The 288,358-nt window shown below is 34.3% G+C and overlaps 9 protein-coding genes and 3 long non-coding RNA genes across 13 annotated transcripts; 4 read left to right on the top strand and 8 right to left on the bottom strand.

The window, feature by feature from the left end:
* Nucleotides 1-17,489: 17,489 nt before the first annotated feature.
* LOC139430272 (uncharacterized) lies at nucleotides 17,490-19,892 on the bottom strand. The gene is made up of 2 exons (XM_071197005.1): nucleotides 18,053-19,892; nucleotides 17,490-17,976 (listed from the first exon to the last, which is right to left on the bottom strand). The coding sequence occupies exons 1-2, from the start codon at nucleotides 19,215-19,217 to the stop codon at nucleotides 17,888-17,890; spliced, it is 1,254 nt and encodes a 417-aa protein (XP_071053106.1). The 5' UTR covers nucleotides 19,218-19,892; the 3' UTR covers nucleotides 17,490-17,887.
* Nucleotides 19,893-21,010: 1,118 nt separating this feature from the next.
* LOC111419709 (luciferin 4-monooxygenase-like) lies at nucleotides 21,011-23,085 on the bottom strand. Its single transcript, XM_071196937.1, has 6 exons — nucleotides 22,904-23,085; nucleotides 22,612-22,819; nucleotides 22,228-22,558; nucleotides 21,854-22,174; nucleotides 21,277-21,797; nucleotides 21,011-21,214 (listed from the first exon to the last, which is right to left on the bottom strand). The coding sequence occupies exons 1-6, from the start codon at nucleotides 23,012-23,014 to the stop codon at nucleotides 21,093-21,095; spliced, it is 1,614 nt and encodes a 537-aa protein (XP_071053038.1). The 5' UTR covers nucleotides 23,015-23,085; the 3' UTR covers nucleotides 21,011-21,092.
* A 12,204-nt stretch (nucleotides 23,086-35,289) lies between these two features.
* On the top strand, nucleotides 35,290-82,723 carry LOC111420991 (cilia and flagella-associated protein 47-like). Of its 2 annotated transcripts, XM_071196758.1 has the most exons (13): nucleotides 35,290-35,583; nucleotides 35,640-35,797; nucleotides 35,852-36,041; nucleotides 49,572-49,862; nucleotides 49,928-50,031; nucleotides 50,090-50,277; nucleotides 50,330-50,397; nucleotides 50,457-51,179; nucleotides 68,089-68,896; nucleotides 68,950-70,184; nucleotides 80,410-80,696; nucleotides 80,755-82,349; nucleotides 82,403-82,723. In XM_071196758.1, exons 1-13 carry the CDS (start codon nucleotides 35,410-35,412, stop codon nucleotides 82,690-82,692), a joined length of 6,111 nt encoding a protein of 2,036 aa, XP_071052859.1. In that variant the 5' UTR covers nucleotides 35,290-35,409; the 3' UTR covers nucleotides 82,693-82,723. The 2 variants fall into 2 exon arrangements, with proteins under 2 accessions (XP_071052859.1, XP_071052860.1); XM_071196759.1 differs by lacking the exons at nucleotides 35,290-35,583; nucleotides 35,640-35,797 and having other exon boundaries at nucleotides 35,955-36,030.
* A 2,314-nt stretch (nucleotides 82,724-85,037) lies between these two features.
* Nucleotides 85,038-101,107, bottom strand: LOC139430183 (probable G-protein coupled receptor Mth-like 6). The gene is made up of 7 exons (XM_071196845.1): nucleotides 100,453-101,107; nucleotides 94,813-95,238; nucleotides 94,686-94,764; nucleotides 94,319-94,512; nucleotides 94,086-94,263; nucleotides 85,342-85,484; nucleotides 85,038-85,282 (listed from the first exon to the last, which is right to left on the bottom strand). The coding sequence occupies exons 1-7, from the start codon at nucleotides 101,105-101,107 to the stop codon at nucleotides 85,164-85,166; spliced, it is 1,794 nt and encodes a 597-aa protein (XP_071052946.1). The 3' UTR covers nucleotides 85,038-85,163.
* A 201-nt stretch (nucleotides 101,108-101,308) lies between these two features.
* LOC111415991 (cilia and flagella-associated protein 47-like) lies at nucleotides 101,309-176,467 on the top strand. Its single transcript, XM_023047902.2, has 12 exons — nucleotides 101,309-101,572; nucleotides 101,623-101,783; nucleotides 119,136-119,325; nucleotides 119,382-119,672; nucleotides 119,731-119,834; nucleotides 119,889-120,001; nucleotides 120,055-120,135; nucleotides 129,235-129,910; nucleotides 129,970-130,309; nucleotides 145,897-147,443; nucleotides 173,680-176,087; nucleotides 176,145-176,467. The coding sequence occupies exons 1-12, from the start codon at nucleotides 101,399-101,401 to the stop codon at nucleotides 176,429-176,431; spliced, it is 6,372 nt and encodes a 2,123-aa protein (XP_022903670.2). The 5' UTR covers nucleotides 101,309-101,398; the 3' UTR covers nucleotides 176,432-176,467.
* Nucleotides 101,567-103,367, bottom strand: LOC139430086 (uncharacterized). The gene is made up of 4 exons (XR_011640648.1): nucleotides 103,264-103,367; nucleotides 103,030-103,155; nucleotides 101,815-102,646; nucleotides 101,567-101,740 (listed from the first exon to the last, which is right to left on the bottom strand). It is a non-coding gene; the product is annotated as an uncharacterized lncRNA (long non-coding RNA).
* A 22,823-nt stretch (nucleotides 176,468-199,290) lies between the features above and the next one.
* Nucleotides 199,291-201,018, bottom strand: LOC111421369 (piggyBac transposable element-derived protein 4-like). Its single transcript, XM_023054512.2, has one exon. It carries the CDS (start codon nucleotides 201,016-201,018, stop codon nucleotides 199,291-199,293), a length of 1,728 nt encoding a protein of 575 aa, XP_022910280.2.
* A 392-nt stretch (nucleotides 201,019-201,410) lies between these two features.
* LOC111421372 (pickpocket protein 28-like) lies at nucleotides 201,411-206,945 on the bottom strand. The gene is made up of 8 exons (XM_023054515.2): nucleotides 206,861-206,945; nucleotides 206,643-206,805; nucleotides 206,351-206,590; nucleotides 206,007-206,255; nucleotides 205,751-205,943; nucleotides 205,397-205,667; nucleotides 201,774-202,101; nucleotides 201,411-201,720 (listed from the first exon to the last, which is right to left on the bottom strand). Coding segments are annotated over exons 1-8 (1,656 nt in total). The 5' UTR covers nucleotides 206,862-206,945; the 3' UTR covers nucleotides 201,411-201,509.
* A 4,902-nt stretch (nucleotides 206,946-211,847) lies between these two features.
* LOC139430053 (uncharacterized) lies at nucleotides 211,848-212,458 on the bottom strand. The gene is made up of 2 exons (XR_011640623.1): nucleotides 212,025-212,458; nucleotides 211,848-211,923 (listed from the first exon to the last, which is right to left on the bottom strand). It is a non-coding gene; the product is annotated as an uncharacterized lncRNA (long non-coding RNA).
* Nucleotides 212,459-215,949: 3,491 nt separating this feature from the next.
* LOC139430052 (uncharacterized) lies at nucleotides 215,950-216,560 on the top strand. The gene is made up of 2 exons (XR_011640622.1): nucleotides 215,950-216,383; nucleotides 216,485-216,560. It is a non-coding gene; the product is annotated as an uncharacterized lncRNA (long non-coding RNA).
* A 629-nt stretch (nucleotides 216,561-217,189) lies between these two features.
* On the bottom strand, nucleotides 217,190-220,327 carry LOC111421370 (piggyBac transposable element-derived protein 3-like). Its single transcript, XM_071196846.1, has 3 exons — nucleotides 220,308-220,327; nucleotides 219,173-220,094; nucleotides 217,190-217,198 (listed from the first exon to the last, which is right to left on the bottom strand). Exons 1-3 carry the CDS (start codon nucleotides 220,325-220,327, stop codon nucleotides 217,190-217,192), a joined length of 951 nt encoding a protein of 316 aa, XP_071052947.1.
* A 20,868-nt stretch (nucleotides 220,328-241,195) lies between these two features.
* LOC111419715 (uncharacterized) lies at nucleotides 241,196-262,810 on the top strand. The gene is made up of 9 exons (XM_023052574.2): nucleotides 241,196-241,345; nucleotides 242,378-242,453; nucleotides 242,519-242,775; nucleotides 242,859-243,069; nucleotides 252,949-253,226; nucleotides 253,286-253,409; nucleotides 253,469-253,686; nucleotides 261,712-262,071; nucleotides 262,134-262,810. Exons 2-9 carry the CDS (start codon nucleotides 242,384-242,386, stop codon nucleotides 262,695-262,697), a joined length of 2,082 nt encoding a protein of 693 aa, XP_022908342.2. The 5' UTR covers nucleotides 241,196-241,345; nucleotides 242,378-242,383; the 3' UTR covers nucleotides 262,698-262,810.
* The last annotated feature ends 25,548 nt before the right edge of the window (nucleotides 262,811-288,358 follow it).

Below are 288,358 nucleotides of genomic sequence, written 5' to 3' on the forward strand. Positions count from 1 at the left end.
TCGATCCACTATATACTGTGTACATAACGTATGGAATCAATTTGATAAAAATTCGGAGGATATTCTTCCAAAAAAAAAGGTTTGTACATCTATATTATATTTTTTAACGCGCATTTTTTGAGGTAAAATTGAAATGTACAGAGTGTCTCAAAATTGTGATACCATGCCTAAGTTGACATTTTTAAATAGTATTTTTCATGTAGCACATCCTATGTCGATATTCAGCTGTTTTCGAAAAGATGGCTGTTAAAATACTATTTCATTTCGGGTAAAAGAATTTCAAAAATTCTAATTAAAAATTCATTTTATTTTATTTATGCACTACAGTGTAAAAAACTTTAAACATAGGTATAGGAGCCGATGCAGAATTTTATTTTATTACTAACATATTACAAAGTTATTTTTACTTTATATAGGTATTTTCTTTTTTATGGTATATTATAAAACAAGAACAACACATAACCCTTTATCGTAATATTTTACAATAATACCGGGTTTCCTTCCTTTTCCTTTTCCCTGGTTATCCTTTCTGCAGCATACTGCGCAACATCTTGCGGGCGCAAAATTTTTTTCAGTTGATAAAATAATAAATTCAGGGAAATGGCGTTCGATCAATCTCAAAGGTTTTGGCTGTTTTGATCTTACGTGCACAGTAGTCCTTATTTCTACGTGATGTTGCTGAACTAACTTTTCCACAAGATTTATTCTAAATTCTAAATGTGATCGCCTTCCACCATTGAGTTTATAAAGAATAAATGAATTATAAATGGATATATCTAGCAAATGAAAAAAGATTCTTATAAATTTTTTTTCTCGTTTTTTGTTGCTGGATAGTTATGAAGTTGCTGATCTAATTGATCAACTCCTCCCATAGTCTTATTATAATCTACCACTACTTTAGGTTTTGCAATTACATTTCCAGTTTTGTCCATTATCTGTATTTATTTTTTCAATGTTATGAATGGTCGATAATAGATATACGTCTTTTTTATCTCGCCATTTCATAACGATAATTCTTCCTCTTTGAAAAGCAATAGTTTCTCCTTTCTTTAGTTTCTTTTTCTGGAGTTCGGATGGAAGATCTTTTCTGTTTTTTCGCATTGTTCCATATACAGGTGTTCATTTCAAAACTTTCCACCTCAATTTCTGTAAATCCGGAAGTTTAAAAAGAAAATCGCTGAAATAGGTAAAGAATAAAACCAAGGGGGACAACTTTTTATGCAAAAATTGACTCACTCACTTCAACCCCGCGCCGCCAGAAACCAACCCCTTAAAAATCTTAAATGGAAAGGGGTGTCAAGTGATACCTCATTTTAAAGGTCTTTTAAGGTACTACATGTTAGTATTTATTTTTTTTAAATTGATCGATTCTTTTTCGAAATTTTTGCGAAAATCTTTGTTTTGTATTTCCCGCTTTAATTAATATTAAAAACTTTAATCACCTTCTTAAAAGCAAGAATAAGTAATCTTTTATTATTAATTTATAAAATTAAATTACCATGTTCGTTTTTACAACGACCATTAAACCTTTATTATTTCGGAGCAATCCGAAATCTTTGATATTTAGGTTATTTTGACAATGATATGCCTGGCGTCTGTCAGAGATATTTAGCAAAAACGATTTCTGTTTCATTTTTCTTTTCTTTTAGGTTTATTTGGTTATTACTTAAACAACTTTTAACTGCTTGAAACGTTCTATTTTATTTTCAGTTCTTTAATTATGCACAAAAACTTTTTGCAGAGAAAATAAACTTAATAATTGTTCAAAGTGTTGTTCGTTATTAGCTAAACAATGGTACAACCGTTGTTCAAAACTACGGCGCACATTTTCAAAAACTTCCCTTTGAATTCCACGGCAAGCTGCAGTAATTCTCTGACGAAGTTCTTCTAAATTTTGAGGTTGAGGGGTAAATACAACAGACTTTAAATGACCCCATAAAAAAAAGTCTAATAGCGTCAAATCTGGTGATCCATCTGTTTGGAAACGTATTATCTCACCACTGTCGTACTGGGAGAACATAGTGAGGAGGAGCTCCGTCTTGTTGAAAATGTAATTCATTCTCATCAAGTAAGGCATTTTCTTCTCTATCCAACTGATTCTCGAGAGCTTCCGTAATTAGTGGATTGATAGTATTTTCTAACATATCCAAGTACACTTCGCCGTTTAAATTTCCATCGATAACCACTGGACCAATCACTTGGTCTCCCAAAATGCCGCCCATACATTAACTTTTTCAGGATATTGTGTATGCCCTTCTACAGTCAGATGAGGGTTTTCATTACTCCAATATCTGCAGTTATGTTTATTTACAAATCCATTTAAAGAAAAAGTGTATTCATCACTAAAGCAGATATTTTTCACAAAAACGTTGTTATTATTAATAATAGTGGTCACTTCTTCACAAAACTGTATTCTCCTGTCAAAATCGTCTTCAGTTAGCTCTTGATGTATTTTCAATTTATAAGGATGGAATTTGTGAAGTCTTACAACGTTATGAACAGAACCCAAGGATATACCAGTTGCACGAGATACCTGACGCAATGAAGTATTGGGGTTGATACCGAAATGATCCAACACTTCCAGTTGAGCGGTTTCATTCAAAACTCTCGACTCATTATGGTTTATGTTGGCAACGGACCTAGTCTGAGTGAATTTCTTCATGAGATTCAGGACGTATGTATGAGATACGTTCTTATCTGGATGCCTTTCATTAAAAACTGCGGCAGTTCGTCGAGCACATTCATTTTGGGATCCATACATTGATACAATTTCAATCCTTTCCTGCAAACTGTAAACCATTATTGCTGTTTTATTTAAATAACTTTGTTAAGTGGATAACACAAAGTTGTTTAAGTAATAACCAAATAAACTTTTGTTTAGAATTGCACTTTTATTTTATTCTTTTCTCGCACTGTGAGCCTGCCTATAACTCGTTTATAGAAAGAGAAAAATGTCGTCTCTTTTTTTCCTTTTTTTGGCCATTCGAGTCAAGAGTAATTTTCATACAAGTTTAATGTAAAATACTTTCAGTTTAATTCATAATTATACGTGTTTAGTTTTCTTAAATATTTCCGATTGCTCCGAAATAATAAAGGTTTAATGGTCGTTGTAAAAACGAACATGGTAATTTAATTTTATAAATTAATAATAAAAGATTACTTATTCTTGCTTTTAAGAAGGTGATTAAAGTTTTTAATATTAATTAAAGCGGGAAATTTCGAAAACGAATCGATCAATTTAAAAAAAATAAATACTAACATGTAGTACCTTAAAAGACCTTTAAAATGAGGTATCACTTGACACAATTTTTGCATAAAAAGTTGTCCCCCTTGGTTTTATTCTTTACCTATTTCAGCGATTTTCTTTTTAAACTTCCGGATTTACACAAATTGAGGTGGAAAGTTTTGAAATGAACACCCTGTATATCTGTATTATGTGAAATAAGAAAATCAGCTTGTTCTGGAGATGTGTAAAAATTATTTGTTGTCAACAGGGCCGCATCACACCTTTTGTGGGCCCGAGGCGCTCTATATTTTTGGGTTGTTCATTCGGAACTTTCGATCTAAAGTATTTTCAAGATGGCCGGCACTTCCGGTCTACCGGAAGTAGACGTAGAGAAGTTATTTTAAATGGAATGCTATAGTTTTTATTACACAGTTTAATTGTATGTAAAAAAATAGGTTGACTTTGATAAAAGTTATTGGTACCTAGCGTTTTTCGTTTTCGAGTTATTTTGGTTTTAAACTTTTTTTGGTAAATTTCAACATGCTCTTTAAAACTCCATATCTCATTTAGTTAATGTTACTTCCAGGTTCATCGTAAAATTATTTAAAAATAAGAAATCTCAGAGAAGATGAAAAAATATTTAATTTTTATTTTCGGTGCTACACGTGTTTCGATCGAACTATGCGATCTTCATCTGGCACGACTAGAGACAAAGTAAAAATAAGTTTCATTATCATATCAGTTAATTACAAAAAATCCAGCCAAAGTTCCAGCAAATAATCCATATCTCAGCCAAAGTTCATACAAAAAAGATCTACTTTGGCACGATTACTCTTCAGATGTTGTTAAATAGATTGTCATTCGTTGTATCGGAGTATCTTATACATACAAAAATTTCAAAATTTTGATAAAGAATTTCTTAGTTCTGGATATATCGAGACCAAAAGAAATCGCATATTTCCGGTCACCAGTGATGAAGACAACGAAATAAATAATTTAACGTATTTTATTGAATTTCCAAATTCAATTTAATAACAAATTTATATTATAAATTTATATTTTTATTCAAATCTAATTTTTGTTATTAACTTTTTGTTTTAATAGTTTCATTTATTTGATCTTCTGTTTGTTATTTTTGGTAAGTTAAAGCTAGTAAACTAAAAGATTATTAATCGTAGTTAATAGTACAAATAATAATAGAAATGCATTAAACAAAAAACTGTCAAAATGTCATGGCCTTCTAATAAAAATACAAACGGTTTCTTGCATTTCCTGCATGTTTATAGATAAATTGTAGAAAATTAAATTCCCTTTCGTGTAGGCTAATAAAATATGGGGCGTTCCATTTAAAATTTTCGACTTTCTCCCCATTGAATATGGAGAAACGGTAATTCAATTTTTGACCACCTGTATAAGATACTCTGATACAATATATGACAATCTGTTTGAGAGCATCTGAAGAGTAACCGTGCCAATTTAGAGCTTTTTTGAATGAACGTTGGCTGGGAGATAGGGTTTTAAAGAGCATGGTGAAATTTGCCAAAAAAACCTTAAAATCAAAATAACTCGAAAACGAAAATCGCTAGGTACCAATAACTTTTATGAAAGTCAACATATTTTTTACATTCAATTAAGAGGTGCAATAAAAACTATAGCATTCCATTTAAAATAACGAAGTTATGGTCTACTTCTGGTACCATTTTGAAAATATTTTAGATCGAAAGTTCTGACTGAACAACCCATACTACCAAAATTTCAAAACTGTACGAATACTGGAACCTGAAAAAGTTCTAACGAACCAGTTACGTGAGACACCCTGTATACATTCATAACAAATATAGACATCAAGGCAAACGGATCAATTTATCGCAATAAGCGATATCTTCGAAGAGACCCAACTGGTAACAGTGTATATGTAATTTTAAATAAATAATTATGGCTACCAAAAAAGTAATACTAAATGATGTGCTAATAGGACTGACCGAATGAGCATATTTGAGTTATGTAACGGATCGACAGTCAGTTACTACAAGGAAGGAAATAGACACAAAAAAAAGTACAGTAAAAGATAGATGAAAGGCAGACTAGAGAAAAAAACAAACAGGTATAAGTCGAGAAGAAGATAGTTGAGGAGATAGCAGATGGCGCCTCAAGGCATTTTTAAAACTTATTAAACTAGCTGCATTGGGAACAACAACAAGCAAAGCGTTCCACAACGCAATCGACTGCACTGTAAAAGATCTGTGGTAGATTTCAGTACTATGCACTGGAAACATGAGTGTAGAGTCCGACATTGATCGAATGGGCAAGTCATGTGATGCTAAAACGTTAAAGGCGTCGGACAAATAAGCAGGAGTGCGGGTATGGACAATTTTGTACAATATAGTAAGCATGCGAAATGATCTATGACTCTGGCAAGTCATAATCTGCAGGTTGTTACGATATGGAGTAATGTGTTGAAACTTCCCTAAATCAAAAATGTACCGTATACAACTGTTCTCAAGTCTTTCCAATTTACCCCGAAGGGCTGCGGACAACTCGGGATATGCAGCATCGGCATAATTAATGTGTGGGAAAATGAGAGAATAAGAAAGATTACGACATACAACAGGAGGAAGGTAGTAGCGAAGTTTTTTCAAAGCATGGAAACAGAAGTAAACCCTCTTACAGACTCCCTGAACTTGTGGCCGCCAAGATTCGTCGAATCCATTACCACACCAAGATTTTTGACTGTATTAGAAAACGAAATAACGATGTCGCCAAGCCTCAGTTGAAGGGTAGTTAAGGAATTAAATTGTGCCAGCAAGGGGCGAGAGCCAAATGCAATGACTTGCGTTTTATCTGGATTCGGGTTAAGTCCATGATGTCTAGACCAGTCAAGCACGCTAGAGAGATCGTTGTTAAAATGCAACAACACATCTGGGACGTTGTTAACAGTTGACGAAATATAAAGTTGAAGGTCATCTGCATACAGATGATAGTTACACAAGATACCATCACTAATACTATTTATGAAAATTGAGAAGAGCAAAGGACCTAGCACCCTGCCCTGAGGAACTCCACATTTGATGTCAACAGGAGAAGAGAGTACAGATTCCACGAGGACACGTAAAGACCGATAGGAAAGGTAAGACTGGAACCAAGATACACAAGAAGAGGTCAAACCAATCACAGAAAGCCTAGTTAACAGGAGGGCATGGTCCACAGAATCAAAGGCCTTACTAAAATCAAGTAACACTAGCAAGGTAACACAACGGTTGTCACACGCAGATCTAATATCATCGGTGATCTTAATCAGTGCTGTAGTATGGAAGCGATGACAATGAGCCATGCCCTTCACGAAAAGCAGACTGGAACTTGTTAATCAGATTTAACTCCTCAATATATTTCTGAATCTGCAAATAAGATAAACGTTCAATAGCTTTTAACAACGTAGATAGAATAGAAATGGGTCGAAAGTCACCAAGATGGGACGGAGATTTAATTTTTGGGATAGGAATAACATAGGCGATTCGCCAGATTGAAATATAGACTGTTCAAAAGAACAGTTGCAAATATGTGTTAGGGGAGTAATAACTATATCCAGAATGGGTAAGAGGGACCATTACCATCTGCTCCGACACTAGTGGACTTGGAGTAAGTTAAAGCATCCCTGACCTCAGCACTTGTAACCAAGCTGAATGAAAAGGAAAGCAAAGCGTTGGTAGATGCAAGGATTTCATTAATATTATTCTGCCTAGTTTTGTTACCAACCACCACAGGAGGATCCGCAAATATGTATATTATATTCCTATGCAATATCAAACCAGAACTAGCGCCTACCGGTTAATCCAGCCCTGGTTGTCAAACGGTAACCTTTATCTAGTAAAGGATCCAGTAAGGCCAGAACTACTTGAAGAGTAAAGGGTTTATCTTTGTATTTGTCACCTATTATTGTTCCTTTACCAGTGTAAATTATTGATGAATACAAATATCCTGCTTTTGATTCGCACAAACAATAAAATTTTTTGCCGAAACGAGATCGTTTCAGAGAGATATACTTTTCCAGCCAAGACGCCCTTTGTACAACATCAAACTTTCATCCACAGTGATATGTTTTTCAGGTATATATAAAGATGAACATTTTTTATTTATGTAATCAAAAACGGGCCTAATTTTTTGCAGTTTTTTATTAGGATATTGTTGTGTATTATTGCAATTTTCGTTGTTTGAAAAATGTATGTTGTACTTTATTTGAGCATAACGTCTTTGTGACATAAGTCTGGGAAAAATTGGAGTTGCAATCAATTCGTTTGAAGACCAATACATGCTTTCCTCAGGTTTGTTTACAATACCTTGAAGAATGTTTAGTACCAAAAATAAGTAAATATCATTTCTAGAAAGAGGTATCCATGTATTTGATGAAGTTCCTGGCTGCTGTTCGGCATATCTATTGGTTTCATTTTCAATGATGTCCAATAAGCCCTTGTCAAAAAAAAGTTTGAAATATACCGAAACATCGTACTCATCTTCTAAATGAAATGTACAACCAGGTGTTCTCCTGAATGGAAATTTGTGTGGAGCTGAATTGGGTTGGTCTGCACTTATTTGAATCCAATCTGATCCAGCACTCATCTTTCAAACTGTCCGTTTCCGATTCATAATCACTAACACTATTATCTAATCGCTTTCTAACAAATTAGTGTAATCAAAATCTTCGTCGTCAGAGCTCGATATTGTAGAACAAATATTTTTCTGGTATAAATATAATAAATAATATAAATGAAACTTTTTATGAACCATTCTTCGTAATAACAGGTTCATATCGGCGTAAACCCACAAAAAGCCTATTTATTATAGGAGTTACAGATTTTTGGAAATAATAACGAAATACTCTGTTCCGAGTGAAACTCGGGCTTGTGCAAATTCGCCGTTTTTAGTTGCCCAAGTCACACTCGGGCTTGCGCGTTAAGGGGTTGCGATGTCACCAGCACGAGCTTAGCCCCAGAAGGCTGGTAGATAGTTTAAGGTGGGAATGAATGTGAACATAATATATTTTATCCACAATCAGCTTATAACACTAGTCTACAAAAAAATCATAAAATGTACATTTGACGCCACTGTATTTTTCTTATGTAGTTTGGTCCCCTAAACTCAAAAATCACATTTAAAATTTTTTCTATGGATACGTTTTGGAGCTATGATTTTTTTTTTTTTAGAGGTACTTTGACTATTTGCAGCATATCTCGAGTTAGAGATGACCGATCTGGTGGAGCTATTCATCAAATTAAAGAGTATTGTATAGCCAATAAATGGTATTAATGCTTATTCCAATCGGTTCGGTAGTTTTAAACTAATGGCCCATAATATGTGAAAAAAGAATTTTTTTTAGACAAAATGTGATCCAAAAATTCATTCAATATCCGTGTAGAGTCGCAGAAAAATTCTTTTTTACTTTCTATGTAAAGTTTGCTCTTTTTAGAAGACAATAAGGTACACAGGATGAGAATCGGTGGAGAAATTACCAAAAATTATGATCTTCTATATGTGAGAGCACAGCTTTTTCTTGTACAAGAAATTCTGCGCAAGTATATCGTTAGAAATTTTTAGGTTTCATGTTTCATACGTTTCTGAGATTTTACGTATAGGAGCTATTCTATTCATCCCAATCTTTCGATTTAAAATAATTTCAAGATGGCTGCCACATCCAGTGTACCGGAAGTAGCCTACAACTTTGTTATTTTAAACGGAATACTGCAATTTTTATTGGATATTTGAATTGAAAAACGGTTTTTTTAATCAAAAATCACAATACAAAATTCACTTAAACACCTTGGAGAGCCGCAAAAATTCCGTCTTATTTTTTACATAAGGTTTGTACTTTTACAATAGGAAGATGCCCAGGTTTTTCCTGTTTCTATATTTTTCGGTATTCCTAACGTATATTGCCGTTTTACTCAGTGAATTAAGTTTACTTGAAAAAGGATATTTGAGGTACCAGTGCATTTTATTATTCTTGGAAAACTATCAATTTTAGAACAAAGGTTCTTCGCACACAGGTTTGTCCCATCTTTTTTTACCTACTTGAACAATATTAAAATAAATACGTTTCTCGTGGACAAATGAAAAGGTTTTTTCCCGGAATGTTAAGAAAAAAGTGAGCATCATAAAAACCCCCACTGTACCGTAAGGGAAGGTTTCGTGGAGACTAAGATTGCTAAAAGTTATTCATTCGAGTTCCATATTCAGCGTTAAACAGTTGTTCACAAATTGTATCGTATAATATAGTTTAATTGCATGCTTGATTATAAAATCAGTAAAAGACAACGAATTTTTGAGTGTGAAAACGACCCCCTTAATTTCTGTTATGTGTGTGGTGAATATGTCGTCAAGAAAAACATATGTAAATTTACTAATTCGGTAAAAGAAAATTATCTCCAATATTTTGGAATACCAACAACTTTATCCAACTATCCTAAACGAAATCAGTGATGTCTTAAATGTTCAAATTGTCTGCCGTCAGCAGCAATGCACTGCTGTAGGCGCTGGTGCGTAGATAAGACGGCAGCCTCTATTTCCGGTAATGAAATATTGCGGATAACATTTCCTATCCGTTCGATCATGTCTTCTCGGAAATGTTTCGTTCAAAAATTGTCGCACATTTGCGCAGAAATGTGCCGGGCATCCATCGTGCTGAAAAAACATGTCTCTGCGAGTAGCTAAAGGCACATCTTCCAAAAGAATTGGCAGTTCATTTCTTAAAAAATTGAGGTACGTTGCACCATTTAGCCTATTGTTAAATATGTAAGGACCAATAATGCGTTCTCCTAAAATCCCGCACCAAACGTTTACGCTCCACCGGCCTTGATGCTGTATTTCTCGCATCCAATGAGGGTTGTTACGCGACCAGTAATGCATATTATGCAGGTTTACACCACCATCACTATTGAATGTGGCCTCGTCAGTCCACAGTATCCTTGAAAGCAGTTGAGGATCTTCTATTAACATGTTTATTAACCAGTGGCAGTAATCCAGACGAATATCATAATCTCTTGCAGTCAGAGCCTGATGGAGAACTACGTGGTACGGGTGCATCCTACATTAAAATGTGTTAGTTCGTATTCTATCTGGTCGATTTCATAAAACATGTAGTATTTTCATATATTCTTTTATACCTACCTATATTCTCTTAAAATACGTCGGACCGTCGTCCGAGTAACACCTATATCATCAGCGATTGTTCTTGTGCTAAGCTGTGGATTGAATTCCACATACGCTAAAACATTTATTACGTTTTCTTCAGTGCGACTTCTACGTGTTCTACGATATATAGGACGATGAATACTTCCTGTAGTCCTTAACTCATAGGCTATACGGATGAAAACATTTTTGTTATAATGCCGCCGTTGTGGATAACGAACTGCGTAATGTCTTGCAGCAATAGTTGCATTCTGCATGCATTCAAAGTAACTCGCAAGCATATCATACGCTTCCTCATTGGTCGGCATTTTTAAAATAGCTAAATTAAGTTGCTCACACGACAGAGAAAACACTAAATGACAGTAACAACATTTTGACTTGACGCCATAAAATTAAACAATCGGATTTTGTTTTATCATGGCCCGCTAAGATCAATGAGAATATTTTGATATTACCTACTCAGGTCACCCTTCGACGTATTATATAAGTGAACAAAAAAAGTAGTAAAATTGTTTGCTTGTAAGTTTTACATATAAAACGTTATTATTGTTATAACTTGTTGTAGGTAGTTGTTCTTTGAAAGCTTACTATGATATTAAATAATCACCCAAACGTAGTTACGTTTTAATTTATCCCTCTTTTTTTGAATATCTCTAAGGCTAAAACACGTACGATATTGCGGTTTTCACTGTATGACGTACTTTTTAACGCTCTTTTCATATACCTGGTCAAAAATATACGTTGCCATTTGAATTTTTCAAGAGAATTGTAAAAATAAATAGAACTGACAAATTACGCCACCTAGCGTTTGACTTAGAAAGTAAATCGGCTAATTTTGGATGTCATCGAATACAAAAATTTCTCCTCTTGCCAACAAGACCAATTTTGATGTATTCGGATGAACAATTCCAAAGTTAGGGCTACTTTTATAATAGTATATGTGAAACTCCGTACCTCACTTATTTAAGCAGTAAGCACAAAAATTGACTAACGAAAGTTGTCAGAAATTATCTAAAGATTCTAAAAATGTTATAGATGAATGAAGTTTATTATCAAAATTTTACGAAAAACTACATTTTAGATTTTGTCGTTGGCATTACGCCCCCTAGCGGTAGTTTTACAAACTTGAAAATAATTTCCAGCAGTTTCTATGGGTCACTTTGTATAAGGATGTCTTTGTCTGAAAACTATGCGATCAACAGTTTCTGACATTTAGCCGGCGTCCTTTCTTGGTGGCCCACCCGGTACATTTTATGATTTTTTTTTGTAGACTAGTGTAATTGAAGTTTTATTCACACTTATGAACAATCTTAAAAATACAATCTTAAATCTATTTATTATTTATATTAACATTAACATTTATATTAATAGACATTTCATTCTTTGATTTGTCATATTTTACTTCCTTTCCATTGAATCCGAAATTTCGGATTTTAATGAATAGGAAAGGAATTTTCCATTCCTTTCCTGTTCATTAATAACCAGCTTGTAATTGTCATCGCTTCCAGAACGCATAGTGCCTGTCGAAGTTTTTGAAAAATGTGTAGAATCAATGGACGTTTCCTCTAGTAAGGAACGACTAGTACCTGTAGAACCTTGGATTTTTCTTGTGATATCAAGCTTATTACATATAGAATCCTCGATATAAATTTCTGCTATGCCAGAGCTCCTCCACCCACCATGTCGTTTAATTATTATAAGGTAGGCACCTTTATTGGCCAGTAAATTTGTTGAAGTGCCCCTCATACAATGGCCAATGGCTATAAGCTTTTGCATTTGCCAGATTCAAAAACAAAGCAACTGTTCGGACAACTTCTTCGGACGTAAAGACATGTAGTTTCTACACATCTCCACAGTGTTGATAGAGAATCCTTCTTCTATAATTGTAAATTTTTGTGAAATACCTGTCTTGGTATTTGGCATCGAATCAATCAAATATGCGTCCCTATCTTCTACATCACTAATTTTCAAATTAGTCAGTTCATAGCATCGACAAGCACCAGACACCACAATTATTAGTGCAACCTAATATGTATCAAAATTTATTATATATAATATGCAAAACGTTAAGAGAGATTACCTTGATCATCAAATATTCTTTATCGCAAGCCCGTGTGTACTTTCCAAATTACTAATATGCATGTATATAGCAAATAAGATGGCCTCTTGCTATAAATAAATTTGCAGTGAATTTTTTTACTTACCTGTGTGGTGCACTAATCTAACTGTTGCAGGCGACTGCTCATACAGTTGTGGAAAGGTACTGTGGCGTTCGAAATGGTAGGGCATTAAAGTAAAAAAGCGCGAGGATTTTAAAACTCGTGGGGTATGTGATACCCCACCACACAGACGCCGGGTTAAAATAGGTAACTATGTAAATAGTAACTATGTAACATTTATGAAAAACAACATCGATTTTTAAAAACAAAAACATCTTCAAACATAATAAAGTCTTTTACTATAAAAAATAGTAATAACCTTCTATATCCATTATAGCTTCTTATGTCTGTAATACTATAATATGAATCAAAAAAAAAATCATATCACCGGAATTTATAGGAACAAGAGAGATATTATAAGTACGAAGGCTTTCACGGCCGATGTTAATTAAGCTAAAACTAGAACTAACAGTAGACGTTCGAAATGACTTGGAACTTAATAAATAATAAATAAATAATAATTTATTGAGCCAAATTAGAAAAAACAAAATACAATAATAAGGAAAAGTACAATAATATTAAACTTAAATTATAGCTCAAAGGGTGCAAGGACAGAAAAGGCAAAACAATGCCACTGATTTTACTTGCACCTAATGAGAACAGCAGCAGAAAATAAAATAAAAGTTAAATCAAATCAAAACTGAGCAGTATCAATGAAAATGAGATAATAAAAATAAAAACAAAAATAAAAACAAGTAGTTAGGATTATTAAATTACCAAAAGAATCAAAAGCAACACTATATCAATTATCACAAAAACCGATCAAACACCCTCTCGCGCAAAACAATAGATCTAAACAACTGAACCGAGCGGGCACACCTCGCAGAACTGGGAATCGCATTCCAAAAACGAGCTACTTGATAGGCAAACGAGCACTGAAATTTTGACGATCTATGCAGCGGAACTGTAATACAAAATCCATGCCTAAGATTCAAATTGTGTACATTAGTTCTGAAGGTAATCTTGCGAGAAAGATAAGGAGGTTTACCAGAAATAATAATCCCATGAATAAAAGACAAGTAATGAAAAACAAATCTCTGTCGCATATTCAGCCAACCACAATTCTGAAGAGCTTGTGAGACGTGATCACCTCTCCTCAATTTATAAATAAAGCGAAGACACGAATTCTGCACGACCTGAATTCTTCGCAAACTCTCAAAAGATAGACATGGACCAAATACAACGTTACAACAATTAAAGTGAGATAAAACTAGAGCATCACAGAGAAGGCGTTTGAGCTTTATCGACAAAAACATTTTACTAAAATAGAGGCTTCTAAGGGACCCATACGCGCGCCCACATATCAACCTAATGTGATCACCAAAAGTAAGCCTATCATCAATGACAACACCCAAACTCTTGACCGAGTCCACCACTCTTAATTGCTCCCCTAGCATACTAATGTTAATGTCATTTTTATTAACAGATAAGTTACTCTTTTTAGTAAATAAGATGCATTGGGTCTTGTCAGGATTGATCACAAGAGCATGCCTTTGTATCTCCACACATAAGTGACCCAATTCCTCAGTAATTCTGTCACATGTATGAGGCAACTCATCAGGTATGAGGTCGAAATAAAGCTGTGTATCATCCGCATATAAGTGATAGGAACATAAGGTTAATTTTGAAAATAAATTGCTGGTGAATATACTAAATAAAAGTGGACCCAAAATAGAACCTTGCGGTACACCTGCTACAATTGTAGAAGGATCAGAACAAACGGATTTAACCTTAACCGATTGCATCCTGTTAGAAAGATAGCTCCGAAACAAGGAAACAGCACAATCAGAAACACCAATAAACCTCAGAATAGCCAACAAAAGGTTATGATTCAAAATATCAAATGCCTTGCTGAAATCAAGAAGCTCTAAAAAACGTCATCTGTCAGATCAAGAAGTGCCGTGGCACAGCTATACTGTCGCCTAAAGCCAGATTGTTTCTGAGGTAAAATATGATTAGAATTTAAAAAGGATTGTAGTTGTTCCGCCATAATCCTCTCCAACACTTTGGAAAGAACCGGGAAGATGGTAATGGGCCTCAGATCTTTAAACTCCTTAACTGGATTGGCTTTAGGAACAGGAGTCACCAAACCAAACTTCCACGCACTCGGGTAAACTGACTCTTTCAAGCAGAAATTAATTATATGGCAAAGAACATTCAAAATACAAGGACAGCACAACCTAACCATATCCAGGGAAATTCCATCAGAACCAACACTAGTGGACTTAAATGAAAGTAACATTCGCTCAACAAATTCCACAGAGACGTCACTGAAAGTAAAGGTAGTACCTTCAGGATTTAATCTATATCTATCATAAAAATGTAATAAATCAGCATCAGGTTCAACAACAACATCACCAATAGCTTCAGAAAAAAACAAATTAATATTGTCCGGATCGGCCAGATGAGGAGGTAAATCTGTAATATTAGACTTAACAACATTATATTTTCTCAATGTCCTCCACATAGAACGAGGTCCCCCAACCACACAGTTCTGTTCAAGAAAAGCCTTTTTTTCACGACGAATAGCACCGGTGACAAAGTTACGCAGCTGTTTGTAGTATTGAAAATGTACAGGATTTCCTGTTCTCTTGTAACGCCTCAAGGCAGCCTCTCTAAGTCCTATCATCTCCCTGATGTTGCTAGTAAACCACGGCAAAGAGTCCTTCTTAACAGTTCCAGTAATGAGTGGTGCATGAACATCAAATAAAGAGATTAAAACCTCATTAAAATAGTCGACCTTTTCATCAATAGAGGGGAGAACATATAAAGCCTCCCAATTCATAATATCTAAGTCTCTATTAAAATTGTCCATGATAATATTACGCAAATTGCGAAAAGTAACAAACCTGGATCTAGCCCTAATTCTTTGAATTGTCAGTTCACAAAAAATCAACAGATGGTCAGAGAAACCAAGATCAAGCGTATTACAATCAGAAACCATCAGGCCACTATATACAAAGATCAGGTCAATAAGAGAGACGGAGGAGCCAGATATCCTAGAAGGCACGTCAACAACCTCACGCAAGGCAAACACCTCAAGGGTACTCTTAAGAGATATAGTAGATGGACTCTCAACCAAAAAGTTAACATTAAAATCTCCAACAACAACTATCTCATCAACTGAGGGATATGCAACAGAAAGTGACCTTTCAAGTCCTTCAAGAAATAGCTTCAGATCACAATTTGGAGGTCTATAACAAACACCAAAAGCTATATGCATCCCTCCTAAGACCAACTCAACCCAAAGCTGCTTAGCTCCCTGTATCGGCTGAACGTGAATTATTTTACAGGAATAACAATCTCTTATAAAAAAACCAACTCCACCACCTCTAGATTGTCTATCAACTCTATAGAAGTTATAGCCGTCCACATGTAGTAGTCGATCATCAATCCTCCCATTCAACCAAGTCTCTGAGATACCAAGCACATCACATCTAGAAAGCAACAAATAATCCCTAAGTTCATCAAAGTGTGCCAGCACCGATCTCACATTCAAATGTTCTACGCGAAAGGAGTTCGACATTATAATACGGAACCAATTCAAATAATAACCACAAAAATAACAAACAATAAAAGCTTGTGACAATATACAAAATGACAACTATCCACAAAAGAAATAAAAAGAATTTTTTTTTTCTTCCTTCCTCCTCTTTTCTTTTTTCTTTCTTTTTCTCCTTTTTTTTTTTAATACCAACAAAAATTTGATTTGATTTTGATAAGCAAAAACAATAATAAAATTAATAAAAGAAAACAAGAAAAAATATTATGACAATAAAAGTAAAAGCAAAAATTAAACTAAAATTAATTAATAAAAACAATTAATTAAATAAATTGATTAAGTTACTCAATAACGTTTCCTACAATCATAAAAAACGTGCAAACGTGCGAGATAGAAAAAAAAAACAATAAAACATAACTCTATTCTATAAGATATAATTAACCTGTTATATCCCCACCGACCAACGACAATCGACTTTTGGACGAGATATTAAGATCCGAAAACTGTTTAATTAGTATCGTAGAGCCATCATTCTTACAAGGGAAGTGTCACAACTGTGTCTCACCGATTTCGATGCAATTTGGTACAGTCATAGAATGGGCCAAAATAAGGTTCGCACATTTTTTTATACGTGCGGTAAAAGCCCCTGGGGCGAGTTATAGGGGTTGAAAGTTTGGAGAAAAAGTACGTTTTCACTTATATTTTGAAAACGAAAAGTGCTATCAAAATTTGGTAAATTGTAACTGATATTCATTTTAAAAGAGCTTTCTTTTGATGTGTCACACATATAGCAGAGGGTTAAAAAGGGCGAACTACCCCTATTTTTTTGGAATTATTTAAAAACCACCCTATCGATTTTGGCGGCATTAAGTATACTTCTAGTGCGTTCAAAAATATTAGTTAAGGGTTTTTTCCCATTCGCCCTAGATCAACCCCAGCGAATTTACGGGGGTTAACATGTAAGCACTTTTCGTAAGAATGATGTGATAAAATTGTCAGGTATTTTGAAAATACTTTAAACAAAACCGTAAATTAGTCGCACAATAAAATGTTTAGTGTAAAATAAGGCATAATACACCATATAGGGGTTGTTGGGGTTATCCACCCCCTTAAAAATTAATTCTATCCCGGGCGTTATTTGTCGATTACGGCGAAATTTGGTACTGTGTTTGTTTTATATTTGAAGTAAAAATTTTTGAAAATGGTTATAAGGGTTACAAATTAGGGGTAGTTTTTTGTTTATACCTCGAAGATGAAAACTGCCATCGTAACTGTGGTATTGTTTTTTAAAAATCTATCTATCGATGTTCCACGAGGTAAACTACCCTCATTTTCTTTAAATAATAAATATAAAACTACTAGATAAATAAGATATTTTATTTATTTATGAGTTAAAAAGCAACTGACAAAAAAAATAGTTCAATATACCAAAGAAGTTTATTCTACATTACTAATTGACGTTTTTTATGTATTATATTAATTTTCAATATTAAATTTATTTTTATTCTACGTAGTGTTGGCAAAAATGAAAGTCGTGGAAAAAATGTTTTAAACATAAGGATTTTTTACACCATGCACATGTTATGACCGCTATATCCCCACAGATATCACACGTTGGCTTCTCACTCGAAAAGCAAACTTCCACGGGATTTTCAAAATGGTCTGGTCTCTCCTCTATATAGCCACTTGCAAACCATGCGTATTTAAAAACATTTATAAACCGAGGGGAAGCCAACTGGTTATGCGTCAACGATTGCAATTTTAATATGTTATCCCTCTGATGTAAATTGACATCATACTGGTAAAGAATAATCTGATCAGAGAATCTTCTAATAAAATTTTTCCATATTCTGAAACCAAATACATCTAGGGGCTGTATTTGACCTGTTGTCCCTGCAGGTATAGATAAATGTTTAAAATTAGTACCTGATGGAGTTATTTCACTAATAACTTCAGGACAATGGCCACTCCAAGAATCTAATAATAATAATGATTTAGAACCAGTATTTGGAAAATATACATTTTGGAGCCAATTTTTCATGTGTTCTGAAGTTAACTTTCCAGATTTTGATGCCAAAACGTATATATTGTCTGCTTTAAACATTGTATTTGCTACCCTCGGTCCAAAGCTGCCAGAGGGTTCTTTTAAAACAATAAAAAGTGGAGAAAGAAGTTTCCCATCAGCAGATATTACGGGTTGAATTGTGTAACTGTGCGTTGTAGATGACACCGACTGGACCACACTTTCTACGGTTTTAACTCCTAAATCGCTTAATGTTCTTCCCGAATGGAATTCCAAGTTAAAACCGCTCTGATCCGAATTGTAGGTGTTTTCAGGTCCATATATTTGGATTTGTAGCTTTGCCTCTTTAACGAAATCTTTTGCTAAAGTTTTTACTCGATCAACATTTCCAATTTGTTTTTGGGATAGAAATTTTGTTATTTTTCGGCTTACTAACCGATTTGCTTTCTTAAAACGTTGCACCCAGCTATGAGATGCTTTGAACAGTTGAGGAGATAAATTCTTTTCATTTCTAGCTTGTATAGCCCATCTGCGTATATCAATATCATGTAGTGGCAATTTATTATCTACGGCGGCTCTCGCTTGATTAATTACAAATTCGGTAATTTCTGCTAATTTTTCTTTGTATGTCCCTCTTTCTTCAATATATTTAGACCATCTGTGCAATTGGGTCTTTGACGTTACTTTTCGGTATTTGTTTTTTACGGTTTCTAGTTTCAAATAACCTTTCTTCCCACTTGTCCAGTAATTTACCGCCTCTAATTTGTACTCGTAGTCGATGTCATCCTTCAATGGACAATGAGCATCAGTATCTTCTACAAACCTGTCAGTTGTATCCTGGTCTTCAATAATTTGCTGACCGTCATTGATGCCATTGGATGAATCGAAAATTAATACAGTTTCGTCTTCAATTTGCATATTGTAGTCTTCCATACTTTCCATTAAAATACGCTGTATATTTTCTTTTAAACTAACTTCTGCTTCATTTACAGGAGTCTGGGGAATATTCATAACAGTAAAAACTGTCATTAGCAAATTTAAAACGTTTATTGGGTTTATTGTAACCATTGCTTCTGTCAGTTGCTCTGAAACTAAAATCTACCCACTGGGCACACGTTCTTTTATACTAGAAAAAACTATTTTGAGAAATGACCTTTAGCAAGCGGCACTAAAAAAACAAATATTGTGCCAAAATTTTTTTGGTAGGTGTATTTTTGGCAACATTATGTAGAATAAAAATAAACTAATAAACTATATAAAACAAACACAGTACCAAATTTCGCCGTAATCAACAAGTAATGCCCGGGATAGAATTAATTTTTAAGGGGGTGGTTAACCCCAACCACCCCTAAATGGTGTATTATGCCTTATTTTACATTAAACATTTTATTGTGCGACTAATTTACGGTTTTGTTAAAGTATTTTCAAAATACCTGACAATTTTATCACATCATTCTTACGAAAAGTGGTTACATGTTAACCCCCGTAACTTCGCTGGGGATGATCTAGAGCGAATGGGAAAAAACCCTTAACTAATATTTTTGAACGTGCTGGAAGTATACTTAATGCCGCCAAAATCGATAGGGTGGTTTTTAAATAATTCCAAAAAAATAGGGGTAGTTCGCCCTTCTTAACCCTCTGGTATATGTGTGATACATCAAAAGAAAGCTCTTTTAAAATGAATATCAGTTACAATTTACCAAATTTTGATAGCACTTTTCATTTTTAAAATATAAGTGAAAACGTACTTTTTCTCCAAACTTTCAACCCCTATAACTCGCCCCAGGGGCTTTTACCGCACGTATAAAAAAATGTACGAACCTTATTTTGGCCCATTCTATGACTGTACCAAATTGCATCGAAATCGGTGAGACACAGTTGTGATACTTCCCTTGTTAGCAAATATTCGACCATCAGAAGACCAACAGTTTCTCTTCCCGAACTTCGCCCATGCTTGCTTCAGGAGATTATGATTACGTGATGTAAGATCTTCCGGAATGCCGATTTTAGTTCCTTTTAATTTACCCCTGGATTTACAAACTGCCGCTCGAGATCTATAGCTAACAAATTTAACCAGAATAGGACGAGGATTTCCGTTCTTGCCCGAGAAACGTCCAACACGATGACAACGATCAATGCCAGTACAAGAAATAGACAAGCCCAACTGCTCTTTACACAACGAAACAATTTTAACGTCAACATTTTCATTTTCCTGCTCAGTAACACCAAATACTCGGACGTTGTTTCCGCGAGAATACTGCTATAGGTTGTCAAGTTTTTCACCTAATAACTGGTTTTCACGCTGGAGGTTAACATTTTGGGACTTGAGATCTTCAATTTCCGCATTAAAGCGATCTTTAATCACGTTAACGATTTTAGATAAAAATGTTTCACTTTTAATTAACTCCTCGACCGATTCATTAAAGAGAACTTTAAGTTCACGAAGGTTTTCGTCGGTGAAACGCATCTTTAAAGTAATAATTTGCAAGAGAAAACTCAGCACGCTGCAAAACGCGATACTACTCTGTCGAAGACATTGACTGAACTTGTTTCTGAAGAAGGTTGCAACATGGTATCAGAAACGTCAAACATTTTTTCAAAAAACGCACGGCTTAACCCGAAAGTGCACTCTAGTTCTAGGTCTAGTTTTAGTTCTAGTGATAGTGCTAGTGTTAGTTCTAGTTTAAGAGATATTTTTGGTATGTTAAAACTGGATTAAATTATCTATAAGATGTTTTTAAATCAGTTCGATATCTTAACTACTTTTTGAGATATGATTTTTTCAAATTTGGTATTAGTAGCAGAGATGGGTTAAAAATATCATAACTATTTTATTTTTATCAACTTATTATTATGTATTAAAAAGATTGTTTAAATATTATAGATAGTGTATGAATGACATAAATATCTTAGATTAAATTTTACTTCACTTGACTTTGAGAGTTAAGCTTCATTTTTAATAATTTGTTTTAATACTCTTCTTAAAATTTTTCCACTTGAATTTTTTGGTAGTTTATCAACAAATCTAACTCCACCATGTAAGTGATTATGATGAGATAAACGACCTTAAAACAACAGTTTATTTTGATTATATTTATATTTATATTATAATGATTTTATTTCTTACTTGCAACAAATTTTTTAACTTCATCTTCACTTAATTCAACGTTGGGTTGTCTAACAATAAATGCTAAAGGAAGTTCCCCGTCTCTTTCATCTGGCAACCCAACAACCGCAACTTCCAAAACTTTACAATGTTGTTGTAATAAACTTTCTATTTCAGCGGGAGCAACTTGAAATGATTTATATTTAATTAATTCTTTTAGTCTATCAACGATATAAAAGTATGCATCATCATCGTAATATCCTAAATCGCCCGTTTTAAACCATCCCTTATTGTTAAAACTTTTTTTTGTTGCTTCTGGGTTGTTGTAATAACCCTTCATGACCATTTCACCTTTAACACAAATTTCTCCGATTTCATAAGGTCCTAAGATTTTCTCATTTTCGGGGTTTGTTATTATTACGGATATTCCTGGAGTTACTTTTCCTACAGAACCTGGTTTTTCCGATTTAAAGGGGACTGTAAGTACTCCAAATGTGCATTCGGTTAAACCATAAATTTGTCTTATTGATGAAACTCCTAATCTAAAATTAATAAATACTAAATAATTTCGTTTTCAAAACAAAATTTAAATACAAACTTTGTTTTTAACATATTTTCTAAATTTTCACTTATTGATGAAGCCCCAGCTAAAATATATTTTAAACATTTGATGTTATAATTTTCTAAAATTAAACTTTTTGATAATATAACCATAAGTGTAGGTACTAAATTGATTGATTTTATTTGATACTTTTGTATACAACTTAAAAACAAACTTTCTTTAAATTTTGATAAAACGATTATTGAGTTTCCAAGGGATAAAATGAAAAGAGAAGAAATTAAACCGAACGCGTGATTAATGGGTAATTGTAATAAATTTGTTGGATTGTCAAAATTTTTTCTGTAGATTCTTGAATCCCTAAAATAATTTAAAATTAAATCTTATAAATGTAATTAAAAATAAATACATACAGACCATGATTTATGCCCATCAAAATATTTTTGTGTGTGAGCATAACTCCTTTTGGAAGACCGCTTGTTCCGGAAGAAAATAAAATAACAGCAGTGTGATTTTTTATATTAACATGAACCGGTTGAAACTCATCAACATTACCCTCATAAGAATCATTATTTATAAAAGATTTTAATGTTACAATTCCCGGTTTTGCTTCGTCTGAATCAATAACCACAATCGTTTTTATGAACCCATTTGTGTTTTGGAGATTCAAAAACGATTCCGAATTTAGTTTTGTGCAAAAAATTAATTTTGGTTTTATAATTGTTAAAACATGTTGGAGTTCATCTAAAATAAATTGTTTATATTTTCATTATTATTTAAAAAATGAAGTGATATACGTATATTGTAATTTTGGCTAATTGGAGCTATTGAAATTCCTAAATAAAAAGCAGCTAAAAGTGGGCAGAAGAAATATATATTATTTTCAGCACAAATACCCAAAACATCTTCTTGATTGTAACCAAGGTTTTTAATCCTTGCCGATAAATTACAAGCGATATTTTGCAATGTTTGATAACTTAATTGATCCCCAGTTACTCCATCTATCTATATAAAGTACATTTTGCATAATTGTTATTTTCAAACGATATTTATTAATTTTAGTAAGTACAATATTTAATTAATACTTACTAAAGCAATTTGATTTTCAAACTTATTCAAGTAATCATATAAAACTCTTCCCAAAGATTTATCACCAATAGGTTCACTTAATTCCAACCCACTTAATATTCTATCTCTCATTATCACTATTATTATAATTTAATTTAAGCGGGTCTTATTGCAACAGTAATCTCACTTTCACTGACATGAGTACAACTTGGCAAATTTATCTTGACCGGTTCGTTGTGTACAAGAAAGAGTGCGATGGTGTAGCGCATCACGCACTCTAATTATTTTTTATATCAACATAATGTAATATCAATATTGGTTCTTATATCAACATAATGTGCTTTTTCCATGACAATTTTGTTATAGATATAAATAAATAAATAAAAACAGATTGGATAGACATAACTATTTCATTCATAACGTTAATAAGAATAATAAATAACTAAAAAATATTAAAAATCTAAAAATATCTATATTTTGTATTCATGAAATAGTCTATCTATATTGGGTAAATTCTTATAGGGCCATTGATTTTAAGTCGAATAACAACAAAAATATTTCCTGTACTCAAAAATGTATGCACATTTGGTTTTCTACTTCTATGGCGCATTTAAAGCCGTTCTCAGAGAGGGGATAAAAGTTTAAGTTATACCCTCAAAAAGTCAGTTAACACATGCCTATCTAGTGATGGGCATAATCGAATGACCATAATCGATTAACCGATTATACACGATCATTCGAGATATCGATTATTCTAAAAAATAATAGATTGTAAAATAATCGAATGAAATAATCGATTATAATAAAATAATCGAATGAAATAATAATAACAATAATAATAATAATAATAGTACTTTATTGACCGCAACAACCAACATAAAAAAGTTAAACAATAATATAAAGAAAAAAAAATAATAAATGAAAAATTCATTCTATATGTGAAACTAATTATTTTTCCATTCGATTATTTTTCTATTCGATTATTTTTTCATTCGATGTTGAAAGTTAAAATAAAATTCTATATAAAATATTGGCATGCTACTTCAGGGCTGTTTTGGGAATTTAACGACTTCTCTGAATATCTCATTTTAATATTTAAATTAAATAGAGCCTCAAATGATTAGTAGAATCCACGTTTTGTGTTTGTATTCATTACTAGTTGTTTAATATGAAGTAAAAAAAGAATGATTATTTGATTCCCCATGATAATATGGAGGATGGTCAGTGAAAATACATATTTCAAAGAAAATATTTATTGCACTACATATTACTATTTAAAAACATGATTTCGTTGATTATATTGCTGCTCAACCTACTCCTTCTGTCCTTTGTTAACTCGCCTGCTTTTGAGAATACCCTCTCAGATGGCACTGATGTTGATGGCACGCAGAGGTACTTATTTGCAAGTTTATATAGTTCCGGGAACATCTCCTTCTTGGACTCCCAAAAGTCTAAAGGATTTAGCTTCCTATCTACCAATGGTAGGTCTAGGTACTGCTTCATTTGTGCTTTGGCAGAATGTGTAGGTGTGGACGCGCTGAATCCCTGCTTAGCCTTTATATCAAAATGCTCCCAAAGTAAACTAGCTTGGTTGTTCTCGCTGGAATCTAAAATTTATATTCAAATATACTCTATTATCGAACTATTGCAATAACAAACAAAAAAAAACTTTTAACGAAAATGAGTTAACAGTAATAATTTACCTGCACGCTCCTGAGTACAAGATATTTCAGAATTTGGAGATTCTAGATGCTGAGTGATAGTCACAATCAAATCCTCTACGTCTTCTGTAATTCATTTAAGGGTTTGATTACCATTTATTACCTTATCGAAGGCCAATATTTTTAATCTGGGGTCCAATAATGTCGCCTTTGCACAAATTTCATTCAACATAACCTAAACTCCTCAATAGGATATCATGAAAATTAGTTTGCAATATCTTTCCCGTGGAAGTTAATGGTTGTGCATTCTCAACAGCGTGTTGGACACCACGAATTAAGGGGATGATAATGGAAAACGTTATATATTTTTCTCCCGACAACTCGGAAGTCATAGCTTCAATAGGTTTTAAAATACATATGCAGTCTTTAATTAGTGCCCAGTCTTCCGATCACAAAAGTGAAGGTGATCCGGGAAAATTGGACATTGCTGCTGAAAACGGAATTTTTAATTCCTCTAATCTTTGCATCATCGCTAAGCAAGAATTCCATCTTGTTGAAATGTCCTGTTTCACTTTTAGCAGAGGAAGTTTCATTAGTTCCTGCATTTTGGCCAGTTCACCAGATGCTACAGTGCTTCTTTTAAAGTGCCTCACAATATTTTTGCATTTCTCGAACAATTGCTGTAGATCTGCATGTATGTTTGAGGGCGTCCATGGTACATAGGTTCAGCGTATGTCCTATGCAGGGTTGGTGAGTCTTATTGAGATGAACAGTGATAGCGTTCCTCATATTTGAAGCGTTATCTGTTACAATACAGTGAACTTTTTCAAAGATATCCCAACTTTCAAAACTTCGCGAAGTGCGCTGGCAACATTTCCTGCTGAATGACGATCAACCAATTGTTTTGTTTCCAGTAGGTAACTGTTCAATTGGTTTCCGGTTATGTAATGAGTAGTAACTGCCAAAAATGCTTTCGTAGATGATGATGTCCATATATCTGTTGTTATAGACAAATTTGACGACACATTTAACTCATTTTTAACCTTACTCAACGTCGCTGTATATATATTTGGTATCAGGGGAGTTGTAATTTTTTTTCGACTTGGTAAGTCATAATGCGGATTAAGTTTATTTGTATATTTTATGAACCCCTTATTTTCAACAATGGATAAGGGCTGAAAATCAGAAACTATCACTTCAACTAAACTTTGATCTATTTCGGTTTGCTCATTTTCTGTAATATTATATGTTTGTGTTTTTCCGTAAAGAGCAAGTTGACGTTTACGTTTGGAAGGCGATGGGTGTATTATAGAATGTTGTGAGGAAGTTTCAGTTGTAGAAGTTGACGGGAGTGTACCTCGAATTTCTTCGCATGATGTATCTTCAGTAGGTTTAGATTTTTGTAATAATAAGGCTGGGTGCTTTCGTTTTAGGTGTTCACTTAAATTTATAGTATTGATAAAGAATTTAAATTCTCGCTTACATTCACTACACATTGAGACATCTCCTCTTCGTACAAAATGATCCCAGACGAAGTATCTCTTTGCAGTTTGTCGCGGCATATCATTAAATCTTAATAAACACAGAACAATACACAAACACTTGACCTGGTTGTAAAACAACACAACAATACTGCCGAGTAGTTTGTGCTCGAGTGAACGACGAACGTAGTTCGGGTATAGGTGTGCACGTGTATATACATTGAGTTTCAACGAATTTGGTAAATCCCCGAAACAGCCCTCTGAAGTAGTAATACCGTAAATATTTTAGATAGAATTTTATTTCAACTTTCATCATCGAATGGAAAAACAATCGATGATGTTATAATCGACTATTTCATTCGATTATTTTATAATTGATTATTTTATTCGATTGTAAAATAATCGATTAATAATCAAATAATCGATTAATAATCGATTATTCATATATCTCGATTATGCCCATCACTATGCCTATCGCGAAAAGAGTATCTTCATGTTCAGTGTAAAGAAAAGTGTTACGCGAAACCGGCCAAAATATCTATTGTTAGTAATAGCTGTTTGTATATTTTAAGAAAAAATAGTCTCAAAGTGATTTTTTTGCTTAATATTTAATGGTGGCCAACCAATATTAAAATAATTGCTTTTTTTAGTTCTCGAGGAAAGTGGTCGAGAATTAGCATATATAAGTTGCCAATTAAACAGTTTTATTAAATTGTCGAGTTCAAGTAAAGTCCAATGCACCTCGCCATCGGAAGTGTTAAGTTACACTTTGGCCATCGGCGCGTGGTTACAATAACGCTGAGCAATAGAATTGTTGGCGCTAATGAAATACATAAGTAGTCAATAATTCTAAGCGAAAAGCATTTGTAGCCACATAGTTTTAACGAACACAATAGACATATAATAACTAAAATAAATCAGTATTCTTAAACAAAAAAGTGTTTAAATATTGTCGGAAATAAATATATACACCCTAACCACCTGGAGGTTAGGGTACACTTTAACAAAAGATAATCAAGAACGTAGGTTAAATTTAGATATAACTAATAAGAAATTTTTTAAGTTAGATAAAATTGAAAACGAATTTTCGATTGTTAGGTTAATATTTAATAAAGAACAAAATTAATTATTATATGTATATTAATTTATATATATGTATTATATATATATATTATTTTATATATTAATTTATGTATATAATTTATATTAATTATATATTAATTATATGTATGAATCAGTGCTGACTACACGTGCTTTTACTGTCAAATCCCGATTGGGTAATTTTTCGGTATTTTTTGGTACTTTTAATTTTGGTTTTTTGACTTACACGGTGCTAGTGAGTGTGCTGATTAACGGGTTTAATTCGTTATTCATCAGTATTAAGGTACTTTCATTTTAAAAAGATCTATCTTTCTGTTCCGACGCGAGTTTTCTTCGTGACCAGTTTTTTGCGCCTCGCCGTACTTGCTCTCAGGCTTAATTCAGAGCGTAGTGTCTCGTGAATGCCGCTCTTGCGGCGCGCGTATTACTACGAAACAACCTGGTTTGGAGTGCTCCGGAGAGTGCGGAGGTTCTTATCATGCGGTTTGCGTCAAGATTGCTAAATCGAACTTATCTCAATATAAAACCGAGGGAGTATTTTGGAAGTGTCCCAGCTGTAGGGGCGCTAATGATAGTTCGGTGGTTATTGAGGATGACTCTGCGACCTCTTCTTCGACTCCTTCTGTGATTGATTTGCATCGCATTTTACAGTCTATCCAAGCGGATATTAAGGTCATGAACTCCAAATACGATGATCTGTTGAAGTCAATTACCTTTTTTGGGGATAAAATAAGTGACTTTGAGAAAACCCTTAAGGGTTTTAATGATAGAGTTAAACGAGTGGAAGGTGTCGCTGCGGAGAGCGTCCAGTTGAGAGGGACTGTTGCCGACTTGTCCTCACGTGTGCAGCATTTGGAACAGTACTCCAGGTTGAGTAATCTTATCTTGTCCGGCATTCCGGAGGAAAGAAATGAAAATTTGGGTGCGGTCATTTCTGATATTGGAGCGGTCATTGGTTGCCCGGTTGGTGGATCTGATGTTGACGCGGTTCATCGACTTCCTTCTCGTTCTCCCTCTGGAGAAGACGGTGCACATGGGATTGGCGGTGGAAGGAGAAATATTGTTGTAAAGTTTGTGTCTAGGAACTTGCGAAATCAGTTTCTTTCGGCCTCTAAGATGTATCGGAAGAATAACAATGCTACCTCCCCTGGCCTCTGTATTCCCAATATAAGCGACAAGCTGTTTATTAACGAACATCTGACCCCTGCTAGCGCTGAATTATTTAAAAGGAGTAAAGAGGCATGCCGCTTGAAGGAGTACAAGTTTTGCTGGTTGAAAAATTGCGTAATACACGTTCGTCGCGACGATAGATCGAGGGTCATGCTTTAGGTCAGCCAAAATTAAAAATTTTTATTAAGCCTTTTATTTAGACTATGACTCTGTCTATTTACTATCAGAATGTGCGTGGTTTGCGCACCAAGACTGCTATATCTTATGCGAACTCACTGAACCTGACCCACGATTTGGTGTGTTTAACAGAGACTAATCTGAACGATTCCATCTACAGCGGTGAGATCCTTTGCAGTAACTACGTCATTTATCGTCGTGACAGAAATTCGACTACTTCTGCTGGTTTTGAAGGCGGTGGTGTTCTTGTTGCGGTTCGTGCGGGCATTGTCGCGGTCCCTGTACCTAGTTTTCATTCGAATGCCGAGGACCTTTGGTTGAGTGTATGCTTTTGTGGCTCGCGAGTGTTGTTATGCTGCGTATATTTACCTCCAAGTGATTCTGTGTCATTTAGCCTTTTCCTCCGTCAACTTCAGTACGTGCGCGACCGGTCTCCAGACACACCTATACTATTGGTGGGTGATTTCAATGTTCCCAACATTTCTTGGGCCGCATCAGTCGCGGGGAACCTTGTGCCTGTTGTCGTCGCTAACCCTCGTGCGACTGAGTTACTTCTTACTATTTCTTATTGTAATTTGTCTCAATTTAATAATATTGCTAACAATAATTCCAGATACCTAGATTTAATTTTGTGCAATTCGGGAGGAGTCGATTCGGTGCGCTCCTGTAACGATCCGCTAGTTGACTTGGATGGGCATCACCCTGCTTTAGAATTTTTGTTTAAGTTTGATAAACGTCATGTCTTGCGTGAGAGCCCATCGGTCACCTGGAGGTTTGATCGTGCGGATTTTGACGGTCTCAGGGGTGGGCTGGCAAGTGTTGATTGGCGCAGTTTATTTGGTGGGTTAGATGTAGATCTCTGTGTTGATACTTTTTATTCTGTCTTGTATGGGTATATGAATGAATTCGTTCCCCAAAGCTTCTCCCGTAAAAATCGTTTTCCTCACTGGTATACCCCTTCTACTATTAAATCTGTTAAAGAAAAATTGAAATACCATAAAAAGTGGAAGAGATGGGGTAATCGAAACGACTATCTTTCCTTTAGCTTCCAGCGCAAGCGTGCCAAGGCTTTAATTGCTGCTGATTATCGCACTTATCTGAATCGCGTTCAGAGTAACTTGATTGATTGCCCATCTAGTTTGTGGTCTTTTGTTAAAAGTAAAAGACGCGGTGGCGGCGGTATTCCGTCTCGAATGGAGCTGAACGGTGAAGTGGCGGATGACGGGAAGCGTATAACTGAACTTTTCTCTCAGTTTTTTAGCTCTGTTTATATCGACGGTTGCCTGAATACCTCTCACAAGCGAAATGTTATTTACCAATCGCAGCCGTGGTTCTCTGAACGTGATGTTTCTCACCTTCTGACACAAGTCGACCATAAATTGGGCCCTGGCCCCGATGGCTTGCCGGGACACTTTATTGCTAAATGTGCAGGGGAGTTAGCAACTCCTCTATTCATTATCTTCAGCCGCTCCATTGAAAATTCAGTCTTTCCCTCTGAATGGAAAAAAGCCTTCATAACTCCAGTCTTTAAATCGGGTAGCAGACATTTTGTGTGCAACTATCGTTCAATTTCCCTATTATCCATTGTTTCGAAGGTCTTTGAAAAATTAATTTATGACAACTTATATAGCTATCTTCGACCTGCTATTATCCCTCAACAACACGGTTTTTTTGCGTGGGCGATCAGTTGAGACGAATCTGGTTGCGTTTGTTCAATACATTCAGGATTCTATGAATAATAACTCTCAGGTGGATGCTATCTACACCGATCTGACAAAAGCTTTTGACAAGCTTCACCATAACATTCTTATGGATAAGCTGAACAAGTTTAACCTATCTAACGGGCTGTCTCTATGGATTTCGTCCTATATATCTAAGAGATTTCAAGCAGTGAAAGTAAATAATTTCATATCTAGTTTTACTCCTGTTACATCTGGTGTACCTCAAGGTAGCCATCTTGGACCTATTTTATTTCTAGCCTATATAAATGATGTTTCTGAGTGCTTTCATTATTCGAATTTTTCTCTTTTCGCTGATGACTGTAAAATTTTTGCTAGCATCAGGTCTGCTTCTGACTGTATTCGGTTGCAAGATGACATTGACACATTTGATTCTTATTGCTCACAAAATTACTTATTTCTAAATCCTGATAAGTGTTGTCAGATCACGTTCAGTAGAAAGAGATATAATGTTAACTTCAAATATATGATAGGTCCGCATTATCTTACTCAATCCTCTTCAGTTAAAGATCTTGGCGTTGTTCTGGATTCTAGACTACTCTATCGCGATCATATTACTTCTATCGTTTCTGAAGCTACTAAGCGCCTAGGATTTATCATTAGGATTTCTCGTCCATTTACAAACGTCCGCTGCATTACTTCTTTATATATGGCATACGTTGCTAGCGGTTTAAATTTCGCTTCAGTAGTATGGAGTCCTGCCTATAATATTTACATCGACCTTATTGAGGGCCTACAGAGAACATTTATCCGTTATCTTGCTCACAAATTTTATCTTCCGTACTGCCCTTATTCCCAAAGATGCCGGGTGTTTGGTCTAAGATCTCTCTGTGGCCGTCGACACAGTACGGACCTATTGTTCCTGTTCAAACTAGTTAATGGAGTTCTCGACGCTCCGGTTCTTTTAGAGCAGATTCACTTTAATGTTCCTTCTTATGCTACTCGATCACCATTTTTGTTCAGACTACCTGCTTCTGGGTCTAGTGCGCATGCCGGTTTACCTCTGTTGAGACTGATGCACACTTGCAATGTTTATTGTTTCAATGTTGATTTCTTTTGTAATTCAATGATGTCGTTTAAAAAATCCGTTTTAACTTTAAGTATTTGTCATTAGTTTTTTCTTTGTAAAATTAATTTACTCGATCGAAACACATTCGTTTACCATATTTATATTGATTTCTTGCGGGTGGTGGGGCAGAAAGGAAAAGCAACATAAATTTGTCCTTTCTTATGGTCCTTCTTATTCTGTTTTTCTATCCGCGTAATATCGATGATTATGTGGACCAATCCAGTCTCTGTGTTTATTTTCTTTTCTGCTTCGTGCTTGCTGATTTAATTCCATTTTTTTTATTGTTTCATGCTTTTGATAAATTTTTTAGTTTTTTTTTGTTCTTTCTTATGTAGTCTGTTTTCTTTTCTTTTCTTTTATATTATTGTAGTGGACACTTTTTTGGGATTTTTTCCTGTACGTGTCCCGAATATGAATAAATAAATAAATAAATAAAATAGTATTGATATAATTAAGCAAGCTAGGGCATATGTTGTAGAAATAGAAAATTTACTAAAGGGAATAAGAACTTGTTTAGCAGAAAGAAAAACTAATATTAAAAAAGTAAATTGTAGTACCAAAATGGCTGAAAAGTTTGATTTAAAAACAGCTTCCAATTTGTTACCAACAATGGACAATTCGGAAGAAACCACAAAACAATTAATTGATTCCATCGAATTATATGATGACTTGTTAAATGATGACGGTAAAAAATTATTAACAACAATTGTTTTAAAAGCAAAACTTTCACAAAGCGCGAAATTAAGATTAAATACCACCTATGGCAATAATAGTGACTTAATTCGTGATATGAAAGAACACCTATTAACGAAACTATCCGCTCCCGCTTTATCTTTAGAATTATATATTCTTACATAATTATCACTAGTTCCTTCGCTAAATTTTTCAAAAACATTCTGCGTTTGTGAGTCACTCCTATGTTGTAGTTTGGATGTTCCTTCGTAAAGACAATATATGCATTGAGTGCTGCAACATCAATGATGTTGAAGAAAAATGTCGTGGGCCATCGTTTACTTTGCCTCTTGCACGTGTATGTCGACACCATTTAATCCATGATGCCAACACCGCCCTTTGTTTTATTATAATGAGAGATGATTTCTCTTAGCTTCCTCTTAGCGTCGTCATTGATAGATGCGTGGTGGTGCATGGTGCTTAGTAAAATTACGCATTTGTTCTTTTTACGTGCGTAACTTACTATGGATACGTTATTTTGAAAACAAAACAATGAAGAGTAGACTACACAATCTTTTGAGGCTTTCATTTCTTTCGGAATGTCACGCTTATTCTGACGTAGTGTACCCACAACAGTAATATTTTTATCCAACAGATAAGTTGCTAGCGAAACACCAGTGAAGAAATTGTCTATCGTAAGATAGCGACCAGAATTATGAATGCCACGCACAAGAGTTTGTACTACTTCAAGCCCCAGGTTTTTATGTGGAGGTTCTCCGGGCTGGCGACCAACATAAACTAAACCATCCAAAGCATAACCAGACGTAGATTCACACATCCAAAATATTTTAAGTCCATATTTTGCCGGTTTACTTGGCATATATTGACCGAATGTGCATCTACCTCTAAACCCAACTAGTTGTTCATCAATAGTTACATTAGTATCAGGTATGACGCAGGTTTTGCATTGCTGAATGAATAAATCCCAAATGTAGGACACCATTGCTAACTTATCGGTTTCCAAACGCGCATTCCGGGTTCTCTTGTCAAATCTGACGAATCTTCGTATTTCTTCAAAGCAAAATATGGACATTGTGGCTCGGTATACAGGATTGGCAAATTCATCACAAAATAATTCTCTCGCAGGAACATCCCAGCATGAATAAGTAAACCACAGAATGCAAGAAATTCATCAACAGTTACATCTTTATACGGTTTTCCTTTTGCTCCATAAACACGTTTGCCCTCTAAATTAGTACAATTCACAATTTCTTGGACAATAACTGAAACGCTTCGTTTGGTGTTGCAGCCATATGTTTCCTTGCTAGTCCTGGCGTACGCCGAATAATGTTGTGTGGTTGAATTTTATTTTTTGCTGGAGGTTCCAAACTCCATACCAGACCACTTGGAGCAATGTAACCGCTCGTTGAAGGCTTACCAATATCATCAACATCATCCTCTGAATTATCGTCACCACGATCAGAACAGGATCCAGAATATTCGTCAGGAACCAATTCGAAATTTCTATCTTCTGTGTCATCATTTTCTGCTTCTGACACATCACTTTCTTCAGAAGGCAGATCATCACATTCAGCTGCCCACTGCACCAATATTTCTTCATAACCGGGGTCACCAAATCTCACGCTTTGCACATTCCTTTTTGACGCCATTATCATATGTATTTCACAAGTTCACTCAATCCAACTTCTATTCCAAATGAATGAAAAACAGCTGCACCTACTTTTATACATCCAACAGTAATGCACGTTTTAACTTGCACAGACACGCACAATTCCGCGCAGCATTGTTTGACAAATTATAATAACCCTCAACCTGTAATGAACAAGTTGAAATTCGATTCGTAAATATTTCTGTTTTTCTCTCCGGTCTATTGTATATAGTCTTCTAGAAGCAGTTTCTAGTCTACTGGAAGTTGTATTTAGTCTTTTACAACCAATATTTGGCCTTCTGGTAATGTTTACTCTTCCAACAGTTGTATATAGTCTTTTAGAAGCTGTACCTTGTGTACGTTAAAGTTTTGTGTTGTGATGATCTCATCGCCCACATGGACATTGGCGTCGAGTTTAGGGCGACGGCGGGACGCGTAGGGTCGACTTGGGTGGAAAGAACCGTTAGAAAAGAGAAGCAATTCGGCCACTGGCGAAGACAGTTGTGTTTTAAGATAAAATTATTTACGTATTGATTTCTTTACTCAATAAAGTTTCCAGTTTGTATACAGTCCACAAGTTTTTATTTAGTGTTTTTGAAGACACCCAAACACATTGTCTTCTGGAAGTCGTATCTAGTCTTCTACAAGTAATATCTGGTCTTCCGGTAATATTTACTATTCTAACAGTAGTATATAGTCTTCTAGGAGCAGTTTCTAGTGTTCTGGAAGTTGTATCTGGTCCTCTATAAGCAGTATCTGGCCACCCGGTAATATTTACTCTTCTGTATAGTATATTTAATCTCCTGTATAGTAGATCGATTTTGATTTTAGTTTTTATAGTTTAATCCCAGTCGTCGTATTCTTGAACGGTTTCAGAACCCCCAATTTTCTCTACGCTCTTTACCGCCACCTGTAGGCCTCTAGTACCCACAAGGGGGCGTTATCGCACACTTTGAGAAAGACTGTTTTAAAAAGTTAGAACGTTCTGAATCTTCAAACACAGATAAAAAGTTCTCTTGGTCTGGTACAGGATGGCGACCACTTTTCGGACGATCACGTGTATGCCCAATTTCCTCAATTTTTTTATGATCTTAGATACAGTGCCTCGTCCTATAGGCGTTCTGTTTTCATACTTATTGTTAAACATTTCGCAAACCTCCTCATGTCTAGGAGTTCTGCAACCATGAGATAAGTTAAAAAATAACAAAGCTAGGTATGTATACAAATATTACATCACTGAATTGAATAGATAATAAAAATATCACTAACAAATTTAAAAATATACAGTGTTTTATTAAAAAAAGAAGTTTTATAATTTTATCTCAAAAACTAACACACTAATTTTTGTTCAAATTGATATAGCCATTAAAAAGATTTCTTCATGTTTCCATACATTACGCGCGTACTGTATACCTACATTTATAATTTTGTTGAGTACTGTATACGACCTTCGGCTAGGATATATTTTCTAAGCTGTAGCTTAATATTTGTAGATCTTAATTCCTTTTTTGTTTATTTCTAATTATCTGTTTAATTTAATTGTATACAATGCAAATTTGTGTTCTGAATTATGTAAAGATATTAAAATTGGTGAAATCATTGACAAATAATCTGACGGTTGTTAAATTTTTGACAAAAAAAATTATTATTTTGTTGTTTGTCAATTGATGGTTTAACATTTTTTTCAACATTTTGTTAATTGAATTAATTTTGTTGTACTTTTTGTTATTTATCAATTGATGATTAATTGAAAAGAACCCATTATTTTTTTCCAGCAAATGTTATAAAATGACAAAACCCGAACCTATTAAGGATTTTATTAATTTCCATTATGTTCGAATTACTCCTTCTAAGATGATATTTCAAGAAACAAATTTTAGAACGGATTATCAAGCGAAACTTTCGCTTCAAAATGTAGGAAAATCAAAGGTGATGATAAGAATACTCCAACCAACATCAAAAGTACTAAGTAAGTTTTCTGTGTCAACAAATATTTAATTCAATTTAAAACTTTTTAGGTGTTTCAAATCGAAACTATACCGACTGGTATTGATTTACCACCGGGATTAAAAATAATCAAAACAATTAAAGTGAAAAAATTAGATAGAAATTTTGAAAAAGAATGTTTAATACCAATTTACGTTAATGATTATAAATACGATTTTTTGGCTGTATTGTAAATATTTAATTTAATTTTAATTTTTGCGACTAACTTTAATTTTTATTTAAGGTCACCTCCGTCTAATACAATTACTGTCACACCTAGTGATATTGATTTTGGATTATTAAATATTGGAACTTTACAAGTTTCTCAAACATTAACAATTAGCAACGCAACTGAAAGGGATTTTTCATTTCAAGTTGATTTACGGAGATGCGGAGAGAACGTTATTGTTGAACCAATAAGGGGTAGAGTAAAAGTTTGTATATATCTTTTTTTATTAATTTATTTATGAAAGTATTTTTTACTCTTTCGCATAAATGAAGTATTGTAATTACTAAATTCACTTAACCTAAATATACATTACATTACAATCTGGTCAAGCACGACTATTAAGTAATTTAAATATTATAATTAAATTTACGTGTAGGGTTCCTTAGATGTATGTAGTTTCACGTGGGGGTGAGTTTCTTGAGTTACTGTTCATTCAAGGGTCAGAAAACCAGCCCAATCATTTCATGAACGTTAATATAGAACAGAAAGGTATGTTCCTTATATCCGAAATTTGGAGCCATGGTACTCCGAAAATGAATTCCCTTAAGTACGCGAGGTTGGGACAGTCACAAACAATATGACTTACCGTCTCGTCTTCCATTTCATACCGTCTACAGAGGGGTGTATTCGCCAGCTTCATGTAAAACATATGCTTACGTAACCTACAGTGTCCGGTCAGGGTAGAGCAGAGTTTTCTTAGCAAGGACACCTGCTGCTGTCCCATCCCATCTATCGCAAAAATCTCGATGGGAGATAGAGTTTATCAGCTTCGATGCTGTTAATACAGCACCGAAGCTGATAAACTCCAATAATACAGCTAGTGGTACAAACGATTCCGTCTGTTCGTATGATCATGTCCTTTAATTCCGATGTGTCCCTTTCGGCCCTTTATCATGATGTTGTTGTATACGTTTGCCTCCTCGAGTGATTCCCGATAGGATTCCTCCAACGATGATGTAGTTTGGTGCTTACAGGCCGCCAGCATAGCCTGTTTGCTATTAGTACAGATTACAACGTTTCTGCCGACTTTGGCTGCTATGTTTATAGCAGTTATTTCAACTTGAGCACTCGTGCAATACGGTCCTAACGAAGTGGAAAGTTGCAGCTGGAGATCGAGCGAGAAAATTCCCGCTCCGGAACCTCCTGCTTTAAGGAGGGGTTGTTTACGAACAGCCTCACTCCAGAGCTTGCTCCGGACTATTCCCATTTTAACAACCTGCTTATCATTTACTGATCGCAATCGAAGCAACGCCATCACGGCCACCTCCTTGATAAAAGAATCTAGGGGCAACATGTTCAGCATAGTCTCCATCACAATAGTAGGTGTAGATCTCATAGGTGTGATTAGCAGGCAGGCCAGTCGTTGCAATTGATGCAGCAATTTAGCTTTGTTTAGTGCTGAACGCCAAACTATGGCTCCGTGAGCTACCATGGGTCTTATCACAGAAGTGTAGATCACATTGTAACTTTCCGATTTAGTCCCCAAGTATTCCCAATAGCCCTTCGGCACTGGGTCAGTATAATCGTTGCTTTTTTGGTTTTGCAACTAATGTGTGATGTCCAAGTTAGTCCTTTATCCAAGATAACACCAAGATATTTCACCTCCGGAGCAAAGGTTAATGGATTATTACAGAAATTGGGTGGCGTTAAGTGTCCCAGTTCGTCTGTTTAGTGAAGAGAATAGTCTCAGTCTTTTTAGGATTGACAGAGAGGGTATGTTCTTCACACCATCGTTCAACAAGTTTAAGCGCCTGCTGAATTCTGTAACAAAGAAAATTGACAGGTTCATCTCTTAACAAAATAGCCACGTCATCGGCGTAACCAACTGTGAGTTATTATTGTTTAACTTACGGATCATTAACTATTAAGCACTAGAGAAGCGGTGAGAATACCTCATATGCTCTCTGTACTGTGTGACCTTAGCCTGAACAACTCTGCTTGCTAGCATTGTTTTTATCTAACCCATGATGACCAATGGTACTCTTCGAGATTCCAGTGCCAGATTAATGCTACTAAAGGTGGTTTTGTCAAATGCTCCCTCTATGTCAAGGAAAGTTCCCAGAATAGAAGAACCGCTGCGGATAGCTCTGGTCTTGGAAGAGTAATGTTTGATCGTACTGGCGCCACTTTTGATTTTGCAGTGAGTAGCGTTGTCCGTGACTCACCATCGTTTTCTATACATCAGTGCAGAATCCGTGTAGTTTGATGTTATTGTCTTTTGCAGATTAATGCTACTAAAGGTGGTTTTGTCAAACGCTCCCTCTATGTCAAGGAAAGTTCCCAGAATAGGCTCTTTCGAATCAAGTGCTTCCTCGATGCGCCCCACTACCATGTGTAGGGCGCTATACACAGATTCACCTTTGATATAAGCATGGTGGTGCGAGTGCAAAGGAAACGCTTTAAGTACATTTTCTCTAATGTAATTTTCACATAGTCTTTCAAGTGACTTTAAAAGAAATGATAATCGACAAATTGGTTGAAAAACTTTAGGATCCGTTGGGTCCTTTTTTCCATTCTTTGGTATAAACGTTACTGTAACCTTCCTCCAGCAAATGGGAACGTAGTTAAAGGCTAAGCAGGCTTTAAAAACTCTCATCAAGTGTAATTTCATATACCGTCGGGTCCGGGTGTTTTGAAGCGCTCAAGACTGCCAACGGCCCATTCTACCAATTCGTTCTGTACAACCTGGTTGGGTATCTGCCAGTCCTGGCTAGTAGGAGAGTTGTTAAATTCCACTTGGTGTAGAAATGTTGAAAAATTTTGCAAAAAAACCTGGAAAGTGAACATCCATTAGTAAATGCAACGATCCTTAGCAAAATTGCCATCACACGTTTTTGGAATATCATAACTGTGTCTTTGGCCGCGGGATAGTACTCTGTTTAGGCGTGAGGCCTCAGCAGCACTCTCCAACTCTTCATAAAAACCTTTCCGGGTTCCTTAGATTTTGGTGCAAATTTTTTTTCATTAAGCATTTTTGATGATACAGTAATAGCTAAAAAGATGCATAAAAGCTGTGATGGTTTTCTTTTTATTTATCAGTTTTTATTGGCTCAACATTTTTATATGTTATACCGGGTGTTTAAAAATTGTGTTCGGATATTTTACCCACATATAGTTCTCATCAAGATAAACAAAAAAGTATTAGTAAAGTTATGTCCTAAAATCAATTGTTTCAGAGATATAATTGATTTTACGTTGTTTTTCAATAAAAGAGTAAGAAGCCTCTCTAGTTTGGAGAATTTTACGTCAGCAACAACTGTATCCTTACCATGTTCAACGAGTGCAAGAACTTGTAGCTCCTGACTACGTTTCGAGGAGAGTATTTTGTGAAGTAAGCTTGCACAAAATCCGATATTTCATGCTAGTGTTTTATTCACTGTCGAAGCGGCTTTTACAAAAGAAGAAATTTTGAATTTTCATAACAATCACGTTTGGGCGGATGAAAATCCTCACGCTGTTGTGCAATCAAGAAGTCAGTATAAGTTTTCTGTAAATGTTTGGCTTGGTATACTTGGTGACCTATAGATAGGACCAACGATTCTTCTAATCGCTTAACTGGTGAAACTTATTTGAACTTTCTGCGAAACACCTTGCCGATATTATACGAAGATGTATCTTTCCAGGATAGGTTATAAATATTCGTTCGTAATTTTCTTAATACTGAATTTTATGGTAGATGGATAGGAAGAGGAGGTTTAATAGTTTGGCCACCTAGATCACCTGATTGAAATCCTCTAAACTTTTTTGCATGGGGTTACTTAAAATCATTAGTGTATTCAACTGTTAAGAACTTGGAGGATCTCCAGCAAAGAATAGAAAACACATATGAGACTACTCGCTGAACCGGATTTTGCTGGTTGGAATAAGTGGTCGTGAATTCAAACAGGCAAAGGGTTAAATCTCCAATTACACGTTTTAAATGATTTTACACCGGCTTCCCAAATTCCTCCAAAGTGAGTTGTCAAATGTCACAAAGTTAAAATCGGAAGTCAAAATTGGAACAGCGAAAAACAACGAAATATTGTATGCTAAGAGGGGAATTTCTTTCTAATTATTTTAAAACGTTTTGTAGAAATAAGGGTATTAGGCTAGAGTATACGATGTTACATATTTCTCAAGAAAATGGTACATCATAGAGGATGAACAGAACTCTTTTGAACAAGGTTAGAACCAAATTTGCAGAAACAAATTTACCAAGAGAATTATGGGGTGAAGCTATCCAATGCTCAGCGTATGAGTTGGTACACAAGATGGTACAAGAAAAATGATTTATTGAAATTGAGAGTTTTTGGAAGCCAAGCATGGTCAATAATATTGCCAAAGGAAAATAAATTAGAAAAACGTGTTCAACCATGTATAATGGTAGGATACACAGGAGCAGGATATAGATTATGGAATTATGAGAAGAACGAGATTATATGTTCACGAGATGTAGAATTTAATGAAAATCAGACGAATTACAATTAAATTGTAAATAAAATGAATAAGCAAATAAGTATACAAAGTGAAGAAGAACTCAGGAGACAAAACGAGGTAGAAAGATAAATGCTCCAAAATATCTTAGTGAATGTGAAGTCTATACTGCATATTGCTTAATATCTTCAGATAAGAATGATTCTGTAGAATACAAAGAGGCAGTAAATTGTAAGTAATGGAAACAAGCCATTCAAAAGGAATTAAATTCTCTTGAAAATTTAAAAGCCTTGTCAGAGGCACAATTGCCAAAAGGAAAGAAGGCTATCCAAACAAGATGGGTGTTCAGAACAAAATAGGATGGAACAAAAAAAAACTGGTAGCAAGAGGGTTTCAGTTACAGAATGAGAATCCGTTTGAACCAAATTATTCGCCTGTTGCTCGGATGTCTACAATAAGGTTAATATTGTCAATGGCAGTGAAAAGGATTACGAAGTAAGACAGCTGGACGTTCCCACAGCTTTTTTGAATGGAAAGTTGGAAAGTGATATTTATCTTTATGCACCAAGGGGATTAAATACCAATTCACAGATATTAAAATTGAACAGAGCTTTGTATGGTTTGAAAGAGTCACCCAAGATTTGGAATGATACGTTCAATAATTTTGCAATAAAAAATAAGTTTGAGAGATCAAAACATGATTGTTGTCTGTATGTTAGTGAGAAGGTTTCGATTTTGATTTATGTATCATCCACATGTTGGTAATTGGAAATAGCAAAAATGTTAAAGATATATATAATGTTAAAATATCAAACAAAATTTATAGAAAAACTTTTAAATAAATTTGAGATGACAGAATGCAAAGAAAAAGAAACACCAATGGAAAAAGGTTTTCAATATAATCCGCAAAGTAATACAGTTAATGTACCTTTTAGAAAATTGATAAGAAGTCTAATGTACATATCAACAACAACTAGACCTAACATAACGTTTTCGGTGTAATATTTAAATAGATTTCTTGATAAACCAGCAGAAGATCTTACGTTATCTACAAAAAACAGAAGAACTAGAATTGACTTATTATAAAAACGAATACAGCAGTTTGCAACTAGAAGGATATTCTGATGCCAACTGGGGAACTGACTTGAATGATAGAAAAAGTGTTAGCGGATATGTAACATTGTGTGGAGGAAATTCAGTAGCTTGGTTTAGCAAGAAACAGAACTGTGTAGCATTATCAACGGCCGAGGCCGAGTATGATTAGATTTAAATGACCTAAAAATGATAAATTATATAGTATTATATTGCGATAACAGAAGATCTATATTGATGTCAAAAAGTCATAAAAATCCAAAACGCGCTAAGCACATCGATATTAAAAATCATTTTTTGAGAGATTAGTTTCAAAACGAGAAATTCAAATTAATTATGTGTCAACGGATCAGAATCTGGCGGACATATTAACGAAGCCATTAGTTAAAGACATATTTATAAATCATAGAAATAAGATTATAAGATACAATTCTCATGTTTAGTAAAAAACATTTCAAATTGAGGAGGAATGTTAGAAATAGAATAAGATAATTTAGTATTTTTGTTATGTAACAGTTGGTAGTATTGTGTATTGGTGGTTAGAATCCAAGTCGTAGACAATGTCGGTTGTAAGAGTTCATATATTTTCGAATAATAAAGTTATGTTAATTGGAACTGTGATTTATTAAATAAAAGTGTTGGGGAAGTAAATAAAAATAACAACCGGTTGCTTGTGTCTGTCTATTTTAGGTACCGGCCATCGTTGGGTGTAAAAATCGTCTACGTATAATTTACATAGTCTGATCTTGCAACCAACAACCTTCTACTATAAAAATTTATTTTGTTTTTGTTGGTGGCAATAACATGGCCTATAAAACGTGTTGTCGAATGTGTCCTATGTTTAGGGTTGCCATATTTCCAGTGTAGTAAACCGGTGTATGAGAAAAAGGTGGGGAACGACTAACGTAGTCCAGTTTACGCCCTAAGAATGATTTTTCATTTTTAAATTATAAAATACGGGTTTAAGCATAGTTTTGACCAAACTATGAACATTATTTTTTTAACAACTATTTTATAAACAATGTTTACTTGGTAAAAGGAACGAAAATTTAAATTAACAACGAAATCAAGTTTTTTATTACTTACTACTTTTTATTACAATCAATAGAACTCCAGTCTGAGATTATTTTGGAGACTCCAGAATAACTCTTTAACATATCCTAAAACTAAAAGTATGTAAGCGTATTTGTAGCTATCTGAAATTAAAGTGGACTGTTTGAAAAAAGTTAAAACCACTCATATTTCTCGGAGGATTTGGCAGCTTTGAGAAGGTCTTGTTGGCCTTGAACGTAGCTATGGAACTCGATACAAGTTTTATTAAAATTATATTGGCAGATCAAAATGTTTTGAACAGTTTCAACTGAGAGCCGGTTGCGTTCGTCAGTTCACTGGTTTGACATCATAGAAAACACTCTTTCCACGTTCGCATTGTGAGCTGGTATTGAAAAAACATATTCACACATTTTCAAAAAGTGGGAGTATTGGCTTTTGTCCATAGTATTGAAATACTTGACCCACTTTTCACTCGAGCTTAAATCCTTCCACTTACTTTCTTCTTTGTCTTGCTTGTCTTTTAACAGTGTGATATTGTTTTTAAGACAAGAAAATTGGTCGAAAACTTCACTTTCTAGGAAGGATATTTTCTTGCCGGTAAAGTAAGCATGGGTGTTTTCGATTTGTTTTTATTCAGGAACCATTGTGGTCCAATGTGGTCCATTCAAATGTGGCCAAGTGCTGGAGGGACTCACTCCATTTTCTCAAATAACCATGGGCAGTCTGGAAAAAGTCCTTGCATTCTTCTACGAACTTATCTCTGACAGTTTTATCTTCTTTGTCTTCGATTTGTTTAGTTTTCAGGCCAATGAACAGGGATTCTTCTCGTTCCTTCACACTCTTCAAAGTCTCGTCCAATATTAATTTGACTTCAATCACAGAAATTTTTGAAGACTCAATTCTCTTTATTTTTCGGTGGAACAATAATAGCTGGTTGTGAAGGAACCAGAGATAGGTCTCACTCAGTGAGTTAGAAAAAAATCTACAAGCAATTTTGGAGACTTTTCCTGGCTTAGAAAATATGATTTCAAAGCTTCCCATAGGTTTAATATACGCTCAACAGCAGGCATGAGTGATACCCATCTTGTCCTTGAGTGGTACAGTAACTGTTTGTAAGTTATGCCAACAAACTCACAGAAACTTTTAAGTTCTTCAGTTCTGATGGTATAGATTGAGAAATAGTTGAACAGTTTGACAACTATTGTTTCAACATCAACAGCAAGGACATCAGCTGCACAAGAAACTGTATTGTGCAATATGTGTGCAGGACACCCAATTCCTTCTAGCTCTTTTTTCAAAACATCTTCCAGTTTGTGGAAAATGTTGTTCACTCCTCTGCGGTTCACCCCTCCGAAATTAGTATTTGTGTTATCACCACAAAACGAAGAGCACTTGTCTAGAGGAAGGTTTGCATCAGTTAGGCTTGTTAAACAATAGTTTGTTATTGTATCTGATGTTTCATCTTTTAATGAGGAAATTTTGATGATTTTACTTGTAATACCTGAATCTTCTTTAAAATATTGAATGATTAGCGGAAAGATTTTTTCTGCTTTGTGGTTGCTAGCGTCGGTTGATATCCCATAAAATGGGATTTGTTCAAGTTCTGATACACAAGTACTAACTGAATGAGGAGCAAGTACGTTGTTAATTAGCGCTGTGGCTTTAGTACGTGCCGTAGATTGTTTGGCTGCAATTTTAGAATCTGAATACATTGTTGGATTCAGCTTATTTGAACAATCAACTGACTTGAACGAATGGTGATGTTTAACAATATGATATGCTGTGGTTAGCTCGGCAGCAGTTACCAAAACATCTTCTTTGGAATTCTTCTTTACAAAGAAATCAGCGATCGGCTTAGAAGAGGTTGCGTCCTGCATACCTTTTTTATGTTTGTTTGTTTTTAGGTGGTCTAATAAATCAGCTCTACCACCATGACTTATGAAAATATAGCCGTTGCAGAATGAGCAGTATGCTTCTTCCTCATTCCTTCCCTTCTTAATAAAAGTCCACTCTTCAGAATACTCATCGCGGAAGTGACACTTTCGTTTCGGCATTGTTCACACCCACACGGAAAATGAATCACACAATCACACTGAATAAGCACAGTATAATAGTAAGCAGCTTTTAAAACGTGAAAACACCAACCATCACCTATCAGTATGAATGATGAACTGGTGCGGAGGTTGTTGTGTACAGTATGCTGTCTGCACGGCCGGGCGCCAGTAGTTGCCAACCTCACGCGTGAAATTTCCCTAAAATCTATTGAAAACTCCCCTACTTCTAGAACGGGACCTCATATTTTTAAAACCGGTACAATACCATGTCCCGAAGAGCTTTTTCGGGACACTGGGACTTTGATGACAAAACCGGTGACAGTCCCGGAAAACCGGGACGTATGGCAACCCTACCTATGTTCTAATTTTTACCAAAAGAATGGAGGATTTAGATCCATTTCGTTATGAATGAATATCGCGGGTAAGCCAAAGTCTCGTCAATCTCCACCAAATCCAACCGAACAGTAGTCAACGGACATCACGGTACGACGGATGTGCGTCGTACCGTGATAGCGACCTTGACCCAGACTACAAGAAGAAAGTGTAAACAGTGATGGCAGTGACAATTCTCTAAAAACGGCAACATTTTTGTGGCAAGTGAGGTTACTGAAACAGGTGATTCATCGAAAGGAAGAAAGCGGATTAAGATCTCTAGTTAGTGGAAATGGAGTGTAAAGAAGACAGCAAGAAATAGTGGAAAAGCATATATAAATAGTGTTAAGAAACAAATTGAGGCAAAAAGGCGGGGTGGCAGATGTGAATGCAGAAAGCAGTGCTATGAGAAATTTACAGAGTTAGGCGTTTCAAAATATTAGAAGGATTTTATAAGAACGCTGATAAAAATGTTCAGAATGCTTATTTAAGTGGTCTTGTAACCGCTTCTGAAGTAAAAAGAAGAAGAAAGTGGATAGAAAACAAGGAATCTTACAATCGAAATTATACTTTTATGTACACTATTGAAATAGGAACCAAAAAGGAGCAGATTTGGGGCACAGCGTTTTGTAATCCGCATTCAATTCATAAATCTCGAATTCAACGTATAGCAAAAGAGTGCTATTTCCTCTTCGAAAATACCTTTACTCGTGAAGTCAAAGTCAGAAGAAATATTTGCCTGCTGAATTAAATGTGAAAACAATGCATGAAATGTATGTGTGAAAACTATAAATTGTTGAAGGAAAATAAGCCTAAAGTTACTTATGATTATTACTATCGATATTTTACTGAAAGATATAATATTTCATTTGGTGCACCCTGGACTGATACCTGCTCTGTATGCGATAATCGTAAGCGTTTGCCTGCTCCGTGGCTCAATAACGAGATCAGAGATCTTATGCGTAAGCTCAACATGGCTAAGATCCTTCTTCGCTGAAACGCTTCCAATATTAATAGAGAAAACTACCGCGTTCTACGGAACCTCTGTAACCACCGATGCAGAAATGCCAAAAAACTTACATTTATCAGAAGTTATCTTACACAACACCAAAAACGTTTTGGAGGACCATGCGTTCTCTTGGCGTAATTGAAACTCCTTCCTCCCATAGCTTTGATTGTAATTCGTTAGGTGCATATTTTGCCAATTCGCCCATTATTCTTGACGAATCAATCAAGAAATCAACATTGCTCACTATCAGTGGTTCTGCTCTCGTCAATTCTCGGTTTTCCTTCACCATGTTAGATGAGTCTCAGGTTCGGGACGCTCTTGCAAAAACGCGCTCTACAAGTGTTGGCACTGATGATGTTAGTGTTAGGCAACTCCTTCTCATCTTGGACATAATCTACCATTACTTCATATCTTTAATTTCACCATAGAGTCTTCGACCTTTCCTGCAATTTGGAAATAGGCCTGCGTTGTTCCCATTCCTAAGTTTAAGTGCCCTACTCGCCTAAGTGATTTTCGGCCAATATCGATACTTTCCGTATTATCTAAGGGACTTGAACGCTTGGTGTACAATCAAGTGCAGGATTACCTTGATGAGCATAAACTAAGTACAGACTATCAATCTGGTTTCCGACCAGGCCACAGTACCACATCGGCACTCATCAAGGTTACTGATGATATTAAGCGTAACTGTGACGATCGACGAATAACCTTGTTAGTTTTGCTGGACTTCAGCAAGGCATTTGATGCTGTGGATCATAGCCTACTGGTGTCGTCTCTGTCTGCTATGGGATTTGCCCCTGAGTGCCTTACTTGGTTTAGGTCATAAGTTGTCAAGTCAAGGTCAATGTTATACATCTCACCAATACGGTCAAAAACTTGGGGGTGACAATGGACTCAGCGCTGTCTTGGCGGTGTCAAATTCAGTCTGTCTGTAGGAAGGTCTATTTTTGTTTTCATTCCTTGCGTAAACTTGGTTGTTTCCTTCCCCTTGCTGTCCGTCGTAATCTTTGTTACTCATTAATACTGCCCCACATAGATTATGCTGATGCGGTGTATCCCGACCTAGCAATTGCCCTCCGTAACAAATTGGAAAGACTGCAAACAATTGCCTACGCTTTATTTTTGACCTGAGTAAGTACGACCATGTGACGCAATATCGAAATCACCTTCGTATGTTGACTGTCGAAAAGCGCAGATCCTTCCGTATACTGACTACATTATATAAAATACTTTCTTCTCGGACCCCAGTATACTTGTACACGAACTTTCAATTCATGTCGTCTCGTGGTCTGCCTACTAGAGCACAGTCTGATACCTTACTCATATTTCCCATTCATCGCACCGAGAGATATCATGGATCTTTCACGGTGCAGGCTATAAAGCTTTGGAATAGTTTACCCACGGAAATACGCAACACTCGGAGTTTTCTAGCTTCTCTTCTCTTTTCCTTTTTTTTTTTCTTTTCTCTTTTTTTTTCTTCTCTCTATCAACTGTACTCGTTGTGTTTCTTCTTTTTTTTTTCCTTTTGCTCTGCTCTTTTTCTTCTTTTTACTTAAATGTTGAATTATTTAATAATGCCATATTGATTATTTTTTTTACATACATTGCTGGTTGGGTCTTTTGGAAGACATCGCTCTTGGCGATAAACTGACCTTTTGTCAACATACACTATTAATTAATTCATTTATGTATACATATATATTATTTTTCTCCTGTATAAGTATTGATAACTATATATCTAATGATGTTAGATCGTTGTATATTCTTACGGACAAGTGTGGCGGCCAGAATAAGAACTCCGCAATGATTCCTTTTTTAATGGCACTTGTTCGAATTGGTAGATTCTCTACAATCATTCATCATCTTCTGGAACCTGGCCATAGTTTTATACTGGCTGACAGGGACTTTGTAAAAATTGAAAAAAAGAAACGTTCCAGAAGAAGAGTTGTTAAAAAGAAGCCGTTTACGTTATCAAAGTATAGGATTTTCAAATATGATCAAGTCCATTGCGATAAGGTTTACGTAAGCCCATGTCATAATGACACAATGTTGAAGCGATACGCGCTTCTAAAAGACAAAGCATTATCTTAAGTGACGTACCACTGGCATACGGTGCACCTTTGACCATAAAATCATCCAAGTACGAGAGCATCATACCGATTGTACAATGATTTGTGCCCAATGAATTTCTCCATTTTTATGAAAATCTTATACAGACTGCGGACCTAACTGGTGGTAGTGATTCAGAATAGAATTTATGAAATACTTATCTGCGGTTATACTAGCAGGTAAGTATTTCGGTAATACAGGAAAACTTTTACTACAAAAGTTGTAGCAAATTGTACCCGTAACACAATGGTCTGTAAAGTTTTTGCTCCCAGATGCATCAATGTGGAGAGTTTTTCAAAAATATGAAAATTAGAAGAGTGTTAAAAAGATCGGTATCCGGAGCATGATACAGAAAAACTTTTATTACAAAAGTTGTAGCAAATTGTACTCTTAACACAATGCTCTGTAACATTTTTGCTCCCAGATGCATCAATGTGGAAAATTTTTCAAAAATATGAAAATTAGAAGAGTGTTAAATAAAATCAGTATCCGCAGCATGATACAGAAAAACTTTTACAATAAAAGTTGCAGCAAATTGTACCCTTAACACAATGGTCTGTAACATTTTTGCTCCCAGATGCAATAATGTGGAGAATTAGTCCCAAGGTGAGGTTTCTTGTGTTGTAACCGATATAGATGTTATTGGTCCATACTTTTTCCAAGACGATAACTGAATTCTTCCTACCTGAACTAAGAAGAAGACGTATTCCTATGCAGCAAGTTGAGTTTCAGCAGGACGGGGCCACTGTTCACACATCAAGAATGTCAATGGAAGCTATTCGGAGTCATTTCCCTATTTGGTAACATTAGTTGGCCTCCTCGGTAACCAGACCTGTCGATGTACGACTACTTTTTGTGGGGTTACCTCAAGTCACGTGTATACGAGCGTGAACCACGCACACTAGAAGAACTAAAGGAAGCAGTTCGTGTGGAAGTTTAAAAACAAATTAAAAATAAAAAATCAACAGAGCAATGTTGGAGAGAGTGGAAGCCAACTTCCGAGAGCGACGTGAAACGTGCATCCCTGAAAACGGCTGTCACCTGAGAGATGTTGTTTGAGTATTATTCCTTAAATAAAATTTTTTATGAAGCACAAGTAACAATATATTGTTTTTTCAAAAACGCCCGTCCTTTATGCCTCGCCCTTTATAACAGTCAGTTTGTATGAAAATCTGTTCGTTAGAATAAAAAATAATTAAAATCGGGTCATAGCATCAAAATGGAAATTTGTGTTAATTTTCATTTTGGTTATTATGTTTGAATACAGTATTTTAGAAGATATCACAAAACTAAATTTGGAGTCAATGTTGATCCAGTTTTAATCAATTTCATTTAAATTTAGCTCACACCACTTAACTACATTTTATAATTAAATAAGTTTCCTATTTGTTATTCGTTAAATTAAAGTAGGCTTTACTCTAAGCAAATATATTGGCTTTACTTAGAACACAAAGAAAAGAATATGTAACTGATTAAACAAAACGTTATATATATTATTTAGTCCACACGACACGTGTGACACTTCTTTCTTCTTCCGATGATGCACACCGACTTCTTTTAGTTCGTACATACGGTCTCCACACGCCATCTATTGTCGTTCGCCAACATATTTTAAATTCATTTTAAATTTTAGGGTCATCAATCTTACCAAGTAATCGTCCGAGTCGTAACTGTAATCGATGTAGATATCGAATACATTATTTATGTAAAATGTGCATTTCAATACATTCCGGTTCGAATAAAAGGTAAGGTGATCTTTCCCAAAATGGAAGTAATTCATCCGAATGCAACAGAAACATTTACTTGTTTAATATTTCCACCTACATATTATGGAATACAATGTTCTATAAATTTATTTATAAGAAATTATAGTGCTACTGGATACATGTTTGGCACCTTTGGTGATATTTTGGATAAATATATAGTTGAGTATTTCTTTTAAAGAGTTAAATCATTCCAGATTGCTTAATTTATTTTTTGTTCTTTTAGGAAATTGACAAAGCTCGAATTGAGCGTATGGATTTTAAATTTTTTGATATGACGCCATCAGATGGGGTTTTTCAAAGTAACGAAACTCGAGTTTTTAAATTTACGTAATTTAATCTCTTAAAACGCGAATTTTAATTGTATTAATTTGTATTATTTCTTTAGTTTCAGTCCATTTCAGATTGATAAAAACACAAAGAACATACCATATTTTTTCTGTAAATATGTAATGTTTAGATTCCTTTGCGACCATTATTTTGGACCAACCGCAGATGTGGAAGGAACATTTCAAAGTTCATATTCGAACGTAGCTTTTTGTAGGAATGTAGCAAGTTCACGCTGCAATACATTTCGTAAATTAAAATTTAATTTAAGTATAAATGTATTTTAATTTATCTTTTTCAGGGCGAGATTCTGTATCAATTTATATTTTTTCTAAAGAAAAATCGCACCATTTTTCTGTTACTCAAACCGTAAGTATTTTTCATTTCTTATAAAAGATTTATTTCTTACTTTATTTAATTGTGATAAGGACGATAACTACACAAGATTTTATTTATACGGTACGGCCGAACCACCATCAGTTAAAATAATTCCAGATTCATTGATAATCGAAAATATTACTATAAACATGAGAGAAACAAGAGTAATTGAATTAAAAAACAATTCAAAAAATCTTCCGATTATATTTCGTTATAAGAAAATACCCTTTATTTTTTTGGAGTCGGAATATTTTCACGTAAAGTCATTGGGGTCGATTCAAATTTCCGTTCACATCGCACCGAAGCGTTTAGGAAGAATTAATACACACCTAGAATTCGATTTAATGTATTACAATAACAACGAACTCAAAGTTATTGGTGAAACAAAAATTAACATTGAATACAATGTGTCTATAATTAGCAAAAAATTAAAAAAATACTCCATTTCGAGTTTAAAGCCGATTACTTTAAGAGATAAAATTAAATCCGTTACCTTAAGTAATTTATTCCATATCGAGAAGAATAACGATTATTACAATACTTTTATTCGAAGAAAACAATTTATAAAATCGAAGTCGATGGTTTCTTTTAGTGGTAATGAAGAATATGACGTTACGGATATGAGGAAGGTGGTTTGTAAAGATTTAAAGTTGAGTAAATGTGGGAAACTGGTGCTAAATGAAAAAATTAAAAGAAATATGTTCTTTTTCCCGTTAACTCCGCAAGAAATGGCTAATGTTGTTGTACTTCCTCCGGTTATAAAAACACCACGGGTAAGAATAACTTTAAAGTTAAAACCATTTTTTTTAATAGTATTGTATTACACTATGTAACACTAAAAATTTCCGGATATCTCGAATAATGATCGTGTTAGGCGCATGTAATATGCATAAAAAATCTAGGGCAGAAACTTATTGTATTCAATTATTGCTTTAATTAACTTCAAAAGATATTAATGGTGGTATAACAATAACTGATTTATTAAACTAAAACTAACACTAGCACTATCACAAGAACTAACACTAGACCTAGAATCGTGCGTTTTTTGAAAAAATGTTTGACGTTTCGGATGTCATGTTGCAACCTTCTTCAGAAACAAGTTCGAAGAGACGAATTCGTTTAAAATTTGTCAATAAATACATGAAAAGTTAATTAATAACTAATTAGAGTCTAATTGTCAACTAAGTTGTTTTGTCAAATCCGGGTGGAGAAGGCTTCGTTGAGTTCACCAACATCTTCCATGTCCGGCTGAGTTCCCAGCCATCTTCTCTATTCATGTTATTCCCATGTCGATGAATCTCTATCGCCTCTCTCGTCAAACTTTGGAAGTAATGTCCGTTTCTTGCTAGCACTTTGGTTTTTTCGAACTCTATGCTGTGTCCTCCTTTGTGGCAATGCTCTGCGACTGCAGATTGTTGGATGTTCCTTAGTCGGACGTCTCTTTCGTGTTCCTTGATGCGGCACTCGATGTTACGTCCAGTTTGGCCAACATAATATTTCCCGCAACTGCAAGATAGCCGGTAGACTCCCGCTCCCTTTAATGGGGTTAGTTTGTCTTTGGCTATCGGAAGAGCGTTTTATATTTTGCTGACCGTACCGTATCGTACCACGATATCATTCTTCTTCAGACTCCTCGCAATTCGCTCCGTCACACCTGAAACATAAGGAAGGCAGATAAAACCGGCTGATGTCGTACTTACCGAGTCATCCTTCTGTTTGTGTGGTTTGGTGGCTCGTCGGATATCTCTCATCGTGTAGCTATTCTTCTGCAGCACATCTTCTAGGAATCTTTCTTCTTTTCTTAGGTTCTCTTTATCGCATATCCTCTCTGCTCGCTGGAATAAGGCTTGAATCACGGACCTCTTCTGTTGTGGGTGGTGGTGGGATGAAGTCTGCAGGTACCTATTCGTATGTGTCTTCTTTCGATATACTCCCAGTTCCATGCCCCCATCCGTCTTCCTAGTGACTAACACATCCAGGAATGGCAACTGTTTTGCATTTTCTGTTTCCATGGTAAATTCTGTTTTCCAGATTACGAAAGTGTCATCGACGTAACGGAGCCATAGCTTCGGTTTCCAAGGACTCTTCTTTAGCGCTTCCTCTTCAAACATCTCCATGAAAAAATTGGCTATCACAGGAGACAGAGGTGATCCCATGGCTGCTCCTTCGCATTGCTCGTATAATTCCCCCTTCCAGCTGAAATATGTCGACGATAGGCAGTATTCCACTAGTCCTGGGACATGGGCAAACCGTCCGGGATGAGTTTCTTCCGAAGACCATCCACGGCATCCTTGACTGGTACACTGGTGAATAGAGATTCCACGTCAAAACTTACCAGCATATCCTGAGGGTCTAGCTTCATACTCCTAATTGATTCTACAAAATGTGTGGAATCTCTGACATATGATTCTGTTTTACCTGTAAAAGGAGACAGAATCTTGGAAAGGTGTTTTGCTAGTTGATAGGTGGCACTGTTATGGCACTGACAATAGGGCGTAGTGGGACGTCTGGTTTATGGATTTTGGGTAATCCATATATCCTTGGTGGTACTGGAGTCTGTACGAATAAGCTATTCTGTTGATCTGCTGGGATTTCTGTGGATTTTACCAGTAACCACGGTCGCGTTCCCCTTGTCCGCTGGTAGAATGATAATGTCTGGTTTTTCCCTTATCGTTCGTAGTGCTCTTCTTTCGTTTATTGTTAAGTTTTATTTTTGGTGGCTTTGCTGTTTTAAGCACTCTCGCTATGTCTTGACGAATTTCCTCTGCTTTCACTGCAGGTATTCTGCGAATAGCCGCTTCCACTTCACTTATAATTTCTTCTTTGGGAACCCTCTTTGGAGCGACTGCATAATTTAAGCCTTTGGTGAGTACTTTAGTTTCCTCCTCTGTTAATGGGACGCTTGATCGGTTGATGACGACTGTTTCAATTGGCAAACCACGACCCACAACAGAAGAGGTCCGTGATTCTAGCCTTATTCCAGCGAGCAGAGAGGATATGCGATAAAGAGAACCTAAGAAAAGAAGAAAGATTCCTAGAAGATGTGCTGCAGAAGAACGGCTACACGATGAGAGATATCCGACGAGCCACCAAACCACACAAACAGAAGGATGACTCGGTAAGTACGACATCAGCCGGTTTTATCTGCCTTCCTTATGTTTCAGGTGTGACGGAGCGAATTGCGAGGCGTCTGAGGAAGAATGATATCGTGGTACGATACGGTACGGTCAGCAAAATACAAAACGCTCTTCCGATAGCCAAAGACAAACTAACCCCATTAAAGGGAGCGGGAGTCTACCGGCTATCTTACAGTTGCGGGAAATATTACGTTGGCCAAACTGGACGTAACATCGAGTGCCGCATCAAGGAACACGAAAGAGACGTCCGACTAAGGAAGATCCAACAATCTGCAGTCGCAGAGCATTGCCACAAAAGAGGACACAGCATAGAGTTCGAAAAAACCAAAGTGCTAGCAAGAAACGGGCATTACTTCCAAAGATTGACGAGAGAGGCCGCACATGGAAGATGTTGGTGAACTCAAGGAAGCCTTCTCCACCCGGATTTGACAAAACCACTTAGTTGACAATTAGACACTAATTAGTTATTAATTACCTTTTCATGTATTTATTGTCAAATTTTAAACGAATTCGTCACTTTGTACTTGTTTCCGAAGAAGGTTGCAACATGGCATCCGAAACGTCAAACATTTTTTCAAAAAACGCAAGGCTTAAACCGAATGATTCTAGGTCTAGTGTTAGTTCTTGTGATAGTGCTACTGTTAGTTTTAGTTTAATTAATATCGGCCGTGAAAGCCTTCGTATTTATAATAACTGATTTATTTTGCGCAAGCTCAACAGGTGTTTAAGATTAGAGTTAAGTGTATACAGGTGTCTCCCCGTTGAGTTGCATAACGTCGTAGGGTTATTCCTAGTATAAGAAAATGATTATAATCGCGTGATAATCCAAGCGGTCTGTGGTCTTTCATTAACCCTAGGATGCATAAATCGGGCCGTTAGTCTACTAGTTACTATAGAGCAAGTTTCAACTTGTTCATTACAGTGTAGCGATCCGCAGATCTATTCAAATTTTGTTAATTAATTATTGATATTTTTATTCATTCTCGAATAGAGGGGATCGTTGCTCGACTCATCCTTCCCTTCCTTTTCTTTTGTCTAATTGTTATAGTTGTAATTGTTTGATTGGTTAAACCACGCGTTGACCAATAAGATTATTCTTAGAGTTAAGAACGTTCAGGGGGAAAACGTTTTCCTTTGGTTTTCCTTCCCTCTCTTTTGTTTAATTGCTGATGTTGCAATTTCTAATTGGTTGAGCCATGTGTTGGCCAATAAGGACTTTCCTAGAGGAAAGAGCGTCCAGGGGGTAAAGGTTTAAATATTGAGGAGGAGCGCCTTTTGAGGAAGTTGGGTTCAGTTCGGTTAAGAGTCTATTCGTCGGTAAGTTTTTCGGTTTGAATTAAAATTAATTTCTCTATTCTTCGACGAAAGAGTTTTTGAGTTCGGTTTGGATTTAAATTAATTTCTTCGGCGAAGCACCCTATTCGGTTTCGGTTAAGAGTCTTAATGGAAAGTCCGAGTAAGACTCCGGTAATTCTTAAGTTTGACGTAAGTTATTTAATTAATAATTATTAATTAACTTTTATTCGATCGGATTAAAATTAAAGTGTTACACTTTTTAACGAGTTACTCCTCTCAATATGATCGCTTTGACCCTTGGTAAGTCGTTAATGTTTTATTTTACATATTAACTTGTAAAGATTGTAACTAATTGCTTTGGCTTTTTCTGATTTGGTATGAACCTACGTAATATTCGATATTATTTTTGAATTATTCTTTTTATTAAATTGATCATTTTGTAATTGTTGAACTTAGATATTTTTTAATGTTTTTAATTAAAATTGGTTATAAAGATTTTCAAGTAAAGTCAGATAAATTACTAGATTAAAATTTCTTTTGTTGTTAATCAATATAAAGTTTTTGAGTAATTTTTGTAGCTAAACTTTGTTTGTTTCAATTTATTTTAACTTTAATTCTGTTTATTAATTTTAGTTTGTATTTTTTTTTTTTGCTGTTGTTTTCGTTTGATTTTAATTCATTAAATTTTGTATTTAAATTTGACTTGATTTCTTTTATCAAATTTCATTTAACTTTGCTCCCTAAATTCAAGCCGGCGTGACAAGGTTCTGCTTGTCGCCAACGCCTTTAGCACGCCCACACAACAAAGTAAGAGCTGCTCCTTACAACAGGTTGAGGGTTATTATAATTTGTCAAACACTGCTGCGCGGAATTGTGCGTGTCTGTGCAAGTTAAAACGTGCATAACTGTTGGATGTATTAAAAGTAGGTGCAGCTGTTTTTCATTCAGTTGGAATAGAAGTTGGATTGAGTGAACTTGTGAGATACTATGATAATGGCATCAAAAAGGAATGTGAAAAGCGTGAGATTTGGTGACCCCGGTTATGAAGAAATATTGGTGCAGTGGGCAGCTGAATGTGATGATCTGCCTTCTGAAGAAAGTGATGTGTCAGAAGCAGGAAATGATTACACAGAAGATAGAAATTTCGTATTGGTTCCTGACGAGTATTCTGGATCCAGTTCTGATCATGGTGGCGATAATTCAGAGGGTGATGTTGATGATATTGGTAAGCCTTCAACAAGTGGTTACATTGCTCCAAGTGGTCTAGTATGGAGTTTGGAATCTCCAGCAAAAAATAAAATTCAACCACAGAACATTATTCGACGTCCGCCAGGACTAGCAAGGAAACATATGGCTGCAACACCAAAAGAAGCGGTTCAGTTATTTGTAACTCCAGTTATTGTAAGTATATAAATAACGCAGAAAACAAAATAAAAGCAGCTTGGAAAATAACAAAGGAAGAGGATGCATTAAAAGTGAAGTTAAGACCACACTGAACGCAAATGTTCTCAATAATTATTTCATTGCTTATTTATTTATTTATTTATTTATTATTGGGACACAAACAGGGAGGATATCCCCAGTGAAGCATCCTCATAAAAACAAAGCACTTAACTACATACCAAGCAAAAAAACGAGAAAAGAAAAAAAAAAATAACAATAATTATAACATTAACTATGAAAATAATAATAACAGCATTGATAGTTGCTAATTAAAAAAAAATTACAAAAAAAAAGCGAAAAGTATTATATAATTGTACTACAATACAGAAGATAACAACTAAACGTTACGTAATAGTAATTCTCTAAATGAGCGCAACGAGAGTCCAAATAGAGTAACATGGTTGAAGTCCTGATTGTAAGTATTCAAAAGCCGAACGATAGGCGAGTTTAGATGAGCGTTCGTGTTCGATGTGCCTAAAAGGAATGTAGTATTCCGCCGCGTGAAACGCTGTGGTACATTAAAGTTCAACACAGACAGAAGATCAGGTGCGTCCAGCAAGCCATTGAGCAGTTTGAAAAGAAAAATTAAGTCTGAGACTAGCCGATGCTGCCGCAGGGATAATAAGTTAAAAACCACACAGCGTCTATCGTAATCGCAATAGGGAAGATGATATTTGTAAGCCAGATAGCGTACAAAGCGTCGTTGAACCGCTTCGATGCGATCACGATAGACCGCGTACATAGGATTCCACACTATGGAACCATAGGATAATACGCTATTAACAAATGCCATATAAAGGGATTTAATGCTTGTAAAATTGGTAAACTGTCTACTTATTCTGATAACAAACCCTAGGTTACGCAGGGCTTTCGCCACCATGACTTCGATGTGAAGGTGATATCTCAATTTGGCATCAAGTATAATGCCAAGATCCTTCACTCTGTCAGTAGAGATAATAGGTCTACCATTAAAGTTGTAATTAAAATTAATAGGATAGCGTTTCCATGTAAACGTTATTTTTTGGCATTTGTCATAGTTCAAATAAAGTTTGTTAACGCGACAGTAATCATGTAGACGATCAAGGTCCTCCTGGAGCCTTAGGCAGTCATGACTAGAGCTGACTCTAGTAAATATTTTGTTATCATCCGCATAGAGCAGGAATTTGGAAAATTTAAAGCAAGCAGAAATGTCGTTTATATAAATTAGAAATAATGTGGGCCCAAGGTGACTTCCCTGAGGCACACCAGATGAGATGGGTTTGTAGTCCGACAAAAAGCTACCCATCCTAACTGCCTGACTTCTGTCAGAAAGATATGACATTATCCAGCGCACAATGCCGGCAGGAATGTTAAAGGAGGACAGCTTTTGTATAAGAATTCCATGGTCAATCTTGTCGAAGGCTTTAGAGAAATCGGTATAAATTGCGTCAACCTGTGAGTCCTCATTTAAGGTAGAATGAATAAAATTAACATAAGACACTAAGTTAGACTCAACCGATCGGCCAGACAAGAATCCATGTTGTTCAGTAATGAGAGAGTGAGCAATAGAGTGGTTAAAGTAATCGCAAACAATTTTTTCAAAAACCTTTGGAATAGACGAGATAATAGAAATTGGACGGTAATTAGATATCAACTGTCTATTCCCTGATTTAAATATTGGAACGACAAAAGCTGTCTTCCACGCGCGCGGAAAAGTACCTTCGAGTAAGGATTTTGAAAAAATAAGAAAAAGAGGGGTCGACAGTTCGGCAGCAAACTCCCTCAAAAAGGAAGATGGAATACCATCCGGACCAGAGCCAGAGGACTTGTCAAGATGGATCAAAACATTGAGGACTGCGTCAGCAGAGAACCAAGGTGAAACAACCTGGCCACCGAAGACCATTGAGCGGTCAATACTACCATCTACGAAAACCGAGGCGAAATACTCTGCAAATGCATAAGAGATATCATGACCTGAGGTCACCATTGACCCATCAACAGAAAACATAGCGGCCGGCAAGCCAGACACATCCCCTTTCCTGGACTTAACAAAGGACCAGATTCCATTGGGATTTTCCATAACCCCGCCTGAATCGAGTTTAAGTAATCTCTATAATCAGCCGCAATAAGGCTCTTAGACCTTGAGCGCAAGATAGAGAAAGCCAAGTAATCACTATTATGTCGAGTAGATTTCCATTTTTTATGGTAAAGTAGCTTTTCTTTAATGACACGAATAGTTGAACGTTTGTACCAGTAAGGAAAACGTTGCTTAGGCAGAAAGCGCTTAGGAACGTCTCTGTTAATTACATAATTAACGCGGTCATAGAAAACTTCAACCATGCACTCCACGCCCATCCCAGCAAAAACAGTCTGCCAATCGATACTATTTAAGAAACACTTGATAGCTCCGGAATTCGCGTTCTTAAAAAGAAAGCGAACATTCGGACCATCACTCAGACAAATGAACATGCCCGATAATAAGAATTCAAACGGTGGATGGTGGCAGTCACGATCCACAAGTGGATCGTTGCAGAGGTGTATGCTTTCGACTCGACCGTTAGCGCATAGAACAAGATCAAGAATTCTATTATTAATATTCGATACATTATTAAATTGACTAAAATTACAATATGAATAAATGTTAAGAAAATCAATCGCGCGACGGTCGAAATTCCCTGTGGGAATTAATACATCATCTTCAGACATAGACCAAGAAATAGTTGGCATGTTGAAATCACCTATAATAACAATCATAATTTCCGGGTAGGCATCGCGCACAGCAGACACACTGGACAAAAACAGATTCAGCGCTTCATCAGCAGAAGGAGGAAGATAAACACAGCACAAAAGAAAAATTAGTTGACCGCACTGAACTTTCAACCACAAGTCCTCCGCACCACTTTGCAGACTCGGCATGGGAACGGTATGAAAGCCATGCTTCGCAGCTATAAGGACTCCGCCACCATCGCGCTTGGTGGAAGCCGTTGAATTTCTATCGCGACGATATACGGTATAAGATGAGTTGAGTAACTCCTTGTCGGATATGCTATCATTAAGAAATGTTTCAGTAAGGCAGATAAAATCCGCCAATAAGGCATGTGAGTTGATTGAACAAGTATTAGTCTTGGATCGTAAACCACGGACGTTCTGATAATAGAAGCTGATACCCATAAACCGTTAAAAAGTGATAGGAACAACAATAAAAACGACGAGGGCTATCTTACAATTTATTCAAGTCAGACGACGATTTGATCACCAAAATCTTCGCTCTATCATCTTTCCGCACATGGATAACGCAGCTCTTCGTCCAGATATACTTGTAGTTTTTATTTCTCGCGATTTCTCGCACCTTGCTAAAGAGGTCCATGTTACGAGCCGTAAGATGTTCATTAATGTAAAGATTATCCGCAACGTCGGGAATCGACAGACAACGGCCATTGGCACTGCGACGATATAATTTGGCCGCGCTAAAAATACGGTCACGTGTTATTCTGGAGGTGAACTTTACTATAATGGCCTTAGCGCGCGACTTGTCTTTTCCTGGAGATGGTCTTTGAGGCAAGCGATGAACTGCATCTATATCGGAAGCCACAATAGGAGATTTGATAGCTTCCGCAATGTTGGACACAATTTCGGGAAGATTTTCTCCTACATGTTCGGGAACTCCCGCGATGATCAGATTATTGAGCCGCGAATACTGCTCGAGGTGATCAAGGCGACACTCCGCAGCAGCTAGATCAGCCTTAAGTTTAGAATTTACAGCGACCAGCATCGACTTGCTTAATCTTATCACCGAAATTGTTAAGGGCTCGCTCGAAATCAGTGATTTTGTCGCCGTAGAAGGAAATTGACTTAACAATCTCGTCGTATTTGTTTGATAAATTCTTTACATCATTCTGGATAGATGATAAGAGACGGTACAGTTGAGCATTGCTAGGGCCACTAGAAGACTGGGAATCAGTGATTTCATCGTCAATTATGACGGATTTATCCAAATTTCCTCGACATTTGGAACATTTCCAAAAGACACCCCCCGCCTTAATTTGTTCAAGCGCATCGGACGAAATTTTTACGCATTTGGCGTGGAAGTTCCCGTGGCAGCTGCCGCACTGAAGGCCAGGACTCTTGGATGACAGGCGAGACGAGCAGATCTTGCACCCCGACATCGATACGGGGATTCCGGTTCCAACGACAGGACAAAGGTCAACACGAGCGAATACGACAACGCGGCGGAAGAAAGAATATGTAAAAATAGATATATTAATCCTTCGAAAAATGTTGAATGCAAAACCGAACAAAATCAAACACCACGCTGACCAGCACCCGCGGGTGAATGTAAAAAACAAAAAAGAAGCCTCAAATATAACAATCGCACAACACTACTTAGAAACTCAAGAGACGCGATTATGCGACCGTACACCTCGCACGTATGACAGATAAATCAATTGGACAGTCAACCCTTTTTACACAAAATAATATGTTAAGTCAAATGGAAGCAGTGGATCTGGTAACAGTACAATCAAAGAAGTTCTTAAATGCAATAGAAGCTATAGAAAGCTGTGACGTCACACAAATCATTAAAAACATGAAAAGCACAAACACAACAGACATTTATGGCTTTTCAGTAAAACTGCTAAAAGAAATAGAAGAACAAATTAGTAAACAACTGGTAGTAGTACTAAACAAATGTTTGACAGAAGATATTTTCCCACTGGAACTCAAACGAGCGAAAGTAATACGAATTAAGAAACCAGGGGACCCAAACGATTGTGGCAAATATAGACCTATATCAATATTACCGGCGATGTCGAAAGTATTTGAAATGGTCATAAAGAGAAGGATAATGGAATATTTAGAGGAAGAAGATCTCATAACCAAATATCAGCATGGGTACATACAAGGCAGATCAACCATAACAGCGTTACTAAATGTTATCAAAAAAATAGCAGATGGTTTTGACCAACAGAAATACACGCAAATAGCCTTTTGTGATCTCAGCAAGGCTTTTGATATGGTACACCACAGAATTTTAAGAGAAAAAATACATAAATATGGCTTTAAAGCTACTGCATATAATTTATTAGCCTCCTACCAGGATCAGAGAGAACAACAAGTGTATTGGAAAGGTATACACTCGGAATGGAAATCTGTGGGGGCAGGAGTACCTCAGGGTTCTGTGCTTGAGCCTATACTTTTTCTGATATATATAAATGATCTGCCAGAAAATGTGAAGGCACTTTCCATTTGTCTCTATGCAGATGACACGTCTGTTATCAACCAAGGAAATGATTTCAGCAACTTAAAAATAAAACGCAAGCATCATTAGCCGATGCAAAAAAATGGTTTGCATTAACAAAATGAAACTAAATGCAGATAAAACCAAAATACTAACTTTTTCTACAAAAAGAGACAAAGACACTGAAATTCAAAAGATAAATTTTCTAGGCATGGACTGAGAAATGCACAAAAGAATGATGAATATTTGCAAGCATTGGGAAAGATTTTACAAACAGAGACTTATGAAGATTACTTCTTGAAAGATGAAATTTTATATAAATACAAAGATGGAAAGGAGTTGATAGTCGTACCTAAAGCTATGCAAAACGAAGTGATTAGAAAAGCACATGAGATAGGACATTTTGCGGTGACAAAAACACAGGAAATGGTGGAACGAGAGTTTTATATTAAGAAGTTGAAAGACAAAATCAAGAAATGCGTGCAGAATTGTATCTCGTGCATATTGGGAGCCAAAAAAGGAAGGACTATTTCACGCAATAGATAAAGGGGATACACCCTTAAGCACCTATCATGCAGATCATTTAGGGCCCTTACCTTCCACCAATAAAAGTTATCAATATATTTTAGCAATAATAGACGACTTCACTAAGTTTACTTGATTATACGGTACAAGATCGACAACTGCGAAAGAAACTATATCTTGTTTTAAGAAACAGCAAGCTGTATTTGGAAATCCATCTAGAATAATAACAGATCGCGGTACAGCTTTTACAGCAAATGAATTCGAAGAATATTGCCATGAGGAAGCGGTTCGACACATTTTAACAACAACAGGAGTACCAAGAGGCAACGGGCATGTCGAAAGAATTAATCGAACAATTATTCCTGTTTTGACTAAACTTAGCTTAGATGATCCTAAAAAGTGGTATCGACATTTGGATACGATACAAAGAGTATTAAACTCTATACACCAGAGAAGTATCAATACAACACCCTTTGACTTAATGATTGGAATAAAAATGAAAAACAAAGAAGATATACGTATACGCGAGTTGATTGATGTTTATTGGAAGACTTTAACGAAGGAAGAGAGACAATAAGGAAGAAGAGTAAGAAACACCTATTAAAGGTGCAAGAAGAGAACAAAAAGGGGTATAATTTGAGAAGAAGAAAGCCTATGCTCTACAAGGAAGGATCATTGGTAGCAATTAAAAGAACACAATTTGGTCCAGGACAGAAATTGTAAAAGAAATATTTAGGTCCATACCAAATAGCAAAGGTAAAACAAAATGATAGATGTGATGTTGTGAAAGTGACTGATGATGAGGGACCGATGAGAACTTCTACATGTTCCGAATATATGAAACCATGGATCGAAAATCAAACCGAATCTGAGGCAGATTCGCTGTCGGATGGCCGAGTGTAAGAATTGTAGTTTTTAATTATTGTTAGTGGTTAATTTTAATAATAGAGGGCGCGGACGGGGGAGGTTAAAAAAGGAAGATGGCGACAAGACGTGTCGACGAAAAGATGTGTCGTTAGCAAAGTTAGATATAATTTAGTATAAAAGCCGTATATTGTCATTAGTGTTAAATACATTCATTCGTATTAGTTTTGTTATTAAATGTTTAGGTAATAAACATCAATATCTAAAGTTCTCGGAGCTTAATTAAACCTAGACAAAGAAATAAATCCTACAAGACTATATTTAGGAAGTGAAACAATCGCTGAGGGGAGAGAGGGTTTAAGCCATGTTTCACTGACCATAATAATATCAAAAATGTTAGATTCGAATGTGGTCAAGAAATCATCAAAGTCGGCAGAAATACTTTGTACATTAATATGACACACGGAGATAAAGTTTGTTAATCCGTTAAACCAGTGTTTTTCAACCTGTGGGCGACCCCCTGGGGGTCGCGAAGCCTCTGTAGGGAGGTCGCGAGAACTCAGTAAAATAATCAATAAATTTCAAGGAGGGAGATTAAAAAGAGTTAACAAAATGATACTTGTTATGTTGTTTATACAAACACATTAACAAAAAATAAAATCTTCGTGAATCTTGCGCTTGAGTTTGTTCAATCAATTTCTCCCATCGTGAATCCGTTTTTGCAACTTTAAGTATTAAATCGTTTTCCAAATTTAAGCGATTTCTTAGTTTACTTTTTATTTGGGCCATTGATGAAAATGCCAATTCGCACAAGTACGAGGTAGAAAATGGAATCAAACACTTCAAAGCCTCGGTTGTTAATTCCGGGTATTCTGTTTTTCTTTTTAACCAAAAGGTATCCAAATTTTCAGACTTGAATTTCAAGTGTAACATCCCATCGACAGATAATTCCAGCAGATTCTCTTTGAGCTTAGTTGCTAAATTTGCCTCATTTATAGCTGCATTTAAAAACGGATTTAAGATCCATCTTTGCCCAGTATTAATCGATATCTCTTGCACTGAGAAGTAGTGACACAACTCTTTCTTTAAATTATCTAACACCATTTTCATACCAGATATATATGAGTTAATGTTTATCTCGCTTCCGACTTCTTCAATGAAAGACTGTGTCGACGAAAATGAATCAAACTTGTTTTGATTTATAGATGATGACCACAATTCAATTTTTTTTATAAAGCCATGGAGTTTGTCTTTTGCTGTAATGACATTTTCATCCCGCCCTTGAAGACTTTTATTCAAGTTGTTTAAATGCTCAAATAAGTCGGAAAGGAAAGCCAATTTCAAAAGGAATTCCGGGTCAGAAATGAATTCAGAGTAATGTGACTTGGCTTGTTGTAAATATACTAATAGTTCAGCGTGAAGTTCCACAACTCTGGTCAGTACTTTGCCTTTTGATAACCACCTAACCTCTGTGTGGTAAAGCAAATTGCGGTGTAGTGCCCCCATATCTTCACAAATGATTCGAAACAATCGGGTCTGCAACGCTTTTCCTTTGATAGAATTTACAATGTTAATAATAATATTTAGAACTTGACTGTATTGTTGTGGCAAGGTTTTGGCTGCAAGAGCTTGGCGATGGAGAAAGCAGTGCATCCAACAAGCGTTTGGCATTTGTTCTTTCAGTCTAGCAATAAATCCACTCTTCGCACCAGTCATGGCTTTTGCTCCGTCATTACAAATAGCAATGCATTTTAGTGCCCAATGGATATTCATATCGTGCGTAGCTTCAACGAACATGTCATGCAAGAACTGACCTGTAGCATTTTTGGGAAATGCCTTGCAAAATAGTATTTCTTCCATTAATATTTCATTGGATTCAAAACGCACAAAAGCTACAAACTGCGGACAACCCGCAATATCCGTTGATTCATCAAATTGTAATGACACAAAAGAACTTTTCTTTATTTTTTCTATGACTTGATCACGAACGTCAGTCGCCATATTGCTTATCGTGCGTTGAATGGTATTGTCAGAGAGAGGTATACTTTTGAGCTTTTCGACCTCTTGTTTGCCAAACATAATCTCTGCTATATCTAAAGCCGCTGGTAAAATCAAATTTTCGGCAATACTGTGAGGTTTTCCTGCTTTAGCCACAGGAAAAGCTACTCGATAACTAGCTAGCAACGCTTTCTCATTTAGGTTGGACATTTGTCCTATAGCAGTTTTTTTTGATGTTCAAGACCTTTTAGTTTTCGCTCAAAAAATTCCACGGGTTTATTTTTTCATTACGATGTTTTGTGTTTAGGTGGCGTATCAACTTCGATGTCGTTTCATGCTTTCTCTTGACAAAATTTCAAAGCAAATTACGCACTGCGGTTTATTCTCAATCACAGTAAACCCAAATTTCAAATAATTGTCGTCATAAATAACGACAATTGTTAAATTTAATTGTCGTAAATTTTTGTATGGATTAAATATTTTTAACATACATGAAAAAAAGGGTCGGGGGTCGTGAAATATTTTTTGTTACTAGGGGGGTCGTGTCATGAAAAAGGTTGAAAAACGCTGCGTTAAACAAATCAGCTGAAGGTATCCCATCATAAGTACTAAAGTCGTTTACACAGCCTCATACGTACGATTGAGAACAGAATCAAAAGTGGAAAGAAGTTTATCTATCAACATGGAATAGAGCAACTTGAGGAACAACCCGAATTGAATTCTATCAATGGGCGCTAACATTTATATTAATATACAGGGTGTATCTGAATGACATGCCCAAACTTCAGGGGGTGATTCTTTAGGCAATTTTAAGGGTACTTTGATATATAAACCATGGGCGACTTTGGCTCCCCTAAGGAGCTACACCCCTCCAAAAATTGCGGAAAATTTTGGTTTAATTTTTTTTTCTTAAAAACCATAAACGCTAGGACAACGAAATTTGGGGAATATGTTTAACTGCTAGTAGGGCACGTTTTCACCCTATTTGTACTTTCAACCTATCCTTCTAAACTACTAAACGTAACCACCCCCTTTACATTTTTGCTAAAATTTTTTTATGCAGAGGGTAAATACATTAAAAAATAAAAAAAAAAATTACATAGGTAGATGAAAAAGTATCCTAAAACTTTTTTGTCTGTATTGTATACTGATGTATTAAATAGATAGTATTAATAGTATGACTCTTATACAAAAATTTTAGTCCATTCTTACGAGGTCCGTTATATCGAGGTTTTACTGTAGGGAACTCGGGGCAGAATGGGGTACCAACTCAACAATATGTTTTAAACTACAAAAGGATTAATTAAAACATATGCAAAATTTTCTATAAATACATTGTAATGTAATAATCACAAAAATACAACAATATTGTAAGAAAATAAAAGAACAATACTTTTTTTCAAAAACAGAACATTATGTCATTTACCCCGTTCTGCCCCATGCCCGGGGCAGAACGGGGTGGTAAGGACAAATAATTAGAAAAACATAAAACTAGTAAAAATGCATACAAAATAATTTTGATTTTGAAGTTTTAAGTGACTCTAAAGGATTAACTACAGTTTTCATGGATTTCAGTTCAGCCTATTCACAAAATGCACTAGAAGCCTATTTTTTGCACATGGAACAAGTGGCCCAACCTTCAATTGACTTTGAGTACAATTTACCGCAATATAAACATTCACAGTCAGAACAACTTTCAGAATCACTTTCGTTAGTTTTGGTTTCTCTCTTCAGCTTCTTCTTTTTTCCATTTTTATTTTTTCCGTTTATTTTATTATTGTTCTCTTTCTTAAATAATCTTTTCCTTGCTCTCTCTTCTTTGCCAAAATTCTTTTCCTCTTTTTCCTGAATAGCAGCTTCTAACTCCTTTTTGTATGGGGAATCTGTTAAGACCGCGGTCTTTCCCCTCTTCCGATTCGTCCTTTTCGGGCCTTCTTTAACTTTTGGGATAGGCATTAGAACAGTAGGTGAAATATGAAATGAAGAGGCCCTGTTATCTGTTGTCATCCAAAAGCAATCAGGAGTGGCAGAATTAGCCTCATCATTAGAATTGACTGAAACCTCGCCAGCTTTATCATCCAACCTGATAGGCATGTCTTTTTTAACGCCTGTGCTAGGCGAAGGCAACTTCAATTGTTCAGCTTCAGATACGATCACCTCTTCACCTGAAGGCCTATCAAGTCGTATGTCAGTTGTGTCTACTGGGAGAAAATCGACATCGGTGAATATGGATGGGTCAGTTGGCCATATTCCTATAGCTTGGAAACCATTAATAGCAGTTTTCATTGTTGCACTTTGAATAAAAGCTGATCCAAAAAGCGTTGAAATTTGAAAAAGGGTTACGACTTTTCCTGGGTTGCTTCGTAACCATTTTCGAAGCTCATTGCTGTAATAAACACTTAAAGGTTTCAGAAAAGAAACGAAAATCGAGTGGCTGAAGTCTGTGAGAGCAATGTGGTGGTAGACATAGCAACGTAACGCCACTCTCCCTCGCGTAATCTATAACCTGAAGGTTCTTAGTGTGTGTAGAGTGGCCATCTAAGATAAGAAGAACCGGGAAGTCTTTCGATGCCTTAGAAAATTCTACAAATCTTCGAAACCATACAAGAAATAACTCAGCAGTCATCCATCCAGTGTTGTGCACCTCTGCCCACCCTCCTGGTGGTAATCCCAATTCAGATTCTTTCTGCCTTTTCTTTCGAGGAAAAATGAGCATCGGTGCTAAAAGCGATCTCTTAGTTAAAAATATTGTATATGCCCCACCCGTTCCGCCCCAGTGATAGGATTTAGGTTAGAACGGTCAGATTACTCAAAAAAAATACATAAACAAACGTTTAAATACACGAAACTAACCAGAATTAAGCGTACTTCACGCATATACTAACTACAGCTGTACTGTAAACAAGTATGTATACCTTGTAACCTACCTTGGTTACAAAATCATCAGAAATTACACTATAAGAGCAAAAAATCACACAACGAGAACTTCACGAACAAACGCTCGAGAAAACTAGACTAACATGGGTGCGGTACTTGAATTGTGACAGGTTGGGCTAGTTTTACTTATTTTCGCTCACTAGTAACACCTCCTTTATTCCGAAAAACGTCAAACTTCATTGCGCCCCGGTACCTAGTTGTGCCCCGGGTTCCCTATTTAAATTTAAATTCATTTTTCATAATCATAAATTTTCTGTTTTTCTGTAGATTGCATGTGATAATAACCACGATTTTAAAGTTCTTGTACAAAATTTCAATTCAATTCCCGTTCGATTGATAGTATCTACGGATAAAGAAAGAAGTATAATCTTTTTAGATGGAAATCGATATATTATTAATAAAAACACAGAACAAGTGATAAACATTTCCTATAAATCCGATTTTATTGGATATTACGTTTCAATCCTTTATTTTATAATTAACGAAAGTACGGTTATAACGGTACCACTTCTAGCGGAAGTGGTCCCGTCTACTTTACAAGTTTTAACAAATGAGTTACAACTCGATTTAAAAAATAATTCTAAATACATCGAAATCGAAAATTGTTTGAATATTGATATTCCGTTTATGTGGCTGTTAAATGCTCCGAATGTTATGATCAAACCATGTAAAGGAACTGTACCATCTAATAGAAAATTAGTATGTATGGTTAGTTATTGTTTCGATCAATGTGGACCAGATTCGGTTGTTGCCAAATTATATTCAAAAAGTATTACAACGGAAACGGTTGAAATAGAATTGATTAGAAGAAAAAGCAAACTTACGGCAGAGAAACTTAGTTTTGGAAAGATCTCTTTAAACGAGGAAGCTATGGAGATATTAATGTTAAAAAATAATTCTAAGGTAAACCGACTAAAGTTTTATATAAAGCAAGATGACATACCGAAAGGTTTATCTGTATTTCCTTTAACTGGGTTTATTCATCCTTTAACGGAATTTAGCGTGTATATTGTAGCTAAATTTACGCATTGTGTTGTTTTTAATTTGATTTTGAAAATATATAATACGTCTACAGGTAAGAAAAATAATTCAAAAATTGGTTTGTATAAGATGCAATTTTTCTTTTAGATGAAGTATTAGAAATTCCAATTGAAGGTGAAGTTATTTATCCAGATGTAACAATAACTCCAAAAATTATCAACATTGACAAAATACCATCGAGCACAATAAAATATTTCAATATCATATTAACAAATAACAGTCCAGTTCCAGCATATATAAACTTTGCTTTAAACGAATATGAAGAATTTTTTGTTAGTAAATCGATTTTTCCTTTTACAAAAGATATAGTAACATCTTTAAAAATTGATGGGGAATCAAGTGAAAAAATTTATATCCATTTTACACCGCATGAAGCTTCAAGTTGTCAATTTTATCTTCCAATTGTAATTAATAATTTATTGGGACCTCCAATTTTAAATGATTACATTTCAACGAAGGTTCAATATTATTTAAATGAAACATACAGTACAAATGATAAATATGGTTGGATGCCAGATTCACTCCCTTGCACAAAAATCCACACATTAATAAGATTACCAATAATTGAAATTTCAAAAACTTTTATTAAGTTTTCCACTTTCCCATCCAAAAGAAATCAATCAACAACGATTTTCATATCGAATCCAAACCACATACAATCCGAAAAAATTTGTATAAAATTCGAACAATTACATCACCCTTTATACATAGAAGATTATAAAACTGGTGACAGAAAAATACTAATTTTTACTTTAAAACCAAACGAAAAAGTGTCATTTACTATATCTTTTAAACCAAATCCAACAGAATATGGCGAATACACCACCTTACTACCAATATATTTACGTTCTGATACATCTACGACTTTTCATAATCTTCTCAAAATTGAAGCTGTGTATCAGAAACCAGATATACAAGTAGCGTTAGTCAAATCGAAAGATGTATCGTTAGATTTAAACGAAAATTTTGTATTTTCATTCTATCCTCTTAGTATATCATACAAAAAAAGAGATTTTAAATATCGTGTAACTTGTACGAACCATTTGGACGATTGTAAGTTGGAAGTTAAAGTAACACGATGTCGATGGCTGATGGAATTACAATCGATTAAATGGGAAATTTTGGGGTTGAGTAAAAAAACGGAACATTCTGGTACGTACTCGGTTGATTTGGTGGTTTACGAACAAGATGATATGGTTCAAGAGTATAGGAGATGGTTTGAAATTAAGTGTTCATGCGGAGGGTATTGGTTGCAGAAACAAGAAAGACTTGTAGAAAATAGTGTTCTTACTGCGTATTTTGAAATAGAACAAAAGTTTACGGTAAGAATTGCTTATTATTTCTTTTCTTAAAACTAGACTAATTTTAGTTTGAATAATTTTTAGTTAGTTTTTTTTGAAGCAACAAAACTAGAATAAATGTGGTTCAAAATGCTTCTTATTTCAGCATGATATCTCAGTTAGGCCTTAAATACAACACTGTTAAAACTCATCAGTTCGCTTGAAATGTTGATGTCCATGATTCCATCAACATTGGGAGCCACATGATTATTCCAAGCTCTTCTACCTTTACATCCTCATCTGATTGTCTTCAATTTCACATTCATATCTTATATCTGCGTGTCTTTTTCTGTGTCTTAGTGCATACCCTAAAATGATTTTGGGCAAGTTTGTATCTCACAAAATTTTTAGATACAGCGACGGTTTTGGTTTTTGTGAAACAAAATACATAATACATAAAATGAGTGAAGGAGCCGCTCATCCATTCTCTATTCTTTCTTATGATCACAGTGTTAGCCACATAGCGGACAATTCCGCTACGATTTAATGGACAATTTAGTTGTAAGTGAGTTTACCCCTTCTATGTCTTTGATAAGGTTTATAATCTCGTTTATTATCAAATTGAACCATTAAAGGAGCTTAAAGAGTGTTTTGTGTTTTTGATTTTGAATGTGTTTGTAGACGGAACATGAATCTTTAGTAAGACGTTCCCAAAATCTGGTGATGACATTTCTACCTGTCTGTCCTATATATATTTTATTACAATCACCACATTCTATCTTATAAACACCACTTTGTTCACCCTTTTTAAATTTGTGTTTGTTATTTATCAGGATTTGACCAAGTTTATTGTTTGTGGTAAAGTTTAAATTAAAGTGTTTAAATTTGTATTGGAGGGAAGGGTTGTAGTGTTTCCAGTGTCATCAAGTTTCCTCTTAAAAACCCACTTAGATCCTATAGCCTTTTTGTTTTTAGGTAAATCTGTCAATTATTCTTTTGTTATTATTCTTTTCACATCATTTAAGGGATCTTTTTTATTGCATTTGATAAACCATTCGTGAAGCCTGTCTTCACCACATGGTAGGCAGGTTCTGGTAATGACAAATTGCATTTCATTGTGTTATGGTTGCCCTTACATTTTTCGCATGTTAACGCTAGAAAGCTAAACTATCGTAAAAATACCGAGTATGTTTTTTTTTTGTTTATTTTTCTCCCATTACCCTGCGACGATTGACTCGCCTATCTACTTCTGTGCCTTACTGGCGCTGCTGTGTTTGGTGCACTTCTTTGCAGTTTGTTATTTTCGTGTCGCTTTCGATCGCTCGTGAATTTTACGATATTTTAGTTTTAACGCTTGGGTTTTTTACATATCCGTTTTGTTCATAGTGGATTATTACTATAGATTATTCATTGACAAGTGTTAATATTTTGTTCTCATGCGTAATTTTAGTGGTAAATGTATATAAGTAAAAGTAAATAAAGTAAATAGAAATAAGTTCCAAAAATGAGTCGGATTCTGACAACGATTCTGGATCGGATGATGAAGTAGATCATGTGGTATATGATGGCATTATAAACAGTGATGACACCGATCAAGACCCACACTACGACCCTGATGCAACCTTAGAGCTGTTAGACGTTTCAAGTATGAATGAAGAAGAATCTCTACCACCAGTTAGGAAGAAGATGAAGGTGACTGGTAACGTTAATCCTGTTGTTTCTGATCCACACGTAGTGGTTTGTGATAAAATTAGTCTCAAAGGGAAAAATGGGCATCGTTGGACAAACAAGCTAACGGCAGCTAGAAATAGATCATCGATAGGCAGAAATATTATTCATATAACACCAGGATGCACTGATATTGCAAAAAACAATTATTGCCCGTAGAAGTTTTCAAACTTTTTTTAACTAACGAAATCAAAAATAAAATTGTTTGTAACACAAATTGGATTCAAGAAATGAGTGCTAACTATAAGGCTCAAACTAAAACTGTTAGTGTGATGAGTGATACCGAATTTGATGCTCTAAAAGTAAACTAAAGGACAATCGTTTACCATCAAACGAGCTGTTTAACCCAGAAATCAGTGGTAATAGAAACCACGTCACCATGAGCTGTGACCGTTTTAATTATTTGTTGGAATACTTACGGATCGATGATTAACACATGATTAACACTCGAGCTGATAGGAGAAAAACTAACAACTTTGCTATAAGGGAAGTTTGGGATTTATTATTATTATATATTATTATTTATTTATCGCATTTCGAGGGCGATCTAATTTTAGGGGTATATCCCTAACAAGTCCAAGTTAGATTGAATTTGTGACAATGCCACTAAATATATGGTTGATACCATTCCTTCCACAGATAAAACGTTGAACTCAGAAGGTTTGCCTCAAGCCGAGTTTTTTGTGAAAAAGCTGTCAATAACTTGTCATGGATCCAATCTACTATTGTAGGTACTCTGAAAAATAACAAACGAAAAGTACCTCACAAAATGGTAAATTCCAAGAACAGAGCCATAGAAACAAGCATGTTTTGTTTTAATGGGCCAAAAACTATGGTTTTTTACAAGGCAAAAAGTTCAAATGTGGTTTTGCTACTATCCACTTGTCTCGAAAAGCCTGTCATCAGTTGATACTTTGGACCAAATGTGTCATCGAATGCCGTACAGCCGCAAGACTAAACGGTGGCCTTTGTGCGTATTCTACGGCATTCTAAAGATTGTACTTGTGAATGCATTTGTCATTTACGCCACTAATGTTGTGAAAAAAGGCCAGAAACCGGTTTCAAGAAGGTAATTTACCATGCAAATACACCACAGCCTTATCGAGCAATGGCTTCAACAGCGGTCACAGTACCCAACTTTGACTCACAAACTCCGGAAATCTATTGTGGATATCTTCAAAGCCAGACAGGGCCCATGACCTTCTTCAAAACCTACCATGAACAATTTGTGGGATTTGCCTGTCCGTCAAGAGGAGGATGATAATTGGTCATCAATTAGTGTCGATTGCGTTGAGGACTTGATTGACCTAAACATGTTTTCAATAATATATTTTGACTGATTTTTTTATTAAATTTTTTCCACTCGTAAATTCTACCATTGTTTAGCTTTAACGTAACTTTTGAACAATTTAGCTTTCTACGGTTAAGTGGCTAATGTTCTGTGTTCTGGTCTTTCAAAAGCTGAGCATTCAACAAAGTAGGGTAGACTGGGTACGGTTGTGACAATTTTCATTTGATCGCGTATAATTTTGTTAGTATGTCAGTTAGCTGACAGAAAGGAGTTTTTATAGTAAAGTGTACATTTGTCAACGAAAAAAAAAACAGGTGGCATGTCTGAGGATGACACAACTGGCTGAACATTACTTGGATTTGAAATTAAAGATTCGTCCAATAAGGAAGCTGACAGTGGCGGTATTTCACCGTTAGAATTGTTCTACCCAGCGTGAAGGCTTGGTCCGTTTCTTTCGAAGGATTGTGAAAAGCCAATTCTTGTGTTAGATGCGACAGTGTTTTACTGTTAGCTACAGGATTGTTTCCTCCAGTGTCAGGATTGTTTTCACCAGTGTCAGGATTTAGTTTGTCAGTTACATAAGATGGTGCAAAGTCAAGTTCTTGGAATGTATTACGATTATACGGATAAATACCAGTTTTGCAAAAACCAGCCTGAACGTTCGCTTGAGTGAAAGCCGGAGGCATAGCAGTTTTGATAATACCTGGTACATCGTAGATTGTCATTGTTTTTCCAGGATGACTCCGCATCCATCCATCACAAGCAGTATTTATAGCTTTTTTCAAGGGTCCGAAAACAGATCGATCCAAAGGCTGAAGTTTGTGCGAGCAGTGTGGAGGAAATGAAAGCAAAGTGATTCCATTTTCTTTGCAAAAATCCAATGTATTAATATGGATATGCGAGAAATGGTTATCCAACTAGCAAGACTCTATGTGTTGGAGAAGCATTAGAGAACTTCTTAAAATGTTCGAGAAATACTAGGAAAGATGCATCTTGCATTCATCCTGAAGGATTTGCAGTACCAATCGACCCTATTGGTCCGTTGCGAACAAAATGATCGTGATAACGGACTCGTGGAAATACAAATAAAGGAGGCATAGCATTGCCCAAGGCATTTACTGCAAAAGCAACCGTCACTAGTGTGCCTCGTTCAGCTGAAGTGAGGGATCCCACTTGTCGTATGCCACGTCTAGCTACGACTTTGCCAGGTTTTTGGACGGTAGTGACGCCTGTCTTGTCAACATTATATATATCCTGTGGTTCATAGGTGTAACTGTCCATAACAGTTGGCAAATTGTCATAAAAAGCTTCGACATTTGTTTTGTTAAAGCTTGTTGCTCTTGAAAGGCTAGTAGCTTGAGCCACACGAACAGACAGTGAAGGATTTCTATTCATGAATGAACGAAACCATTCCTCACCTGCCATTTCATTCTCATCCCAAGTACCAGGCCGCTTGAAATTGTATTTGATAGTCAGCTCAAAAGCTAACGTACCTCTTTAGGAGAAAGGCCAAAATATATTTCTGCGCAACGTGTTATATATCTTAACAGCTGCTGTTCTTGCTTCTCAGAGTATACTTTATTATGAGCGACATACCCCATAGAGATGCTGTCTTCACTGTGATCCCATCGGCCCCATCGCGTTTGCGAATATATCGTAACAAAGACATGCGATTAACTTCGTGCATTTCCGCAGCTTTCCGTAAAGAAGTTCCGCGTTTCACTTCTTTATAAGCGTCTTCATATTTTGTTATGTCACACTGCTCTCTTTCGGTCTTCCTCAAGCGTTTTCTGGGCATCTAAAAGCAAAAAAAAACAAAATCTTACGTATCACAACCCAACCCAAGAAATATGTCACAACCATACCCAACGCGATCCTTTGCAAAAAAACAATCGCCATGACAATACAAAATAATCTACGTACAAAGTAATTACTGCTATATAACTACTAATGTTTAGCTTATAACGAGGAAAACAGTCATTACTCTATCTGTACACATATAACAACAATTATTAAAAGAAATTGAATCAAAATACTTACTTTTGACCGTTAAAAAGTAATGAAGGCCTCTGCTAGCGTTAATGTCGCGCGATGGCTGACGCAATACTGTGAAACACGTTCAGACATTCAAATCGCACATCTTTCCTCTTGCATCCACCCCAGTTGTCCATATAGTTTCGCTAAAATTACGACTTTCACAACCGTACTCTGGCACTACCGTACCCAGTCTACCCTACAAGTGCTAAATGAGGTGTATCGCTTACTATGACTACGTAGTGATTATGCAAAAAGTATACCCTCTTTGACAATACGTTGAAAAGCACTTGCGTCTGCCGTGGTATTTTTCTTCGATAAGAAGTTGCTAATAGATTCCTCTGTAATGTCTAGTTTGACATTGGGTTTGGGGTCGAATTGTGCAAGGATGGCATTGGGTTTGGGGTCGAGGTTTTTATAGTTTGCATTTGATTAAAAAACCTTCGTTGTTAAAGGAAATGATGTTGTCGCTATTAGTAATAATAATAATAATAATCTTTCATTAATTCACATAATACCAAAAGGTGTGGAACAACTTTCTCTTTAAAAAAGTCATCTAAGTTATACAAAGTTTTCTCAAGCAAGTACCCCTTCAGTTTCCTTTTCAATTGGTGTAATGGTAGTTTCTTAACACTAAGATCCAAGTTGTTATAAATTCGGATGCAAGAGAAAAGAACACTATTGTGCAACCTTGCGCTGTTAGTGTATGGCGGCACAAAAGGTACTTTCTTTATTCCTCTCGTTTGGTGTGAATGAATCATTTCGTATCTTAAAAAGAATTCACTAAATAAGTTTTTACAAAAATTACACATTCTAGCACATATAACGCCCACAAAGTTAAAATTTTGTATTGTTTAAATGCAGATTTACAACTGTCTCGTGGACTCATACCCAGTACCGCTCTTACACAGGATTTTTGGACGATAAATACACGCTTGGCCTCAACCAAGTTGCCCCAAAAAATGACACCGTAGCGCATTCTAGTCTTCACATACGCGTAATAGGCGCACAATGACGAGTGTACCCCCATACCACGCGAGAAACATTTGAGAGCAAAACATATGCCCGACAATTTTGACGATAGCTCCTCTATATGCAATTTCTATGAGAGACCCACGTCGATCTTCAGTCCGAGAAACTTAAAAGCACTCACGGGTAACAACAAGCTTTCCTTTTCAAACGCGATGTGAATCGGATCACTTCCAAATGTCAGAGTATTGGTTTTACTTATGTACCTATGTTTACCTAAGAAATAACAGGGGGCCTAATATCGAGCCCTGAGGCACACCACTCTTAACCTTCGTCCACTCCGATCTAATTTCTTTACCATGGTCATCCCGCGATGCAACACACTGATATCTCTCAGACAAATATGAAACAAAAAAGTCCAAAGGTGTTCCCCTGATACCCATATTCTCCAGTTTAGCGATCAATGTTTCATGATGTACGCAGTCAAATGCCCTAGTTAAATCCATAAACAAGCAGCATGTTATATCTTTCCTATTTAAGTTTTCTATAATATTTTCAATAAGTTGGAATATCGCTCTTGTTGTGGTTCTTCCCTTAATGTAACCATTTTGTGAGTTATTTAGCAATTTATGTTTAGTTAGATAATTCATTACCCTATTAAAAACCATCTTCTCAATAATTTTAGTAATATTTGATATAAGTGCAATAGGTCTGTAATTTGAAAAATCATTTACTGTATTTTTCTTGAACATCGGTTTAATGATCGTCAGCTTTAAATTCTTAGGAAATATTCCCTTTGTAAAAGAAATATTTATTATATGCGCAAGGGGCGTGGACAAATAATTCGTACAATACTTTAGTACTCGAACAGGAAAACCGTCCACTCCTACAGTTTTTGTATTGTTAAGACCCTTAATAGTGTATTCTACCTCCTCACTGTTGGTCAAATATATAGCAAACGACGAGTGTGTCGCCTTAAACATTAGTTGTACTTTTTATCACTTTCATTAATTGATACAAAATGCTTATTGATAGCATTCAATACGTCCACTTCACTGTCAAAATCATTCATAAATGTTCCCACATTAAAGTGTCTTTGTGTTGTTTTCCCTCTTACTTCGTTTACGAAATTCCACATGGTTTTCATTTTATTGTGCGAGTCATTAATTTTATTGCAATAAAATTGTTTTTTTTGTGTCATTAATCAAATTTTTTAAGTCTGTACTAAAGGACTTATAGAAATGTTTTTCTATTCTATTACTTACAATTCCTTGATAAAGTTGTCTTTTTATTGCCGATTTTTCCTTTATTTCTTCTGTTATCCAATCGTTACCTTTTTTATTATTGTTTAATACAACAACCTTCTCTTTACAACACTTAGTGACAATAGATGTTAATATGTCACAAAATTGATCATAACATTCGTCCGGTTGATCAATGTCCGTGATAACTGACCAATTCACAAGACATAATTCATATTTTATTTCTTCCATACTGTTTCTATTAATTATTTTATGTTTTATTTTCATTTGTCTTTCTTTACCCATTGTCGCGACTGGAGTGTACTCGAACATCAAAGCCCTGTGATCAGATAGAGCCGAGTCAATGACTTCTGTTTTATAATCCTCAATATTCGTAAAGATATTATCGATTACAGTTCTCGATTTCTTAGCCACTCTGGTTGGTTCCTTAATTGTAGGATAAAAATTGTATTTGATCATCGTTTCTATTAGCTTTCTGGATTGAGTTGTAGTTTCTGCCAGATTTATATTTAAGTCTCCACATATAAGAACAGAGTAAGTTAATCCTATTGTCGCATGATACAACATCACATCCAGCAAGTCAAAAAACTCATTTACATCACTCAATGGCAATCTGTATATACAGATTACCACTAATTTAATTGACACGATTTTTATAGCACTGCATTCAAAAACCAATTCCTTGCTAAGATTTTTCAAGGGAATCAGTTCTTCGTGTTCTAGTCCCTTTTTGATTAAAATACATGAGCCTTCCTGTTGGCGTTGATTTCTACTGAAACACGACGCCCGATCGTAGCCATCGATATGGAAGTCTTCACAATTAATAAGATTGATAAGCTTTTTAAAAATACCGCTAAATCATCTGTTTTATTTCTTATACTTTGTACATTTTGATAAATTACTGAAAAACATTTTCTATTGACCGTTACAGATCTCTTTACTATTACGTGTTCGCCTGATTCAGACGATGTTTCGTAAAATTTCGCAGCCTATACGGACGAGTAATAACATTCCTTGGCCACAACTCCGGGTTAAACAATTTCTGATATGTATCTTCATACACACTTATTTTGAATGCCGCTATGGTAGTCGTCTTTATGTCTAATTTTTCACAGTTGATTATACATACTAATGTTATTTTCTGATAAGTACTGTGTTACATTGGTCTCCGTCGTTTCCTTCACAAGTTGCGAAATAAAAACCCACCTCTTATTGTCTGCTGCAGATAAAGATGTGCCAATTCTTTTACCTCTAATTGTAACCGTTTTTCTCTTTTTCATTTCATCTTCGTATGTTTTTTTAGATATTAGGTTATCGACCTCGTCTTTTAAACTTGTATTTGTATTTCCTTTAAAAGGTGTTGTTTTGTGTCTGTCCTTGTTCTTGTCCAGATGTTCAGTATTCCGTTTGTTTTGAGAACGAAGCTCCTTTGCAGTAACATCTGGTGCTATTACATGTTTCTTATTGTTATTGGAAGCTTGTTTTCGTACAGGTTCCTGTATTTAGTCGTAGTCTTTATTGGTTTTGTTTGTAGGTTATGGTTGGTTGGTTGGTTGTCAAACAGGTGTCGGTTGGAGTTCGAACATTCGTTCATCTCATACTCCAGTCACTAGGTCAATCTATGTCTTTCAATTCTTTATTCGTTCCTTTCCATACTTATTATTCCTTGGTTTTTATGTACCATTCATTATTTTTCTTCTTTATTTATTTAATTTTCTCTTGCAATGGTTGGATTTCAGGAACTTTGGCTCGTTTCAAATTTTCTCTGCCCCGTGGTATTATTATTTAAAAGAAAATTACAAACAGTAATGGATGGATTGACCTTAGGTTTCTTCTGCGAGCCAGGGGCCCAGTGACTCGGCTTAAGCAGGAAAAATAAACAAAATCCAGGAGAGCCCTCGGTATTAGGTTGGATTAGAACAAGGAATCTTGATGGTATCTTTTAGGATTTGGTGGCAGTTTTAAGTGGGACTCATCGCAGCTCTCTTTTTATTTACCTTATCTTATTTTGCTAAACATTTATCTATTAATCAATATTTCAATATCACTATAGCTATAAAGCTTTATTTAAAGCCATTTATCACAGACTTGCATAGTTTCTCTAGGATAAATTCTTAACTTGTATTTACAGGTTAATATTTTAGAGGTTACACATCACAGTTTTGTATCACAGCTGAATTCCAGTATCCTTTACATATTGGTATAGCATTACATAGCTTTCGAACGACTGCTTGGCCAAGATTGATATCAAGTTTATTGGTAACTGGCATTTTTGTGCTAAGAGGCCGCAGATTAATTTTCTTCTTGGACCCTCGAACCTTTCGCAGGCGAAGATTGTAGGTTATAAATTATATTATTCTGTTCATTAATCTTTTCGGATTGTTTTTTAACCAATTCTATGAGTTCACTAACCTTTTCAAACAAATCATTAACTGTGTTCTTCTTTTTCAATACACACTCATCACAAAACCATCTGATATTATTGGTATTAGAGTCCAGAATCTTAATTTCTGTTGTCTTAAATGTACTACACACACTATGAGTAAAGTTATTGCAGTCGCCAAAGCATTTATTATTTTTTCATTTTGATTAACTTGCTTGTTTTTACACATAACACAAAAATCGACGCTACTGGCCGCCATTACTAGATAGCAACTATGTTTTTTGATTCCGCCGATTGCATAGCCAGTCAATTCGGTTAGGTCTTCCACGTTTACATTTTTCCCAATTGGGTCGTGTGCCACTAAGCAATCTTTCCGTTTTGCTCATGAATTTTGTAGTGGTGTCACAAATTTTTAGAGGTGTAAAGCTCTAGTAATTGTTTAATTGGTGAGTAATAAAACATCTAAAAATAAGTTAAGACGATAGCTCAAGTGACAACATGTCTATCCACTCTTGTTGTTTCTCCAAAACTGTAACCATATAGGTATAGGATTGACTGAAAAAAATCGTTTTAACCCAATAATTACATTGTTTTTTCCAGCGTTCTCTTCGAAATTGTTTTTCCTGTTATCCTTTATATCCCGAACCAACTCATCCCTCGTTCAACTTCATGGAGCAAGTTATTGCATCAGCGGAATGCTGGTTAAACACACAAGTTATTTTCTGTGCCGACACTTATCAAATAAAAAGTACTATTGCTTCTCCGAATTTACAACCACCTTCTTCTCTCGAATTAAAACGACGCACAAAATTGTCTGGGATTCCAATTTTACATATAATTGGAAATATAATGGGACCCGAGATTGTACAGTCTTTAACTAAAAAAAAGTATGCAAAAAAAAATAATTATTACAATTTCAAGTTAATTGTTTAAATGATTTTATAGGTCTAATTTTTCAAGTATTACTGATACATTAAAGTATTTATACCGTATTTATAAAACTATAATTAACAAGATTAATAATGAAGGTGGAGCTTTAATGCATTTAAGACCTGAGCATTTATTTTATTATGGTGGTGCGAAAATGTATTACGAAGAAATTTTTAATTTTAAGGAATATCCTTTACCATTAAGTTCAACGATGTTACATTATAAAATTTTTTCACGATTGAGAGCCCAATCTTGGTTGGATTTCACTTTACAACTTTACAAATGTTTATATTTAAAGAAAGTAATCCAGAGCCATTGCATAATGAGCAAATGCGATAATTTTAAAAATACCCCACTTTCGGATTATTTTTCACAAGAAAATGTTCCAATCCAACCAGCTATATACAGTGAATCGGAATCTTTGATAATGAATTGGTTACAATTTCATTATAACGAAAATAGAAACAGTATTTGGGAAAATGTTACGTTAAATGCAACATCTGTGGATTTGTACAATAATTCTTTGTGTGATGGTTTAGTGTTTGGTGTTGTTCTAATCACTTATTGCCCGTATTTAAAAGTATTGTTACAAGATTTATTTTATACGCCAAAAAGATACGAAGAGATGTATCATAACGTATCAAGAATCATACAAAGTTTGGAAATGATAAATTATTCATTCACTACAAAACCAGAAGAAATTGTTAAAGGAAATTCAATAAGATTACTTATGTTTTCCGTTTATTTATTTGATATCCTTCCAAACATGTACCCAATCGAATCAATCACATTAAAAACTGGTTTATCTACAAACATTACGAATAAAATTGAATTAGAGAACAACAACCCATTTCCGATTGCTTATAAAATTATATTTATCAACAATGATTTAGAATGTTTTAGCACAACGATAAACTTTTTCGAAATTAAAGCGAATAATAAAGTAACTTTAGCAATAACTTATTTTGCTAAATTTGCAAAGGAAATTAAATCTACGTTAATTTTGAGCGGAGAATGTTCTGGTTATCGATATGTAACAAATAAATCAATCTCTTTAATTGGTACTCCCGATTTAGCTTACCCAACAACGACAATAAAAATACAACAAAATCACTTAGACATAAAACATTATAAATATTTAATTAAATCACCTTATAAAATTAGGGCGAATTATCGATTACAAATTTCTTATGAAACATTACACACACCAGACGATTTATTACCAATTCGTCACCATAAAAACCGAGATTTATATTCATATGGAAGATTAGTGCCAAAATCAAAAGACTTTGAATTTAATGAAAATGGTGAAATAAAATTTGCGTTTATGATGACGGCTTTTGTGTACATCGATTTGGATATTTGGTTATATTTTTGTAACGAAACGGTCGGAGATTTTATTGTAAAAGTTTCAAGTTGTATTAAGGACAGTTTACAAAGAGAAGAAATTATTGTTACAATACCAAAGTATGTTTTACACATTACGGAAAGACCTAGAAAAGTTATTTTGGAGATTCCTAATAGAAATCATATGCTATTAACATCGATAAAGACGATTTGTGTTGGATTAGGCGGTACGGAAGAAGGAAAATTTTGGGCAAGAGTAATTGGTAAGTAAATAACTTATAAAAAAGAAGTTATCATTATTTTTGTATAATTTTAGAAACTCCTGCGGGTCCAAATATATTAAGTTCTTTATATCTAGTGACTGGAAAGTACTCAAATTTACCACAACCGATTTCTTGCGATGGTGTGACATATAAAGTAACACGAAAAACGGAAGAGGATACTATCATGCCTGATACGATTTATTTTGAAGAGGAATGTACAGATTTAACAACAAAAGTTCCAATTATTTTACAAAATAGTAGGCCTAACAATTTTTCATTTGTGCTGGAATCGATTCCTTTATTTAGAAAACGATATTATACTGTATGTTTTCAATTTGAATGATAGTTATTGGTTAAATAAAATTTTAATACTTCTTGTTCTTCTTTCTCTTCCCCAGCGTGCCCCTGTAGTGACGTTGAGGGATGGTCTAAAATCCATTTTCTGAAGTTTTCTCTCTCCCCAGCTACACCCTTGAGCTTCTGCATAGTCTTCACTCGGCTGGCCGCAATCTGTGTCACGTCACTGTATCTTCCCATGTTGTTTTTAGTCTCCCTATGGGTCGCCTGCCTACACTCTGGCCTCTATGTATATCGTATATCCGTGGTTTCCTCACCTGTCCTATTCGTCTTACGTGGCTAAACCGATACAGCTGTCTATCCGCAATCATCCTCTCGATCGATTGGACATTGAGCTCTTGTCGAATACGGCTGTTCCGTACTCTGTCCCGTCGTGTCTTTGCACAACTCTCGGGAGGCATTTTATTTAGACCGTGTTAACTCTACTGATATCCCTTCTATTTGCGATTCAGCTTTCACTGCCATAGGTAAGTATAGGATCAATATAGGTATAGATATATAAGTATAGATCAAGTTGGATGGACTAATCCGCCCAACTATCCAAGGTGAAGAAATTCCTTTCTCAAAGGAAGTCAAATATCTAGGAGTAATCCTAGACAAAACCCTGTCATGGAATGGAATGGACTTGTCGCAGTCTTTGTGGAAAAAAATTGGGGTCTTACCCCTGAAAGACTGTACTGGCTCTATGTGACTGTGGTTAGACCTATGATCACATACGGAGCAGTAGCCTGGTATAGGAAAGTCCGACAGACTTCAGTTATCAGTAAACTTTCACGAATTTTCTCAGACAGTCAAGCCGCTCTCCAGGCGCTGCAAGCCGTGAAAACTTTGTCGGCTCTGGTCAATGATTGTAAGAGAACATTAAACACACTGAGTTGTGATAACAGAGTCTCTCTGATCTGGGTCCCGGGTCACTCTGGGGTTGCTGGCAATGAAGCGGCAGATAAGCTAGCACGAGATGGCAGCGCTGAAGCGTTTGTGGGGCCGGAACCAGCAGTTGGTGTATCATTTGCGGTGGCCAAATATAGGAATGGACTGTGGGCTGAAGAGAGACTTCGCCTACTGTAGACCAGTTCTCCTGGAATGAGACATGCTAAGGTGTTTATTAACATCGCCACTATCAAACCAGGGAATATTTTAGGACTTGCCCGTAGTAGCATAAAAGTTCTAATGGGTGTTTTTACTGGGCACTGCCGATTAAAAGCACACCTCAACTTGTTGGGTTTAGCCGACGATGTTGAATGCCGACTATGTGCGGAGGAAGCAGAGACGGTTGAGCATGTTTTATGCCACTGCCCTGCCGTTAACCGTATCAGATTCTCGATTTTTGGGTCGCAGTTTATCTCCTCAAGGGATCTGAATGATCTTTCGCCGAGCAAGGTATTAATGTTCGTTAAGAGCATTGGACTGCACGGTGAAATTTGATAACGATATCTATCGGGATAGATCCTTAGGGTCGCGGTGCAAGGTTGGTTAGTCCACCTACCCGATATGTAGTCGATGCAATGTAATGTAATAGGAGCAATGACCGCTTTATAAACCCTCGTCTTGGCCTTCAGTCTGTTACGTATTTAAACATACGCGGACGTCCTCTACAATGTATCAAGCGTGTGCCAGAGGAGGCACTTGTAAAACTGTGTGTTATTAAAATAAATATTTATTTATCTCATGTGGGTACAGAAATAGGTCGAACTCAATAACACTGTACCACAAACAACCAATTGTATACAAATAAAATTACAGTTCACAATAATAATAATGAATTAATATTAATAGTACAAAACTGAATCAAAAGGAAAAAACTAAAACTAAGTCTAGGTGATATAAATATATCATATATTAAATATCAACTGAACGCTCGAGGCAACACCAACTGCAACAAAGAGCAGTTTTTTAAATGCTGAAAGATTCGCAGATATTCACCGATATATTTTGTTCTTGAAAATTTTAAAAATCATAATTTGAAAGTACTACTTCGACAACTGGTTTAAAATTTGTAATTCGAACCTCGTTGTCATTAATGTTTAGTCAATCACGTTTTGTCATTAATTTTATATTCATGTATAACCTTCTGAACTTTATCCTCTAAATTACCTATTTCTAACGTATAATTTGTTTCTAATTCTCCTAATTCTGCTTCTAGATGATGTAGTGTCCTAAGCTTTTTTAAAATTAAATCTAAGTTTGCTCGCTATTCTTTATTATCCTTTTCAACGATACAATAATAAATCAACCGCACACGTGATATCTTCAGCGAAAGACGTTCCACTACGCCAAAACCTGTTTTTACTAGGACGGTGGTGATAAAGTAGGTAAAGTAGAAATCGGTGGTAAGTGGAGGCATGTGGTCGATTAAAGTTTTTTATTTTGCCATAAATTAATTTTCAAATACATAAACATGCTTAAATAAGATACAATTAGCAATTATACATGTACATATTTTTAAAGCCTTTTTCTTCAAATGTTTCTAAGAGTAGTAGAACTATTCAATCGTGAATCAGACCGTAGATTAAATTTACGTTTAACAGCGATCCAAATTGTTTTTTTCGCCATAAACACACAAAAAATAAGAAAACCTAAAAACAGCATTGTTTTTGTACAATTTTTTTTTTATAATAAAACAATGGTATCGTACCGTGAAGAGTACTTAATATGTCAAAAGTAGTTTCAATTATTCTCAAGATGATGTGCTGGGAGAAATCTATTTGAATCGTTTGAATAAATTCAAATAACCAGGTAATTCCCATTATTACAAAAATCCTTAAAACAATTAAAGTTCTGAAAAAAAAAATTAAAATTGTAAAATTTTATTATAATATACTATTATACTACGAGTATGGGCTTAGCATTAATTCGAACAAAGTAGAAATAGTTCCTTTCACTCGGAAAAGGAAGTTAAGCGAAGAGTACTTTCCATTGATGGAAGAGCTATTAACCTCAAAACAGAAGTCAAATACCTAGAGGTAATACTGGACAGTAAATTAAACTGGAATTCCCACATCGTTACGGGAAGGAAAAAGGCCATAATGGCTAACCGAATTGAGGTTTCAAACCTCGAATGGCTCACTGGGCCGATACGGCAATAATTAGATTGCCATGGTCGGCTATGCTTCACCTCGGAGGACATCTCGAAATTCTCAGGGACCCACGTCTAAACTACTTGATTGAAATTAAAACGGATCATATACCTACAGAATATAATTTCGACCAGCCATATAAGGTCATGTTCAGAAGTAGGGATGATTGGACGAAGGGTGAGCCTCAACTCAAAAACGTGCCTGGTACACCGATTTCGCTTCAATTGCGCTTCAAAGACAGTTGGATCGAATAGGTTGGAAGCGGATATGGTCTTAAGACGTGCTAAGGAGCTGCGAAACTCTGTGAATATTAAAAATGTTTATATTAATGGTGATCGAACTCCACGACAACAATAGTTTGAGCGTAAAATGCGCACCGAGTTGAAGTCTCGTATTGAGAATGGTGAAAAGGACTTGCGCTTACAATTCCTTAACGGACATCCTCGAATTGCCAAAAGAAAAAACTAGCTGCCTCCCAACGGACACAGTGTGCGCTATACTACCAGAATACTCGTGGTTTAAATACTAAAATTAACGACTTTTTCACATCAGCTATTGCTTCAGATTTCGATATTATCGCCCTTAGTGAGACATGGCTCAAAGAAACAGTTCTTGATCGTGAGCTTTTCTCCAACAGATACGATGTTTTTAGATGTGATACCCGCCGATTTTACTCTGGTTCGCGAAGACAATTATCATCCAGCTTTGTTGGGAACTCCAAATATACATGCATCTCAGTCTTTAACGGTTCAAGATATATATCGAGACGCCCAGTTTGCTTCAAAAGAGCTAACCTGCCCGACCTATACAGCGCAATGTTGAATATTGATTGAAATTACTTGCTGTCTTTATCATCAGTTGAAGTCTCCTGTGATGTTTTCTATACAACATTATATAGTGTCTTGGATGCGTATGTTCCAAAAACGAACGTAAAACACATAAAAACTAAATATCCTTTGTGGTACTCCTCTACCTTAAAACGAATGCTTAAACAAAAAAAAACATTACCACAAATTATCTAGACGAACCAATCCGCCGGGACTGTAAAACACATATGCGTGAGGACCGTCGAAAATACGTAAGTTCTTTGGAGCAAAAAATAAAGGACGACCCAAAGTGTTTTTGGAGACTTGTTAATGAGACCAGAAACAGTGCTGTCTCACCAAATATTCTCAAACACGATGGTGAAATTTTTTCCGATCTGCAGACTGTGATTGATTTGTTCGCCGATCATTTTGAGAGTGTGTATCTTCCGACTCCTGATGTCAGTCCTAACCTTGCCCAAGTTGCTGATGGATGGGATGGCGTTTCTTTCGGCATCTCAGAAATAAGTCCTGACGAGATGATGGAAGCTTTTAACAAATTTAAGGCAAAAACTACGACTGGTCCAGATGGTATCCCCGCATATATAGTCAAAGTATGTATTAAAGCCTGTATTATTACAGCCTCTTCAGCATATTTTCAATTTAATAATCAAAAATTCTGAATTTCCGAAAATTGAGCAGATTTTGCCCTGTTTTTAAGAAAGGTGATAGATGCTGCGTAACGAATTATCGACCTATAGCCATCATAAATAATTTTTCCAAGCTTTTTGAGCAGATTGTAATGCTCAAAATCGAATTTTACACTAAGGCCCGTATATCTGACAAACAACATGGGTTTTGCAAAGGTAGATCCATAGCCACCAACCTACTCAGCTTCACTCAGTACGTATCGAATGCATTAGACTGCCGAGAGCAGGTGGATGAGATATACACCGACTTTTCTCGGGCTTTTGATTGCTTAGATCATGATTTATTGGCCAAAAAGTTGTGGAGATTTGGATGTGATTACTTTCTCAGACGACTTCTAGTATAGTATGTATCCTATCGCAGACAATACGTCGAGTTAAGTGGTTTGAAGTCAAGACAGATTCATGTTACTAGTGGCGTACCCCAGGGAGCTATACTTGGCGCTTTGCTGTTCAACATCTGTATAAACGATTTACCTGCGATTTTCAACTCTTATACGCAGACGACCTGAAACTATTTAGATCTATTACTTGTGAGCAGCACTGTGAATCACTCCAGTTAGATTTAGATAAACTTTATTCATGGTGTTTTGAGAACAAATTAGCTTTAAATACTCTTAAATGTCAGGTAATGACATACAGTCAAAAACGTAATACCATACTTTTCGATTATGTGCTTGGAATGGATCACTTGTCGCGTATCTCAACAGTAAAAGATCTTGGAGTGTGGTTTGATGGCACTTTGTCCTTCAATGAACATATCGACAGAACATCGGTTGGTGCCCTCAGAACGTTGAGGTTTATCACTAGAAATACGTTGGAGTTTACGAATACGGTACGGAGTAAACTTGAATATTGCTGCATTGTGTGGACCCCATCTTATTTAACGCACATTGCCACCACCGAGAAAGTACAGAGGAAGTTCATTAGGTTTATCCACTACCTCGATTTTGGGTATTATCCACCTAGAAGAGAACTAAGCTATATAAATCTGCTACAACGATATGGCCTCCGGATCCTTGAGGGCTGTAGAAGATTGTTGTCTGCGAGGTTTGTGCGCGGTGTGATGTTGGGTGTGCTAGTTGCATCGGAAATACTAGCTCAATTGAATGTGAGGGTGCCGCGGATAAGTGCGCGTGTTTATAGTGCCTATATGCCAAATCGCGCTAACACCAATGTGGGGCTAAATTCTTCAATAAACAAAGTAATGCGTGCAGCAAATTCGGTCGAGTGACAGTTTGTTCTTGATTTTCTTTTTTTGTTTATCTTTTTTGTTTGTCTTATTTCTTCTTTTCATTTAGAATTGATTATTGTTGATTTATATAATATTATCTCTTTATTGGATTGTAATCCGTTGGGATAATAAAGATTATTATTATTATAACTTCCAGGACATAGACAGGCGAAGAGTATAACTCCGTTGCAAAAGAAAACCAAAGAGGTTTTATGCCTGAGCTAAGGAGTACAAACTTATTTAGTACTACTTCTTCAACATTAGACAAGTTGAGGATCAAACTTGTCGACCTTGCACCGACGATTCAGAAACCGCCGAACATATATTGTGTGAATGCGTCGCCAGATGCCGAAGACACAAAATTCGGAAAAAAAACGAAAAGGTACGCCTGTCACCTACTGAAATAAAGGGACAAGACCTAAGATGGAAGATATAATGCATTTTTTTTATGATAGATAAATACCTTAAAACATCATTAAACAATGGAAAATATATATTCAGGAAATAAGATTCAAGCAAAAATAAATGGCAAACCAACTGAATAGATGGCATTCAGCAAAGGTCAGGATGAAATTACAAAACAAGTACGAAAATTCAAAGGATAAAATGGGAAAAAGAGAGATTAAAATCCTATGCTATTCAGAGGATGCGGTGCTAGTAGCGAAGAACGAGGATAAATGAACCGAATCGAACTACACGGCTTCGGTGAGGCTTCTCTAAAGGCACGCTCTCCAAACTGCTTTAATTGAGCTTGTATATGTAAAGGCACAAAGTCACAGTGAAAACAATGAAGTCCAATTATGTCCAATCCATGTACGCAATCACGGGTAACACCTTTGCGTACAGAATCATTACCTCGAGTAGAATTATGCTGTGTGAAAATTGGTGAAACGATAACAAAAGACATTTAAGTTGAGGATTGATTGTGTATATTTTTGATGTGATTCGACTATTAACCAACATAGGTTAAGAGGAGCATGTCGAAAATGGAATTTTCCTATCAACTCAAGTTGCTGATGTACATTATTAGGATCTTTTAATATACTTTCTAAAGTTCTCTCTTTTATGTATCCCTTTATCTTACTCCTTCAGAGGTCCTAAATGTAATATCAGGATGACGGCTTAAAAATGCTTTGAACCAACCGATTCCTGGTTTGTTACTTGCTGGGATTTTTCCTTGGGTTCTTTCCTTGGTTTCCAGAAAGTTTTAAACGCTCATTAATATATTTTCTTTATTCCTAGGAAAATCTCTTTTAGCCATCTTCTTTATTCGTTATACTAAACAAGTTTCCTCGTTTGCAGTTAAAACGGTGCAAGGCACAAAATTCTCTTTTTGCACTGGATGTTTGATTTTGAAATCAAGTGTTGATTTGGGCACATTATATTTGTTGGCATATCTCTTAGAGAAGATTTACCTTTCTGGATTTCTTGAATCGCCAACAACATGTATCTGTAGTCATATGATCGTCTTTTGACAATTTTTGTTAACCTAAAGAATAATAAGCCACATAAGCAAAAGTAGAAATGTTAAATGTAGGTATTCGACTGTTGTCCAATAACTATAACGACTTACAATTAAACGCTAAACTACGTTGCACCATTCTACAAACCATAAACTACATTTTGAAGTTGGATAATAATTATAACTTATCTTAATGTTTCACAATCACCTTCACAAAAAAAAAGCACAAACTTTGTCAAAACCTTTAGTAAAATGACTTGCAGTAGCACCGACCGTGTTCAGGTTAACTTAACATGTCAACTTTCGTTTTACGTATTCTTTTATTTAAATAAAAATTATTTTTAAAAAAGCGTCATTTAAATTGCAGAACTTAACCTTGAACTACGGAGGTGCGATGTGTCTACTACCGATATTGATATTTTGATTGACATTTTAATTCGTATGAAAGCGCTCAAAGATAAGTATGGAAAGTTGAATGTTTGGTCGATCGACGGGACGCTTTTTTATAAGGATAAATGTGGTAAACTGCAATTATTGCTTGGGAAGAATTTATTCAATTTTTAGCCACAAATATCTAACACATGCATTATCTCATTTCTTTTGGATATATATATTTTTTTCCATTTCTATTGCTGTTACTCTTTATTTTACTCTTGATTTTTGTTTGTTTTGTTTACTTTTTGAATTGTTCATTCTTTGGCTTTAACTATTTTTCTTTACTCTTTCTCTATACGGTATGGCGTGCAATTTTCTAAAGATTATACATTTAAATATCCGAACAAAAATTGAAGATTTGAGGCCGTTGATTGCTGATACTAATGTGGATGTGTTGGCTTTGTCTGAAATCTGGCTACAGGATAATGACACTTTTCATGTGGATGGATATAATGTGATACGCAGAGATCGGGGGTTGAGAGGTGGCGGAATTTCTTTCGAGATTGAGCAGCTGTGGATAAAAGTCCGTTTTGATTGCGAGTGTGTGTGTGTATAAGCCTCTCGCTATTTATTACAGAGGATTTCTGGATGAATTTGAGAATTCGGTTGTAAGTTGTCTGAGCTTTACTGATCGAATTATATGTTGCGGTGATTTTAATGTTAATTTAATCAATATGGATAATTGCGATAGTGAGTATGTGTTGAATTTTCCAAATTCCCTTGGAGGTCAACAATTGATTGATGTACCTACAAGAATTACTTTTGGAACTTCTTGTCTGATAGACTTGTTGATAACGTTCGAAAAGACTCTGGTTCTACGCAGTGGAGTGCTCCCGTGCAATTTGTCTGATCATGATATGGTATTTTGCGATGTTGGTGTGAATGTAGGTAGACAATCTCCAGTGTTTAAGTTTCTACGACTATTAAGGCGTATTGATAGTGTATCTTTTCTGCATGACTTACAATCAGTTCCATTCAATTTTATATTTTATCTAACTGATATTAACGACAAGGTCTCATTCTTTACACATGCCTTAATTAATTTATTTGATATTCACGCTCCAATAAAGCAATGTCGATTTACCAAGCCTCCCGCACCCCGGATGACTGATAATATTAGATTAATGATTAAGTTGAGAAATGAGGCTAAAACCAGGTTTAGACATACGGGCAGGCCGGCTCATTGGGAATATTATAAGACCCTTCGTAATTTTACTACTGCAGCTATAAGGAATGAAAAACGAGCTTATTTTGGTTCTATTGCTGCTACGGGCAATACCAAACAGATGTGGAATAACTTGAAAACTTTGAACTTAAAACCAACTAAAATATCTTGTCTACCTTTAAATTTAAAACAATGTAGGCAGTGTAAATGACATTATTAAAGATTTACAGGCTTCTGTCCTTGATTTGGACAGTTCTCCTATTTATAGTAGTGAGTTTTCATTTAAGACTTTGGAGATCCCTCAGGTTTTTGACATGATTGCATCTATTACATCTTCTGCTATTGGTACTGATGGAATTTCCATTGAGATGATCAAACTGTGTTGCCCCACCATTTTGCCATATTTGACCCACATACTGAATTGTTGTTTCCGAGGGTATGTTACAGTGCGATTACGGTTATGTAATTGAAATTATTGTTTTGTTTTTCTTTTCGTTGTGATGGGTTGGTGGAAGAACGGTGAAAACCGAACTAACTCATATTGAGCACATTTAATGTAAAAAGGATACTGTTACTTTATTATTGTAATTCAGAAGCTCAATAAAGTATTATTATTATTATTATAATCCACGAGAGTATAGTGACTTGCGACCAATAAGTATTCTCCCTGTTCTTTCTAAAGTTTTAGAGAAGGTTATGAAGGCTCAATTGGTGGAGTATATGGAGACCAATGGTTTGCTCCCTTCAGAACAATCGGGTTTTCGAGGTATATTTGTACAACATCAATGTTAAATCTAACTGATGATATATTGTCCGCTGTTGACGTGGGAGAGCGTACTGCTGTGGTTTTTTTAGACTATTCAAAAGCATTTGACACTGTTAATCATACCATTTTTGAGCAAACTATTTCGTTATCTGGGTTTTAGTGAAGACGTAGTAACACTATTGAGTAGCTATCTTAATGATCGCACACAGAGGGTGAAAGTTGATGATGCCACGTCTGGTGAACTTGCACTGTGTAATGGTGTTCCCCAAGGATCTGTGCTGGGACCTATTTTATTTTCTATCTATACTTCACAATTTAATAAATTTATTAAATTCTGTAAAATGAGTACATACGCTGATGATACCCAGCTTTACGCTTCATACGCGACAGCGGGCAGTGGTATTGCCGAGGCTGGTATTAGCGGTGATCTTGATACGATTTTTGAATTAGCAACATACCATCAGCTAAAAATAAATCCTGACAAATCTATGTGTATGAATTTTAATGGCCAACAGCGCAACCCTACTTCGCACTTAGCCATTAAGATGAATAGCCACCTTAGCCACCTTAATTAAAAAGGTCTCTGAAGCTAAGTGTCTTGGTATGATTTTAGATACTAGCTTAAGACTTAGAAAACAAATTCAAACATATATTCAGAGATCATTTTTTTTTGCGTCGGCTGTACCCGCATCGTTCATGTTGTTTACCTTTGAAATTAATAGTGCTCTTCTGTGATATGTTTGCTCTTTCACAATTTAATTATATGTCTGCTGTATATCATAGGGCTATAGATGCAGTCACGTCACGAGGTATACAAAAGGTTCAGAATAGTTGCCTCAGATTCATTTATGGGATTCGCAAATTTGATAGAATTTTTCATAAACTTAAGGATGCTGAACATTAGCTCTCGACGGGAGTTTCATAGTTTGTCTCTCTATCATAGAATCGTTACCTCTGGAATCCCGGAGTACCTGCATAATAAAATAAACCACAGTGCGAAGGAAGTCAGAGAAGGTCAGGTATTAGTTTCTATCCTCCAAAACATAGAACATCACTTTTTCAAAGGTCATTTACATATCATGTTTATAAATCGTATGGAAGCTTGCCACATGGACTACGTCAACTGAAATATGACCAATTTCGAATAAAATTGAGGAATATAATTTTTCAGCAATCAACGGGTCTTGTCTGTGACCTTTTTTTTGACCTTATTCTTATTGATGTAGTCATTATTACGATGTTAACAGTTACGTCATCAGTTATTACACTGAGTCTTTTTTTTCTCTTTCATTTAATGTACGTTTGGGTCTTTTGGGCCCTTTCATTTAATTTAATTATGTTTAAATTTAGATTTGATATGATGCGAGTGATACTGTATTAATGATTTCAAAATTTTGCCTTTGTTTTTTTTTCTTTTTGTTCGTTATAATTCATAGAATTTTTTTTTACGGTTAGATAGAATAGACTTTTCTGGATCGCGCTGTTTGATCTCCATATATTATGCATATATTTGTATTGTAGTTTCTTCTTTGTAATGGAGACAATAAAGTCATTTATTATTATTATTATTTTGAGGCAAAAAAACCTTAAAAGCCCCAATTGGATTACTAAATAATCACTTAAAACACTTGCCAAATTACATGAGGAGACAACGTTATAGGCGCACGTATTAAGCAATGAGTCATGCGCATTACTCGTAGTAAAGGCTATATTATAAATTATTGGAATACCTTTCTTTGTCTAGATGAAACCGTTTCTGTTTCGTTCCCATGACATTATTTTGGACCTCTTGTAGATCTTTTTTTACTTTAAAAATGTAACGAACGGTTTTAAAAAAAAATATCAAGTTGAGTATAATGTATATCGAAGAAGGGATTATCAGATATATGAAGTAACCATAATTATTATCTAAAACCATTAATAATGTTTTTTAACTGATATATTTAAAATACTTATACTTTACCTATTCTATCCCCTTCAATAAAACACTGTCTTAAACCAATAACAGGTTTTAAACTATTAGGGATAATTTCGGTGTGGTATGACATAATTTGAAAAGTTAATAAAAATGTAGGAACACTCCAAGCGTAAATATTGTAGTAAATAAATTTTTTTCGTTCATCATGTAACTTTGTTCCGTAATGAGTCATCATCGAGCTATGAATAACAAAAAAAAAATAGATTAATCATTTTAATATGATCATTTTGAAATATAAAACCTTATTAATGTTTGCTTATACATTATGTTATTATAACATGACGTAGATGAGGTTAAGATGAAAATACACGGAGTGAAAAATGAAAAAACAAATAATTTATAATTTTTTTACCCCAGAGTGTGCCAAATTTCAAAACTTAGTAGATTCATCCATGCGAATGCAGCCAATAAAAAGAACATTATTAAAAGTCCTAAAAAATATTCTTTTAAACAATATTTTTATGCACAATGTAACTTACCTAAGGGTATACAAGCTTTTTGATGATTAAGGTTAAATTGAATATAAGTTGCTAACATCGATTCAATTAATAAACAAGAGCAATAAGAAATAATAATATTTCCAACAAAATTTTTCAACTCTTTTAAAAATATAAAACCCAATATCGTTAAGATTAGAGATATACATGAAATTATATTCAACGGTTTTAATAAGGCAATTTTAAAAGGAGGTACGTCAACACTTCCGAAGGAACAAATAAAAATTGCGTATCGATTCTCTTGCGTCAGATAATCCAAGCAATACATTTTCTCTTCAAATTCGTATTCAAACCATTTATTAACTTGTTTTATAAGTAAGTTTCCATTTGATTTAATTGTGAAGTTATATTTGGGAGAATCTTTAAATTTTTTACATACTTTTTTTTGTACCACACCAGAGAATGAATCTGAAAACGAAAAAAATAATTAAGTTATTTTTATTAATAATTAAAGAAAATAATAATGAATAATTAACAAAACAATTGCGAAATAACTTTTAGTTGTGGAGAAATAATTGTTTGAATATTTATAAAAACTCAACAAGTTCAACAATCTTTAACGATTAACTTCAAATATTCATATTAAATCAAATTTTCCAAATATCTAAATGAAAATATCACAAACTGTCAATTAAAGTATCTACTTTTTAATAAATAAAATCATTTTGCAAAATAACTTTTAGTTGTGGAGCAATAAATTTTTGAATATTTATAAAAATTACAAATTCAACAATCTTTACCGATTAATTTCAAATATTCATATTAAATCAAATTTTCCAAGTATCCAAATGAAAATATCACAAACTGTCAATTAAAGTATCTACTTTTCAATAAATAATGTCATTTTGCAAAATATCTTATAGTTGTGGAGAAATAAATGTTTGAATATTTTTAAAAATTACAAATTCAACAATCTTTAACGATTAACTTCAAATATTCATATTAAATCAAATTTTTCCAAGTATCCAAATGAAAATATCACAAACTGTCAATTAAAGTATCTACTTTTCAATAAATAAAGTCATTTTGCAAAATATCTTATAGTTGTGGAGAAACAAATGTTTGAGTATTTATAAGAATTACAAATTCCACAATCTTTAATGATTAACTTCAAATATTCATATTAAATCAAATTTTCCGAATACCCAAATGAAAATATCACAAATTGTCAATAAAAGTATCTGTTTTTCAATAAATAAAGTCATTTTGCGAAATAACTTTTAGTTGTGGAGAAATAAAGTTTTGAATATTTATAAAAATTACAAGTTCAACAATCATTTACGGTTTACTTCAAATATTGATATTAAATCAAATTTATGCAAATATCCAAATGAAAGTATCGCAAACTGTCAATTAAAGTATCTACTTTTCAATAAATAAAGTCTTTTTGCAAAATAACCCTTAGTTGTGGAGAAATAAATGTTTCAATATTTATAAAAATTACAAATTCAACAATCTTCAACGATTAACTTCAAATATTCATATTAAATGAAATTTTCCAAATATCTAAATGAAAATATCACAAATTGTCAATTAAAGTATTTACCTTTCAATAAATAAAGTCATCTTGCAAAACAACTTTTAGTTGTGGAGAAATAAATGTTTGAATATTTATAGAAATTACAAATTCAACAATCTTCAGCGATTAACTTCAAATATTCATATTAAATCAAATTTTACGAATATTCAAATGAAAATATCACAAACTGTCAATTAAAGTATCTACTTTTCATTAAATGAAGTCACTTTGCAAAATAACTTTTAGTTGTGGAGAAATAAATGTTTGAATATTTATAAAAATTACAAATTCAACAATCTTCAACGATTAACTTCAAATATTCAGATTAAATATAATTTTCCAAATATCTAAATGAAAATATCGCGAACTGTCAATTAAGGTATCTACTTTTCAATAAATAAAGTCATTTTGCAAAATAACTTTTAGTTGTGGAGAAATAAATTTTTGAATATTTATAAAAATTACAAGTTCAACAATCATTAACGGTTTACTTCAAATATTCATATTAAATCAAATTTGCCGAATATCCAAATGAACATATTGCAAATTGTTAATTAAAGTATCTACTTTTCAATAAATAAAATCATTTTGTAAAATAACTTTTAGTTGTGGAGAAATAAAGTTTTGAATATTTATAAAAATTGCAAATTCAACAATCTTTAACGATTAATTTCAAATATTCATATTAAATCAAATTTTCCAAGTATCCAAATGAAAATATCGCGAACTGTCAATTAAAGTATCTACTGTTCAATAAATAAACTCATTTTGCAAAATAACTTTTAGTTGTGGTGAAATAAATGTTTGAATATTTATAAGAATTACAAATTCCACAATCTTCAACGATTAACTTCAAATATTCATATTAAATGAAATTTTCCAAATATCTAAATGAAAATATCACAAATTGTCAATTAAAGTATTTACCTTTCAATAAATAAAGTCATCTTGCAAAACAACTTTTAGTTGTGGAGAAATAAATGTTTGAATATTTATAGAAATTACAAATTCAACAATCTTCAGCAATTAACTTCAAATATTCATATTAAATCAAATTTTACGAATATTCAAATGAAAATATCACAAACTGTCAATTAAAGTATCTACTTTTCATTAAATGAAGTCACTTTGCAAAATAACTTTTAGTTGTGGAGAAATAAATGTTTGAATATTTATAAAAATTACAAATTCAACAATCTTCAACGATTAACTTCAAATATTCAGATTAAATATAATTTTCCAAATATCTAAATGAAAATATCGCGAACTGTCAATTAAGGTATCTACTTTTCAATAAATAAAGTCATTTTGCAAAATAACTTTTAGTTGTGGAGAAATAAATTTTTGAATATTTATAAAAATTACAAGTTCAACAATCATTAACGGTTTACTTCAAATATTCATATTAAATCAAATTTGCCGAATATCCAAATGAACATATTGCAAATTGTTAATTAAAGTATCTACTTTTCAATAAATAAAATCATTTTGTAAAATAACTTTTAGTTGTGGAGAAATAAAGTTTTGAATATTTATAAAAATTGCAAATTCAACAATCTTTAACGATTAATTTCAAATATTCATATTAAATCAAATTTTCCAAGTATCCAAATGAAAATATCGCGAACTGTCAATTAAAGTATCTACTGTTCAATAAATAAACTCATTTTGCAAAATAACTTTTAGTTGTGGTGAAATAAATGTTTGAATATTTATAAGAATTACAAATTCCACAATCTTCAACGATTAACTTCAAATATTCATATTAAATGAAATTTTCCAAATATCTAAATGAAAATATCACAAATTGTCAATTAAAGTATTTACCTTTCAATAAATAAAGTCATCTTGCAAAACAACTTTTAGTTGTGGAGAAATAAATGTTTGAATATTTATAGAAATTACAAATTCAACAATCTTCAGCAATTAACTTCAAATATTCATATTAAATCAAATTTTACGAATATTCAAATGAAAATATCACAAACTGTCAATTAAAGTATCTACTTTTCATTAAATGAAGTCACTTTGCAAAATAACTTTTAGTTGTGGAGAAATAAATGTTTGAATATTTATAAAAATTACAAATTCAACAATCTTCAACGATTAACTTCAAATATTCAGATTAAATATAATTTTCCAAATATCTAAATGAAAATATCGCGAACTGTCAATTAAGGTATCTACTTTTCAATAAATAAAGTCATTTTGCAAAATAACTTTTAGTTGTGGAGAAATAAATTTTTGAATATTTATAAAAATTACAAGTTCAACAATCATTAACGGTTTACTTCAAATATTCATATTAAATCAAATTTGCCGAATATCCAAATGAACATATTGCAAATTGTTAATTAAAGTATCTACTTTTCAATAAATAAAATCATTTTGCAAAATAACTTTTAGTTGTGGAGAAATAAAGTTTTGAATATTTATAAAAATTGCAAATTCAACAATCTTTAACGATTAATTTCAAATATTCATATTAAATCAAATTTTCCAAGTATCCAAATGAAAATATCGCGAACTGTCAATTAAAGTATCTACTTTTCAATAAATAAACTCATTTTGCAAAATAACTTTTATTTGTGGTGAAATAAATGTTTGAATATTTATAAGAATTACAAATTCCACAATCTTCAACGATTAACTTCAAATATTCATATTAAATGAAATTTTCCAAATATCTAAATGAAAATATCACAAATTGTCAATTAAAGTATTTACCTTTCAATAAATAAAGTCATCTTGCAAAACAACTTTTAGTTGTGGAGAAATAAATGTTTGAATATTTATAGAAATTACAAATTCAACAATCTTCAGCAATTAACTTCAAATATTCATATTAAATCAAATTTTACGAATATTCAAATGAAAATATCACAAACTGTCAATTAAAGTATCTACTTTTCATTAAATGAAGTCACTTTGCAAAATAACTTTTAGTTGTGGAGAAATAAATGTTTGAATATTTATAAAAATTACAAATTCAACAATCTTCAACGATTAACTTCAAATATTCAGATTAAATATAATTTTCCAAATATCTAAATGAAAATATCGCGAACTGTCAATTAAAGTATCTACTTTTCAATAAATAAAGTCATTTTGCAAAATAACTTTTAGTTGTGGAGAAATAAATTTTTGAATATTTATAAAAATTACAAGTTCAACAATCATTAACGGTTTACTTCAAATATTCATATTAAATCAAATTTGCCGAATATCCAAATGAACATATTGCAAATTGTTAATTAAAGTATCTACTTTTCAATAAATAAAATCATTTTGCAAAATAACTTTTAGTTGTGGAGAAATAAAGTTTTGAATATTTATAAAAATTGCAAATTCAACAATCTTTAACGATTAATTTCAAATATTCATATTAAATCAAATTTTCCAAGTATCTAAATGAAAATATCACAAATTGTCAATTAAAGTATTTACCTTTCAATAAATAAAGTCATCTTGCAAAACAACTTTTAGTTGTGGAGAAATAAATGTTTGAATATTTATAGAAATTACAAATTCAACAATCTTCAGCGATTAACTTCAAATATTCATATTAAATCAAATTTTTCGAATATTCAAATGAAAATATCACAAACTGTCAATTAAAGTATCTACTTTTCATTAAATGAAATCACTTTGCAAAATAACTTGTAGTTGTGGAGAAATAATTGTTTGAATATTTATAAAAATTACAAGTTCAACAATCTTTAACGATTAACTTCAAATATTCATATTAAATCAAATTTTCCAAATATCCAAATGAAAATTTCACAAATTGTCAATTAAAGTATCTACTTTCCAATAAATAAAGTCGTCTTATAAAATATTCTTACAACTTTATTAATTAATTTAAAAAATTAGTACAAAAACAATTTCATGGAAATTTCATAAACTAGACACTTTTTCAATTTGTTATTTTATAGCACCATTTCGATCAATTGTTAATTACCTAGAGAATTACCCAGTTCGTAAAGTGAGAATAAAAATGATGAATTGGATGGAAAATAAGGCGAGGTCGAGTTAATTGATTAAAGGCAAAGAATATATCAATCTAATCATGTATCATCAGGAACAAAAATACTTTAACTTACCTGATTGATTTTGAAACCTTTTTATATCTTTAATTGATACCCCATATTCAGGATTAAATACACAGTTTTTATACAAATAAGAAAATCCATCTTTACAACATTTCGTTATACATCGCAGAGAACGACAACGTTCGATTTTTTCGCATGTTCTTAATACTGAAGATGATATTTCAAAATCCCAATCGAGGCAATAACTTCCAAAGTGATAACTTTTTGTGTTGTTTATAAAAATTGTTTTATTCTCAAAATGAATTACTTCTTTGTTGCTAATTATTTGATCGATTATAACAGGACAATCTAAAAAGCTTTTAACCAAAACATTCGATTCGATGTCATAACTACTATAAATTCCATCCTCATTTTTAACACAACTATGAAATTGAGATTTATAATTATAACCTAAAGGACAACATTTCGGGAAATAACTTAATTCGTTTAAATTTAATCCGTTACACACATCAGATAATTCGTAATTAACACCATCTTGTTTGAAGGAAAATTTATGAGAATCACTAATGGCAGGAATACAATTATTAAAATTCGAACCCAAAATATTTGAAGTTTTAAATTCATTAATTATTTCGTTGAGATATAAAGAAGTTGTTGATAAAATAAACGTAAATAACAAAGATATCACTAAAAATTCACTAAACATGTTGTTCTTTTGACACTTTCCTGTGATGAACTGATGAGGGATGAAAACCTCTATCGAGTTTTTGTAGGGTATAGATTGACGCAATGGAAAACCGATACATAAAACGTACATAAAACCATAGTTTTCCTTTTCTATCGATTTGACGTGATGTCATAATCATCGTCAAAGTTAAAACGGCCAAAGCTGACGTAAATATGTCATTTTAAGAAAAATGAATTTTTTTTAATTAAAATTGGATGTATTCTGTTTGGGTTTTAGATACATTTTTATGTTTTATTTCTACGTTTTAATATGGATGGAGTACATGAAAGTAACGATTTTGTTGAGATAAGTAATATTAGAATTTATCCGGCAAGATTAGAGTTTTCTGAAAATTTGGAAAAGAGAGCGTACAAGTCCAAGATTACTTTACAAAATATTGGAACATGTAGAACGTGTGTTAGGATTTTAGAACCATCGTCAAAGGTAATTTGTAATTTATTAAAAGATGTATAATAACAGTTTTAATTTTTAAGTATTATAAAATACAAAGTTTTCCAAGAGGACGATATTTATCGGCAGGATTAAAAATAATAGTTCCAGTAGAAATTCTATATGCTGCTGATGACAACCCAGATAGTGAATGCTTAGTTCCTGTTTATGTTAATGATAAAAGACATGATTACTTAATTTTACTGTAAGTAACATAATGCTTAATCAATACTTACACCCTAATTTAATGTTTGTGGTGCTCTAGCACTAATTTCAAATGTATACTATGTATACAAAACAGGTAAATAAACACCGGTCTGACGCAGGGCTAGCCCAGAAACTTTCTAGTTATAGATCTGGTGTTAGTTCTAGTTTTAATTATTATTCGGCGCTATATTATTCTATATTTTTATTTAATTAAAAGTAGAAGTAACATTAGACCTGGAACTACAAACATTCGAGTTTAGCGTTCTTAAAAGACTTCTTCATCTTTATGTATATCCCAATTTCGCATTATATTCTGGAATATTTGAATACACTTGATGTTGAGCCCCATCTGATTGTAAATCAGTAGTTTGTTGGAAAATTTTAAGTTCCCACTAATAAGCCAATATATTTTCTGCCTATATTTTAGGGCTAGTCCCGCTTTTTTCTTCTTTCCATCTAAGTTTGGTGTTTATAGTCATACCTACTTGGCGTTGTTTTCATTGAAACAATGGTGCCATTTACATCTAGAGACGGTGGATCTTTTTGCTTGTTGGCTTCAACCTCTTCCAATATCTTTTTTAAATAATTATTACTAAAACACAAAGCAAAATTATCGGTGTCCCTATTGAGGTAAAGTTTGTAAAGGTGTTTATCGCTTGCATTTCTTTCTGTAATGATATCAGTTCCTCACGAGTTTTATTAAATCTAAAATTAAATGTAATTGCAATTCATTATCTTGTTCTTTCCAGTGGGGCACATCTTGGCTTATCTTCTTCAAATAAAAACCATGTAAAAACTTCTAACTTGCATTTATTTATATAAAGTCGTACTAATTTCGGGTTACCCCATCATCAGCGACAACTATAAAGATTACAAATCATAAGATAACAAATATGTAAGGTGGTAAATATAATAGAGTAAAGTTAACTTGAAAAATTTTTTTAAAAAAGAATTAATGATAGAATTATTATTTAATGTATAAAAATTAGAAGTCGTGTTAAAGTGCAAAAATAGAAGTTCAAAAATATTGTTAACAATAAAAACAAAAAATCTTAACTTAGCCTTAAATTAAATTTATAATGAAAAAATTTTTTTAAACGAATTTTATTTTTATATTTTAAACGAAATCTAGATTTTAAGGCAAGAAACACTCGATAAGAACATCATATAAAAAGATCCAACCACGAGGAAAACGAGGAGAAGTGAAAAAATCATAAATCAAAAATAATTTGAAAAATACTTACAGTCAATGAAGCTATAATAGGTGTAGACTGGAAATCAGATAAAAATAAAGCATTTTGCTATCTGATGGATAAACAAAATGAAGATAAAAGATAAAATAGGAGTGGCGACGTTAAAAAGTGTGGAATCTAAAGAAAAATAAGAAAATTTAAAAAATTTTAAAAAAGAACCTTCAAAAATGTTGAAAATGACAATGATATAAAGTAATTAAAAAGTAATTAATGAAATAAACTTACGTTAAAAATTAGAAAAACTTTAAGAAGATGCGTTGGTGGGATGAGATGAGGCAAGACTGAATAAATCAAGCCAGAGCAATTGTTAAACTGGATAAGAGAGATAAAAATACAAATAGAGAGAAAGGAAAAAATCGGTTCATGAAAGAAATTAAATTTGAAAAAGATAAAAGGAAAATATGAAGATAAATTTAATTTTTAAAAAAGGGGAAAAAATTACGTAAATTTAAGGTATTTGAAAATAGGTTTGTATAAATTTTGAATTTGATCATTAAGCAAAGTAAAGTTATTATTGTTATTATGTTTATGGATTTCCAACAATTCCAATAGATCAAGTCTATAACCTTTTTGGCATTTATGAATAAGTGAACAATTATCAAAATTAATGTTATGTCCCGTTCCAACTCTATGTTTGTAAATATTAGATTGAATTTTAGTTTTGTGTTCATTAATTCTGTTTTCCACTCTACGGCCTGTTTGACCAATATAAATACCGTTACAATTAGAGCATCCGATCGAATACACCCCATTTTCTTTAAGAATGTCACATTGTTTACAATGATAATTAGATAAAAGTTTAAGTAAAGAATTATTGTTGGAAAAAGCTAAGGTTATATTAAACTTTTTAAAAATATGTTTAGACTTCATAGTAATATGATTAAAAGAGATAGGTTTATAAATAGAAATGTTATGAGTTTTAGTGAATAAGGGATCTTTTTGTTGTTGTATTCTGTTATGAAGTTTATTTATGACATTAGGAGGAAAACCAAAATGAAAAGCTAAGTTGTGGATGTAGTTAAATTCTTTTATTCTGTTGCTCTCAGATAAAGGGTAATTAAGAGCTCTATTAATCAAAAATCTGAAATTAGCTAATTTATGTGACATAGGGTGGGAAGAATCGTAACGAATTGTGGTTGGAATAACTGTTGGTTTCCTAAAAATGTCATAAGTAACATTCGGAGTTATCTCTGGTAATTGTAAGATCAAGAAAGTTGACAGTTTTATTCTTTTCAATTTCAAGTGTGAAGTTAAGTTTAGGAAATAAGTCATTTAAATAATTGTGAAAATCAGTTAACTTGGCAGTACTCCCCTCCCAAACACAAAAGATATCATCAACGTATCTTATCCATTTATGGATATGTTTTTTAAAGAAATTATTGTTATTAATTATATATTTATTTTCAATGTGATCAAGGAAGATGTCTGAAAGAAGACCGGATAAAGGCATGCCCATCGGAAGCCCTTCACTAATATGATAAAATTCGTTGTTAAAAGAACAATAGTTTTGAGAAACGACATGTTTAAGTAATTTATTTAACTGTTCTATAGTATTATTATTATTGAAAAATTCTTTAAAAATATCAGAAACGAGGTTCAAAGTAAAATCTATTGGAACATTGGAATACAAATTTGTTACATCAAAAGATATTAAGGTTTTATTTTTGTAATTTAAATTATGAGTTTGTTCAATGAATTTAATGGAGTTATTAATCGAAAATTTAGGTTTGAAATCTATAGTTTTAAAAATCTTTAATAAAAAACTTGAAATTTTTTCTGTAGGCGAGTTATTAAATGAAGTAATGGGTAGCATGGGCATGTTTTCCTTATGAAGTTTGGGAAGCGAATACAACCTAGGTATAGTAGGGTTCATGTGAATAAAAAGTGAACTGTTGAAAAATTTTTGGTTCTGTAGAAAAGGTGTGTATTCGATCAGAGTCTCCTTACATTGGTTTATTATTTCTCTGCTCTTTCTTATAGTTCTTTCGAGTGGGTTAATGTTAAGTTTAACATAGCTGTTTGCTGACATAAAATCATGAGTTTTTTTAATGTATATATCCTTATTAATAATCACCACCACACCGGCTATTATCTATTCTTCAGTTCCACTGAATGGGTTTGAAAGAATCGATCTTCTATCGTACTTGTATGGGCTTCCATCTTTTTTTTCTTTTACGGTTACTATCCTTGTGATATTTGCACTAGGAACTTTCCTTTTATCATTCTATCTTATTTTTTATCTTCACAATTGATTATTATTCTTTCTTCCTTTGATACAGATAGTAACCATTCGTTATTTGTTAATTGTCGTATCATTTCGAATTTCTTTTCTATTTTATTAAAACATCCCGTACCATGGTATTAATGTTTCAACTGTCGATATTCACATGGAGTATGACGTCAATGCTCTTACTACTCCTCTCGCACAAGTAAAATTTTTGTTGGATTTTATTGCATTCTTCTTTATCGCTAATACACCTACGATCTCTCTCAGCAAGGTATGGATTTTGGATAGATAGGATTTGAATTTTGTCTTCTATAGGTTGAGGCAAGGAAAATAATTTATAATACGGGTAAAATTCGGAATCTATCAAGGGAATATCCAATATCAAATGAATTTTAATGCCATTTTCGTATGCTTTAACGTCGATTGTCCTTCTGTGATTAGTGTACAACACTATTGTTAACAGTTCTTTATCGATTTGGGCATACTTTTTTCAGATCTAGTAAGTGTTCTAGATACGTAACTTATAACACTATTCTTTTGAAACGCTCTCAATCCGAAACTTCTAACATCGCATTCCAAAATCACAAGTTATTTTGTGTTGTAATATTTTAAAGGTTGAATATTAGAAACAATAATATTTGATATATGAAGTAGATCAGAGGATCAGTGTACTTACCCGCACACACTGTTCGCAGATTTTGGGGTCCCTGCGGCAACACCCAACTCCCGTCTACACCCTATCCTTGTATTCTCTATCCTATATTTTTCTATTAATTTAAAAATCCAAATTTTATTATCCCCTTCCCTTACCTTACTATTCAACGCCTGGAAATATTAAACTACAAAATACAAATTATATACATTACATAAATTTTTAAAAAACAAATTTTAGAGTTGTTGCCTCGCAGACAATTATACTCGCAGAAGTATAAGAAGGCAATTTTGAACGCCTTTTCTTATATTACGACAAGTAAGTTTATTTCATTTCATATTTGTAATAACTTTTATTATCGTTCTTGTTGTCAATTTGTAGCGCTTCTGAAGATGACTAATTAGTCGAAACATGTAAAGCGGATTTACTTATAATAAACCAGTATAAAAGTACAATTAGTGATTTTATAGAAATCAAAATTTAATCAAATATTATTCACATCTACTGGTAAAATGGATTTTACTATTAACATTGATCATTAGAAACAATATCTATAATTTTATCAAACTCTAATTGTTCCTGATCAGACCATTTAAAATCCACGTTATTGTGCGTTAATTGTCTCAAAATAAATAATTCACTGCTAAGATTCTTTATGTACCAAATTGCATTCTTTTCCACCTATAGTTTCCAAAAGGTGTCCAAAATGTTGTTAATGTATTACTAGATTTCGATAATTTGACTTGCCAAAAACCCTTCTTTGTGTCTACTGTTGATTTTACCCAACTCTAGCAATATTTCATCAACTGTGGTAAATTAACAATGTGGTCTTTTCATTACTTTATTTAATGGAATCGGTTCCAAACATATTCTAAATGTCTTTTCCTTCTTTACTAATAAAATGTCACTCACCCAATCTGTGGTATGATCTTCTTTGTGGAGATCCTCAAGGACCCATGTCTAAATCACCTGATTGAAATTAAAACGGACCTCGTACAACGTCATATTTAGAAGCAGGGATGATTGGGCGAAGGGAGGGCCTCAACTAAAAAGAGGAGCCCTAGCCTGGTACACCGATGCTTCAAAGACAGTAAGATCTGGAGTAAGCATAGGCATCAGTGGACCAAATAGCCACATCAAATTGCCCCTCAACTCGGACTTAACAATTTTCTAAGCAGAAGTTCTTGCTATAAACTTCTGCATCGCTTTGAACCTACAGAAAAGTGACTACTACAGAAAGGTGCATCCATAAACATTTTCACAGCCAGCCGGGCCGCCTTAAAGGCAATTCAGGCCTACACGTGTGACTCCGCACTGATCAGAGAGTGTACCAACAACCTGAGAGAACTCGCTGGGGGCAATGATATTACCCTATGGTGGGTTCCAGGTCACAGCAACATTGAGGGCAATGAGAAGGCTGACAAGCTGGCCAAAGAGGCAGCAAACACGCCCTTCATTGGACCCCAACCTGGTTGTGGACTACAAAAAAGCCACCTAAACAAATAATCAACAATTGGGAGGTTTCAAAGATAACCTTACGCTGGAAAGAACTTCCAGATCACAGACAAGCGAAGAGTATGATAACTCCGTCGCAAAACAAAACCAAAGTGGTTTTATGCCTCAGCAAAGGGGATCTAAGAACGCTCTCAGGCTACCTGACCGGCCATGCGCCCCTAAAATACCACCTCTTCCACATTGGACAGGCTGAGGATCAAACTTGTCGACTATGCAACGACGAGTCAGAAACTGCTGAACATATACTGTGCAATTTCGTCGCCAGAGGCCGTCTAAGACACAACGTATTCGGTAAAATTCCCCTGTTACCTACCGACATAAAGGTTCAAGACCTCAAGACAATACTAAGGTTCATTAAGGACCCACATTTGCCCTAAACCTTTGGAGGGCTAAAGTTACAATAGATCTTATAGGTCGCGGTAACGAGAGGGGCCGCTCTTCTCAGCCCGGCAGCAATAATAATAATAATAATGATCTCCTTTGGTAATTCTACCTTCTTTCTCCAAATGTATCAATTCTTTTTTCAAATCTTTTATCAATACTATTGGAATGATGGTTGCCTTACTGGTTTTGCCTCTTCCTCCAGCTCTATTTCTACATCCCCTGGTAGTGATCCATATCCTTTAAAAACATCTTCATAATGCTCTACTATATTTTGAGCCTGTTGCTTTAATTTGGACAAATTATTTCATTCAATTTTTATTTCATTACAATATTTCACTAAACCTAACTCTTTACTAGCTTTAGCTGGCAATAACAAACCATGATCTATATGAACTATTACAAAGTTAATTTTGTATATTTTATTATAACGTTTACATTTAAGATAAAGTTCACCGATGACTGGTAATTTTTTATCAGAAACACAATACAAGCGATGAGACGATTCATTTAGTTTAATAGGATTAGTTTTTAATAATTTATTTAAATTTTTATACCCAACTATGCAAACGTTTGCACCAGTGTCAATGTGACTTTGTACTTTTATTCAATAATAGTAATAATGAAATTTATTTAAGACCTCATAGATAAAACAATAAAATAAAATTTAATACATCTATACTAATGTGATAGAATATGCTACTTGACAGTTCGAAATTAACACACTTAATGGGTGGACGGTGCTTCTGTTTTGTCGAAAGCTAAATTGATATTCAGGAATATTATGATTTACAATCTCAAGAAGCCGTGTTAAAATTATATTCAAACATCTTCCCTAAAACCGGTAAGAGCGAAATCGGACGATAGTTAGCCGGATCTTCTATTGCTCCATTGTTCTTCGGGATACATATTATTATTGCCTTTTTCCATTCTTTTGGATAATATTGGTTTATTAGACAATAATTTAGGATTTTTCTGATATATTCATGTGTTTTAAGATCGAGGCTTTTTAAAATTTTTCTTGTCACATTATCATATTCTGGCGCAGTGTTTCTGTCGTTATGGAGAATCTTGAGATATTCTTCTTCATCAACAAGAAGCCTTTTCTGGGGTAGGAGTTCCATTTGTGAACGCAGAAACATACCACTCATCCACTCGATTTCTGTGTATTTGATCGAAATCTACGTGTTCCGAAAATGAAAATATTTTTTCAAGATAATTGGCATGTATGTTAGCTACTTCTTGCGGTAGCGTGTGTGACGAGTTATCAGCTGGATCCACAAGGGGTTCAATCGTAGGTCAATTTTTGTATTTTGATGGTTTTTTAATTTCATTCCAGTATGTCTTCCCTTTACATCTATTTATGTTGTAACAGGCGTTCGGATATTTGTGATTTCTATATTCCGATACAAGTTGTTGTATGTGTTTGTTCAGTTTGTTGAATTTTTGTTTTATTTCGGGAATTTTTGTTGTTTTAAAATCCCTGTATAGCCTTCTTTTTTCTTTAATTAGACTAAGTATGAATGGCGGGAGAGGGAAGTTGAAATAGTGATTTCTTTTAATTGGGCTTTCTGTATTTATGGCATTGGATAAACAATCGCAGAAATTGGAAATTGTGCTTTCATTAATTATTTCGTTACCATTTATAAATTCAGCGACTCTCCTGTTAACTTCTCTGACATTGCATAAATTGCAATTTTTTAATTCAGGTTCAATTGAACGATACCTAGGTGATCAGAGGATAGGTCCGGAACCATCTCAACTGAAGTGATCAGCGGTTTTAGGTTGTTTGTACACAGCACTAGGTCTGGAGTAGTGCTATTTCTCTCATTCATTATGAATGGGGGTGGAGTGTGTATTTGAACAAAGTTTGTCCTATCAAGGAATTATTTTATTTGTTTCTTTTTTATAGAATCGAGTTGCAGTCCCCGATTATGATGCAGTTGTCAAATAATACTGCCATGGTAAATATGTTGTCCTTCATCAAGCTCAATGGATGAATGTATACCAAAAATAAATGTATTTTTATATCGCCTAACTTGAAGGTTGCATGAATGGAATCGTTTAATGGGTTGGTTATACTAAGTGGATTGCATTTTCCTAGGCTTACAGACGGTTGTCCCATTATGACAGCTCCTTCCCTTATGTTTGCATTTACAACATTACCCTGTTTTTGTATGGTAGTCCAATTCTGGAATTTAATTTGGGTTTTCGATTTGGTCTCCACGAACATCGCTCCTTTAATCTCATTGTTCGTAATAAAATTGTGCACTATATGTGATTTACTGTTGAAGCTGTTAATGTTGGCATATAATAATCTTACGCTAGACATTGTTGCATGATTGTTGTTTGTGATGCAATGGTAGGTTCTGTTGGTGATGGGATATTGACGTTTAATAAATTAATCATAATAATGTAAGTACATATAGTTTGTAGAGAAGGATATAATAGTGTCGACTTGGTATTGTTCCATAAATCGAAGTTTTGGGTGAATTAATTTTGGTCACGTATGTGTCTATAATTAGGTCATGGCAAATATTCTAGTTTTTTAGCTTCCGTGTTCGTGATTTGTTCAGACTAGATTTTTAATTCTTACATTGGGGATGCCATGAATCGGTGCTGTGGGTCCATTTTTACATTTGGTAGACCAAGCTCATGAGTTGTGATGTACAGTTAATTGTTTTATGTTCTCCAAGGCAAAGGAGGCGGAGGGTAGCTTTCAAAGGAGGGAAAATGAAGGTTTTTGTAAAATAGTCCTTCATGCATCAGTTTTTCATAGGATGTATTACATCCTGTGATTACTCTTATTTTATACATTGGCTTTCCGGTCGCTCTAGAGATAATTCGTTTACAGAATCTGTGCTTAATTTGAATTGCATTAAGAGCATCGCTTATTTCCTGATCCGTTATTTCCAAATCAACTGACGAGATGACCGCAGAATACGAGGGGACTGGGTTATTTTCAGGTGGGGTGAGGTTGTTTTTTGTTTCAAAGAATTCTTAAATTATGTTTTGATTGTTCAGTTGCTTAAGAATAACTGATTGTTCACCATTCGTATTTTCCGATTTAATTATAAATCCGAGTTTAGTTTTTATAATAACATCCGGCGGATTGAGTTTATTTTTTTGTCCATATCTCCGAAAGTTGAATTCGACTGATCGGAGAATTCGTCGTGAGAGAGAAAATAGAGTTTGTATGACTTGTTCTGATAAGTTGAATGAAACGTTTTTTTGGTAGTATTTTGAGCGTGTGGGTATTTCGATGTGTACGGTGATGTTCCCATTTGGGAAGTAGTTGTCTTTGGCATATTATAATCTAAAGGTTTAGGGGTTTTAAAAGTGCTTTTGTCTTTGTTTATTGCTTGTTTTTTGCTTTGACGTTGTTTAGTTGGAGTGAGTTTCTTGGGACGTCCACGCTTCTCACCACTCAGAAAATCGCCCTCGGCATCTGTCTCCGATGTACCTCCTGGTGCCGGACATTCCTTTTGTTCCCGAAAACGGGAAACGGGAACATCCAACCCGACCAATAGATTTGTGAAACACGTAACTAAATTATTCCACTAATAATTATTAAAAAAGCAGACCACGTTAGCTCACGTGTTGACACCATGAACTCGTAAGTCGACTCACTTTTATTCATTTATCATTAAAAAGAAAATTTAGTTCTGCAATAACATTACTGCCACTTGAAGATGAATCCGAGTCTTTCTCATTTCCTTTCAATTCTTTTACTTTCTTCCTACCTTTCTTATCTTATTTCCATCATTTCTCTTGGCATCCTGCTGGTCTTTCTTGCACACTATAGCAAAATGATTTCTTCCTTTACATATGTTGCATTATTTACCATAAGCTTTACAAAGTCGTTTCTTGAATTCGTGTTTTTCGCCACAAAGTCGACATTTATTTCTATAATTTATTACCTTGTTTACATTTCCTTCCGCTACTTGAATTTCTTTTAGTGCTTTTGTATTTCTTCAATTTTACACCTATCAATGCATGTTTCCAAGGTAAGATATCATTTAGACATTAATCTTTTTCTTAAATCTTTATTCTTAATTCCGAGTACGATTCTGTCCCTCATTAAATCATTGGTAAAATTAGCAAAATCGCATTTCACTATTAACAACTGTAATTTCATTAAATAATCATCAAACGATTCATTATCTATCCCTTGTTTACAGCTGTTGAACATAACTCTATCGTAGATTATATTTTTCTTTACTGCCAATTTTTTTTTTATTGCAGCTATTTCACTTTATATATTATCTAACTCGTCTTCAGAAAGATGAAATCTATTGTACCTATTTTATTCTTGCATTATCACCGAGCAGCGAAAAACGTTTTAACTTTCTTCTTTTTCTCACTATCGGACCATTTTTCGATTCTGGAAACTATTTCATAATCCTTCCAATTTTTTACAAAATGATCAAAATTTTGCTATACATCGCCCTTGTTCACTTCTAATGGTGAAGACCATAGAATACTTGCTTTTTGTTGCAATGTTTTCTGCATTAAAAGTTTTACCAAATCGGTAGGTAACGACATATTTACTTATTACTATGTACCATTCGTCACACACCTAACACCATGTTGTATGAACCACGAGTTTAGGTTCCTTACTTGTTCTTACATGTCATTCTCTGACCTCTGACCTCACCTCTGTCTCTTACCAACCTAAACTCTTAAAACTAAATATAGCTAACTTAACTATATACAGGGTGTTCCGGTGACTCGGGGCATAAAATTAACCTCATATACTAGAGCAAAAATGATGATGATTCGTGAAAAAAAAATTATTATAAAAGTCTTCAAATGGCCAAGATATGGGCCATCAAAGTTCAGAAATTTTAACACATTTTTCTAAATATTTTCAATACAATTTATGGTAGAGCGTTGAAATTTGGTACAGGATAAACAAATATCAAGCAAAATCATTGAACTAATTTTGACTTTGATCGGGCGGCAGCAACTATGCTATACAGGCTGTTCCTAAAATTTGTTTGCTCAGAACTTTTTTGTTCGCTCGTAACCCTACATTTATTTTTGTACTTTTTAATAGAAAATTTATTTTAGAAACTTTTATCACTCTTTGATAACATTAACCATTTTCGAGTTATACGCGAAAATGTTAAGCTTTGATTTCAATCGTAACAAACAAAAAAAGGAAACATATTCCGCACGACCTGAATTGGCGATGACAATTGAAAAACGAACTGAGCTAATAACCATTATTTGCATAAATTTCTATGTGCAGATTTAGTTAAATCCAGTGTTAATTAATTTTACTTGAATAAAAGAATGTAATCTCCACAACAATAAATTTAATTTTCACGGTAACAACAAACAAGAACATAACAAAAATTCTAACAAAAATATTAACAAGAACAATAAAATTATAAACAAATAGTAATAAATAAAAAAGAAGAAAAAGATACTAAAGCAGATATTCAAAAACACTGCCTGATATCGCCGTCTTAAATTAAAGCGCACTCTGCGGAGAACATTGATCTCAGTTCGAAGTTGATCAAATGAATCAACAATTCGCAACCTCAGTTGATCAACTGAAGTTATTTCAGCGCAGTAAACTAGCGATTTAACGCGTTCCCATAAATAAAAATCTACAGGTGTAAGATCCGGCGATCGGGGGGGCCAATTTATCGGTGCACCTACTCCTCGTCCAATCCACTGTCCCGGAAAATGTTCCCTCAGAAATTCTTGGACAGCCTGTGTACTATGCGCAGGAGCACCATCATGCATACACCACATTGCTTGCCTTGTGTTTAAAAGAACGTCATCTAAAAAATCATCTAATTCTTCTAAATGTGGCCTGTATGTATGTCCATCCAACCTTGATGGCAAGAAAACGGGTCCAATAATTACATCGCCCACAATACCAGCCCAAACGTTAAGAGAAAATCTCCATCGCCCAACTATGTAAATTTCTCAAATTGATGATTCCATCTTTAGAAAAAGTGGATTCATCTGCAAAAAGTACTTTTTCTAAAAACTGATCATCAATTTGGATTTTGTGCTGCATTATTTAGTAATATGCCAAATGCGCAGACTGGCCAATTGCCCACTGCGACTGCATATTGCAGTTGTAATCAGCCAGTCGAACTTCCTGAACTTTGTAACAATGAAATGGATAAAGCTGTTGCTCGTGAAGAACACGCCAGACAGTTCTTTTTGAAGTTAAAACATGCCTCGCTATATCTAAAGTACTAGCTATAGTATTTTCTTCTACGTAGTCTAGAATATCTTCTTCTAGTTCGGGTGTTCAGGCTGATCTTACATTACCGTTGTTAGTAAATTTCGGCTTAAACGTCCCATTTTCCCTTAAACGGGTTTCAATCCTTAAAAATGTTTTTCGATTGGGCGCTCTGCGGTTCGGAAATTTCTCCCGACCATTCCCCTAATGTCAAAATCATGTCAGTTTGTTCACTAAATGTGTAACTCTCCATTTTGAACACTTAAAATTAATAAAAACTTAACTAACAAAAAACTATCGTTTGTGTTTAAACGACATAAGCAAGTTAACAGCAAGTTGTTTTCTTTAATTGCCATGGCCAACCTTGACTTTTTCGAAGACTTTGTTTTTTAGTGTTACCATTGAAATCGAAGCTTAATATTTTCGCGTATAACTCGAAAACGGTCAATGTTATCAAAATTTCCAAAGAGTGATAAAAGTTTCTAAAATAAATTTTCTATTAAAAAGAACAAAAATAAATGTAGGGTTACGAGCGAAGAAAAAAGTTCTGCGCAAACAAATCTTAGGGACTCTCTGTATAGCATGGTTGCCGCCGCCCGATCAAAGTCAAAATTGGTTCAATGATTTTGCTTGATATTTGTTTACCCTCTACCAAATTTCAACGCTCCACCATAAATGGTATTGAAAATATTTAGAAAAATGTGTTAAAATTTCTGAACTTTGATGGCCCATATCTTGGCGATTTGAAGACTTTTATAATAATTTTTTATATGAGATTAATTTTATGTTATTTTTTATGTTAATTTTTTTTTTTTATTTATGTTAATTATGTTATTTTACCGTTTTTGAAATACACTGTTGGAAATAATTCACGAGCACACCCTGTATAATCTGAACGCGTGAAGATAAGTCCATAATATTTGCGGAGCACAAAGGTTTACTGTAGACGAGTTTATTCAGGGAGTTTCGAGTTGTTCCGTCGCGGCATTGTTGTCTGAGCCACCCTTCCAAGTGGAACATTCCGTCGCTATGGAAACCGAAGTGGATGGAAAATACCGGTCGTTTTTAGTGTGGTGTGAGGAACCACATTGTTATCGTACTCTGTGCGCAATGGATGGGCGATCGCGTTACTTAAGCGAGCAATGTTTGTGGGTATGCACATTGAGGCACATTCTGTGAAATTGCGCGTCGTCTCGAGCAATCGTTATCGGCATTGCAACGGGCATGGCGAGAATGGTCTGAGGTAGGACATAGGTACCTTCAGCCGCGGCCGGGACGGCCCTGCGCGTCCCCAGCACACGAGGATCGCGCTCTTGTGCTCAGCGCTTTAGCGTCGTGTGTATCCTCCTCAAGACAACTTGAAGCTGTTTTGCCACCGGCATGGGAAGGCGCACTCACTACGCGAACTGTCCGCCGTACAGTTCGCGTAGTTTGGTAGATAGTGGACTGCGAGCGCGTCGTGCGATACAGCGGATTCCAGTAACACCCGAGCACCGCAGCATACGTCACGAGTGGGTCGACGCTAGGCATTAGTAGGTTGCCGAGTAGAGGGACATTTTGTTTTCCGACGAATCAAGATTCGAATTGAGCACCGGTGATGCGCGAATTTTAGTTCGTCGGAGCCGTGGTGATCGTCTACTCGAGCAGTATGTGCAAGAACGCCCTATCCACCGACAACCGAGCATTATGGTATGGGGTGCGATTACATATGGTGGACGTACACGTCTGCTGCGTGTATAGCAGACCATGACGGGTCAACGATACGTAGATGAGGTGCTACGGTCCGTTGTGCTTCCCTACGTTCGGCGGCTCCCAGGCCTGCTATACATGCACGACAACGTACGACAGCACATCGGGCGTGTTGTACAGACCTTTGTGGAAGAGCACCATATACGAATGCTTCCATGGCTAGCTCGGTTTCCGCATCCGAATCCGATCGAACATGTTTGGGACATGACTGGTCGGAGACTTCTACGTTATCCGGCTTCCTTGGCTAACGTTGAGGAGCTATGGAGGTGAGTTGAGGTGGCATGGTTGGCCATCCCTCTCGCTACAATACAGCGACTTATAGACTCCATGCCACGTCGTGTAGCGATGGTACGCGAAGCTCACGGGGGATACTCTCGCTATTGATGTTTCTCCTCCCAGCAGAGTTATGCCGCTCTCCATATGAGAGTAAGTTACACTACTTTAGTACTACTTCCATACCAAATTTTATTGCGCTAGACACACGCGTTCAGATTATACAGGGTGTGCTCGTAAATTATTTCCAACAGTGTATTCAACATTTTGTGAAAAAATCTCCGTCTGCACGTGTCTATAAAAGAAAGCATACCCAATTTATTTAAGACCCTACAAAGCAAATCTTTTGTAGATTATTAATGGATAGTTACAGTAACTTCATGCCCCTATAAAAATCTGGTGACCTTCTACAGGGTGTTCGTAATATTGTACTCAATACCAGAAACTTGAAATAGCTATATCTCATTTTTTTTAAATGGAATGCCTCATATTTTTTTATCTTAAATTATTCGCGAAGTAATAAGGTTTCTTTTTTATAAAGCATGTCCTATACTTATTTCCAATAGTTATCAAGTTATTTACGCTTTTTACAAATTTCTACTTTAATACCCATTTGATTTCAAAATTTTTTTGTTGGTTAGCCATGAAAATAATAATTGATAACAACAAAGCAAAAAAATGCAAAAAGAAATTAAAACTAATAATATTCAATATAAACTTTTCAAGAGATGAATTTCAGAATCTGTGGACTAGTCCAATCAAGTAATAATTATGTACATAAAAAGTAATATAAAAATTTCCAAAAGACAACGAAAAATATGGAATTGGCAACAGAAAATAACAAGGAAATATTTATTAAAGTCAACAAACAGCAGAGTTTCTGAACAAATACCATAAAAAAAACAAAAGAAAGTAACACTGTACATAATTTTCAATGTGTCTGCCTTGACATTCTTTACACAAACGAATTCTTCTAACAAAGGAATTGCTTACTCTCTGCAGCATTTCGCAGCTTACTTCGTTAAAAGCGTTTTTAATTCTTTCCTTCATATCTTCTATGGTAGTAACAGGCACTTGATAAACTCGATTTTTCACAAAACCCCATAAGAAAAAATCAAGTTTTGATAGATCTGGAGATCTGGGCGGCCAAGAAACCGGTCCTCCCCTATACCAATCCATTTATTTTGAAAATGTAAATTTAAATACTCCCTCACAGGACGACTGAAATGGGGAGGCGCTCCATCTAACTGTAGCCACATTCGCCTCACCGTTTGAAGTGGTAAATCCTCGAAAGCATTCTCCAAATCAGTCCGCAAGAAATTTAGAAAGTTCTGACCATTTACAGCTTCATTAAAAAAATATGGCCCGAATACCTTTGTTCCCGTGATGCCGCCCCATACATTAAGTGATCATCTGTGTTGATGGTCTAATGCTCTCAGATATCTTGGATTTTCATCAGAGTAGTAATGAAAATTGTGACGGTTTACAAATCCATTTTTATCGAAGGTAGTTTCGTCTGTCATCAATACATAATCAAAAAAGTCAGGTTGTTGTTGATTTTTTTCTAACGCCCAAAGGCAAAAATTCCTCCGATTTACACAGTCTTCATTAGATAACTCTTGAATAAGTAGTATATGGTAAGGATGGAATTTATGTTGTTTAATAATTTTGTTGCTTAATGCCTAACTGTTGCTCAATTTGTCTGCAAGAAATATGCAGAATCTCTACTACGGCTTGCATGACTAACATTTCATTTTCTGTACTTGCTGCTGTTTTCTCTCTTTGTAATTTTGACTCATAATTTACATTGCCGGTTCTTTCGAATCTTTCCTTAAGTCTTTCGAATGCTAAATAATTTGGATGGCGTTCAGCTTCTGGGAACCTTTATGCATAAATTCTACTTGCTAATAAACAATTTTCATCACTTGCACCCAAACAGTAAACCATTTTTATTAATTCATGTCTTGAAAAATTCATACTGAATATTATTAGTTTGTACAAATTTAGCAGACTGTCAAATTCAAAGCATTCTTTTGCTTTGTTGTCATCAATTATTATTTTCATAGCCAACCAACAAACATTTTTTGAAATCAAATGAGTATTAAAGTAGAAATTTGTAAAAAGCGTAAATAACTTGATAACTATTGCAAATAGGTATAGGACATGCTTTATAAAAAAGAAACCTTATTACTTGGCGAATAATTTAAGATAAAAAAATATGAGGCATTCCATTTAAAAAAAATGAGATATAGCTATTTCAACTTTCTGGTATTGAGTACAATATTACGAACACCCTGTAGAAGGTCACCAGATTTTTTATAGGGGCATGAAGTTACTGTAACTATGCATTAATAATCTACAAAAGATTTGCTTTGTAGGGTCTTAAATAGATTGGGTATGCTTTTTTTTATAGACACGTGCAGACGGATATTTTAAAAAAATCTTGGTAAAATTTTGGTATAGGTAATGCTTAACAAAAAGTATGTCGAATTTTAAGGGTAATTCAAAAATGTAATAAAATATGGGGTGTTCCATTTAATTTTACGAAGTTGTACCTTGTAATAAAACAACAAAAATATTTTTAGGTTATGCACCTTCGAGCACCAAACAACTTTATATATAAACATTTTCTTCTAGCGACACCCTGTAAGGAGATATCGTCCGATATCGCACTAATTGGACACTCTGTATAACAACCCGAATGTTTCTAGTTCTAGATCTAGTGCTAATGTTACCTCTAGTGTTAGTTTATATTCAGCGTTAGGTTGCTGTATATTTTTGTTAAGCTAACACTACAACTAGAAAGTTTCGGGTTTAGCCGGTCGTCTTCAGACCTAAAGAGATAAAGAAGAAGCCTAAATAAATAACTGGCTCCACTGTAATACCGTCCTAAGAAGTGTTTACATTACAACTGTGTTTTAATAAAATTTATAAATTTTCAAGTCTAGAAATCATGTTATGATCGAATAGAATGATACATTTTTTATCGTAGACATTGCACAATTACAGACGTTTACAAAAATAAAAAATGTTTGGCTTATTGAAGAATTACTATTTCACTAAAATAAGCCAATATAATTAACTTATTTTAGAAAATCTTCAAAAGGTTCAATGTCAATCACTCCAGAAATTGTCGATTTTGGTTTAATAAACGCCGGTTCAATTCATATTACAAAAACGATTGTACTAGAAAATAAAGCTAATAAAGATTTGATATTTTACGTGGATCGTAATGCTTGTAGTTCGGCGATTATCATCGAGCCCCTTAAAGGTAAAGTCAGGGTAAGTAAATTAATTATTTTCTTTAAATAATTAATAAATTTGAAGTTTATTTCTAGATGGCTGGAATTTATGAGATATCAATAAAAATATTTGCTTTACAAGAAACGGATTTGAATACATCCTTCTCTATAAAATGTGCTTACTCGATAACTCCCATTTACGTTAAAGGGAAAGTTATCAATTCGAAATTAGAAGCTCTACATCCAAACACAACCGAACATTTTACTTTATTAGAATTCCCACCTACTTATTTTGGTTTATCATCAGTTGTTAATTTGTTTGTACGAAATTATAGTGCTATTCCGATGATGTATTCAACGATGGGGGAAATTCATCAAAGAAGAGTGGTAACTTTTACCATTTTTTATATTTTATTCGGCAATTTAGTGTTGTTATTTGTTTTAGAGTTTGGAATCTATAAAAAAGGAGTCAATAAATTTCAAATTTTTCGATATGTATCCCACAAATGGTTTTTTTCATGAAAATGAAACAAAATTATTCATTTTTCGGTTCTAATTTTAATCTTTTTATTTTATAGTAATTAATTATTTTTTTTCCTTTAGGTTTTCGCCAAGACAATTAGATTCCAACACGAAAAATAATCGATTTTATTTTTGCACCATTTTAATGCATCGATTTCGATCGGTTGCTTTAGCATATCAACAAGATTTTATTTGTAAAAATACAAATTGAATTTGTTAATCAAATTTTATATTTTATTATTTTTAGCTGATTTGGCGGCATTGGTAAGTGCTAATACATCCATTAGAAACACTTTAAGTTTGGAGCCTTCCCTGTCACAACTGGATCGTAAGCTTTTTAATTAATTTATTACAGTTAAACCTCCACATAATGGTTCACACCACGCATGCGCATACACTACACTCCTCACCCCCGGTAAAGAACTATTCAGTATAGTCTTGTAAATATTTTGGAATAGTTCGTTCTCTTCTTGGTCCTGTAGTTTCTGGTTTATCTTCATTTGTCCCAATCAAAAGTTCGGTTGGTTGTGCAACTGCTTCTTCTTCCAGTAATAGCTCTGCTTCTACATTTTCCAACCTTGGGCTCTTCTCTCTCATTTGGTCTACAAGTCTTTTATATTGTTTTCCATCTGGTGGTTGGACTTTATAGCTAAGTGGACCGATTACATCGATTACTATTGCAGGTTGCCACTTTTCCCGTGTTCCATACGATCTCATGTACACTCAATCATCTAACGTAAACATTCTTCGCGATGTTGGTCAACACTTCTCTTCTTGCTTGGTCTTCATGTTTTTAGTGACATCTGGCTGAATGCTTGTTTAATTCTTGCACTAGTCTCTCAACTTGACCATTGCTGCTAGGATGGTAAGGTGCAACCAAAGCTTGTTTAATCAGGTTCTTCTAAAGAAATTCTTTAAATTCCTTAGAGGTGAACGCAGTTCCATTATCTGATACCACAACATCTGGCAATCCATGTGTTGCAAATAATTCGTTTCCTCAGTTTCAATTTCCTCAGATCTGTTATTTTTGCATGTTTCGATGGTCCGGAAACTTGTCGAACTTTTAACCATTTTGAATAGGCGTTCATCACGACCAATAAATACTATCCATTAAGTGGTCCCGCAAAATCGAGGTGTATTCGGATGGATTGGCGCTTTTCCTGGTTGATTTTTACTCATTTGGCATCCTTGGCAATTTCTCACCAAGTCTTTTATTTTCTTATCCATACCCGGCCACCAAAACATACAATCTCTCCAGCTACTTCATCCTCGTCATTTCCGAATGTGCTCTATGTAGTATCTCGAGTGTACTTTTCTTCCCCTTTGGTGGAAGTATCACTCTTGATCTTCACAATAAACAATCTTGATAGGAAGATAGAGAAATGAGAATTGTTTAGAATCCATCGGACATCCCCTTTTTGTCCATTCCAAAACAACTGACAGAACTGAATGTTTTGCTGTAGCTTTAGCTATTTCTTCTGCTGTTCCAAAATTTTCAGGTATCTTTTCCAAAAGAAGTATGTCTGAAGTTATTGGAGGTTCTCAAAACTCCCAATACTGGTTTATGATCCGTCCGGATTTCAAAATAATTACCATACAACTAATTATGAAACTTTTTTATTCCTACCATTATTGCTAACGCCCTCTTTATCGATTTGAGCGAAGGTTCTCTCCGCGCTTGACAACGTTCTGCTATGATATGCTACTGGTGCCTCGTTACCCACATCATGAGCACTAGCGTCACAAGTTAGAATTGTTTTATTTTTTTCATCAAAGTGTGCCAAAATAGGTTCACTAATCAATAAATCCTTCATTTTTGTAAACGCTATTTGTTGATCATTTTATCACTTAAATGCGACATTCTTTTGTAACAATCTGAATACAGGTTCAACTATGGTAGCTTTGTCTTGTATGTATGTATGTAAAAGAAGGGGAGGGCACGCAGCACTTGGGCGCCAACGGGCCTCTTGTACAACCTCCCAACACTCACTCACTCCGGTTATATCGAGCAGCCTAAGGAGTTACGAAAGACTAGGATACAGCTCAGAGGTGTGTCTCTGACGCGATCTGTAGTAGCCATTCTTCCCCGAACACTCTTAATCTGAGGTCCTGAAGGGCAGAACAGTCACACAAGATGCGATAAACCGTCTCGTCGTCCTGTTCACAAGCACGACAGAGAGGGCTGTCAACACACTTTATGTTATAAAGGTGTTTATTTACCTTACAGTGACCTGTACTTTGTCTTTTAGAAAGTTACAATAAAACGTAATCAAACCCAAAAATTTTTTGAACTCCATTTTGTAGCTCGGATTTGGGGAATTTGCGATTGCACTAACTTCGAAACCCTAAAAAATCTATACTGTCTGTCTTAAAAATACATTTACGTACTTAAGTTTAAGTATTTCTCGTAGTTTTGTATCTAAATTTGTTTCCAATTTACCAATTACTAAAATATCGTCATAATACGGTAATACTCCTTGGATTCCGTTAAGTCTTGAATCGATGAATCGCTGGAATATCTGCGGTGCCGCCACAATTCCAAATTGTAACCTCTTACATCGAAATGTTCCCCGATGCGTTATTATAATCTGTGCGTCGGCCGCAGCGTCGTCTACTTTCATTTGAAGATACGCCTGAGCCACGTCTAGTTATCCAAAAATCTTTCCTCTAGCCAGTACTGCCAAAATATCTTGGTCACATGGCACTGGGTATGTAGCACTCGATTTACTGTAGCACGATAATCTCCGCAAATTCCGATTTCATCGTTGCTCTTCGTTACGACAACGATAGGTGTTCCCCATCTCGGATGATCGAGTAGTTCTAGGACACCTGTTTTTGTAATTCGCGTTAATCGAGCGGTTAACGCGCTCGATTAACGCGAATGGAACTTTTCTCGCTTTTAATAGAACTGGATGTAGTACGTCTTTCTTAAAATCGAATGATACCGAAGGACCGCGATACGTACCAATACCCTCGCTGAATATTTCCGGAAAATCTTTCAATTAATTCTCACTCCGCTTGTGGTTAACCCAAGAGCCCAAGAGGTCCCACGAGGAAACCCCATATGCTCAGGAATACTGCTTTCTTTTGCTCCGCATCTACGATTCTGTTCGCTTTAGCAAAAAATTGAAATCTTTCAGCGTATGTATGTCGCCAGTGTCGAGGGGCAATAAAAGTTACACGTATGATTTACACTCTTTATTAATGTATACACAAATCTTTTTACTACATTGAGGTTATGCGCGTAACACTCTCGCATAGCACTGAAACCTAACGAACTCAACTAATTCTGACTAATTCGCAACACGCTCAACCGTCCTTAAACGCCGTCTTCCCCACGCATGCGCATGCACTACAGATAGAATCTATCATTGAGGCCGTTACAATTTTTTATTGGTTATTCGATAGTTTACGAACTTCTATAATATTTTATTTTTCAAACTGGACTTTAGTTTTTCCACAAAAAAAAATGAAAATTTGAAAAAACTTTGGAGAACCTAATGCTCTAGAAGAAGAGATCCGATAAGACTAAGAACGATGCACGATTGTGTCTTCTTGATCTTACTTCGTAAACGTCACCAAACCTTTTATAGAGGGGATTTGTTATTCAGCGCAAGATTGTAGTATTAACACTAGACTTTCAACTAAAAACATTATTCCGTAATTTAAGAGAAGTACGGCTAAACCCGAATATTTCTACTACTAGGTCTAGTGTTAGTCCTAATCCTACTGGCAGTTTATTGAAAAATATACAGGGTGTTCATTTCAAAACTTTCCACCTCAATTTCTGTAAATCCGGAAGTTTAAAAAGAAAATCGCTGAAATAGGTAAAGAATAAAACCAAGGGGGACAACTTTTTATGCAAAAATTGACTCACTCACTTCAACCCCCCGCCGCCAGAAACCAACCCCTTAAAAATCTTAAATGGAAAGGGGTGTCAAGTGATACCTCATTTTAAAGGTCTTTTAAGGTACTACATGTTAGTATTTACTTTTTTTAAATTGATCGATTCGAAATTTTTGGGAAATCTTTGTTTTGTATTTCCCGCTTTAATTAATATTAAAAACTTTAATCACCTTCTTAAAAGCAAGAATAAGTAATCTTTTATTATTAATTTATAAAATTAAATTACCATGTTCGTTTTTACAACGACCATTAAACCTTTATTATTTCGGAGCAATCGGAAATATTTAAGAAAACTAAACACGTATAATTATGAATTAAACTGAAAGTATTTTACATTAAACTTGTATGAAAATTACTCTTGACTCGAATGGCCAAAAAAAGGAAAAAAAGAGACGACATTTTTCTCTTTCTATAAACGAGTTATAGGCAGGCTCACAGTGCGAGAAAAGAATAAAATAAAAGTGCAATTCTAAACATAAGTTTATTTGGTTATTACTTAAACAACTTTGTGTTATCCACTTAACAAAGTTATTTAAATAAAACAGCAATAATGGTTTACAGTTTGCAGGAAAGGATTGAAATTGTATCAATGTATGGATCCCAAAATGAAAGTGCTCGACGAACTGCCGCAATTTTTAATGAAAGGCATCCAGATAAGAACGTATCTCACACATACGTCCTGAATCTCATGAAGAAATTCACTCAGACTGGGTCCGTTGCCAACATAAACCATAATGAGTCGAGAGTTTTGAATGAAACCGCTCAACTGGAAGTGTTGGGTCATTTCGGTATCAACCCCAATACTTCATTGCGTCAGGTATCTCGTGCAACTGGTATATCCTTGGGTTCTGTTCATAAAGTTGTAAAACTTCACAAATTCCATCCTTATAAATTGAAAATACATCAAGAGCTAACTGAAGACGATTTTGACAGGAGAATACAGTTTTGTGAAGAAGTGACCACTATTATTAATAATAACAACGTTTTTGTGAAAAATATCTGCTTTAGTGATGAATGCACTTTTTCTTTAAATGGATTTGTAAATAAACATAACTGCAGATATTGGAGTAATGAAAACCCTCATCTGACTGTAGAAGGGCATACACAATATCCTGAAAAAGTTAATGTATGGGCCGACATTTTGGGAGACCAAGTGATTGGTCCAGTGTTTATCGATAGAAATTTAAACGGCGAAGTGTACTTGGATATGTTAGAAAATACTATCAATCCACTAATTACGGAAGCTCTCGAGAATCAGTTGGATAGAGAAGAAAATGCCTTACTTGATGAGAATGAATTAGATTTTCAACAAGACTATGTTCTCCCAGTACGACAGTGGTTAGATAATACGTTTCCAAACAGATGGATCACCAGATTTGACGCCATTAGACTTTTTTTTATGGGGTCATTTAAAGTCTGTTGTATTTACCCCTCAACCTCAAAATTTAGAAGAACTTCTTCAGAGCTTGCCGTGGAATTCAAAGGGAAGTTTTTGAAAATGTGCGCCGTAGTTTTGAACAACGGTTGTACCATTGTTTAGCTAATAACGGACAACACTTTGAACAATTATTAGGTTGATTTTCTCTGCAAAAAGTTTTTGTACATAATTAAATAACTGAAAATAAAATAGAACGTTTCATGCAGTTAAAAGTTGTTTAAGTAATAACCAAATAAACCTAAAAGAAAAGAAAAATGAAACAGAAATCGTTTTTTCTAAATATCTCTGACAGACGCCAGGCAAGCTAGCCAACGTAGGTATATCATTGTCAAAATAACCTAAATATCAAAGATTTCGGATTGCTCCGAAATAATAAAGGATTAATGGTCGTTGTAAAAATGAACATGGTAATTTAATTTTATAAATTAATAATAAAAGATTACTTATTCTTGCTTTTAAGAAGGTGATTAAAGTTTTTAACATTAATTAAAGCGGGAAATACAAAACAAAGATTTTCGCAAAAATTTCGAAAACGAATCGATCAATTTAAAAAAAATAAATACTAACATGTAGTACCTTAAAAGACCTTTAAAATGAGGTATCACTTGACACCCCTTTCCATTTAAGATTTTTAAGAGGTTGGTTTCTGGCGGCGGGGGGTTGAAGTGAGTGAGTCAATTTTTGCATAAAAAGTTGTCCCCCTTGGTTTTATTCTTTACCTATTTCAGCGATTTTCTTTTTAAACCTGTATAACAATCTAACGCTGAATGAAAATTAAAACCAGAACAAACACTAAATCTAGGCTAAACCCTGAAATGTTTCTGGTTTAAGGTTTAGTGTTAGTTTTTATACTAGTTTAGTAGTTATTCAGCGTTAGATTGCTGTATATTTTTCATTGAACTAAAACTAGAACTAACACTAGCTAGACATAGAACTATAAATATTCGGGTTTAGCCGTTTTGAGATACGCAGGGCTAAACCCGAATGTTTCTAATTGTAGGTCTAGTGTTAGTTCTAATGCCAGCGTTAATTCTAGTTTTAGTTGTTATTCAGCATTAGATTGATGTATGTGTTGCAGGCAAGTGGTTATTTCAGGTAGATAGCTTTTTCCTAGTCTGATGCTGTCTGCCTAGGCAAACAGTAGTGCGTTACAGTTTTATCATTAAATGTCTAGGCAAATACTATTGGACAATATCACGAAAGTTATCCATATTCACCAAAATAGTTAATTGAATTAAAATTTCTCTTAATATACTTTTTGATGTTGTTTTATTTTATTTTAATTGTCCTAATCGATTTCGACCACTTGGTCGTCCTCAGAAGACGTCTACATAACGTACAATTAAATTAAAATTAAATATAATATAATAATACAAATAAACTTACGTCAGAAACGGTACACATAAATTAAAAAATTCTCCAACATGAATATTTTTTAGGTATTATCTGTATTTTCACGTGTTATAACACAGTGCGGTTGGAGGGTTGGAGTTATAGCGAGGTTATGTTAAAGTTGATAAACAGAACTTTGAGAGGTTGACCTTGATAATAATACAATATTAATTCAATGTAAAAAATCACATTTCACATAAACGAACTCAACTATCATCATTTTAGTTTTTGAATTTCTCGTTTGTAAGATAAGGGTCCTTTAAACATAGATATAGGGGTGTATATTGAGGTGTTATTTGGTCGTTTAAGATCGTTTTGTTTGGGTGTTTATGTATGAACTTATTTATTTCATATAATTCCATAATCTCCATAAAATTTCCCTTATCTAGTCGGTGTAAAATTTTACTATTTTTGTCTTCGTCGAAATCATGGTTTTGGAACATTAGGTGTCTTCCAAAATTTGAGTTCTCCTTTGTTTTGTGTTCTCGAATCCGTTGACTAAGATCTCTTCCTGTCTCTCCTATATAGATTGCTCCGCAAGTGTTACAATCTAACTGATAAATACCGCTTTTCTGCAAATGATTTGTTTGGTCTTTGTTATTTATTAGAATATTTCTTAGAATATTTTTTGTTTTAAAAGATAAACATATATCGTATTGTTTAAATACGTTTTTAATTTTGTGGGAAATTTTTCCAGGAAATGATATTGATCTATATGTTGTATCGTTCACTTTTGTGTCATTGGTTAGAGTAGTGATATTATATAAATTGGTTTTGTGTTGTATTTTGTTTATCAGTTTATGTATTCTATGTTGCGGAAAATCATTTTTCATTGCGATCTGCTGTATGATTAGAAGTTCTTTTTCTGTTTCTGTTGCTTTTAGGCTTGAGTTTAATGCTCTCCAAATGTACGCTCTAAAGGCAGCATATTTCTGCGATTCATCGTGGTATGAGTTATAAGGTATAATGCAATCAGTCTGAGTTGGTTTGCGATATATTGAAAATTCCAAGTTTTTATTGTTTTTATGTATGGTGAGATCAAGGAAATTTATAGTTATTTATGACCTACATAATTACATCAACAAATTACATAAAAATCTTAACTTCACCATAGAAATAGAAGAAAATAGCTCTATAAATTTTCTTGATCTCACCATACATAAAAACAGCAGAAAAGCGGTATTTATCAGTTAGATTGTAACACTTGCGGAGCAATCTATATAGGAGAGACAGGAAGAGATCTTAGTCAACGGATTCGAGAACACAAAACAAAGGAGAACTCAAATTTTGGAAGACACCTAATGTTCCAAAACCATGATTTCGACGAAGACAAAAATAGTAAAATTTTACACCGACTAGATAAGGGAAATTTTATGGAGATTATGGAATTATATGAAATAAATAAGTTCATACATAAACACCCAAACAAAACGATCTTAAACGACCAAATAACACCTCAATATACACCCCTATATCTATGTTTAAAGGACCCTTATCTTACAAACGAGAAATTCAAAAACTAAAATGATGATAGTTGAGTTCGTTTATGTGAAATGTGATTTTTTACATTGAATTAATATTGTATTATTATCAAGGTCAACCTCTCAAAGTTCTGTTTATCAACTTTAACATAACCTCGCTATAACTCCAACCCTCCAACCGCACTGTTATAACACGTGAAAATACAGATAATACCTAAAAAATATTCATGTTGGAGAATTTTTTAATTTATGTGTACCGTTTCTGACGTAAGTTTATTTGTATTATTATATTATATTTAATTTTAATTTAATTGTACGTTATGTAGACGTCTTCTGAGGACGACCAAGTGGTCGAAATCGATTAGGACAATTAAAATAAAATAAAACAACATCAAAAAGTATATTAAGAGAAATTTTAATTCAACTATTGGACAAGACAAATAGTATCTGTCTAAGCTTGTTTTAGGCAAATATCATTTCTTCGATACAAGAATGCAGTATAGAGTAGGTACCTCTTCACAATAAAATAAAGTAGTTCCTATCGTTGTCAACATACTTTTCTTAAATTAAAGTCACTAATCAGTGGCAAACGAGTCAAATTATTTGCGTATCATTTTCAAAAAATGCATAACAGTTTCATATACTTTTATTAAGTTTAATAAAAATACAAATAAACGATTTATTTCTAGAAGACTTAAAAACTAAATACAAAAATTTGTTGCTGGAATGGCATCTACTATTGCACATCATCTTATTTTTGAAACAAGTATACCTTTTTGTACTGAACTGGAATTTCGAAGGCACTGGCATTTTGACATCCCTTGCCCAGAAAACGGTGACTATGAAGTGCAGGACTCTCTTAAAGAAATAAAGCATTCCTGGGGTTGGGTTGGGTTGGTTTAAAGAGATATTTGCCTGAAAATATTTTAGCCATATCCTATTTGCCTTAAAGTAGAATTTAGACTGAAATAGCTATTTACCTGAAACCTACCTTATATTAAGCTATTTACCTGAAACAACCATTTGCCTGCGACATATGTATATATTTCATTGAAAACTGTGGATAGCTGTTCGAATGTGTATGCATTAAAACTATTCATTCAAACAAAATTTTTTATATAACGGACACTTTCTTCACCATATTAATCCGTTATATCGAAGTTTTACTGTAATTAAATCTAATTAACAGATTATTCTTTTTAATTTTAAGTTACTGAATCACTTACATACGATTCAATCCTATCAAATACTGGGATGTTGCAAACTTTAAGTCCTGATGCTCCAAATGAATTTACAAGAGTACATCTTTATGCAACGGCAGAAGTACCAGGAGTTGATATAATACCTGATGAAATCAATATAAAACGGATGGATGTTAATAAATGCGTGAAACGAGTATTATTATTAACCAACAAATCTAAAAATCTCCCGATAATTGTTCAATATGTAAAAGCTCCTAATGTTTATTTAGCAAAAGAAATATTCTCCTTGGAACCGACTGAAAAATTGGAAATTTTAATTAATATTCAACCGACTGAAATCGGGTCAGTTGAAATCGAAGTTGTATTTAATTTATTATACTATGATTATAACATGATGAAAACAAAGAATGATTGTAAAGTAATCGGTGAAAGTAAAATGGTTGTTAAGTTAGATGTGATATCTTCAACTAAGTATCCAAAACCGCAACTAAATCCTGGTTTAAAACCGAATTATATTAAAGAAGTCGGAAAACATTGCCAAAACTTGAAATTTAATACCAACATTAGTCTTCACAAAGGAATTACTGTTAATAATAAAGCGGTTATAGATAAAAATTGTAACGATTTGATTGCTTTTCCGAACGATACTCAACAGTCAATACGGCCGTATAGAAATAAGCAATTGTAAATAAAGTTTCTATTTAATTATTTTAATAATCATAATAAATACCAATCATTTTTAGATGTCGAACAATTTTTGCAAGACAAGAAAAATATAAAGCACCATTAGACGAGTATTATGAATTAAGCGAAACTGATATTTGTTTTAAAAAATCCATAAGAGATTATTACATAAATTTTATTCGATCGGAATTTAAAAAGTTAACATCGCCGAATGAGGATGGTGAAAAAAGTACTTATCAAACAACTTTAATGTATAAAGTTTTATGCGAAGATTTAACGGTTTCACAACCACCACCTATTAGAGGTCAAAAATTAGATAAAACTAAATATTATGTGCCACTTATTCCACAGGAAATGGATAACATTATAATTACTCCTCCTGTTGTTCAAACTGGACAGGTAAATATTAGATTAAATAGGTTATTATAAATAGATTATTTTATTAGGTTATATATTTTATGTGGATGGCTCTACTCGTTGTTGAGAAAACGACGGTATCCAGTTTTACCTTACCATCCTGTTTTAACCGACTCTCCCCTACAGGGTATTCAAAAAGATCCCGTACTTCTGTTAGGTACTTCAATAAGCTATAACTACCACACAATTCAATAAAATAGCAATAAATTTGCTATTATTTGCTTCAATACATTTCTTTACTCGTAATCTCATCACAGACGCGTACCAGAGCCTTAAACGTTTTGAGTGCTTAAACGGTGACGTATTGTGTTCCTGTTAAAGCAAGATTTTTGCTTTAAGATGGACCAAACGGATTAATCGTATCCGACGAATAGGCGGCCAAACGTTTTTGCCCCAAAAACCAGGAAACAGCTCAAACAACTTCGCAAATGGCGATCGTCGAAATGGCCAAATGTGATGACGATCAAGAATCCCTCTTGACCGAAACATGTTGGTTATTACATATGAAACCTGCCCACAGATAATTATAGAGCTTTAGGAGTGGGTATTTCCCCCAGAACTAGATTAACTAAACAAACCGAGAAAGGGCAATAAAGCAACCCTAAGTCCTACAGAACTATATTTTTAATGCCAGTAATGGGGAAGCTCTTGGGTAAAAGAATTAGGCCTTACTACGAGCAATCCGGTACAGAAACTATTAACCGTAGCGGATTCCTGGGTGGTCGATGTACCGTTGATGCGATCAACGATCTAGGCGAGTTTGTAAGTAAAAATAACCATAAGTATATTTCAGGAGTACTATTGGATATTGCTGTGGCATTCGGCAATAAAGAGTCTGTCGGAAATAGCTGTGTCACCAAGAATATATAAAACAATTAGATCAGTTTACGGACAGGAGAATAGTGTTTAGAAGCAATACTGGAGAGGAGCTGTTTAAGCTCAAAATGGATTGCCCACATTGCGCGGTACTAGGTCCAAGATTTTGGAACATGGTCTTGAACGAGCTTCTGGCGGTGCAGACCCCGAACCCCGATTGAATAAAAGCATTAGCAGCATACGCTGATGATTTATTTATAATGATTGGAGCAGACTCTTGACGAGAAACCCGACTTTGGTAGTCAATTCCGTGAATGGGAGTTACCATAGATTCGAAAGATAATTATCTTGAATATCTATTGCAACAGAAAAGAAAAATACTTACAATAGATGGAAAACTAAAACGAATACTCCGTACAGAATGGGAATTAGGGAATACTGATATATGAATGTTGTCCTATTCTTATAACAGTAATAATCTATTTTTAGGTATAGTGAGTTAGCGGGTTTCTGTGTGGTGATCAATATTGAATAATAATATTTATTTTATCAGACGGGTTCAAACTCTGCTATGGAATATTCCCATAGGAACATGGTTCCCGTGTGCCGGACGGTTTCCAAGGATACCCTGCAAGTCCTCGCTGGGGTCTTACAATTGGACCTTGAAATTACCAGAAGATAGAAAAGAAAAGATGGAAAAAGAAAAATACAATGAGTACAATCCTTGGCATTAAATTAATAGAAATTTGTCAAAAGAGATGGGATAACAGTGAAAAGTGTATAATAACCTACTAATATACACCTGACATAGTTGATAATGCTCCCCCTTGATGAAAAATTAATTACAATATGGAATACTTCCTGTCGAAGCATAGCTCTATAAAGAAAAAGTCGAAAATATTTATTCTGGCCTCTGACATTTAATGTAGATGTGAGGGGAGTGAAACTGTAGACTATATCTTGTGCAAATGTCAAAATTACATCATGCACAGAGAGGAACTAAAACAAACATGTGGTTTAACACTATTAGACAGGCCATGCTAATACGCAAATGCAATACGAAATGCTATATTCACAACTAGAGATGAAAAAAAGTTCGTGATATTAATCAAAATTAAGTCAAATCATACACTGCGTGATGTGGAATTATGTATTTATTTAAGTACGACGGGTTTCACGGCCGTGGCAGCAGTGGGATGTGCAGAATAGATACATTCATTGGCACATGCAAATGATTTGGTGATGATTGCAACAATGGCTAATGAGTTGAAAGGGACGATAAGATCTATGGAGACATGAGGCGAAGGATTTGGAGGTAAATGTTGAAAAATTATAAAATTTTACTATGGCGGGAGATGGCAAACGGAGAAATGAAAGGAGAGAACTTTACGTACTTTTCGAACGAATAGTGGAGTGTGGGTACATATTAGGCAAAAATTAAGAGTTTTAGAAAGGTGAGAAGATTTTTGAGGCAAATATGGAGGAGGGGGGAACGAATATTTAGAAAAGATTTGTGCGGACGGAATATAATAGTTGATGGATTAGTGAGGAGTGTGATAATGTATGGAGCGGAAAGATGGGGGTAAAAGCAACACAAGATGGTGAAGGAGATTTAGTAGAGATATTGGAGGTGGGTCTTGGGCTTGAATAGGAAGACTCCGGGATATACAGGGTGTTTCTATAATTCGTGGCATAATTTTAATCACAAATACACCGAACCAAAAATGTACATTAATATAATGAAAAGCTACATTGAGACAATGAATTGAGTTATGGATTTTCAGCCGATGAACCAATTCATTGTCTCAATGAAGAGTGTTACATTAATTATATGAAATCGATTTACTGTAATGATGAACATTTTTCATGAAATTATAAAGAACTTATTCATGATCTAATGAAACTTTTCATTTGTCGAATGAAAACAAGTCTTTGTCTCAATGAAATGTATTCATTTGCTTAATGACCAATATTCGTTATTTAATGAAAAATTTTAATTGTTTAATGAACAATATTTATTATTTAATGAAAATTTTTCATTGTTTAATGAACATATTTCATTGACGTTTTTCATTAATAGAATGAAACAAATCTTTGACTTAATGAATTATTTTTCTTTATTCAATGAATGAATTCATTAATGTAGTAAAATTGTTTCATTGTACCAATGAAGTGGTCTTCATTAATACAATGTAGGTACTACTGTGTTTTCTGATGTACATATATTAGGGAATAACATGTAGTTCCAAAATTTATCCGTTTCTTATTGTTATCATTATAATTACTTGAATGATTACTATGAGAACAGACCAAAGTTTCAAGACTACATCTATACGAGTCACAAAAAACGCTACTCGACCGTGATAGTTTTTGACAAGGTATAATTTTGTGTGAAATCAGCAGAATAATTTATATACAGCCTGATTCAGAGTAAGCGCCTTATTTTTTTTTAGCCACACTATGGGTACTACTTTCAAAATATTTGGCAGTAATATGTTTTAGGACATTCTCTACACGATGGTGATACCACATTTTCAATTGGACGAATTATTTCAAAATGGCGACTGTCAACTTTTTCTTTTAAATGGAATGCCAAAATTTTTTTTTTATTTTTGAGATCCTAAACACATTCTTTATACGATAGTATTTTGTTTTTTTTTTAAATTCATTTCTTTCCCCATCAAAAAGCACACATTTTAATCTAGTAGCGCGTGAATTTTTTACACTCGATGTTATTTTTGTCCAAATACCAAGTAGTGCTAGACACAAAAGAAACAATTAAACTTTATTTTGTAATAAACATCTACTTATTTATATATTTGGACAAAAATAACATCGATTGTAAAAATTCATGCGCTACTAGATTAAAATGTTAGGTTGATTTTTGATGGGGAAAGAAATGAATTTTTAAGAAAAACAAAATACTGTCGTAAAAAGAATGTTTTTAGGATCTCAATAATAAAAAAAAAATTTGGCATTCCATTTAAAAAAAAAAGTTGACAGTTGCCATTTTGAAATAATTCGTCCAATTGAAAATCTGGTATCACCATCGTGTAGAGAATGTCTTAAAACATATTACTGCCAAATATTTTGAAAGTAGTACCCATAGTGTGGCTAAAAAAAAATAAGGCGCTTACTCTGAATCAGGCTGTATACTATTATTTTATTGCTCTAATGATTACAAAATTTGAACAAAATAAATCTACATAAAAGTTGCAGTTACATAAAAGCTACAGTCTCTTTTATTCCATTACACTCATCAAATAATTGTTAAAAATTTGTACCTTAGGGTACTTACATGCCGTATTGAGCCTAAAAAAATAAAATTCTAAAAAACTAAAAAACATTTCGCTCTCCTGAGGGAACTCTAAATTCAACAAATACATTATTTTGAAACAAATGTCTAGAGCCCTGATGATGTTTGTACATTTATAACGAATATCGTCAAATTGAATAAATATTTCTTCGATTTCAAAAATACTTTTACCGATACCATATATCGATGGTTGCAGCGACTTTTTGGTTTTTCGAAGATGGTGTATCCGGTCTTCTACTTCACTAAGCCTACCACCAACAAATATTACTGCTTCCTGCGAATCTTTGATGGTGTATCTAGTGGTTGACTTTTTTCCTGTCACATCTTTCCTGACACTTTTGGCTGTGGGCACCAAATAGCCATGTAGCGCCCAAATTAAAGCAGCATTACGTCCATTTGTGAAACCATAAATAATAAAAAACTTGACAATTTTGTTACAAACAAAACGGCAAAATTTTAATTTTACAATAAAGTAAATGGTCTTTGTAACAATTTGACTTACTTTCAGAGATTGTGATGTCAGCAAGCCTCCCAATCAGAACTTTCACTGACTTGTCTTTGACATGGTTTTCTGAGTTTAAAAAAGTATAGACTTTTTGCCAAACTCTGTCCCATCCTTTCAGCAACCCATCGTTGCTATTAAACGCTGATTTGAAATCCATGTCAATCTAAAATCAAATACACTTCAATTTCAAAAAAAAAAAAATAGTTTGCAATTAGTTTAATAGGTAAAGCTACCTATAAACCACTACAAGCTGAAAAAAAAAAAGTTGATAACAAAACGAAAAGCGTTAGATAGCTATTTTTGTCTTACCTGTAGATACTATATATTTTTGGAAAAATACACACTTCTTCACTCAACTATCACTGTTAAAGATGTGACAATGCGACGAGTTAACGTGATTATGGTTATAATATTTTATAGATAGCGCAGTGGTCTGACGATAACGAAATCGCTGACTTTAATTCGCGGACTACAGCGGTGTAGGCTTGTGATTGATGAATGTTATTCATTGATATAAAGAACAATATTTTTAGCAGTTAAAATCACTGCACTGATGACACTTCTTCTTTAATACAATGAAGTCTTTACATTATATCAATGACTAATAGTCGTTAATACCATGTAAAGTTTGATGAACACCTTCATTGTAATTACAAAAAACTTCTTTGAGCCAATGAAAAGTCTTCATTACTACAATGATTATATTTCATTGTGTTAATGAATATGCGTTCATAATATTGATAAACAGGGGTTTTAGTCTATGAACAAATCTTCATTGCGTCAACGAAAAACTTCATTGAGACAATGAAAATCAGTCAACAACCACTGTTCATTGATATTATGAACAACATTTTTTTCAGTGTACTAGCGCAAAAATGATGTCGATTCGTGTAAAAATGTTTGATCTAAATCTATAAATGGTTAAGATATGGGCCTTCAAAGTTAAGAAATCTTTAAACATCTTAAATATTTTCAATATGGTTTGTTTTAGTATAATGTTATCATGAGAAATCGTTTAAGATCACTTTTGAAAATATGCAACCGTGGGATCAATGTGACAGGGGTTTCACAAAGGTTCCAACTGATTCTGAAAGCCTATTTCTTTTTAAAATAATTTTCACTCTTAGAAATTTTAGATTAGACTCATCGTTTTCGAGTTATTCGCAAAAATATACAACCTAGATTTTAAAATATTTTCATTAATCGTAGGTATCTATACAAATTGTAAGTAAAGCAATAAAGCAACTATTAAAATTATTATTATTGGTTATGTCCATTTCACCGTGAAGGGTAATAGTAAATTGAAAAATTTGTTTTCGTATACTTCGGTGATTTTTATTTATTTATTTATTTTCAAAATTGGAATTGAAATTGACATTGGATATCTATAGGAAACCAACCGAAACTCCTTTCGTGACTTTTCACAAAAAATTTCAAGCTTCCGTGCTATGTACACAAAGCCATGACATCGGAACATTCTTCAGAAAAATTTGGAAAGCAAATCCACATCATGCAACAAATTTCACACAAAAACGGTTACCCACAACATATGGACTAACTATGTTATATAAATAAACTAACAACAAAAATACAAAGGAAACATAATTTGAAACACATCACGATATTCGGCCAAGAAGAAGAAATATCCAGTTAGTAGTAGTTAGTAGTTGTAGATTATCTTTTACATAATCTACAAAAGAGCTATCTAATTGAGCTTCTGAAATCATACGAGATTAACAAATTTATAAATAATAATCCAATATCATTAATTTAAATGAACAAATTATATCTACCCATGTAAACTCCACTTTATTCGTGTCTAAAATTTCCAAACAGGGATAAACATAAGAATTTGATCATTTCAAGGCCTTTTGTATGTTTTTTATGTTTCTGTGTGGTTTGTGCGTTCGTTTGAATTTATATTTATTCAACATTTTAGTGATATTTAATTTTTAATCTGGTAACTTTATTCTGATTTTCATTCATGTAACCTGTTAAAATTTTAAAACGTGTTTTCACTTAACCTCAACCATACAAAGTTTTTTAACATGTTGACTGTGTTGTTTAGCGTGTTACGATTTTAATATTTAATGTTAATTTTGCTTCTAACGTCTGATGTAATATCGTTTAATTGAAAATTTTGACGTAAGTTTATAATTTTAATATACCTCCGTAATATACCATATACAGTGTGACCCGTTTGAAAGCGGAACACCCTCGTAAAATTTGTATTTATTATCCGATTTCGATAATTTTTTTTTTAATTGTAGAGTGTAAAAAACTGTACCTTACGACAAAGAGTGGTATTTTTTTTAAAAAAACCAAGGCCTACTATTTCACTTTTTAGGTGCTAAAAATGAAGAAATCATATTAGGAAATTTTTTACAAAAAATCTGAGTACACCACTGCATTAAGCACCTTTTGAAATGGGCATATACCAAATTTCATCAAAAATGGTTACAAATTAACACAGTTACAGATAATTGAAAAATACAATATTTTATGAATTTATTTGATCAGATGGAGTAAACCATGACAAAAAAGGAAATAAAATACAGCCAATAATACAAAAACTATTTACATTTGTAACCATGGAAATAAAAAAATAGTTATCTAGTAAACCATGGAAATAAAAAAAAAGAATTGAATTCTATGAAAGTGATTTAAAGCATTACTTCTGTCAGTTTTGTGCTTATAAAAATTTTATAAAAAGTGTGCAATTTAGTGGTGTAATTATGGAACGACTAAGTGTTAGACACAAAGTTGAAATTGTACGCCTTGTTGGCGATAATATTCTTTCGAAAAGAAAAGCGGCTATAGAATTTAATAACAGGCATCCAGATATGCCTCCGGTTAGTGCTAGCACCGTTCACCGGGTAAATAAGGTATTCAACGATACAGGCAGTGTATCAAAACAAATTCTAAAAGTTCAAAATCCACGTCGGGAAATTAGAAATAATAATCAAATAGTGGAATATTTTCATAATAACCCTCATTCGAGTTTGAGAACGGCTGCCATAGATTTAAATATTCCAAGAGAATGTATTAGAAGGTGCCTTACAAAAAATAAAATTAAACCCTATAAACCAAAATTTCTACACACTCTTGAACCAAGAGACGAAGAGAGAAGACTAGAATTCTGTTTATGGGCTCAAGGTGAATACTTGGAAAACAGAAACTTTTTAAGGGAAATTTTGTTTAGCGATGAGGCCACGTTTACAACAAATGGCGTGGTGTCATCGCAAAATTCAAGGTATTGGTGCACAGAAAATCCAGAGTGGATCATCAACGCAAGGCGACAGTATTCGCATAAAATAAATGTGTGGTGCGGAATACTTGACAACAAAATTATTGGTCCATTTTTCTTTGAGGGCAATTTAAATTCAACAAAATTTTTGTATTTCTTAAGAAATGAGTTTTCGAATGCGCTAAACAATTTACCACCTCTGGTATGTGCGAATATAAAATTTCAATTAGATGGGTCTCCCGTGCATAACGCAGTAGTGGTAAAGCGTTGGTTAAATGAAAATTTTGAAAATCGATGGATAGGAAGAAATAGTCATCTTATTGAATGGCCGCCAAGATCTCCTGATTTGACACCACTCGACTTTTTTCTTTGGGGAATCCTTAAACAGAAAGTTTACAGGTCAAGGACACAGTCGCTAGATGAACTGCGTGCTAGAATAGTTCAGGCATGTGCAGACATTACCCCAGAGCAACTGAGAAATGTAACAATGAATGCACGAAGAAGGTACAATAAATGTATCGAACTTAACGGTGGATTGGTGGAAGCAACAGACATTTAACTAGTTTTTATTTTCTATTAATACCTTGAATGTTGTTTTTTTCTTCAATTTCTTGAATTTCTGTTAAATATTGTTAAATAGTTTTGTATTATTCTCTGTATTTTATTTCCTTTTTTGTCATGGTTTACTCCATCTGATCAAATAAATTTATAAAATATTGTATTTTTCAATTATCTGTAACGGTGTTGATTTGTAACCATTTTTGATGAGATTTGGTATATGCCCATTTCAAAAGGCGCTTAATGCAGTGGTGTACTCAGATTTTTTGTAAAAAATTTCCTAATATGATTTCTTTATTTTTAGCACCTAAAAAGTGAAATAGTAGGCCTTGTTTTTTTAAGAAAAATATCACTCTTTGTCCCAAGATACAGTTTTTTACGCTCTACAATTAAAAAAAAAATTATCGAAATCGGATAATAAATACAAATTTTACGAGGGTGTTCCGCTTTCAAACGGGTCACACTGTATGTAACTTTATTGTTACTAACGTTCAAAAATTTGTTTTCTAATGTAATATCAGAAGTCAGTTCGTATACCCAAACTAGAAGAAAACATTTTGGATTTTTTGGCAGATCATAGCATTGGTAGTACTGTTGATATTAATAATTTCGGACATTTCGGAATATCCAAAAGTACTGCTTGGCGTGTGCCACACGAACAGCAATTGTATCCATACCACTTGTCAACAATACAAGAATTAAAAATTGCTGATCATCCGTTGCGAGTACAGTTTTGCTAGACTATTGATGCTGCATTTTTAGAAAAAATACTTTTCACAGATGACCATTAATTTGAGAAATCCTCATAATTGGACTGACGAAAATCCAGATTTTACACTACGTTGGGTAATGATTTGACAGATTGCGAATAACTCGAAAACGATGCGCCTAATCAAAAATCTCTAAATATGTTAGAAAATTTAAGGGTTTACGACAAAATAAAAATGTTTTAAGGAAATAACCTCTGTGGACATCCCCTGTATAGCATTGAAACCGGGTATTTTCAAAAGTGATCTTAAACGATTTCTTATGATAACATTGCACTGTTTGCGAAATTTAATCTCTCTAAGACAAACCATGTTGAAAATATTTAAGGATTTTGAAGAATATTAACCATTTATAGCTTTAGACCAAAAATTGTTATAATAATAATAATAAGTTTATTGTGTTATATGCCAGGGCTTACACTCGTCATATATAATTTAATACAATAAGTAAATTCACAATCAACAATCAAATCTCAATTACAATCCTGTCTTTCAGATATTCCTCAACTGAATAGAACGCATACCTCAACGAAAACGCTCTTATGACATTTTAAAATTTATTTTGTTGCAAAGATCTAATGCCCATGGGCAATTATTAAATAAGATTTGTGCAATATATATGTGACTTTTTTGTGTTCTACTCAGTCGACAAAAATCAACGTAAATGTTTTCACGGTTTCTGGTCCCATAACTATGCACGTCTGCATGCGTGCTGTAATTGTCTTTGTTATGGTAACAGTACAGAAGACACTCAAGTATAAACAAAGATGATAGTGTCAAAATATCAAGTTGTCTGAAAGCGTGTCGGCAGTCATCTGTATAGTTGAGTTTAGCAATGATCCTCACCGCCTTGCGCTGCAAGCCAAATATATGGCCACTAGCTGGACTACCACCCCTAGCAATGACACAATAATTCAAAATTGAGTGAATGAGCGCGAAATAAGAGGTTCTGGCCACCTCAGCCGACACAGAATTCGCAATTTTCCTACCAATAACCACCGTATGAGCCTCAAAATTCAAGTCGGCAGGACTCACTGTTATCCCCAGTAATTTAGTAGAGGATAGCTCATTTAAATTTATATAATTTTGTCTAACGACTGAACAATGATTGGACCGTTTTGTCTTTATTTAAACACAATTCGTTGGCAATACACCATTCGTTTGCCGCGGTTAGCAGTCGATCTAATTCATCATCATTTTTGCGCTAGTATTTGTGATTAAAATTATGTAACGACTTACAGAAACATCGTGTATAGCCGGCGAAATACATCATAGCATAATTTTCTAACATTGGTTGTATTAAAAATTCTTCCTCACTGTCGGTCGCTAATTTTTACCAAGGATGCACTTTCGGATGTAGAGGTGTTTGATTCTTGTATCAATGTTGCTTCCACATTTAATACAGTTTTTGAGCTGGTAACGTTATAACGATTTTTTGAATACCCCACGCGTTGTCTCTATAGAAAATTGATTCTCCAAACTATCTTTGCTTAATTTTCCAGTCTGGAGTTAATGACAACCCTTTTCCTATTGCTTCGTATATAATTTTATGACAGCGTTTATTGTAAGAAGTAACTCATCAAAACATGGAGGGCTTTCAAATTTACCCCTTTTTGAAATTTTATCGATATCTTCAATATTATTTATCTAAACAGGATTTAGTATTTGACGTAAAAAAGTTACCAGGCCCTAGTTACATGTTAACCCTCGTAACATGGTTGAGTTTGATCTATGACGAATCAGAAAAAACACTTAACTAATATTTTTGAATGCACTAGAAGTATATTTAACGCCATCAAAATCGATAGGGTGGTTTTTAAATAAACCCGAAAAAATAAGGGTGTTCGCCGCTTTTCATGCTGTGGTATACGTACCCCAACTAGCAATTTCTTATTTTATTAAAGCTGTAAAAAGCGTTTTGTAAAGTATGTAGAATAGGTACAAATATAACTTCAGTTTTATACTTTATGGTTACAAGTTTACATTTTATATTATTTACTGGGCAGGTTTTGATGTACGATGAATCAGTAGAAATTGATTTAAAAATATTTAGGTAAGATGATTTGATAGGTCTCTCAAAACAATCTTTCAAGTCACGAATGACATTACCTCTTATAATTATTTTCCCATCTACTAGTAAGGCACATTTCATAGCTACAATATTATTATCAAAGTCTAAGAACCATTTATCATGCTTTCTTGTGGATAAAAAATACCCATTAAATACAATTTTAGTAAAGAATCCTTCTTCACTTTTTTCTTTGAGTATTGAAAAAGTTAAATTTTTGTTACTTCACTCATACGTTTCGCTACTTGTGCCAATGGCAAATTTCTTAACAAGTTCTTCTTTTCGTTTCTTAACAAGTTCTTGATTAAATATAATCTATTTTCAAAAGGATAAGCATTAAAAGAAGGCAAAGATCCGAATATTCGCACTTCATCGACTAAATGTGTGAGATTGTGTACATTGCTGGTAATAAAATCTTCTCCATAGATATCCGCATAGTCGTCTACAAAACTTTCAAGTAGCGTTTGAGCTAACCGCAGAAAACATTTGTAGATATTACATGAGCAAATAGTTATTGCACAAAATAATTTCAAAAAATGTTCGTATATATCTAAAGATTTAGTATCACTATTCCAAGATAATGCAAAAATGTGTGATACTATGTACCCTTCCAGTGACATAAAACGTCTAAACCATGAACAGCTCTATGAACTTCAGAAGGCATTTTACAGTTCTGCAGGAAATTTGAAACAGAGCTAATTTTCCTTGCAGACCATTTACTTCTATAGTTGCCAAAACTACCATCTCTCCAACCCAATAAACACTTCTTTATTATACCTAAATCAATTAAATGAAGAGAATCACTAATTGGAAAGTCTTTAATCATATCTATATCTAGTGAGGTTAATGGAGTCTCTTGCTTGTGATGTGAACCATATGCTTTTTTGCGAAAAGCAGCATCTGTTCTTTTCTTGCATCCTGATCCTGGAAAATAGACAGTATGAGATATATAAGAATATTCACCTATTGTGGTACATTTAAGGCATCCTTGTTTGCTATTAAAGTTTGCAACACCTGCAGAAAAACATATTTTATCATAAAAAAGTAAATTGTTATGGTATTTTTTTAGAAATATTTAGAATATTTCAGTCTTACCTTTCACAAAAGCTCTAGCAGGCGAATCGCATATAAAGCATCTTAATTTCACTATAACTTTCTTATTATCGATTATTAAACCTTTTGATAATATTACCTTTGCTTCTTTTGTAAAAGGTTGTAAATAAGCCGACAAATCAGCGGGTTTTCCTTTGCCACAATAAATACCAATGATCATTGGTCGCACTTCAGGCAATTCATGAGTATTGAACAATATCGACCAAAATTCAATTCTACTACTTTTGTATATAGGCAATCCATCTATATTAATATTTACAGAAATATAAGCTGGAGGGTCTGACACTTGGGAAACAATTTGCTTTAATGCACATTCAAAACCATTATGCCAATCATGCCCATTCCCTACTTTTATCATCGTAATAGTTGGATAAGTTTTTAACAAAGTTCTGGAATCTTGAGGAAGTACAATTGTAAAATTCTGATTTAAGATATGAAAAAGGTCTCTTAGTGCTAAGTGAGATATGCGATGTTGAACTGCCCATTTTCTTATATCACTTCTAAATGTTACCTTTTTATTGAGCTCTAATGTTTCTAAATCATTGTTATCCTTAGATTGTAGTTCAACTAACAAACTTTCGGTTGCCTTTTCGTAATCACTGCATCCTTTTAGACTCGGTGAATCATTCTGTACTGTAGCGACCTTTATTTGTGGTTTACAATGAGTTGTTGTATTTAATTGTGTCCCTGAATTTTCAATTAATATCCTTTTAGGATTTTCCCCTCAATAGCACTTTTTAACTTTTTTGCGAAATGCACCACTTCTTTTAATTTTCTTCCATCGACTTAGTAAATCTGACATCTTCTTAAACGTTCGTGTGTACTTAAATTGACAACGTCCCACACGGTCAATATTAATTTAAAGCCTTTCTATTTCGTAGTAGGATCTATCATAACTTGTTTGTGTTAATACAGATCATTCTTCTTTTTTGGAGCTATATAAAAGCTTTAACCACCGACAAAATATCACTGTAACATAACTATTTTATATCGCACTTTTCAAACGCAATGTAAACTCCTTGAGCTAAAGTTAACTCGCTAAGTAATTGTTCTACTTCGCTTCCAAAATCATCAATCGACTTTTCTAATTGCCAAATTTGGTGAAGTTGGTTTGAGAGAACGGCTGCTGATTTCTGAGTGATGAAATTAATTCTAATATCTTTAGCAAGTGCCTCCAAAGAATCATAACTTTTATTGAGTCCTATTTTTGCGTTTTCTGAAAGACGCGTTTTCAATACGAATTTAATTAAAAAATTTGTATCATTGAATCAATTAACGCTTTAGTGGTATTTTCTTCTCCATTCATAACTGGAAGAAGGCTACCAGCAGTTTTTAAACAAAATGATTCTCCCATATTGGTTTCAATATTTTCTAACCTATCGTTAAGAATTTTTCTAATTTCCTCAAGTAATAATTCTATTGCTTTATTATAATTCTTAATTTCAGAAACTATCTTTTCAGTCTATCTTTTGAACATCCTTTATAGCTAAACATTTTAAATTATCTAACCTTGAACTAAAACCAGCTACTTGACTAATTCAACGATTTATTAACTCTATATCATTACGCTTATCTTGATTATCTTTAATTTTATTAACTTTAAATGCCTTAACTTCATGTAATAAATTCTTAATTTCTTTTAAAATATCCATAAAATAATAAACAATAGTACTGACCGTTACAAAGACCACTCGGCACCTAAATTCACGAGTTAATCTGTACGAACGTTGAGTTCCATTAGTTCCTGGCTCCTGGTGATCTCTCTTCGAATTTTTTTCTCCATCCTCTTGTTGCATTTTATCCACACAAAACGACCAATTATAATGATGAGCAGCAATCCCACAAGGAAAACTCCTATTTCCCACATTGTAAATGTTGTCCCAAGGGTTGTGGTCGTGGTACCTCCGCTTACTGTTTCGTTGACTTTTTATCCTAATATGTTTTTTTTTTCTAATGCCAATTTATAATTGAACTGGTAGGGTCGCCATGTAATGTTTAAGCTCTTCTTTTCATTTCTGTATGATTTCTTTATGGGTTGGAGTGTAATTTATTTAAAATAACTTTTTTCTTTACTTTCTTTATTTAATCTTACGACGACTACATTACAGTTCTAAGTTTAACTTACTTCTAATTACCAATATAACAATCACAATTTATTTGTTGAATTGGCGAATATCGCACTCCTCGCACAAGTATGCCTACTCGTGCGTTTTTTTGAGTTTATTGACTTGATTAATTATTGTGCAATATTCGCCAACTACAAATACTTTACTTTCCATTACAGTTTCTATCATCTAATCTGTACTGTTTATACAAGGTATCCCTAACATTTATAGATCTTACTACTCCGTCCGTAATCCAAGGCTTACGCTTCCTATTTTTGGCAGGAATTCTCTTTCTGAAAGAAGCACCGTCCCTGTGATTAGTTATTTTGTCACTATAAATTTAATTGTATCATCAATATTCAAAGGAAGATTTGTGAAATCTTGTGAACCCATAGTGCTAATAAACTTGTTATAATTAATTATGTTCCTGTACCTATTAGTTTCAATATTCTGATTACTATCACAACTATCAGGGAAATTCAGCTGTAAAAACACAGGACAGTGGTCTGTAATTTTTGAATGCGATATTATTGATAGAAAATTTTCCCGAGGGAGAGAAGTTTTAACTAAGATGTGATCAATGAAAGACTAAGACACTAAGATGTGATAGATGAAAGCTTATTAAAAATGAATCTCAGATTCAATTTACCAAATTTTAATAGCACTTTTCGTTATCGAAATATATGCAAAAATGTACATTCCTCAAACTTTCAACCCCTAAAACTCGGCACAGGGGCTTTTACCGCACGTGTAAAAAAATACTTAAGCCTTATTTTGGTTCATTCTATGCCTGTACCAAATTTCACCAAAATTGGCGTACCACTGTTGTGTTACTTCCCTTGTAAGGTCTCATTTGCAAAGGTACTGGAGATAATGAAGATAAGTACAGCTTCCTTCTTTCTATTATTCTTCTATCTGATTTTATTTTTTCAATTGGCCCTTTCTTTGAAAAAGCAAGCTATATAAACAAGGCTGTTAGGCTATGATTGACATTTTAATAAGTCAAAACTAGTTTCCAATAACTTAATGAATTGAAAAATTTTTGAAACTAAAATGTATATTTTTTTATTTCAGATCGCTAATAATGCCGATTATATATTTAAACTGAAAATTGAAAACAAAAATAATATTCCTGTAAGAATTTTATTAAAATCCGATAAATTTTCTTTGGTATTTTCTGAGGGATCACGTCATAATATAGATCCTTGTCAAGAAGCCATAATAACAATGTGTTATAAAACGGCTTACGTCGGCTACTACTCAACTAATCTCTACGTTATAGTAAACGAAAGCGCAGCACATGCTGTACCGATTATAACAGAAGTGGTTGCAAACGTTCTACAAATGAGTAAAAAATGTATTACGTTTACCAATAGAAATCTACAGGAATATGTCGAATTAACGAACATTTTGAATATACCGATACCGTTTTCTTGGGTGTGTATCGACCATAATTTTGGCGTTGAACCTGGTGTGGGAATGGTTGCACCAAAATCCAAACTTACATGCACTTGTCGATATTTTACTACAATATCCGGGCCAAATGAAACTGAAGGTCAATTATATTGTGGAGAAACCATGCGTCAAAAATTAAAATTTGAGTCGCAAATAACTTTACAAAATATTTCTGTTTTGGATAGAGAAATTGATTTTGGCGAGATACCCTTAAATGAGCCAGTTCTGAAATCAATTCTATTAAAAAATACCGAAATTATACCATTATCTTTCTTGGTTGAAGACTGTGAAAACTGTGTTGGATTAACTATATACCCTTTGAATGGCGTTTTACGACCAGCATGTGTTACAAATGTGTATGTAACTGCAAAAGTTCCCACTTGTGTGAAATTTAAATATAATTTAAGAATTTGTACAGTGGGAGCTGGTTACGTTGAAGTGTTGATAAAAGGAATCGTAATATATCCGAATGTGATTATTACACCAAATATAATAAATTTTCCTAAAATACCAGCAAGCACAACATCAAAAATTCAGTTTACGGTTAAAAACGATAGTTCAGCTTTGATTAGAGTCAACTTTAATTTAAATGAATATGAAGAATTTGATATTACGAATTCGGATGATTTATATAAATTTAAATTCGTTCAAGAAATAACTTTACATTCTCAAGAAACTAAAACTTTATTCTTAAATTTCCATCCATCTGGAATTCAACGAACAACATTTTATATTCCTCTTATTATTAATAACATACTTGGGCCACCAATTCTCTTGGATACAATTTCAACAAAAGTAAAGTATCATCTTACGGCGACGTTGGATGATTGTGTATATATTAAGACACCGGATTATATGCCGTGCGTAAAAATTCAAACACTCGTAACATCGCCGAAAGTAATTTTTTCGAAGACTGCTATTGAAATGTTGTGTACTTGTAATAATCCTCACGATGAATATATATTAAGTATTAAGAATAAGCAATCTGAAAAGGAGGGTATCTGTATTAGAATTGATAATTTAAAATATCCCGTTTATATGACGTATGAATCTGGAGCTGAAGTTGTTAAAACGAAATGCGCATATGCTACAACTTTGGACCCGGATGAGGAGACTCGGTTTCGAATTATCTTTAAACCGAATCAGGAGGATTTTGGAGAGTTTAGGTAAATTTTTAACTTTTTGCTTATTAATTTATTTTAATGTCTTGATATTTTTTAATTTTATTTAATTATGAATAGGGTAACCAAAAATATGTTCCAAAAATATTAGTTTAAGCGCTTAAATAGTGCGATAAGAATCAAAATATGATCTATAAAAGTACCTCAATTCCTCTTTGGCTACTCCTCTTCACCATATTTTAACTCGCAGAAGCTCGTGTTGAGAGTTCTCTTTGGTTGTCTACCTTCTTCCATCCTACTACATGTTAGTAGCTAATGCAACCTTTGAAGTCTAATGAACTGTATGAACTTTCCATGTATTGTTTTCTTTGATCGGCCCCTGTATTATTCTTAATACTATCCTTTCAAATATGTTTACCATCGGTGCTAAAAGTCATTTGTTTTGTTTGCGATTTTTTTTCAAAAACTATCTGTAATCATACCTTCTTTTTGATAATTAAGCAGAGGTGGCTTGCGGCCGAGGCGTTGCGATATGAGAATCAGTTTGAGGTAGATATGATAATCACTGAGCCCGAGGCTTTTTTTGTCAAAAGTGAATTTCACCTGATGAAGTTGAGGTCACTTGCGGCCGAGGTGCTGCAATATGATAATCAGTATCAGATTGATATAATCTTAAGTGCTGAACCTCGACCACAAGCGACCTCGGCTTAATCAGTCAGAAGATCTACAAGTTCCTGTGTTATGTATTCTTATTCTAAAATATTTAGGCTAATAAAAAATTTAACTGAAAGTGTTTTGATTCATGAGTTTTAACTGTACAGGATGTCCCACGTAAGCAGTAAAGTACATAAATGGCATTAAGGGACCGAGATACGCAGTTCTCCCTTAGACAAAAGTTGTAGGAAATTTAGCACAATATAAACGGAAAATATTTTTATACATACAGGCTGTTCCATAACTGAAATAAACATGTTATTTTAAATGGAATGGTACAGTTTTTATTACGTATTCTGATTCTACACACAAAGCTATGTTGACCAATAAGACACGTTGACTCCTAGCGCTTTTAGTTTTTGAGTTATTTTAATTAGAAGCTTTTTTTAGCAGTTAACACTGTGCTCTTCAAATCTGAATTTCTTAGCGACTGATCGAGCTAGAAAGTTAAAATTTGTGACAGTTGCTGTTTGGATTATACAAAGAATCTTGTTCATTTTTTCCTTAGTAGGCCATGAAATAAGACGATAAATAATTCTCAACCAAACTTCATTTATAAGTGTTCAAATATCAGCCCTCTGTGCTTTATGCATAGATGAAGTCGATTTACGAATTCGGCTTGCACATTATCTAGTGTTTCAGTAGAGATATTTCTAAAGCTTCACCGTATTCTATTCTTTATATCTTCTTTCGTCGTTGGAATATTAGCGTGCCACTTGGGTTTTGACATATCCCCAAAGGAAGAAGTCGTGTGGAGTTAGATTAGGCGATCTTGTTGGCCACGATATTGGACCTGCACGACCAATCCAATTTCTTCCATATCCAACACTTAAAAAGTTTTAAAAACATCCCTGAAATAATATGCAGGTACCCCGTCGTCGTGTTGAAATATAATTTTTTGTCTAGTTTCTAAATCTACATCTTCTAGCAACTCTTCTTCTAAAAATATTTTGTAAATTTGTCCCGTCAGTATACCTAATTATTTTACGGTTAAATATTCCGCAACAAACATTTAACGACCATACATTATTTACGCTCCTTAGCCATAGAGGATTGCATAATAATACATATTACATATGTCGGTTTATTAACCCGTTGCTTTTAAAAGTAGCTTCATCACTAAATAGAATTGATGATATGAAATGAGGGTTTTCAATTAATTCATCTAAAGTTGTCAGAAAGCTACTCTGTTAGCAAAATCGTCTCCATGAAGTTCTTGGTGGAAATTCAAATTAGTGAGCTTTTACTTCTACTTAATAATAACTTTATTGACGATAATATCATTTATTCACATGATGATTTTCGTAGGTCAGATACATACAATAATAATAATAACAACATCAACAGACATTTCGTGTTTTTTCATCACATTTGTCAATAAACACATTTCACTAAAATTAAATGAAACTAACATTAAACATGTTGGACGACAAATTTTCCCCAAGATAGTCGGAGGTCGAATAGTAAGGCTTCTCGAGCAGAAATCGTTTTGTCACGATCTTGAGACGCTCAACAGGTAACAGTACAGTCTCACGCGGTAGTACATTGACAATTTTAACGGCAATGCCATCAATATTCTTTTGACCCTTGTATAGTCTACTGAATTTAGGGTATTAAGTGAGATTTATTTCTAGTTTCATAGCTGTGCATGTCGCTATGTGTCATAAATTTATCCGCATTGTCTCGTACATATATGAGACACTCGTAAATGTAGAAAAGAACAACAGAGTTGATATACTTAGTTCCACAAATGATCGGCGACAGTCTTCTTTATACCTTTTGTTATTTAATATCCTAATAGCTCTCCTCTGTAACCTAAAGACTCTCTCAAAACTAGCTGCACAGCCCAAGACTACAAGAACGTAGGCTGTCTTCAAAACACGTCTCGAAACACTCGCACTCAAAAGGCGAAGAAAGTAAATGTTGGAACCAAGCTTTTTGCAAATGTAAAAAATGTAATGGTCCCAACACAGTTTTGAGTCCAAACCCCAAGAAATTTTACAGGGTTTTGCAATTGAAACTGCAATTGAGCGTGTTATCCGGATACTGCCGTAGCGAGAATATGGAAATATACGTTTTATCGGCTTTTAATTTTTTGCAGTTAAACCACAGTTCGACATCGTTTCTCGCAGCAGCACTTTCTGACACGGCCAAATCATTGATATATATCAAAAACAACAGTGGTCCCAAAATTGAACCTTGAGGCACACCTACCATAATTGCACACCTAGTTGACAGTCTGCCATCACATTTTACCACCTGACCTCTATTTGTTAAGTACGATCTAATTAATTTAACACTACTGTCATCAAAGTTGTATTTTTTTAACAGGTTGACTGCGGAATTGAAAATTGTAGTATTGCACTGTGTGCGTTACCGGTCCCTGAGGACCGTTATCTTCTTTATCTCTCTGTGCGGTACCGGTCCTCGAGGACTAGTAATTACGTTATTGTTTATTTTTACTTAACGCATTTTTAAACATTTAATCAATCTGAATGGAGATATAGTTACTAGATATCAACAACTACCTATGTCTATAACCGCATTAGTCTAACTCAATCCTAAATAAGTTTTTGAAATTTTTGAAATTGTCACAAAATATAAATAAAGGGAACCAGAAGATTAAATAGAGTTTATTAGAAATACATACATAGCAAAAATGTTATTTTTTGTGGCTTATATTGAAACATGATAAACACATTCCTGGTTGTCCAGGGCAATCTTTACAATAACTTGTTACTTTAGTTACCAAATTACTTGCGTCTCTGCTAGAATACGTTTCCCTTAGATTGTTGTAGCAACCTTGACACTGTCTTCTTCTTTTTTTCCCTGGCCCTGATGGCTTTACAAATGTGTGCGAAACTCTTTTCGGTATCTTCTCCCTGGTTTCGTGAGGAGTAAAAACTAACTCTTGCGCAAGTCTTCTTCTAAACTCGGTAATAGACTGTTTTGAAGAACTAATTTTATTATGTATATTCCATGAATTTACAACAAACGTTCCAAATAAAATCTCGAACGCCAGCTTTCTGTACCATTTCAAACTTCGACGTAACACTGAGTGGTATGACGACATTTGGTCGCTCAAATCGACCCCCTTTTTGGCTTTGTTGTATTGAATAACTGCTTTTGGTTTTATGATATCAACACCTTGCCTGGTCCGCTTACGAGTGGGTATACAGGTTGCGGTATGTGTTGGATCTGTGCTCAGCATAAGAACAGGTCGCTTATCCATCCACTTAATAATTCTTAGGGGACCGTTCTGTGCACCATAAATATCACCTTTTTTCATTTTGCTATGGAAACTTTTGGGTATACCTTTTCTGTTTGACCTTAGGGTCCCACAGTATTACATTATGATTGAATAGCGACATTGCTAAACCCAAGCTGGAGTAGAAATTGTCAGCATATAGATAATGTCCACGTTTATCTTCAAGACATTCTAAAAGGTCGTGCACTATTTGTTCAGAATGGCTTAGTTCTGGTGATGTTACGTTTTTGCTGGTATAGGCAATTATATTATTCGTATATCCATCCACGGTACATAATTTGTACAATTTGATTCCGTTTGGATTTCGTTTGGATTCCGGATGTGTTTTGTTCGGAATATATTGTCGAAAACACAGCCTGCCTTGAAAAGGAATCATGCTTTCATCAATAACTATCACACTGCCTGGTGTTAAGACTTGTTTGAAATTTGTATTTGCTGCTTCTAATCGACCTCGTATTTTATACGGGGTGTCCCGCAACGATTGTACAATACTGCATTAGCGTATTCTCTGATCGAAAATAGACAAGAAAAGTCTAATAAACATAGGTCCGAAAATGGACCAATTTCGAGATATTCAAAGTTTTAGTTTCATAAGCTGACCTATTGTAAATATCATTAATTCTAACGATTTAGATGCAGTAATTATATGATTACCATGGTTACGATGGTTAAGATAAAGTTTAATAAATAATAAGTTAATTAATACAGTTCATTAATAATTTAACAAAACAAGTAACAAAGATTGTTTAAGAAAATCGTTCAACCAGCATAAAAACAACGAATATTTAACAAATTGGAAAAGATTCATGTCATAATAAATGTTTAATATGCGCACCATTTACTTCTAAACACAAACGGATACGTTTTCTAAATGAACTTCTAATGCGTTCAAAGATACCAGGAATTTGTTTTACTGTGTCAAATGGTGGCCACGGGACAGGACCTCCTCAGCCAATCCACTTATTGCCAAATCTGTTATTTAAGTATGCTCGAGTAGCGCGTGCATAATGTGCTGGTGCTCCATCGTGCATAAAGTAGCAATCTTCTAGAATTTGTTGAGGTAATTCATCAAATGCCTCTGTAAGGTCATTTTGTAAAAAATGTATGTAGGCATCGGCTGTCAATCTCTTTGGAAGAAAAAATGGACCTAATAACTGATCACCTATAACTCCAGCCCATACATTAACACTGAATCGCCACTGATGACGAGTTTCTAGTATTGCATGGGGATTTTCATCGCTCCAAACGTGCTCATTATGAATATTAAAAATTCCGCTTTGAGTAAATGTTGCTTCATCCGTAAATATGGCCCACCTACAAAAAATCTCTCTTTTTTTGCCATCATTTTCTGTTAGAGCTTGAACAGTGTTGTAATGATAAGGATAAAGCAACTGCTCCCTTAAAATGCTGTGAACGGTTGTTTTGTTAATGTTTTGTTGTGCAGAAATTCTTCTAATGCTGGTTGAGGCATTTTCATCGACTCTTCTCAAAACTGCTTCTTCTAATTCCACCGGCCTTGTGCAATGTCTCTCCGTGGAATGGCTGTGGGTTACGCTTCCCGTTTCTTTTAATCTGAGAAATAGTCTGCTAAAGGTGTGACTATTAGGCAATCGTCTGTTCCTGAACCTTTGCGCGTAATGACGAGCTGCTAACGACGCATTTCCATCAGCTAGCTCGTAACAATACACCATATCCGCCATCTCTTCCTTGGAGTATTTAATAGGAGCCATACTTAATAGTTTTATTAAATTAAATAGTAAAATAATAATTTCGTGAAGTATTATTATTTTTTTTTTGATTAGACAACTTATCGTTATCATAGTAACGACTTAATTATTATAAAAACAAATTTAAATTCATGATGTTAACAATATCAACTTATGAAACTAAATCTTTGAATATCTCGAAAATGGACCATTTTCGGACCTATGTTTATTAGGCTTTTTTTGTTTATTTTTGATCATAGAATACGCTGATGCAGTTTTGTACAATCGTTGCGGGACACCCTGTATAGTCGATCAGTTTTATCAGCAGTGTCGTTATTGCAAAAATGTATGCATCGCATTAACAAGAGAAATCTGTCCCGGGACATAGTGTTAGAAATAAACTCGTTACGGAACATAGAATCCTTTGACCAATAGAGATTAAAAGCAGGAAGAACGTTCAGCCCCATTACCAAGATAATTGAAAAATATCGTCTTATTTCTGCTTCGTCGCAATCAACCCACAGATTTAGTCGAGATTTTGAGGAGTTCGGATTTATCAATATTTGACGTGCATATCTGTTTGTTTCTTCAACAATAGTTTTTACTATATCGTCTGATAAAAATAACTGGTACACGTGTATAGGATTTTTTATCGTAGTGATATCAAAATTTAGTGTAGACGATTCTTGCCTTTGGTACACGTAACCGTTATCTTCAGTTATATTATGCCATTCCTCTTCATTTTGCATACAATTTTTTACTGGTATTTCATCTAAAACGACATTATCATTTTCTGTATATTCCATGCAATTATCTTCGTCGTTGGAGCGGTTTTCATCACTTTCACAGTCTGAAGACGGTGGAACATAGTTTTTGTCAAGAAACTCGGAGTCATCAGTGTCATCAGAATCAAATGCATCAATATCAGAATCATTTTCGTCATCACTAATAGCATCATTTAATGGTTTATTAGCTGTAATGTTTTTCGACGAACTAGGTGTTTCAGACTGGGTAGGATAATCAACGGTATCAACATTTTTTTCCTGTCCAGTAACACACATACTACTTTTGTTCTTATCACTGTTAACCGTTTTTTTGTTAACATTTTCTACCTCGCACTTGGCTAAAACCAAAATTTTCTTTGTACGTGACGACATTCTGTTACACACGAAAGAAGAGCCACTATACAACCCGTTATAACATAACTGTTAATTTAGCAATTAATAGGTCATGCTGTACACAGTCAAATGCCTTACTGAGGTCACAAAAAGTTGCTACAGCATATTCCTCATTCTCATAGGCCTCTATTATATTATATACGAAAGCCACAATGGCCTTGACCGTATTTAGACCCCTTCGAAAACATACTGAGAGTAAGTGAACAAGTTATTCTTCTCAAAATACTAAATAATTTGGTTTGTCAAAGCTTTTTCCATTATTTTCGAGAAAATCGGAAGTAAAGAGATTGGTCTAAAGTTCTCGATATTATTGCTATCTCCCTTTTTGTATATCGGAACAATGAGAGCAACTTTTAAACAATCGGGAAACATACATTCGCCCAATAATAAGTTAATTAATTTACACAGGGGAATTATAAATAGATTTTTGATATGTTTAATTAAGTTAGTAGATAGACCAAAAATGTCTCTAGTAGACTTTGAGTTCAATGAATTTACAATATCCCGCACCTCATTAAAGGACACCTGCACAAAAGAGAAGCAACAATCTGTTACGCTAATTTTATTCAAACTTTCTCTCATCATATCGTCTATCACAACACCACCACCACCATCAACATTACCCTGTATCTGATGTGGAATATTTACAGAAAACTCATTGGCATAGTTAGGATCAAAAACTGCTTCAGTTCTTGGGGATCTGTTAGCTCTTCTGCTATTAATTAAATTCCACATAGCTTTACCAGAAAAATTTGACTCATTGAGACTCTTATCATTAAATTTAATTTTTGCTTCAGTTAACATTTTATTATAGTTATGATGAAGCTTATTTCGATGTATCCTAATAACCTCTGATTTATTACAAGCATATAGGATATCTAGGATATTCAAACGTTCGCGCATATCCGATGAATATAGCCGATGATTTCAATCTATCCACAGATATTTCTTTCTCAGGAAAAACAACGGTGAACGCATATATTATTTTATCCATGAATAATTCAAATTTAGAGGAAGTGAGAAGACTAGCATCCGACACAAAGTCCCAGTCGATATTGGAGACAGCATTATAGAATTTATTTTTACCTATTTGCGTTATGCGCCGTAATGTTATATTTTGATCAACAACATTATTACTACTTAGACTACACTTCATAGATATACTATTGTGATCTGAAAATTGATCACCAATGTTAATGTCAACATTGTGATCGTTAAAATTTATGAATATAATATATTGGGTGCAAATTGGATTGATAATATTATTATCAATACAATTAGCACCCCTGGTCGCACCATCCACCATCTGCAAAAAACCAAAAGTGTCAAAGCAGTCGATCAGCCTATCCGCTTCTCCATCATTCGTGCCAAACCTAACATTAAAATCCCCAGTCACAATTACTCTCCTGTTACTGAACATAGACAGCACATCATCCAAGTAGATCCAGAAAGACATTCAGGCAGCCTTTGGGAGATCGATAAGTATTTAAAATTATAATATCATCTTTATTCAATAAAACACCACTCACTTCAAAGTGTACTTCACGCGACAAACGACTAACAGATTCAAGAGTTTCAAATTTCATTTGTTCATTTATCATTATCACTACTCCACCATGAATATGAATATTTCTACTAAAAGATGAACAAGGGACAAAATTAAGCAACTTGAGCACATCCACTTCATCAGATTTCAACCAACTAACTCTTTGTAAAGCAAAGCACTTGGTACTCTTTGTCGATCAGGTAACCCTCTAAGACATTTAACTTACTATTCAACCCCCGAACATTTGAGTACAATAACTCTAAACTATGATCATTTTTTTTTCTGTTACTTCTTCCACAATGGGGAAAATCTAATCATTACAGCAGATAGTAACAAGATTGTGGTTTCTTACTACATTAAAGTGTTGATTTTCTTGTATCAAGTTTGCTATATAATTAAAAAGTTTTTTTTACCTTTCGAGTTCATGTCGTGTTTTTTCAGTCATGTTTAAAAGCTGATTGCTATCTACAAAACATTTCATACATTTATCAAATTTGCTTAAAAAGGTATACATGTTACAGTTAAAATTATAAATATTTTCGTTTAAGTAGTGTTTGTCCAATAGGGAACAGATAGGTTTGAACAATCATGCAGCCAGTTTAGTTTGGCATAAATATGTGCTGGTACATTACTGTTACCAAGTATGTCATTTGTTCTTGCAATAACAACAACATAATAATTTTTAGTAAAATCAAAACATAATTTCTCAACATTCTCCAATACATTTACAAAATACGCATTTAGCTTACATACAGTAAGAACGTCACAACCATTTTGGTAGAAAGAGACTGGAGTCGCGGCCATGACTGTCAGAAAGCACAAGCACAAGTTTTTGTTAATCGAACACTTAAAAAGTTAATTTTCCTTTCCAAGCTTTCAATCTGGTCATATATGTTGGTCTAGCGATGTGTCGTATACTTACATGCTGATTCTCTTGCAAACTTAATAAAACATTTAGTTCGTTATTCTCTTCTCGAACCGCATACGACTTTTTTCGACGTTATGTCGACACTTCCAATATCTTCAAATCTATGTAGTACATTATCGAAACATCGCCTGCTCGGAATTCGGGCATTTGGATATCTTTCATGATATACGCTTTGAGCAAGAAGAGTATTTCGTTGGCATTCTCCCAAAATAAAAACCATGTTCACAAATTCGTTATTTATGTAATTAATAAAAATATGACATTTGAAATATCGTTTAATTTGTCATCGTTAACTTGTTTTTTTTTAATTTGGATCAAGTCAACGGTTACCACCTGTGAAATTACAAACAATTATGACGGTATCACTTGAAAGCTGTCAAATGTATATATTTCATGGCCTACTAATAGAAAAAATATATAAAATCTGCCATTCTTTACATGATTTTGATTCATTCCGTTATATCAGCTACAACAGATAGGACATGTACTTCAAATTTGTAGAGAATTAAATTCTCTATCTGATAAGCTAATCAAATATGGGGTGTTCCATTTAAAATTTTCGACTTTTTTGCAATTGAGTATGGTAAAACAGTAGTTACATTTTTGAACACACTGTATAAGATAAACCAATGTAGCCAATAGCGATCTATTTAAGGATATCTAAACAGCAACTGTTACAAATTTTAACTTTCAAGCTCGATCAGTCGCTAAGAAATTCAGATTTAAAGGGCCAGTGTTAATTGCCAAAAAAAGTTGTTAATTAAAATAATAGTTAAATAAAAGTTGTTATGAAACACCCTGTAAGTATAAAAATATTTTTCGTCTATAGTGTGACAAATTTCCTACAACTTTTGTCCATGGAAGAACTGCGTATCTCGACTCGTTAATGCCATTCATGTATTTTGTTGCTTACGTGGGACGTGGGAAGACCCCGTTGCTAGGATAGGCAGAACACTGAAAAATAAGGAGAGCTTGCTTACTAAAAAAAAATCGTAACGGCAACATTGTAATGAAACCTCGAAATGGCTTTTTCTGATGAGTTAACCAGGAATAACTTACATTTATTGATAGTTGAAAATGCAATGTCAATAACATTGTATTTTAACATTGTAATAACATTGTATATTGCTGATAAATACGTTAAGTAATAATCGAAATGTTGAATAGACCGACATGTTATTAACCTTTCGCGAGTGTTTGCAAATGCTAGTGCAGCTATTACGCTTTATGTAGAAAAGTTTCTCAGAAGGAATGTTCCAATTAAAAAAAGTTTAAAGTCCTGGAACGACGTTGTCGAGAAACTGGGAATGTGAGACCAAAAATATTAATTCCGGTAGCCCGAGAACAATAAGAACAACTCAGAAAGAGAATATCATTTTAGATTTAGTTGATCAAGATCCAACCATTAGTGTAAAGAATATGGCACGACAAACAAATACGTCTCTGCATCAAGTATTTGGAGGATACTTAAGGAGCAGCAGCTACATCGTTATCACACTACAGAGATGTCCAAGAGCTCTTACTATACCATCTATTGGTTAGAGTGGATTTATGTCAAACGTTAGAAGAAAGGACTACCCTCAATCCAATTTTTTTCAAATGTATCCTTTTTACCGACGAGTAACCCTTTAACATGATAACCCTTCGGCGAGCCCATCTCATAGGATCACGTAACCGGGTGTGCTGCGACACTTCATGCCGCTAAGAGAAAAATGGCAAATTAAGTGATAAAATAAAAATTTTTGATATCAAAACATCCATAATTTCTTCCATTTGATAATGGACAGAATAATTATTGCCATGTACAATGGCAAAATAAGTGAAAAATTAAACATTAACATCACATCATATTAATAACAAAGCATTAAACATTTATTTTTGCAAAAACGTGAAAAATGAAAAACGCGTTAACAAGAAAATCAGTCTTTTTCCATTTGACTTCTTCCACTTTGGCAACAAGTGTCGCAAAAGACAGACTTTTTCGAGTAATTTTTGCAAACAAATTGATGACATGTACTACAAGTAACTGTAGTTTTATTATTTTTATGGGTATTACAAAGTTGGCACCTGACACTTCGATTTTGCTTTACTGCTAAGGGTACATCTGGTATCTCTCGATATTGGGAAAGAAATGCTATCAAATCTTTCGGAAGTGTCTGAATTTTGGCTCGTGCTCTCATATGTTCTTCCATAAGAGTCAACCCTAATTCATTTAAAATTTTCCTTTGCCTAGAGGGTTTCTCTAGTGGCTTTGTATTATTGAATATAATTTCAGAATTTATTCCTGCAATATCTAAGAATCGAAAAAAAATTACAAGAGGACATCTTTTGGTAGCTCTTTGAGTAGTATAAAACACACACTTCTGATCAACAACACGGAATTATTTCTGGTTTGGAGAAAGTAAAATTAAAGCTTTATTTTTTTTTGGGTGCATAGGAAACGATGATCATATCTTCTTGAAACTAAAATAATTCCCACAGTACACGATTTATTTGGAAGAAATTCAGGAGGATTTTTTTTTGTTTTTCTTCATCGTACTAGCCAATGTAAGACTATTTTCCAAAAGATAAACAGCCAAAGGATAGCTAGTCTAGTAATTATCGGTTGTTATATTTCGATTAGAATTTCTTATCGATTTCACCAACCTCTGGACTATATCGAACGGTTTATTGGATATCTTGTAAGGTCATTTTTATGCCATAATTAGCTGGTTTCTGTGGCATATATTGTACAAATCCTCATCTACCTCTAAATCTCATCTATTGTAACAAATTCTCCCAAATTGTAACTATTCATGCAATTCTTCACAAAACTATCGTAAACATTTTTGATGTCGCGTAATTTAACAGTTTTTTCTCGATCCTTTCTAGTTCTTACATCGTCAAAACGTAAAGCGCTAAGTAGAAACAAAAATCTCTTATAACTAAATGCAGCCCGCAGTCTTATCATTCCAGTGCCATCTTTGCTCCATAATTCATGGACATTTAAATTTTTTTCTTTCCTTACCGCAATAATAAACAGTGCTCCCAACAAAGCTTGAATTTCTAATCATCTATTCTCAATATATATATTTGTGTAAGATACAATATTGTTTCTATGTCTTTACCCACGTAAAACTGATAGTCTTCTTTTTGTTTATGTGACAATTCCATACATTCGTCGTCATCATTTGTAGATTGTTCGGATTCACTATTGTCACTTCCTGAATAATTTCATTCTCACCTTCACTTTCATCGTCAAAGTCGACAATATCTTCTTCTACATCTGATAAATTATCTTTAATTTCAATTCTCGGCCACTTGAAACATAATTTTTTTCCACTTTCTGTACCTATATTTAATAACAATTTATGAATGCGTAACTATTTTCCGAATCGATGGATTGTTAGAGGTGCAGAAGCTCCGATTCATCGGCCTCTCTTTTATATTAACAAGCAAAGAAATCCACTCATCACAGATATTAGACATAAGAACATTGACTTCTGCAAAACGTTGGAACGGACCATGGAATGATACTTTGTAAGATAAATATTGATATTATGGAAGGTATTTGAAAGGAAGAGAGACCACAAGGATAACTTCCCCAGAGACTGACTCAGAGCTGGTTCTCTTCCTCTGCGAAATAAAACCTGAAACACGAGGTTTCACAAACAGGCAATTGTTCCTAATCGAAAGTAGAACAAGAAGCTTGTTGAACGATGGTGGGAGATTGCCGAAGACATAGAAAGATAGGGGGGAAAATAAGGGTGGCCAAACCCCACATAGGATTGTAAAGCCAAAAGAAGCAAAAGAGGAAGAATATAAAATATTGTTATACAAAGCTATCATGAAACCACTGTGGAGTAAAGTATTTAGCTATGGGGTACTGCTAGTGCTTCTAATATAGCAACGAAGGAATGCAATCTCGGGATCCCGAGATCCCGATGTTTAAAGCTGAATCCCAGGATTTTCTGGATTATAACAAAATTGAAATAATTTGTAAAAATTAATCCGTTTTTTTCCACGCTGGCGTTACCCGCTGCGGTCCGTCGTCGAATTCATGTCTAAACCTGTACGTTAACCGACACACCAGTCGTATCAGTCAGTATGAGTACGTGAACCGAGACGATATTCACTACATGAAATGGTGAATAAATGCATTTTAAAAGTAATAGTGTAAACAGTGCATTTTAAAAGTAATATTCATTGATATATAGGGTGCCCGGAAATTGCGTTCATATATTTAAAGGTGTGATTCTACATAAAAAATCATGAAGAAAAGTTCATATAAAGGTGTGTCCTAAAATGCTTCCTAAGGAAGGTAGAGCGGTTACGGGGCGAATACGATAATCGAATAAAAAATTAGAAGGAATGTGCAAGTTGCTGAAATAAGGGATAGGGGGCGCAATTTATTTCCCATATTTCTTTTTGCTTTGATCTTTTCACTATTTTAACCTCAAAATTAGAATCTACGGAAAAAAATACATAAAAAATGTCCTGCTTATAAAATGGTCTACGACCACTTGTTTTCAAGATACATAATACTAAGTAAAATACAGCACACAAACATGTGTCTTAAACTATCACTAAAAATCTTAGTAGGCTCCTTTCATTTGTTGATCTTTGCTGTCAAGCGGTCGATAAAAAATTATTTTAGTGCAACAACCATTATAATTTACGTTTAATTAAATCAAAATGGTTCAACACTCAAACGAAGAGATGGCAAACATTCACTTTACGTACGGTAGAGCTGATGGAAATGCCAGAGAAGCACGAAGATTGTACGCAGAACGATCTCCAAATCTACAACTTCCCTGTGAACGAATGTTCGCTTCTATTCATGAAAGATTGTGTGAAACTGGGCGCTTTAAGGAAAATCGTTACGACTGTGGAAGATCTTGCACTACGAGGACTGTAGAAGTGGAAGAAAGGGTGCTCGATGCAGTAACTATCAATCCTACGGTAAGCACTAGGAGATTATCGGTACAAGAAAATGTGTCGGAAACCACCGTTTGGGAGGTATTTAAAGATCAGCTACTGCATCTATATCATTACCAAAAGGTGCAGGCCTTAAAACCCACCGATAGCATCCCAGGACTACAGTTCGGTCGTTGGATTATGGAACAATGGCGCCATGACAGAAATTTTCCGGAAAAAGTGTTGTTTATCGATGAAGCTGGATTTACCCGAGATGGCGTTATTAACTTCCATAATATCCATGTTTGGGCCGATGAAAACCCATACAATGTTTTAGCCACGAAACATCAAGAAAGATTTTCTATTAATGTATGGGTTGGTATTATTGGGGATCATTTAATTGGTCCGCATGTACTTGATAACCGTCTCAACGGTACAACTTATCTTAACTTTTTGCAAAATCCCTTGTTTGAACTGATGGAAGAAGTACTGTATCAAACACGAAGGGAAATGTGGTTTATGCATGATGGGGCTCCTCCTCATTTCAGCGTTCAAGTACGGCAATATTTAAATGAAACCTACCATGAAAGATGGATAGGTCGGGGAGCGCCCGTAGCATGGCCCGCACGTTCGCCGGACTTGAATCCCATAGACTTCTTTTTCTGGGGTTACCTTCAATATTTAGTGTATGCAACACCATTGAACAATGTCGAAGAGCTAGAACAACGTGTAAGGGACGGTTGTAACTTTATTCGAAACAAACAAGGTATTTTTTGGAAAGTAAGTTCATTAATTAAACGAGTGAGATGTTGCATTGACATGGATGGTGGAATTTTTGAACAATTCTTATAACTTTTTTTGGTGTTATTTGTTAAAAATTTAAGTGCTTTTTGTTAATGTTTTAAGTTACACTTTTTATTTTTGTTAAATTGTTAATACGTTTTGTTTAGATTGTTTCTATTAAGGTTATTAAGATTTTGGTAAAATTTTAAGTTATTATGAAAACTTAGTAATAATCATCTTTTGAATCATTTTGATAAAATTAACCATGATTCGCAGAAATTTTTGTAGACAATGTACGAAGTAATTTTTTATCACCCATTTGACAGATTAAATCAAACCAATGAAAGAAGCCTATTAAGATTTTTAATGATAGTTTAATAGAAATGTTTGTGTGCAGTATTTTACTTAGTATTATTTATCTTGAAAACGAGTGGTCGAGTGAACCATTTTATAAGCAGAACATTTTTTATGTATTTTTTTCCGTAGATTCGAATTGTGAGGTTAAAATAGTGAAAAGATCAAAGCAGAAAAAAATATGGGATATAAATTGCGCACCCTATCCTTTATTTCTGCAACTGCACATTCCTTCTAATTTTTTATTCGATTATCGTATTCGCCCAGTAAAAATAGCTAAATATGCAAAATTTCGTGTTTCTAACCCTAGCAGTTTTTGAAATAATGAGAAATAACCACATATTGAACGTCTTCTTCAAAGCGCTCTACCTCCCTTAGGAAGCATTTTAGGACACACCTTTATATGAACTTTTCTTCATGATTTTTTATGTAGAATCACACCTTTAAATATATGAACGCAATTTTCGGGCACCCTGTATATTTAGTCAAAGTAATTTGATTGCACTTGTGTTTAAAAAAATATTCTTGGAAACATGTCTGAAAAAGAACCATCTTTCATTTTACATAATAAAGATAGACTCAAGATCTGTGTGGTCGCATTATTTAAAGTAGATTGACAATAAAATTGCAAAATGTAAGAAATGTAGATCTATCCTAAAAACATTAGGTGGTTCTACAAAAGGCATTTTCACTTCATACGCATTTATTAGCAAAGCATAATTTGAAAGTACATTCAGCTGACCAAAATTTCACTAGTGCTAGTCAAGAACATAATTATGAGCCTCCTATGAAACGAAAATTGACAGATTACTTTATATCGGAAAAAAAATCCACATTAGACGAAACACTGACAGCTTTAGACGGGTTAACATTTAATGTATTTATCACATCGAAAGATTTGAGGCAGTTACTTATTTCCAGCGGTTTCAAATTGCCTGCATCAGCAAACACCATTAAAAAGCAAGTAGTAAATTACAGTTTATACATTAGAACATTAATTTCCAAAGAAATTAATCAATATAAAGTTTTGGGTACACGGTTTTCTTTGAGCTTTGGCGAATAGACCTCTACATGAAATAAAAGATATATGAATATTAATGTACATATCCCTAATAAACATTGGAATTTGGGTCTTATTCGTGTATATGGGTCTATACTTGCTGAGAAATGCATTGAAGTATTAAAAAGTCGTTAAAACGAGCATAATTTGAATATTGATACAAACATTGTTGCTATTGTTACGGATGGTCCAAATGTAATGTGTTGGAAAACTTGTTCAGGCTGAACCTCAGTTGTGTTTAGTAGATGGAATTCACTTTGCAGTTTGTGATGTTTTATATAAAAAATATTATACGCAAGTCTCCGTCTCCGAAGCAGCGTTGGAAGAAACTAATATAGATACTTCAAATAACGACGAGAATGAAGATGAAGACATAGATAATACAGATATGGGACTAAGTTTTGTTCCTCCAACATATGATAAGACTACAATACTTTTTGGTGAACATAATATCGAGAATTTGGTTTTATTTAAACGATCTCCCACAAAAAATGATACAGTCTTACAGAAATATGTTAAAGCAGAGAAAGGTAAGGAACTTTCGCTTATTCTAGATTGCAAGACAAGATGGAATTCTCTATTATCGATGTTGAAACGTTTTTTTGATTTAAAAGCATGCATACTAAAAGCTTTAATTGACTTAAAGTGCCCAATTACCTTAAACGAAAATGATTTTGCCCTTATTTCGGAAATAATAGAGTATTAGAGCCAATTAAATTAGCTGTAGATGCATTGTGTAGACGAGACGCCAATTTATGTACGGCAGATGCTGTATTAATATTTTTATTTCGGGAAATTTTTGAAAACCAGTCTAATTTTGCTAATAAAATATTCCAAGCACTAAAAGCTCGTATGGAAAAAAGACGCCATGCAGAAATTTCTGGTGTACTAAAATACCAGAAAAATTGAAACATTTGTTTGTAAAATTTGTAAAAAATTTTACAAACAAATGTTTGTAAAATTTTTGGAATTCCTTCTCGAACCGTTATTGAAAAGCATATAAAAAAACTTATTGAAAGACTAACAATTGTAAACGAAGATAATTTAGAAACATGTTGCAACAAAGATGTGGAAGACAATATGGGAGTGGATCAAAATGAAGAATCACTAATTCGAGCAACCTTATCGTTACAAAAAAATTTACAAGAAGAAATTGAAAAGAGCATGAAGCCTTTGAACCAAAAACACAAACTTCAAGGAAGGAAATGAATCTGTTTGAAAATGGTGGACATAATTTAGAATTAGTGTATGAATATTTGTCGTCAATTCCACCAGCAAGTATTGAACCTGAGCGGGCGTTTTCTGCTGCTGCATATTTAGGAAATAAAATAAGAAGTAGGTTAAATGATGTAACCTTGGATGCACTATTATTCCTCCGTGCACATTTTCAAAAAGAAAAAGAAATTAAAAATAAATAAATAAATTGTAGTAATAAGTAGTATAATAAATTGTTTTATCTACGACTGCTTGGATAAGTCATCATTACCGCACTCATTTCAGATGATTTGAGTTACGTAATGCAGTTCATTATCGCACTGGTTTCATTACGTAACGCATTTTTAGCCTAATCAGAACAGACTTAATTTATTGAAACGAGCAACAATATAAAAGAAAAAGTGCTATCTACTTACAGAGAAACCATACTATTTATTATAAACATTAATTGTTATGTTTTTACATTTCAAAACACTTATTCCAGATGAGTAAACATATTGTTGAAACTGACAATTGAAAATTGTCAACAATCATTTCAAAGTATTTTTATAAATGTTAAATAGACTTTTTTAAAGAAATTGATTTTTTAGTAATTTTTAGCAGTCGTAGATAAAATGCTGTATACCACACGTGGGCTAGAGCATAATTATAGTACTTGTGTGATTACACGACTCGGTCTACGACCTCGTCGTGCGATTCTCCACACTCGTACTGTAATTATGTTTTTGTAATTCGCTACGGTAACAAAAGCTCTAACAGTACTCAAACGGGTGCTGTAATGAGACTCCTTACAGCATCCGATGCTGTAATGAGATTTTAGTAACATTTTATGGAACCAGTTCAAGTTGGTGACATTGGGTCATTAATTTTTTTAGTTGTCAATGTAACAATTTTTGTCTATGGATGTTTAAACACGTTCTTAGCATCGAATACAAGGTCCACAATGATGAGGACATTGAACACTGAGCAATTTCTCTTATTTTGGGAGGTGTACATGAAACATTTTTTTCAGATGAATACATTATTTTGTGTTTTGACAGTTTCTAATTATCAATTCAAATTTCTACTTTCAAGTGTTACGGTGTTACCAACTGCTGCATACCTATTTCCCTACATTGTCTAAATTTATTTTATTTTTGTTAAAAAAAGGATAAAAACGCGAATTACCAAAAATAGCATAAAAAACACGTTTCATAAGACTTAAAGCACTCATTCATTAAAAAACTCGTGGCTTCGCCACTCGTTTTTCAGTTTGAATTCGCGCATTTCAAGCGTGTCTTACGAAACTTGTTTTTTAATATACTATTCTAGCCCATTTGTAATATAAATAACAATTATTATTGTTTTGACAAATATAAAATAATAACTAAAATAATAATTATTCTGTCTTCTGCTTTTTAATTAGTAAACTTTTATATTTTTAATTAGGTACATCAAACATCAATAGTTAAATTAAGTTGTGTGCTGTTTAAATTTTTAAGTTTTTAAAAATTAAACTGACATACATTTTGAAAGTTTATAATTAATATATTAATATTATTAATACAATAATTTATACCCAGTAACCTGATGATTTCTAACTATAATAAAGAACATAAGATAATTAAAACACAATAAGGTATTCAACCTTCCTTTTTAAGCAAATAATCTTCGTAAATCACTATATAATTTCGGGATCCTGGAATTTCGGGATAAAATATTTTTAATCCCAGGATTGTAAAACTTGCCTGGATTTGCAATCCCTAATAGCAACCTTTCAACGTTTCCAAACCACAGAATAACCAGAAATGACAGTGAGCCCGTCTAGACAAAATCGGGCCTTGTGAATCGCCATTTTATTGGAGTTTATTTTGAGCTAATATCACGTCGGTTTATTATTTACTACGAGCCCTAATAACTATATATTGGGACATAATAGAATTTATATGTAATTAACAACAATTAAACAGATTATTTTGTTTTAATACATTTTTCAAATTAATATCATTTAATTAGACAATTAACAACAATTTTATCTAATGAACAACACAAAAACAAAATACGTATCCTATTACTTCTAATTAAACTAGAAAAATGTTAATTTTGCCTGACAACTAAATATTGGGATATTGCACGATTTGTATTTCTAATATGGAGTAACATCGTCCTTAGATTTTATAACCGCTCGAATTCGGTTGGGCATTGAATTCACTAAGGAATTCACTAACTCTATACTGTTCAGGAGTAAATCAATCCCAAATTTGCTTTATTTTGGCTTTAAGTTCTGGCAATGTCCGTTGTGGGTTGTTCCTCAAAGTTTGTTTCATTTTGTGCCACACTGTTTCAATTACATTCAGATCTGGACTGTTGGTAGACCAATACAGAACATTAATATTTTGATCGCCAACCACTTTTTTGTAGTTTATTATTGTAGAAATATGTAATTTTCGCCAACATTTAACTGCACGATACTTGGTAGTATGCTGTTTTGTAGTATTTGTTGATATTTTGCGGCGTTCACGGTGCCATCAATAAATTTAAAGCATCCTTATCCTAAAGCTGTCATACAGCCCCAAATGATTACTCTCTTCGGAAATTTTACACAACGCACATAGGCGAATTTTTTAAAAATCTTGGCCAAAATTGCAAAAATTTAAGGAATAAGATTGAAAATGCAATTATTGCTATTTGATTAAGTAAACCCCAAGGTGCCTTGAAACACCTTCTTTATAATTATTGTAACAATCGCCACCAACATATTTTAGTTGTCAATTGATTGTTTAGTAAACAGTTTTCACCTAGATAAAACGTCGGTAAAAAGTGTGGTTTTTAATTGATTTTTTCCTTTACACTTCTTTTAAATATTTCGAAAATTTATCATAGAACCTATTGCTGGTGATAAGTAGAATTGTATAATATACAGAAAGTAACAATTCGGTTATTAGTTTTTTTGTAATATTGTTTGATTACATCGTATGTGTAAATTGAGAAAATAATTTATTTTACGATATTTAGATGGGCAAAAAATAAATTGTTTAACATTGTTCAAAAGTAATATTGTATACGTGTTGTAGTATAAGGCCTACAATTATAGATTTTGCTAGAAATTCTTGCGGTATTTTGCGGTTTTACCTTAAAATAAATTTTTATTAGTGTGTATAAAGTTCGAAAAAAAAATCATAATTCTGCTATGTGCTGTTGGTTTGGGAAGGGCATTTGCACTTAGAAAATAAACATAAAGGGGCACTCTTTCACCATTAAATTGATAATATAGGATGTCCACAAAAAGGTTTCTAACCAAAATTACAATTTATTTTCTGAAACATTAATTTTAGTATGAGATGTTAGCGTTCTAAAGTTAATAATTTTCTAAAAAGAAATTAAAAAATTGAATTGACACACTGAGTTTTCGGTAAAATATTAAAAGATGTTATTGTGTCAATTCAATTTATTATTTGCAAGATTTTTTCCTTGAAAATTATTAACCATAAGTCTTATACAGGGGATGGTCCGTTACAAATGGCACACAGAGCAACAGTGAATTCCTTACATTAAATTATTACGATTTAACCCAATTTATCTTAATCCATTTGTTAATAATAACGAAGATACAGATGGGTAATGTTTATACTCTATTTTCATTTTTCTTTAATAATTTTCACTGTCAATTAGCATTAATACTCTCGTATTAATGCCAACACTCTAGTATAATGCCAATACTCTAGTATTAATGCCAATTGACGGTGTTAGTGTAGTGTTTGACCAAATAAAGTCATTTTTAACGCCAACTAATGTTTACTGAGCATAATAAAATTTTGCAAAGTGCCCTTAAACAGTGATTATCTTGGAAACGGAGAACTTTAGAGAAGATTGGTAGGTATACCAAATTTATGTAAAAATGTCTGAGAAACTGTTTTAAGTTGTGCGAGTTGTAAAAATTTTAACGATGAAAAAGATGTCTACTTTAAAGGAGTTTTTCAGGCAGGCAGCGCCATCTGAAAGATAAATCAAAACTAATACCAAATTATTATTTATCGTCTTAAAAAATGGTAATGTACCAATTTTCATGGTCATAATGCAAGAGAAAACGAAATTATTAAAGAAAAGCGAAAATAAAGTATTAACTTTAATCATCTGTATGTCGTTATTATTAAAAATTGGACTAACATAAATTGGGTTAAATCGTAACAATTTAATGTAAGGAATTCACTGTTCTTCCTTCTGTGTCCCTTAGTAACGGACCATCCTGTATATAAAATATAGGTAGATACAATTAAGTAAAATCGCAGTATATCATAAAATACTTCATCCTTGTTAATTGTATAGATATTTTTTAATTTCCACCAATTTTGAAGTAAAAAAATTGACAAAAATATCTTTTTAGCCAAGATTTTTAACTAATTCGCTTCTGTGCAACGTTTTGAACAATCTTTATGAAATGCAAATTTCGATTCATAGCTGAATATTATCCTGGAAAAGTCTTCTGCTGACCAAGACAGTTTAGATTTTGCCCATGTGACCCTTTCAGGCTTTCTGTTGTTTTTCTGTTAACAGTGGTTTTTCTTTTGCTTATGAAACAACAATTTTCTAAAAGCGACATTTTTTAATTATTGTTTGTAAGTAAACCTCGTAATACTTTAATCCACTTTTAAGAATCCATTTGCGACAGCATTCCCTTGATATATTAAATCCAGTTTTATTATTCCATTCAGCGGTAACTTGTCTTAAAATATTTCTTCCTCCTTTGTTGCAGATTTTTACAAGTATTCTTTTATTTCTATCAGAAACTAACTTTGGACGACCTGAACTTTTACTCTTTTTTTCTAATATTTGCCCAATTTCTCCATAATGTTTAATTACTTTCAACGCTATGCTTTTAGGAATATTAAGTTCGTCTGCTTTTTCACGTATTGTTTTATTGTGGCAATAATTTTTAATCACTAATTCATGGATTTTTGATTCTGTACAGATACCACGCACCATTTTAATTGATAAATACAGATTTACTCAACAGCAACAATGTTACAAGCTTTAGAACAAACCGGCAATTTAACATTTCATTTTACGTTATTTCCACACTTTACTTAATCTTAATTTGTTCCATTTTTATGGAAGTTACTTTGCATTGTCCTAATATTAAGTTGTCAGGTAAAATATACATTTTTCTAGTTTAATTAGAAGCAATAGGGTATGTATTTTGTTTTTTGTGTTGTTCATTAGACAAAATTGTTGTTAATTATATAATCAAATGATATTAATCTGAAAAAATTATTAAAAGAAATTAAACTGTTTAATTATTGTTAATTATATACACATTTTATTTTGTCCCAATATATAGTTGTTAGGGCTCGTAATAAAAGTTTGACATATTGACTCCAACCTAAAATTTATTTATGATATATACATAAGTTTATATAAGTACGTGTATCTCAAATAATTAAATAATGTTTCTTATCATTAACTGTTTGGGTAAATTACTAAAAACGTGTAATTCTGTCCTTAAAGTTATCAATAACTATGGATTAAAAATTTTTATATTGCAATTCTACTTTTATATATAAATTGTGTATACAGGGTGGTTCAGTTTTTAATCGGGAAACTTTACTAGAACGTAGTACTTGCCAAAATAACACAAGTTTTTTATATAAACATAGGGTCGCAACTCTTTTGTTTTCGAGCTATGAGCGATCAAAGTTGAGCTAAAAATTTACATTTTATTATTTATTTCGGCTATAAGTAAACCGAAGAATTTGAAATTTGGTATGTATTTACTACTGGTTAACATCTTGTTTTCTAGCATACCTTAAGCTTCCCTAGCGCCCTCTAAGGGGATGAAATTCACCACCCCCTTGGTTCTTTTTAGAAGAACTTTTTAACGCAATGCAATATTAACATAGAAAAATATGGGTTGTACAGCTCATTCTTTAGTGGTTCTTTTTTGTCTCTTTAGTTTTTCTCTTAAAATTGATAGTTTTTGCGTAAAAAAATAAAATATGTTACATTGCGCGGCAAAGCGCTACCTACAAATAAAAAACAAAATTTTAAGTTGGCTATGGAAGATGTAAACTTACCAGGATTTTGGGCTAACACAATAACACAAATTATTTACGATTTCGTCTCTTGACTTGTTTTCTCATTAAAGTAATAAAAAATTTAATTAAATTTAAGTTAAAATAATCATTCAAAAGATAAGTAACATTTAATAATAAATTAAATAGTATACTAAAAAAATGGAAATTACAAGAGAAAAATGTTAAAAAACAAACAGAAAACTAATTAAGAATCAAAATGAAACAAATTTATCAAAAAAACTCATTACAAAAATAAACACAATTAATTTAAAAATTGTTCAAAATGCATGCCATTGTTATCAATGCATTTTTGGCATCTTGTAACAACAGAATTAACTGCTGCTAATATTTGAAACGGATTGTTCCTTAAAGTGTTAGCAGCGTCTTTTATTTTTCCCAACAGTTCTTCCCGAGTGTTTATTGGAGCGGCGTAAACTAGATTTTTCATATAGCCCCACACAAAAAAATCTAAAACGTTAAGATCAGGAGACCTTGGTGGTCAGGCAACGGGACCTCGGTTTGCCTCTTGATAATTGACAGGACCTAGTCGTCCTATCCGTCTATGTCCATAACGTGCGTTACACCATGCACGTACGTTAGCGCTGTAATGCGATGGTGCCCCATCCATCTGAAGCCAATGTTGCTCCAGGTCACCTAGAGGAACGTCCGATAAACATTCCGCCAAATCGTTTTGCAAAAAATTTAAAAACATCGTTGCGTTCAAACGAGGTGGCAAAAAATAAGGCCCACAGAGGTTATTATTAATGACACCCATCCACACATTAAAACAAAACTCTGTTTGGTAGGTTTTTGGACGTATTGCATGGGGATTTTCATGCTCCCAACTATGTAAGTTATGGTAATTTACGACACCCCTTCTTGTAAACGTGGTTTCATCTGTCCACAAAATCTTCTTACAAAAATTTTGGTCACGTTCAACAGACTGTACAAACCACCTACAGAAAGTTACTCTTTTAGGACCATCTTCAGGTCTTAAATTTTGTACAGGTTGAAAACGATAGGGTTTCCTGTGGTCCTTCTTCAGAGTTCGTAAAATTGTACTTCTTGAGACTCGTAAATTTTGAGCTTGAAGTAGTCTAGCAGCTATGCGACTGCTTAATGTGCTGTCATTATCAAAAAGGTTTAAAATTGCTCTTTGGTTTCTGTTATTTTGATTATTTCGTACTTGCTGGGTATTTAAACCATATTGTCGAAAACGTTGATGTGTATTGATAAATACCTGAGGATCAGGACATCTTCTATTAGGAAACCTTCTAGCGTATTCTCTAGATGCCGCTTCCGCATTTCCATCACAAAAACCATAAATAAAATGAATGTCTGCGTATTCTTCTGTCGAAAATAATCGTGGCATGATCAATTTTTCGTAGTTTTTTAAACAATGATCAACAATAAAAAAATAATGATACTTTTACTTAATAACAATCAAGAAATATTTTCAATAATTGTCAACAATTAAGAGGATTTAACGTAACTAACAGCTCGTCTCAACACAAACATAAATTGTTTTTTGAAAATCAAAGCCAACTTTTAGAGTAATTTTAGCTAAGCATGGCGATACATGGCACGACATTTTTTTACACAAAAACTATCAATTTTAGGAAAAAAACTAAAGAGACAAAAAAGTACCATTAAAGAATGAGCTTTATAACCAATATTTTTTTTATGTTAATACTCCATGGCGTTAAAAAGTTCTTCTAAAAAGAACCAAGGGGGTGGTGAATTTCATCCCCTTAGAGGGCGCTAGGGAAGCTTAAGGTATGCTAGAAAACAAGATGTTAACCAGTAGTAAATACATACCAAATTTCAAATTCTTCGGTTTACTTATAGCCGAAATAAATAATAAAATGTAAATTTTTAGCTCAACTTTGATCGCTCATAGCTCGAAAACAAAAGAGTTGCGACCCTATGTTTATATAAAAAACTTGTGTTATTTTGGCAAGTACTACGTCCTAGTAAAGTTTCCCGATTAAAAACTGAACCACCCTGTATATTATATTATTAAATAAAATAATAGCATAAATACAAAAAAAAATGCTGTGTATAAATAATTCTTTTATGATACAAATTAGAGCGTACAAACCTGTACATGGCGCCAAAGCATCGAGGTCCCAAACTCGGCAATCTAAAACATCAAACGTTCCGACAAAGCTGTCAGTTCTGGTTATTCTGTGTCCAAACGTTGGAAAAAGTTCACCAAGCCATCCTTGACGTGCCTTTCTATGTCTCCAATGAGACTATTCAGCATGACATCCCAGTACAGACCGTAAAAGAAGTGATTCTACAGTTCAGCTTACGGTATGCTTACATGTATTTCTGTCCTGTAATTGTTTCCGTTCGTTATATGTTTTATTTCCCTGGTGTTATGGTAAGCAACTGTTTTTACTAGTTTGGTGAAATTTTCATTTTGTATATCTAATTCCTCGGTACTTTTTAAATTAACCTTTAGATTTATTTAGAATATTATGAACTTTTAGAGCTTAGCGGTGCATATATGTTATTAGTTTCATTTCTTAATCAATGATATTTACTTGATTTTAATTCGTTATAATAATGTTTTTTTAGAGTTCTTCTTCCAGTTTTCCTTCACAGCGACAACAGCTTCAAATATCATACGATAATAAACATACACACCGTATATCAAACACCAGTAATCGTGGCAACAGCAATGGCCAAACCATTAACTCCAACAACAGTAAAAGCTGACAACCACTATCTTCACCACTTCGAACCAAGTCCAGTATTCGGTGGAAAAGTAAAATTTTACAGTCAAATGCTTTTTAAATATCATCGACCGGATTGTAAAATATTAAAGAACGACGTGAAAAGCATCCATAAATCGTACATAGAAATTTTATACAATACAAAAGTCGACAAGGGAAAAGATATGTATTCGATTATGTGCGTTTTTACATACGAACCCAAAGTAGAGTCTACATTTAATGTGATTTGGTACCTTGAATGTACTTGCGGGGCAAATAGAACATCTTATACAGAAGGAACGGTATCAAATTGTATTTTTACTAGTTACTGTTTAATGAATTACATTTTAAAAAGAAGTGATATAAGACAGAAAAATATAGAATATACATATGAAAATTCTTCGTATCCATTTTATCCAAATCCAACAGATAAGCATTATAACTTTATGGAAGGGTTCGTTGAAGCTGTTGAATCATGGCTTTGTACTCAAGTATATTTTGGACAATGGAGATATGAAATACCATGCACGATGATTTCGTATAACTTATCAGTTTTTGAACCACCACCTCCAGATTGTTTAAAAAAACAAATCCAATTTTCTCGAATCCCACTTGTACATTTATTAGGAAATTTAGTTGGTCCAGAAATTCTTCAATATCTACTACCAACGGAAACACCTAAAAACGAAGTGGAATCAATTAAATACAGGTACCAAGTTTTTTCACGAGCTTTAGAATTCATAAGAAAGCAAGGTGCTTTCATCGGTTATTTGCGACCAGAATATTTATTCCTTTACTACGATTTTTGTATTTATAAAAGAGACCTATTCAATTATAAATCACACATTCCTTATCCCCTCACTGTTTTTGTGAATGAATACAAAGAATTTGCTCGGTTATCGAGACATAGTTGGTTGGATTTTTTACTACAAATTTATAAAACTTTATATTTAAATAAATTAATTACTAAATATCGGGAATTTGGAACAACAGGAAAATTAAAAGATACCCCTTTAGGAGACTTCTACAAGTACGAGAATACTATCGAAAGCCAACCAGATATTTATGGCAAAAATGAAATGTTAATATTTTGTTGGTTAGAATACAATTACGAAACGAATAAAGCTAAAATTTGGAAGAACCCCTCAAAGAAAAAATATAAAATTGAAGTATTCAATGGTGCATTAAACGATGGTATAATTTTTGCAGCTACATTAGGCACTTATTGTCCTTATTTAATACCTTTTCTACAAAACGTTTACCTGGAACCTGCAAATACAGAAGAAAGCTTTCATAACGTAACTAAAGTAATCGAATGTTTAGAAATGTTAAATTATTCTTTTAAAGTTACAATCGAACAAATAGTTAATGGAAGCGCAATGAAAACGTTTATGCTAGCTGTTTATTTATTCGAAATATTACCTTATTTGCATCCTAAGGACACAATTACCCTAGAAACAGGATTGTCCACTAAAATTACAAGGAAAATCGAAATTTACAATGAAAATAGTTTCCCAATAGCATACAAAACCATATTTATTGGTAACGATGATAAATGTTTTGCAGTAGGATGTAAAAATTTCCAAATTCCAGCGAAAAAATCTGTTAAGCTACCTATAAATTATATGGCACGTTTTATTAAAAATATCGAATGTGTGTTACTATTAAGCGGCGAAATTGTTGGCTATCGTTACGCCTCGAATAAAGTGATTACTTTAATTGGAATTCCCGACTTGCAGTACGCCTCCTCAACTATATCGTATACAAACGAACTTTTCAAATCAATGTATTTCAATTTCAAAGTTAAATCGCCTTACAAAGAAAAAGCTTCGTATAAAATGCAGCAAACTTACGATACATTACACGAAGCGTTAGAACTTTCGACAGTTATATATCATTTGGATAAAAATCGAATTACTTGTGCTAGACTTATCGTTTTAAACAAAACATTTGATTTCGATGAAAATGGTCTGTGTTCTATTCGAAGCGTTAACGTGAATATAATTAATGCCACCATTTCGATTTGGTTGTACTTTACGAATGAAACGGTGGGAGATTTCGGGGTTCAAGTGATCAGTAAGGTTAAAGATAGTAAAGAAAGAGATATTTTATATGTTCAGTTGCCGAAATTTATCGATGAATTACGGGAACGACCTGATTCTCTTTACATAAATATTCCAAATAGAGATAAACTGTTTTTTAATGCGATAAAAACTTTATTAGTACAAATTACTGAAGGTGATGAATCTGCTTTGTGGCAAAAAATCACAGGTAATATGTATAAGTAAATATTTCAAGATGAATAAATTTTATTTTAATGTATTTTAGATACTCCAATGGGAATAAATATTTTAGAAAACTTTTTCGCAACTTATACTCAAGACCAATTCTCATTATTGCATCAATGCAAAAGTGTTACTTATAACGTTATTGTGAACGAAAGTGCTGTGGTAGTCTTGCCTGAGATTATTAAATTTGAAGATGAATGTAGCTCATCATTTTCCAAAATTCCAATAGCACTGAAACATGTTGATGAGTATCCTCAAGATTTTGATTTTGTACTAGAATCACAAGATACACGACGAAGACGATTTTATACTGTACGCTTTTTATAAAAATGAATATAAGTGTTATTTATTTTTACAACTTTATTTACTCTGTTATAAAGCCTATTTCATTACAATAACCCTCAAAAACCGGATAGCTTTTGACTTGAATATTTAATAATAATAATAAATTTATTGAGCGGCAAAAGAAAGCATGTAAGTGTATAAATAAATATATCTTCCACCAACCAACACGATCTAATACTCAAAATATAAAACAATAATCTTTTTTAGTAGTTTTTCGATTTTTTTCTTTTAATAAAAAAAGCACATTTTCTCCATTTTCACAAAAAAATATTTCACATGGTATAACATTTTTTAATGAAGAATTTCTTTATTCCCTCACTTGTACCTATTTTTATTATTTTTAAAATTATTGTAACTCGAAATCTTGTTGTATCTCTCTCGTCTTGTTTTCGCTCTGCATATCACAGTAGCAGTCCACTGAAGGTGAAAAGTAATAATCGGGGCACACCCTGGTGGAACGAATCTCTTAGCTCCGAAAGAGAAGAGGTCCGGAAGCTTTTTAACCGGGCCAAGACCTGGTGCCGGATACTCCAATTTCAGGACATTAATGATAAGGTGGCCTTTTTTGTTGATTCAATTCATAATCTTTTTGATCGTCATGCGCCCTTGCGTACTGTTTCCATCCGTAAAAACTATTGCCCTTGGGTGATTGATAACATCAAGCTCCCTATGAGATTTCGTGATCAGGCTTATAGTAGATTCCGCCAGAGCAGGTGTCCCAATCACTTCCAGTATTATAAACAACTACGTAATTACACTAACTCGGCCATTCTGAGAGAAAAACGGGCGTTTTTAAACATTTTGTTTTAGGAGCGATCATCTCGTGATCTTTGGATGAGTTTTAGGAAATTGGGTGTTGTCAAAATAAGACTCAAGTATTGACTGATACTAGTTTTGATGCTGATACTATCAATAATTTCTTTCTCAGCACTCAAACTAATTCAACGGGAAGTGCTGAGTTGATTAACTTTTATTGGAATAACATACTACCACAAGTTACAGAAAAACTATCATTTTCTCTTACAAATGAAACTGAAATTTTCAATATTCTATGTGGTATCAAATCAAACTCTGTTGGTATGGATGGCATAAGTGTTAAAATGCTTTTATTGTGTTGTCCTACAATTTTGCCGTTCTTGTGCCATATAATTAACTATTCCATTGAATGTTCTGTGTTCCCTGATATTTGGAAGATCGCCCTGGTAACTCCAACTCCAAAAACCCAAAATCCTCATGAATTGGGGGACTTAAGACCAATTAGTATATTGCCTATATTATCCAAGGTTTGTGAGAGGGTCATGGCGGTCAGACTTCGCTGTCATCTTGATGATTATAATGTGTTGCCCAGTTGCCAGTCTGGCTTTCGTCCGGGATTTAGTAGCGCTACTGCGCTTCTGGGTGTGACGGATGAAATCTTCAAAGCAATTGACGACAAACGGGTTACTATCTTAACACTTTTGGATTTTTCTAAGGCTTTTGATAGAATACATCATGATACTTTAGTGGCTGCGCTCCATTATATAGGTTTATCTTTAGGTTCGATTCATTTAGTACAAAGTTATTTGTCTGGACGAAAGCAGTTGGTTAAACTTAATGGTGGTACATCCAATACCGCAGATGTTATATCGGGTGTCCCACAGGGCTCTATTTTGGGTCCTCTGTTATATCTGATATCTACAATTGGGTTCGCTAATGTTTTGGATCATTGTATGCCATACTTTTATGCTGATGATACTCAACTGCTCTACTCCTTTAAACTGTGTGATATGGAAGACGCTGAAAGCAAAATTAATCATGACTTAGTTAAGGTCGAAGAACTTGCTGGCAAGCTTTGTCTACGGATTAATTCTAGTAAGTCATCGGTTATGGTTTTTGGGGATAGAGCTTCATCCGAGTTTGTAAAAACTAACTTGCAATTGGTGATGGGTGGAAGTCGTCTTAGCTTTGGGGAAAATGTAAAAAATTTGGGTATATGTTTCGATGAGCGCCTTCGCTTTGATGGGCATGTTCGGTCCCTTCTACGGCGAGCTTACTCTACATTAAGGTTGCTTTACAACAATAGATACATTTTGAACCAGAACCTTAGAACGCATCTGTGTGATGCCTTGGTGTTGTCCATCTTCAATTACGGTGACGTAATATATCACTCCTGCCTTGACAGCGTTCACACTGCTAAAATTCAAAAGTTACAAAACTCTTGTCTGCGATTTATATATGGTATCCGTAGAAGGGAGCGCATATCACATACGCTGGCATGGGCTGATTGGTTGAGCATGACACGGCGAAGGACTCTTCACTGCTTATGTCTCTACCACAAAATTATCTTACACAAAAATCCGCCTTACCTTTATGATAAAATTAGATTTCGCACAGATATCCATAATATTAATATTAGGCATACGCTAACGATACCTCACCACCGCTTAGAAATTTTCAAACGCAGCTTTACGTATTGTATGCCTAACTTATACAATTGACTACCTGATTCCTTCAAGAGTCTTTCTCTGATTTCCTTTAAGGCAAGGGTTAGGGCTTATTTAAGTGAGCGGCAAGTTGACTGAGCACTCTTCTTCTATGTTTATTTTGAAATGGTTTCATAGCCGGGGGGAGGATTGGGGGCTGACAGAGATTGAGATTTATATATGTATGCTTGTTATATGTAAGTATGCTTCTTATTTTGTATTTTAAGTTTGTAAATTTTTTTACGCTTATAATCGGCTTGATTTCATTTAAATTTTATTTTTCAATTTTTGTCTTATTATTTTGCTGAGGGTCATTGAAAAACAGTGCGACAAAGGGGCCTTGGTCACTTGGTCGACCTGACATGACCCTCTTTAATCGGAACTGCCTTTTTATAATTTTTTCTATTTGTACATATATTATATCTTATCCGATTAATAAACATTATTATTATTATTATAAGACATTAGGTGAATGGGAGAAATATAAACAGGCTTTAACGAATTACACCAAAAACATACGTAAGGCAAAAAGAGAGTCTTGGAGGAGGTTCTGTGAGGGAGTGAAAGACACACCCAGCAGTGCAAGAATTCACAAGATTCTCGCTAGAGATCCGGCACTACCCCTGGGCTCACTTAGGCGGCCTGACGGTAGTTTTACGGACTCTATCAGAGCCTCGTTGGAGCTTCTCATGCAGACTCACTTCCCAGGAAGCCTGATGATGAGGGCCGATACTGCCACAGCGGGCTATTCCTGCAAGGCAAAGCGCCCCTCAAATAGGGATTGGAGTGTGGCTAGAAAAGTCGTCACTTACACATCCGTGGACCAGGCAATTCAAACGTTTAAGCCGTTCAAATCGCCTGGAGAAGTCTTTGTTGTTGCCAATTTTGGTAAAAATGTTCAGAGCGAGTGTCGCCTGGAAATATGTGCCGGCAGAATGGACTAAGGTACGGGTATCTTACATACCCAAAGCGGGCCGTTCAGTCCCTACTTCTAATGCCTTTCGACCTATCAGCCTAACGTCATTTCTGCTGAAAACCCTTGAAAAAGTTCTGGAACGGTATATCCGTACAGTGCCATTGGTATCTGGTCCACTGAGTCGCCACCAGTACGCTTATCAAGCGGGAAAATCAGCAGAATTGGCTCTACACAACTTAGTTGGTAGAGTATCCAGGACGCTGCAGGATAAAGAAATCTTGGTTTGTGCGTTTCTGGAGAACGCTCCGTTCAACAACGCAATACCACAATCTCTTGAAAGAGCTGCTCTTGACAGGGGAGTGGAAGCAACTATAGCGGGTTGGATCCGCAATATGCTAGATAGTAGAATAGTTTCTACTTCACTCCACGGTGATACGATACGCTTCAGGCCGGGAGGTGGCTGCCCACAGGGCGGGGTGTTATCTCCCCTGCTTTGGTCCCTCCTAGTTGACGATCTGATTGCGATAGTCGAAGCCGTTGGTGTGGAAATATAAGCTTATACTGATGACATTGTCGTTATGGTCAAAGGAACCTGTTTGCCGAAGATATCTAAAGTCCTCCAGGTGACCCTAGATACCATTTGCGCTTGGTGTAAGGGAGAGAACCTCTCAATAAACCCGCAAAAGACAATTTTATTGTTGTGCCCTTCACCAGGAAGCGAAAGTTGGATGGACTAATCCGCCCAACTATCCAAGGTGAAGAAATTCCTTTCTCAAAGGAAGTCAAATATCTAGGAGTAATCCTAGACAAAACCCTGTCATGCAATGGACATTTGCACGGAGTTTTGCACAAAGCTAGACTATCCTTGTGGAGTTGTCGCAGTCTTTGTGGAAAAAATTGGGGTCTTACCCCTGAAAGACTGTACTGGCTCTATGTGACTTTGGTTAGACCTATGATCACATACGGAGCAGCAGCCTGGTATAGGAAAGTCCGACAGACTTCAGTTATCAGTAAACTTTCACGAATTCAACGAATAGCTGGATTGGCAATCTCTGGTGCGATAGGCACAACGCCAACTCTAGCAATGGAGGTTCTGCTTGGCCTATCTCCTCTGCATTTGCATATAAAGAAAGTGGCTAGAACAACCATTTACAGATTTAAGCAATATGCTCAAAACTGCTCCGATATGTCCTACCAATGGGCTGCGGAAGACATTATAAGCACTGATACTGTGCTATCAATGCCGTCAGATTTGGCGGTATCACTGATTAATGGTCGATACCAGATTGTACTGCCTGAGCGGCAGTCCTGGATCGAAAATGAAAATTCTCTGGTTCAGGCAGACATTCCATCTGTGTACAAGCACAGAGATGGATCAAAAACGCCTGAAGGGGTAGGAGCAGGAGTATACTGCCAGACACCTCGAATTAAGCAAGCTTGCAGCCTAGGTACGTACTGTACTGTATTCCAGGCGGAAGTATTTGCTATTGACATGGGTGCTAAAATCCTTCTTGAAAGAGGGGTAAAGAACATGACAGTACGAATTTTCTCAGACAGTCAAGCCGCTCTCCAGGCGCTGCAAGCCGTGAAAACGGTGTCGGCTCTGGTTAATCATTGTAAGAGAACATTAAACACACTGAGTTGTGATAACAGAGTCTCTCTGATCTGGGTCCCGGGTCACTCTGGGGTTGCTGGCAATGAAGCGGCAGATAAGCTAACACGAGATGGCAGCGCTGAAGCGTTTGTGGGGCCGGAACCAGCAGTTGGTGTATCATTTGCGATGGCCAAATATAGGATTGGACTGTGCGCTGAAGAGAGACTTCGGCTACTCTGGACCAGTTCTCCTGGAATGAGACATGCTAAGGTGTTTATTAACATCGCCACTGTCAAACCCGGGAATATTTTAGGACTTGCCCGTAGTAGCATAAAAGTTCTAATGGGTGTTTTTACTGGGCACTACCGATCAAAAGCACACCTCAACTTGTTGGGTTTAGCCGACGATGTTGAATGCCGACTATGTGCGGAGGAAGCAGAGACGGTTGAGATTGTTTTATGCCACTGCCCTGCCGTTAACCGTATCAGATTCTCGATTTTTGGGTCGCAGTTTATCTCCTCAAGGGATCTGAATGACCTTTCGCCGAGCAAGGTATTAATGTTCGTTAAGAGCATTGGACTGCACGGTGCAATTTGATAACGATATCTATCGGGGTACAATAGATCCTTAGGGACGCGGTGCAAGGTTGGTTAGTCCGCCTACCCGATATGTAGTCGATGCAATGTAATGTAATGTATCTCTCTCTGTTGTGTTTTGTTTTATGTTTAGATCGCGAGTTTTATTTCGCAAATCAAAGACCGACTTTTAAAAAAGGAACTTTTTTATTTTATTTTAAAGAGACAGATGTTCACTCTAATACAATAGTTGAAGATATACCTTTTTATATTCGCAAACTGTAGAGTCAGCAATTTTAATAAGACGCACTGGATTCGCAGCTGTAACTCCTGCACCCTTAGTCGAAAAATCCTCCTGGCTTTCGACAATCTTCTTTCTTCGATTTTCTGTTTTCTTCTATACATGCAGCAATTCATTGTATCATATTCATTATATTTATTGTACTGAATACAATCTCGTCTCGCTGTCACTATTCGTAGTATACGTATTATACCTTATAATATATTTTTAGTGCATAGTACAATCCATTTCTCTCACTGTACTTAAGGAGACGTTGTACAAAATAGTAAGGGGAAATGAAAGAGACTTGTAACAATTTTTTATCAAGAAACCATCCGATCCCGGTCCCGTCAATCTCCCTCAGTGCCACCTCCACCTCCGCGCACCACTTGCACCCCTCCTACGCCTAAGGAAAGACCAGAAGTGCTTAGTATTACTTGTAATATTTGATTCTGTACGTTGAATGTAGTTATTATAATCGGTATTAATAAGATGTTTAGCGCGACCCCTCAACAATGAGAAAGACAAATAATCGATCCGGTTCTCATACCGCTTCCACCTCCTATGGGCCTTTTTCTTCTCACCGAGAACCCTTATAGTGCTAGGTGTAAACCACACTGGGTATCCGCCGGCTCGTTCTTTGAATTTAGGTACATGTTTTTCAATTGCGTACCTCAAAAATGAAAATAAAAAATATTCAAGAGACGTTCAATGCTGCCATGCCGCAGTTCAGAATTCCAATTTATTTATGTCAAATATTGGTTAAGTTCATCAAAGTTTGCCCTACGGTAGTTATATGTAACATTTGATTTATTATTCAAATTAGGTTGATTAATTGTTGTGCATGAAAATTTGAGGGTTGTGTGCGCTATATCCTCATGAACCAATGGGTTATCACTCAAAGATATGTTTGAGATCAGGGGAAAATTTGTTAAAATTAAATCAAGCGTGTTATCGAACGCATTGCAATAATGATTGTATTGATTAAGGCCACACAGGGAAAGAGCGTCTAGGAAATCGGAAGATCGAGCACTGCCGGTACCGATACGAGAAGCCACGCACGAGTGATAAGTGGTATCAAGCGACCAGGTAATTTCTGGTAGATTGACATCACCGCAAATTAAAAATTTTTCGTCAGGACGCCGCTCAATAATTGAGACAAGTTGCTCAATGAAAGAGGCAAGAGCTTCATTATCATGGGGTGGAATATACAGTGCTAGCGTAAAGTAACCCCCCCTGTTTAACTTCTGAACAGATTGAGATATCAATATGAACAAAAAAACGTCAGTTTCTATATTTTATCAGCACAAATATTTTCTTATGGAAAATTTTGGTATCACCTTTAGTTTTTCTGGAAAATGGAACAGTTTTGTTTTTTTAAATGGAACACCCAGTATATTATGGTATCTTTCGAAAGAATAAAACAATACGAATTCAACGATACCTCACAATCAAATATCGCTTTATTAGTTTTTCGCATAAAAATTAAACAAAATGCGGAATTTCGCCGGAAAAACCAACGTATCTTCGTTGACTACCTGTCGAGATACAATGGGCCAGATAAATGGTGGACGGTCAGTTAAAGGTCGGTCTACGCTCGGGTTAAGCAGGGTTAAATCAGCAATTCTTTTAGAATGTTTTTATGAAACAATCAATACAAGAAAAGGATAAAAAGAAAGTTCTTTTTAAAACTTCTAAGAAAAAATTGTCATAACAACAATTTTAAAGTTTGTAGGTACTTTGAAATTTTGTATTTAAGGCAACATGCAAATATTTTCCTTCATTTCTATCTTTGAATTCTACCCGACCAAGCATAACCAAAGAAAGGCGAGATCAAAATGGCTAGAAGGAGTTTAGAGCACAATATCGAAGCAATTTTAATATTCGCTCGTGCTGACAGAAATCTACATAAAACAGAGCGACAATTTAAGGAACGATTTCCTGAACATCCAATTAGTCGAAAATATTTAAGAGAACTTGTGAATAAGTTTTTGGAAACTGGAAGCGTCGAAGACCGCAAAAGAACTGGTCGTCAGATATTAACAGAAGTATTTAATGCGCCCATGATGTCGTCTGCTGCTATCGCATCAACGTGTGATGTGTTAAATATTTCCGCGTCGTTGTTGGACGACGTGGAAATACTTAAAGAAGAATAAATATCATCCATTTTAAATAAAAATGCTTCATGAATTAACAGAAGATGACCCTGATATAGAAGAACAGAATTTTGTGAGCTAATGACAAATATGGTTGAACGAAATCGATTATACTTGAAACATATTTGTTTCAGTGATGAATGTACTTTCTTTTTGGGTGGAAAATTGCATCGGCGCGATGTTAATCCACATGAATATCGTGAAGTTATCACTCAATTTCATTAGAAAGTAAATGTTTTTTTTTCAAGACTTTTACAAATTGTACAACAGAATCCTGACGATTTTGAAATGGAACTAGTGTTTCATCAAGACGGAGCACCTCCACATTATGCGCCAATGGTACGAAATTATCTTGATAAAAATTTTAATGGACAGCAAGATCACCAGATCTGACACCTTTAGATTTCTTTTTATGGGGTTATTTAAAATCCAAGGTATATGAAATTCCGTTGGGTAGTATTGAGGATTTAAAACAAAACATTATTGACGTCTGCCAAAATATTGATCATCACATGTTAAGCCGTGTGAGAGAGGAAACACTACAAAGATGGTACCACTGCCGAGAAGTTCAAGGTAATCATATCGAACAATTTACTTAATAGTTGATTCTTAATAAATAAAAAATTCTTTTATTATTCAATAACAACACTAAGCAAATTTTTCAACCGTTACCTATACTAGCAAAATCTTTAATAAGAAAATTTCATTTCTTATATTGACTTTTTTTCTTTAAAAATATTTTTTGATAAAATATGATTAATTCATAAATTTAATATACTTCCACCCAACTTTTATATCATTTCTAAAAAAAATAAGTAATTGAACTTGCAATTTTAAATCCGTCTTAGCTCGAGCGTATACCGACCGTTAACCTACTGTCCACCATTTACCTGGCCGATTACATTTCGACAGGTAGTAGACGTTGGTTTTTCCGGCAAAATTCCGCATTTTGTTTAATTTTTATGCGAAAAACTAATAAACCGATATTTGATTGTGAGGTACCGTTGGATTCGTATTGTTTTCATCTTTCGGAAGATACCATAATATAATGGGTGTTCCATTTAAAAAAACAAAGTTAATCTATTTGCCGGAAAAACTAAAAGTGATGGCAAAATTTTCCATAAGAAAATATTTGTGCTGATAAAATATAGAAACTGACGTTTTTTTGTTCATATTGATATCTCAATTTGTTCGGAAGTTAAACAGGGGGGGGGTTACTTTACGCTAGCACTGTATATGCAACAAACGTACAAGCTGGAGTCACCGTCGCGCAGCGTAACGCAAACCGCATCGACCCCGCCGAACCAGTCCAGCTGCCGTACAGCAGCTAACGCATCAGAAACACCGATCAAAACACCACGGCCCATCAACCTGAGACCACACACGTTTGGCCTATCGCATCTAAAAACTTGGTACCAATGACGCAAAACCTCCGAGGAGTAGATACCTGGCTGGAAAACCGCATTGAAAACATCAAATTCCGCATTGAGCATACTGTTGTACAGAGCAACCAGCTTGGTTTTTAAACCGCGGGTGTTCTGGGTCTTGGCCTAAAAGAAAAGCGTTTACAGGTTAGATGGAAAAAAAAATTACATTCGGTCTATTTCCTTATCGCTCTATTATTTCCTCTATATTTTACTATTACGAATCCAGACAAACTTATAACCTTTTTCTCTAGCCACCCCACGGGCCCAACCAAATAGAATCTTGTTCTGCGACGTGAGATGCTCATTAACAAAACACCTCTCCGTAGCACCCTCAATCTTGTGACCCCCACGTACACCAGCAGGAACTGATCGTTTCTTCAACGCAGCAGCGGCCAGGAAGTTATCCCGTCTGAGACGACTGCAGAACTTCACAATAATGGTCTTGGGGGTTGCCTCCCGATTCTGAAACCCTGCACCATGCGAAACACGATTAACCGCGTCCACATCCGTCGAGGATACAGGAACCTGAAGAAAATTACCAATGGACCCCAGCACTTCTACCAGGTTTTCATTGTCCCTCTCAGGCACTCCCTGGATCTCCAGATTATTCCTGCGAGAATATTGTTCCATATTGCTGAAACACGATCGGACAAATCGGTTACTTATTTTTTCAGGGATATGTTTTCAGCGTTCAGTCTGTTAATGATTTTGATCTGCTCCTGGAAGCGCTTCACAGTCACCTCAAAATCAGACACTCGCTGAAAATGTATGTTAAAATAAATTAACACACACTATTATAAAATATTTACTCGTCTTGCTTTTATGCTTGCAACATTTTTAACTAATTCACCTATATCGGATATCGATAAATCTGTAAAGCGCTCTTGACTCATAGATGACCGTAAATAGTATTTAATAACTTTTAATTTTGAAAAACTTCTCTCTCCCGAAGCAACTGACACTGGCTGATATTGGGAAAAACATCATTGTTTGAGTTCATTGATGTGAATAATTCTAAATATGTCATTATTTTCTTTTAGTAATGTAAATCGTTCAGTGAAATTGTCTTTGTTAGTAAGAATCGGCTCATCATGTGACTCATATTCAAATTGTTTTTTCTTTTTTCTTCTCCGAACATCTGGAAATGTAGGTTCCACATCTAAACTTACAGCTATGTTCTTTGCAAAATTCACAATTGATTCATATTTGTCATCTGTCTGATAGTCCTTTAGATATAGTGTAATTTGCTCTATGGATTCTAGAACGATTTTCATGTTATATGACGAATCTTCATCATTTTATTGACAACATTTATTTTCGTTAAAATATCATTCCATATAATAATGCTACACAAAAACTTAAAACTTGTAATTTTTGAAGCCAGGTTATCTGCTTGAGTTCTTGATGCCATATCTTTAGTTGAATCGTCAGTGGTTTCCAAGAGAGCTTGATAAATTTCGCGTATATTCATATGAAGAGGTTTTATCGCTTCTATGCGGCTTTTCCATCTAGTTGTTGACAACGATTTTAAAGTAAAGTTTTAGACTTTAGTATCGTCCATCGCTTAGAAAAAAAAAATTGTATACCTCTTGAATAACACCAAAAAAATTAACAGTTTCGAATGATATCTTTGCCGCATCGTTCACTACTAGGTTTAGTGAGTGGTTAGAACATGGAACAAAAGAGGCTCTTGAATTTGCTGCAATAATATTTTGCTGAAGCGCATTGTCATATCCCTGACCTTGTAAATCGGAAATATGGAGATTCAAAGTCTGTAATTGTTTTAAAATAAATTCATATAGTCCTGCACAAAACTCCAAGAAATGTTCATGAATTTCTCCTGTATTTTTATTTTTATTGTGATACATAAATCTAATAACAATGGTTAATTGATCGATATAGGTTATATCTGGAGTAGTATCGAGAATTACCAAATAATATTTTGCACTGTAAACCATTTCCGAAATCTATTTTTTTTATCTATTAAATAAATTATTTTATTTTGTATGCCATCTCCTAAATAATGCGCAATATTCTTTTTGTCAGAGGTTTGAATACGACGTAAATGTTCAGCCATTACGTTATATAATTTTTTTGATGAACCTCTAATAGCTATACATTGTCGGGATAAATACTGAATTAAATATATTAAACGTTCTATAACAGATTGCCAATATTTTTTTTCGGTAGTATATAATCTTTGCTCTATTGCATCAGTCGTAGTATTTTGTACTGTTTTTAATGCAATACAGTTGTTTCGTGTTTTTTTAGTATTTGTGATAAGTGTTGCCAATCATTACAACCTAACTCACTATTAAGTTTTGAATTTAACGCATTATCAAATAATTTACAATAATAGCAAAAAACAGAATTGTTTGATATAATAATAATAATAATAATAAACAATATTTATTGGTTCACATAATAACAGTAAATACATTGGAAATATACAAATTAATTCAAAACAATGAACCAAAGAGAAATGAGTCAGTTTGGCTAACACCTATCAATCGGTGTAAGCCTACTGTTTTTCATCAATCCTCAAATTAAATTACATACTACTAGTAGAAATTAAACTAAACGACACAATACGATGTACGTCGCAGAATCAAAAGAAAAAGAGAGAAAAAAGAGAACAAAACCAAAATGAAATGAGTTGAGAAAAAAAAAAATATAATATAATGTATAACTAAAATAAAAGTAAAACAAATTCCTTACATATAATATAAATTATAGTATAATAATTATAATATAAATTTGTAGAAAGAAAACAAATAGAAAAAGAAAAGAAAGGGCAGCGAAGGAAGACAGAGAGAATAGAAGAGAATAGAGAATAAGAAAAAAGAAACAAGAAAGAAAGGAGGAAAGGAACCGGCGCTATTCCGTCTACTCAAAACCATTTTGTTGGTAAAGCAAAAGTTTCTTTACCTCCATCTTGAATCTTTTACAAGATTTTAAAGAATCCGGCAGAGGGTTGTACATGTTAGGCACACAATAAGAGAACGATCTTTTATAAATTTCATAATTGTGCTTTGGTATTCTTAAAGCATGCCGATGCCTAACATTGACATTGTGAACATCAGTTCTGTAGCATGTCTTATTATATAGGTAAGGCGGACTCTTAAACATAATGACTCTATGATACAAGCACAACGAGTGTAGAACTCTTCTACGAGCTATGTTCAACCAACCCACCCAACCAAGCGAGTGAGATATATGCTCCCATCTTTTTATTCCGTAAATAAATCGCAAACATGAATTTTGTAACTTTTGAATTTTATAAGTGGTTATACTGTCCAAACAAGAATAATGTATAGGAGCTCCGTAATTAAATATAGAGAGCACTAAAGTGTCACATAATTGAATTTTTAGTTTAGTGCTTAAAATGTGCTTATTAGAATATAACAGTTTTAAAGTGGAATATGCTCTTTGTAGTAGGGAGCCAGCATGCTTCCTAAATCTCAGATCCTCCTCAATGATCATACCCAGATTCTTCGCACTGTCTCCAAAAGTCAGTGTGTGTCCGTCAATTATAATATTAAGGTTAGATTTGACATACCGAACTGCACTCGCAGCACCGAAAACCATCACGGATGACTTAGAGCCATTAACACTAAGATTAAGCTTTTTTGCAAGTTGAATTAAGTTTCCTACGTCGATATTTATATTTCTTTCCGCATTTAACAAGTCAGTTAGTTCAAAAGAACAGCGTAATTGTGTGTCATCCGCATACATATATGGCGTACAATATTTTAACACATTAGCTAGTTCGCATGTATAAATCAAATATAATAGTGGTCCCAGAATAGAGCCTTGTGGTACTCCAGAAATTATATTTACTGCAGAAGATTGAGCATTATGGAAATTAACATATTTGCGAGCGGTCGGCAAGAAAACTTTCAAGTAGTTTGAGAGCCGCATTGGAAAGCCCAATATAGTGCAGGATAGCTAGCAAGGTTTTGTGGTTTAAACGGTCAAAAGCCTTAGAAAAATCTAAAAGAATGAGGACTGAGACCTTTTTATTATCAATAGCTCCAAAAATGTCATCCGTCACGTCCAGCAGCGCGGTGGTACAGCTAAATCCTGGTCGGAATCCAGATTGGAAAACAGGTAAAATATCAAACCTTTCCAAATGCTTACGTAATCTAAGAGCAATGATCCTCTCAAGAATCTTGGAGAGGACAGGCAAGATACTTATAGGACGCAGATCGGCCAACTGTGCAGGATTCTTAGTTTTCGGGATTGGGATAACAAGTGCACATTTCCAAGCATTGGGAAACACAGAGTCTTCAAGACAACAATTGATAATGTGGCAAATATAAGGTAGTACATGTGGACAACAAAGCAAGATCATCCTAAGACCAATTCTATCCACACCAATAGAAATATTCCAATATTTCCTCTGTAGAAGTCAAGGTAAAATAAAGTTTTTCTGAAATTTGAGGTAGACAGGTATTTTCATAATTGTTTATTAGAGAAGGATCGCCAACTTCATCACTTTGGGTAGACAAGAAAAAGTCATTAATCTGATCTGCATCACTAATACTAGCTGGGACAGAATGGGTGTTACTGCGAACAATTCCTAGATTTCTAAAATTATTCCAAAGTTCTTTCGAAGTGCGATCTCGAAAAACATAATTCAAGTAAGCTTTCTTCTCTCTTCGAAGGGAGGCATTAGTGAAGTTCCTCAACTGTTTATAATAAACAAAATGTTCAGGGTTGCCGCTAGCCCGGAATCTGGCATATGCTTCATTGCGCAATGTCATGAGAAGCTTAACATTGTCAGTTACCCATGGACAGTACTTTTTTCGCTTAGTAATAGTCCGTAAAGGCACATGAGTATCATAGAGATTAACCAGAGCGCTGTTAAAAAAAGAGAGTTTGTCATTAATATCCTCCAAACGTATTAATTGATACCAAGGTAAAGAAATAAGATCACGCACAAATACTTCATGATTAAAATTCCGTAAATCCCTATAAGTAAAATCCTCAGGAGAATTACTAGACCCACTTTTAACATTAACCCGGAATCACCCCAGAATCAGAGAAAGAAACATCATCATGAACAAGAATATGATCAATTAGTGTAGAAGTAACTTGAGTAGTTCTAGTTGATTGCGTTATTATTTGTCTGAGCTGGAACTGCTGAATTGTAGGCAAAAAACGATAGCCATAAACACCATCAATATCAAAACCATTAATATTAAAGTCACCCAGACAAATAAACTGATTTGACTGAGGAACCAACACGGATAAAATATCTTCAAATTCAGACAAAAATTCACCAACAGAACCGCCCGGGCGATATAATGTTCCAACAATCAATGAAAAAGCATCGGCACGCACCTCAATCCATAAGCTTTCCAAGACCCCGGTAGCAGTCTCACACAAGATTTTGAAGTTATAAAAATTTTTCAAGTAAATACCTACACCGCCCCCTAGGCCACGAATACGACCACGAAAGGCGGAGTGATAACCGTCTATAAAATAATTTTAAATCTCGGTATCAGGGTAAATCCATGATTCAGAAAAGGTAAATAAATCAATATTCTCTCCCAAAATTAACTCTTTTACTGCCGCGAAATATGCCGGTAAAGATCGAACATTTAAGTGAACTATTTTCATTTTAACTGAAAACTATAAGTGACAGTCCATAGTCAAAACAAAATAAAACACAAAAAGAAAAAAAGAAACAGAAATAAAGGAAACAAAAAGAAGAAACAGCAGAAGCAAAAAAAGCGATCAACTGTCTGAGCAAACAAAGCGAAATCTGTCCGCGCGCGTGCTACAAAACTAAATAATTGAAAATAAATGAAAAGAAAATAAAAAAAAATAATAGCAATAATAACAATAACAATAAACAACAATTATCGTCCGATCTCACTCATTACCAGCTTCGCAAAAATTTTAGAGAAAATAATTTACGTGAGGTTAAACGACTTTTTAGAGAAGCATAAAATTTTATCTGATTTTCAATTTGGGTTTAGAAAGGGGAGGGGTGCCTCTGATGCTATAGCTGAGCTAACGGGGATGATCTACGAATCATTAGATAATTCTAAGCATGCTATGGCAATATTTTTAGACTTAAGAAAAGCATTTGATTCTGTGGATCATGCTCTATTACTTGACAAATTGGAGCACTACGGTGTGAGAGGGTTACCCCTCAAGCTGTTCCAATCTTACTTGCGAGAACGAGAACAGGTGGTTCAGATAAATTCTATGAAGAGTTCCCTGGGAGAAATGTCTTGCGGAGTACCACAAGGCACAGTCCTCGGACCCATTTTATTTCTGCTGTACATAAATGATTTGTTGGCGTTACCTTTATATGGGAAAATGGTTTCTTTTGCGGATGATGCACTTTACTTTGATGGAACGGACTGGGGGCAGGTGGAACGAGCGGGTGTGGTTGATATGATTAAGATTACGGGTTGGCTTTACACAAATCGTTTGACTATGAACTATGAGAAAACTCATTTTCTAACTTTTTCTACCTATCAAAACACACAACCAACAAATATAGAACACCTTACAATACATGACGCTACCTGTACCTGCTCGTCTCCGACCTGTAGGTGTCCAAAAATATCTAAAACCTATTCAGTAAAGTATCTTGGCGTAATAATGGACCAATTCATGAGGTGGGATAGACATGTGACCAGTACATGTAAACGATTAAGATCAGTACTATTTCTATTAAAAAAATTAGCACCACATGTCACTCCATCTTTTGTAAGAACTTATTATTATGCAATGGCAGAATCTATTATCCGTTACGGTCTTATTGCATGGGGTGGGACTGCGAATATTCATTTAGAAAAAATTATAGTCATGCAGAAGTTGATAATAAAAGCCATGCTAAGTGTACCTAAAAATTATCCCTCTGAGGCAGTTTACGAGGCTTCACAACTGCTATCTGTTCCTCTATTATATATAAGTCTTGTCTTGGTTAGGATATTTGGCGGTAAAGAGTTGCTGAGCGATATGGATCATGCACAGAATACTTGTTGCTTGCCGTTTAATCTAAAATTATTTGAGTTTTATTTGCGTACAATGCCGTTTAAGTTTACGACTGTTGAGTATGCTGATATGGTTTTTGTATTGGGAAATTGTGATGGAAACGCTACTGCAGCTTCAATTGAATATCGACGACGTTTTCCAAATCGGCGTGTTCCATCGCCGAAGACTTTTAGTAGTACCTTCCAAGCTCTCCGAGAAACTGGTTTACTTCCGAGCGTTCATATGCAGTATGAACGAGCAACACAGCAGAATGTTGCAGAGGAAGAGAACATCCTTGTCATTGTCGAGCGCAATGCCTGCATTAGTACGCGACGGATATCCATACGTTTAGGGATTTCCAATACCAGGTTATGGAGAACATTAAAAAGAAATCTGCTGCATCCGTATCATCTACAGCGTGTTCAACATCTGAAGCCAGAAGACTTCCCTAGGCGTTTGGCATTTTGTCAATGGTTAAATAATAATCGGAACTTATACCGCTACATTTTATTTACGCATGAGTCACAATTTACTCGAGATGGCATAAATAACATCCATAATTTGCATAAATGATCGGACATTAACCCTCATGCTACCATAGAAAGTAATTTTCAAAGCAGATTTAGCATTAATTTGTGGTGCGGAATGTTGTACGATCAACTTATAGGACCGTTTATTTTTGAAGATCATCTTACCGGACAAAGGTATTTGCAATTTTTGGAAGAAAAACTTCCGCGTTTACTGTAGGATGTACCTCTGGCAAGACGATTAAGAATGTATTTACAACACGACGGAGCTCCTTCTCATTTTTACCGTAGAGTCACCGATCATCTAAATGAACGTTATCCTAACCGCTGGATTGGTCGAGGTGGACCGCACGTTTGGCGAGCCAGATCTCCAGATCTTAATCCTCTGGATTATAACATGTGGGGTTGGATGAAAGATTTAGTATATCAAGAAAAGTAGACACACGTGAGGCTTTAATCCAAAGAATTTTTGACGTTGTAACGCAAATAAAGGAGCACCGTGCAAAGATAAAAAATGCAACGCGAGCCGTTCACAGGCGTGCAGATAAGTGTGTTGAAGTAGGGGTGGAATTTACGAAAATGTTTAAAATTAATAAATTATTTTTTCAAATTATAATAAAAAGTAACATTATCGCAATTACTTTATTTTTAAATGCATAAGTGTAGCTCAATAAATAAAGTGAATTGTCTTGCTCAATGCTTTTTTTTTGGTCAAACATGACGGTAACCTCAATAAGTACTTTATTTTATTAATGCAGTCATAGCACACTTACCCTTTGAGCCCTGCGCTGGGTCGTAACGCCATAATTTTTAAATATTATTTTCAAATTCATATAACTCAATAAGTGAAGTGAATCGGACATATGTTCTTATGAACTTTTTTATTACAAATCACCTAAACAACATGCTCCATTAGTGCCGGGAGAACTTCATGAAACACCCTGTATATACCGGGTGTCCCTCAAAAGTGGCTCACCTCCATATTTTTCTTTATTATTGGTGATATAAGAAAAGCATTTGGAATGCATAGTAAGGTCGCTAAAACGGATTATTACGACATGAAATCATTCTTTTTGTACTTCCGGTTATACCGGATGTGAGTACTAATTTCGCTATCTTTTTAAATCTATAATTCTTTTTTCTTCCGTTGGGTAGACAGTATAATTTCACATAACTTTTACTTGAAAAAATTTTCTCGATCGCTTATAATTTTTGAAAAAAAAAATTATTTTCGTTATTTTTTAACGTTTTAGTACCTTCGGAAAATGTATTACAACGTTTGACGCGTAGTAGCTAGGTTAATAGTACAAACTACGTTATGTCCTCTTGATTTGCTATTTCTCAAGCAGTGATCACTGCTATGCTTTAGTTAGTGGTTCTTTTTTAATAATGGTGTAAATTAACAGTTGTATTAAATTAGTTTTAAAAGAAAAACGCTATCCAACAATTAATTTTAATTCTATTGTAAGTTCAAAAAAACTAATTTTCTAAATTTTCAAAATGCTCCCTCCTCGATTTTGACATAATTGTATCTTGCGTATTGTCGATCTAACGACTCGACGTTATTCCTGCGGAGATATTCAGGTAATACAATTTCTAACTCGATTTATTTTCCAATACCTCACGAGACCTTACTGGTGTATTATACAGCTCATTTTTGATTTTGCCCCATAAAAAGAATCTAAAGGTGTGAGGTCAGGTGATCTGAGAGGTTTTAACCAACATAAAATAAACAATCCAAATTATAATGTACAATGGACATTGTAAGTTACTATCAGCTACAGAACATTTAGTGTAAAAGAACAAAAAATAAAGAAAAAAATAAAAAATCAAAAATAATTGAATTAAACTTAATTGTTTGATCGCGTTTTTCTTTTAAAATTAATTTAATACAACTGTTAATTTACACCATTATTAAAAAAGAACCACTGACTAAAGCATAGCAATGATTACTGCTCGAGAAATAGCAAATCAAGAGGGATATAACGTAGTTTATACTATTAACCTAGCTACTATGCGTCAAAAGTTGTAATACATTTTCCGAAGGTACTAAAACGTTATAAAATAACGAAAATAATTTTTTTTTCAAAAATTATAAGTGATCGTGAAAATTTTTTCAAGTAAAAGTTATGTGAAATTATACTATCAACCCAACTGAAGAAAAAAAAATTATAGATTTAAAAAAATAGCGAAATTACAACTCACATCCGGTATAATCGGAAGTACAAAAATAATGATTTCATGTCGTAATAATCCGTTTTAGCGACCTAACTATGCATTCCAAATGGTTTTCTTATATTACCAATAATAAAGAAAAATATGGGGGTGAGCCACTTTTGAGGGACACCCGGTATATATATATATATATATATATATATACGTATTTGTTTCTTAATGGATAAAATATAAAAATATTATCATTTTGATTTTGTTTTTCTAAAGTATTTAAACTACCGTATTTTCTCGAATGTAATCCGCACCTTTTTTACAAATTTTATGTGCTCTAAAATCAAATGCGGATTACAATCGGGTGCGGATTAGATTCGCAGTCGTATAGTTGCAATTTGGAAAATAGTAAAATAAAATCACATTATAACAATAACACTTTATTAAGGGTTTTAGAACGATATTTACATTTTTATGTATCATGTTCTTCCCATATTACGTCATCTTCGGATCAATACAGATCAATTCGGATTATACAAAACTTCTTAAATGATGTTATAATATTGTTTTCAGGGATCGTTTTCCATGTCGCCTACACTCACTGAACAAGTTCAGAAGCTCCTTTAATTGCTCCCGGTTTTGTTAATTCTCGAGTTTGTTAATATACATACACAGGTTGTAGTATGGATGTTATTCCACCAGGTATTATTATTATGACAAGAAGTCTAAACCAAGGGCAATCAGTCTATGATTAATTCATATCCTTATTTAATAATCCTCCTGGTCTAATACTCCATACTTGTCTTAATCATTCCATCATCAGCTTTTCCATTATCCATCCTTTTTGTAGTGCCCTAACTAGGACGTCATTCAGGAAATCTTTCAGATTTCAGAATGGTTTTTTCTCAATATTAATAATGACAGCAATTTTTCCCTATTACTTGTTACTGCGCATCAATGTTATGCGCAATTTTTCGCAACCACTCGTTTATAAAGAAATTTCCCACACACCTCTTCTTTCCAGTGTGTAATTGGGTGGCAATCCAGATATACTACCATTTCGTTGACATTTACAGTTTGAGACAAATTGAAATTTTCTTGAAAATCATTAGGAGCTTTTGGGAAATTGTAGTTCTGCGCCTCAACGATAACACTATTCGGCGCATAAATCCCACAATCCAACCTTTGCTAGTATTAAAAATTTTGTAGTCCCTCCTTTCGTATTTCTTGAGAGAACTAGAAAACTGCCTCGTCAATTTCATGAAATCGTCTCTTCTTTGGCCCGGTAAATTTTTTGCACGATGCCTCACAGTCTGCAATAGCTACCTTGTCTTTCCGCAACAGCCGCAACGTTACTTTCATTAACAGCAAAATTGTACCAGCTTTTCGATTTCCTTAACGCTAACTGAATAACATCTCTTTAAACTTTGCTGTATAGAAGAACCTCTTAGATTTTGGCTACTTTTTTTTATAATTACGCTATTATATGTATAATTAAGCACACACCACGTTCGAGCTACTACGAGGGCAGTATATGAACGGAATTCGTGCTAGGCATTACTGTTTATTTTTCAAATTATATTTATTTTCCAATTTTTTCTAGCTTGGTAAATTTAAAGTCTAGTCTAATAAAAACTCGTCGTAAGCAAGGTTTCTTTAGGTACATCAGCGTCAGTCAACAGAAAAAATATATATTTATGGTTAACAACAAGCATCGCATCGTTTTGGTGTTGTCGAATTGCTCAAAGAAAGATGCGGATTACAATCGCAAACTAAATTTTTTTACCACTATGCATTTTTAAAATCGGGGTGCGGATTAGATTCGAGTGCGGATAAGATTCGAGAAAATACGGTATTTAATTAATCAGTGCGTGCTGGCGTTGTAAATTGTAAAAGAGAGTTAGTGGTGTATATCTTGTGCACTCAACATGCCAGTCTAATTTATTATATTTAATGGTAAAAGTTCTGTTTTGCTTTTTTTTTATTTTCTTCGTTTTTGCTTTGAGTTGCATGAGATGCTCTTTTTGTTGTATTAGTGTAAAATATAAAATGTAAAATGTAGAAATAAAGGGCTATAATAATAATATAAGCTTATAACTGAGAGAAAAAAAAGGCATAGGCGATAAGTAAGGTTTTGAATAACAAGAAAAATACAATCTAAGCCAAGCTTAACCTATCGGAATTAGAATGAGAAAGTATTTCTTCGAGGTTCCTGGCACATTTAATCAATATAACAGAGTTATTGCGATTTATAAAGACCCTACCGTCTCTAGACCACGCATTTCTGTTACCAACGATCTCCCTCGCCCTCTTGAGTAATTGATATTTATCTCTCGTGAGGTCCTCTTGAATAACGGTAGGAGACCCTTTGAGTTTCTTCCTGGCCTTGATCACCAAATCACGGCTTCGAAAATTTCACGATAATAGGTCGAGGATGTTAACTTTGTTTATTATAAGGACCCACACGATGACACCTATCAATGTGATCGGTAGTTAAAGTAACATTAAGCTGCTCATTAAATAATGACATCATCAAATTTTCAACGTTTTCACCCTTAGATTCGGAAATACCGAACACGCGAACACTATTTCGTCGCGTGTACTGTTCCAGATTGTCTAGTTTTTCAGCGAATAACCTGTTTTCTCCTTTGAGTATCTCGTTTTCAACCTTCAATTCGTTAATTTCGGCAATAAACTGTTCCTTAATAATATTTACAGTTTGCGTTAGAAAGGATTCCTTCTTGATTAGCTCGTTAACAGAGTTGTTAAACAGTTCCTTCAATTCACGAAGGTTTTCACTAGTAAAACGCATCTTCACCGATTAAAAGACTTGCAATAACACGCGAGCAGAATAAACGGTGTTACCCCGACAACGACATCGACTTTTCTATATTGAGTACAGCAAATAATTTCTGTTAATTTTTTCTCCATTTGGAAGTGTTCTGATATAATACGTTTCAGAAAATTTACGACCCGAACCATCTTTTGGAAAATTATATTTAATTATTTGACAAGGAGAATTTTCTACTAATATATCTCTTGTTTTAATAGATAGAATTTTTGGCCAAAAACCTGTATCGTTTGCATCAAAACTTAACCTTTAACTGATGACATGCATATTCTATAACACAGCTGGTGACGTGGTGCCATGCGGACCCCAACATTTTCGGTGTCTGCTCTGCGCCCAATTTCATGCTTTCTTGAAGTTGAGTTACAAACGTTGTTTATACATTATATTTAAATATGTTAGAGTAAAGATATTGGTGATATGTAAGCAAATAAAAAGAAATCTGCCAAAAAATGAAATTTAAGTAAAACTGTTCTAAAAAATTCAACCTTTTGCTTACAGTCTTAGTTTTTATAAATATTTTAATTATTTTGAACAAAAAATCTACTATATTCTAATAATAATAATAATAATAATAAACAAGTTTATTGTTCACAAAAATCGATATAGCTACATATTATTGAAAATACAAAAAATTTACATATCTAAATTTATGGACAAAAGGTGATTTTCGATAGTCTCCTATCGTTCTTCCACAATCACCCCCTTAAAAATAATAAACATAAACATAGACAAAACAGAAAAAAACATGAAAGAATAATAAAGATTACATTTCAATAAATAAAAAAATAAATAGTTATGCTTAAATAATTTATGGAAAACACAAAACCACAACACCTCAATATCCGTAAAAATAATCATTTATTCCATACAATTCTTACATATGTTAACTCTCTAGTCATCACACATCGCAATTTTACAATACATACAACTATTCTTAGTTTTTTTGTCGTTCTTCCGGGGACAAATTCCACATCTTTTCCTTTTTCCATCCGAATTAGCTTGAGAAGGCTGTTCACTTATTGGTTTTTTTACTATTCTCCCAATATTCAAACGCAATTCTCGAGGAAGCCTTTGATTTGTCAAGCGTCTATTTAAATGGTCTTCTACTAACTGTTGGCTAAGTGTTTGTATAAATTGCAATCTTGAAATATTGTCATAGTTTGGATAGCTTTGATACAGTACAAAAGAGTTGACGGAAGCAATATCTAATACCGCATAAAATACGGCCATGGGCCATCGTCTGGTTCGCCTACTTGTACTGTAATTTGCATACTTTTTATCTAGTGTGTCTACCCCTCCTTTAGTTTCATTGTAAAAAGCTATTATTTCAGGTTTACCGGTAGTTTTGTCGACGCTACTGTTATTATGCATCGAAGAGACCAGAACAACTGCTTTTCCTTTTTTAGGCACGTAGGAAACGAGGGTCACATTTTTGGTAAAACCGTAGAGAGCAGTTCCTGATGGTTTTTTACGATCTGCTAAGAACTCTTGAGTTATTTCTCGTTTGTTTTTCCTCATTGTTCCTACGTAGGTAAGTCCTCTCTTTCGTAACTCATCAACAACTTCTAAAGAGCTGAACCAGTTGTCAGCAGTTACATTTCTGTTTGTATTTTGAATAGGAGCAATTAACTGCAACACGGATTGAGTAGGTATTGAAAACTTATGTTCTTCACTAGACAACATCTGCCCATCACTGCCTTTTCTAGAATAGATATAACCATTATAAAAATAATTGGTTCGTGCATCAGTTAGAATTTGAACTTTGATGCCATATTTGTTAGGCTTATTAGGCATGTACATCCTAAATTGAACATGACCCCGGAAACCAATAAGCATTTCATCAATGCATGTTAGTTCCCCAAGGGAATATTGCTGTTGACAATTGTTTACAAATCTTTTAAAAACCCACGATATCGCTGCAGTGGCATCTTCCTTTTTTCTTTCCTGACGATCTTCTATATTATCAAAACGTAAGCAAGCTAAAATAACTAGTACCCTTTGTAATGACATTATACAACGGAATATGTCCCGTCCTGTACCATCTGTTGCAAAGAGGGATTGCAAATCTTCATTATTAAATTTGAAAATGGAACTGTAGTACAAGAGTCCAAAGAAAGCTGGAAGTTCTACCATATCCAAATCCTGTAATTCGGGCTTATTGGTTCTTCCGTATCTTTCTCTCATTTCTATAAGTTTTATATTTGTGTACTTTAGAATTTCGGATAATATATCGTTTGTCAGTAGACAAGTCCATACTTGTAAAGGCGTTGCTGAATTTCCAATAGATTTTCCTTCGCCTCGCAGGCCGGGCAAATGCGACACTATGTTATGTTTTTGCGTTCGAGATCTCTGTATAAGAGGTTGTGATGACCACTTAAAGCGATTTTTTCCGTAATAAGATTTTGCTGTTTCATTTGATACTTTCTCACCTCTACGTGCCACTTCATCATCACTTCCTTCAGAAACTTCAAATTCTGAAGCTGTGTCGTGTTCGCTTTCCATATCATGTTGAGATGAATCATCCACATCACTAACATCACTCTCCGCTTCGTTAAACCATTTCATTAATGTCTCTTCATAGTTAGGACCACCATAACGAACAAAATTAGAAGTAGCCATGTCCGATGTCGTAACGCAATTGGTGACGAATTAAACTTTAATCTCCACTGACACAAACACGACTGACTGTATTTTAGTAAAAACGCACAGAACCGTACAAGTACATCTGCCTTAAAGGTAGATGGAGGGAGCTACAGTGGCGTAACTATAAAATTATGTAGTTGCCGGTAAATTTAAAATTCGCTGGGGTCACAGGGGCACCACGTCATCAGTTAAAGGTTAAAGTAGACATTGATAGCATGGATATATTAGAACTAAAAGCTATATTTCTTTCATCTTCAACTGTGTTTGTTCCAACTACTGTAGGAAAACTAGTAGGGGAAAATGAAAAAAAACACCTTTTTTTTCAGTAAACCTTTTTTATTTTATTTTATACTATAAGGAATTATCATAATATAGAATTCCTATTTTGCTCGCAATAATAAATAGTTATTTTACATAAGCATTAAAATGTAATTAAGCATATTTATTTCCAACTGTTTTTAGAGCGCTTAATGTTTATGTTTTAAAGCAATATTGCAACACCAACGAAGTGATAAGAAATAAACAATTTCCATCACAGAGATCACGGAACATCCAATAAATAATCCTAATAACCCCCCTATGTTTGCGACAAAATCAACTATTCCATATAGTTCGCTACGTTCAGATGGTATAAATTGGTACTCTTTAAAGTAAACGATTAACATTGAATAATCATCGCTGAAAGAAACGAATAAAGGAAATAGTTAAAGCAATATGAAATAAAAACTTACTCATTGCTGAAATTTGTAGATGAAATCGCTTTGTGTTGATCTCCATCGTAATAAAGTTCTGATTGAGATGTTTCCGTGTTATAATCAATTGAAGTACACGCCGGAAGACAATTACAACTATCCATATTCGATTTAGAATCATTTGCTGTTGATTCAGGGGTAATAAATTTATATAATTCGGAAACAAGACTCGACTTAAAATCGTTTTCGTTTTTAATTTCCTCGCGTTCTTGAAGATATTTTGCTATTTCTTTTATCATCAATGCTTTTTCGGCTATTGTTATGTTTGGGAGATTAACTGGCGAACAAATATTACTATCAGTTCTTCCTAAAAACACATTAATATCATCCGTCATGTTGAATATTATTTTTCTTTTTAATTGTAAATCAAACTAATCTTACTGGAGTGCGGGAAGTTAGCCCCCCATTTTTTGATTTTTAAATTTTTTATTGTTGTTCTAGATTGTTCTAGTGTTGTTCCACATTGTTCCAAAGCGGCAAATCGAAAAAATAAAAACTCCGTGAGAAAACCGAAAAAACGGGTTTGTTGACTAGCCCCCCATTTTTGGAAAAATCAAATTTTCTTTGTTGTTCTGGGTTGTTCTAGTTGTTCTAGTTATTGTTCTAGAAAATCAAAATTATGATATACAGCATTACGACGTTATACCCAAAAATAGGTTTGGCCGCCTAAATGTCTAGTTGATTGCTGTGACCATAGTTTTTCTATTATCAATTCCATATTACAAATATATACTTATTATAACTAACGCAATCTGGAACAGCTATTATTTTCACTAGAACAATTCTCTAAAGAGCACTTTACTGTTTGAAAATTAAAGTTTTTGGAAGTTTCAATCAGTAATTCTTGTGTCAGCGATTTTATATTACACAATAAGAATTAAAAAACATAGAACAATCTAAAACAACTCAATTAGATATTATTTAATGACTTACGAAAAAAATCCGTACAAGCTACTGAAATAAATGTACAAATGTGCATATACTCTCAGCAGCAGAAGTCTGCGTACAACGAACGTAGTATGCTTTAAGCGGTAAAAAAATAGTGATAATCTAATGCGATAAACTTCAACTCATATTTTTTCTGTATTATGTAATTTATTAACAAACTATAAATCAATAAAATATAAATATTACTTAATAAAAAAAATTTAAACTAAAAATACTTCAAATAATGCCTATGCAAAAATCTGCGTACAGATCAAGGCGACTTCTATAAAAAATATATTAGTAGGAGGTCGGATAACTCTTACGTTTAATGACCTCCCTTAAACGTTTCGGCATGAATTGTATTAATTTCTTCGTGTCTTTCCTAGTGATTTTTGCCCATTCGTTAATCATAGCACTTTTTAGCACTTCCTTCGATGTTATATTATGTTGACGAATCCTGCGTTCCAATAAATCCCACAAGTGTTCAATCGGATTTAAGTCCGGTGACTGTAGGGGTGTTTTCAATTGTTTTGGAGTGTTATATAGCAGCCAAAGTTTGGTATTGTGAGCACAAAAATGTCTATATATAGTTTATGGTCCATTGTAGATGTTATATATGCCAATTTTCCTACTCCTTTGGCGCACATACACCCCCAAACCATCACTCCACCACCTAAATGTTTTACAGTAGCTTTTAAGTTTTGAGGATCAAGAGCAGTACCGGGCTTTCTCCACACAAGTTGTTTTCCTTTAATGCCGAAGATGCAACATTTACTCTCATCTGTAAAAAGAACTTTTTCTCAGAACTCTATAGGCTTATTTAGGTGTTCTTTAGCAAAGGCGATCCGCTTCTTTCGATTGACATCTGATACAAATGGTTTTTTCGTTTTTCAACGTGACTGGTAGTTGGCCTTTGATAATATTCTTCTCACTGTATCTTTGCTGATTGTCTTATGAAACTGCTGTTGTACATTTTCTGCTATTTTTGTTGCGGTCAGCCTAGGTTCTTTTCGTACCTGCTGCACAATGCTCCGCTCCTCGCGATATGTTAAAAGGGATGGTCGACCCGTTCGCGATCGTGATACGTAGTCTCCAGTGTCTTTGTAGTTATTAATGACTCTCTGAATAGAGGAATGTGATCTGCCTATAGTTGCTCCTATTTCTCGTAGAGTTTTTCCCTCTTTCCGTAGCTTTACAATAATCTTTCTTTCTCCAACTTCAATTTCTTTTCCTTTCGTCTCTATTCTAACTTTTAGCTTCCAATTCTCTACTAATGCAATTGAAATCAACTGTTTTGTTGTTAAAACCGGAAACACCTATTTACAAAACCGGTTTACACTAGTCGCTTTGCTCTGTACGTAGATTTTTTCATAGGCATTATTTGAAGTATTTTTAGTTTACATTTTTTTTATTAAGTAATGTTTATATTTTATTGATTTATATTTTGTTAATAAATTTATATATTGTTAACATGCAGAAAAAATTGCATTAGATTATCACTATTTTTTTACCGCTTAAAGCATTCTACGTTCGTTGTACGCAGACTTCTGCTGCTGAGTGTATGTTTATAAATGAGCAGTGATGTAATCGTATTATTCCATGATATTAGTTTATTTACATAATTTAGTTTATTTAGTTATAGTTTACCTTAGAATAAGTTATTGTACTGATATAGTAATACTGATCGAATAGTTATTGTATTATTTGTTAGTTTAGTTTATTTATTAATTTATTACTTAGATTATACACTTTAAATCGCAACTTATGTTTTACTATTATAAGTTTAAAGAGAAACGTCAGATTATTCCATATTTTTGTAGTTTTTTAAAACTATTATTATATTAAAGGTTGGGTTCACTGATTCAACAAAACCTGTCCGATATCACAACAACTCAAATTTAAGGTTTTTCTAGTGAAAATAACAGCTGTTCTGAATTGTTTTAATTGTTGTAAGTACTAATTTTTAATATGAAACTTTAAAAGAACTAAAGCCGCAGTGATTAAATAAACATTTTAAGTACCTAGAATAACAAGGATAATTATTTAGAGCAACAAAAAATATGTGATTTTGCAAAATTAATGTCCGTGTTAAACATAAAACACATCTAGAACAATTTGAATCGGCAAAGTTTGAGTTATTTTAGATTGTTCTATGTTTTTTAATTCTTATTGTGTAATATAAAACCACTGACACAAGAATTACTGACTGAAACTTCCAAAAACTTTAATTTTCAAAGTGTAAAGTGCCCTTTAGAGAGTTGTTCTAGTGAAAATAATAGCTGTTCCAGATTGCGTTAGCTATAATAAGTATATATTTGTAATATGGAATTGACAATAGAAAAACTGTGGTCACAGCAATCAACTAGACATTTCGGCGGCCAAACCTATTTTTAGTTATAACTTCGTAATGCTGTATCCCATAATTTTGATTTTCTAGAACAATAACTAGAATAACTAGAACAACCCAGAACAACAAAGAAAATTTGATTTTTACAAAAATGGGGCTAAAATGGGGGGCTAGTTAAAAAACCCGTTTTTTCGGTTTTCTCGCGGAGTTTTTATTTTTTCGATTTGCCGCTTTGGAACAATGTAGAACAACTCTAGAACAATCTAGAACAACAATAAAAAATTTAAAAATCAAAAAATGGGGGGCTAACTTGCCGCACTCATCTTACTGGGCATATAAAAGTTAACACAGCCGAAAGTTTTTTCAATATAATTAGTTAAACATTCCAATTCGCAATTTTGTTGTGTATAAATGTTAAAGTATTCCAATTTTCGTTCTCTTTCAAAATAACATTGACGCCGTTCATAACTATACGATAATAAAGTATTTTTTGTGTTTATCATTTGTGGTGTGACTGCTGCAACTACAGCTTGTTTTAATGGCAATCGAAAGTAATGTAAAGTGGATCTTGGGAATTCTGTTGGATGATGAAGAATAATCTAAAAAAGAAAGTAGTAATAGCGGCGCATTATGTCATATTAAATTATATATTATGTTTTTTTTTCTTCATAAATAATATTACTTTATATCCTCTTAATAAATCTCCACACTTTTTGTCATTATACTTTTCGTTAATTTTTAAAACCACATTCAGACCATATTTAGCACCGGTAAACAAAGCTCTTCTCGGGTAAGCACTTAAAGATTGACCGTAACCGTTTAAAACATTGTAATTTTCAATTTTGTTGAATTTAAAATAATTATTGATGGGTTTCCTAAAAACGAATCGGTTAATAATTATTTACTAAACAGAATTTTTTTGTTAAAACAATTATTACACTTTCTTGGTGAATAATTCTTCGCGATCGATCATGTTGAAAGTATAACAGACTCCTTCGTCTGTTAAAACTGGTTTGAACAAGTCGGAACATGTCTTATTTTTCGATTTGCCGTAAACGCAACTTACAAAAATTTCGTTAAACTTTGGTGCGACTTTATTCAAAAATTGGAGGGGTTTATCATCTGACCAGTATTGATCTCCTGTTGTATTTTTTGGTGAGGTACAAATTAGAGATGAATATTCTAATCTAATTTAAAAAGTTACGTATAAGAAGTAATGTTTTTTAATTGTGAATGTATGGTGAAGGCGCCGGAAAGTGTAATTTCTAATTTTTTAACTTACTCTTTCTGAACTGACTCTTTTCGACCCCATTTCCATAACTCTCCAGAATAATTAAAAACGCTCGTATTTAACTTTGCTTCTGGGCAAATTGTAACAGCAGGAAAAGGAATTTCAAAAATAGGTGTTTGTTTCGTTGCAAAACTAACAATAACCGGTGTACTCCTCCATTTATGATAAGTTTTTAAAGTTAAATAACCACAAAGACCCATACAAATTGTTATTGTGATAAACCACCAGAACCTACAACAAAAATTGAATAAAGCCAGTTGTTTTGTAATGTGGAAATTTCAACTTTTCAATCCAACTCCTTTTATTTTCACTCAAATATTTAAAACCATGTATGGAGGTGTTATCACAGTATTCCTGAAAATAAGTTTTCATACGCTTACGGTTTTTTTTTGATAAACGAAAACGCATCGATTTCCAACGATCAACAGGAATCTCATTATCAGACACTAAAAATATTTCAATTTACGTAAAGGACCAAGCCGAAATATTTACTCAAGTTACTTTTAAAACTATCTTTTCTTTATTTGAGTTTCAATGTGATTATAGCTACCGTATACGCTGATGATGTAATGTGGACTGAAAACGAAAGAAAAAGTAAATTAAACAAATTATCAATGTCGGGTTATGTGCGTGAAGTACATTCAAAGTAATTTATCAAATGGATATCTCGCGTTAAATTTAACCACTGTGTTGTTTCATGAAAAGTCGATAATTTTCATTTCAAACGAAGGGGAAAATAATGAATATTTAATATTCATTGTAATTTTGTAAATGAAAAGAAAGTAATTTAATGTAAATTTTATTTCATTCATGTGTTCCCAATACGTTTTATATTCCCAAATAGATAAACCGTTATAATTTTTTTATGTTATTTCAGGAATATGTTGTTTTTTAATTCAACTTTATTATACTTTTATTATTTTTTTATGATACTATTTTTTTATATTTTCATTTTTACACGATCCAGTGGAGTACCTTGTCAGTATACTCTATAGCTCAATAGCTCGCATAGCAATACAGAAATTTCGAAATCATTTCCTCTCCTGTTATTCTTTTACAAGATTTATTTTTTTATTTATAATCAAAAACCTTATTTACCATTTAATGGTGTCCAGGTGCAATTAATAAACAATTTCAACATTCTAATATAATAAAAATTAATTAACTAAACTATTACAAATTCTCTGCATGCATCACGGTTTTGGGTTAGTATGCTTGCGTCGAATCGTTCCAGGAAATATTTCTTTCAGCGAAAATCTATGCTATGTTGTCGTTCCATATTTTTCTCGGTCTATAGACTGCGATTTTTACAGTTCAGTCGGGTTTGCCAAACTACTTTTGCAGGTTTTGCACCATCGTAACTTGTTTCTTGTTATAATGTCAATTATAGGCTGTATTTTTTAATAATAATAATGTTTATTCACGTAAGTAATACAGTATTACAGTGAAATAAATATGTATATAGGTACTATAAGTATAGTAATAAAACAAATTAACTTTGTTACTCCACAAACTGATCCTGCATATAATCAGACCATACATAGTAGGCTTTCTTAACCAGATTAGACTTTACACATTTTTTTTGAAGTGTTCTCGTTCCATAGTTTTCATTTCTTCTGGAAACTTGTTGAAAAATTTAACTCCCCAGTAATCAGTATATCTTTTAGTTGCTTCTATCCTATGTAACGGTAATCTCAGTTAATCTTTGCCTGTTGTGTCGTGTGTGTCAAAGTTTGCATTCGCATTAAATTTACTTCTATTGTCATAAACATACATCAAGGTAGCCAAAATGTATGCACTTGGTACGGTAAGTATACATTCTGTTTTAAATACATCTTTGTAGCTGTCAATAGTTTTAAGATTGCATAAAGCTCTCACCGCCTTCTTCTGCAAACCAAAAATTCTTCCTAAGCCAGGTGCATGACCTCAAACAACTATGCCATATGTCCACTTCATGAGATGCAATTTTGCTGAGACGTCTAATTGTAAAAATTGCTGACGTTAACTTTTTACTTATATCAGTATGTGGATTCAATGTCAACTTGGGATCAAGAGATAAACCCAAGAACTTCACCGCGGGTAAGTTTGAGGGTAATTTCATATCAATGACAATTGATTCTGTTTTATTTTCATTTAGTTTCGTGAACTACTCCTTTGACTGAGTTAAATCAGTGGAGGACTTTAAAGATAGTAATTGCTGATCAGAATCTTTTATTAATACGGAAGTATCATCTGCGGAAATACACATATCCTCACGGACATTAAACGGTAGATCATTAATGTATGTTACGAATAACAAAAGACCCAGTATTGATCCCTGTGGTACTCCACTTATTAGTTTAGATGTTCCAGACGTATTATTTTCCCAAAAAACATATTGCTGCCTACCCACAAGATATGATCTAAGGAGATTTAGTTCTTGGCCTCTTATACCATAAAAGTATAATTTTCTCAATATTATATCGAGACTCCCCATATCAAACGCTTTACTTAAATCAAGAAAACTGATTTGCACCGACTGTTGTTCATTCAGAGCGTTTTGTACAAAATCTATAACATCCATTATTGCCGTAATAGTTGACCTACCACTACGATAACCGTGCTGCCTGTTGTTTAGAAGGTCAAAGCGATTTAGGAATTTTAGTAACCTTTTAGCTATTAATTTTTCAAAAACCTTCGAGACTATGGGGAGAGTAGATATTGGTCTATAGTTTTCGCATTCGTTTACATCTCCTTTTTTATGTAATGGCAGCACCTTCGCGACCTTCATCTCTTCCGGAAAAATTCCTTCCGTTACGCATTGATTGAAAATTTCAGCTAACGGATCCGCACATAAATGAATTATTTTCTTCAAGGTATTAACATTTAAACCGTACATATCAGAGGTGCTATTGTTCTTCATCTTATTGACAATATCAATTATCTCATCCAATGAAATCGGTTCAAAGAAAAAGGATCTTACATTATCAATTTTCATTTTTTTCAGATACATTTCATGGGAGGATTATGATGACCATATCTTGCACAATATTGGCAGTAACAGAGATAAAGTAATCACTGAAATCGGAAGCTTTTAGATTAGAAGCTGTATTTGTCAGTTGGTTCTGACAAATACTGACCATCAGTTTGATCTTGTTCATGATGATTGTCCCTTCGTCTACGAGGATCAGTACCATCCTGCCTTAGATACTACAATGAATTTACTGACGGCAAATGATGGTTTGCCGAACTTTCCGTCTTTGGGTGGTCGATATAATTTTCGAAGAGCCAACTTTCCTGGCATGTATGATAAACTACTTTACACGGATTGGTCTTTTCTAGCTGTGGAGGTTCTTCATTTCCTAAAAAGGTTACCTAATAAATTTACTGCTGGTGATGATGATCTTCCTGCATTTTTCATTCGTGATTGCTGTGCAGTTTTTGCAATTCCGCTTCATTTAATAATTAACCTATCCTTAAGCACTTGCTCGTTTCCTAAACTTTGGAAGCGCTCACGCATTGTTCCTGTATTCAAGCATGGCGAACGTACCAACATTACTGATTATTATCGACTAATATCGTTATTGTCCAATTTTGCTAAGGTATTTGAACGGATTATTTACAAGATGATTTATCCACAGGTTCAGTCATTTGTGTCACCATATCAGCATGGGTTTATCAAGCGTCGTTCGACCATTACCAACCTCGCGGTGGTTACTGAGGTAATTTGTGAATCTTTGGATAGGGGCGGTCAGGTAGATGTGGTATACACTGATTTTTCAAAAGCATTCGACATGATTCATCATGACGTCCTCTTGTATATACTTAGTGCTTTTAGCTTATCTCCTAAGTTTATGAAACTATTTGCCGCTTACCTATCGGGTCGTATAAATTATGTGAACTACAACGGTTATGCGTCTATGGAGTTTACGGCTAGGTCTGGTGTTCCTCAGGGCTCAAATCTAGGCCCCCTACTATTTGTTATCTTCTTGAATGACCTTCTAAACGAATTTTCATCAAGCGTACTAGCTTATGCGGATGATCTGAAACTATTCCGACCTATTTTTGCGGACCGTGATGTTGTCAGTCTTCAGTCGGATTTGGACGTCTTGGTGGAATGGTGTAACCGTTATCAGCTAAAGATTAATGCCAATAAGTGCGGTACGGTTAGTTTTACACGCAAGCTGTCTCCTCTTCCATCTTCTTATTATATAGAAGGTGTTCTTCTTGAGAAACTATCTACAATCAAGGATCTGGGAGTAACTTTTGACCGCAAATTGTCTTTTGTACCTCACATCGAAAATATTGCATTTTCTGCAGCGAGGATGCTTGGTTTCGTTTTGCGCACCTCGCGTGCTTTTTCTGATATCGGTGTGTACAAGACCCTATTTTCGACCTTTGTATTGTCCAAATTGGAATATGGTTCTGTAATTTGGTCGCCACATTATGTGTGTCATAGACTTATATTGGAGAGAATTCAGAGGAGATTTCTCAAATATTTGTCTCTACGCCTGGACGGATCATACCCGGATCGTGGAATGGATTACGCATCCCTGCTGCGGCGTCACAATTTTTCTGCACTAGACGTAAGAAGAGATGACCAGTGCATCAAGTTTTTGCAGAAGTTAGTGCAAGGTGAATTGGATTGTGGTTGGTTGTTGTCGCGGATCATTTTCGCGGTGCCTACGCGTGCAACACGTAGTACAAATCAGTTTTATTTGAGGAATTGCAGATCCAATGTTTTAGCCAACTCCCCGGTGCAGAGGATGTGTAAACTAACTAACAATCAATAATAGCGTAAGAGTGTTTATGTGAATTATATTTGTTTTATGGCATGTGTTATTTCTTATTTTCTTTTTCTTGTAATATTGTCCTGTAATTGATCTTTGTTGGGCAATAAAGTGAATTATTATTATTATTATTATTATTATTATTAGAAGCAATCTTCGCTGTACGGTTGGTTTGACGCTCGTTGTTGATGACATCCCATATGGCTTTGATTTTATTATTAACATTTAAAATATATTCATCCACGGTTCGTTTCTTATTTTGGATAGTCATGTTCATATATTATTTTTTATATTTCTTATATAAGTGCAAACCTTCAGCATCTTTGGTTGTTTGAACTATCACAAATAAGGCATCAAGAGTTTCTTGTAGTTTTTGAGGATTGTTGTATACTCTTTTAACATTTTTTGTAGCTTTTTTAGAAAAGCAGATATCAAACTCAGCCATAAATTTAGAATGAAGTATAGAGAATGCTTCTTGTGTACCGGACACATGAGTTGTTGTTCATTTTATTATACATTTTATTATTGAAAAATTAAATAACAATACGTGTTGGAGACGGGTACATTTACCTTAGTATTTTAGATAAGTCAGCAATATTAGTAAGTAGGTTAAATAGGTTTATTAGCATGTAGAAGGAGAATAGAGTAAGTCGTCGATGCGTTAACACGAAAATGTTAGTTATAAGTATTATTAAATAATTGAAAAGAGAAATCAACTGTACTTTTTACTGGTTTTAAATTTATTAATCGTTTTGTCTTACATGTTTCGATAACAAGTTATCATCTTCAGAGACGCTACAAAGAATTAAATTATAAATTATACTGGTTTTAAAAACATGTGGGTTAATTAACGAAAATGAATAATTCTATTTAAAAAATAACTAAAAAATACTTACTGCGTCAAATTTAATTAAGAAGAAACATTTAAATTAAGGTTCAACGTGAATACAATTAAAGATCGGGGTGTAAAACTAAAATTCTTGTTTGTAATTTGTTTTTGGTGTTAACATCTATGCTGTTGCTGTCGAAATAACACGTAACGTGAACTTGTTCTTAATCGATAACGGAAAGAAAGAGAGATGTAACTAACTGGTTGTACCACTATTGCGAACTCTGTGTACGAATTAAATTGGTTTTTAAAAATCAAAATCACATTCATATCAAATATATTCTATGTTAAGATCAATAACTTAATTTAATCTTATATTATGTGTTCATTATTGTGTTTCCTACTTTCATTTAACAGATCCAAATGTCGATGAGTTTCAGAATGAAATATTTTCCAAAATGAGATAATATAAAACGAGAAATAGGGAGAAGAAAAGGGGGGGGGGGGGGGGGGAAAGGGAAAAGGGAATGTTTGGTCGTAAGGATCCCAAAAAGTGCGAAATTGTGTATACGTACCACCTACACAAAGTCCTCTGCAATTTGGGAGGTTAAGGTTAAGGAATAGGAAAAGGGTTTATCAAGGATTTATAGAGTGGAGTCTTAAATGTGTGTATCTGGTCGTTTAGACATTCGATATTTTGATTTTTGGTTCGACATTTATCTATCTCATATGTTTCTAATAAGTTGAGCTTAAATCCTTTATTCTGTTTATGGAGTAGTGTCAAATTTTTATTAATGTCAAATTCGTGGTTATGGATAATCATATGTCTACCAAAGTTGGAATTTTGGTTATTTTTGTGTTCTTTAATCCTTTGTTTCAATGATCTACCGGTCTCTCCAATATATGTTGCACCACAGGTGTCGCACTCTAATCTATATACACCATTCTGTTCAAGTGTTTGTAATTTATCTTTTGCATTAATTAAAATTTTTCCCAAGGTATTATTGTTACTAAATGAAATGTTGACATTATATTTAAGAAAAGTTTTACGAATAGAATAACCAATATTGCCCGGGTAATTTATTGAGCGATAGATTTTAGTTATGTTTGTTTGTTGTAAGCTTGTTGAAATTAAATGTTGTTGTTTTTTATTATATTTTTTTATGATATATTCAATGTCTGATTCTGTATATCCATTATTTTTGGCTATATTATGGATTATGTCTAATTCTTTATTTCTGCTTTCTTTTGAAAGAGGTGTATTATAGTATCTGTAAATGAAAGCCCAAAATGCTGCAGCTTTATGGTTTTTGTGGTGGTAAGAATTTTTGGGAATGACCGAATCTGTCTGTGTCGGCTTTCTGTAAATGTCGAAAGTAATTAATTTAGCGTTGTTAGTCAAGGTGAGATCTAGAAAATTTAATTTGTTATCTTCTTCAATTTCCATTGTGAAATTAATATCATTATGCAAACTATTAATGTAGGCATAGAAAGAATGAATTGAGTCTAGGTCTTTGTTATTCCAGATGATTAGTACGTCGTCGACGTATCTGCGCCATAGTAAGATATTAGGATTATTGGTATTTAAAATTTCCTTTTCTAAATTATTGAGGAAAATATCTGATAGCAACCCACTAAGTGGTGAGCCCATAGGTAAACCTTTTTTATATTCATAAATTTTACAATCAAACTGACAAAAATTTTGTTCTGTGCATAATTTTAAAAAATTGTAGATATGTTCAGTATTTGTATCATTGAATTTATCTTTAATTAACTCTTTTGCTAGTAGTAATGCTTCTGTAATTGGAATATTGGTGTATAGATTAGTTATGTCGAATGATAAAATAGTGTAATCTACTGGTAATGTGGTGTTCCTTATTGTGTTGATGATTTCGTTTCTGTTTTTTATGGTGTATTTTGGTTTGAATTGTATGTCATTTTTAAATATTTGTAGTAAAAATTTGGATATTTTATATGTACTTGAATCCAATGAAGATATTATGGGTCTAATAGGTAGGTTTTGTTTATGTAACTTAACGAGTGAGTATGCTAATGGTATTTTAGGGTTCATAGGAATAAGATTGTATATTGTAATATTTTGTTCTTTAAGAAATTCTTGTGATGTTTTTATCTGTTTCTTTACTTTGTTGTGAAATGCGGTTGTGGGGTTTTTATTTAATTCTACAAAGTTGTTTTGTTCAAAAAACTCTAGGGTTTTTGAGTTGTAAATATTTTTGTCTAAAATTACTATACCTGCATTTTTATCTGCCTTTGTAATTGTTAATGAATTTGATCGGATTTTATACTTAATCTTACGCAACGTATTAATTTCTTGTTTATTGTTGTTGTTTTGGTTATCGGGAACTTTTTCCTTTTCTTTCTTCTTCAAGATTTCTATTAATTCCTTTCTTAAATTCTCTTCTCCTGGGATTTTGTTAGCAGCGACTTCTAAATCGATGGCCAGTTTTGCTGTGTCTTGTAGTTGTGGTTTTATTGCATATTTGTGTCCTTTGTTGAGTAAGTTCCATTCGTTTTACTACAAATATTTAAAAATGACATACAATTCAAACCAAAATACACCATAAAAAACAGAAACGAAATCATCAACACAATAAGGAACACCACATTACCAGTAGATTACACTATTTTATCATTCGACATAACTAATCTATACACCAATATTCCAATTACAGAAGCATTACTACTAGCAAAAGAGTTAATTAAAGATAAATTCAATGATACAAATACTGAACATATCTACAATTTTTTAAAATTATGCACAGAACAAAATTTTTGTCAGTTTGATTGTAAAATTTATGAATATAAAAAAGGTTTACCTATGGGCTCACCACTTAGTGGGTTGCTATCAGATATTTTCCTCAATAATTTAGAAAAGGAAATTTTAAATACCAATAATCCTAATATCTTACTATGGCGCAGATACGTCGACGACGTACTAATCATCTGGAATAACAAAGACCTAGACTCAATTCATTCTTTCTATGCCTACATTAATAGTTTGCATAATGATATTAATTTCACAATGGAAATTGAAGAAGATAACAAATTAAATTTTCTAGATCTCACCTTGACTAACAACGCTAAATTAATTACTTTCGACATTTACAGAAAGCCGACACAGACAGATTCGGTCATTCCCAAAAATTCTTACCACCACAAAAACCATAAAGCTGCAGCATTTTGGGCTTTCATTTACAGATACTATAATACACCTCTTTCAAAAGAAAGCAGAAATAAAGAATTAGACATAATCCATAATATAGCCAAAAATAATGGATATACAGAATCAGACATTGAATATATCATAAAAAAATATAATAAAAAACAACAACATTTAATTTCAACAAGCTTACAACAAACAAACATAACTAAAATCTATCGCTCAATAAATTACCCGGGCAATATTGGTTATTCTATTCGTAAAACTTTTCTTAAATATAATGTCAACATTTCATTTAGTAACAATAATACCTTGGGAAAAATTTTAATTAATGCAAAAGATAAATTACAAACACTTGAACAGAATGGTGTATATAGATTAGAGTGCGACACCTGTGGTGCAACATATATTGGAGAGACCGGTAGATCATTGAAACAAAGGATTAAAGAACACAAAAATAACCAAAATTCCAACTTTGGTAGACATATGATTATCCATAACCACGAATTTGACATTAATAAAAATTTGACACTACTCCATAAACAGAATAAAGGATTTAAGCTCAACTTATTAGAAACATATGAGATAGATAAATGTCGAACCAAAAATCAAAATATCGAATGTCTAAACGACCAGATACACACATTTAAGACTCCACTCTATAAATCCTTGATAAACCCTTTTCCTATTCCTTAACCTTAACCTCCCAAATTGCAGAGGACTTTGTGTAGGTGGTACGTATACACAATTTCGCACTTTTTGGGATCCTTACGACCAAACATTCCCTTTTCCCTTTCCCCCCCCCCCCCCCCCCCCCTTTTCTTCTCCCTATTTCTCGTTTTATATTATCTCATTTTGGAAAATATTTCATTCTGAAACTCATCGACATTTGGATCTGTTAAATGAAAGTAGGAAACACAATAATGAACACATAATATAAGATTAAATTAAGTTATTGATCTTAACATAGAATATATTTGATATGAATGTGATTTTGATTTTTAAAAACCAATTTAATTCGTACACAGAGTTCGCAATAGTGGTACAACCAGTTAGTTACATCTCTCTTTCTTTCCGTTATCGATTAAGAACAAGTTCACGTTACGTGTTATTTCGACAGCAACAGCATAGATGTTAACACCAAAAACAAATTACAAACAAGAATTTTAGTTTTACACCCCGATCTTTAATTGTATTCACGTTGAACCTTAATTTAAATGTTTCTTCTTAATTAAATTTGACGCAGTAAGTATTTTTTAGTTATTTTTTAAATAGAATTATTCATTTTCGTTAATTAACCCACATGTTTTTAAAACCAGTATAATTTATAATTTAATTCTTTGTAGCGTCTCTGAAGATGATAACTTGTTATCGAAACATGTAAGACAAAACGATTAATAAATTTAAAACCAGTAAAAAGTACAGTTGATTTCTCTTTTCAATTATCAAAAACTGGTCGATCATGGATCAAATAAACCCTTACGCTTTAATTATTATTAAATAAACGCAGTTATATAAAATCCAAAAAGTCTTTTTCTCCTCTCTCGAGGAATCTGGCATCATAAATAAGTTGATCATTACACTTGAGCTGTTGTTTTAGATGGGATAGCCCAATTTAAAACAGTAAGTTTATCTATGAACTGTACTATGTTTTTGTTATTATAACATCTTTTTAGCTCTGTTTTAATTTCAGGTATGTTCAAGTTAGCTCTAATAATGGAGTTCCGTATTTTGTCGGTTCTTTTAACTTTTGCGACGCTTCTTAAATACTTCATCTGAACCGCTTCGATTCTGTGTTTTTGAGATTCAGAAAATATCTAATTTTCGCTACCAAACAAAACCACCGGAAGATATGTTGAATTGTATACACTTAGTAATAATAATAATAATAATAATAATATATTTATTAACCCCATTACATGCAAAAGGAATTACAATAAAGAAACTACAAAATAAAAAACAACAAAAAGTAACATAAACAAAATATCAATTAAACTAAATTTGGAGCTAAAAAGGACCAAGTCAGTTAAGCAAGAATGCTAAACTGTTTTTCATTGGCCCTTGAATATAAAAAAAATATATATAATACATCATAATAATGAATCAAAACCTAACCCAGCACCAAGTCAATTGTCACAGTATCAACTCAGAAAGTTATAATTTAACGAATTGAAATTAAAAACAACTGTTGTTACACACTGTTGAGTCATTTCTTGGCGCAAATTTTAAATATTGTGTTTTATCAGTATTGATTCTTAGCTTATTGTTATGGAACCATACTTCTGATGTTTCTAAGCCTTTGTCGGTGCACATTTTCATTTGCTACCCCGTAGGTGTTGTTGTTATAAATGACGTATCATCAGCATACATACATGTCACTTTGGATGTTATATGGAAAGGCAGGTCATTGATATAAATAATGAACAGCAGTAGACCCAAAACTGATCCTTGTGGTACTCCGTTCATGGGCCGCCTTATTGAGGATCTATTCTTGTTCACTTCCACCAGCTGCTGTCTCTCTTTCAAGTACGATGATAATAGTTTGTGTGGGATGCCCTTAATGCCATAATAGTACAACTTTTTGAGTAGTATATTGTGATCGACAGTGTCAAACGCTTTACTGAGATCACAGCAGGTAAGTTTAACCTATTCTTTGTTATCGAATGCGTTTAAAACAGTTTCTATTATATCTATTATGACTCTGGTAACCGATTTTTTCTGTCTATACTCATGCTGTTGTTCAGTAAAATAATTATTTTCTTCAAAATATTTCCTGAGTCTAGTTGCTATTATGTGTTCAAATATTTTCGAAATTGTTGGTAGTATGGAAATAGGACGATGGTTGCTTATTACATCTACATCTTCTTTTTTGTGTACAGGTATTATTTTTGCTACTTTAATTTTTTCTGAAGAAGTATCTGCCGCAACGCATTCATTAACCCATTAATGCCCAGAATTATAAAAATATTTGTACTCCTTTAATTCCCAAAGGGTCGTTTACGACCCAACCTGTTAAATACCCAGAATTATAAAATCGTTTTTATTCAGTTAATACATACATTTATTTGTGTTTAGTGGTTTATACATGTAAAACAATATAATAAAGTAAGATTTTAGAATTCTGATGTAAAATTAGAACTGGGTCTGTAACGACCCATAAGGCCTCATAAAGATCGCAGCTCTAAGTGGTAATAAAAAACACACTACATATTTAGAACGAAATTTATTCGCAATGGTACACTGAAAAACATTTATCATGCAATGGTACTTTACAGGTTTGGCATGCTTTTGTTGTTTTATTCTTGCACACTTGGCATCGGAGCCTAGGTTGACTCGTTACGATTATATGTCTGCCATTGACTACAGATAACGGAAATCTTACTGATGCTCTTTTTCGCCCCGGTTTCTCACTTTTACTGCCATATGTGTTTAACAAATGGTTTGCAATTTCTCGTCGAAATTGAAGATTATCTTTTTTACAGTTATATTCTCGAGCTAGAATGTAGGCATTTGTTGCACAAACGTCAAGTAACCAGTATACTATTGGTGTGTACCATTTTTTTCCGCGGAAACCTATTCTATAGTTAGAAACATGATTGTCTAATTGGTCTACACCACCCATATAATTATTATAATATGATATCAGATTAGGTTGATGTATAGATATTTTCTTTTTATTCTTTACAGAATATCTATAACATTTTTGTAGGGGATTTATTCCATATTTGTTTGACAGCATTGTAATAACATTGTTATCTTTCCAACGTACACATACTATATTATTTTTCTTATCAACTGCACTATCCATAGAACCACGGTCTAGTTTCTTCATTTCATTTTTGCCTTTTATAAAACACTTTTTCGTACGATTATCACGGACAGTTCCAGTTCCTCCAAACCCTCTACTCGTGAGACTTCTAATAAGCTTCGGGGAAGTAAAAAAAACTATCAAAGTACAAGGAAAATTTCTTGTTGTAATAATTTTTTAAAATTTCTGCAAAGTTTAGAACTACAGATTCCCCCAGGCCCATTACTTGCGTTTGTTCGCTTCTTTTTCTCCCCTGGTAAATTTCAAATTGGACACAATATCCTAATTTAAGAGCACCTACCCAAGCCTTGTAACCAAATCGAACAGGTTTACCTTTTACAAATTGTTTACATCCATGTCTACCATAGTGTGGTATCATAGATTCGTCGATGGAAATGTTATTCTCAATCGGTGCGTATCTGAGGAACTGTCGATTCAAACAATTTATAAGGGGGCGAATTTTACCCAGTTTATCATCTTTAGAAATGGTTTCGTTGTTACTCATATGTAAATAACTACAAATTTCTTCAAATCTGCTCCTCCTCATCGCATTAGCGACTAAAACATTGTGTACATCCTCGCTTTGTTCCCAGTACATCCGTCTGCGTGGAAGTGGTACGTAACCACTCAACAGCAGAATACCTATAAAAGTATACAGTTCTTCTTCTGTTAAATTGAAGTATTCTTTGTTCTTTTGTGCCGCATAGGTAGTGGTGTGTTCTACTATCATGTTTACAATTTCAGGCGTTATCATTAATGAAAAAAATTCGAATGGATGACTGCTAGGTCCCAGGGAAAAGGGAGGCAGAAATCGGAATGTTTCTTCTTGGCAGGAGGTGTTAAGGTCCCCTTTTTCCCCTTTGCATTTTACGTACTCTTCCTTGCGCCTCTTTTGGAATGTTGAAAGCGGTATACAGTCTTCTTCATCCCACTCTGATTCCACTTCATCAGCGTATTGTAGTTCGGCTTCAGCTTCTAGTTGGTGACGATTCAAATTATGTGGATCGTTACTCTCTTCATCACCCGAATCGCAATCTGTATTATCGAAATCATCTGGAGGGGTAATGATCACTCCATCTGGTATAACATCATCTTCGTTCAAATTCTCGATAATTTCTAATAATTCTGCTGTTGTTAGAGGCCGTTTCCTAAAACAACATAAAAGTTATAAAATCCAAAAACTAATAAAATATGTACGTGTACAGCTCGATGGGTCGTTAACGACCCATCTAGGTTATGCGACATAGCTTTGGAATAAAAAAGGTAATATCATCTACATTTATGCACAATTAGAATAGACAGACTTTGTACTACATCCTTTAGTAATGAAACAGCAAAAATAATTAAAATTTCTTACTTACCATTCATAAAGCGTTGCCATGTTGCACAATTAAAAACACAACCAACCAAAACGTCAACAAATATGTTACTTTTATTATCTGCAGAGTTCAGGATGAGTGCAGGTGTTCAACAAAAGTTAAGTTTAGTAACTATATGAAGAGATGAAGCGCCTAGTAGTAACGGTATCTATGTAACACAGCTAAAAAGTGTTTGGGTCATTAATGACCCTTTGGGCATAACAGAGTACTAATGTTACTATAATTTCGGGCATTAACGTGCTATTGTACTGTTGGGTCGTAAACGACCCTATAGGCATTAATGGGTTAAAAATGTACGTTAGCGGATGTATAACTTTTTCGATAACACAGGCCGACAAAAATTTAAATGTTTTTTAAACCAACAAGTAGACTATACTATGCCGAAGGTTTTTCACGTTCTAAATCCAAATTTAACCTCAAAAATGCTTCATCACGTAAGGTTTTCAAAATATCTTAGCCAAAATATGTTAAAAATACGGTTTCTGGTCGTATTTGTGGTTATAGTTCACCATGAGGGAATTAAAAAAAAAACGAATTTTTTTTAGAAGTTTTGAAATTATTACCTTTTCCCTTTAAAACTCTTTTTCAATTATTCAAATATCGTTTTTCTTCTTCGAGATATCATCTGTTGAAATTAATAAGTACATCGGTTTGCTCTGTCCTCGATAAACTGATGTTGAGTTACATCAAGTTAGCGATGCTGACGCACAGTAAAACAAATATGCGAAACTGTGATCAAATATCTAAAAATGAAGCTTTAAAGTTGAAATTTTTAACCGTGCATTTATCTTTTAACCAGGAGGTATTCAATTGAGAAACTGGACATTCAAAATGCAGTTAATTTTTATGAATTTATTTAGTTTGTTAGCAAACTTATAGTTTTAATGGGAAAACTATAGCAGTATTTACAAAAATAAAACGATTGTTTACGAGATTTATTCATTCAAAAAGGGACAATTTACATATTATTTTTTATTTAAGCTCTATAGCGTTTTATAAGATGAAAATCACAATGAAAAAGACAGTGATTATGAGGATTCTGTTAGTGCCAAAGACCCTGAACTTTTTGATCAAGATTCATTAGATGATCTTATTCGCGATCTTAGTCTTTCTAAAGATTCAGCTGAATTATTGGCTTCAAGACTTCAAGAGAGGAACATGTTGTTACACGGAACAAAAATAACAGCGTACCTACAGAAAAAGAGATGAGGAATGTCTGAAATATTTTTCTAGTGAAAATTCCTTAGTTTATTGTAATGATAGAAGAGATGAGAAGGACTTATCAAATGCATATCAAGTAGGTGTGTATAAGTCCGATGACGAATGATGATGAATTAAAGATAAAACGCAAATACGAATAACGCTGTTAAGTTTAAGTGGCATAACCTGCTTTTTGTGATTTCTTGGTGATATGCGTATTTGAGAGAATGCCGTTTAATCGCTTTTCTTTGCTGAAAAAAGGCGATTGATGTTTTTCTTCAGGGTCGCATATAGGTCTTGCTCTGGAGGCTCATTGATTATATCAACGACGGTGTTTACAACCTCGGTGAGTAAGTGAGTGAGAACTAAATTGAACTAAATTGTCCTTGATTTTGTCACTAGTGACACGTGACAATTCGATATGTGCTTCGATTATGAAACCAAGTATCAGGTAGGAACTTTGAGGTTCACTTAATATCCCATGTGGCAGTAACAATAGCATCATCCGTGACTCCGTTGTTAGTAAATTATCATCGATTGTCGGTAAGCTATCCAGCTCAGGAAGATTCATTTCCACTTTGGTAAGATCTTGAGAGCTATTGCGCAACGAATCACTAAGGGGAACCTCCCAGTCATCGTAGTTAATGTTTTTGTACTTCTCGAACCATTGAACTAGAGGTAAATCATCGTCCGAATCAAACTCGTCGACTGATTTTATCAGACCTGCATGTCCAAAGCAGTTTGTAATAGTGAAAGGTTCCTTATCAGTCTTAAGTCTTAAGGCACTGAATTACGCCCTGATCCATTGGAATACTTTAACTTGATATTTGTAAGAATAAGATTTTTTGTATGAGCTGCGCAATTATCAACCAGAAGCAATATTCTTCTATTCTCACTTCTTAATTTTCCATCCCAATCCTTTAGAGAATTTGCAAAAATTGCTCAAATCATCCATGCTCGCTTGTTTGAGTTATAAATAATAGACAGGTTTTTTCATGCATCTTAGTCGTTCATATTTGCCAATAACAAGAAGTTTAAATTTTTCAAAACCCGTCATATTTGCACAAACCCAAACGGTATAACTCAACTTCGAATGCTTCCCTCCCGCACACTTTTCTCCTGTAAATTTAAGGGTACGATCTGGAATCATCTTATAAAATAGCCCAGTCTCTTCTCCACTAAAAATATCCTCGTAGCTGTGATTTTACATAACTCTGAGCCACTTCTCCTATAACCAGTCTCCTGCCTCACCAGAAATCTTCCCGGTTTTTATGTTGTGAGGAATTTTAAAACGTTTGAGCCACCTATATCTAGAGCAACTAAAATTGTCACCCTGTAATCCCATAGACAATGCTTCAGCTTTTGCTCCGAGAACTGGAGACAAGAAAAAACTTGATCTACATCTTGACGCACAGAATTTCCAATTTTGTTAATCCTGTGTGATTTACTTTCGCTTGGTTTCTTGATTTTATCGCGATTATTCCAAATTGTAGGTATTATTATTTTTGACAAATTTTTTTCGTCTAGCAATTTCCATTTTCCCAATATCACTCTCAATACTTTTGATAATCTCTATATTTGAGATTTGTTCTTCAATTTTATCGCTTAATAAGTTAATAAAGTGTTAACTTGTTATTTCCTCTTAAACTTAAAAGAATTTTATTTGAATAGTTACATTTAAAAACTTAATACTTCACGATATGACCTTTTTGTGAACTCTTGTAAAATTAATTTCTGAGGATGGCCATGGGACGAAACTAGTAAGACTTAATTAATTAATAAAACCAGTTTCAAAAGTACAATACTGAGAAAATTAAATTTAATTACCTTTTCACAAATTAAACAACTGGTAAAATGGATTTTAATTATAATTATCTTGTAAATTTAGTTACCTTAGTTTATAATACTATAATTCTGTTTGTAGTTTCCATCGGCCTCATAATATGAGTACCATAGAATTTATTCACTACTTTATGGTTCAATTTTAGTTTTAAGGAGGGAATTATTATTTCTCTTATTTGTTGTTATTATTGTTCATTTTCATTTTTTTTAGTCTGCAATTTAGTCCTGCATTCCGAGTGGTTGGTATGCTTGGGTCAATGTCAATGCTCTTGGCGTCACAAGTGCTTACTGCAACCGTTTATTACCAGCTATTGAATCTTTTAACCTGAGTCAAATTATCTCATCTGCTACCCGTGTCACTGCTACATCGGCTACACTTATTGACTATATTATTGTGGATGTAGATGCTTCTGTAAACGATACAGGAGTCATTTCTGTGCATGATCTTGCAGATCATTCTTTGGTGTATGTGCACTTAAATTTGTCTTATCCTAAGGCTTCACCTAGGATATTGAACTATAGAGACTTTAATAATTTTAATATGGATTTGTTTTCTCTTGATCTTCTTGCAGTGCCATGGCAGGATATACTCGGTTGTGATAACATTAATGATAAGGTTAACCTCTTTAACTTTTTTATACTTACTCCTTTTGATATCCATGCGCTGATGAGAACTGTTACAGCAAGAAAGAATTTTCGACCTTGGGTGACAGACACTATTAAAATTTTAATTAAACTTAGGGATGATGCTTACAGTAAATTTAGAAAAACGAGTAATCCCAATGATTTTAAATGCATAAATTTAAAAGCATATCTCTCATATACGTTAATCAAGAAATATTATCGTGAACTTTGGCACAGTTTCCGTTGCATGGGTATCCTTAATACTAAACAACGCTCAATCCCTGTCTCTACAGGCAATCCTGATCAACTTAATTATTATTGCCTTAGTACTCAGGGAAGTGTCCGAGGTGATGCCAATTTCTTTCATTATTACTAATCGAATGTATTGCCTAATATAACTGAACCGTTATCATTCACTCTCGCATCTGATTTCAGATATTCTGTACAGTATTAAAACAACTACAATCGGTATTGACGGAATTAGCCCTAAAATGTTGTCCGGTTATCATTCCTTACATTTGAAACATTATAAATTATTGCCTCGAACATTCTGTATTTCCGGAACTTTGGAAGATGACGCAAGTGATGCCAATTCCAAAAGCTGCTAACCCTCGTGAACTTAAAGACCTCAGACCCATTAGTATATTACCCATTTTATCTAAGATTTTAGAAAAAAATATGGCTATTAGACTGAATCACCATTTAAAAAGTTTTAATATCAGTCTGGTTTCCGTGCTGGTCACAGTTGTACTACGGGTCTCCTCGACGTAACGGATGATATTCTTAAGGCAATAGATCGAAAACATGCTGCGGTTTGATCTTGCTGGATTTTTCTAGGGCCTTTGATACCATACACCACCCCACGCTATTTGCTATTCTCCACTACATTGGGCTTTCCGTAAGTGCCATAAATTTTTTTGGAAACTATCTTCTTAATCGGATGCAAACTGTTAAGCTTAACAAAAAAGAGTCATCAGCAGTTGTAGTGTCGTCAGGAGTACCACAAGGATCAATTCTTGGTCCCTTACTTTATTTAATCTATACTAGTAATTAGGAGAAAGAGTATGGCGGACGAGTAACATAGTTACGTACTTGCTCCGCATATAAATATTATTTTTGGTGGTATTTTCCTTGTTAATAAAAGTGAAACTAGTTATTATCGGTAGTGCTTATTGTGACAATGACGGATAAGAATAAAGAGAGAACCAGATTGGCTTCTGAAAGGAGAGATTTAATAAAATCTTGTATAGTAGATATTGTGAAGGATGATAGTTTTGTTAAAGTTTTACGTGAAACGATCGCGAAAGAAGTTGATCGAGTTTTTGAGGAGAAGATTCGCTCTCTCGAGGATAGAGTGAGCGAGCTGCAAGAAGAGAACCGCGCGTTATCCGAGAAAAATGACGCGTTGGAACAATATTCGCGCCGCACAAATATTAGAATCTTGGGGATGAAAAATGTCCAGCAGAGGAAGTTGAAGATCGAGTCTTAAAAATGTTTACTGACAAAATGGGCCTTAACATAAAGCGGGAGGCAATCGATAGATGTCATCCGATTGGGCAAGTGAAAAATGGATCTCAAAACATCGTCGTTAAATTTGTCAGTTTTAGAGATCGTCGCTTGGTACTCCAAAATAAAAGAAAACTTAAGGCATCGAAAATCGTAATTGTCGAGGACCTAACAAAACAGCGATACCGTTTATTTAAACAAGCAGTTTGTTTTTATGTGCGCTCAAGCATACAATGTACAGTGATTCGTTCGAATAGTAACATAGAACAAATTTGGATAAGTATGAAAGGGCTTGGTGATAGTATAATAGTAGGGTGTGTTTACAGACCTCCCGGTTTCAGTTATAAAGCGTTTTTAGATGAATTTGAAGAATCTGTTGCGACCTGTCTGGCTGTTACAGATAAAATTATTTGTTGTGGTGATTTTAATTTAAATTTGCTTAATGTAAATAGCCCTGATGTTCTATATTTTATGTCCCTTCTTGATTCGCTTGGCGGAAAACAAATTATTGAAACCCCTACTAGAACAACTGCAACTTCATTGACGCTTATTGATTTTGTAATAACTTTTGATACCTCTATTGTGACTGATAGTGGGGTGGTAGAGTCTGAAATCTTGGATCACGATATGATCTTTTGTAATGTAAGGGTTGATGCGGCTAGGTCTTCTCCTGTTTTTAGGGTAATTAGAACACTAAAGCATATTGATAAACAGAGCTTTTTGCATGATTTGAACACAGTGCCCTTTAATTTGATTTTTTATATGAGGGATGTTGACGAAAAAGTTGCTCTTTTAGAGAGAAATCTCATTAATGTATTTGATATTCATGCACCATTAAAGAGATGCAGATTTACAAAACCTGCTGCTCCCTGGTTCACTGATAATGTAAAACTATTAATGCGCATGCGTGACCAGGCTAAAGCACAGTTTAAACGTTTAAACGTGACAATACACAGGTCAATTGGAGTTATTATAAGTCATTGCGTAATTATGCTACCACAGCAATAAGAAATGAAAAGAGAGCATATTTTTTGTATGTCAGTAGCCAACAAAATAAAAAATTATTATGGAATAGCTTGAAAAGGTTGAATATCAATAAAAGTAAGGATGGTTTGCTGCCGCATGAGTTGCAAAATGCAGAAGAAATTAATAATTTCTTTTTAAATAGTGTTAGGGATATTACAAATTCGTTTACTTCTGTAAATGATGAAATTCATAACAGTCATGTATCGTCAGAATTCTCTTTTAAGACAATTGAAACGGCAGAACTTTTAGCTATTATTAATTCTATATCGTCAACAGCTAGTGGAGTGGACGGAATTAGTGTTGAAATGTTAAAAATGTGTTGTCCAATTATACTACCTTATGTGGCGCATATTATTAATTACTGCATCACGAAAAACGTTTTTCCAACATCGTGGAAGCAAGCTGTCGTATTTCCTTATCCTAAAAAAAAAGAACCGAAAGAATTAAAGGATTTGCGTCCTATTAGTATTTTACCTGTGTTGTCGAAGGTCATGGAGAAGGTAATGAAAGTGCAAATGATGAATTATGTTGAATCAAATAGTTTATTGCCACAAGAACAATCGGGATTCCGACCTGGGTATAGTTGTACAACAGCGATGTTGAACTTAACTGATGACATATTGTGCGCTTCAGATAATGAACAGTATACTGCAGTTGTTTTTTTGGACTTTTCTAAGGCCTTCGACACTATAAATCACGTGAAATTATGTAATACTTTAAAATGCTTGGGTTTTACTGAAGGTGCGATTTCTCTATTAAATAATTATCTTACTGATAGGACGCAGATGTGTAGGATAGGAGACGATGTGTCCAGCGTGGTGAGGATTACCACAGGTGTCCCGCAAGGGTCAGTTCTGGAGCCGTTGTTGTTTACGCTTTACACGTCACAATTTGCAAAACAATTGGAGTATTGTAAAATTAATATGTATGCTGATGATTTACAGTTATATTTTTCGTTCCCAGGTATTGATTATCATGTTGCTGAAGCTAAAATAAATAGTGACTTAAATAGAATGTATCGTGTGGCAGCTAACTATCAATTGAAAGTCAACCCAAGTAAATCCATGTATATGTGTCTCGGTAATGCCAGGGCTAGTAGCAGACCTGTGTTAAATATACAAATGAATGGTGAAATAATCAGTTTAGTTCAGGAATCCAAATGCTTAGAGTTAAGAATAGATAATACGTTTAGATACAGATCGCAGATTGGCTATTACATCAAAAATGCTTATTCTTATTTGCGTGGACTTTATCCTCATCGAGCCTATCTTACGGTGAATCTAAAAAAGCAACTGTGTGAGTCTTTTGTTCTATCCCAGTTTAATTATATGGCGCCACTCTACCACCCGGCTGTTGATGTGGTAACTTCTAACCGCATACAGAGAGTGCAAAACAGTTGTCTGAGGTATATTTATGGTATTAGAAAATTTGATAGAGTTACTCATAAGCTAAAAGATATAAAATGGTTGTCAATGAAACAAAGAAGAGACCTTCATAGCTTATGTCTCTTCCATAAAATTATAATCTCATGTAAGCCAGAATATCTGTATAAAAAAATTAAGTTCAAACCGGCAACAAACCCATATGTTACGAAATTAAGCAATCCTATATATCCACCAAAACATCGAACGTCTCTATTTGAAAGAAGCTTCAGCTATCACATTTACAAATCTTATAGTAAATTGCCAAGTGATATGCGAACTCTGAGCTTATGCACATTCAAGAAGTGTTTGATGCGACTGTGGTTTCAGCAGCAAGGGGGAGAATAATATCTGATGCTGGGATATTTACCGTTGGCAGGTTGGAGTTTGTGAAGGCAGTTTTTTTTTGCTTTAATTGTTGAAGTATCTTATAATTCATATCATATGTTCTTTTTTCTTTTATTTTCTTTCTCATGTTTTTTTTTTTCGGTTAATTTTTATTTTTTTCTTTGCAACCAACTGGGTTGGTATGAGCAGACTTTGTCTGGAACCCGCCCATTGTGTTCCTTCTTTAATTTATATTATGAAACAGAATGTTATTTGTATTCCGTGGAAGGCACAATAAAGATATATATTATTATTATTATTATTATTAATTTACCAAAAGTACTTCAACATTGTTCAGCTCACATGTACGCGGACGACACTCAGCTATATTATACTTTTGATATCTGTCATATTGATAAAGCGGAGATTACCATTAATTCCGATTTGGAAAGATTAGTTCACGAAGCATCTAATCTTTGTTTGAATATTAATGCCGGTAAATTGGCTGTGATGGTCTTTGGAAGCAGGGGTGTAGTGGAGAAAATAAAGGAAACTTTATTTGTTGAGGTGAGCGGCACTGGATTGGATTTTACTTTAGGAATCCCGCAACTTGGGAATGTATCTGGGCACCTCTCTTAGATTTCGTGGACATGTCTCTTCCCTTATTCGCCGTGCATACGCTAATCTTAAATTATTATACAGTAACAGGAGTTTGCTTAACCAACGTCTAAAAATTCAACTGTGCGTCTTGTTCTGTTATTATTTAACTTTGGAGATGTTGTGTATCATCCATGTCTGGATGCCGTCACCAAAGTGCGTATTCAAAGGGCACAGAATTCATATTTGCGATTTATTTATGGTATCAAACGGCGGAAAAAAATTACTTACACGTTGAATTGGGCCAATTGGCTAAACATGTCTCATCGTAGAGTTCTCCACTGTGGCTGTCTTTATCATAAAATTATTACCTACAAATGTCTTCGGTATTTAACTAATAAGATCAGATTCCGTAGTGATGTGCATAATATTAATGTCCGACATCAGTATAATGAATAATGATGTATAATGAATAATGAGAGTTCTGGACCGGAAATGAATCCCCCTAATCCCCCATGACGTCACTTCCGGTGTCATCCTACTTCCGGTATCTTGTCAATTCCGGTGTCATCATCATCCCCCTTCAGCCCCCATCAACCCATAGGCTGCAAATTTTTAAACATTCATTCGGTTACAACATACTCTCAGTTTGGAATAGCATACCATTATCAGTCAGGCGGCGGGGTAAGCGAGGCTTCAAGTCAGCTTACAAAGAATTTCTGCTGAATGAGCAGAATAAGTTTTATTTTAGTTGGTTGGACGGTGGAGAGGAGGTAATGGGTGGTGATTGGATTGTGTTTAGGGGGCCGAGGGAAGGTAAAGCATAACAGATTTATTGATTTTTTTAATTTTGTTTTTAATATTATATATTATTCATCTTACTTACTGCATCATTTCTTGATTTAATTTTTGAATTTTGTTTCATTTAATTTTTAAATTTAAAACATTATTTTATTATTTTGTTTTTGTTTCCTATTATTATAATGGAAATTCTTTTTTTCTCTCTCTCGTTTTGTTTTTTTTTTAAGTTTTTAAGGGTTGATGAAATGCAATAACAGTCTATTTGACTGCATTGACTCAACCCTTTTTGATGATGTGCTCGTTGAGTATATTGTAAAACTCATTATGTACATAATAAGGTTAAAGCTATTCCGTTTTGGATTGTATTATTTTGATTATTATTGTGCCTCATCATCAATAAACATATATATTATTATTATTATATAATTCTTTAGACCCGGTTTAATCAGAAGGTCAAATGACGGTTGCGAACTTGACAGAAGGCCTCAGTTCAATTGAAAAAGGATTACAAATGTTAGAAAATATAGACTCCAACGAGATACAAAGTATTTCTACTACATAACGGGGAGTACACTCAGAAAAATATTAGCGGTTATAGTAACGAATTGATACAGTTATTTAATTTTTCTTGATTTTAACGTAAATAATCGTGGTTACAACAGAAATTCATTGAAATGAAATAAATAGTAAGAGGGGATTAAAGCCTACATACATTTCATTTTAAGTCTGCAATTTTCTTAATTCCAAATATTAAAAATAAATTATATAAAATTTATAATCTTTTATTTTAAATATATTTCAGTTATTCAGAAGGAAAATTAGCATTGTTTCCAAATGTATGTGCATTTTGTCAATACCATCCAACTGCTACTTAAATTAAATGGTTAGTTAAAGAATTTCTAGAAAAGTATTCTTTAGTTGAAAAGGAATTTGTGTTGTGTTAAAAGAAGTATGTATTTAATAATGACCAGGTTTTTTGTCGATTGTCGCCATCATGATATCACATGATGTGTAACGGCCGATTCTCTTCAGTTCTCTCCTTGCTTAGTTTTAACTTGTGCGTGCTTGTACACGAAATAGGCGTGCAAATAGTTATCAAAGGTAAGTTCAATAGTTAATGAATACTCTTTTATTTGTGCAAGTATTGATATTATACAGATTTAAAATTACAAACATGCAATACGTGTATAAAATGTGTAGTACTTTTTTTTTTTAAATAGATAGAAGATTTTTAAAGAAAATGGAGGTAAACCTAATGCAGGGTTCGATAACAGTTTCAAGTTTACTAATGGAATGGGATCTTGCTAAATTAATTGACTTAAAAACACTACTAAAAAGACTTTCAAGGTATGTATATAAACTTTTTCTTGAAACAAGGTCGAAACAATAGTTTCTATGGAAATTAAATATTTCTTGCCCTCATTACGTCATAATTTTTCTTACATGGTGTCATCAACAACGGCAAAAAAAGAATCATTACAACATTTTTCATTACTTATTTATTAATTAATAATAATTAGAAGATACCAGCGCCGCGACGAAATTTTTTTCGTTAATTTATTAAATTTCTACATTTTCGTCTGAATCTGTTATGATTAATAGAAAACAGCTCAAGGGAAAGAAAATATCTATAGCGGAGGATTTAACTAGAGAGCGCTTCCGTTTGTATCGCGAGGCGGTTAACCGGTTTGATTTTAAGGCTGTCTGGACTCTGGATGGCTCGATTTTTGTAAATTACAAAGGAAACAAAACTAAGGTGAGGTCCCTCGGCGATCTGGATCAGCTAAGTGCCTCTCAGAGTAAATTACACGCAAATTAATTTTTCTATCTTGTTGTTGCAAGTAAGCTCTCCTTATATGCTTGTTAAGTTGCTTAAATTAAATCTATGGTTCTTCGCGCTACCCTTTGTTTTCGTTATATCTTTTATAAGTTTTGATTCTTTTTTTTTTTTTTTTACTAATCCAGTTTATACCTAATTTTACTTACGTTATTCTTCATAAAACGCGGTGCGCAGAGGCATTGTTCGCGGATTACTTTTGTACGTTATTACTGAATGCTTATTATAGAGTGGCTTGTTTGAATTATTATTTTTCTTTTATTTATAAATTTTTTTTTTTTTGTTGCTTTATTTTTTATTATTTAATTTTTTTGAGTCTCTCTCTCATGGCTGCTTTTTGCGGTTTGGCTGTTGCTCACCTGAATGTCCGTTCACTCGTGGCTCATTTTGACTGTGTACGTCACGTTATCCTGGAAAATAACTTTTCCATTTTTGCTTTATCTGAAAGTTGGCTCTCAGCAGATATCTCTAGCGATCTCGTTAGCATCCCTGGCTATCGTCTCTATCGACAGGATCGTGTTGGTAGAGGGGGAGGGGTTGCAATATACGTGCAGGACGGATTGAAATCTACTTTGCTGGAAAGTAGTAATTCAATTGAGCAATGCTGGATATCCTTCACTATAAATAAAATAAAAATTTGTTTAGGTGTCAGTTATAGATCTGAATTGCACAAGAAAAGGTTTTATATTGACGAGCTGGAAACCACGCTCTCCTTAATCCGTCCCTGCTATGATCTCTGTTTCTTGTGTGGTGACTTCAATATTAACTTGCTTGATTTGGCTGACGCATACTGCGATGAGTTTCTGACGATGCTTGGGAACTTTGATCTGTCATTAACCATTGATCAGCCGACTAGGATAACTGCCACTAAGTGTAGCCTAATTGATGCAATTTTCTGCAACTTACATGAACTTATCGTTGAGGCATGTGTTGTTTCTGTCCACAATGTGAGTGATCATGAGCTCGTTTCTTGCAAGTTCAATTTATCCTTTGAGCCAACTGCCTCCTCCAGGTATGTTAGATCTCTGAAATATTTACTGTCTAAGAATTAATGAAAGGAAAACTCAAATGATCCTATTTGGTCCTACTAAATTGAAAAAAATCTTTATCGACAGATTCTGTCACATTTCGCTGGGAAATGTGCCTCTTCCTCTGAGTGGATCTGTTAGGAACCTTGGCCTGATTATTGATGAGTCACTAAACTTTAGGGAACATGTTAATATGCTGTTAAAGCGGGCATATGGCTCTCTGAGATTGATTTTCAGTAATCGACATTGCCTTAATAATTCTGTTAAAAAACTCTTGTGTGACTCTCTCGTCTTATCACATTTTAATTATTGTGACAACATTTATGGTTCATTTATTGACTCCCGCCATCAACAGAAAATTCAAAAGCTCCAGAATTCCTGTGTCCGGCTGATCTTTGGGTTGAGAAAGTACGATCATGTCTCTTTTGCTTTTAAGAAACATAAATGGATGAATATGAAGTCGCGTCGGTATGTTCACAAAGCATGTTTTTATTATAAGATTATTACGGAGCGGAGCCCCCCTTATCTATTCGACAGAATTAACTTTAGAACGGACGTACACAATGTCAATATCCGGTTCAGGGGTAGGTTAACTCCTCCTTCCCATCGTTTGGAATTTTTTAAGAGATGCTTCTCATATCAAATTACATCTGTTTATAATAATCTTCCTAAACATTTAGTGGGTCTACCCTTGAACCGATTTAAGAAATCTTTGCGGGACTGGGTTTTGGGTGTGTGACTGTGGGCTTGTGCTTGGTGGCCTCGGGGGATGAGATTCTTGTATGATATTTTTTGGACACTCTATAGTATAGTATGTGTGGCTAACTATTGTGCATGTTCAACATTAGCCTATGACGGAGCTCAGTTGTCATTGAATTTTTTTTTTTTTAGTTTATTATTGTTTTGATTTGGGTTTGAGTGGTAGAACAGGTGTTACCTGAACTCCGCCTAAATTCAGGCTTTAATGTATTTTATTTTACTTTAGCATGTACTTATCATTTTCTTTACCTTTGATTATACATACCTATATAATATTTTTTTTTTAAGTTTGTATTTGATGAAGCCTGAATAAAGTTATTATTATTATTATTTTTCAAAATATTTATTTTATTTTATAATTAAATTTTCTTTTATAGGTTCATATTGATTTTTCAACTTTATTTCCGGATAAACTCAATAATAATTTAATACCCGCATTTTCTGAATTTACAACAAAAATTGTTGAAATATACAAATCCAAAAAAAAAAAGATAAACAAGTAAAGAATTCTTTAAAAACTTACAGCATGGCGAAATCTCAAAAGGTAAGATTGAAATAATTATTTGTACAACACTTGTAGATGTTCGTTTTTTAGAATCCAAAGACTGTTACATTATTTTGCTACTGTACAGGTGTCCAAATTTCGATGGGTTTGCAGGGTATCTCAGTTATTATGAAAGATAGAAAGTTGCGGCTTTCGCGAACCTGAGCTACTTTTTTGTGAAATTTACACTGGCGCAAACCAAATTTTCATAGCCCTCTTCGTTTTTGATATACAGGGAGTGTTTGAAATTTACAATTTTCAGACACCTCCTGTATCTCGGCTATCCGGAAACTCGTAAGTAAAAAACTAAAAACGAATTCTAATAGATTTTTTCACGTGGAATCCAATGGTGCACGTAGAATTTTTCTAGTCATCACGGTTTTTGAGTTATAAACACAACCCAAATACAACGAATTCTAATAGATTTTTTCACGTGGAATCCAATGGTGCACGTAGAATTTTTCTAGTCATCACGGTTTTTGAGTTATAAACACAACCCAAATACTGAATACTCAACTTCTAAAATACTTAACTCTTTATAACTCACAAACCGTGATGACTAGAAAAATTCTACGTGCACCATTGGATTCTACGTGAAAAAATCTATTAGAACCCGTGTTTACGTTTTCGGATAGCCGAGATATAGGAGGTGTCTGAAAATCGTAAATTTTGAAACACTCCCTGTATATCAAAAACGAAGAAGGCTATGAAAATTTGGTTTGCGCCATTGTAAGTTTCACAAAAAAGTATCTCAGGTTCGCGAAAGCCGCAACTTTCTATCTTTCATAATAACTGAGATACCCTGCAAACCCATCGAAATTTGGACACCCTGTACAATATATTACAACCGCAAAGATTATCTCGAAACTATAAATCAACTATTGTTGACTCTCAAGACGATTGCGTTTTGTTTGTCAACACAATTAATGACGTTGCTAAAAAATCGGAAACTACACGGACGGATTATGCGGAAAACATTTATAGTTTTCTCCGGTAAGCAAATTAGTGTGGTCGTTTCTTACAAAATATTTTTATAATATACTGCAACATTCCAATTGTGTCAACGCATTAATTTCAAAGCTTAACAATATTTAAGAGTTTTCTTTGCAAGGCAGGTGGCTTCAAAACTACCGTTTTATATTTACATCATTTAAAGCAAATTCAAGTTTTTACCTTAATGCTATGTATTGAAAACACTAGCTTCGCAAAAAAAAATTAACAATAATTTAAATTTCCATTTATTTTTGTTATTGAGGTTACTATATTTTATTCGTGCATAGCCACTTATTTTCAGTTTTTATAATCATGTTTATGTTTAAAAAAAAATGTATTAATTTATGAAGTATTGTTAATTTATACAATTAAAATATAATTTTTTGATTTAAATAAATTGAACAATTCAAATACCAAGTGCATTTTTATTTAATTCTATTTATCTATAATGTTAATCTTTCGAATTGAAAATATTTTTTCTTTGAAGTAAATGAAAATTCATATTAACATTAAATAGTGTTTCATTTAATTTTAATTTATCTACTTATCAACTTTAAAGATTTCTTTATTTAATTCAGTAAACTAAGTTTTAAGTGTAAATACTAGTAACTTTACGATAAAGAGATGTATTATTTAATATTATCAGTTAGTCTTTCATTTCTAAAGCAAAATTATTTTTATTAAACGCTTTTGCTTTTTTTGGTAAGTACTTCGATACACTTATGATAATTTAATGGTGCAATGATTCAATAAGAACAGTAAATTCATTTGGATAAAAACTATATCACTTTTTCCTTTGGTGTCACGTAAAAATTCTTAATCATAAAGAATTATGATAGAATCCATGTTGCAAGATTTTTATATAATTAAGAAATAAAAGACAATAACTTCTTTCTTGCTTTTTTTATATATTTCCTCGGTACCGGTTTCGACTAAACAGTCATCCTCAGCCGAATCTACATATAGGTTAAAAATAATTACATACAAACTTAATTCTATAATTATTAAACTTACGGTCAATAAAATCTATTTATGAAAATTGAGCACATCATATTGAAATAAATCTTGCATAAAACATTTTGTAGTGAAAATACTGGAAGTCAAGTTCAAAGAAGAGGGATTCAAAATCCAAAATAGGGTTATGTTACGTTTTTGAGAGAAGTAAAACTAGAATAGAAAAAATAAATGTAAAACTTGACAAAACAGCAAGAAATGACCACTTACATGATAAAGTAAAAGGATAAAAACACTTTAATAAACGGATGTTAACAGATTAAAATGAAAAATTTAAAAAACACGGACACGACATGATATCAAAACGAAAAGACGATGACGTATGGAGTTGGTGAAGAAATTACGGAAGACGGAGGACGGAGTATGCGCGAAATACTAAAATTGCAAATCAACATGCAAATCATAAAGCGGGAATATATAAAAATGTGTGTATAGTTGAATGTATAAAAATGTAGAAAATCGAAATAAATTATGAATTTTGGAGAACGTTAAAAAGGGGTGTAAACTTTAAATCTAGTTGATCATTTAACAACGTATATTTATCATTTTTCGAAAATTTTGTTATTTCATATGCCTCCAAAAGGTCCATTTTGAAACCTTTATCAACCCTATGTAATAATTTAATATTTTTATAATCAATTTTATGCCCTGTACTGATTGAATGTTTATAAACATTGGATGTAGTTTTATATCCATGCTCACTTATTCTGTTACCCAACTTTCGTCCCGTTTGACCTATATACATATATAGCGTTACAATTAGAGCAACTGATCAAATAAATTCCACTCTCATTCTCAATGTTGTAATTATTAAAATGGTAGTTAGATAATAATTTATTAATTGAACTATTATTGGAAAAAGAAAGGGCAATATTATAAGAAGCAAAGATTTTTTTAGCAGAGAAAGTTATAGGAGTGTAAGGTATGGATTTAAATATTTTGGAGTTGGGTGTTTTCGAATAAAGTGGATCTAATGTTATATTAATTTTTCTTATTAAATTTCTAATGATATGGGAATCTAATTGGGAATTTATTGTATTTAGCTAACTCAAAAATATGGTTAAATTCTTTTGTTCTGTTATAATCAGATAAAGGATATTTAAAAGCTCTATTAACATAAAATCTAAAACTTGCCAATTTTTGTGATAGAGGATGATTGGAGTCAAACGGAATAATGGTATCAATAGAAGTTGTTTTTCTATAGATGTCAAATTCAAATTTATTATCTGAATTGTTAACTGTAAGGTCTAAGAAATTCAAAGATTTATCCTTTTCAATTTCTAGGGTAAATTTAAGATTTGTATGCAATTTATTAAGGTATTGATGAAATTTATTTAAATCCTCCATATCGCCCTCCCATATACAAAAAACATCGTCAACGTACCTGAGCCACTTAACGATATACTTATCAAAAGGATTAACCTCATTGATAATGTATTTAGTTTCAAAATGATTAAGAAAAATATCTGAGAGTACACCAGAAAGAGGCATTCCCATGGGAAGACCTTCTGTGATTTTGTAAGTATTGTAATTAAAGGTACAATAATTTTGTGTAACAATATGCTTCAAAATTTTATTAAAATCTTCTATGTGATTTAAATTATCGAAATGTAGGTTAAAAAGCTCTGAAACAAGATCAAGAGTGAAGTCTATAGGCACGTTGGAATATAAATTGACAATGTCAAAGGATATTACAATTTTATTGTGGAGGTTTATATTTTTCTTTCTTCCGTCCTCTCTCTTCAAACATGTTAGAGTATGAAGTTGCAGGTCCTGAAGAGGAATAAAAAGAACCAATCTAGAGCACTTAATGGAGAAAACGATAGGGTACAGTTTAGAAACCTAACAAACATCCAGTTTACGAAGGACGAGGAGAATTTATTGAATAAGGGGTATAAATTTTCTTTAATTTCTAAAAGCAATTTGCCTATAATAACAATTGATTTCGATAAAATTATTAAAGGTAACCCGGAATATAAAAATATAAAAAACGATTTGATTCCTATAATTAGTAAAGCTGAAAAACATTATAACAACAATGTTCTTCCACATGAACATCTTTGGAAAAATATTAAATCTATCAAAAATAAATTAAATATTAATAATGCTATATTTATGAAAGCCGATAAAGGCGCAGGTACTGTCATAATAGATAAGGAACTTTACATAGAAAAAACCAATCATTTTATGTAGGAGAATCATTATATTAAAATGGATAAAAATCCCTTGGAAAATGTCATCAAAAAACACGAGAAATTATTAATAAATGTAAAGGGACACTGGTCGATTACTACCTAAGCTACATAAAAATAATATGCCCATCAGGCCCATCACATCGTTCAATAACTCCCCTACTTCTAAGATTGCCAATTTTATGCTTAATATTCTTAAAAGTTTAAACTTTGATTCAGTTTTTTCAATTTCCATCTCATTACAATTCATTAACGAAATTCAAAATATAAACCTCCACAATAAAATTGTAATATCCTTTGACATTGTCAATTTATATTCCAACGTGCCTATAGACTTCACTCTTGATCTTGTTTCAGAGCTTTTTAACCTACATTTCGATAATTTAAATCACATAGAAGATTTTAATAAAATTTTGAAGCATATTGTTACACAAAATTATTGTACCTTTAATTACAATACTTACAAAATCACAGAAGGTCTTCCCATGGGAATGCCTCTTTCTGGTGTACTCTCAGATATTTTTCTTAATCATTTTGAAACTAAATACATTATCAATGAGGTTAATCCTTTTGATAAGTATATCGTTAAGTGGCTCAGGTACGTTGACGATGTTTTTTGTATATGGGAGGGCGATATGGAGGATTTAAATAAATTTCATCAATACCTTAATAAATTGCATACAAATCTTAAATTTACCCTAGAAATTGAAAAGGATAAATCTTTGAATTTCTTAGACCTTACAGTTAACAATTCAGATAATAAATTTGAATTTGACATCTATAGAAAAACAACTTCTATTGATACCATTATTCCGTTTGACTCCAATCATCCTCTATCACAAAAATTGGCAAGTTTTAGATTTTATGTTAACAGAGCTTTTAAATATCCTTTATCTGATTATAACAGAACAAAAGAATTTAACCATATTTTTGAGTTAGCTAAATACAATAAATTCATTAGAAATTTAATAAGAAAAATTAATATAACATTAGATCCACTTTATTCGAAAACACCCAACTCCAAAATATTTAAATCCATACCTTACACTCCTATAACTTTCTCTGCTAAAAAAATCTTTGCTTCTTATAATATTGCCCTTTCTTTTTCCAATAATAGTTCAATTAATAAATTATTATCTAACTACCATTTTAATAATTACAACATTGAGAATGAGAGTGGAATTTATTTGATCAGTTGCTCTAATTGTAACGCTATATATATAGGTCAAACGGGACGAAAGTTGGGTAACAGAATAAGTGAGCATGGATATAAAACTACATCCAATGTTTATAAACATTCAATCAGTACAGGGCATAAAATTGATTATAAAAATATTAAATTATTACATAGGGTTGATAAAGGTTTCAAAATGGACCTTTTGGAGGCATATGAAATAACAAAATTTTCGAAAAATGATAAATATACGTTGTTAAATGATCAACTAGATTTAAAGTTTACACCCCTTTTTAACGTTCTCCAAAATTCATAATTTATTTCGATTTTCTACATTTTTATACATTCAACTATACACACATTTTTATATATTCCCGCTTTATGATTTGCATGTTGATTTGCAATTTTAGTATTTCGCGCATACTCCGTCCTCCGTCTTCCGTAATTTCTTCACCAACTCCATACGTCATCGTCTTTTCGTTTTGATATCATGTCGTGTCCGTGTTTTTTAAATTTTTCATTTTAATCTGTTAACATCCGTTTATTAAAGTGTTTTTATCCTTTTACTTTATCATGCAAGTGGTCATTTCTTGCTGTTTTGTCAAGTTTTACATTTATTTTTTCTATTCTAGTTTTACTTCTCTCAAAAACGTAACATAACCCTATTTTGGATTTTGAATCCCTCTTCTTTGAACTTGACTTCCAGTATTTTCACTACAAAATGTTTTATGCAAGATTTATTTCAATATGATGTGCCCAATTTTCATAAATAGATTTTATTGACCGTAAGTTTAATAATTATAGAATTAAGTTTATATGTAATTATTTTTAACCTATATGTAGATTCGGCTGAGGATGACTGTTTAGTCGAAACCTAACAGTCTAACAATCTAACAGTTTATTAAATATTTTTCTTCTAAATTATTGTTTTCTTTAGTCTCTGGTCCCAATTGAACATAACTTGTATGTATTTATGTATATGCAAAATTGGACCCCGACTTACGCGAATTCGACTTACACGGTTATTGCTCGATCCCACCTATCGCGTAAGTCCGGGGTATTACTGTATTGTACTTTATAACCGGACTAGAAATTATATATGGTACGTAATATCCGATCAAAAATCAAGAGTATTTTGGCGGGACCAATGAAATGTATACGTAATAACCGGAAATACGTTATATCCTATGAATGTTATTCGCGGAGTTTACTGTACATTAACTTCTAGTGAATTCGATACGCAATGAATAAGTGTAGAACATATATTCCAAATATACATATAATCTAGAATTATAAATAAATTCTATTTATGATGTTAGCCTAGTTGAAATAAAAAAAAATTGTTCTTTTTAAAAAACAATTTCATTGAAGCTAATCGAAAAGTTACGTTATTTAAAGACATTGGAATCGTCTAGAATCAATTAAAATTGTCAATGAGACTTTTCCTTCGAATCCTCTAAATGGTCTCGTGACTATACCTCAACGGTTATTTGCAAACATTTAATGACCATTTTTTTATCGTTTGATTGCACAATTTGAAAAGTATTGAGTAGTCGAGTCCCATTTCTAGATTTGCCAATTCTACAAATCAAAATTTTTTTATTCTTGTCTTATCTTAATTATTCGTATATGGAAACACTGAAATATAAAAATAAAACAAAATAAGATTGGGAAATCCACATTTATCCTTTTGAAATAAATCTGTGGGTATTTCCTAAGACGCATTCCAACTCACGGTTACATTCATAAAAAAAGAACATCCAAAGCTTATTAATTTCTCATCTTACGTGTAACTACCTGCTTTTGAAATCATTTTCTATTTCGTTTCATCGCAAGTTTTTGGTCATTTAGAAGTAGAAACAGGAATATATTTGCTTTCTCTTTCCTACTCGTCGAGTAGAATTATAAGATAGGTGTTTGTATATATGTTTATCCCTTCTACTTTTGCCGAGAGCTAAAAACCCGTCTATACATAATATCGTAAAGAGTAAATCCCGCGATGAGTTCGTTTCTGACTTCTATAAAATCTTGAATATGAAAAATAAAATAAATGAAATTAAAGAAAAATAGTGCTAAATTAGGAAGATTTTGCTAAAAATTTGTGCTAAAATATTACATTGACGTCAAATAAAAAGGTAATTGTTTTTTATATTTAAAAAATGAAAATTTTTTTGAAAAAGCACTTCAATAAAGTACTCACATAATAAAATTATTTAAATAAGTTTATGATCGCATTGTGTAAACATAAAATTTTAATTTAAAATTAACACAATAGAAACTCTCAAACGTGACTTTAATATTTTAACAATTTTTTTTTAAATTTAACATGGTATAATAGTTATGTTATCTTTTTAATCTAAATAGTTGTACGTGTACCTATTATTTGAAACGATAATAACTAAAAAAACAAAAATAAACGACTTTAAACATAAATATCAAAAATCGTTTTTCGTACAAAAACTAATTACCATTTATTTTAAATAGAAACGTGATTTTTTTCAATTTTTAAGTAAATTATAAGTATTTCCAATATAATGTTAACAGCTGAAAACCTATAGTTAAATTCAGTTAAACTTTATGAAATATTTAAAGTGTTTGTTCACTATCGTATATAACTATACAGAGTGATTTCAAGGTAACTACAGCTTTCCCGCCATAAACATATATTTAAAAAAATCCAAAGATTATTTTAGATTTGCGTTGTTAAGAAACGATTTATAACTTAAATTAAATCATAAATTAAATAATTTTTCTTAACCTATAATAACATCTCTTTAATTATAACAACATTAAGAAAATAATTATCCTTTGTAATATGAGATTCAATTATATTTACCTAAAGGTATATTATACAACCATCATTAGTATTGTCAATAAACAAGTAAAAAACACTAAAAAAATAAGTATAAAAAATTCCATAAAAACTATATAATTACTCCATAAACATAAAAGAATCATGTTAAGTTCACAAAACCGTGAAGTTAACGACACTATTTTTTTTCAATTTATTGTCTCTAGTGGTATAATTCATGTGAAATTACCTTTGTCATCGATGTTCAACTAAATTGTTCTTCACGCATCCGAAAATCGAATAAAGTATTGAATGAATTAATATTATAAAGATAATTAATAAAAAGACTAAATTAAACGTGTACAAATAATTTCAGATTACAATGTTCATTAAATGCGAACTCATCGGGTTTATTATTTTATTATCTTCTATTAGCATCTCACATACATTAGGTAAGCGGTTTTATCTCAATTTTAGTTAACAAAAATGTTCTTTTTATAATAATTCTGAATTAAAGATTCTTATAAAGCCAATAACAGCTCGAATTACAATGCAAACTTCCCGCATCCATGTAAGAGAAAATGTGTTAAAAATTCCAAACCAATGGAATGTAAATTCACCTTTAATGTAGAATGGTACCAAACGATGTCAAAAGCTTGTCATAATTGCCCACATCAAATCGAAGACTGTTTCCTCACCGATTGTATACCAGGCGATGGAAGTTACAGAAGCGTGTTGGTAATCAACAGGATGTTACCAGGGCCAAAAATTGAAGTAGGTTTTTGATTTATTAACTAAAGATAGTTTAAACATGAAGGTTTCTAATTGTAACATTTTCTATACATATTTTCTTGAAGGTTTGTTATGGTGACGAAATCGTTGTAGATGTACAAAATGAATTAATTGATTCAAGCACAACGATACATTGGCATGGACATCCTCAAAGGGGTAGTCCATACATGGATGGTGTACCCTACGTTACCCAATGTCCGATCCAACCAGGTACCACATTTCGATATCGCTTTCCAGCCAACATCGTAGGTACACATGTGTGGCATTCACATTTAGGTAACTTCTTAAATTCACCTCAATTATCATTCTTTCTGCTTTTTATCACTGTAAATCGCCAATTTAAATTTATCATTTGTTAAACATGAATAAAAAAGTGTCTTTCTCCTAAACATATCGAATGTTTGAAATGAGAAAAATCAAATAAATTGGTCTTGAATTCCAATTAGTCTTGAATCTTTCCACGAGTAATAGTTTTTATGATTTATCACCGAGGTATTAACAGTTTGTCCGAGAAGAACGCTCTAATAGCCTCCTGCAGTATAACACAATTACGTGTTGCCGCACCTCAAGTTTTAAATGTAATCATAACGAGTGAGACATACGCTTTTTATAGGCCAAAGTGCCACTAACAAAACTTGATATTGAGTGAAGAGTCGACAGTATGGTTACAATTTGAGTGTGAGCATATTGACAGGTAGGCCTAACCTGTCTACTTGGAAGACAGGCTTCTCTAAATCAAATATCCATAAATGATGAGAGATTAATCGGCCATTATAATTTCTCCTTGTCACAAATTTCACTGACTACCAACCAACCACGTATACTGGTTACTTGTGGTATCCCGTGGGATATCTACGTATAACTTCAAACCTCCTATATAATCTAATCATAGATAAAGGACATTGGTCAAGGTTTTCGGCGTTGAGAGTCTGATGTTAGAATCCTTTTCAGCTGAGAGAAATCATTGCCTCCAGGGAACTCTATGCTTTGTATAAATCGGTATACAACGCATTCCTACGTCTTACGATGCCAGTCTCTACTTTCTTCTGTCCGTCCAAAGGCCCTATTCTATTTTTACCTTCAGGATTTTCTACGTTCTACTTTTAAGTGGTCCCTACTTCGCTACTGTATGTTATTATGCTCCTTTCTATCATGTTGGATATGTCTTTATCCCACAATATGTCATTCACCGAAGCTATTGCTCTTCTACCTTGTATGTTTTTATCCTTTATACTGCACTCTAGTGTTCCGTCGCTTTTTATTTCTGCTCTCAAATACCTTTACTTACTGGTATATTTGAAGCATTTCCCATAAGTTACATCAAGGTAGATCATACTGTCCCACGCACATATTCGCCATATATTTTGGTCATGTACAGTGTGTCCTCGGATTGTTTCCCTTAAGGTATAATTGACGGTAAATTTTTGAATTCAAATTCCATCTTTTGCAATTAAAGTCTGGATGTCATAAAACGAATGGGCTGCGGAAGAAACTATAAGCACTGATACTGTGTTATGCCGTCAGATTTGGCGGTATCACTATCAGTGATTAATGCTCGATACCAGATTGTACTGCCTGAGCGGCAGTCCTGGATCGAAAATGAAAATTCTCTGGTTCAGGCAGACATTTGCTTGTACACAGATAGATCAAAAACGCCTGAAGAGGTAGGATCAGGAGTATACTGCCGCACACCTCGAATTAAGCAAGCTTACAGCCTGGGTACATACTGTACTGTATTCCAGGCGGAAGTATTTGCTATTGACATATGTGCTAAAATCCTTCTTGAAAGAGGGGTGAAGAACATGACAGTACGAATTTTCTCAGACAGTCAAGCCGCTCTCCAGGCGCTGCAAGCCGTTAAACCGGTGTCGGCTCTGGTTAATGATTGTAAGAGAACATTAAACACACTGAGTTGTGATAACAGAGACTCTCTGATTTGGGTCCCGGATCACTCTGGGGTTGCTGGCAATGAAGCGGCAGATAAGCTAGCACGAGATGGCAGCGCTGAAGCGTTTGTGGGGCCGGAACCAGCAGTTGGTGTATCATTTGCGATGGCCAAATATAGGATTGGACTGTGGGCTGAAGAGAGACTTCGCCTACTGTGGACCAGTTCTCCTGGAATGAGACATGCTAAGGTGTTTATTAACATCGCCACTGTCAAACCCGGGAATATTTTAGGACTTGCCCGTAGTAGCATAAAAGTTTTAATGGGTGTTTTTACTGGGCACTGCCGATTAAAAGCACACCTCAACTTGTTGGGTTTAGCCGACGATGTTGAATGCCGACTATGTGCGGAGGAAACAGAGACGGTTGAGATTGTTTTATGCCACTGCCCTGCCGTTAACCGTATCAGATTCTCGATTTTTGGGTCGCAGTTTATCTCCTCAAGGGATCTGAATGACCTTTCGCCGAGCAAGGTATTAATGTTCGTTAAGAGCATTGGACTGCACGGTGAAATTTGATAACGATATCTATCGGGGTACAATAGATCCTTAGGGTCGCGGTGCAAGGTTGGTTGGTCCGCCTACCCGATATGTAGTCGATGCAATGTAATGTAATGTCATAAAACGAAATATAACCAAGTTTTACGTCAAATATCCTCAAAGTACCAAAGTTAACGCAAGAAGTTGTTAACCGTTACAGGTAAAGTGATCTTTCTGAGCAATGTACAATAAAAGTTGATTAAGATAAAATGTTTGTTATGTTAAATTATAGCGATATGCCGAATTTTATTAATTTAGGATACAAAAGCAAAATGCCGATTTTGCATATAAAAGAAAAAAAGAGTTTTTCTTGAAAATTTTTTTCTAATATTCCGTTTTACAATAAAAACAAATGATCTGAGTGAACTAACAATTATCATTTGATAGTGTAGCGTACACAGCCTACCTTCACATAGAAATTATATCTTTTATCAAATTACCTTTTATCATAAATTACCTATGTTACCATTTTTGTTGATTTCGATGTAAACATTATTCCATTACAAGCATTCAACAAGACAACACGTCTATCTTGTATTTTAATTCTAAAAAAGAGTAAATTATATAAACCACTACTCTTTAGATAGCTTAGCTTTAGCCTATTGTCAAATATTAATTGATCATTTTTACATTTATTACAAAATATTTATAGTGCAGTGCTATGGAAGAAGTGCAATAAACTGCATTGTGTTTAAAGGAATTTGAGGAAAAATTTAGATTTTTAGTAGATAAGAAACAATTAAGATAGTTGTTAAAAAGTTTTCTGAAACGGGCAATGTAAAAAATAAAAGAAAGGAAAAAAGCTTTTAGATGAACATGATTCGGAGTCGATTGTTACAGTAATGAACGCAATGAATTACGATAAGGTGTTGTTAAGAAAAAGAGCAGTTCAAGTCGGTATAAGCAAATCCTATTTACAAAGAATTTATCGAGAAAATAAAAAATTGCCGTATAAACCAAAATTTAACCACACTATCGAATTAGGTGATGAAGCAAAACGTTTAGATTATTGTTTGTGGCTTGGGTACAAAATTTTGAAAGACAGAACTTTTTTAAAAAACATAATATTTTTGGGCGAAGCATCGTTCACCACTAATGGAGTGGTTACATCACAAAATTGTCGATTCTGGTCAAAGACTAGTCTACATTATCGCATAGCTTGTAAACGCCAGTATTCCCAGAAAGTGAATGTGTCTTGTGCTGTTTCGTGGGACGGTGTTATTGGACCTTACTTTATAAACGGCAATTTGAATCAACACCGATATTTGAAAATACTAGAAAATTGTTCATTTAATTATCTTCACGGTGTGGATTTAGAAACACGCAATAACTTATATTTTCAACAAGATGGTGCGGCCTACATTCGACCATTTTAATTAGAAATTATTTAAATACGTTATTTAAAAAAAATGGATTGGTAGATATGGTATGCAACCATGGCAGCCAAGAAGTCCGGATTTATCTATTATGGATTTTTACTTTTGGGGTTATGTAAAACAAAAAGTGTACACTGAAAATTTTAATAACAATTATACCGTTTAAAACAAGAAATTGAAACTGTTATTAGAGAAATTCCGTTGGACCATATTAGAAATAGTTATGAACAATGTCGGAAAAGGGCTGAATTATGTGTTAGTGTTGGTGGTGGTATCATTGAATAAGCTTTTATGTTAATTTAGTTTAGACCAAAAATGTTTTGTTAATCTTATGATTTAAAAATCTGCATTTTGCTTTTGTATCCTAAATTAATAAAATTCGGCATATCGCCATAGTTTAACATAACAATCATTTTATCTTAATCAACTTTTGTTGTACATTACTCAGAAAGGCTACTTTACGTGCAACGGTTAACAAACTTCTTGCGTTAACTTTGGTACTTTGACGATATTTGACATAATACTTGGTTATATTTCGTTTTATGACATCCAAACTTTAATTGCAAAAGATAGAACTTGAATTTCAAAATTTATCGTCAATTATATCTTACGGGGACACAATCCGGGGACACACTGTATACCATATCTTGCTGGTCCAGTAGGATTACTATTTGGTTGTTGGCGCAACATAATGTATAGATTATTGTTTTAGTGCTTGCTCTAGATATATTTTGCGCAAGTTTGTGCATAGGCTCCCCTGCTTGAGTGCTTTAGTAATGTGAAATCCATGCGACACTCTGTGTCCCATTAGCTGTTACTTGTTAGTATAAATTCACATTGATGTTCGTTCTTTTGATTGCTTCCCATAATTTGCTTTGTGAGGTGTTGCTATACGGTTTTTTTAAATGCTTATATGCACTACATGTATTTGGTTGACCAGAATCTTATCAAATACATTTATGTAGAGAGTTCATCACTGCATATCTCAGTAATTATCGAAGTTTTGTCTGTGGTGAACTTTTTATGTGTGGTGAATATAAAGGTTGTGTTCCATTGGTTCACTGTTAAAGCATGTTATATGTCTTCTAAGCTCCTTGTTGATCCGGATGGACTTGCTACGCTCTTTTGTCCTTTTACATGCCACTATAAAAGGTTTTCTGAGCTCTTACCTTTTTTCTTTGTTTCCGTCAAGACTACTTCATTTGTTATTGCGAGAATGCTTGGATGTTCCATGTACCAAAATACAATTTTATTTCTACTTCTTTTAACAATGTACGTTAGTTGGACTGATGACTCAATCCCTTATCAGGGGGCCAGGGTTTTACTTCAGAGTTTTCCTTCTCTCTTTTACTTCAGTAGTTTTGATTATTCGCCCCCTGGAGACGCGCTGTCTAAGATTTGCAGGATCTCCCAAGAGTAGCCCTTTTTAAACTACGCTAATATCTCTTTATAAAACCTTTGTTTTTTAGTGGAACACCCTACATATATATTATAACATTTTCTGATAGAGTTAAAAAATACGAATTCAATGATGACCCCACAATCAAATATTAGTTAATTAGTTTTTATTATTATTAATTACTAAAAGTTTTCAAATTAGACAGGAAGAGTTACTTTTGCCCCGAGACTTGAGAAACGTTCAAGTCCCAGGGTAGGTGCTCTTCAAGATATTTATCCCTCCTGGCTTTATATTTGGGATCCGCCCTCTTATCACAAAGCTTCTGGCCGTCATGTGTGGAAACATCTTCAGGGGTGAACCTAGGGATTCCCCTGATTTAGGGCTTATTTAGGAGGTTCAGGATTTAGAAGTTTAGCAGCCCTATCCACAATTGCTGCCGGAAAATGCGCATGACGAAGGTATGTTGCTAGCCCATATTTTTCTACAAGTAGTTTGCTATGGTAGCACACACTTTGCTACTTTACACGCTGCACATAGGGATATTTCAGCATTTTACACGGCCCATAGTGAATCTCACACAATTCGAAAAACCTTCTTAAATCTACTACTTGTGTTAGCGGGACAGTCCAGTGAACATTACGCAGCACCTCCCACACTTTTGCCGTGCACGCATGCGCTGACAGCGTCATTCCAAATCTAAATCGAACCTGTCATACCTGTCATTGTCTGTTCTCGGAGATACATTAAAAATTATATGTAAATGGTGATGCGATGGATCGCAGCAATCACATTTCAAGCAAAAATTTGAAGAGGAAGCTGATTCAGATGCAAATATTTTTCACAACTGCATTGTATCTGTGCGATTAGTTTGTGGCAAAGACTCTGAAAGAGTACTATGGGAACATCCAACACCTTCTGCTCCACGATTCTGCCGCCCCATTAGATTTCATTTCGTGAAAGAGAATACCGATGTCACAAATGAAGCGATGAAATACGTCCAAAATTCCATAAACTCTTTAATCGCAACTGAGGTTGATATTGATGAAAGGAAGTTTTCCGTCAAACATCTGTTCATAATGACTTAAAGTCAACAACGAAGCTACTGCAGCATCTACAAGTCGTTGCTACATTTGTGGTGCGACTTCCAGAGACTTCAATCAACTGAATAACAAAAAAACAAATTTCATTTAAAGCTATTGAATTTGGGCTGTCAATTTTACATGCAGGGTTAAGATTTTTCGAAAGCATTCTCCATCTGGCATACAAATTGTTCGTAAAAAACTGATGTGTTAGTGGATAAAAGCAAATTTCGGTAATACGAATGATATCAACAGGAGCAGGAGATTGTTGAGGATCCGAAATTAGCTTCAGAAGTTAAAGGCAATAGTTACGACTTCGTTTATAGGTTGAAAATCATACTGGAAACCATTTCAAGCGGATTATTAATAGATGTGGAAAAATATGACAAATATGCAATGAGACTGCTCGTTTACATGTTGAATTGTACCCTTGGCATCCAATGTCACTAAGATATTAATTCAGAGCAGTCATAATAAAAAATGAATTACTACCTATTGGTCAACTATCTGAGGAGGCAGCAACAAGCATTTTAGGATATATCGCCAAGAATTTTCAAGGAAATTTTCTAGAGTCCTGTAATAGAGATATATCCAACCGACTTCTCTTGAGCTCAGATTCCTGGTCTGATTCCTGGTCGTTTCTTTCTGAAACTATCAATATGCTTCTGCCAGCACAGCCAAACCCAATGGTTCTTCCAACCGAAAATGACGAATCTCGAATATGTTTCATAAAATAAACAAAAAAAATTTGTATATCCTCTATATCGTTTAGAAATAATCGCCAGCAATCTAAGCAATAAAAAAATTTTGGCAACATAGAATGCTCAATACGTATAATTATATATAAAAGTTACTTGGCCATGGTAATTTCACATATACTGGACAAAGTTCCCTTTCAATCCCGGGAAATAGATCCAACAGGATCGATTTTTGAAAGGAAACTTAATCTCATACACCGTGTTCTCATCAAGATATGGGCAGCTGGATGTTGTATACACTGATCTATCCAAAGCCTTCGATCTGATTGACCATAGAATTCTCTTGTATAAATTGAGCTCGTTCGGATTTGTTCCTTCAGCAATTCAACTTCTGGCCTCTTATTTGCAACATAGAAAATGTTATGTTGCTTACAATGGAAATTTTTCTAATGAGTTCACTCTTACCTCAGGGGTTCCACAGGGATCAAATTTGGGCCCTCTATTATTTGTTCTTTTCATAAACCACTTACTTCTAAAAATTGATTGTCGGATTTTGGGATATGCTGATGATATCAAGATCTTTACCGAAGACTTATCGGTGGCAGATGCAGATAAACTGCAGCACAACTTAAATACTTAACTTTAATTTAAACTTAACCTTAATATAGATAAATGTTGTGTACTTACTTATAGCCGATGCTCGTCACATGCTTATATCCTTACAATATTGCTGGCAGCACTTTAAGTCGTGTTGAGAAGTACAGGGATTTGGGGGTCCTGTTTGATGCAAGTCTTAATTTTAAAACACATATCAATAATGTGTGTTCGGATGCCTTTAGGTCCCTAGGTTTTGTGATGCGTATGTCTAAATATTTCACAAGTGTCAGCTTATTAAAGACCTTGTATTGTGCTTACGTTCTGAGTAAGTTAGAATACGCTTGCCCGATTTGGAGTCCCTTATATGCGTGTGAATTTTTAAGCCTTGATCGAGTCCATCGTAGATTCTTAAAATTTCTTTCTTACAAATCTGATGAAATTTACCCTGAGCGAGGTATACCACAAAATGATTTGCTTGCACCACACAATATGGTTTCCTTGATGGACAGAAGAAACGCGTTTTGTGAAAGGTTTCTACAAAGGCTTATCGAATATAACATCGATTGCCCTTTCATTCTTGAGCGACTAGGGTTTGTTGTTCCAAGGAGTAACTCAAGATATAGCTGCGTATTCGTCATTCCTTATGCTAGGACAAACATTATGAGACAGGCGCCAACATACACTCTCTGTAAAATGGGCAACAGGATTCCAGACAATCAGTGATCACCTGCATGTAAATTCACTTATACATGTAAATTCACTTATTTAGTTTTTATTTTTATTTTCTTTATAATTCGGTCAATTGTTATTTTCTTGAATCTTTTGTAATTTTTGTTTTTTTTTCACATACAGATACATATTATTGTATTATTACATTATGTAATATATATTGTTATCCTTTTTTGGGCTATGCCTGTTGGGTAATAAAGGAATATTATTATTATTAAGACATTGTAATCATTATAGCAGCCCGTTCGAAGGCTACTTAAGATAATCATGCTATTCAGTTTCTTATCATAGATATTATTCTTCTGTTGTTATAACTTTAGAAGCTCCACAACTTCAAACAATTCATCAGCATTTCGTACTAACTGGTTGCTTTTTAGCTCTTCCTATTACACAATGATTCGAATCACATTCTATGTGACTTCAGTATTTATGTTCAATTGCATAGGGATTATGAACATCATTTCAAAAGATAACGTGTTTAATTTTAGGATCCAAGTTATTTAACAATTATGCTTAAACAAACAATAACCATTTTTCACCTTTCAAATTGTGTAAGGTTTATTGGTTTATTTTTTTTATAAAATGAAATACTCGTTTGTAAAGTTAGTAAATCGAAAACCTGAACGGTACGTTGGATCTTCATTGGCCTTGACTTTCTCAACAGATTTACAAGTTACCGCATCTTGTTGATGAGTTTTCAGTTTAGTTCAGTCTGAATCGTATGTCTTTCTGTAAGATTATAGAAGAGAATTTCATATGTAAAGAATCACACTTCTGACAAGTGTCTGGTTTTGGTTTCTTAAATAACAAATTCAAAGTATAAAATATAGATACATAATTAGTTCGTCCTACTGGCTGATCAACAGTGTCTCTGTAAAGATGTTTGCAAATTCTTTAAAATTAACTTTCTTGTTTCTCTTGAGTATTCATGTTTTGGTGATTTTTTACATCTTCTTTCAGTTTGTCCTTAACCGGGTTAATATACAAATTAATTTTTGTAGTATTCTTATCCTTTACATCTATCATCTAATCGTTTAATTTCCAATCATCTTTAAATAGCTTTTCTGCTTCACTACTGTTAATCTTTTCGTTACACTTATTTCTACTGTTCAAAAATGAACTTAAAAATAAACTTTACAGTTTTCAGACATTTTCAGTGATGATCAGTTACTATTTACTCTAACAAAAACATGCGTGACGAACATGGTAATTAAAAAGACCGTAACACCATAACATATCTAAAGCGATACTCGTAGATAAAATATACATAGAAGGAAACTACATATAGTTCCTTAAATTGTTACGTGATATATTTAATTTACTACTTGTTTAATGATATGACGTCATATTGACATGCGATCAAGTGGACATATATGTCCAAAGACGTAAATGAGGATTCCCCAGGTTGTTTACTCAGCGTGCGAAAATAAAAACATTCTTATTTGTGACTCAGAAGTAGTCCCATTAACGTATGTCGTAAATATATACAAAAAAAATTGTTGTATCGAATTCTCTTTCGTTGAAGTGAGAGAATTCTAGAATAATCGCAATTTAATCAGACGGGATTTATGTACATTTTTATTAGTTTATTCAAATTTAAAAATTAATATTAATCAATTAAACAGAATTGTAAAATAACACGCATAAATTTTGCAAGTTTATATAAGAAAAACATAACTCACTAAAAGCACATAAGAAAAGAAAGTAATAGAATATTGCTAATATTAATAAAAAATAAATCATATTTACTTCTAACCGATTTTCATTATTTTCCACATTTATTTGTTACCATAGGTATGCAAAGAACTGACGGGGCTTTTGGCGCTATAATAGTTCGAACGCCAGACGATATAAATCCCCACAAAGATCTTTACGATTATGACGAACATTCCATTTTGATAACCGATTGGATGGAACACACTGGTTTACACAAGTTTTTGTCTCATTACCATAGTATTGGGGATAATAAACCAACCTCTATCCTAGTGAATGGCAAGGGCAAGTATTTAAGATTCAGTCAAAAGGATGGTACAGAAGTTTTTACACCAATTGAACGATTCGTTGTTAAAAAGGTAATTTGATAATTAAAGATTAGTTTTAATTTAGTTATTGCTTTTATTCTATTTTTTAGGGTTTCAAATATCGTTTCCGATTAATTAACGTTTCTTTTATGAATTGTCCAATTGAAATGTCAATCGATGGACATAGTTTTAGGGTTATTAGTACAGATGGACACGATGTGGAAGCCATAGAAGGTACAGTTGAGAAGTTTAGAAATTAACTTACGTTAATAATTCCTTTTAAATAATTTTAGCCGAGAGCTTAGTTAGCTATGCAGGTGAGCGTTTTGATTTTATATTAAACGCTAATCAAACTGAAGGATTATATTGGATAAAATTTCGTGGATTAATGGATTGCGATGAAAGATTTACTAGTGCTTATCAAGTAGCTGTATTACAATATTCAAATTCATCAAGTGTTGATTTTCCCGAAGGAGATGTTGATTATCAAAAGACATTAAGAAAAGGATTGGTAAGTTCATCTACATGCATGTTAGAACCTCATTTTTTTGTTGTACGCGGAACCGGTTTCGTACGTTAATAACATCTTCAGTCGAATCTACATCATATATGTATAACAAAACTTTAATAAACTTGAAATAAAATTTTGAAATTGTCTACATACAGTACTTGTCAAAATTAATATACTATTCCGGTACGCGATCGTGCAAGGGCATACCGGGTGGTCGAGGGGATCCTTATCTTATACCCTTTTGGACCATAAAGAGCCCAGAGGTAGAGTTTTCTAATCGAATAATAAAGTCGTTTACTTTGTACAGGTCTTCAATCAAGTTTACTAAATGCCTAGGAACTCCCATTTCTATCTTATGGAGTCGAACGCCTTTTTGTAAGCGATGAAGCATATTAACATTAGACAGTTAAATTCTTAGGATTCTTCTATCAGTTGTTGAATATTGAAGAGCTTGATTGTTCTTCAACAGGACTTTGCCAGCATGAGAGTATACGTTATCGATCTTGCTGTTGTTAACATTACTCATTGCTTTTTTTTCCTTATAATGTTGGTTACCTTTTGTATCTGCACCATTATTGTGTTTCCTTCTGACGACTTTTCCATCACCGTTCGCTTTTGACCGGTGTTTTCTCCTCTACTTTGCATACCCAGTTTACCCTTCAGTTAATCGTATTCTGCTCATAATGTTTCGTTATGCATCACCAGTTTGTCGTATCTGTTGTATGCTAGATATCCATTCTTCCTGGCCTCTTCATCAACACTTTCCTCTGATTTTTTTCCGGAATTATTTTCGCTATCCTCAATCCTCTTTATTATTATGTTCTTATTCCGTATCTCTCTCATATGTTTCATTTCTGTGGTCCATCTTCTCATTTATCGCCTTCGTCATCATCATGCATGGCTGTATAGCTCGTTTAAACCTAAGTCTTCCTTAACTGTTCGTTCCAAACCAGTGTCCGTCATCTGCAACTCCTGATCTTAAGCTTTCTTAGGTTCTCATGTACATCGTCCACAAATCGTCTCCCAACCGATCTTCTACCCACTGATCCACTGCGATCAAAGATAATTCTTATGGTACTTTCTGTGTCCAGTCTGGCTACATGGCCAATCCTTTACATCATCTCTGGTTCGCAATATAGAAGATACAATTCGAAGTTGTAATCACACACCGTTGTCGCTTTCCTCTCGAATCTTCTTAGTGTCTCTTGGACTTTCTGCTGTAAGGTCCATGCTTTCGACTCATATATTGATTTTTCTTGGTAGCTTAGATGTGAAGTTGTTTTTAAGCACATGGAAACATTTCTTGTCTTGAATTATCCTCTTTCTTTTCTCGCTGACCGAATTTTTGTTATTCATCAGAAATCACGAATATGCGGATCTGCTAATCGTCTCTGTTTTGTCATCCCCAACTTCCAAATGTTCTGGAATGTTTCTGGTACCGCCAGTCTTTGCCACCACTATAGTTAGTCTTTGTAAAATTTATCTTTAAGCCCATCTTCTCCACCTCCATTTGCAACCTTGTAAAGGCCTAAGAATCTTTAGATCAGATTTATTATACAGTAGATGGAGTCATAGCTCTGGGCGACTTTAACATTAATTTTATGGTACGTGGGCCGTTGGCAATTCTGTTCTAGCCATATTTGAAGCTTTTAACTTGAGGCAGGTATCATATATTCTGAGGCATTCATTAATATAATTAATAAACTCATTAATAAAAGCAATATTGATATAGATGCTTTTAATAAAGATCTTGATCTAATGAATTAGGAAGCTGTTTTTGATTTTAATAATATCGATGATAAAGTTAACTATTTCAATGAGGTTTTGTTGTCTCTATTCGATTTCCATGCTCCAGTTTTAACGAAAACGTTAAAGAAAGGTCCATTACCTTGGATCACGTGGAATATCAGACTGATGATCAAATTAAGAAACAATGCAACGTAATTATGTTACGGGTGCAATTCGTCCGGAGAAAAAGATATTTTTTGAACAAAATTTGATTGTCAATTATTCTAAAAATATGTGGAACAATCTTAAAAAATTTAATATTTTAAAACCATCTGCTGCTATTCCATCGCATTTGGCTGATCCTAATAATATTAACACCTTTTTCAGCAATTCTGTAAAAAGTACTCTGGTTGAGCCTGATATTAATCTTCAATGTTATTATTACAATAATAAAATGCACCCAGATAATACAACAATGACTTTTCATAAGGTATCTTCAGATCATATTCTTAAAATACTTTTGAATATGAAATCCACTAGTGTAGGATCTGATGGGATTGGTTTGGACATGATACGCTTATGTTGCCCACGTATTCTTCATGTGCTTAAGCACATGCTTAATTTCTGTCTTACTGAATCAGTGTTTCCAATGTCGTGGAGGCTTGGACTTATAACTCCGATTCCTAAAACGAATCCGATCACTACATATAAGGATTTAAGACCCATAGCAATACTGCCGGTACTATCAAAACTATTGGAGAGTCTCATAGTTGACCAATTGCAGTTTTATTTAGACACCCATTGTATTTTACCGTTTAAACAATCTGGCTTCAGGAATGTTGGTTGTGCTAGTGCGTTGCTGGACCTGACCGACGATATTTTTGGTGCGTTGGATGTAGATAGTTCAACATTGTTAATTTTGCTCAAGGCTTTTGATATACTTAATCATAGCCTATTGCTTAGTATTCTAAAATTGGATGATAAAGCGATTAGATTGTTCAATACTTATCTTTCGGATAGACTGCAATCTATAAGATTAAATTCGGTGCAGTCAGATCTTGTCATTGTTCCATCGGGGGTATCGCATTCTTGGCCCAGTTTTATACACTTATATACTTTACTTTTATTTCTCGAAAGCGCAATCTTGTGCAGATTCCCATTTCCACTCAGCATTCTTCCTGGTAAGCTCAGTGAGAGGTTTCATGATTCCGGCACAACCAGGGATGAACTTACGAAACCACGAAACTGTTTGAAGGAATGTTAGGAGTTCACGAACAATCTTCGGTTTTGGTATTTTAATAATAGCGGCAATCTTGTCCATGTTTGGTTTTATACCTTCAGGCGTAATAATGTGTCCCAAGTATTTAACCTCTGGAGCCATGAAAGTACATTTTTCTCGATTTACACGTAACTTGAACATCTTCAGCTTTTCAAATACCCTTCTCAAGTCGTTTAAATGTTTTTTGAAAGGTGATTGATAAAATCATCAATGTAGACAAGGATTGTAACATCCGGTAATGTTGTCTTGAAACGGTCCGTCATCCTTTGAAAGGTCGAAGGTGCATTTCTTAATCCAAAAGGCATACGATCTTCAGGTCGGACAGCTACTTGCCAATATCCGGATCGTAGATCTAGCGTATTCATAAAGGCAGTTTGTTTTGCTTCATGTAAAAGGTCGTCCAATCGTGGGAGGGGATACCGATCTGGTATGGTTATAGCATTCAGCTTCCGGTAGTCGACACATACACGATATTGATCAGATTTGTTTGCCTTTGGCATCAATACAACTGGTGAAGCATATTCGGAATCCGACTCTTCAATGATGTTATCCTCAATCATCTGCTGGATTGCCTTTTCTAAGAATTTTCTCTTTGGTTCTGCCAATCAGTACGGAGGTACGGCTATGGGAATATCGTTGGTAAGCCTTATGCAATGCTCTGCATACGGAGTTGGTTCTGAACTTGGCGAGAATATTTCGACATTTTCATGTAGTAATTGGTTCAATTGCGATTTTTGATCAGAATCGAGAGTAGAACATTCATCAACATTCAAGCTCACATCAATCGTATCTTCAACTTGAGGGGTGATTACTTCCACACATTCTTTCTTGTAGAAGTCATGTTTTCTTTCAGGTTTATGTGTAAAGTACCATTGCCGTTGGGAGATATCAATGACAATGTTTGCGGTGTCAATAAAATCAGCACTTAGTAACATGTTACTGTTATTGTGTTCAAAAATAGCGAGCAATTCCAATGAAAATGAATGACCTTCTATAACAATCGCGGTATTAAAAATCTTTGCTTGAACAGACTGTTCTTTAAGTATTGAAAGGGTTTTCTCCAGATTCATCGTTTTTCAGATTTGACATAAAAAGCTTATGTTTGGCTTGAACGATGAATTTTTTCTTTATTTAATAAAATCGGTGCGACACGTGTTTCGCCGTTGAGGCATCTACGGGCACGACTAGCGCACATAACAAAAATAGAGTCGACATGAGAATTCCTTTCCGAATGTAGAAGTGAAATTACTTTGTATGTTTAAATTAAGGTTTCTTGACACAGAATTGTTTTTAATTGTTAAAGATGTCTGGAAGTGAGTGTGACTCAAATTAAAGTTTTTGTTTTTTCGTTTCAATAATTTTATATTTTGTAAAATTGAGTTGATCACCTTCATTTAATTTTTTATCTACATCATATCAACTTAATTCCGTTATGGTTTTCATGTTTTTATAAATATTTTTTGGCTTAACATATACATAAAATAACTTTGAGGTTATAAAAGGCGTGGACATTTCAGAGGTATGCGTAAATAACAATACTTTCAATTGAGATGTTCTATTTTAAGATTTTGCAGTTTAATGTCAACAATTAAAAACAATTCTGTGTCAAGAAACCTTAATTTAAACATACAAAGTAATTTCACTTCTACATTCGGAAAGGAATTCTCATGTCGACTCTCTCGTTATATACATCTATTGTCCAATGACGGTAAATATAGAAATTTTTTGTAATCTTAAGATTTTTTAACTTGAAATGTTGTATTAATCTCTCTATTTTTGTTATGTGCGCTAGTCGTGCCCGTAGATGCCTCAACGGCGAAACACGTGTCGCACCGATTTTATTAAATAAAGAAAAAATTCATCGTTCAAGCCAAACATAAGCTTTTTATTTCAAAGACTGTTCTTGACCATTGGCGAATTTCATTTTCAGGAATTCGGTACAAAACGGTAATTGATCTTTGAGTAGTAACTGGTACAGTTGTGTACCTGCTAAGCTTCTTTTGGCTCCTGTATCAAAACATGCGAGTCCATCGTGTCCAGCGATATTTACCTTAACCATAGGTCTGATATCAGTCAGTCAGGAACGTCAATTTCGATCGTGTTTGCCAGCTGTTTTAATATATTCTCGAAATTAAAACATAGTTCATTCCATCTATACTGACTTCTATAAATATGCAATACCTAGAATTTGTTGATTGATTTTATTGATATTTTCGTCAACGATGTCTTTCATTACAACAAACAATCGATTAAAATTTGCATAAAATCTAGCTAGTAGTTTGGTTCTTTTCTTTTCCTTTGCACTTACAATTAGTAACAATAAATTTGAAGAAATGAACAAATCAGTGTGTAATTAACTATCAATTTTGAAAAATTATTGTCCACAATTTCGTTCTGAACTTGGGAGCAATGCCAAGAGTACGCCAACATCAACCCAATTAACTGATTTTGAACGTGGCCGTATTATTGGCATGAGAGAGGCCGGACTTTCGCTAAGAGATATTGCTCGTCGTGTAAACCCAAATGTTACAACGGTATTGAGATGTTGGTCCAAATGGCCCGAAGAAGGGGTACAACAACGTCGCCCTATATCTGGACGTCCCCACAGGACTACAGATCGCGAAGAACGTCGCTTAAGACTTTTGACCACAAGAGACAGATTTTCAACAACTCGATCGATTGCAAATGATTGGATGAGAGGTGCAGGACCCAGAATGTCAATATCATCTGTTCATCGCCGGATAAGGTCTTATGGGCTGCGTTCATATCGTCCATTTTTATGTCTTCTTCTTACACCACTTCACTGTCTACGCAGGCTTGAATGGAGCAACGAAAGAGCGAATTGGGCGCAAGAATGGCATCAAATTGTGTTTAATGGCGAGTCCCGATTTTGCTTCTGAGCCCACGATGGTCGTAGGAGCCACCAACCTGGAAGACCAGGTCACCCTTGATTTTTTGGGAGTTTTTTTGAAGAAGCTAAAATTGCCGTCCTTCCATGGCCTACTCGGTCGCCTGATTTGTCGCCCATTGAGCATGTATGGGATGAGGTCGATAGGCGACTGGGTAATTTACCACACCCTCCAGATAACTTACAAGATTCAAGAAGCTTAGGTTGATATACCACAGGCAGCTATAGATCACTTGATTGATAGCATGCCACGCCGTCTAAATGAGTGCATTATAAATCGTGGCGGAGCAACTCATTAATGAAAAAAAACTTTTCAATTTTTGTTCTTTTGTTTTCAAATTTTAATCGTTTGTTTTTTCTAATGAAAGACATCATTGACAAAAATTTCAATAAAATCGTTCAATAAATTCTAAGTGTTGCAATTTTTATGGAAGTCAGTATATGTTGATGCCACTCAGTTGTATTACAAAATTAAACCAAGCGATCTTCCTGCGATATGCAATACTATCACTGAAGAACTAAAGACATTGTGAACAGAGATTACTAAACATGGTCTAAGGAACAATCCTGCCAAAACGCAAGACATTATATTTACCAAGACAGGTAAGTTGTTTGTCGATAAATATCATGTAAATGTTTACATATTAGATTAGCCAGTGGGCTTTTCGGATGTGTGGTCGTTCTTATAGAGCTTTGAAGCACCTCTACTCCAATGGAAAGACTTTATCTGTCAGGCTCAAACGTTTACTATGTGATAGTCTAGTTTTATCTAATTTTAATCATTGCAGTATTGTCTTTAGTCTATCTTTTGAACCTAAGCGAAAGATGTAGGTCGTTCAGAACTCTTGTTTACGTTTCGTTTATGGTGTAAGGTGTGGAGAACACTTCTCACCATTCTTATTGTCAAGTGGTTGGCTAAGCATGACACAGAGATTTCTTACACATTACTTATGCCTAATTTATAAAATTGTTCACACCGGTAAACCTCCTTATCTTTTGCATAAAGTAACGTTTCGCATTTACAATGACAATACCAATCCACCGATTTGCTAAGTTTTGTCATTCTTATTCATATCAAGTTGCGCGTCTTTGGAATTCGATGCCCGTGTCTGCAAAGTGTGCTGGCTCGATTTCGTTTAGATCCCTTATACCTCGTAACTCTCTGCATGTATGTTCAGAGAGTAAGTATCATTCCGTTGCCGAACGGATACTGTTTATTTAAGATTTATTCATTTATGGTTTGGAAGAATATATTACTTAGTTGTTTTGCTATTCAGCATTAATAACATTGGATTGTATTACAATCATTGCACTCTTTTTTGTCATTGGTGCAAGTAAAACCACTGGTATATTGAGCCGTATTTCTTTACAAATTTCTTAATTTAATTTATTTTTCTTCTTTTTGAGTTGTTTTAGATATTATTTTCTCTTTTTTTCTGCTGTATTGTAATGGCTCAATAAACCGTTTATTTATTTAATTTCGTAACATAAAAAAGTTTCTTTTTGTTGCTCGATTAAGTGCTTTTTATAATCAACATCATTTAAATTATTTACCTGACTTTAATATCGATTTTTAATTTAACTTGAGTCCCATTAATATTTCATGTTCCTAGTTAATAGTTCATGTTCGTGCCGTTCTATTGATTCAATGATGTCTCTCTCTCTCTTTTCAATATTGTCTTATTTCAGTTGGCGGACAATTTTTCTTGAAATATCAGTTTTGTATCAGTCATCCTTTTGTTTGCTTTTCACACATCAGTACATTTCAGTATTTGGTCCGTCTAGGTTTGTTTCCTTTCTTTATGGGTTTCTAGCGAGGATGGAACTATTTCGAATAACAGATCTTGGTAAAAATCTTGGAACTAGGAATATCTTGGGAAAAAGATTAGAAATCCAAAAAAATTTGGTTCTTAACTTGTGCAGTTTCTTACTTTACACTAATTTTCTTGCGAGCGACTCATCTGATATATTAATCTCATTCATCATCTCAATCATTAAATCACCTTTTATTAAGTATGTAGATTTTCGACTGAAGATGGATTAAGAACCGAAATCGGCAGAAATTAATAAAACTATCCTGAATACTGATAGATTTCTATTTTTTTTGTAGCAATTGAATTCATTAAACAAAGGCTTAGAAACGGCGGACATAATCAGCATTCCTCAATTAAAATCATTAAACGAACCAGATTTATCGTTAAAACCGATTCCGGATTTCCAATACTTCGTTTCCTACGATTTTTATAAAATAGACAACCCACATTTTCATAAAAATGGACTTTACGGTTTCAATGAAGTGACTAACAATTTGAATAAAGTATTAACGCCACAATTAAACCATATTACGATGAAAATGCCATCGACTCCTCTTTTACAAAACAGACACAGGTTTAAACCTGATATGTTTTGTAACGAGACGACCGTAAAGAAATGCGATAAGGATTTTTGTGAATGTACACATGTGATAAAGGTAAACTTTTAATGGTAAATGCTTATGAGGCTTATGAAATTAATTTTTTGTTTCCATTTTAGATTCCATTAGGAAACGTTGTAGAACTAATTTTAATTGACAAAGGTTTCGCGTATGACGCAAACCATCCGTTCCATCTCCACGGAACCTCTTTTCGCGTGGTAGGAATGGAACGAATCGGACAAAATGTCACCGTCCAGGAAATAATGGACATGGATAAGCAAAATTTGTTAAAAAGAAACTTAAAAGATCCACCGATTAAAGATACAGTTACAACTCCGGATGGAGGCTACACGATTTTACGTTTTATAGCTGACAATCCCGGATATTGGCTTTTCCATTGTCACATTGAATTCCATTCGGAAGTTGGAATGTCCATGGTTTTCCAATTTGGCGAGATACATGAAATGCCACCTGTTCCAATTGATTTCCCAAATTGTGGAAATTATCTTAATAGTCCGATCAGTCAGTTTAATGAACCACAGGAATTAGCTTCCTTTAATCAATCTGAAAGTGGAACTGATCATCCATGGTGGTATTCAGTATTTAGTGGTAACGAAAAAAGTGTTAAAGTTAACGTTTTTGTAACGTTTTCGGTGATCTTTTTAAAGTATTTATGTGTTTAAATTTAGGATTGTATGTAATGATACGTATAAAGAAGTCAAATGTATCTTTATTTATTCTGACTGTTATATTTTATATTATTTCTGAATAAATGTAAATAATGCATCAAATAGAACTTTAACAATTAAAATCTTTTAGATTCTACCAAATTCTCCATCATTCATTTTATACTTTCAAACTCTGCCAATTTGGAAAGAAGGAAACAGAATAAAATAATAATAAAATAGTGGTTATTTATATTGACAGGAAAACGGATTTTTTTAAGCGGTCCTATAGATGTTTTCTTCCGAATTTTCTAAGCTGGAAACTTCATAAGTATTAGACAATTTCTTAGTCGTGAAGTAGGTTTCGCTTCGGTATGATCCCTTTTCTGCAGGTTCTAGTCAAAACATGCGTTCTGATCAAAATCAGAAAAATCATTCATTTATGCAAATATCATACAATCGGAGAGCTCTGATGGAAAACGATCCATTAGTTGACAAAAAGTAGACAGGGCATTTTTGAGACCAAAAGGCATACATGTGAAACGATGTGACCCAAAAAGAATAACAAAATATGTTTTACATCTGTCCTCTTTGACATTGGAACCTGCCAAAATCCTGATTGCAAACTCCCCGAGTACTTCTCGTTGTGCTTCGGTTAATAGCTATTGCTCACACTCATTTGGGCGTAAATTAACCAAATTTCGTTCATCCGGTGTAGTTTCGGTATGGTTGGTGAACGAGTTTTTTCCACAAAGAAAAACTCTGTGACCGGATCATCATGGAACTACCAACATTTCTTAGCATTTAGGAGAATACCAGCTCTCGCCAAAAAGACAATACCTAATAATGTACATAAAATTATCGGCTAGTATAGGTGCCCGGCCGATACCATTGCGACATGTACAATGGATCTGTTACATAGTGCCTGTGAAGTCTCTATGCCCTGAACAATAAGGCCTTCCGGCCAAAAACAGCGACATATTGGTGGACCCCTGAGATTGCTGAGCTCAAGGAAGTCGGGGCAACGTGAACCAGTTAAGGTTTGTCATGAAATAGATCTTAAACGAAAATGTATTTTAAGATATTTTTTCAATCAGGGTGTTGCAGGGCCATTTGGCTTTATAAATTAATACCAGGGAAACAAAAATCTCTTTTATGTAAAATCATATAAACAGATTAGGAAAGGTGCCCCACATGCGGGGCAAAATGAACCAAAACAAATTTTTGTAATTATTTACTCATTTCAATAAAATAAATCTTTAAAAAACGTAAAATCATTTATCAACTGCTTATAAAAACTGAATTTATCCATATCTTAACTTTTGTGGGCGCAGTTTTCTTTTAATGTCAGCTCTTGTTATGGTGGAAACATCATTGACATCCGGATATACGAATATGTTCCAGTTTCCTCGATACTGCCTCATAAATTTACCTTTGTAACTATTTTTTAAAACACCTATAATTTGAGCAACAAATTCTTTGTTGTGTTTTTCATTAGTTACCTCAACTAGAACATAATCCTCTACATCTAGGTTTTTAGTTGGTTCGGCATGAAGTTTCTTAACTTTTCAATTTTCTCAGTTTCCACGTCTTCCTCATCAGAAAATATTTTTGTGTCAGTAGAATCGTCGCACAACTGAGTTTCCTGAATATTTTGTTCTTCATCAGAAGATTCCTGAACTGCAACTTTTCATTTTACAGCAGTTTTCTTTTCTTTTTTCACTACTTTAGCTTTATGTTGTTGTTTTTCTATTTTCAAGTTATTAAGAAATGAAGATGTTATCACTGCTGTAGATTCTTTTTTTCTATATTTTCTTTTAACAGTTGTAGGAGCTATCTTAGGAATAGGAATGATATCTCTAGGGGAAATAGCATTTTGGACTTCATTAACACCGTCTTGTTGATTCCTTGAACTGGAACCTGCCTCAGAGGTGGATATTATGTGTCTTGGTGGAGTAGCTTGTGAACTGACTGAATTTTTTCAGTTGCTTGTTTTTTACATGGATTATCTCCATAAAATTTGCTTGTCGATATCAGAGCTGGCTGCATATTTTCTTTTCTTATAGTATCTTTAGAGGCTTCTACAGCAGAATATTTCTTACTTTCTGGTGAATCAAAGCCGTCGTTAGCTGAAGCTTCGGGAATATTTTCTACAGCTAGATTGGCATCAATTTCCTGTAAAATAGGACGGTCAGTAACTTCTGCAGCTGCAAACGCCATATCTGGAAAAATCTGATTATCATATGGATAAATTCAGTGCAGTTTCAATTGTTGCAGCTCTCATGTATGCTTGACCAAATATCTCGCTAACCTCATGTATTGTAATAACTTTTCCAGGATTATTCCTTAGCCAATTTTGGACACCTTGGCTATAATATGAACTTAATGGAAACATAAATGCAAAATCAAGAGGTTGTAAACGATTTCAAGTATGAGGGGGAATTACTAAAATGTGAACATTGTTTTCTCTTGCCATCAAAATTAAATCTAAATTTTTTACATGGGTTGAATGGCCATCGCAAATTAATAAAACTGGATCATCTTCTCATGGCTTAGCATACTTTAAAAAATGTGAAAACCATGTTGGTGCAAAGATATCACTTTGCATCCAACCTGACGGATGAGGCACTACTACACTTTCAGGTGGCAGATCTCTTGAAAAATTAGAATTGTTTTTTACACGCGGAAAAACAAGAAGAGGTGGTATGTATAGCCTTGTGGCACTAAAACAAATCTCAACAGTAACAAGAGTACCGCGTTCTGCAGATGATAGGCCGCCGACCTGTTTTTTTTCCTTTAAGCGATAATATTTTGGATTGTTTATTAGGAACTGTACTAATTCCCGTCTCGTCGCAGTTAAAAATTCGGCTAGGAGAAAATGTATATCTATCCAATACATCCTTTAATAAATCAAAGAATTTTCTGACATTTTCTTTATTAAAAGCAGACGTTCGGGCTGCAGATGTTGGCTCTAGGGCTCTTAAAGATAAATTTGGATGTCTTTTCAAAAAATTGGAGACGCAATCTCTTCCTGCCAATTTTTTGTTACGAGAGAAGTTATGGGGAATACTGTTTCTCTCTACAAATTGGTATGCTAGATCTCTAAAATTATGAATAGTTAATCCAAATAAATGGCTTTCCATATCGAGAATGTGCTGTTCCAATTCTCGTTCTTGAACCGGTGAAAAAACGGTTTTAAATCGACCGAGCCGTTTTTTCAATGCCAAATCAGACTCATTTTCCGACTTAAGTCTTCGGAATAATATCGTTGCCGGAACATTAAACTGAACAGCTGCTCTTCTATATTTTAATACACCTTGTCGCACAGCATCAATTGCATTTTTCATTGATTCCTGTGACCAAGATTGTTGGTTACTTTTGCGAACGTATGTTCTAACGATTTTACCTGAAAAAAAATACAACAAAATATTCCTGTGTGTAATGACTGAATCAATTTTTTTTATATGAGCACGATAAATTTTTAAGCAAACAGGTCAGAATATCTAGATTAAAATGCTTATTGAAAAAATAAATACGTTTTAAATAAATAAAAAAGCCTAATAAAAACAATGGGGCAAAGCGAATCGCCGGTTCACTTTGCCCCATACAAAATAGTTCACTTTGCCCCAATTCAAAATTTTTTTGACAAGTGAGGTTAAAATAAAATTGTCAAGACATTTCGTTTTAGTTTTCCCTAAAAACTACTTTATATTAGTTGCTAAACAATAGGTATTAACAATGTTCTAAATAGTTAACAAATAATGGACTTATACATTACTTTGCTTACTTGCTATATTACAATTTCACCATAAAAAACAGAAAACCTTTGTAAAATTTCATCGGTCTCTTATTGTGAATTCTGTCACGTAGCACATTGCTGACAACATAAATATACAGCAATGAAATGGGAAACGTTTAAATTGGCGCGAATAATTTGAAATTTAACAAGAAAGTTAATGAGACAGAAGAGCTGAAAAACGTTAAAAAATTACTGAAGGTGGCAATACATAAAAATAAGAATGAAAAATGGGAAGAAATGAGGAATGACATCGAAAGGGTGATGAAAAGGGTACAAACTAGTGATGAAGAAACTTGGCCAATACTCGCCCTCGGCGGAGTTTGACGCCAAGGCCATGGGTTCTATTGTACACGTCCTGTACAAAATTTTACTGTACCTGATTCTGACGAAGAGGTGCCCTTCTTCACAGAGGAAGAACTAATAAAGGCAGTCGGATCTATGAAAAACAGAAAAGCCCCGGCACCGGACGGAATTCCGACAAATTTCGAAAAGCTGCAGTTCTCGTGGTAGCCGGAGTGATTCCTGTTGACCTTCTGACACGGGAAAGAACACTAATCACAACACGAAAGAAACGCTTGCACCAATTGAGGCCCGCAAACGTTCCAGGGCCCACACGGAGGAATGGCAGGAGATGTGGAACGAAAAAACCCGAGGTAGATAGACGGCCAAGTTGATTCCGAGTGTCCATCGTTGGTGCGAACAAAAACACGGGGAAATAAGTCACTGCCTTATGTAGTTCCTCACGGGGCATGGGTATTTGATAAACCTATTCAATATCGGGAAAGTGAACAGCCCAGCGTGCACATATGGAGACGCTCCATTAGACGACGCTGAACACACTTTTCTTGTATGTAAGATATGAGAGCACGAAAGAGATGAGTTACTTACAGAAGTCGGTCCGCTAACGCCTGAAACAATTGCCAATAAAATGATTGATAACGATGGGAATGGAACAAAATTGCTGGTTATATAGCAGCAGTCCTAGTCCAAAAGTTATACCATTAAATTTATTACAAAAAATAAGAAAACCTTTTTGTAATAATTTTCATGGCAATGAATCGGCTCACGTCGAACAAATGTAACTGGAAGATCTTAATTTTCCACAAACGCATCTCTGGAAAAGTGGAAGGCCTCTCCAATCGCGGTGAGTTGCAACCTAAAACAAATAGAAGTAAAAGTAATTGAAAAATTTAAATTTTTTCATACCTACCAACTGAGATGATGTCAAGTGCTGGCGACATCACAGCCCACATCCAACCACCGACCTTTCCTCCGAAGAAATACCCAGAAGGGTGGTACCGGAGAAGGATTTTACTGGGTAGATACTGTGAGCCCCAGACTCCCGGCCAAAACACACCTTACCAACATCTCTAGGCGCCAACAGTAGAGCGGGTGCGTAAAAGCATTTTCCCCTGCTCTGCAAAAAAAATCGGCTAGTATATGTAATACAATACATTTTTGTAAAAAATTTCGATCACCAAGTTACAACAACCACAGTTTCAACGACAATTTCTTGTCTAATTATTCCGTCAAAGTAAGAGAATTTGATTGAACATTTTGAAAAGGTCACGTTGAAGCAGTTCTATTTCGTATAACCTAGAGTTGGCTACTGTAATATTAAATCGAAAATGTCAGCTCCTTTTCCAGAATAAAACTAGTAGAAGAGGTTTCCAGCAGGATCAACTCGATACTGCCGAAAATCTTCAGGGAGACATCACCCGTTGCAGATCCTTACCATTTTGGGCATTTTGAACGGATGCAGATTGTCGTTCAACAACCATAACAATGAAAATTACTTCGAGTGTATTATAATTATTATTATTATTTTTGCTGCCGGGCTGAGGAGAGCGGCCCCTCGGCAGTTTCTGACTCGTCGTTGCATAGTCGACAAGTTTGATCCTCAGCTTGTCCAATGTGGAAGAGGTGGTATTTTAGGGGCACATGACCGGTCAGGTAGCCTGAGAGCGTTCTTAGATCCCCTTTGCTGAGGCATAAAACCTCTTTGGTTTTGTTTTGCGACGGAGTTATCATACTCTTCGCTTGTCTGTGACCTGGAAGTTCTTTCCAGCGTAAGGCTATCTTTGAAACCTCCCAGTTGATGATTATTTGTTTTAGGTGGCTTTTTTGTAGTCCACAATTAGGTTGGGGTCCAATGAAGGGTGTGTTTGCTGCCTCTTTGGCCAGCTTGTCGGCCTTCTCATTGCCCTCAATGTTGCTGTGACCTGGAACCCACCATAGGGTAACTTCATTGCCCCTAACGAGTTGTCTCAGGTTGTTGGTACACTCTCTGATCAGTGCCGAGTCACACGTGTAGGCCTGAATTGCCTTTAAGGCGGCCCGACTGTCTGTGAAAATATTTATGGATGCACCTTTTTGGAAAATTGTTAAGTCCGAGCTGAGGGGCAATTTGATGTGGCTATTTGGTCCACTGATGCCCATGCCTACTCCAGATCTTACTATCTTTGAAGCATCGGCGTACCAGACTAGGGCTCCTCTTTTTAGTTGAGGCCCTCCCTTCGCCCAATCATCCCTGCTTCTAAATATGACCTTATACGGTTGGTTGAAATTGTATTCCGTCGGTATGAGGTCCGTTTTAATTTCTATCAGGTGATTTATACATGGGTCCTTGAGGATCTCGAGGTGTCCTCTGAGGTTACCCTGCATCAACTTGAGTGAAGAAATTGTTTTCAGTGATAAGACACTTAAGGCTGCCTCCTTTTGTATATATAAATGGGGCGGTGTGAGACCGAGTAGGGCTTCCAAAGCAGCCGTCGAACAGGATCTCATTGCATCCGTTATGTTAAGACATGCTAACCGCTGGATTTGTGCCAGCTGTTGTTGTGCTGTCTTATGTTTTGTTTTTGGCCACCAAACCAATGAGGCGTAGGCGACCATGGGTCTGATTATTGCTACGTAGGCCCAATGAGCCATTCGTGGTTTGAGTCCCTAGTTCCTTCCTAGGAGCCTGCGGCAGGTCTAGTTTGCCATGGTGGCCTTTTTCCTCACCTTATCTAAGTGTGAGTTCCAGTTTAGTTTACTGTAAAGTATTATCCCTAGGTATTTAGTTTCTGTTTTGAGGTTAATAGTTCTGCTTTCAATGGAGGGTGCTTTTATTTGTAGCTTTCTTCTCCGAGTGAAAGGGACTATCTCGATTTTATTGGGATTGATGCTGAGCCCAGTGCTTCTACACCAAGTACTGGTGAGTAGTAGAGCTTTCTGCATTACCTGAGTTATGATTGAATCATATTTACCTCGGATTGTGATTACCAGGTCATCAGCATACCCTTGTATCTTAAATTCGTTTTTAGTTGGGGTGTTCATCAAGTCATCAACTACCAGGCACCATAATAGAGGTGATAGCACTCCCCCTTGGGGACATCCTCTTAACGCCTTTATAGTCACCGATTCGCCTCCAAGAACATTTTAACATGGCTATACACCACTTGATTGTTGACGGATGTATGTCTTTTACGTTTAGAGCCTTCTCTATGGATTCATATGAGGTGTTATCAAACATCATCAGACATAGAGGGTGCCTATGTCTATGAAATTACATAGGGCTATCTCTTTAGTTGCAATTACCTCCTCTAAAGTGCTAGTCAAACCATGGAGAGCGGTAATTGTTGATTTTGCTTTCTGGTAAGCATGATGGCTAGGGTGGAGTGGATTTGTGACAAGCACTCCATTCCTTAGGTGTTGATCGATTACCTTTTCCATCCCTTTGAGGAGAAATGAAGTTAGGCTAATTGGTCTGTATGCCTTGGGGTCCGCGTTTGAACGCCTACCACCTTTAGGTATGAAGACCACCTTTACTTTCCTCCATAGAGTGGGCATACAGCTAAAGCTGTAGCTAGCTACATATAGGGATATTATTATTGGGAGAAAGTCTTCTAAGCCTTTTTGCAGAAAGATAGGCAGAATTCCATCTCCTCCAGGCGATTTTGTAATAAACATACTTCGAGTGTATGTTTGTGTTTTGATTTCTAAATTAATTCGTAGTAAGCTCTCATTGACCCAGCCTTTAATATATTGTATACATTTCTTGTGTTTGATATTCCGGCCTGTCTTTTGTGCTTTAGTTAGAGTGCATATATATTTTGGAGGCAGATGACGAATTCGGCCCGTGGCCGATTTATTTAGACATATCGGCATATGTCTAAAGCTGTTAGGTCACATGACGAAAAAATGATACAATCGGGATCTGACCATATCAGTTTGAACACGTCCCGATATATACATTTTGCACAATGCGCCGATCCGATCGGAACTACACATAACCTCTTTTGGGATGTTTGTGAGGGACATCACTTACGTGCAGTGTGTTTATTAGTACGTTTTACTGTTTTTAGCAGTTAAACATATCCCGAAATGTTAATTGTTGCTTTGGTCATATGAGAAACAAATGCAATGTAGGAACTAACATAATATTTATTTTATTACTTACTGCGACATGAAGTACTTGAATGACATTTACTGTTACATTTCAAGTTATTTAATAAGCATTTGCACTTTTTATCACTGCACTGTTTACGACAGTTGCATCTTACAAACCCCTGGGAAGAATTTGATTCTTTTGCCGCCACCGTTCGCAAACTGAGTTTATTTTCGATGGGTACATCTGAAGATGTCAATGAGTTCGTTTGAGAAGGCTGAAAAGAGAAACCTTATTACCGTTGAAATATATAAAATATTAGTTAAGTACATACCTGGAACTCATTCCTTGCATATAGTTTTTCCAAGACGCCAGTTGATGTACCAAGTTGGTATAAATCATCTTTCTCGGACAATACAACAGCCAAAATGTTACGAGGAGCTAAGCGTCCTCTGTCGACATCAGGAATCTTAACTAAAACGTTCTGCCCAATTTCAATTTTTGGGAATTTGGAACAACTTTGCTGTAACATTTCTGTTGCTTGCTTTTTTAAACATGCAATACTATGAGATCGATGTTGATTTATTGATTTTAATCGGATTTCGTTGTTCCAAAAATGAAACAAATAATAATAATAATAATAAGCAATGTAAATTCTCTGCGTTTTTTTAGGTTATCTCAACAACATTCTTCCTCAACGTCATCATTTTTGGAATAATTTATGGGAATGCTTTCTTGTACATCTTTTTCATTTCCTCCATCACTGTTTTGAAATTCTGAATCTGATTTTTCAGATACTACCTGTTCTATGTTTCTACCAACACTGCTTTCTAATCTATAAATGTCGTCCTCATCGTGTAACTTCTCTACAATTTCAAGCGGAGGATTTGAATCTTTTAAGCCATTAACAAGTGGGATGCTAAATATAGCCTTGTATGGAGTATGTTGGATGCCTCGGTGAAATGATCTATTCTTTTTTAATTGCACAAATCTTAGACCTTCTGCCCACTTAGTTGTCTCATTTTCCTGCATCCAAGTAATTAAAATATCTCTTACATCTTGGTTCGCTCTCTCGATGGACCCTTGGCTTTGAGAATGACGTGGTTTACCATGAATTATTTTCGCTTGAAACATATCTGCAAGGCTAGTAATTACTTGATTCACAAATCTCTGCCATTGTCACTATGAAGCAAGCAAGGTGCCCCGACTATGCAAAAAATATCCATCAAGTTATATGCTACTTCTTCTGCCTTTTTAGTTTTTAGAGGTTTTAAAAACACAAATTGTGTGAGGTGGTCTTGGTAATTCATGATAAACTTATAAGGGCCATCCGGTTCTGTTTGCATATCAATAAGATCAATTTGTCCCCTTTTATTAAACCCTGTAGAAATTATTGGTTTTACTACTAATCCTTTCTGCTTCGATTTTTTCTTTAATTGACACATAGCACATAATTTCAAATACTCTTCAATGACACTTCTGGGAATATTACAATATTTCTTAGCAATTTCTTTTTCCATTCTTAATCTTCTTTTATGGCCAGTATCTTTATGAACTTTTTCTAAAATGCCGTGTACCTCCGTAACATCGCAATAATACCTAATAGAAACCACATCATCATTCTTTCGTTTTGCAATAATTTTCTCTTTATCACCAATTCTTAGAATTTCAAATCTATTCAAACGCCTATAATCTTGACAACTTAGTTTTTCCTTCGTCTCTTTCTTTGACATGCTGTTCTTTACTTGATTTAAAATACTTAAATAATGCTCAACAGTTAGTACGGTGGTAAAATTATTAGCGCCACTATTTTCAATTAATTTAAAAAGCTTAGTTTGAAAAATTTGTTTTTCAACTAAATATTTTTCACTTTCCATATTTAAAATCAACCACTTTATATTTAAAACTTTATAACTTCGGTAACTGCTAAAAACAGTAAAACGTACTAATAAACACACTGCACGTAAGTGATGTCCCTCATAAACATCCCAAAAGAGGTTATGTGTAGTTCCGATCGGATCGGCGCATTGTCCAAATGTACATATCGGGACGTGTTCAAACTGATATGGTCAGATCCCGATTGTATCATTTTTTCGTCATGTGACCTAACAGCTTTAGACATATGCCGATATGTCTAAATAAATCAGCCACGGGCCGAATTCGTCATCTGCCTCCAATATATACAACCCAAATTGGCTGACCTGGTTAGTGAACATTTCATGAAACAAAATGCAATACCAATTTTCGTTTACCAGTTGATCCGTCCTTTGTCCGAGGCTGCGAATATTGATTTTTAACAATTTTAGCCTTTTACTAGAATGAGTTGTTAGCCCATTGTTCAAACTTCAACACGGAGACCAAAATTTTTTATTGTGTTTTATTCCCTTAGCCAAGAGACTTCCATTAGCTACATAACCCATTGTACGCCATGGTATTTCTCGGCGAACAGACTGCATTTCTTAAAGTTTTTGTGCAGCCCGCAGGGTTTTCGGTAAATTTCAGAAGCCGCCTTTTAATAAAATAATTAATAATAAACAAGAACGTTTGTCTAGGTCAATTTCTAAAAACTCCTCGTAAATCGACCGAATACGAATTAATAAAGTGGATAATAACGTAAATTAAAAGTCAAGATTAATAGAATAGGATAATACATATGTAATAGTCTACGATTAGAGTTAGTTTTAGACTAAAACCTTTTGATGTATTATTTAGTAACATTTAACGACTAACATAACACACTTATATATAGCCGATTTAAAACATTTCAAATGAAGTTTAACAGGTTTAGACGACAGGTAATGGTAAACAATGAATTTCTTGCGGTATCATTTCAAAATTATGAAATGGGGCGCTTTAATCCCCTTCAATAAAAACTCTACGTTTCTATTCAAACTGTATTTCTATATTTTTCGTATAATCAACGTTTGGTTAACCGTTTGGTATATTGCCATTACGTTGTTTTATTACTTTTTCGTCGACAAATCGTTTGCACAACTTGTACAGCTGTTAAGTTGCAGTAAATAATAAAAAATATTTATAATAAATTAATTAAATCAATATTATTGTTTTAGTGATTTTTGTGGGCGTTTTGGTCCGATTCGGATCTTATTACATTAATGACAAAAAAGTTTTGGAGATCATTGAAACCATTAATAAAATATTTAAAGAATCGTCAAATACAGGTTTAGAAGAAATTTCGATTACTCCCTATCTCAAAAATGCTCATTTAGCCTGTTTATTTTTGATTGTGGTTTGTTGGAGTGCCGCCACATTATTCGCCGGTTTACCAATTTTTACAACAAAACCGTAAGTATTTTTGTATTTCAAATTAGATTTTTAAAAGATAGAATTATTGATTATATTCTATCAAAGTAAAAATATGGCCAATAATCTAAAAATTTTTGTTTAGAATTCTAACACCTTTATGGTATCCATACGACTTTAGCATCAGTCCATTTTATGAGATAGCGTTGATTTTTAATTTTTCATGCCAATATATGATGTGTTTTAACTACAACTGTATTGACACGTTTTATATTTGCGTTATGATCGCTACGGCCGGACAATTTGAAATTTTAGCTTGGGAAATGGAAAACATCTGTTTTACTAGTTTATTAAAATGCAACTTCAACAAAGACGAGGTTTTAACGTTTAAAATTCAGCTTCCATCGTCGGGAATGATCTTGAAGAACGATCGTTTTTATAAAATCTATGATTGTATGCAATCGACCATGTACCACAGAGCTTTAAAGGAAGATTTAAAGAAAATTCTTCAATATCATAAAGATATTTTAACATTTTGTGGATTCTTAGAGAAATTTTTGTCGCCGGTTATGCTATTAATTTTTTTGGGTACATTAAATCATTCAGTTCTAATTTTATACTCTTTAAGTTTGGTAAGAAAAAAATTGTTCTTATATACAGGACGTTTCAGGTTTTTGTAGCACGACTTTAACAGTCGATAGATCTTTTAAAATTAGCACATAAACTTCATATAAACATAGGTCGACAAACGCTTTGTTTTAAAGGTACAGGGTGTTTAAGTAAAATTTTAAAACACGTGTATTTCAACCGATTCTATTCAAATTTGGTATACGCAGGTTTTTTGGCATGAGAAAGACGATTATGTAGTCCGTTTTATTATAGCCGGTAGAGGGTTATTAGAGCTTATCATGGTAGGGTGGTAAGAAATTTTCTAGACAACCATTTTCCTGCAAGATGGATTGGTCGTGGTGGATCAGTCGCATGGTCCCACGATCTGCAGATCTTAATGCTTTAGACTTTTTTGTGCGGAAATATTTGAAAGGAAAATTGTACGAGACACCTGTTCCCACAAGGCCGTTCTTAAATACCATTACTCGATCAGTAATACGCCGGTCAGAATTATGCAAGCAAAATTTTTATATTTTCAACAATTTCTTTCATTTTTTTCTTTTATTATTTAGATTAAAAAACATCAATAAACTAAAACATTAGTTAATTTACCTACTTTGTTTCCATGTCACACATTATTTTCACTATCTTTAACTATCCTCTTAAAACATTGGTCTGTATCGAATAATAAAAAGCGGATTATCTTGAAAACGATATACTTTAGCGCATTTTAATAAGAGTACCCTTTTTGCTTAAAAAGTACATAGAATAAGAATTTTTATTCAAAAAGCCAAAAATTATACTGTCAGAAAAGTTATCGTTATTTTAATCCGTAAAGAGTTAGTGTTAATACTTTCATCTGTCGCCACGAGTACGTGCGGAATTTGTAACCAAATTGTGTCTCGTTTTAAAGACAAAGTCGTATGTGCATCCGAGCTCTGTTCGCGTATGTACCATATTAAATGTGCTAATATAACCGAAGATGAACTAACAACCCTCAATTCCACGTCAACGCAGTGAGTAGTCTTAGAGTAGAGTAGAACGCTACAATAGGCCTAGTTAAATAACTTTTCGCTAGGCGGAGTTAATAGACATCAGTTAGAACGTGGCGACTGAATTATACCGAGCGAAGATAACTTGTTGGAGAACCATGAGGTAAGTACGATTTTTCTTATATCTGATGTAAAATTAGCCCTTGTAGAGATTACGTTTACATGTAAAAAGAAAGTAATAACCTTAATCAGTAATTTTTTTATTGAAAACGCATGTTTCTTACTACAAACTTATAGGTTACAATCGGTGTTATGTTTGGTGGTTTGGGCGGGTCATTATAAGCAAATGGTTTGGGTAGTTGGGGCAAGAGGCCTCTAGGAAGTGGGGGCATAAGTCCGCATGCGGTCTCGTGTTTTTATTAGAAAATAAGTGATCACCGGTTAAGCCGAGCCTTAGACACTGAGTTTTTGATACTTTTCAGAGTCTACAAAAGAAAAACGGAACGAAAAAATTGCACAGAGGACATGCTATTGGTAGCAAGACAAAGAAGAGAGGAGGGTATTTCAAACAGACAAATTGCAAAGGAATTGAAAGTTGACGAATCCACTTTAAGAAAAAGGCTTAAGAATCCGACAACAAGAAGAAGTGTTAGCAGAACATTGCAGGCAGTTAAGTCTAAGATCTAAGATTTTATGGGCTAACGTTTAAGTCCTTGCAACGTTTGGGATTCGAGTTTGCAGAAAGGAATAATCTAAACCACCACTTCAACAAGGAGAAAGGATGGGCAGGGAAGGAATGGTCTCGAAGTTTCATGAAAAGGCACAATCTTACTTTGCGGATTCCTCAGAAAACAAGCGTGGGGCGGATAATGGGATTCAACGAAGTGCAAGTAAACAGATACTTTGATAATCTAATGACTATTTTTGAAAAATATAATTTCCCACCATCATCTGTTTTTAATATGGATGAAACTGGTCTTTCTACCGTGCCAAATCGAATACCAAAAGTGATTAGTACGAAAGGAAAAAGGGCTGCCGGAAAAGTTGTCTCCGCTGAACGAGGCCAGCTTGTAACTGCGGTATGCTGCTTCAGTGCCTCGGGAAATTACATACCACCCGCTTTAATTTTTCCTAGAAAGAACACATGTAAAATCATCCGAAGAACATCCTGTGTTGCTAATACTTGACAGCCATATTTCACATATAACAATTAAGACAATAACGTTTTGTAGACCAAACCACATTCACCTACTCACTATTCCGTCTCACAGCAGCCACAAGATACAGCCACTAAACAGATGCTTCTTCAAATCACTTAAGGACTTATATGGCGCTTGCTCCGATCAGTGGATGGTCAGCAACCGGGCGAGAACCATAACTCAATTTCAAATTGCAGAAATTTTTGGAAATGCGTATTTGAAATGTGCTACAATATAAAAGGCAGTGAATGCGTTCAAAATGTGTGGTATCGTTCCTTTCAATCGATTTATCTTTAGTGAAGAAGATTTTGTACCTTCTCAAGTTACCGATCAAGCACCCACCACACCTCATGAAGATGTAAGTACTAGTGACCATAATGTTCCCCCAGGATGTAGTATACCAGTTCCAGATACACAACTACAATCATGTTCCAAAGAAACATTTTGCAGTACATCACCGTCTCCAAGGTCTGTCCCAAATGCACAACAACCATCCTGTTCTAAAGATGCAGTTAACAGTAAAACACTATCCTCAAGGCCTGATCCAGATGTACAACAACCATCCTGTTCCAAAGATTCACTTAACAGTAAAACTCTATCCTCAAGCATCCTCTTCCGACGATAACTACATATCACCAAGAGAGATTTTGCCTTTACCCAGGATTTCAAAACATCGAAAGAGATCAAATAGAGGCAAACAATCTGAAATACTATCCAGCACTCCGTTCAAAGATAAACTTGAGGAGCAACAAAGACAAAAGGATAATAAAGAAAATCAAAAAAAAACTAGTAGGAAGATATTTAAAGACGATGATGAAAAAACTGAATTCATGCCTCGCAAAAGCAAGACACTGAAAAAACCTAAAAGGCAAAATCAAACCGATGGCGAAGTGCTTTGTGGAGGCTGCGGAGAACTATACGAGGAACCACCAACGGAGGAATGGATTCAGTGCGATAGCTGCAAACAATGGTGGCATGAAGAGTGCACGTGTTACGAAACGGGCAGATTTATTTGCGACCTTTGTTGAATTTCTTTCCTATAAATAATAAATGTTAATGGTTATTTTATGTTTGTTTGTTATTTGTAGTTTTTAAATATCTATTACTACACTTTTGCCTAGCTTTCAAAAGTGCGGAATTTTATCCCACCAGTCGCGGCCTCTTGCCCCACATGTGGGGCAAAAGTCCCATTTTGACACAACATGTATGTTAATTTTTTCAATGAACAACGTTTTAAAATCATGGCAGTACTATTATTTATAACAAAGTAGAAGTACTATACTAATATCTCATGCAAATATTCAGCTGATTGGATAAAAATATATAGGCGTAAAAAATACAATGTCCTAAGTGCGGACTCTTACCTCCCTCTACTCTAATATTGAAGAAATAATTACCATTAAGAAATAAACAAGTTATATGTTTATAATAACAATTTAAATAGAGAAATTTGTAAACTACAAGCAGAAAATAAGACCTTAAACAGAGAAAACCGGGGTCTCCACGACGAAGTTTCGAAATTTAAAAACTTGTTTCATTCTTCTTTATCAGATGGCGAAACTAGTATTAATGATATAAACATTGATACTAATCCTAAACTGGAACTTGTAAAAAATTTAAAAAAACATCCAAACAAGAACATCGATTCCCAAAAAAATAAGGAGACTACGAACAAAGAAAAAATCGTAAGGGAAACTTACGCAAAAACGTTAAAAACAAATAAAAATGTCGCAGTGGACGAATCAAATTGTACATCAAAGATTATACCTAACGCAGAAAACCCACAAAATGTATATAAGCGATCTACAGTACAAGCGGAGGTTGACGATTTGCAGATTTTCACAAGGAAACATAAAAACAAACTTAATAAAAATAGGGCTATAGTTGGATCAGCTGAAAACACAATTATTAAGGCAGCTGTAAAGTACACTTATGTGTATGTAACGAGACTCGACAAAGATATTACCACAGATAATCTATTTACTTATTTAAAGGAAAAGAGCTTTGACGATGTGAAATGTGATAAAATGAATTCAAAACGTCCTGATATCCACTCCACATTTACAGTAGGTGTCCCGGAACACGAAGTAAATAAAATGGCTTGTCGGTACTTACGTCAGCCGTTTTTTCTGGAAGATGAGCCCTCAAACCGAGACAACCTAACACATCATTTCTCATTACATTACCAAAACGTACAATCACTATCATTCTTCAAAATTGTAAAATGATCTTTTTTGTGGAACATAATAATAATAATAATATTTATTGACAACTCATACAGAGATTACAACTCACAAAATAAAAGGAAATTAAAAAAAAACAAACAACTTCAAAAGTTGTCAAAAAGAGTCAAGTCAATGCACCCAAGTAGGGTACTATTGCTTTTCATCGACCCTTGAAAATTTTGAAAAACAAGAAAAAATAAACAAAAAAAAATGTAAGAAAATAATAATACATAAGAGAAACAGGACGCAGGTACTTGATATAATAACATGTTTAAATTTCATTAGATAAAATTGCATTCTTTTTATTTTTATTTTTCTTATTTTATTTAATTCCATTAGATTGTATATTTTCGTTTTATTTTCGTGCCGAAATTTTTGTGTACGTTCGTTCCGCCCGCAAGTAAAAAAACCAGTTTTCGTTTTCTTAAAAATTGCTGTTACGACACAGAATAAAGTGAGTTTTCAATGATGTTTGGTGCCTTTTCTTTTTCAACAATTTTCGTTCAGAAATTTGGTCTCATCGGAGTTCTAAGTACATATTCAAGACAGTAAAAAAAAAGCAAGTATAATTTTCATTAACATTGTCGAGATCCCATATTTAGTAGATCAAGTTTTTCTTCAAAAACTATCGTGAATAGATTAATCTAAAACAATTTTTTGGTCCTTCGAGCCGGATCTACGTTTGAATTCTTCCGGTCGGATGTAGTTCGCGAGGGTTTGTTCGAATTATTTCGTAAAAACTGACGATTAGGAACTTTTCTTTCGCCATCGGATTTCTTTCATCTTTTAAATAGACATTTTCGGTGTTAGCAAGATGGCTCCGCTCGGTGACGGGACGGACTTGAACCCGTTTTTCGAACGGCAAAATGAAGTATTCGGGCTTATTAAACGAACTATTGACAATTTAAAAAAGATGGGTCGAGCTAATTGGACCCGTGGAGCTGTTCAAAGTCGTCTTGAACGGCTTGAATCAAATTGGAATGACTTTAACGATATCCATAAAAAACTCATTCCATATAAAATCGAATATCTAGATACCGTTTATTTCAAGGAAGATACTTTTACTTTGTGCGAGGACGCTTATTTAGACGCGAAAAGTTTCATGCTTGATTTATTAAACCTAATGCCCGTGCAGGGTTCCGAGGGTTCGGTCGGTCAACCTGTCAATCAAACAGTAGCAACAGAAGCTCCTCTTATCGCTGATACTCCAATGGTGCAAACGGTGCGCGTTTCGTCGGGTTCGAGACATCTTCCCCAGATTCATTTACCCACATTCGACGGCGATTATGCTAATTGGTCGCAGTACCGAGATCTTTTTTACTCTCTGGTTAATGATAACGCCGATATTTCCGATGTTGAGAAGCTGCAATATTTGAAGATGAGCTTAGTTAAAGAGCGTGGAATTTGCTCATCGAAAGGTACGAAAATCGTCGCGTGTTGATCGACGCGCAATTATCAATTTTGTTTTCTGCACGTTCGATTAGAAACGAGTCGGCTTACGAACTCAAACGGTTAATCGGTGAAGTAAAGGAGTCGTTGGGAGCCTTAGAATCGCTCGGGTGTCCGGTGAATATGTGGGATCACTTGCTGGTTTACATGCTGGTTCGAAAATTGGACGCGGAAACTGTAAAAGACTGGGAAAAATCAATTGGTCATTCTCGCGATCCTGTGCCATTTGGAGACCTCGAAGAGTTTCTTGTCGGTCGTGTTTATACTTTGGAAGCAATTGAAAAGCTCACAAAAAGTAAACCGCAAACGTTGTCTAAACTATCCAATGTAAAAGTTCATAACGCTTCTGCTCCTGCGGCCGGGTGTTCTTTATGCGGCGGTGCTCATTATATTGCATCATGTCAAACATTCCTCGCGAAAACCGCGGCGCAACGTTCAGAATTGGTACTTAATCGAGGATTGTGTTTTAACTGTTTGGGGCCGCATATCGTACGAAGGTGTCGGGTTTTAAAACGGTGTCGTATCTGCCGAAAGCCTCATCATACCACTCTTCACGAGGCACCACCGGTGACGCAGGCGTTCACCCAAAGAGACGGCTCTGTTCAACCTGAAACAGGTGGCACGTCCAATCAACAACAACCAAGCACAATAAATGCGCAAATCTCAACATCAAGCCATTTACTTCATTCGTACCACATTCACACGCCGGTGATACTAGCTACGGCTTTGATCTTCGTATCAGACTCTCGAGGAGAATCTATAATTGTTCGCGCATTAATTGATCAGGGCTCAGAAGTTTCTTTTATAAGCGAGTCTTTGATGCAGCGACTTCGTCTTCAACGACGATCAGCAAGTGTACCCATCTCCGGCATCGGTTCGCAAAAACTGAGTATCTCCAGTGGTATAACGACGGTTCGGTTGTGTTCGCGTACAAACCCATTTGTATCGTTTAATGAGGAAACTCTAATTCTACCCAAACTTACAGCATATTTACCCCAAAAACGATCAGCTCAAATTCCGTTTGAGCTAACCGATCTTCCGCTAGCGGACCCTGAGTTTACATCGCCTCGAAGAATAGAATTAATTCTTGGTGTTAGTTTATTTTCTAAAATTTTACAATCCGGGGTTAAACGAAGTCGCGACGGCGGTTTGATTGCGCAGCAAACTTCTTTCGGGTGGATTCTTTCCGGAGTTTTGTCGGACCAACCGTTAACAGATTCAAATCCGCACGGATTTCAATGTTCCGTTGATCGAGAGTTTATAGATTTGATTCAACGCTTCTGGAAGCAGGAAGATGATTCTGCTACTGTCCCGCGCCTTTCGACTGATGAACGCGAATGCGAAGAACATTTCGTTCGAACACATACTCGTGAAGATAATGGGCGTTTTGTGGTGCGGTTGCCGTTCAGAAGGTCGCCAAGCGAGTTGGGGGTTTCATATCCGGTTGCCATTCAAAACTTTAAGCGGTTAGAATTGAGATTCGCGCGGAACGAGAAATTTAAAATCGAATATGAACGATTCATAAATGAATACATCGAACTAGGACATATGCGCTGCGTGCCATTAAATTTAAACATTCGTAATTTTTATTTACCACATCACGGTGTCATCCGCGAATCTAGTTCGACGACACGGCTACGAGTAGTATTCAACGGTTCTCAGTTAACCTCCTCCGGGCTTTCGCTTAACGATTGTTTATACACCGGACCTAAGCTTCAAACCGAACTCGTTGATGTACTTTTGCGGTGGAGGCGCCATCCAATTGCTATCGCATGCGACCTCGAGAAAATGTATAGACAAATTCGACTTCATGAAATGGATCAACCATTCCAGCGTATTGTCTGGAGAAATAATTGTTCACAAGAACTTCAAAATTTTGAATTGACCACTGTCACATATGGTCTTTCATGTGCTCCGTACTTAGCAATCCGTTGTTTACGCCAGCTAGCCTCCGAGCATTCTGAAGCGCAACCGTTCGGTGCCGTAATTCTTCAACACGACACGTATGTAGATGATATTCTTTCCGGCGCGGATACCGTCGACGAGGTACAGGAAGTAATTTTCCAATTGACTCAAGTATTAAAGGCGGGCGGATTCACTGCGCGAAAGTGGATATCAAACGTTCCGGCAGCTATTTCCATACTGACGCCCGATTTACTAGCCGAATCTCGTACATTAAATATCGAAGATGACAAGTCTCCTCGAGCATTGGGACTTATGTGGAATAATGCATCTGATCACTTTCTCTTTTGTTTTAACAACCTTTATGACTCTATTGATAAAGTAAATAAACGTACCGTACTTTCGTTCATCGCGCGATTGTTCGATCCCCTCGGCTGGCTTTCGCCTCTGATTATTACCGCGAAAATATTCATGCAAAATCTTTGGACTCGTAATCTTGAGTGGGATCAACCACTCCCGGAGGATCTCGAACGGCAATGGAAAACGGTTGTTGATGATTTTCGCGGTGTTCCGATGATAAGGGTACCGCGATGGTTGGGTTTGGGTCGGTCGGTAAATTCGATTCAGTTGCACGGTTTTGCTGACGCGTCCACTAGTGCTTATGGAGCGGTAGTTTATTTGCGTGTTTTTGATAACGAAGAAGTTCGCGTATCCGTCGTGTTTTCTAAAAGCAAAGTGGCGCCGCTTAAAGTTGTCACTATCCCGCGTCTCGAATTATGCGCGTGTGTATTGCTGGTTCGGTTGGCAAGGCGTGTGAGGTCAGCTCTTGACGTTCCCGACATCCCCATTCATCTCTGGACTGACTCTACTGTGGCTCTGGCGTGGATCTGCAGTCAACCATCGAAATGGAAGGACTTCGTCCGCAACAGGGTCACCGAGATCCACGATCTACCGGAGGCGCAATGGCGTTATGTTCCCAGCGGAGAAAATCCCGCCGACTTCGTATCGCGAGGAGTTCCCGTTCGACAGCTTCAGGAGGCGACGGTGTGGTGGTCTGGACCTGCATGGTTGTCTTCATCTTCCGGTGACTGGCCATCTCTCCATCCGGACTTTTCTTCTGAATCAGAACGAGAAAAACGTTCAACTCCTGCATCACATACTGCGACTCCGTCTGATGAAGGGTGGAATCTCAAACACCGATATTCCTCACTCAATAAACTATTACGCGTCACCGCATGGTGTTCGCGAATATTTTCAAAATTTAGTTATGTTTCAGAAGTTTTAACACCCGATGAAGTGGATAGGGCTCTAATGTTTTGGGTTCAAGAGTGCCAGCAATTTTCTTTTCGTGAGGAAATTAGAGAGTTGTTGGGCGGTCGAGTAATTTCAAGGTCCAGTCCATTATTCCGTTTATCTCCATTCATCGACGGGAATGGCTCTCTCCGCATTACCGGGAGACTTAGATTCGCAAATCTAGACTGGGATGAAAAACACCCTCTTATTCTACCCAAGAGATCCCGCATCACCGAGTTGTTGATTGACAGCCACCACAGACGAACGTTACATGGAGGAACGCAACTCACCTTATCATCAATTCGACGACGCTTTTGGATTGTCGGGGGTCGTGTTCCAGTAAGAGCTTTTATTCAGAAGTGTATGGTTTGTGCAAAGCAGCGGGTCGTAACCAGTCAACAATTGATGGGACAACTGCCTACACCTCGTGTTACTCCATCTAGACCTTTTCTGCACACCGGAGTGGATTACGCCGGACCATTTCTGCTCCGTACATTCCGAGGACGTGGTGGTAAAACGTATAAGGCTTACTTAATTCTTTTTGTGTGTTTAGCCACGTCAGCTGTGCATCTTGAGCTTGCAACCGATTACACGACTTCCGGCTTTATGGCGGCATACAAGAGATTTTCTGGCCGTAGAGGTATCAGTCGATGTCTATATAGCGACTGCGGAACCAACCTAGTGGGCGCCGATCGTGAACTTCGTTCATTATTCGCAGCAGCTTCGAAAAACTGGAAGGAAATAGCCAACATGCTGGTCGATGACGGTACGAAGTGGAAGTTTAACCCTCCTGCGGCACCACACTTCGGTGGTAAATGGGAGGCCGGCGTCAAGTCTGTTAAGACACATTTAAAGAGGGTGGTTGGTTCTACGTTGCTCACGTATGAGGAATTCTCTACGATCCTTATACAAATCGAAGCCGTCCTAAATTCAAGACCCCTATGCTCGCTGTCCGACGATCCCAGTAGTTACGATGTGTTGACACCGGCTCACTTCCTCATAGGCGGTTCTCTGACAGTAGTGCCAGAACCATCTCTCGTTGACGAAAAGATTTCTCGTTTGTCTCGATGGCAGCTTTTGCAGCGGATGTTGGAGGATTTCTGGAATCATTGGCAAAGATTCTATTTGCAATCAATACAAAATGCCACCAAATGGCATGTTCCTCATAATTTGCCACAAATCGGACAACTGGTCTTAATTAAGGATGAGCGCCTCCCCCCCGGTAAATGGACGCTTGCTCGTATTGAGAAAATTCACTATGGTCCTGATGGACACGCTCGAGTTGCAACGTTAAAAACACCGTCTACAACGTTAACACGTCCCTTCGTTCGTCTGTGTGTCCTCCCTTCAACTGAATAATAGACGCGCCCATTTTAATTATGTAATTTTTATTATATTTTGTTCCGTCGTAACGGTTTGTGATTAATATTTCAGTTTATTTTCATTGAGTACGATTCAGTCACAGTTGATTTCATTTTCCAAATTCAGTTTCCTCTTCCGGAATCTTTGTAATTCCATGTGGAAAATTAGCCGGAAGATCGCGTTCCATTTATATGAGTTTTTTTTCTTTTCAATTATTTTTAAATGATTCAAATTATATTTTCTTTATTTTGTATTCGGTTGCCGAATGTTCGGCAAGGCGGGCGGTATGTTTAAATTTCATTAGATAAAATTGCATTCTTTTTATTTTTATTTTTCTTATTTTATTTAATTCCATTAGATTGTATATTTTCGTTTTATTTTCGTGCCGAAATTTTTGTGTACGTTCGTTCCGCCCGCAAGTAAAAAAACCAGTTTTCGTTTTCTTAAAAATTGCTGTTACGACACAGAATAAAGTGAGTTTTCAATGATGTTTGGTGCCTTTTCTTTTTCAACAATTTTCGTTCAGAAATTTGGTCTCATCGGAGTTCTAAGTACATATTCAAGACAGTAAAAAAAAAGCAAGTATAATTTTCATTAACATTGTCGAGATCCCATATTTAGTAGATCAAGTTTTTCTTCAAAAACTATCGTGAATAGATTAATCTAAAACATAACATGATATAAAAAAAACAAATATAGTATAACATTTTCAGGCAATAAAATTATACACCTAACAAATTTTAAATTTATATACGTTTCAATTGGGTTGCCTCAGCTGAATTGCCTCTGCTGTTGAAGTAGCAAATGTTTTTAATTTATTAACCAAATTAGCAATACAATATGAAAATGATCTCTTAAAAAGTTGAGATTTTTTTGCGCCCTTTGAATTCTAGAGACATCCACACTATCCAGACAAGGATGATAGAGCACATCACCGAAATTAAATAGGGACAACACAAGGATCTCACAAAGATGAGTTTTGATCTGTCTACTGAACAGATGCCTGTTACTATATAACAATCTAAGAGTAGAATAAGCTCGTTGCAATAACAAACTGACATGCCTTCTAAACCTCAAATTGCTATCCAAGATCATGCCCAAGTTACGTCCCTCCTTTACAACATTAAGCTTATTTCCATCAATGACGACACTAAAATCATCTCCAATTGATTCAATAATGCTATCATTATCAAACAATAGAACAACTGATTTTTTAGGGTTTATTTGCAAACAAAGTTTATTAGCTTTTCCGATAAGCGCTGCCAAATCCGAATTTAACTGTTTTTGTGCAGAATTAATAGAATTAATCTGAAAACTATGTAATAGTTGGGTATCATCAGCATATATATACACTGAACAATGTTGCAAAACTGTGCAAAGACGGTAAGTGTAAATTAAATACAGAATCGGGCCCAAAACTGATCCCTGAAGAACACCTGACATAATTTGAAGTTTTTCAGATTCTAAATTGTTAAACCTGACTACTTATGCGCGACCTAGCAGGTAAGATCTAAACAGATCCACAGCAACATCGGAGAAGCCAACATGGTGCAACAAAGCAAGTAAGGTCGCATGGTGTAATGTATCGAAGGCTTTAGAAAAGTCCAACAATACGAGAGCAGCAGCTTACTTATCATCATGTGCTCGAATGATGTCATTCACAACATCCAATAATGCAGTAGTGCAACTAAAACCTGACTTAAAATCTGACTGCCGTTGAGGCAAGATATTGAATAACTGTAAAAATGACCTCACGCGAACAGCAACAATCTTTTCAAAAATCTTAGATAAATTTGGTAAAATGCTTATGGGTCTTAAATCATTCAGCTCCTTGGGGTTGTTGGATTTCGCAACCGACGTAACCACAGCAAGCTTCCACTGCTCAAGAAATAGCGAAAATTCAATACACCAATTAATAATATGACACAGAAAGGACAAGATCACAGGACAACACAAACGTAACATTCTAAGACTGATCCCATCGGCACCAACAGCATTCCTCATCTGTGAAAGAAATCTGAAAACATTCGCTTACTTGTGGTATAACATTAGAGTAAAGACCGGAAATCATATCAGCATCGCCATGATGACATGTTTGGGTTGACAGAAAAAAATTGCGAATTGAATCTACAGTACCGATGTGATCGGAAATAGAACGATTACTCGTAGGGATAGCACCCATGGATGCAAAAGCACTCCACATCTCTCGCGCACGCCTGCCCTGAAAGAAGTGATCAATGTATGCCCTTTTCTCCCTCCTAATGGCACCATTTGCATAATTACGCAATTGTTTATAGTAATTAAAATTGCTTTCATTTGACTGGGATCTATATTTAGAATATGCCTTGGATGGACACGGAAACACTAAATTCAGTTTCATTACCGGGTTTCCATTTAACATCATTTCTATTCAGTCCATGGCGGGTGCGCTATATACATCGCAAACGATCTCTCGGCAACGCCAACACTATCACTCAACTGTCGTTAGAATTGCTGTTTGAGTGCTGTGGAACCAACGTATATTACAATAAATGTCACCTACAAAACAGATCGACATCTACAAAAATTGAAGATTTTATTCCTAAATTGGAAGAATTGCTCGACACTATCTGTAAACTCAATAACACCACACTAATTGCAAGTGATTTTAACATTAACCTTTTAAAGAATGACAAATATAGTAATTATTTTAAACAAATACTCAGGAGTTTTGGAATGAATGTTGTTTTGATGAACCCACAAGAGTAGCTACTCTGAGAAATAGAACAATGTCACCTGGCTTGGATAACATTATCACTTACTATCCAACGAACAAATTACTGACTGTAGATAGTTCAATTATCAACACATCGTTCTCTGATCATAGAGCCCTGATTGCCATCAATTCTAAGTAACGAGAAAGCAGCAAATTTCCTTCAACAACTTGCAATAGAAGAATGGTCTGATGTTTATTGTAATGGAAACGGCTTCAATATCCAATTTGATGGTTTCATGAGTATATTTCTTGGACACTTCAATACATATTTTCCATTAAATAAAAATGCCCATTAATAACCGCAAACAAATTCTTAACAAAGACTCGCTCTATGAAATACAGTAAATGCATTAAGTACGGCAACAAACTATGATGATAGTTTTAAACCTACTTACATTCTCTATAAAAAACTATATGATAATACTCTTACATCAGCAAGACGTAAGTTTTATGATGAT

This window comes from Onthophagus taurus, chromosome 6 (assembly GCF_036711975.1).
Source record: "Onthophagus taurus isolate NC chromosome 6, IU_Otau_3.0, whole genome shotgun sequence".
In the NCBI taxonomy this organism is placed as follows: Eukaryota; Metazoa; Arthropoda; class Insecta; order Coleoptera; family Scarabaeidae; genus Onthophagus; species Onthophagus taurus.

Excerpts from the sequence above, each read along its gene's own strand:
- LOC139430272 (XM_071197005.1), bottom strand. The coding sequence starts at position 19,217 with ATGGTTACAATAAACCCAATAAACGTTTTAAATTTGCTAATGACAGTT. Across the intron at positions 17,977-18,052 it reads TAGTGAAATAACTCCATCAG|AATATGGAAAAATTTTATTA; the intron begins GTACTAATTTTA and ends ATTTGGTTTCAG.
- LOC111419709 (XM_071196937.1), bottom strand. The coding sequence starts at position 23,014 with ATGAGAGATAGAATATTAAGTGGGTTGGAATTAAGTGAACCTATTGGT. Across the intron at positions 22,820-22,903 it reads TTGAAAATCAAATTGCTTTA|ATAGATGGAGTAACTGGGGA; the intron begins GTAAGTATTAAT and ends TACTTTATATAG. Across the intron at positions 22,175-22,227 it reads ATGGGCATAAATCATGGTCT|GGATTCAAGAATCTACAGAA; the intron begins GTATGTATTTAT and ends AAATTATTTTAG.
- LOC111420991 (XM_071196758.1), top strand. The coding sequence starts at position 35,410 with ATGACAAAACCCGAACCTATTAAGGATTTTATTAATTTCCATTATGTT. Across the intron at positions 35,584-35,639 it reads TACTCCAACCAACATCAAAA|GTGTTTCAAATCGAAACTAT; the intron begins GTACTAAGTAAG and ends AAAACTTTTTAG. Across the intron at positions 82,350-82,402 it reads ATTTTGGGCAAGAGTAATTG|AAACTCCTGCGGGTCCAAAT; the intron begins GTAAGTAAATAA and ends GTATAATTTTAG.
- LOC139430183 (XM_071196845.1), bottom strand. The coding sequence starts at position 101,107 with ATGTTTAGTGAATTTTTAGTGATATCTTTGTTATTTACGTTTATTTTA. Across the intron at positions 94,765-94,812 it reads AAAAGCTTGTATACCCTTAG|GACTTTTAATAATGTTCTTT; the intron begins GTAAGTTACATT and ends AATATTTTTTAG. Across the intron at positions 85,283-85,341 it reads CATATTAAGTACTCTTCACG|GTTTTCTTATTTTTTGTGTG; the intron begins GTACGATACCAT and ends TGCTGTTTTTAG.
- LOC111415991 (XM_023047902.2), top strand. The coding sequence starts at position 101,399 with ATGGATGGAGTACATGAAAGTAACGATTTTGTTGAGATAAGTAATATT. Across the intron at positions 129,911-129,969 it reads CCGTATAGAAATAAGCAATT|ATGTCGAACAATTTTTGCAA; the intron begins GTAAATAAAGTT and ends AATCATTTTTAG. Across the intron at positions 130,310-145,896 it reads CTGTTGTTCAAACTGGACAG|ATCGCTAATAATGCCGATTA; the intron begins GTAAATATTAGA and ends TTTTTATTTCAG.
- LOC111421369 (XM_023054512.2), bottom strand. The coding sequence starts at position 201,018 with ATGGCTACTTCTAATTTTGTTCGTTATGGTGGTCCTAACTATGAAGAG.
- LOC111421372 (XM_023054515.2), bottom strand. Across the intron at positions 206,591-206,642 it reads AAAAGGAGTTGGATTGAAAA|GTTCTGGTGGTTTATCACAA; the intron begins GTTGAAATTTCC and ends TTTTTGTTGTAG. Across the intron at positions 202,102-205,396 it reads TGTTAACTTTTATATGCCCA|GAAGAACTGATAGTAATATT; the intron begins GTAAGATGAGTG and ends ATGTGTTTTTAG.
- LOC111421370 (XM_071196846.1), bottom strand. The coding sequence starts at position 220,327 with ATGGCAACGCTTTATGAATG. Across the intron at positions 220,095-220,307 it reads ATGGCAACGCTTTATGAATG|GAAACGGCCTCTAACAACAG; the intron begins GTAAGTAAGAAA and ends ATGTTGTTTTAG.
- LOC111419715 (XM_023052574.2), top strand. The coding sequence starts at position 242,384 with ATGTTCATTAAATGCGAACTCATCGGGTTTATTATTTTATTATCTTCT. Across the intron at positions 242,454-242,518 it reads TAGCATCTCACATACATTAG|ATTCTTATAAAGCCAATAAC; the intron begins GTAAGCGGTTTT and ends TCTGAATTAAAG. Across the intron at positions 262,072-262,133 it reads AATGTACACATGTGATAAAG|ATTCCATTAGGAAACGTTGT; the intron begins GTAAACTTTTAA and ends TTTCCATTTTAG.